The 288,358-nt window shown below is 45.9% G+C and overlaps 2 protein-coding genes and 1 long non-coding RNA gene across 6 annotated transcripts; 1 reads left to right on the top strand and 2 right to left on the bottom strand.

The window, feature by feature from the left end:
- Positions 1–37,159: 37,159 nt before the first annotated feature.
- RPRM (reprimo, TP53 dependent G2 arrest mediator homolog) lies at positions 37,160–37,658 on the bottom strand. The gene has a single exon (XM_072875009.1). The coding sequence runs from the start codon at positions 37,656–37,658 to the stop codon at positions 37,311–37,313; it is 348 nt and encodes a 115-aa protein (XP_072731110.1). The 3' UTR covers positions 37,160–37,310.
- A 25,655-nt stretch (positions 37,659–63,313) lies between these two features.
- LOC140657593 (uncharacterized) lies at positions 63,314–97,995 on the bottom strand. The gene is made up of 5 exons (XR_012044394.1): positions 97,966–97,995; positions 95,877–95,955; positions 92,808–92,886; positions 86,480–86,606; positions 63,314–64,138 (listed from the first exon to the last, which is right to left on the bottom strand). It is a non-coding gene; the product is annotated as an uncharacterized lncRNA (long non-coding RNA).
- Positions 97,938–257,161, top strand: GALNT13 (polypeptide N-acetylgalactosaminyltransferase 13). Of its 4 annotated transcripts, XM_072874868.1 has the most exons (14): positions 97,938–98,314; positions 111,739–111,837; positions 112,482–112,730; positions 163,120–163,288; positions 183,440–183,606; positions 185,027–185,234; positions 186,394–186,564; positions 194,559–194,676; positions 204,082–204,262; positions 223,612–223,751; positions 227,641–227,739; positions 241,801–241,935; positions 251,170–251,368; positions 255,545–255,618. In XM_072874868.1, exons 3-13 carry the CDS (start codon positions 112,589–112,591, stop codon positions 251,353–251,355), a joined length of 1,716 nt encoding a protein of 571 aa, XP_072730969.1. In that variant the 5' UTR covers positions 97,938–98,314; positions 111,739–111,837; positions 112,482–112,588; the 3' UTR covers positions 251,356–251,368; positions 255,545–255,618. The 4 variants fall into 4 exon arrangements, with proteins under 4 accessions (XP_072730969.1, XP_072730970.1, XP_072730973.1 ...); XM_072874869.1 differs by lacking the exon at positions 251,170–251,368 and having other exon boundaries at positions 255,545–257,161; XM_072874872.1 differs by lacking the exons at positions 97,938–98,314; positions 111,739–111,837 and adding an exon at positions 125,318–125,632 and having other exon boundaries at positions 112,593–112,730.
- Positions 257,162–288,358: the final 31,197 nt, after the last annotated feature.

The raw sequence follows: 288,358 nt of genomic DNA, 5'->3' as shown, positions 1-288,358 counted from the left end.
GGTATATAATGAGATTTTACGTGCAGATTTTTCCTCTTCTCCCACAGAATGACTGCACCCTTTTTTCCCTGTTTCCCTGATTACCGCATGCACACCGCTGAGCGTTTGGCACCTCCCAGGTATTTTTCCACTGACTCCTTATGGGAGTTATGGGGTGGATCCGGCTGGAATAGGTTAAGACAGCAGAAACCATCAGGTAGATATGATCCTTCCCAAAGGTGTGACCACAGCACTTATGCAAAGAAGTGGTTCCCCCCCCCATTTTCCTAGGATACAAAAAGCCAGGTAAATCCACTGCCTTGTCACGACTGACCCAAGCGTATGCAAGCACGTTGCCCCAACAGGAGGGCTACTCGAGCTCTCCCCGTGCCCAAGGACGGCTCACAGTGGCTTCCCCCGGGCGAGGCTGCTGCTCGGGTGCGGATGCTGCACGGCCGCTGCCTGCTCCCTGTTTCTGGCGGTTCATTCCGCAGTGTGTAGCAGAATTGTATGAAAACATTAAAAAAAACCCCAACAAAACTAAAATGCAAATAGATAGTCTTGACAAAAGGTAAATATTGCCTGAGCAGTTAGTGCCTGTGTAACAGAAATGCGATATTTTTAAACTAGAGGAAAAATGATTTTTAAATAAAAAATTATGTTAATAAAAGCTGATTGGTTCCTAACTTAATTAGAGATGGGAACAGGGGAGCCTGAGTGACATCTGTTACTTCTGCCTTCTGTAACGCTCTATTTTTTTCCATGGACGTCACTCAAGGAGAAGTCTATTTCTTACGCATTTGTTTCCAGAGAAATGGTGTTTCAATTGCTTAGCAATTAATAATAGAAATAGCTATTATGTGAAATGAAGCAAACATTGAAATATTTTATACTGTACCGTTTTTATGTTCAGTCCATCTACTAAGCAGTTTTATTTCCAACTGAGTGTTACAGTGTGTGAAATATAACTCCCTAAGTTTGATTTAATATTAATAGCTGCATGCCGATTCTCCTGCACGTGTGTAAAATTTCTAAAACAAGTTGGCTGAACAACAGACGCTCACGTTTCTTCAGGCATGCTTCCCCGTTGTCCGGAGACAACAGCCTAATCCACAGCAGTGACTCCTAGGAATACCCGGAGATGTTTTTTCCTCTTCGGGGCAAAGACGTGTCGCATGGCAAGATGGGTTTAAATCAGAGAGGGAGAACCTGGCCAGGGAGGAGACAAACGCTTGGCCATCTCAGCTTTCGCAAGCTTATGAGATGCTGATCCTAACGTTAAAGTTTATTTTGCCTATGTGTACTGGTAGAGCACGGCTTGAAGAGGAGGCTGTTGCCCCCCATCCCGGAGGGGCTGCTGGAGGGGGCATTTCCCGGGAGCCACCAGGCAGAAATCCCCGGGGACCCCCACCGTGCCGGGACAGCTGGTGAGGAGGAGGCTCCGGGAGGCATCCAAATCAGCCAAGGGGAATGAGAAGGCAAATCTCCAAGGGAGAGCTGGCTGAAGCAAGCGGGAGGGTCCGGTTACCTCCGCTCGCTCTCTGGAGCTCTGTGCATCATCAGGCAGCGAACGCTGGCCCCTAACCTGCCCTGCAAAGGAAAACAAGGCAAAACCTGAAAATCTTGCTTATATAGAAACATGATAACGTGCAGGAGATGTAGATGAGGTCAGTAAATACTGTTCTGCAGCTAAATTAACTGCTTAAAGAATATTCATGTAAAACAAACACTGCGTATTCCAGAAACTACTTTGATGCTATCTTTGCACTCCACCTTGTTGCCCACTTTATTCCAGAAAGCCTCCATCTGTCACTCCTTCATCCTGTGCTTTATTTCATTTTCAATACGAGCTCTCGCAGATGACACTTATTTACCATAAATCAGCCGCAGCCGACAGCCGGGACCCAGGACGTACTCCAGAAACCGGAGCGTCATTGATCCGCGTTATCACCCGGAGGCACCAAGCCTCCGTCTCCTCCTGTCTGGGCGCGGTCTGCAGGCTCAGCATGCCCATCCTCTGATCACTTCTGCAGCCTTACAACATCCCGTTTGTCACGTTGAGTCAGACAGAAGGGCTGTTTATAACTCCCCACTACCATGTCTGGGATACTGGGTGGGACTGGGTGCTCGCAAGGATCACGACAAGCTTCTTTTTGCTGTTTTGCACTCTCTGCTTCTGGTTCCCTGCGATGGGGAGCTCCTGGTCCAGGAAATCTCTGCGTCCCGTGCTTGGAGCTGGCTCATGCTGCCCCATCATGTTTTTCTCTGCGTAATCCCAGCGCAGCTTTTGTAGCTGGCAGGGGAAACCTGAAAGTTGCCATTGGAGGTGGAAGATGTTTTTAATTTCGTTGCATGGTTTTGAATGGATGGGCACGGACAGGCAGCTGAGGGGCAGCAGTTATCTTGCTGTGGCCAGGTTGATACGGCCGCCGTGGCACACAGGGCTCGCCGGCGGGGAAGCCTGACACAGGGTCAATAGCAAAGTGCCAGAAATCCAGTGCTGACTCTGTAATTCACCATTAACAAGGGGCACGAGCAGGAGGGCGGTGTATCCTGGCAGGAGGCACAGGCAGCAGCAGCCCCTCGGCCACCTCTTCCCCGCTAGCTCCAAGTAGCACACAGAAAATGTGTCTGAAAGGCAATATCTGCCTAAAACCAAGCCTTACCCTTAGGCTAGGCTCAGCGCCCGGCCCATGCAGTGCCTCTGCGGAGGGCAGGGTCTCCCCTGCCTGGCTGGGCTGAAGGAAGGGAAGGTGCAGGCAGCCGTGGGCAGGCACTGCCTGCCACGATGACTTTGGGGTTAGCCTTCCCCTACGGGACTGGATTTTTAAAAAGCTGGATGGTACTGCAATATCCCAGGGTTGTTTTTCTGAAACACTGGTAAATTATGATATCATCTGCAAATTTATAAATCACATTTAACTGCAGAGCCCAGAGAGCGCAGCACACATTCAACTTGAATATGCAGTGGAAAGCACAAAAAAACATTAGCGGTTGTAATATATAGCGAGTGGCCATTCCCAGTGACAGATATTTAGACTTCTGCCTTTAAACATACTGGGGGGATATAAAACAATAAAACATCACAGGAAAGCTGTTACGTTTCAGATCAAAGTATAAATATTTAAACTCGAGGTGACTTGAGATTCACTGCTCACTGTCAAAAAAAGGTTGAGGAAACCCAGCCAGGTTGGCAGAGGTTCACCCCAGCGTAGCTGCCTTAGCTTTCAAACACAAACACGTCCTCTCTGAGCGGCAGGAGCCGTGGTGAAATGGGCTCTGGTTTTGGTTTAGCAGGACCAACGTTCCCCCTGCCACGACCTGTCCTGAGTTTCAGCCGGCTGGATCCATTTCCAGGCTGTTCGCTAGCGAAAGGGGGAAATACGCTGCTGAGGTTTCATTGGAAATCTAAATTTTGGCATCTGTAAGATTTTTTTTTTTTTTGCAAGCTACTTCTAGTGAAATAATTCATCTGAGATTAGCATGGAAGTAAATACTGCAAAGCTGTTATTCTATAAAAGCCAGACCAATCTGCGTGCTCAGCCGTGCCCTCGGTTCCATTTGCCCAAGGATCCAGCACCCGCCTTGCCGTGAGCCACTTCGTTTTACATTACACCAAATTTTTGCAGTCGAGTCGAACATTAAACTCCTTGTTTATGTCGAATACAATTTTGCTGTGCAATTAGTTTGGCTTATCTTCTTGAGCTTCTGAGAACAAAAAAATTGTACTGTATACAAGCATACGAAGACTACTGTTTCAGTCTCTTAACCCACTTTCTGCTGGACTTAATCAGTTCTCTGCAGAGTGGGGCGTGTGCATGACAGAGTTTAGGACCTAAGAAATAAGTAATAAATATCCTTGTTGAGGTGACTTGTGTATTTGGGAGTGATGAAATCCCTGGGCTCCCCAGCGGGGCTGGCGTGCATTAAAACTGCATTTGAGAAGAGAGCAGCTGGCATCGGTTAGAGGTAAATGGTTTGAAACAATATTTTTCCATTTCTCACTTCGCACTATTTGTTTTGATCATGATATAAACAGATAGCTTAATAAAGCACTGAAGTAGAGCTTCTCAAATTAATGCCCAGCTGGCAAAATATGTGATCGGAAGCAAAATTTGTCACATTTAGAATGCATATATTAAAATCAAGGCTTGCTGGTATGTTTGCACGATGATTAATATTTACAATGCTGTATTTACAACTCATTGCAAAATGAATATCCATTTACTATTTTAACATACTTAGTTTTATTAAATACTTCCAATTAAAAACCAGAATTTATAGCAGTGTGTAGCTTCTGTACAGCTGGAACTCTTCTGCGTACCCATAAATTCAAACAGTGTTTCCCCAAATCCCTGTTTCCTTCTAGCACCTTTCAGCAAAGCCCAGCCTCCACCATATGTGTTGGAGATAAATGATTGCGTTTTAGTAAATCATCGCTCAGGGACATCGTTTACTTTAATAAACCCATTATTTAAAATTAAGCCTTTGTCATCTGCCTGGCAGGTGACCCGTGCCAGCCTCAGCCTCCTCTCCTCCCAGCGCGCAGGGGACCGGCTCTGTGGATGCTGACCAGCCCCGCGGCGGGGAGAGCTTTTTAGGGATTTATTTCGATGGCAAGAGGAGCTCCATGCTTAAAGTCAACCTCCACCTATTCAGTGGGATGGCTGAAAAATACGTGTGTTTGGGTAAAAGCTAGTTTTACTAAAGGTTTTGAGATCCCATATTAATTTTTGGGCTTCTCCCCTTTACAGCGTGCAAGGTCGCCCGGTGTTTTGGCTAGTGGGAGCACAAAGCCAGTGCTAGCAGGACTGTGGTCACTGCGTTTGTGCTGCCCACACCAAGAGATGGGGGTTTTTTAACAATTTGTGTCAAAAGGAGCAGGTCACAGCAAGGGGTTGTTTGAAACATAATTTTCATTGTAGTAGGCAAGTTCAAGACGGGTAATTCACGCGATCCTAGCTAACCGTGGCACGAAAGAGAAAGGCTTGGGTTTAAACGTGGGGATGAACCATTCCTGAATAGCTGCTCCAGTCCTCTCATCAGCGTCTGTTCTTCTTCCACCACCGTCGCTTTGTATTTCTGATTTCTGCAGTAAAATTACTAGAAAAGCTGAGCTTGGCCTGAGCCCAGACTTCCATTAGGTGAAAACCCCCGGGCAGCCGGGAGCAGAGCGGCTCTCGCCTCCCGGAGAGCCACCGGAGCAGCTGCATTAGCCTGCCAACACCCAGTGCAGAATAACATCTTCTGAAGAGGGTAAATGCCAGCTTTTAAATGGATCTGTTGCAGTCGCCGGAGCGGGGCTCTTAAGTGCCTCTGAGGAGCTGAGCCAAGAGGCTTAGGGATGTACAGCCTTTGCAGAAGTCAGCCCCGGCCGACCACGCTTGCACTCTGACCTGGGCTAGCAAAGCTGCAGACACGCTATTTTTCTCACTCAGCATCATGGAGAAATGCCCTTTAAATGCCTGCAGCTCTAATTTGCAGCAGGACAGTCCTCAGGTACCCAAATGCCTTCTTAAAGAAAGGGTTATGCTTGAAAGTAACAGGGGTGCTTCTGGAAACACCTCCTTATGTGTCTGATTCCTGGTGCTTCAGCTCTGCTGGGTAGGTGGCTCAAAGTAACCCCCCAAAAGGGTGGACATTAGGTCCTTAGCACCCACTTTTTCACCCACAGACATGCTGTCAGAGGGTGGCAGCGGCAGGCACCGGGCAGTATTTCTCATGTGCCACGGGTTACCTGGTGCAGAGCTCAGGCTGGGGTCGCTCCCCCAGCGTTAACCCCGTCTCGTGGGAAGAAAGGATTCACCTTCCTCGTCTTGTGATGCTCAATAGCTTCGCCGTCTGCCCTGGAAATCACTCCTGGGCTCCCAGGTCTGACAAATTATAATGTTCAAGCCAGGAGAACAAAGGAGATCTTTAAAAATTTAAAAGAGAAGAAAAAGAGCCTTGTTATAATGGTAACGTTGGGCGCTAACCATGAGCGTTGGTGTCAGAGCTGCCTCTTCCACCACACTGTGCCATCAAAAGACTTATACACCAGGGATCAATTAAGCAGCCTTATCTGGATCTCACCAGAAGTAAGGTCAGACCTTCTGTATGTGAACAGCGGGACGGATCCAGCGGGCTCTGCTGGTATCCTGGCTCCGTCTGCTAACCCGCCAAGGCTCTACCTTGTGAACCGTTCCACAACGGCACGTCTCTTTTGCCAAATCTCACCATGTCACCATCTCCGGTAATACATTATTTTCCTGGGAAGCTCAGCTTAACCCAGGTGGGGGAAAATGCGTGAGGAGCGGTTTGTCCTACCACCCCGCTGTCCCAGAGGTGCTGGCCATTGCAGGCATCCCGGGTTTTCCGTCAACGTCTTCAGGGCAACACAAACCACTCGTGAAGGGGAAGGTGCTGACTCCTCAGGTGGTAATTTCCAGTAATTAATGCCTCAGGAGAACTCAACCCCTAATAGTGTAATAGCCCAGAAAGTCTCCCCGGGCAGTGCTTTTTTCTCTGTATAACGCATTTCATTTTGGTTGGTCATTTTCCTGATAGAAAACAGAAATATTGCTTTGGAACAGAGCAGGACTCAGAACAACGCTCCTCGCGCCCTCTTCTCTTTCTGTTTACACCTAGAAAACCAATGAATGCTAAAATAAAAAGCTGTAGCTCATTTTTTAGGTAACTGATAATTGTAGTGCTCTTTGGTTTAATATATAGTTTTTATAGATCAAATCCTGAAACTTGTAGTCATTTATAACTAAGGCTTGCAAGTAAATGGGAGGTTTTTTTCTTAATTTGTTTATCTCTAAAGAGAAGCTTTGCTCCTGGGCCCTATCTGTGACCGTGAGCTGCCCTAAAGCCTGTCCTAAGTTTTCAAATGAGAGGAAAGTGAATAAGGGTAGCAGGCAGGTCAGTACCTGGTAATATCCACTGCGTTTAGAGCCATTAACAACATGTGTTCAAAAAGCAGCAAGAGCCCAATATCCCCACAAACCAAAATGACAGCTAATAGGAAAAAAATATTATTTTTTTTTTTTAAGAAATTCAATAAAACAGGAGTTTCAAAAAGTGAAGCGCTGTAATATCAGGAATCCACTCCAAAATGTTTTCTGGAGAAACGCATAAATTTAAACTATCTTGACAACCATAGCGATCTTTTCATACTTCAATAAGAGGAAGAGTCAGTCTTCTCCATTCACTGTGAAGATTAAATAAAACCTGCTTTCTTTTATGCTTACTGTAGCTAAGCATTTCCTTTCTTTTTTCTGCTTGTTCACTGTCTTTTCCAGCTCAGGTTAAGTTTATTTTTCACTGGGAAATCGCATTTCTGAAAAATCTCACCACTATTTCAGAAGTGCAGACCACGGGGTGGGCGTACGCTGGCCGTCTCGGCCCGAGAGGCAGCAGAACCAGCTCCGAGGGGTGCCAACAGCAGAGCCCTGCATGGCCCGCGCAGCCGGGCAGCTGCTCGCTGCTCAGTGCAGGGTGGTTTTTGCTCATTCTCTAAGAGAGCATTTCACCGGGCAACAGCCATGCAAGTTAAAAGAGCATTTCCTCCCTCTTTATATAGTCTTTTTGCCTTTTTTTTTGCCAACATGTGAGTCTCCGATCCTCACTCTTTTCGCTAATGTTGATTTTCGGGAATATAAGACAACGAAAATATGGTGTGCATTTAACCTCGGGCGCAGAGTTAGGCACCCAGAGCGCTGGCTTCGCAGGGTGCCCCGGCTTTGTGGGAAACCGCCCCAGTGAACTCAGTTCCCAGACCTGGAGGCATTGGGGTGTTACAGCAAATATTGCACCGGAGGAAGAAGACGGAGCTATGGCTGCTGGTTGCCTTCCTTCCCTCTGCCAGAAGGGCTTCTTCAGGCGGGGAACCTATGAAGTTGTCGTGGTTTAACCCCAGGCAGCAACCCAGCCCCACCCAGCCGCTCGCTCACTCCCCCTCGGTGGGATGGGGGAGAGAATCGGAAGAGCAAAAGTAAGAAAACTCGTGGGCTGAGATAAAGGCAGTTTAATAGGGAAAGCAAAAGCCGCGCACACAAGCAAAGCAAAGCAAGGAATTCCTTCACTGCTTCCCATGGGCAGGCAGGTGCTCAGCCATCTCCAGGACAGCAGGGCTCCAGCACGCGTAACGGTGACTTGGGAAGACAAACGCCATCGCTCCCAACGTCCCCCTTCCTTCTTCTTCCCCAGCTTTATACACTGAGCATGACGCCGTATGGCGTGGAATGGCCCTTTGGGCAGTTTGGATCAACTGTCCTGGCTGTGCCCCCTCCAGCTTCTTCTGCCCCTGGCAGAGCACGGGGAGCTGAGAAGCCCTTGGCCAGTGCAGCAACAACTAAAACATCTCTGTGTTATCAACGCTGTTTTCAGCACAAATCCAAAACAGCCCCATACCAGCCACTATAAAGAAAATTAACTCTATCCCAGCTGAAACCAGGACAGAAGTGAAGTCAGAGACCACAGCTGGAGGTACGTGAGTTACGACTGACCACGCACGATGGTGGTTTTCTTCTTCCCACTGCTCCTTGGCAGGGTTAAGCTGCTCAGTGCTGCGTTCGCCACCGCTGCCGGGAGCGTCACCACCTACAGCGAACAGACGAGTGAGTGACGGCAGCGCCGCGAGGAGAAGGACGTCTTCTCGAAGGACGTGTATGCTCCCTTGTGACTTGGGTGGTGCCTGCATTTGCGGGAGCTTGTGGCTGGGGGTCCGGCCTCGGCAGGGCTGGGGGGCTTTGTGCTCAGCCTCGTCTCTGGCGGGGGGTGTCCCTGTGGAGGTCCCTCCCGGCAGCCAGCTGACCCCATCCCGCAGCATCGCAGCCGCGGCGCATCCGTGCCTCCCTGCGTGGCTCAGCCCACCACCGTAGCCCAACGGTGAGCAAACAGAGAAATTCCGGGAAGAAAATGCGGGCTTTGCTGTATCGTACTGCTGAGCCTTGATCTCGGCATAATTTCTGTCAAAACGCTTGCTCGTAATTACGCATTGAAGTACCTTGATTCTGAGAAGCTAATTAATGCAGAGCAGTGTCATACAGTCTCAGAAAAGTACAAAAAGCAGCGTCTTGCTTGGCCCCAGGGGAATTTTCCATTACGGCAGCAGAGACCTCACTGAGGCAGAGCCAGCTCACGGCTGGCAGGACCGTCTGCGGCAGCAGGACCGGCAGGCTCTGGCCAAGGGTGCTGCCGGTCCCCCCCGCACCCCCCGGTTTCTGAAACTGAAAAGGAGGAAAAAACACTCCTGGTTTACTGGATCTGTGAATTCTCTTGTACGCAGTGAGGAACCCATTTAATCTATAGAGACAGCATGGAAATCATAGCTGACCCAAACTCCTCTGTGTTAATACTTTCTTGTGTAAAATGTCAAAATGAAACACGCAGTAATTCATGTCTATGGGAACATAAAATGCATTTTATTTAATCTTATAAGCATGAGAAAGAAAATTAAATTAATTCCTGAATTCCAGAGATTAAAAAGTTTTGCTTTATATATAGTAACTTGCCAGCTATTACTGTAGAAGATTTCTTAAATTTCACCCCCACTTTATAGAAGGTTCAGTACAATTTTCAACAGAGCCGAGGAACTTGATCTCTTACGACCATACCATATATTCCTCCCAGCAGGTTACAGGGGACTCCATCTCCAACACCAAATGCTAGAAGAATTTCGCTTTGAAAAGCAGACCAGACTAGCTTCTGCTTCTCACCACAGGCATTATTTTCATCAGCTGGAAAGTGAGAAGTAATGTGGATTTGTTAAAATTGAGACAGTTTTAACGGCTTTGAAATGATAAACTCTAAGGGGGTGTGGCATCTGCCCACCCCTCTCATTTATAATGAATTTCAGGCCTTTCGCGTGCGTATGGCAATGCCCCAGCTGGGGGTGAACCACCTCACGGGCACGACCTGTGTGCGCGGGTATTTTCTCTATATATTGAAGAGCCAAACAGAGACTTCTGCTGCACTTTGGTTTGCATCCCTTTCTGCTAGGAGATTTAAATTTCCAGTGTGAATTGAGTAAGTGGTGCCCCTTCTCTGAACGGGAGGCCGCTGGAGGATAAATACTCTGAATATGGATTTTCTTCCTTAAGACTCAGGATCTCCATGCACGTTAAAATAAAAAAGGGAATAAAGGTAAATGCTAAAGCCTGTGGAAATGCCAGTTGCTGCGGACTGTGAGTCCCCGAGCTGCTGACGGGGCGGAAGGAGGGATGTGCCCCAGCAAGACGTTAATCCAGAGCAAATTGCAGCCCCGGCTGTGCTTGCCGGTGCCGGTGCCAGTGCCGGTGCCGGTGCCGGTGGGGCAGCGGGCTGGGGCTCGGCGGGGCAGCACAGCAGCGCTCGCCTTTCGCAGACACCCACCCAGGTGCCCAGGGGCTGCTGGTGGGCGGCTGGGAGCGACGCGCTGAGCGGCGTCCCTGCCGCAGGATGCTCCAGGGAAAAGTGGAAAGTTGACGCTGGAGGCCGCTCGCCCACTGGCAGGAGAGAGACCTCCTTCATCCTCTCAGGAGTTTTGGTGGTAAAACAGCCACCAAAGGTAGCTGTGGGGTAGAAAGAAGGTAGAAAGCTGCGGGGGTTTGTTTGCAAGCAAGCAGGCTCCCCTTGTTTGGGCACAGTGGTACGGGTGACATAACCCAACCATCCCGGGGTGGGATGCAGGAGGTGAAACGATCCCTTTTTAGGCATGGCATTTACCAGCTTCAAGAAAATGGCACAGGTTTGGGTCAAGAAGATTTCGTCTCCCATGGGGGCCTTCAGGTTGAAGCCCAGCACCGCAGCTCGTTGCGGGCGAGGGCTGCAGCAGCACCAGAACTGCGGTATGGAAGGTGGCACCAGCTCAATGCCCTGGACCGTCCCCACCGCTCCCCAGGTGAGGAGCCTGGTGACTGCCCAGGAGAAGGGCTGTGTCTTGCTCCCACTCCTCCCTTGCTCCTCGTTGCTATTGGATATTAATCTCTTTCCATTATCTAATCGTGCTCTTTAGCATAGCTCCTCTATTTAACCTGACAATTATTTCATCTGAAGAGAATATACCAATGTGTGAACTTTTTTAAAGCTTGAGTTTTTGTTTATGAACTAGGTAGCTGCTTAATCTAAATTAAAGAAAAATCTTGGATATGTAACAAAGAAGAATTCAACTTTTTTTTTTACATTAGATGTTGCTCAGATGCTGAATGGTCTAGTTCTATATACATAAACTCAGTGACAATAAGTTCACTTCTTTTGATTTCCTGGACTAATGCTGAAGAAGGCTTTTCGTGCACGGCATCGCAAGCACAGTGACCCCGCGGCGTGCAGACCCCCTCGGCATCTCAGGGTCTTCCCCCCTTCTGCCCACGTCTGAAACGAATGCAAGTCACAGCAACACTGAACAAGTGAATTAAAACCCCTAGCTTATCTAGTTGTCTCTACATATAACTTTTAAACAAAATTGTGCTAAATATCCTCTAAAAAATACAATTAAAAATAGAGAAAATGGTATCCCAAGAGACTGGCCGATCTTGGGCGTTAGAGTGCTACTTGCCTCCTCCTCAGTTTTTGCACTGCTGAGAGCGGTACCCAGTGCGCTAGCAGGAGGAATAAACTCTGCTGTAACAAGGGAGCAAGACGCGAGATCTTTACCTGCCCTTCATCCCTCATCTTCTCCCCTTCAGGCAAAGCCTTTAAAGGCCTGCAGCTGCCTGGGCCCGGGATGCTCGTGGTGAGGGCTCCGCGGATGTTCTCGGCAGCTCCCTCATGCACGGCTGCTTACTGGCTTCATTTCATTTTCATGTTAATTTGCAAATGACAAATGACTCTTCCTGCTGTGCATGCCTTTCAGAATTGATATTAATCAATTCAAGGCACAAACAAAACAATTAAAAATCAATAGCTATGCAGCTATTAGAGAGCAAAATTTCATTAAGGTTAATAATTGCAGGAATTAGGGAACTAATCAGCCATAGTGATCTCCAGGAGAAGCCACCCCGGGCTCTGTGCTTCATCCAGCCTGCCCGCAGACCACAGTGACTGTGCCATTTAGAATAAGCTACTTGCTATTATTTTGTAACTAATAGTCATGATAAGGACTGAAAATCAGACTGGTAGCTAATATCTTACTCGTGTACTTGGCAATAATCTCTTTGTAGGATAAATAGGAGCAGCGTGTGGTATATGGCTGTGCTGGAAAGGCAGAGCTGCTTGTCCTGGGTCTGTTTCTCTGTGCCTAAGGAGATAATTTTTTTCCATAAAACCAGCTTTCAGGCACTTACATCTTTGTAAATTCACTTTAGTAGCTTTTGTCTTTGGGTTGAAAACCACAAGCTGATATTGCCCTAAGGCACCACTTCAGGATACCTACAAGACCAGCACTGCCATCCTCCCATAAACCCAGCCTGCTCGGGCCGTTCAGTCATTTCCTTTTCCCTGCAGGTTAAATAGGACCTTGGAGGCTGCTAAAAGGCTTAGCAAAGCATCCTAATCGCCCAGAAATTAAGAGGAGTTTTCTGGGTGTGCTGCCACTAATCAGTCTGTCTGCTGCAGGCACGAATTATTTTATTCCTTAATTCAATCTGGCAGCCGTAAACCCGTTTGCTGCCCTATTCTGCCTTGCCGTTGTGCCTTTCGTGGCGCAACCGGGATGCAACAGCGGAGTAGTGCCACACGATGCGCTCCTTGCTGCGCTGAGCTCCTTCTGTCAACCTTTCATCGAAGCCCAGTGGTTCAAGTGGTTCAAGCCCAGTGGTTTCATCGACGTTCCCAGGTGCCCCAAAGCAGCAGGCAATGCTGAGGTGTCGCGGGGGGCCCGGGCAGCACTGCCAGGCCAGGAGCCGACTGCGGCAGCCATGGACTCATAAAACAAAAAAAATACAAGTAATGAGATCAAGTGAGGAAAAAGAAATTAAGGTCTGAATATGAAGGACAGATTTTTGGTCAAAACCCCGGTCAGGTCAATGGGATGACTTAATAATATAAAGTCTGTTATGGTTCTGTGCTAATTGATATACAAATATGCTATTTATTTCTTTTTATGGATCCTGACAAGCTTTCAGGGAGCCCCTGGGGTTCAGGCATGCTCCCCGCTGTTGTAGTAAGTTCCAGGGAGTGTGCTGGGGTATTGCTGCTGGCAGAGAAAACACCATTTATTTACAACATCCAATGTGAATGATATAAGCAGAAATATTGATGAAAGGCACAGATCAAGGGAAAAAAAAAGGAAAAATAACATGTTAATATAGGCTACCTCCTACAGTACTTGGTGAACTTGGCTACTGGCACCCTACCTGCCCCTGACGGGGATCATTGGGTGACCATATAAGTGGACTTGTGTGATTTTTTCAGTCTTCATATGCTAAGATGGTACCTGCCTAATAAGTATATATGCTTCTGTACCAGGAGAGCAGACGTTAGCCCTAGCAAAAGGCCTCCTGTCGCACAAAATCTCTAAGGAGCCGATGGCCACCACGCAGACATGGCCCCGATCCCTGGCACGTGCGCAGGCTTCACTCGGGAGTGCCAGACATGGCGAAAGCATCCGCTCCCTTGGACGTATTTGCAGTCGGGATGTGGGAGAGCACACGGCGACGGCAGGTACGTCTCCTGACGGCAGCGTTCCCCGCGCAGGCTGGGGAACGGCGTGTGGAGGGCACGGCGCGTGGAGGGCACACGGGCTTGGACAAATCCTGCATCCGTCATTTTCAGAGTGCACAGTGAAAGGTTATTAATTATATCCAATGACATAGTTGTCAATCAGAGCTAGACCGTGGGGGTTTTTTTCCTTTTAATTAAAGTTAGCTAGAGACCTCATTTTAAATCATCATGTAGGATGGCTGAAATTTAATACATCCTTCAGAAAAATAGTAATAATAATAATAGACTTTGTTTTTACTTTTAAACTGATAGAGGCTCGAAGCAAACCAAACCTTATCCATCTTCCCTCTATTAGCAAAACAACACATTTTTCATGCTGATGAGCTGCTCTCCCCTGAGCTCCCTCCTCCCCTGGGCTGAGGAATCGAAGCAAGGGCTCTCTGCTCTCAGCAGCATTTGGGGGGCTCTCCCTTCCATGGGGTCACACGTGGAGCAAGGGGAGGGCCAGCTTTGACACGGCTGTGTGGGACCTACTCTAACCCCAAAGGAGGAGGACACCAGGGCCCCGGCAGCGGGACCCCCAACCCTACCTGTGCCTCCTGCCAGGGCCCTATGCACAATGTTCATCCACACTGCCTCCTCCATCGTGAATTCTTCCCTCTCCTTTGATGTTAGAATAAAATGTGAGGTCCTTGTTTAATTTTATGAATTAATCTTTATACATCATCGACTTTTTCCCATTGATTCATAACAAAGGAATGTAAAAGCAATGCACAAGGGTAATCATTTCCAGGCAGCTGTTGTTCTTTAAAAGACAAAACATGGGCCATACAACTGATTTATAAGAAATAATTATCTTTAATAAACCCCAATCAAGTGTTTGTACATGCCAATGTGCATTTGTGCTTGGGCAATGATCTGCTCTGAATCTTCCCTCCAGGAACATGGAATCCCCTGGCGCTGGGGCTAGAACAGGTTTCATTGCCTTCAGATAAAATGATCAATCTGTTCTTCTTTGGCATGAGTAACTCTGATTACGACCAACTGAAGCAATACATCAGAGCCTGTGACACCAGGCTGTGATTTTAGTATTGAAACAAAAAAAAAATGCAAGCAAACAACCCCCCCTCCCCTTACAGCACCAGCCTAGCAAAATGGTTCACGTGTCCCAGACGAGCTTTGTACGTTCTTCTTGCTCTGGAAATGTTCATCTAATTCGTGGGTGGCCAGTGTCAGGGAAGCTCAGCTTTCAAACAGAAACCTCACCAGTTTCTCCCAGGTTGGGTCTATGCAATTCTTCCCGGTTCTGCCCTTGCCTGTTTTGGCTTTCCATCGTCTGAATCAGTGAAAGCATGAAAATACACGCAGGGCTGTAAGCAAGGGAATACTCCATCACGGCCTTCGGGTTGCTGAAATGCTCGCAGGTCTGTATATGCTTGCGTTGTTTCTCTGGATATGGCCCTGTGATTTCAAATTAGGTGATCTGACTTCAATTGTACTAATCTTTATAGATCAGTTGATAGGCTTAAATATTTGCTTATATTAGGCGGACGGAAGGAAATGAACGTCTTTTGCATAGTTACAATTGCCAAGGAAACCACTCTGCTGGTATCTACGGTTGGCATTTCAGTTTTTCCTTTGTGGGGCTGTTGGAGAACTGTCTGATTATAGAATAGAAATGCTTCCAGTCTTAATGTATGGCTAGTCAATGTCTCCATAATTTTCTATCAGTTTATCCAAGAACTTCTGCCATCCTTCTGAAGTTCGTTGGAATTGCTGGTTTCCATTTCTAAAAATGCATGCAGCTAAATTTAAAAATATGACACTTGATGGAAAACCATGAATTAAAGAATTGTCTGTATGCAGAATGTTTTCCAGTCATCTCATATGTTTTCTAAAAAACCTTTTAACTAAATGATTTATTTTAAACTTTATTTTAAAGTAGGTCACTCTGAAGACTTTCCAGTGCTTGAAACATTTTACCAAATTAAAGTATTCTAGCAAATACTAATTGGACTCTATTGAAAAATAAATGTTATTTCTGGAAAAGCAGTTTTCTGAAACTGAGCAGCATGCTTAAACGAGTTGTAGTACAAAGCTATAAACAACAGCTTTCCAATTGTCCAGCTAAACTTCAGGGTGCTTGACACTTCTATTGGATAACTGTTATTTCTATCCGTCCTTAAGTTTCCAACATTTTTCACTGGAATTTTCCAGACCTAAAGTCTTAGGAAAGCCATCAGTTTAAAATTCCATCAGAATAATAATACAACCACTCTTTAAAGCAAAGAAACTGGGACCAAGAGTTTGGCTGATGGTCTTTACCACCAAAGTGAGTTTTCTGGCCATGACGGGCACCCTTTGGGGTGAAAACCAGCCCGAACATGACCGTTATGATCATTTCAAAATGTTTTATACGCGTGGTTTAGCAGCAGGTAGGGTGGAGGTACGCTGTTGACCTGGCAGAGCAACCTGCCGCTAGAAATACCTGGCCTATGGTTTTTTGCTTTCCACATGAGCATGGCCTTTCTCATCGATACTACGTGTCTGGGTATAAAAACTTCCCCGTTTGTCATATGCCCCTGTTTTTAATTACCTCACTTTCTCCTAGTTCACGGAGAAGTCCTCCCTAGGTTTTAGGACATCAGTGGGGTTACACTTTTCTCCTCCATCAGATGAGGAATAGGACCTAGGTTTCAGTCCAAAGCTACTTGAACCTCGGGGTGCATTTGTGCTGACCCCAGCGGCTTCTCGTCTGTGTCGCTGGTTTGGCAAAGCTTTCACGCGTGGGGCTTGCGCTGGAGCTGGAGCGCACGAGGAGGACCCTGTCCTGCGTGAGAGTGCAACTGGGAGACGATGGTGGGGGACACCAAAGGATCGGATCAGGAAAAGGCTTGCTCCTCTGCCGTGCCATGTCTGCTGCAATGCAGGAAAGAGAAAAGAGACTGGAAAAGAGGAGTCAGGAATTAGAATACCTGATATACTGTTTATAGCAGCATCTTTTCCAAAGTTGCTTGGGCTGCACTTTCCCTTCCTCAGACCTCTTGCCCTGTCCTCCTCGCTTCAGCCTCCTGCTTGGCTGTCACCCTCTCACCAAGGATGAGCAGTGCTGCAGCTCAAGTCGGGACCTGACATCCCTCCTCCGGAAAAGAGAAAGCTGCATGCAAGGGGTTTTGCTTTTGCGCTAGGAGGAAATCCTGGTCTGGTCCGGCATAAGCCAATTTTAAGAGTAAGTCTTAATTAGGTTACGTCATTTCTTTGGTGCTCTTCTACGATTTGCAGGATGCTCGTGACATTTTATGTGAAGACTGAATTGGTGTCCAGCATTTCCAAAAGAGACCTTGGAGACAGCAATGTGGCTGGGAGAGAGGAGGAGGAGGAGGAGGACATGGCTGGCCACTGCACCTTGGGGAGGGGAACCACGGCTGGGCCTGGGGCTTCAGGAGAAACAGGGGAACTTCACCTTTTATGGGAAATTATAACCGGTGAGCAGATATGGTGAGGAGACTGGGTAACCTAAAGTTAAACTAAAGCTAACTTGAGGTTAAAGTTAACCCTTGGTGCAGGCAATCCCTCTCTGCTCCCAGTAACCGGGTTTGGTTTTTCTAACTCGGAAGTCTCCTGGGGGTTTCAGGGGTTTCACTTAAGAGATTGCAAAATTAAGCCCTAATCCAAGAGGCAGCTTCATTCCTTGTGCTCATTTAGGGACCAGCTAGTCCCTTCTCAGATGAAGCTGAGCCTGAGCTCAGGGAGCATACTGGCAGATACAACTTTGATTTCAACGCTTTTCAAAAATAACTCCTTTTTCATTCTTGTGTCTGTACATGTGCTAATGAGTTGTGGTTTGAATCAACTTCTGATTTGTGATTTTTAATTCAGCTTACAATAGGCTATCTGTGGGGCTTTGTATTTGAGAATATAATTCAGTATAATTATTACAGGGAAGTTTTCAGAAAGCTGTGCTAGCGGCCAAGATAGCATCTCCATTCTTCTTTCACTGCTAATCAGTTTATATGAGCCTTTCTTATGCACGGCTTTTGGACCATACTAAATCTTTCTGAAACAAACACTTCATCTGTGGTTATCAGGCAGCAACATGCCTGAGAAATTACATTATATTCAGCAAAAAGCCTCAGAAAGCACAGATTGGCCACCTCTCTCCCTCAGAGAACTGGACAATAGCGGATTTTTGTTATCGTTCATTTTTCTTCTGTCATAAGATCTTCCATCTTTTATTTTTCCCTTCTGTAGCCTGGACATTTTCTAATCCTTTTCTGAACACCGTACAATAGTAGGTTATTTTTCAGCTTAAGATGAGATATGACTAAAGCCTCCAGCCTGCCCCAAACCTCCTTGTTTTCCTTTATTTTCTATTTTAACTCAATTCACATAGTAGCCACAGAAAACTCATTTGCATGTTCAGAAACTGGAGAAAAATACTTGGCAGGTCCTTGCCTGGCACTGGCTCCTATCGACATTCAGGCTCCATTTCCCGAGAACGGTACCTCTCTTATTCCAAAACTAAAAAAAAATGAATGTGAAAATTATTTTAAAAGAGACAGAAAGAAGCCCCCCACCAAGGAGAAGTGCACTTTTCCCTGGTGTGAGGATAAAATGTGTGGGTGACAGCAAGCGGAAGCTATATTCCCAGTGATCGTTCTGGGCACTGGATGGAGAAGTATGATTTCTGAGTTGCATTTGTCGTTACCCCAGTTCTTACAGGGTGTTCTTGTGAGCAAGTGAGCAAGAACTTGCGATCTAGCGAGCAAGTTATTTCCAAAATTGAAATATTGGCATTTGTGCTCAAAGGTGGCAGGGAGCTTACTGAAATAGGAGAATATTTTCTATTATGAGTTATTATTATTGTCCTGCACCAAGCTTTGAAAGCACCACACCTTCACTGTCCCGTTAGGAAGCAGAGGTGGGATCCAGAGGCGATTATAGCACCTTACAAAGATGTGCTGATGCAAACGTTTGGTGTCATGGATGCAATGTGCTTGCTTCTAGATCCTGACTTTCTCATAAGCAATTAAAACTCAACCTGAGAAAACCTGCTTGGACAAACAGTTCAGCTCTTCAGCTTTGCTATGGATGTGGTCCATGGCGATTCCAACCTCTCCAAGCATGAAGGGGCAGAAACCCAACTGCAACAGCACCGCAGGAGCCCCGTTCCTTCAGTAAGACAAGGGCCATCCTACTGATACAACTGTAGGAAACTGTGAGAGCCTTTGCAGCTGAAGGAGAAGGTCGTGTAGCTGTCAAAAATAGCCAATTTATTTGCTCCTACCAAAACTGCTAGAGACCAACTAAATAATGATGTATCATGGATGGGGACGGAATACATCTTCTTGCTCTCTAGGGTTCGCTCGTAGTAGTAGCAGCTGCATTAGTAACTGCCACATTCATGAAGAATGAAAGCATTGCCTGAGATGGTATAATGGTATTTTCAAAAGCATCGAGGAGGTTAATGACAAATTTCCCTAGCACTCCAGCATCTAAGTGCCTTAAGCTTCTTCTCTAGTGTTTGCCCAAATGCAAATGATCTTTAAATACATGCAGCAGAGTCCGCAGTAGGAAGGAGCTGAAAACTCTGTATACTACCCAGATGCAATGTACCCTTTACAGACCAAACTAAAGATCTGTCTCACAAACAAACAGTTTCCATCTGTTCCCTCGAATTAATGATCTCTAATTAGGCAAAATACATTTCTTCCCTTTCATGCAAATTCAGCGTTGATTCTAAAAATGCAAAATGAACTGTAGGAAGCTATAGTTTCATGAGTCTTATGAAAATCTCAGGCAGTTGCAAAAGAAGATGCCTCCCTGTTGCCCAATAGTCGGGGTATAATACACTGGAGACGCAACACAGAGGCCAGTGAACTTGCTTGTTTTGTGATAGACCTCTGAGTTGGCTCACCTTTGCAAAATGAGGTCATGAGTCGAGGAATGACGCGCATCGTGAAGAATAAAGCACGGGAGTAATTTAAGAAAGGAAAAGATATTGATGGTCAATTGACTCCTGATATTCTCCATCTAGTAGTTCTGTGAGCAGAAAGAGTCAAGGTGTGAATGGAGAAAAATGACCGGTGAGAAGGCATCCACTTCCACTCTGCTGTAGCTTTTAAGCTACGCCGCTCGGCCCAGGCTGGGGGCTTCACGGTCGTAAGAAGCTACTGCAACTACATTTGTCTGTTCTGCTGACAACAGCTGTTTTCATAGTATTTAGTCTGTTTAAAACAACTGAAGAAAGTGCCCAGGGATAATGCCTTGTGCACACTTGCCTCCAGCAGAAAGCCTGCGAGTCCATTTGCTATTATTAATAACAGTAATCGTCACGATTTACATATGCGGTTGGCAGCCTTGGAAGGGCTCCTATAAACATCCCCCTTCTATAAATATGGGAGTTTCAAACCCGCCACAGCTTCTTGGTCTTGCTTCACCAGGACCTTTTGGTTGCAGATGCCGCTGGATCTTCGGGGGCCGCTGGAGATGACGCCCGCAGCTCCGGGTACAGCCAGGCGCTGGGGGTGCGGTGGGGAAAAGTGATGTTATTTATTGCGTGGGACTCCGGGAAGGGATGTGAGACTGCTTCCCACGAGCTAACCGACACGGCTGCTGCCCGGGGAGGGGACGGGGTGATGCATGGACGGTGCTTGCTGCAGCGGCACTTGGTGCAACTGGTGCTTTACGCTTTCTTCTTCTCTTTCTAGCTTTTTCCTTCTTTCTTTTAACTCACTCAGTCATCCCATCTCCTGACGTAAAATCTAAAAGACGTTGCAAAGTGATGCATCTAACTGCACCTTTTTTTTTTTTAATTAGCCACCAGTAGTTAGGAGATACTTTCTGCTTCCATTTTCTGTTTTTTTAAGCAACTGAAGATGTACAGTCCAGGGACTGCTGATCACGGGTCATGCAGTAAAACTTAATCCCTTCCAAATTGCTCGTTATTAGGGGTGACAAATAGTTTATAGGAGCATTAGCTGTTCCTCTGGACCATAACTGAGCGAGCCTGTTTTGCTGCTGGCTGCAACCAGCTCCCCTGGAATTCTTACTTACGGCCGATGTGTGATACCAAAACTGCTCATCATCACCGTCATCCGAGTACCACCAGGCTCTATTTTTCTTTCTTAGCAGGCACAGGGAATTTTTTTACTTATCTAGGATAAATATTCATGCCAAGTTGCTGTTGAAATATAGAGAATATTGTTTATCACTTATTAGACATTTGAAGCACAGAAAATAGAATAGGTAATGCAGCCATTTTCAATGCACGATCCCCATACATTGTCTTGTTAGCCCCAAAATTGCTCTTTGGGTCAAGTGAAAGGAAGAAACACTGCAGCAATACTAGTGAAGCACAGTTTCTGAGCCCAAATAATTGAAATACCATTTACTGGCAACTAGTGTTTAACTTAAAACAGGCCCCTTTTCATTACGTCATTACATAGAATTCAGTAGAACTTCTCAGAATTCTTAAACATTTCTGGTTAGAAAAGGAGAATGTTATAGGCAGCGGGACGTATGCAGAACCACCGCGTGGCCGCCTCCGTGGTGCAGGCGTCTGCCAAATCAGCACGTTTTTCTGCACAAGTTGAAATGGAGCTTTGTTGATTTACAGCAGGCGAGGGCCAAAGCATTAGAGGAACACAAGAATATTTAAGCAAAATTCAAACCCCATATCCCTCTCTTTGCCCACCCAGGTTACGAACAGGCATTTTTATGTGCGTGGCTGCATGCGCGCACACACGCACCCTCAGTCTGCAGCAGTGGAAATGTCTTTTTTAACAAGTTCTGCAGGTCAAGAACACTATTTGAGGAAAAAAAGCAACCATTTTTTTACCATAATCCCCTCCCCAAATATATTTTCTTACAGAGTGCTTTCCCCATTTGGAGAGTTTACATCTTTAGTGTCAAAGATTTGGACACATTGTAGGCTTTTATTGTTATATTACTTAATTTCACCTTATTTCATGCAGTCGCTGGTAGCGATGTGGAAGGACCGCTTGCCAGCCACGTCCCGCTCCATCAAGACCGGCCAGCTGTGCCTTTGCTGAGTGCAGGGCCACTTGCCACCCGGATCACGGGCCACCGTGGGCTGGGTGTGATGACCACCGTGCTGGCTGAACTGGAGGAGAGGATTTGTAGGTGGGAAGCTGTTACCCACGCGCTGAGCCATTTATCTCGGCCCTACTTGCAACAGCCTATTTTAAATACAGATTTAATACAGCTAATATTGGTACGGCTGCGGAGGGAATACAGAATTTAATTTGCAGTGTCAGCTCTGGTGACAGGTTCATCTGTAACGTTATGAATTAGTTGCAGCAGCTTTACCTGTGAAAATGTTGCATACGCTGATTGTCTGCCTCTTCTAAATACTTAAGCCAACTCTTGTTCTCTAAATGAATGTGGGTTTTTTTCTTATTTTCTCACAAAGCTACAAAACTCAATGTCATTTAATTATACCTTTAACTGTCTGAATGGCACCTTGTCCTCCTGTCCCAGTAACAACCCTTCAGAAAGGACGGGTGCCTGGCTCCGAGCGGGAGCTTTGTTCGCTCCCCAGTTCTCTCACCACCTATTGTGGATTACTGAATTAGAAGGAAACACCAGATGAAAAAGAAACGCAGAGACTTGTCATTTGGCAGTGGAAGCAGAAAGACCCAAACAAAATTAATTCTCCCTATTAATCTGCCTTGGGATTTGGAGGGAGAATGGCAAAACTCACGCTGGAAACATAAACACTGTTTGAACCGTTTTCATAGCGCAGTATCCCTCTTTAAACAGCAATACATTACAACCTTGCTGTGCTATCATCCAGCACATTCCTTTTGTCATGTCCAGGAGATGGCCAGGAGCTGATTTAAGGTGTTTTGCTTTCCTTGCGATCCAGCCCCAGGGGAAGGGGCTTTGGAGATTGACTGAGGGAGATAACGCCCCATCATTTCATTTCTTCCTTCCATAGAACCCCTCAACCTTCCCAAGCTCCAGCGGGAGCCGAGGTTGCTCGCCGCTTCTCAGGAAGTCCTTGGAGCTGCTCAGAACTTCAACCAAGAGCTAAAAGGGCATTTCACGTATTTCTTTTCCCTCGCCCCCATTCCCTGGTTATACCCTACTATTTGCACCTTCCCTGATCTTCACCCTGAAATAAAATGGTCCCTCATCACCCCGAACGGACCCTGGTTGGTCGTCAGAGGACTTTCTGCTCATGCTGCGCGATGGATGAAGCAGTCCCGTGCCCCGCAGGCTTCCAGAGGAGGAATTTCCCAGGGGACTCGATGATCTTAAGGGTCTTTTCCAACCTAAATGATTCTATGACTCCCACCAGTCCTCGCCCTGGGGGACAGAAGAAGTGGCTGACTGGGAGGCAGTGGGCAGCACTGGAGGGATGCTGGACCAACGGTGATGCTTAAACTGCTTTTATCTTTGTTTCTGTTTAATTCTTGTTCGCTGCTGTTGGCAGAGGACGATTTCTGAATGACAGAACACAGGACAGGTTTCCCGTTATTCCTTTCTGTACCAACCTGGGTTGCATCAGGGCACCTCCCCAGTGGCTCCAGCCTCTGCCCTGCAGCACTGTAGCTTTTTGGTTTTTAAATGTGTGCAGACCTGCTTTATTTTTTATTATTTATACCTGTCAAATAGCAAAAGTACCAATGAACATATTTTTCAACTGAGCAGATCAGGTCATTTCAGCTGATTTACATTTCAGTGTATTGGTCAGTGTGGATCTATCCTGCATAGGTAGAGGAAAGTGAAAAGGGCTTCTCTGGTAATCCCAGAAGCTTAGTTAAGATAAGCAATATAAAGCTAATAAAGGAGAGCCAAAATAAAGATTTTTATGCACTGCTAGCTATGGGTGCTCCATGTCATGTTACCAGCAAAGACACTGCAAAAATTTGCAGATACTTCAATTCATGAGATCTTAATTAGTACTAAAAATGCCAAAGGGAGAGCAGAAATGGCAATTATTTTCAGTAGCCTTGCAGGGCCTCCGCACTTGGCAGCATCGCTCAGGCCTTCCACGAGCATCAGTGAGATTGCTCCCTGGGTGACTGAACCACAAAACATTTTTTTTTTAAGTTGCTCCTGCTAAAAATTGTTGTCCTTTTAATAACTGTACAAAATCATGGAGGAAATCAAGTAGGAATGCTTGAGAAGGGAGCTGCGTTTCTGCCAGGCAGCCGGCGTGACCCCGTGCAAACGTGGGGAGCAATGGGGTGCACACACAGCCACCCCCGGCCCTGCCGCCTGCTCCTCCAGGAATGGGGTGCAGGAAATAAACCATTATTTTAGACAGGCTATCTCTAGACTTTACCATATCGACCATAATTTGTGTGTTTACACTTGCTATTAAGACAAGTGGTGTCATCCAGGGCTTTTAACATATTGAATCCACAGGGTACAACAGCCCATACTGCTTTGGGGGGATCAGCGTTGGGGAGTTACTGCACCCCAAAGCTCTAGGGGTGGCTTTCCAGGGCGGGGGGTCGGAGAGTATGACTGGGGGGAAATGGGCGTCTTTGGAGCGTTTGTAGGAAAAAGCAGAAGAAGCTGCTGTGGCCCAGAGCCCCCGCTTCAGAGGTGAGAGGTGGCATCTTGTCTCTGATGCCCGCCGTCCTGATTTCCAGCTTCCATTTAGCAGGACCTCTCCCGGGTGATATCTTTTTGTGGATGCAAAGGAAATCCAGGGCTAAAAGCAGGAGCCTTTTAGAGAGGCCAGCGGCACCACCAGCTATAAAAGGCAAAGTTCCCCATCCCTCCGGAGCTTGCACATCCACCACCATTTTTTTCTCCATTTAAGGACTGCCACTTTCAGCTCTCGGAGCACTAACGGAGACTCGTTCAGACCCTTTCACATCTCCTCTTGCCCTGCGAGATGACTCACTGCAAGGACCCAGGGCTATGCCATAGACATCCTTCTCTCCGGGAGGAATTTTTCCAGGATTGTCACTCCTTGGAAGAGTGCCCAGTACGTAAGTGTGACTATCCATTGCCTTTAGATCAGTCTATAATTTCTCTTTCAATGGTGAATATCCCGCTTCTGTGAGCTGTTTTACTACTTGGCTTTAATATTTTTCCATTTTCCCATGTTGGATTTCTATTCCAAACAAAATCATCGTGCCACAGAGCTGGGGCTTTCGCCATGTAAATGAGGGCAGCTGTACTCAGGTGGCTGAATAAGTGATGACTCTTAAATTAACTCTGCTTCCAGCATATTGTTATAGGTACTTTGTGCTGTCCTCCTATCAAGTGGTTATAGCAATGCAGTACATCTGTTTTACAGTCTCATTAAGTCATTGCTGTGCTGGATTAAAGTCTCCATCTTTATCAACCATTCCTGTAAAAATGTATCAGAAGAGAACAAAGTATGACTTACAAGGTAAGCGTAACGCAACTCTATAATTATGGTCCAAATTTTGTGTTGCATTTTAGGTTTTTCATAAGCAATAGATTATATTCTTACTTTCTACTCGGTAATTTGTTTTTTCTTTTAGATTTGGAAGGAGCAAAATACATTTTTTCTGAAATAAAACAATCACACCACAGAGATCTTGTTAAACACTGCACATTTCTAAGATAAGAAATACAGTAATATATCTTCCCTGTTTTGCAGCTTCAATACTAAATTGCAGCTGGAGAATCAGGGACATATCAGGTGTGGATTAATCTCGGTGCTCAAATATTATCACGGGAAGCATTTTGCTTACAGAAATCAAAATGCCGTGATTGGGAATAGCCCCAGCGATACCTTTGCACCTAATGGCTGCATTCAAAGCTTATGCAGCAGGGATGTCACCGGACACATTGAAGGCAGCAAGGGGATGCCTAGAGGCGCACAACGGGCCAGATGTTTTGTCTTCACCTTCCCCAGAAGGAAGATGGAGACCGGCAGCAGCTGGGGGTGAGAGGACAGGGTGGACACTGCTCTACAGCTTATATACGTTTCCCTTATATACGGATGTTATGTATAAGGGAAAACCCTCGCAGGCACCGGGGCTGTATGGCTTATTTCCTCGGGGGCACGTCTGTCCCAAGCCAGCCAGAGGAGCACGGTGGGCAGGTTTCACTTTCCTTTTCAGCATGGACTGCAGGACTGCTGTCGGGACCCTTTCCAAATACCCCATCATAAAAAAATGATCTGGACATATAGGGTGAGTGAGAATGGCTACATACAAGCCTATCTTAAATTAAAAACCGGCATATTTACTGTAAAAATTGGAAAAGAGGCACTCTGGTAAAGTAAAGGAGTAAAGGGGAGAGAGATGGCAAGCAGAAATAAGTGCAGCAAGGCTTTTTTAAAAAAGTGTTTTAGTAAAAGAAAGAGTACTATCTATGGTATTGTTACTAGATTACTAGGTAGGAACAACACAACTGTTAGTCCTGGGGAGCGAAGGCAGAAATGTTAAACAAATTTGTCCCGAAAATATGTGAAGAGCAACTTAAGGGCTCTTGATGTTGCTTGAACGAGCTCTAGCCTGCTTGGAGAGCCCCGGAGGTATAAAATGAAATTTCACATCTATCACTGCGCCAATGCCTTGAGCGTCTGCGAGGAGCACCCCTGCTAATCACGTGCATGTCAGTCAACCATCCATCCATCCATCCATCCGTCCGTCCATCCATCCCAGCATGACAGGGGAGCAGCAAAACTTTGAAATCACGGATTACGAAAGGCCAGCACAACTGTTGCTGATCTACGTGGCTTTACATGAGACAGATGTTATCAGTCAAACCTTACCCTTGATGCAATATGCATTTTGATACTGTTTAACATGGAAAATGTGTATAAGGATGACGAAAGTAGGCTCCATTTATAGCCTCTTGGACTCTGGCCTCGGAACCAGGATTTTGAAGGGGTTTCTATGTCACTGCAATGGAATCAGCTGAAGGTAGGCGTGAAGTGTGACACTGGGACCCAAAGAACAACTGGCATCTATACGCTTTTTTAAACAGAATATAGATTTATGGGGCAGACAGGTTGTATTGCCTTTATGTCTGCTTTGGTGAGGCTGCGACTGGAACATTGTGTCCAGTTCTAACATCCTAAATGTAAAAAACCGATACTGATTAGTTGGCAAAGATTCAGATAAGTGCTATGAGCACAGTTACACTACCAAAAACATGTCTTTGCGTTAATTGAAAGAAAGTCCAGGGCTTAGAGTTTTTATGTCTCATACATGAAATGGAAATTGGTAATGTAGAGCCTTCCATTGTACGAAAAAAAAAAAGAAAGAGGAAAGAAATCCATGAGTGACAGGAGGTATATTCAGACAAAAATTGTGTGGAATTTCTGAACCTTGAGGATAAATAGCCATTGGAACAGTTGTGCTGAATCTCCATAGATTGAAAACAAATTAAACTCCATATTTGATATTTTTCTAGACACAATCTAATTAAAAAATGGGTAAATTAAGGGAAGACAGAATGGTGACACTGGTCTCTCCATGGTACCTGAATACACAGATTATTATGTTTAATATTTCTATTCCAGTACACACTAGAGACGTTATCACCTCCAATGAGGAGTTTACTGCTCCTTGGCAAGCTCTTTCCAAGGCCCATAGGCTTGTTAAAGCATGAATCAGAGCTACTTACCTCCACGTGCACCGATTTTGGATTGGTACCTTCCAGAGAAGACAAAGAACCATATTGGTTTTGAAATAGGTAAAATTTGTCACTGCTTCCTTCTGCTCCCCAGGCAATCCTTGCCTGGCTGACCGACTTCTCCGAAGTATTGGTAACAGAGGCAGCTCTTCAGGAGAGTGATGGCTCTGGGGGATCTTCCGACACAAACAAACTCTGCTGATGAAGTGAGTCAACCGCCGAAAGCTTTGCTTCGGGGCTTCGCTCTTCAGCGAGGTAGTGGGAAACAAATGGGAACATCCCGTCATCTCCATACGCACTAGTGCTCGTGATTTTCAAATATGAAAAGGGCTCGTGCAGCTGGAGGATGGCGTGGGGCTGAGGGCTTTGGGCACCTGCAATGAGTAGTGAGCGAGGAGGAGGAGGCACCATCGCAGGGGTGGAGGAAGGACAGGAATGCTCCTCCATGCTGGGAGTCATCGTCAGTGCTGTGTCCTGCCATTAGTCTCCTCCCCTGTGCCCATCCTTGCTTCTAAGTAAATTACTGCAAGGTAAACGTTCCCTTTGAACCTTTCTACCAAATAGGAAATAACCCGTGAAAAATCTCTTGTCCAAAGAAACGTTGGAATTAGATGAGAAGGAATTCTGCTCTTCCGTCCAATGGCCAGCATGGAACGCAAGGAAGGGCACGACCCGTTATTTTTCCAGGCTGCTGTGGATGGATCATGGAAAACCGGCAGTTTGCAGCCAAGATGTCTGAGGTTAGATCTCAGGAAAAGTGCTTTGCGATGGGAAAATCTGGGACGGGTTACCCAGGGAAATGGTGGAAACTTCCTTTCTGCAAGCTTTCAAGCATTAAGGCAGTACCTGCCCTGGCCCTGCAATGAGAAATACTGCTTGCTGGAACTTATAACTGCCCTTTGCCACGCTTTGCTATTAAAAAAAAAGGATGTTTTGAATCTTCTGGAAACAACAAAACTCCCGCTTTATTATTAAATTGATCGTTGTTTCTCTGATTGAGCACTGTATCCCATGCATGCCATGGTGAAACCTCCTTCCCGGTGGTCCATGGAGTGGTCCAAGCAGCGAAGACGAGGACGAGCATGCTCTGGCTCCGAGGGACGGCACGGCAATGGCAGATAGTGGCTTGAACTGTTTCACGGTGTTGCACATTCTGGGTGTGTGGGGGTTGTCAGAATTCATTTGGCATTTAGACATAAAAATTTCAAGAATAAATGAAGAAGCATGCTCCTGGCCGGGAATTGAGCGCGGTCCACCACCAGCCGATTGCGTCTCACGCCCCAACTCCCTTGCTAAAGCAGAGGCTATTGATCCTGCTTAGATTAGTTAAGAGCAGGACAAATTATTTTAGGACTTTCATCTCAAAGCACTAGGTTGAATCAATGGCAGTTCACATTTTCCAGGAGGCCGGCGTCTTGCTAAAGCCCCTCTTTTCAATCAGCTGGAGGAATTAATGTTTGCAACGCTGCTGAGAAGGAAAACAAGCTAATGTCTCCTTGCCCCACTGGACAGCAAAGCTAGAACCAAGTTACAAGCCCTGGATGTGCGGTACGTGGTACTGAGCCACGGTAGTAATGGGATGTCAACATCGCTACACAGTATGGGCCTTTAATGAAAATTAAAAATAGTACAGTGCTTTAAATGCTCCTGGATCTCAGTTCACCAATGACAGAATGTCAACACCTGGCAGAAATCTTCTATTAAAAGTATTTTTACAGTCTAACTTCACGCTTTCCACGGGTACGGTTGAACTCCCACAGGTACAGTCCGTGCCACGGGCAGCGCCCGCCAGCATTGACAGGGCATAGGTAGAATATAGGAAATTGTGGTTTTCTTCCTCCATCCACCCTTCTACCAACTGGGAAAGTCACTGGACTGAGCGTGGGGTTGCAATTTATTCATTGAGGGTGGATAAATAGGGTCTATGGTGGCATTTAGTCAGGAGCTGGTCTTGCCCGTGTCTCGCAGAGCCCCAGCTACACTGACTCTTCCAAGTCCCCTGCGAGGTCTCATACTTCTTATCCCTCTTCCAGGCAATGAGCTGCTGTTCCATGTCTCACCGAGCGCTCAGCCCCGTGCATTTAAGCAAATTAACTGAACCTCCCCGCTGTACAGCCCCGCCACAGTACAACGGATCTCCCTGGAAGCCTTTAGGTTTCATTATAGCACAAATTAATAATATTTTCCCTAAAGCCTGCTTTTAATTAATGTATGTATTTTCATTTTCTGTCCAGGACATGACAAATGTTAGGTATCATTAGCTAATACCTGCTGTGCTTCATTTTCCAATAACACCGTATTTTTTTTCTAAGGTAATTCATTTGTCACTTAAAGAATATCCTGTGGATATGTTTTGTTCAAGTCCAATATGTTATTTATGTATAAAAATGGTCATGGTGTACCATTCAAAAAGGAGGAAAAGTGATAGCAAGTACATGGAGTGTGCAAAGGACAAAATTACTTCCGATAATGCGTGGTTTCCTCTCTTCTAATATGGCATAGGAATGTCAAGGAGATTTGCCCCCAGTGAAAATCGGAGGGCTGGAATTAGGGAGTATTTGCTGACAGGATTAATATCGGTACGCGTGGATGGGGAGCGAGGTTCGTTAGATGATGGGGCATCTCTCTGCAAACGAACGAGCGTCAGCCCAATCCTTCTGCTCCTTATAACGATGTGAGACAACGGGGTGGTTTGTGTACGATGGCAACGTGGGCTCATCTGGGAGGAAGAGCTCCAAATAATCTCAGCGATCTCCTCCATCACAAACGTGTGCTCTTCAGCAGCTCTAAGTTTATATTTGGCAAAGGGAAGGGGAGACGTAGCTTTCATTAACCGTGTAGGGATTTTAATGAAAGTTTGAATGGATTTGTGAAACACGGAATATATATTTTGAAAGCTTTGAGTGGCAGTTCCATTACACACACACAAATGCCCTAATTGTAACAGGATTTGCAACATCTCCCTCGCTGTCAAACAGCCAGCGGTGTTCTGCAGGGGAGTGCATTAAAGAAAACGGCTTTTTTTCTCCACTACCTGAAATTGCTGAGTGTAATTCAGCTTGTTTTCTTTGTTTGATAACCTGTGAGTAGTTCTTATGTGTAATTAATATTTACAGCATGATTGGCACTTTTCGTGCCCGTAGCTTCAGCCATACGCAGCGATTAGCTTAACCAGGGAATTTAATCAGCCAGCGATGGAGAGGTTGCATTAGAGGACTACGTGCAGCTTCTTGTGAATGCAGCAATATCCCATAGGGAATATATTCGCAAGTTTAGAGTAAAAGTCATAAGGAAAAGTATTTTTATATCTTCCCTATAGAGATTATTCCACAGCCTAATATCTCTCATTTTCAAGATTTTCCTACAAACCAGCAAAATGGCTCTGTTCCGTTCTGGCCTGTCTCAGCCCAGCCCATCTTTTCTGGATAGAGCTCATCTCCAAACCATTTTCTGCCCTGTCAGGTTATCCTGTAGATGTGTATCGCACATTCTGCATTCTTGTTTCCGTTTCTTTGTCCAAGACTGCATATTTTTCTTTTAATGTGTATTTCTTTCTTCATAAGTTTCTCCAGGCACCCGATGATTTTTGCTGCTCTTCCTCTCATTTCCCAATTTGTCGGTGGTATCTGAGTGGGATTTACATGCCAGCTTTCGTTATCCAGGAACAAACCAGAGCAGGGATTACCAATTCATTATTTATTTCATGGTATGTTCACGAATAAAGCACAAAACAAAACTGAGGTGTTATGTGCATGTACATTTACATTTTTTTACACTGTAAAATCATCCCTAACTTTCTTTTAGGCCCAATGTCTGTGGGTGAACCCTTGTGCTCATCACTTCAGCTCCTGGAGCTCCTCGGACCACGCTTTCCCAGCAAGGTAGTGAGGGCAAAGACATCCCTTCTGCTCTTACGTCCCCATGGTATTATCGCTTAATGTAAGCAGGCTGCTCCTTTCTTTCAAGCCCACAGGAGACGTCAGCTCAAACAGGTGTCTTTGTTTCCTTCTGTCTGCATTTGCTGTGACAGACAGGAAATTAAAGTAGCTAAAATGAAAGAAATAAGAAAGAATTTGCACTGAGGAGATGGCTGTAATGAAAGGAGAGCGGGTGCCGCACACCATACCCAAGGCTGGACCCAGAGCAGCAACTCCTCTGCCCTCGTGAGGTCCTGCCAGCACCTTCATCCCGGTGCCATGCTGCTCTGGCTCCTTCATCCCGGTGCCGTGCCGCTCCGGCTCCTTCATCCCGGTGCCATGCTGCTCCGGCTCCTTCATCCCGGTGCTGTGCCGCTCCGGCTCCTTCATCCCAGTGCCGTGCTGCCCCGGCTCCTTCGACGTGGTGGACGGCTTTGCTGCGGCTGCCGCACACAGCCGCCGTGGGTTTGATGGGCCATTACCTTCCTACAGCCTGCCTCCCTGGAGACACTTCCAAAATAGAAGCAAGTGGGGGGAAAAAAAATCCTAACCTGATTATGATAGAATAAAGGACATAAAAGTGATGTATTGCTTTGTGTATTTTTCGTATCATGTGCACATGACACTGTTTTTCCATGTGCTAAAAATACGTTCTATAACTGCAGAATAGGTCCCAAGCTGCCGTTGGACAAACTGATGGATACACATCGTCCTGAGGAGCTCAGGCTTCCTTTGGTTTCTTTCTTCAGTGATTGTGTCCGGTCCTCAGCCATACAAAAAATCTAATTTTTGTCATTAAAAAATAAATATGTCCCATAAAAGAAAGCAGCCACCTACAACCATATGACAGAGAGGATAAATTGTATGGTCACCAATATGACTTGGCCTGGATTTAAATTCAGTGAAGGAGGGAAGGGAGAAGATGGTTCTGTTAAATTTTTGCATTTGAGCATGCATGCCATTTTGGGACAAGAGAAAAACAAAGCCTTAATACAAACAGGTGCTCTTAACAACGTCAAGGCTTAAAAATAATTTCTGCCACGCGGTCATCTGACTCCTGTGTTTGTAAAGTAAAATGGAGAAGAGAGAAAGGGACCATCCCCGTCCCCCACTGCTGGCTCGGGGTGTCTGCACGGGGCGGTGGTGCGGCTCTGGCCCTTCTGCGGAGGGACGGTGCCCCGGGGGTGGTGCCCTGGGGACCCCCCAGGAGAGGCTGGGGGTGCGGACCCGTGGGGCTGGACCGTCGGCATCCCGGCTGCATCCCGCCCGGCTGCGCGGCAGCGAGGGGCTGAGGCCCCGGGGCGGTTCACCTTCTTCAGAAGCACGGGCGCCGCGGCCCCTGCGGTGTGCTTTCCCTGCCCGAGCGAGAGCCGATGCCCTCGTCTTCCCTGCAAACACCTACCCCTTTTCTGCAACCTGCTAATTTCACAGGCTTCGGCAGACTGTCACAGGTTAACCACACACTTTTTAAATAAAAAGAAAGTTTTCCTTTGTATTAAGTCTCAGCGTGTTGCTCCTGCGTGCCATTCATGGTGCTTTCCCCCTGTATTTTGTACACTTCCCACTGCTTTCTGGCCTCTCTCTCTCCTTTTTTCTCTCTTTCAATAGAGAAGCCCGTATCGCCGTGCCAGTAATGGTGCAGCGGAGACGGGGAGCGGCACAACTGGTTGAATTGCCTGGGAGAAGAGCTGGCTGCCAGCCACCAGGCACGCAGGCAAGTGCGATGGGCAACAGCTATCACTTGCTAATGGTGAGCTAACAGAAAATTAGATTTTTGGACATCAAGTTTAAACCTTAATTATGGAGAAGACACTGCTGTTTTATAATATAAAAGAATCGAAAGACTTGATGTCCCTCAGGGCTCCTTCAGCTTTACGGGTTAGACAGCCCCAGTCACGGTTTGCTGAAATCAATGGCAACAGCATAATCCATTCATGCGCACAAACAGAGCTGTCGAGAAAGGAGGAGCCCTTTTAATGACTCATTCTTTAATGATAATTAATATGGGCTCAAAGGCAGCTAGGGCTGCATGTTAAAGTGGGGTGCCTAGCTGAATACGAACATGAAGATTTTTTAGGACACAGGCTCCCATTAAGGGCTCCCAGCCCCAGTCCCAGGTGAGCTCCCTGTGCCGGCTGTGCTGCGGGAGCCAGGATCGTTCGATGGCTACTTTAAGTGATAAATATTAAGGCAAATCATAAAGCTGTAATGTGTGCTGTGCTGTCGCTTATGGTGAAGTTTTGTTTTTTTAACTGCAAATGAACAGCGGGATCTCATTTGCCTTATTAAAGCTAAGCTGCTTTAAAAATCGACGTGAATTTTGCCTGAATATGAAATTGGGATAAAGCCCCACACCTGCATGTATCTGAGCTGCTAAAGTGCACCTTTTCCTCGTACTTCAGACAGTGTTTGGTTATTATTACCAAAAAAGATGTGGCAAGCATACAATTAAAATTGTACAGCCACCTAGACAAATTTAGCCTGAGTATATTCACAGGGTTATCTAAAAGCAATTGCAGTTGCTGGAGTGTTTTTAGTAAGTGTATCCCATTTAAAATATTGAACAAACCACTTCAGTGGGTGTTTGGGAAGTGACTAAGACGCCTCTTGATTTTTGTCCTGGAGGATTAGCACGCGTTTTGAGCCGAAAGGGTGAAATCTATGACCTCGTGTTCCCAAGCCCGCCTTCCTGGCTAACTGGGAGAAAAGACAAGACCGGCCGAAAGGCAGCAGCGAACTCAGGTGCCATTCGGCAGGCTGCGGTGGCATGCCGGGGACGAGCTTTGGTGGGTATTTATGCCAGAAGAGCTCTGGCTCTGCTGTTCTGCACGCTGGAAGCTGAGGCTGAGCACGAGGGCCGAGGTCTGCCTGCGGTGCGGTGGCCTGAAGCTCTGCTGCATGGGCACGGCTATTTTAATTCAAGGCAAGAACTACTATGTTATTACTCTGTAGACAGTAATTAGGTATGCAGACAGCCTAAGGTGAGGCTACTTCAACCTTGACTTAAGAAAAGTGAGATTTGAGCTTTTTTATTTTAGTACTCAAGAAGAATTGCAAATAGTACCACGTTAGGGCCTTGCTCTGGTTGGGGCTGTACGGACTTTTTGGGCATCGTCCTCTCCAAAACAGCCATTGAGAGGCTGTAGTGAGAGGTCCCAGCGTGAATCCTCCTGGGAGAGCTCGGGCTGCGGAGTCCTACCCCCACCAGCAGTCAGTGAGCATCGCAAGGGGCAGGGTTTCCTCAGAAACTGGAAATTTCCCCTGTAAGAGATCACATCTGACAGCAACAACCAAGAGCCGTCCAGCTCTACCAGGTCACTCCTATAGTCTTCTGCTCCTCTGGGAATTTCATGGATGGAAACATTATGGAGAAACAGGAATGTACATTAACCAAAGGCCCCTCAAGTTTTGGTGGTAAAATTGAACACGCTCCACCATTTAAGCTGAATAAACAAGGGACAAGTACAAAGCAGCAGGTCAGCTCTTTGTACTATCTTCAAGCCAACTACAAGGCGGTGGAGCCCTCCTTTGGGTACCTGCACCAGTTTTAACCCAAATACAGCCGTTTCCCCACACCTCAGCACTGCAGCAAGGTAGATTTTTGTCTTCATGCGTTGTAGGAGCTGACGGGGCTTTGCTTGTTGACACCACAGACAGGGGCTCTCCTAGCAGCTTTCCAGGTGCTTTTCAAAAAAAAGTCCCTGGAATGATGTGTGCAGTGATCTGAAAAAGCTACGCTCACCGCGAGGTTCCCGCCCCTCGAACACGCAGGTCGTGGCTTTACACGCATGTCTAGAAGGGACAGAGGTATGTGCTGGGCAGCAAGACCCGGCTTTACAAAGCATGGAGGTATCTGCAGCGCCCAGGGGCCAGGTAGGAGATACCTGCTCGAACGCTGCGCCCAGCGCGAGCAATCTCCTCCATCCGTGCCATACAACGTGGGGGTGAGGTGGATGCCGGAGCCCTTGTTGGTGTCAGCGAGGTGCTTCTTCCCCATGCTGTCATCCTCCTGCCCACCGATGGATTATAAATACCCCGAGTCTCCTATTCCCTGTGCCAAGTACCGAAGTCCCCACGGTACAGAGAGGGAGAGAGGCCCAAGTAAAGCTGATGGACTGGACGTGTGCGAGCATCTCTGCATCACCGAGTAGGAAAAACCCTTGTCCCAACCGTTCCCTGCCTAAAATGAGGTATCTTTGTAGGGATTAAAAAGTCACAAGCACTTTATTAGGGTAGGGGCTCTCACCTTGTAAGGGGTCCTTAGGCAAGAGGCACCAGGCCACTCGTGCTCTTGGGCTGATGTTGAAAATTCTGCAATTTTATTACAGAACCAGGAGTTTGCCATGCCTCAGATTTACCGTGTTGGAAAAAGCTGTGGCTTCTGGCAAAGGTTAATCAAGATGTATTATGCTTCAAGTGTTTGCTATAATTAATAAAGAATGCCTAATGAGTCTAGCTCTCAAAAAATGTTCAAACGTGCAGCACACTCCTTGCAAGTCAGATTATGGGCGTGATTGTGTTATCTGCAATACCATGAAGTGATGCAAATTAAGAAGTTGGAAGTGCTTTGTAATGACTGAAACGTCTATATTAGGAGTTTTCCCTCTTATTGCCTTATCTCAAAATTCTGCTTTATTTAATGTTTCTACAGCACTAAGGGGTAAAGAAAGGAGGAGAGTTTGGTTAAATTTCTCACCAATGTTTCAGCTGGTAGATGGCTTAGTAACATTTCTTTTGATGTAATGGCAAAGTCCACAGCATATTTGTTTCCCAGAGAACAGGCAGATCTGTTCTTTGTCTTTCCCTTCAATGTAGCTGTAAATAAGCGAGTACATGGCTGCGATTGCTGCTCGTCCGAGGGAATTGCACTGCATTGAGAGACGGGTTTGTCTCATTTTCTACCAAAAGTTTAGCTGCAGTCAAGCGGTTGTCTCAGTCTCCAGCTTTATTTCACCCCCTCCTAGCTCAGGGGCGTTCTGTAAATGCTGAGTTTCACCTTGTCTAATCAAAATGGAAACTTCTGATAACATCTCCTGAAGATGTCTGTAATGATTCAGTAGCTTGGCCATCTTCACACCAGCCTAGGATAAACTGAGGGAAAACCAAGCAGCCTGAAGTCTGCGTGGCTGCTCCGGAAAACTTCCCGGTTCTTAGCAGCATTAAAAATATTGACACTTAACAGTCTTACTGCAGGACTTCGGGCGTCATGAGAGCTATTTTCTCACAAGCAGGTTGCTTGAGCCTTTTTGCCCCTATTCCCGCTGCTGTGGTCCCCAGCAAGCATTTACGCCGGTTCCCCTCCTCCTCCAGCAAATGCAGATACATTGATTTATCACCAGCAACCAGTGCAAGCCCCCGGGGATACGATAAACAGCAACGCAAACCTCTCATAGAAAGATGCTCTGTTATCCCTATAGAGGAGAGGGATGAAGAAAAAATAAAATCAAATCAAATCCTGGGCGAGCATGAATTTCTCCCTGCCTTAGATGTGACCGTAAGAAGTCACCTGTTGGTGAGGCGTTCGGCGGGGTTAACTACAAGCAGGTAGAGTGGTTTTCTGGAGTCAGACCCGGACAGAGGGGGATACAAAGGGGGTGTACGGCGTTATTTCCCCGGGACAGCAGCGGGGTCCCCGCACCTCCCCCGGGCGCATCCCGCCCCGCTCCGGCGCGCACCGGGAGCAGGGTACCGCCTTCCCCGTCCTTGTGCCGCCGGGGGGCTCGGAAAGCAGGCTGAAGCGGAGGTTTTAGCCCAGCTGCAAGGCAAAAACCCGCAAGGACAGGCCACGGGGCCGTTCGCTTCACGCCCGGCCGCCCCCCGCGACGCCTCCCCGCTCCCCCCCGCCGCGGCGCGGAACCCCCGGCGGGACGACGGGACCCGAAGACGGCGGCGTTTATTACCGCGACCGAAATAAGAAACCCCAGACCTCTTGCCATCAGAGCACGTTTTACTTCGGCACCCCGCGGGTCGGGACGGGCGGCTCCGGGGCCGCACACACCGGCCGCCCCCGCCCGCCTCACCGGCCTCCGGGACCCGGGGGTTCGTTCGCCGTTGCTTTTAAGGAGGAAAAGAAAAAAAAAAAAGAATCCAAACCCGAACCAGTCTGTCTAACGGAGGAGCGGCCGTTGCGCGGGCAGCGCCGGGAGCGGACGGCCCGGGTCGGCGTCCCCCGGCGCGGAGCGGGGCCGAGCGGGGCGGGCGGCGGAGCGGAGCGGAGCGGGGCGGGCGGCGGAGCGGGGCCGCCGGCGCTCAGTAGGGCCCCACCACCACCGCCTCCACCTCCTTGGACGGCCGCCGGTCCTTGACCAGAAAGTTGATCATGCCCTCGGACTTGATGAGCAGGTTGCAGCCCAGGAAGAAGATGCCGAACACGACGGTGAGGGCCAGGACGCACATGACGGCGATCTGCACCACCCGCACGATGTACAGGCTCCGCTCGTCCGCCGCCGCCCCCGCCGCCGCCGCCCCGCCGCCGTCGGTCACCACGGAGGCGGCGGTGCAGCAGCGCAGCGCCCGCTCCAGCTCCAGCGCCGCGCTCCCGGCCCCCGCCAGCAGCCCCGCCGCCGCCGTGCCGCCGCCCGCCGCCGAGCCGTTCATCCCGCCCGGCCGCCCCGCCGCCGCCGCCGCCGCATGCAGGCGGGCCGGGCCGGGCCGAGCCGAGCCGAGCCGAGCCGAGCCGAGCCGGGCCGGGCCGGGCCGTGCGGAGCCGAGCCGAGCCGTGCCCAGCCGCTCCGCGCTGCCCCGCGCCGGCGGAGGCTCCGCGCTGCCCGCCGCCCCCCGCCCCGCCCGCCGCTCCCCGCCGCTCCGCGCCGCTCCGCTCCGCCCCGCCCGGGCGGGGGGCGGGCCCGGCGGGAGGGAGGGCGGGAGCGGGGGGAGCGGGGGGTGGGAGTGGGAGCGAGCGGGGGGGAGTTTCTGGGGAGCAGGGAGAGAACGGGGTTTGGGGGAGCGGGGGGCGGGAGTGGGAGCAAGCGGGGGGCGGGTGTCTAGGGAGCAGGGAGAGAACGGGGTTTGGGGAGCGGGGGCGGGAGTGGGAGCAAGCGGGGGGGAGCTTCTGGGGAGCAGGGAGAGAACGGGGTTTGGGGAGCGGGGGCGGGGGAGGGAGTGGGAGCAAGGGGGGAATTTCAGGGAAGCAGGGAGAACGGGGTTTGGGGAGCGGGGTGGGGAGAGCTAGGCTGGGTGAGGGGGTTTGGGGAGCGGGTTTTTAAGGGAGGGTCCTGGGGAGTGAGTTTGGGGTGGGTTTGGGGGGGCAGGATTTTTGCCAGCGCGTTCTGGGCAGTGGGTGTTCGCAAGTGCTTTTCAGGGGTGGGCTTTTGGAAGGGAGCGAGCTTCAAGGGGTGGATCTCTGGGGAGTCGCTTTGGGGAGTGTTGCGGGGGGAAGCAGACTTTCGGAGATCAGATTTGGGGGGAGCAGGATTTTCCAAGCGGGTTTTTAAGGGAGCAAGTTCTGGGGCGTGGGTTTCCAGGGAGCGAGTTTCTGGGAGTGGGGTTTTGGGAAACGTCTTTTGGAGGAGGAGGTTTGTGCACGGGGGGGCGGGGGTGCAGTGCCGGTCCCTGGGGCTGTAGAAAGAGCCAGAGCAGCTCTTTGGGGATCTGTGGGCCCGGCTGGCTGAACCTCACCCTCCCCAAACTCCCCCCAGGGCTGTTTTATCTGAGGGCTCAGCCACTGCACGGCCCTGCGAGCGTTCCACCTGCTGCTGGAGGCCACGGTGCCAGGAGAGGTGCCAACAGGAGTGATGGCAACCCGGTGTGACGCTGGGGCTGCACCCCGCTGCTTGGACCCGTGGGCTGTGCGCCTCTGCACCCCGCTGCCCACCCGGCGGCTGGGGGCATGGGCCCATAAATGGGGTCTTGGCATCTTTGACAACGTCCCCAGCGCTGGGGATGCACCTCGGGGACCAAAGGTGCTTCCCCAGCGGCAGCCCAGTGCCTGGGGATGGCCGGGCGTTCGTGTCCCCCTCAGCAGTCGTTCGGGGAGGGCCCAGCCCCGATGCTGCTAGTGGGACCATGTTCCCCACCTGCGGTTTGGGGGTTTGGGGGATAAGCGGAGGGTGGCAGCAGCTCCCGACGGCTGGTGCCATGGTTTGTGATGGGCTGGAACTGTCGCTCCCGTGCCTCCGGCCGAGCGATGACTTGGGATATTTCCGAGCGGAGGATGTGGATGCAGGCAGAGCTCAGAGCTGCGAGCGGCAGGCGGCTGCTGCCGTCGTTAACCCTGCCCTCTCCTTGCTTGAATGGAGATTTAATTATGGCAAACAGCCGGAGGAAGCTGTGTGCTGGGGGCTGCGAGCAAATGCTGCCCACGGCAGGGTGGGTGCGATGGCCACGGCACCTTACGCTATCCAGGGCTGGTCCTCACAGGAATAAACTAGCGGGGAGGTCGAGGCCAGGCATGGAGAGATGATGTTTTCTGAACCCCTTGCAGCTAATTCGTCTTCGTGTGGCAGCTATTTCGTTAACTGCTCACAAACAATCATCTGGAGCCCAGATGTAACCCATTACTCACGTCCTGGTCTCGATGCACCCCGTTCCTTTAGCTTTGGGGGTGGAAGTCCCCATGCGGGGTCCCCTCCCTGCAGAGCCCAGCGTGGCTGGCGCGGTCTGCCGAGAGCAGCCCACCTACGAGGCCGTGCTGGATGAGCTTTGCTGCCTTATCAGATGGGACACGACGAGAACATTTTGTTTTTACTGTTGGAGGAAGAAGATAGTATTAATTCTAATTAGCAATGGGAGTGCTGGCAGTTATTTTAGCCAGAGGAAAATGCTGGAAGAGCTCTTCAAACTCCACGTGACTCCTTTTTGCAGCGTGTGATTCCTCTGCCTTCTCCAGTGGCTGAGCAAAGCAGCCGGTGGGAGGGCGGGCGTGTGGGTCGGGGTCTGCCCCTCGCGCCCCTCTCCATTTACCAGCTCTTGGCACCTCTCAGCAGCAGCGAGGAAAACGGTTCCCATCCCGAAGTTATGTTGGGAAAGTCCTGCACACGCTTTCAGCTCTGAAAAGCTAGTGGCTAAGAGCAAGGAAAGCTGGATCCATGTCCCCACTTGTGCTCCGCAGACCGCTAGCAAGTTTTCTGTGGATTAATCATTTGCAAATCCTAAACTTAAAGTGCTTTGGAAATGTTTTCTAACAAGTGAGTTTCCCAGTGCCCTGAGGCAGCAGCAGCCTTGGACCCATGTTAGAAACTGGGGCACCGCAGCATAATGAAGTAGTAGTTGTGTCAAAACGTGCAAAAGGGAGAAATTGTGGAGAGCACGATCTCTGTTCACGTACGTCGTGCCTTTTAACACTGAGATTTCATCTTTAGTAGTTTTCTGTGATAAGGAAAGGAGATAGAGAGCGAGCCTTGGTCTGAGCAGGCAAAACTGTGTGTTTTTCATACCTTCCCACTGTAATTTAACAGCAGGATGAAGGCAAGAAGTGCAATTTCACCTCTTAAAGTTCCTGTCGTCGTTTTTGTTCTTTTTATCCTTATGATTTGCAAACTGGAATTGGATTAGCCTTGAAGAGTAAAGCGTATTTCATTTTGCCCAGTGAAAAAAGTTGCTAAAAGCTTTGGGGCTGCGGATTTCAGGCAGTGCAGTGTCAGGTGGGTGCGGAGTACTCGCATGTAGAGGCTGGGGAAAGGGATGGCTCTTCTCCCCTCCTCCAGGTTTGTGGGTAATTGGAGGCAGGAAGGCACCAAGAAACGGGAGGTGCTTTAAAGACTATTTTGTGGAGCTACGAGATGGAAAAGAATGTTCTCATTTACAATGTTTTGATGTGGAAAAAACATCTAGAAGAGAAGGGGGGAGAAAACCACAACTCGTTTTGGCAGTGCTGTACAAATGGACAGATTTGGGCAAAGATCACCTGTAAGAAGCGACACAGTTCTGACTCGTGGTGCTTGGGGCTGGAGGAGGCCGCGGAGCCCAGTGCCCTGGGTGGGATTTGTGTGCTGTATGTGGCAGCCCAGGAGAAACCAGCCCCGGGCAGCGTTTCTGCCCTCCTCCTCCTGCTCTGGCAGGGGGGCATTGCCCGGGGAGCGCAGCACCGCCCCGCGCCCCTCGCACCGAGCCCGGGAGCCAGAGCACCTCCGACCATGCAGAGCCTCCTTGCTCACCCGCAGAGCCCTTATACCTTCTCAGTGCACGGTGGATTTGGGGGGCGAGCAGGGCTGGGGGGGCCTAGGGGCACCCCAAGCTCAGCTGTGGGGCAGCCCCCGGCCTTGTGGGCAATTTGGGTTGAGGGTGGGGATGGGATGGGATGGGGAAGGGGATGGGACGGGATGGGTTGGGGATGGGGATGGGATGGGATGGGGATGGGGATGGGTTGGGGATGGGGTGGGGTGGGATGGGATGGGATAGGATGGGGATGGAGATGGGGATGGAAATGGGATGGGGATGGGATGGGAATGGGAATGGAAATGGGATGGGGATGGGATGGGATGGGACAGGGATGGGGATGGGGATGGAGTGGGGATGGGATGAGGATGAGGATGAGGATGGGGTTGGGATGGAAATGGGATGGGAATGGAATGGAGATGAGGGCGATGGGGATGGGGATGGAAATGGGATGGGGATGGGGTAGGATGGGGACGGGATGGGGTGGGATGGGGGGTGGGATGGGGATGGCAATGGGATGGGGATGGCAATGGGATGGGGATGGCAATGGGGATGGGATGGGGACAGGGATGTGTGGTTTGGACCCCCTGAGCAGGGCGCAGCTGGCTTCCCGGCACAGGCGTTCAGACACGGGTGGGAGTGCGGGCTGCTCTGGCCAAGCACCGCCGGTCCCGCGGGGCTCGGGCTGAAGCCCCGCTCCCGAGCAGCCGCCGCCCGGCGCCAGGGCCACCGGAGCGAGGCCAGCGCTTGCCCCGCCCGCCCCGCTCGGGCAGAGCGCGGGGCCGGGGCCGGGGCCGGGGCCGTGCCCGCAAAGGAGCCCTCGGATGGAGCTCGGGAGCCCAAGGCCGGGCCGGGCCGGGCTGGCAGCCGGCGGCAGGTCGGCGGAGGGCTGCGGGCTCATCCCCCGCCCCGCCCCGGCACGGACCGGCCCCGGGCGGCGGCTCCGCGGCAGCGAGAAGCGGAGCCCCATCGCCGGGCGCGCAGTGACACCTAGTGTGTGCGGCGGGGACACGGACACGGACACGGACACGGACACGGGGACACGGGGACACGGGGACACGGGCACGGGGACACGGGCAGGACGGCTCCGTGCAGCCCCGCTCCGTGCCGCCCCGTCTGCCGCCGTTTCTCCGTGGCAAGGGCAGAAAGCCGATGGCTCTAATCATGGGAGCGCCTGCCCAAGACTGGCTTAGTTACTGCAAAGCTCCGCTCACCTTCAGTCGGTTTCAGCTTCCCGGCACTAACCGAACAGGGTGCAATATTAGACTCAAAGCTAATACAGGGGGGGAAAAAAAAACCCAACAAACAAAACCCGAAGAGGCCAAATTCAGGTGTCCTCTTCAACACCGTGGGGCTTGAGAAGGGCGCAAGGTGAAGCAGGGAGTCGCTGTTAAACCCCATTTTGAGCTCTACCCCCAGGTGAAGGGTTTCAGAAAGTCCCTGTTGGACTGGGAGGAGAGGTGTCCCCCGGTACAGGAGGGGTTTTACTTCTCGCCCTCTCCCTTGGCACCAACAACTGCCCCGAGGTGCTGCGCGGGCTTCTGGGCAGCCGAGGGTGAGGGCTTGCCGATGCCCCGTGGGGCAACGTATGGTGAAGTTAGCCGACATTTATTCTCTGAGCCTAACAACTGCTTTTCAGGAGAGATGGTGGCTGGCCTGTTTTCTTCTGTTCTTGTTTCATGCACTTCATCTTCAGGTGCGTCCTCGCTCAGGATCTTGGTTGTGATGAATATTGCACCACCGTGATGTTTTGTTCTCTGGCTGCCGAGACGTTCGTACTGAGCACAGCCCGTGTCATGGCTCGGTGTGCTGTGCGAGCACCGGGCGCCGGTGCAGCTCGGCTGGGGGTGAGTCTCCGCTGACTGCCACCGAGCAGGGCGCAGCCGACACCAACGCTGCATTTTATCATCACTCGACACTCATGAAAGTTTCCCCGAGGTTCTGACAGACCCAGCACCAGCCTCTCCCGGGACAAGTGCCTGTGAGTAGCCCCTACGTACTAGTGCTCGAGATGCCAACGCAGCGCAGGGCGCCTTCTCGTCCCCGGGTGATGTAGGTGTGCATCCCGCATGCCACGGATAATACCGAGGAACCACCGAGTGCAATTCCAAAGGGCTGCCCAGGCGCCTCTGCAGCCGTGGGCATTCACGTCATTCCGTAGCTCCCAGGCCCAGGAAGAGCAAGCTTTTCCATGCCTGGTGATGGGTACCACTGCTGCCCTCCCGGGGTGAGCGGCGTGGAGACCCTCTTGAGGAGGCTCACAGCACGGCTCTTCCTCAGCTTTGGAGATGGGGAGTTTCCGGGGGGGGGAGAAAAGACTTAATTTCTGCTGGTGCTTCTTTGGAGAGCCGCTGCAGGGCAGTGATGGGGAGGCAGGGGCACTCTGCGTGGGGCTGTCGTCGGTGGAGGCACTGGCTCTGCCCCGCTCTGCGGGGAGGGACGGCGGAGGGGAGGTGGCTGCTCCTCGGCAGAAGGGAGCTCCAGCTCGCCCGGGGACAGGAGTGCTTCTGCATCCCCAGCTTGGGGACCACTGAGGATCACCAAGGAGCACAGCCTGCTTTGCCAGGTCGTAGTAGGCTGAGGGTACACTGGCTTGGCTGAGATTCTCGGTGAGATGGGTTAAACGTCATCCGACATGCAAGGAACCACTTCCTTCCCTTGCATCCGACGACGCTTTGGAGATCAGTCACTATCCGGGCTGGCAGGGTCTCGTTGATCTTTGTGTAACTCTGTAAAGCTGGGACTTGACTTAACTAAACCACGTGTCTATGGATGCTGGAGGTGGTATATGCCTCGTTTATTAGCGTAAAGCTTTAAGATAGGGGAAGGAAGGAAACTCAGCCTAGTTAACGTGACTTCTGAAGAGACCCGCAGTGCTGAGAGGTGAGGGAGGGCTACCCTGCCCTGCCCCGCCAAAGCAATCTCTCCAGCAGCGAGCCCTCGCTCCCTTTCTGCTGGTCCTGTGATATGAAACCTCACTGGGTTTCATATCCTCACTGGGTTTCCTATCTCCAATTACGACGATTTTGAAAAATCTATTTTAAAAATAGTCTAAAAACCCGGAATGTAATGCTTTTATGTTTGTGATAAGCAGGGTGTAATTTGGTACTTAGGAGCAACTTGCCTTTGCTCCTGCAGAGAGCATCAGCGGCAGGGAGGGAAGGTGGGAAGGTGCCTGCCTGCCGCCCGGTCGCAACCGGCACGCTTCGCCCCGGGAGGGATGGTGCCTAGTAAATGCTTGGGAATCTCCCCCGGGAAATTTTAGAAAACTGCAGGTTTGATTTTTTCCAGTTGTTTTTTTTCCCTACATTTTCACTTTGCTTATTATCTTAATTTGTTCTATTTTGATCAAGGCAATGAAAACAAGAGTCAGTCTTTTAAACTACTTTATTCAAGGAAGTGAGAAATTGTGTATTTATAAAACATGCCAGTCAACGGATGTATGAAACACACTCTGTTCCATTCCGGGTCTATTCCACTGGTAATTAGCTATAAATACACTCTCATTTGGTGACTGATTTTAAGTATATTTATTCTACTTAGATGTGGAAAATATTCATGTTGATCAGCTCCCCCGAGGCCTTCATCAGGCGAGCTTAATGAAGAGAACAGACAGGTGCTTTTTATAAGCTTTTTAAAAAAAAATTTTAAGAAAGGCTTGTAACAGTACCTCTTTCATCCCGGTCTCCAGCTGAGAACCCATGCCGTCAGCAGAGCTAATATCTCACAACAGGATCCTCCGGGCTTTAGAGCATAAATATTCACAACTTTGTTCTCCTCCATTTTGTTATAAAAAGTGCAATAACCGATAATGAAAGCTTGGAAAACAATCCCATAAATTTGCAGGGTTTGGTTCGGTTCACAGTGAGGGTGATACAAACAGGGATACAACTACTGATAGAAAACGGAGGTACACTGATGCCAGACCGATGTAGAATAGAATAAAGAGGTTTTTTTCAGTGGGAAGGGTGTCGTGGTTTAACCCCAGCCAGCAACCCAGCCCCACCCAGCCGCTCGCTCCCTCCCGGTGGGATGGGGGAGAGAATCGGAAGGGTAAAAGTGAGAACACTCGTGGGCTGAGATAAAGGCAGTTTAATGGGGAAAGCAAAAGCTGCGCACAAGCAAAGCAAAGCAAGGAATTCCTTCACTGCTTCCCATGGGCAGGCAGGTGCTCAGCCATCTCCAGGAAAGCAGGGCTCCAGCACGCGTAACAGTGACTTGGGAAGACAAACGCCATCGCTCCCAACGTCCCCCTTCCTTCTTCTTCCCCAGCTTTATACACTGAGCATGACGCCGTATGGCGTGGAATGTCCCTTTGGGCAGCTGGGGTCAACTGTCCTGGCTGTGCCCCCTCCAGCTTCTTCTGCCCCTGGCAGAGCACGGGGAACTGAGAAGCCCTTGGCCAGTGCAGCAACAACTAAAACATCTCTGGGTTATCAACGCTGTTTTCAGCACAAATCCAAAACAGCCCCATACTAGTGACTATGAAGAAAATTAACTCTATCCCAGCTGAAACCAGGACAAAGGGACCTACAGCGATCACCTAGTCCAACTGCCTGCCCACTTCAGGGCTGAACCAAGTCCAAGCATGTTGTTAAGGGCATTGTCCAAATGCCTCTTAAACACCAACAGGCACGCGGCATCAACCACCTCTCTAGGAAGCCTCTTCCAGGGCTTGCCCACCCTCTCGGTAAAGAAATCCTTCCTAATGTCCAGGCTAACCCCCCGGCACAGCTTCGAACCATTCCCAGCCGTACCCGGTGGCCACCGCGATAGAGGACGGCAGATCTATTTCACACAGTCTAAAATCCGGAGCGCGCAGGCACGCGAGCGCAGCTGCTCCTGGCTCCCGGGGTGGTTTGCTGGGGTGCACCCCCGAGGGATGCACGCTCCTTAGGAGCGCTCCCCGAAACAGCCAGAGCCCGGGACGGGGGTGCAGGGATGCTGGCAGCACCGCTGCCGGGTCCGGCTTTGGGCTGGCCTCCAGCAATGGCAGCGAAGAAGTGGCTTGTGTCTTCCCGCGGGTCCCCCAGCCCTGAGGCTCGTGTTGGCAGCCCCACTTTCCCTGCCGCTGGGCCGGACAGCTGACGGGGACATCGCAGCCGTGGAGAAGCAGCGGTTTGTCTCCCCGAGGGGCTCGCTGCCGCTTTCCTTTAAGGATTATGAGCTGCTTTGCCTCTGCCGGCGCTGCTTGACGGGGCCGTCACAGCACCTGGCCAGATGCGCTGCAAAGGATAGTTTGTTCCCAAAAGATTGCAATTATGTAAATTAGTACATTGACTTGTTTTTCACTGAATGAAGCCAACAGGCTCCGCACTCACTCTAAACTATCTTGGCATGTAATTTGGCTGCCCACTGGGACGGAGGTAATTAGTGAGAAAGAGGGAGACAGCTGTAAAACTTGGATATGGAGATGACACCAAGAAATACATCTTCATGTTACAAACGTACTCTCCTGCATGAACCCTGTGGGAAGCGCGTATTAATGCCTTCCCCAGTATGCCACCGGCTTTCTGTGCCCTCTCTGGACTTAAAATTCAATTTCAGGGGGACGGCAGGTGCGGCGGGAGCCTGCCGCGTTGTTGGGTGCGTATAAAACATCTGGCAAGACGTGGTGTAACGTGCCGATGCGGCGTGAACCTTGCGTAGTGCCAAGGGAGCCGTGACAGCAGCTCTGCATGGAGACCGAGCTGCTGAAAGCCCTCGGGCATCTCCTGCTCCCCTTGCAAACGCACCCACCTGGCCCGGGGAAGGCTAATTTTGGCATTCCCAGTGAAGACAGGCTGAGCAAATTGCAAGGGCCCCAGTCTCGTGCTGTGCCCGAGGAGGAGGTGGCGGCGTGGGCAGGGTATGTCACCGAGATACCCTCACCTTGCACAGGCACAGCTCTTCCAAGTCCCGTATAGACTTACTGTCGTAACAGGCTGCATTGGAAAAAAATGCATTAGGCACCTGAATAAATATTGAAACAAACCCAGGCCACAAAAAACAATGCAGGTTGGAGCTGGCCTGGTGGAGACCGCTCCTCTACAAGGCAGCGTGCTCCAGTGCTGGGGCTTGGCTAAAGGTGACCTTGAACCGAGGCAGCTCAGCCTTGTGGCAGAAGCCCACGAGACACCTCTTCTTCTTCCAAAGGCTCAGGACGAGCACGAGGAAGGCGAAAACTCGAGGGGCTGAGTGCACTCACGTATTTCCAAGGCCTCAGTAGACTGCACGGGGCTGCGGAGCTGACATTGTCCCGGGTGGCTGAGCACGAGGGGTTGGAGGTCCACCATCCGACTGATGGATCCAAGGGGCTTCAACAGGTCCTAGAGCAGATCCTACCCAGCGCTTACCTGTTCGTTACAAGTCGCTTTGAGATGAAGTGCCCTTCAGCAGCAGTTTTCTCATCTGGGATACTGGCTCTTGGTCAGCAAAGGCATTTAAAACATTTCTTCCTTAAAATATGGCTTTTGAAGACTCCTCAACGTGCACAGCGGTGCTGCTCCTTCAGGTGCAAGGCCTGTAAGGAGGAGTTTACGGACGATATTTTAATTAAACTGTTATTAGCATTTACATGGAAAGACTGCAACCACATTTTTAATAAAATTATTTCTGAAAGGGAGCTTAAAATAAACACTACAAAATTATTTTAAATTATACCAATTTCCTCAAACTCAAACAGGAAAACCTTTGGCTAATTAGGGAGTTGAATAAGCTGAAATCCAGGAATGCTAATATAAGAGTTAAGGAGGAGAAAAATGTATTTCTTTAGGTCAAAAGAGTTAATTATTTTTAACTATATGATTGCTGGGTGTGGGCATCACTATGGCCCGCTCAGGCTCGGCAGGTACCGGTCAGCTCTTGTGCTGGGGACGGGTCCAGATTGCACGCGCTGGGGCAAATGGGCAGAGAAAATGGCCAGTGCCGCTCAGAGGGGAAACAGAGTTTATTCAGCAAAATGTTTGCTGAAAATACAGAGCTGAGCAACTTAGGGCAGGACAACCACCTCCTGCTTGCTGTTGTGTTCCGGGAGACAGGACTTTGTGCTTGTAATGCCACAAGGATGCACCAAGAGCCGTGCATGTTAATTAATTTTTTTTTTTTTCATCCAGATGGAAACAGCAGAGCAAGACTCCGGTTTCTGGCCAACAGCCTCGATTGAAAATGCAGAAACATTTTCCAAGAAGCCTCGGCTGGCAGCAGCGGCAGCATTAACTGCCTTTGCAAACGCGGTGCGGCCCAAGCAAGGCACCCCGGCGGCAGGGATGGCTGGTACCCGCGCGGGCACCCCTCCGCAGCGTCCCCCTGCCCGCCCTGCCGTAGGGCTGCCCGCCGGCACCAGGCTCCGGCCCCGCGGAGGTGCTGCCAGCCGCCTACGGCAGGTCGGCTGGGACAGCCCGTTCGCAACAGCTGGGGCCTCTCAGACGCAGCCGCTGCAGTTATCCAGAGATAATATCCCGCCTTGCAGCAGCGTATCCCGCCTGTGGCATTAGCAATTACAAGCAGATCTATTCCACAGCTGTTAACAGACGGCACTTTGCAATGCCCCTGCGTCAGATCGCCTCAGAGGCTGCTTTCCTTAAAACGATACTTCGCTCAGCGTTGCCTTTTACCAAGAATTTATAGTAACGTGATTTAAGTTCATTTCAATCCCAGGTTTTGATTATACCTCTGTTTCATAAGGATTCATTATTGCTTTCCTTAAAACGATACTTCGCTCAGTGTTGCTTTTTACCAAGAATTTATAGTAATGTGATTTAAGTTCGTTTCAATCCCGGGTTTTGATTATACCTCTGTTTCATAAGGATTCATTATTTTCCTGTGCTAGTTTGCACTCCTACGTGTTTCATTCCCATGCAAACCTCAAGCGTGCAGTGCACAAATGCAAGAAGGATTCCTGGGAATGAAAACTGGTCCCTGAACGTGATATTCCCAGCCTGCAGGCACAACGTCCTCCGAGAGCGTAATGAATACAACGCGGATCAGGCTTTCAGTTTTAAGGGTATGATGCTACCTTTTCTTAGGGGTCTGCAGTAGACCGAGGGTGAAAGAAATTTTGGAGAAGGAGCTAATTCTATTTAAGGGAAGGTATCTGCCAATGTCGATCAACAATTTTTTTAAAGTTAGTATTATCGAGTCTAATAAATATGCAGTATAACATACCAGACTGTACAATCTGACAGGATCTGATAACACGCAATCAATATTTTACTTAATATTTTAAGCCCCCCTCCCGCGATGCCTTAGGTCACAGGATAATGTAGCAAAGCTCTGGGCTGATTTCATAGGGTGTGGTAGTGGTTTTTATAAAGGGCAAATAAAAAAGCCCGTTATTCTGCCTACTGCCACCACGCTGCTTTTCCTATAGTCAGGGCAGTTATATAGAGACTATAGTACAGAACGGTAGTAATTCACTTTTTAGACGTATAAGCAATGAGATAAACTTTCTATTTTAATAGGATGAAGTGAGCTCTTGCTTCGGGAGGTGTGAATGAAGTAAACGGAGCCAGCTGCCAGGGATCAGCCCTTCCCAGCTCCTGCTCATCAGGACAGGGTGCCCGGCATTGCATCGCCTGCCCGGGCTGGAGGGGAGCCCCGGGAAAGGGGGAGCCGGGGAGTGGGGGGGTTTTGCAGCCTGGTTTATATATAACAGAGCTCTGAGCCAGACCCAAGTCTGCTGCTTGTCCCAGGAGATACTGGAGAAGAGGTCTTGCTCCTGAAAGTACAATGTAAAATGAAAGGTAGGATTTCTTTTTTTTTAATTAATTAATTGTTTGAGTGAGGGCAGTGGGGTGGGAGAGGGTCTTTGTGCTTTTAGGTGTCTTTGCTTGCTTCAGACCGGTTTTGCAGTGCCTGGTCCTGGGTAGCTCTGCGGGAGGGAACCGGGTGGGAGCTGGCTGGGTGAGGAGCCCTGTGCCGTGCCCGAGGAGCTGCTGGTACTGCCCAGCTACGCCAAAGTCTCCCGATTAATGATATAACAGTTTTATCCGCAGCTCTGTGAGCACAGAGGGGTTTGCTTGAGCAGGCAGGGCTGCTAGGAAGCCTTAGAGCTGGCAGCAGTAAGCGCTGGATGGTAGAAAAGATGTAGCAGGAGAGCAACTGCTGAGAGATGGGCACCGCAAAAGGCGAATCGGCAGCGAAAAGCGTAAATCCTGCTGGAGCCCCCATGGTTGCTACTGCTCAGGTTTGTGCTGGTGGCCCATGGGCAACCAGGGTGGTGGGGGCTGCTGCCACCGGGACCCGAAACTGCCTTCCCCGGGGAGCTGTGCTGTCGGCTCGGGCGGCGGCGAGGGCTGATCCGCTGCGGGTGGGAGCTGGCCTTCTGCTTGCATCCGAGTTGGGGATAACGTAACAGTCTGGAGAGTAAAAGAGCAAAAGAAAAGAAAAAAAAAAATCGAGTGCTGAGCTTTTGCTCTGGGCTGTGTTTTCAAACGGCAAGTGCAGCTCAGCATTTGCAGGAGGGGGAGGGAGTTGTTTCCAACACCCGCGGTCCTGTCTTGCACCCCCTGTGTTTAAAGGCCATTTCTAGGTAACATGGAAAAAGCGTTTTATGGTGACTGAAGTATGGAAATTAGGGCTTGCGGAAACTTCTTAACATCATTGTATCACTGATGCAGACCTGGATCCATTGCTTTGCCTTTCTTTCCCACTCTGTTCTCCGCACACACGTAAGTCTTGTGGCTTTAAAGAAGTGCTATAATGTGCAAATAATATTTTATATGTGCTTGAGGTCCTGAGATGAAAACTACTTGGCTTTAACTTCATTTGAATTGCTGTCCTATAAACACCAAGTCAGTACTCTCAAAAAAAAGGAAGCTTTCTGTGTATCTCAGCAAAAAAAAAAGTATTTGTACAGTTTTTGAGCTGTGAACATTATATCCATATGAAATGACTAAAATATTAAAGCATGAAATTAAAAATCAAACTAACTTAAAACATTGTGTGTGGGATTTACATGAGATACAGGTTTATTTGCTCTAAAACTTTGAGTTTTTTGAAGAACCGTACCTTGAGTCTGCTTAGTGCTTCTCTTTTGCTGGAGCTCAGGTTTTTTCCACGCGGTATGGGCGAAGGAGCAGGGGGTAACAGAGCATCCCCCGCTTCCTTTGGCTAGTAGCAGCAGTGCTATGAAGACCTCCATCAGCTTCCCGAGACAGCAACTCCACCGGCTGTGTCCGCTGCTGATACCTTCACTAGGGCTGGTACTGGATTCTGTGGAATCAGTTCTTTTTTTTTTTTAAAGTGTCTGAGAACTTTAAGATTGTTTCATACCGTATCTTTTTGGTTCACAAGGCGATGACTTTGTCTGTTGGTGACTGGGTAGCTCTATAGCTCAGCTGTGCTCACAGAATCGCGTAGGTTGGAAAAGACCTTTAAGATCATCGAGTCCAACCGTACTCCACAGCTACCCACGGCGAGGCTGAAACTCTACTCGGTGGCGTGTCAGCAGTGGCTTTGTGATACGATGGGACAATCTGTGAAGATTATTTTTCATAACCCCAAGTTCAGTTTTGACTTCCTTAGGAACTTGTGCTCAGAAGGGAAGACACTCTGCAAAGCTTTCACAGTTCCGAGGTTTCATTTGTCTGATCCAGGTATTTCTGCATGAATTCATTGCTCACTGATTGAGACAGCTCTAGGGAATCCGCGACTGCAATACGCTTTTGATTGCCTTCATTTTTGAAACGCACGATTCACTCCTACAGTTTGCAGCGACAGCTTATATTTGCATAAGGTTTTTAAAACCTTTTAAGCAACCTGCTGAAGCTAGACCACGGGGGTACCTGCCGTGGTGAGCACCACACCGGGCAGGTGACGCGTGGGGGGGCAGGCTGGCCGCCGTGCAGCTTGCCCTGGGCGGCATCCAGGAGAGGCTTGTTGGCTGTGGAGTTTTCTATGCGTGCGCTTACATGGTGTGGCTGGATCCCAGCCCTATAGATCAGAGCTATGCTGAAAGCTAATTTGGAAAACTTAGTGAAAGCTACACCTGCCCATGGGGAAATTGCTGTTTCTAACTTGGGCAGATGTTGATGCAGCAAACGCTACGATGCCCTGTGGAGGGTTGTGGCTGGTTTGGACGTAGCTCAGCTTAACACAAACAGGTCTAGGGAGCTGGGAGTCGTGGCTTCCCTCCCTGCCACTGCTCTGACTCTTGATTGCACCGTAATTGGCTTTTCTGAGAACGGTCTCCTTTGGACTGTTACCCTTCCCCATGGGGACGGCACTGGTGTTAGGCTCTGGACACTGCAGTGCCTTACCGGTGATACTGGCACTAGCGGCTGCGTTCGTGCTGGCTTTGAATGGGCTACCTCTTTTCTTCTGCAGACTGCTTAAAATCGAGGCCAGTCCCTGTGCTTCTGTACTACTGCACTCGGAGCCTCGTAAAAGAGCCCGGCTTAGTGCCGGGGCCTGGGTCTGTGGGCACCTCACCTCCCTGTGGCATCAAACTCCTCTGCCCTTGTTTTAACTCGGACCGAAGGCAAACTCATTTACCAAACGCTCATTGCTGCAGAGTGCAAAGGCACAGAGCATTAATTTGCTAGCAATGTACTTTCAAAGTTCAGGCAAACCGTTTCAGAACAAGCATCTTAATGTACTTTCACAGTCCGGCAGGTATCTGTGCTTTGGGGAGAAGACAGACGCTAGCTGGGAAGAAGACACTTGTGCACGCACTCCTGTACTCGTGTATTTGTTTGGCTGCAGAGATATTTACAGGCTCCTTATATTTTGATTTTTGACTTGAAACTAATTTTTACTCTTGGGTGGTATTCCTTATTCCCAAAATGGTTAATCAGTAAGAAAAATGTCTGTTACTTCTCCCCCATAGAGGGGAACAAAGGCCCAAATCCTACTTCCATCAGCAGCCACTGCCACTCTGCCTCTCACCATCACGCCCAAAGACCTTCCCTCTCACTGGGTACCGGCCGCGATGTCTCCAGCTGCATGCGGAGATAAACCAGCTTCACTTCCACAGCGTCACTGCCATTCAGTTTGGCTTTGGAGAGGTGACATGAACTGTAATGAGAGGGTATCGTACCTGCGGTGAAGCGTGTGGTTTCGGGGCCCTTCAGGAAGGGGCTCAGCCGTGCGGATGAGACCCCTCTCCGTGGGGCACGCCTGGTGGGGCAGCCCGGGAGCGTCTCCCACGTCCCTTCCACCTGCCGCACGGGCAGAGATCTGTCCTTTTTTTGCAGATAACGGCTTTGCCAGCTCAGGTGGCTTGCTGCTTGTTTTCCCAGCCTGTACTTGCCGCACCAGCTGCCGGTCAGGCTGGAGCACCGATGCTCCGAGCGTGGCTCATCCGTATCATGCCCCGTGCTGCTGCGACAAGTATTTGCCAATTCAGCAGCCAGAGGTTTTGCTCCCAGGCTTTTCTCTGTGTGTTCTGCTCCGACACCTGGCTGTGCATACATCAGGCACACTGATCGATCCCTCCCCTCCGAGATGGACTTACTGGAGCCTGAAAATAGACCCTGGACTCCATTTTCTTCACATGCTCGTGCATGCGCTGGGAAAGGTGCAGGCTCTGCTCTCCCCCTGAGCAGCCTGTCCCTTTCTGCTGGCTACAGATGAGCCTGGCACACGTGCTGCACTTCGTCTCATCCCTCCGTCAATATGCTAACTGCTTGCTTTAATGAGCAAGAGGGCTTAACTGTGAGCTAGCTCATATTTAAAAGAAAAAAATGTATGATTTAAATTGATACTCAGAAATATTATGGACTATACCTCGGCCAGCCCTAACGCTCCCTTCTTGCAGGCGATGCAGGCAGCAGCGGGGATCCGTGGGGAGCCCCAGTGGCACAGCACACTTTTTGGGCCAGTTGCAGTGTGGTGCTTCCCCTGCTCTGCTCTTTGCTGTGGCCAAATGATCTGTCGCCTGCTTAATGTTGTTACGGACTGACCATGAATATACATTTCACTACAGGCAAAGGCTGGGTGCATTTTTTTTTTTTAAATGGAAGATACTGCTGGACCTGCCCATGCTTTCATGCCATAAACTGGTGTAAAGCTGGTGGGAAGGGACCTCCGGAGGTCAGAGTCCTGCTCACAGCCACTGCTCTGAGCCAGCACCGGACCCGATTTGTGTCAGACAGCATAGAAGATTACTCTGTGTAACAACAGATAAGGCATTGAAGTAAAATGGTTGTGGGGAGGCTCAGCATCCTTCGAGAGTACTTTAATTGTTTACAATTACTGTGAAATAGTGGTTCCTCCTCACTGCCTTTTCAAGCTGTTTGATTTTTTTGAGCTTTTAACAGAAAACTTCCTAATAAACCCTCACGGCATGACCTGATAGCCTGAGAGTACGGAGGATGTGTTATTTTGGAAATACAGCGAAATTCCGTGGTATTGGTTCCCGTACGATACACTTCTCCTAATCCTCCTCTGATCTCCCTCAAACGCTGTCAGTCTGCTTCTGCTACATGAGATCAGTTTAAAATCCACCCTTAAAGATCCCCACTGAAAACCTTCCTCCAGCTCCTTGGTACTTGCTCCGTTGACACAAACCGTTTAATTACTTTGGCCAATGCCATGTCATTCGTGCCAACCCCCATCTTCATCTTTTGCAATAATTCCTATCTAGCATTGATAGAACGCTTTACTGAAGCTCAGATAAAAGCCCACATTTCTTCTGCCTGGAAAATCACTGCCTAAAGCCATGGGGTGGGCTCACCAGTTCCGCATCCTCCTCCTCTGTTTAGTTAATCTCGTGAGGAAACTGCTTGTCGAGAAAAATGATGCTGGACGCTTCTGAACGACCAAACGCACCGTCCTGGCTGACAAATCTGGGGGCATGTTCTAATTAAATATTTTGAAATATTAAGGGTGTCTCTTGCAGTGGCCCTTGCAGATGTGAATTTCCGGGGAGTGACTGCATCTGCTTATGACCTGTATGGAGATGGATACACCCGTCAAGTGACGGGTGTCACCCAGAGTCCTAAGGCTACTGGCTTTCAGGGGTAATGGGTTTAAATCCTGCATTCACTCGGAAGGATCTCGGTGTCAGGTACGGAGCTGTTTCCAAGGAAACGCCTGAAATCAAGGGCAGTAAGCAATTAAGTGTGTTAATTATATCGGGTGGTGCCATGAGACCCAAACCAATCTTGCTGAGGTCTGGGATGCACCCTGGGACGTGATGTGGGGAGAGATACGGAGAAATAAACTGTGTAACTTGTAGACAGGGGTGAAAAATAATGAACAAAATCCCACGTGGGTTTCTTAAATGGACTGCTGGCACTGTTTTAGTGCCACAGCTTTTGACAAGAAAAGGTATTTGGGTAAATACACGCCACTGGATTACGAATGTTCAAATATCCACGATGTATACTACGTACCCTCTCTCTAGGTGTGCTGTGAATGAGTTTTATTAAGAGATGCACAGAATGAGATATGGAAAGGGATGGCTGCTTTTCAAACGAGAGAAATGGAGATCATGGCCGGAGGGACTGACGGATGGTAGCTCTCTTACTGGAGTCGCGCACATTTTTGGATGAAAAATTACATGGTCAAAATACGTACTGCTGCCTGGATGTGCCAAATGTTGCTTTTCTCAAAGCCAGTGACCTGGCAGAGGCGGGCAGTATAAATAATGCTTTGAAATAAATAACGCTTCAGAGAGATGCTCCCGAGCACCCCGGGGGGCCCCAGGCAGAGCCTGTCAGGAGGGATCTCGGTGGGGTGCGGTGGTGCCGATGCATTTGGGCATTTTGTCTCCCCGCTGCCTGTCTGTGCACGAGCCTTTGGCCCGTGGAGCAACGGCCTGGTGAGAGGCTCGGTGTCGGCTGCTTCCGTCCCCGCGCCGGGGTAGGCACCAGTCGGCTTTGCATTTCTTTCTTTCGGTCTGTAAATAGCTGTAACACAGTTACGTAGCCACCCAGCACCTTTTTTACTGCCCCGTGAAGAGAGACTGATCCTTTTAAAGCGTGCTCGTTTCTACTGCCGCTGCCCCAAAGGAGGCAGTGAGATGAGAGGAAGTGAATTTCACCTTTTTAACAACAATATTTAACATCTGTTTGTCATATAGTTAACGGTAGTTCAGCATGTAGAGTCTACAGTCGTGTTTAATAAAAAAAGACTGTTGTTACTGGACTACGTTGCAGTCTTCTGAAAGGGTGTATCAATATTTTGATGTTTAGATAAACTATTCATTTAAAAGAGCAATGTCTTAGCAGTTTTGGAATGGGAAAATCATAAGAAAGGTCCATATTTATTTCACAGCGTAGCTACTTCCTCCAGTTGGTAATGTGTGGAAGACATTAGGGTTCAGGAAGAAAAGAGTATTTCCATACACTCCCCTGGGAGCTGCTGCCCGGGAATGGGTGCGTCCCTGCATAATTCAGAACTGGCCTTTACAGATGGGGCTGGGGGTGCAGCTACCAAAAGTAAAACCAATTGCAAGAAAACATGAAAGGAGACTGCAAGTTGTTAAAATAAGCCTAAACTTGTTAAAAGGAGTGTCAAGACCCTCCCACGCTGCTGGTGGTGGGAGGGAGGGGCAGCACCCTGCGTCCTCCTCCGCCATGCCAGCTTCTCCCTTGCTCGGCTGCAGAGTTGACCTCGGCTCCGTGATGGGAGTAGGGATTTTCCACAAGATGTAGAAGGAAAAAGTCAGAGACGATTGTTTTTCGACTCTATCGATTGCTTAACATGAAGTATCTTTTGAAGGACTAGAAATGTACTTTTTTATTTAAGAGACAGCATCTTTCTGGCAGTGCTGGGTCCCCAGAGCTGCAGGAGCTGCGTGGATCAGCTGGTAGCGGGGGTTATGTCAAGCCAGCCGTCATCCCTCCGGTAGATCAAGGCAAAAATTAAACTGTCACCGAGGAAAGCAGCACAATGGACAGAAACTGTTCAATTATCCAAGGAGCAAAATCATAGCTTCTGAGTGCTTTGATACAGCTTAATGAGTTGTTGTTAATCCTAGATTTAAAAAATAGAATTTTTAAGCAGTCTTGGAAAGCACTTTATACCATCCCATTAGGCTTACAGGGCAATAAAAACATTTCTTTGTGTGTCCAAATGTTAAAAAAAAATAAAATCAATTTCTCTGGAGCCAGTTTCCACTTAGCGTTCTCACTTTAACACGGCGCAGTCCTGCTCATGGACAAAGTTAGGTTTTGTGGTGTTTGCTCCAGGACTAAAAATGCATTTATCTCCTGGCTTGCCCTCTCCTCCAGCTGTCACGTTTAACCATAGGGAATGAAAGATTTATGTTAAGGTGTCGTGTGACTGGGGTGGAGGTGGAAAGCAGGACTGCTCCCTTCATCCGCCCCTCCCGAAAGTGCTTTTCACAGGGAGGCGGTGGTGAGAAACATCGTGGGAGCTGCTCTGTGCTGCAGAGCGGGGTCTGGCTCCTGGTGTCAGCCAGCAGCTGGGCTGAAACAAAGGCGTCCCCTCCTCTCAGAGCCCGTCTCTTTATAAGGTTTCCTGCATTAGAGCAAAGGAAAATGATTGCCCAAGTGCCATGCAAACAGGATTAGTAGCGTCTGAGGCTTAAAAGCTTGCACGCAAATGGCGTATTTCCTTGGGTGCGACTGGGACCAGCGCAGCCAGGCCCTGTGGGCTCTGCCCCTCGTGGGTGGGTGGGTGGCTTTGCCATGGAGCATCTGAAACACAGAGGCTGATGCTTAGCTGCATCCCAGAGCTATTACCAGTCCCGTGGTGCCTCTCCTCTCTCCTTTGCAAAGATAAGAGACAGAGCTCAGGCCAGATCGCATCATGTGTACTGCAGATGTTCCTGCAGATGTGGGTCTGCCCTGAAATGCATTGGTCATTGCTCCAAACGTGGGGAGAAACTGCGCAGAGCCGGTGGGCTCGTGTCCAGGATGTTCCTGCCGGCGGCTGGAGCGAGGCGGCTCCGGGGCACAGCTCCTTCCCTGCCGCAGCCCTCGGGCACGGCCGGGAGCCCCGGGGTGCTCCGACAGCCCTGAGCCTTCTGCTCCTCTCTGCACCGCAGGGCACAGCTCGTGCCTCTTCAGGACTGCCATCTACGATGCTTTAACACTTTGAACAAATGAAGCTCGGTATTAATGTAATGCGTTACTCTTAGTGCTGCTGTGCCTAAGAGTCCCGGTGAGCAGATCCCACTGGGCTAGAGCCTGTACAGAGAGTAAAAGGAAGCCATCTTTCCCCAAAAGCTCAGATTTGAAGACAAGAAATAACAAGTAGCTGCAGAAGGGAAATTGAGGAAGAAGACAACTTTACACATTGGCTGGCTGCTCCTGGGCCCAGGTCTGGTACGGCATGTTTCTTCTGGTCCTTTCTGTTCCCAGAATATGATAAACTTGCGTGGCATCTGGTTGACGTGGGTACCTTGACTGGGACTCAACACGAGCCTGAAGAAATTGCAGAGAAGAATGACCTGGCAGAGCTCAGGCCCCACCTTTGGGTGCTGCGCAGGACAAACAGCCCAGCTTCGCGGCAGCGTGCCAGGGAGAGTAAGAAATAGAGAGAACTCACGGGCCAAACCTGGTAATGCATTACTGGCACTCGCCATTACAGTTCCCAGAAGAGCAATAACTCAATTGCACTGTATAGACTCTAATGCCTTGATTGCACGTAAAAGGGCAGGGTGGCTGTTGCTGCAGGCTCATGCATCTGCCTCCCTTCCCGAGCTGTTTCGCATCCTCTTCGAGTGCCCTGTCCTGCAGCTCTCGCTCCGCTCTAATCCCAGCGAGGCGGAAATCACCTGCTTGGAGCAGAAGCAGCCTTGCCCCGGTGCAGGCTGCCTGGCCAGGCTCTGGACTGGGGGCCGCGGGTAAGAGACCGAGTTATGCCAATGTGCAGCATTAACATCAGCGTGCCCAAAAGGTGTCTGCCTCGGCAACATGAACTGCACCGGGATTGCCTCTGCCAACTGGTCTTACGTGGCAAACGCATGTCAGGTAGCTCACAGGCACTGCGGTCCTGCTGTAGTTGATGAGACACAGCGGCTTCTTCCTCAGTGTGGCTGTGGTCAAGATGCCTGAGCTGACCTTCTCTTTCCTCTAAAACCTTCCAAACTGGTTTTCTTGCTGGGCTCTAGCTCCCTCTGGAACTGGGACCTCTGGGATGGAGCACTGCCTGTGCTCTCCGTCCAGCCCGTCGGGCCTGCAGGTCACGTCCATGCACTGACACGTGTCCTGTTGCTGACGCTGGTGCAGAGCGAGCCGGGCAGAGGTTTTGGAGTCGGCTTCTTGCAGCTGCTTTTTGTGCCGGCCAGCCCCCCAGTGCATGGGAGCCCCCCAGTGCTGATGAAGCACAGTCGGTCCCCGCTCGACTGCAAACTAGATCAAAATGTCACTGCTGAACTGCTCTGAACCTGGTGGGATTTGGGAATGAGCTGTGGAACTCTGGGCTTGCCTGTAAATAAGACTCCTGCCTTCGAGCGTCCTTGAACTGCTCTTCCCAATGAAGAACCACCAAAAAATATATCTATGCAACAGAAAAGTCTTTCTACGGGGATTTTTGATTTGTGTGTATGTGCAAGAAATACAAAACCATAACAATGTTTTTTCCATGCTCTCACAATAAATTTGTCAACATAAAATAAGAAATAGCTATAAAATGGAATTGCACTGAGATGGAGACCAGAGCTTCTTCTGAACATACCTATAGTGAGGTTCTTTGCATCTCTCTCACTTTGTCTGTGTATCTCTTGGGGATTATTTTACTATTGGATTTGTACCCAAATAATATTTATTATTCTTGTTGTAACCAGCCAAAGGGTGTAAGTAGAATATAGCTTGCTTCTGAAGCCCTCGCTTTTCAAAACGCTTGCTCCTCTGCGTGCCAGCCTGCAGCTCTGCTTTCTGTCCTGACATTTACAGCCTTTTAAACTGCATTGTTGAAGCTGCAGTCTGACAACCCCCCGGGAAGGGAATCAGGGTGCACACCGTGCCTGGAGTATCACTAAGGGGAGCTTCAAAGTAGGTCGATGTGTTCGGTGCAGCCCCTCGCTGGGCTCTCACCCAGCACAAGCCCTTCCCGCGCCCACTGTCGGCGTGCAGGCGGCAGACGGGAAAGGGGGCGATGCTTGTGCTCGGCCCTCTGTGCTCCCCGGCCCCTCTTGCTCTTTCGGGGTGTCAGCACCCTCTCCAGCCGGCACCGCTGTCCCTTCCCACCATGCGCTTCCAGCTGCAGCAGGGTCTGCGTGATGGCATTACCTCGCTACGGAGCTCACAGTAATCCTGTGCTGGTGCATTTGCAGTTATCTCTTGTTATTTATCTGAATTTATCTATTACAACTTTTTTAGTAGTCTGCAGTGGCAGCATGAACTGTTTTCTGAAGTATTTTAATAGCTGAACTACTTAGCAAACCTTCTGTGCCGTTCCTCTAAAGACACAGTGCTGGACTACAAAAATGCCATAAAACCACCCTGTAATCAACAGAGTAAGACAAAAAAGCAATCCATTTCTCTTATATTTACTTAATCACATAGCATTTCATGCCTGACTTTTAGGTCTTTTGGACTATATTAGATTTAGCATCTAATTATCAGTTGTGTGAATACTATTGATTTAAAATCATGACGTTTAAATGACCTGGTTGTCAGAAGAAAAAGCTTTCATAATTGTGTATGATCGGGACTGGAGAAATTTTCAGGAAAACAAGCGTTTGGACTGAGTGGTATAAAGCTAGTGGGGGGAAAAGACTTTGCTAGGAGAGGTTTCTTTCACTGCCACTGTAGTTTTCTGATGCGTTTTTTTCCCCTTAGTTTACAAAAGTGCTTGTGGAGCATAACGCAGATTGACGACAGCGCGTCCAAGGAGGCAGGCAACGCAGGTTTGCGTGCAGACCCGTAACATCACGGCCACTTCTTCCTAACCACGGCTGCGTTGATGGCAGCGCAGCTCGAGGACCCCACCGGAGCGGGGCTGCTGCATTGGGCTGGGCATAGCTCCAACTGTGGCCTAAGTGGTTCCTCTGCGCATATATATATATATATAAAAATATCAGCTATTCAATACCACCTACAGTGTTGTGGTTTGTTTTTTCCCCCCCCTCCATATTTCTGCAGGCAATTTGGCTGGTTTGGGGACCCGTGGGGAGCTTTTCTGTCACCCACTGCCGGATATTCGAGGCATTTAGGCTGTGAGGGCTGGTGCAGACAGAGCCATCTGCCTCTTGGTCCTCCCTGCAAAGTCAGCTTCAAACGGATATGAGAAAAAAATGAGAGAACGTGTGTAATGCCTCTGGCAGGACTGAACTCAGTAAGCGGGTTCGACAGCGTACATGCAACAGAGGGGTGTTCATACACGCCCCAAGCCCTGGAAAAGCACACTTCTGCCTTGCAGAGAGATGCTTTAAAGTTTGGAATTTAGAATACAGTTGCTTTTGCCGTGCTGTTGTGTAACACCTTTAGCGCCGAACACAGGTGGTGTGCTCAGTTCTCCACATTGCCTACGGCAGGGCATCACCGTGACTGTGCTGGTACGTTATTTTCCATGTTCTGGAAGTCTTTAACACCAATATTCTTGGCTAAGACACGAGAATTTATGTGCTTTTCTCAGGATGGCTTTTTGTGGGTGCTACCATTGCCAAACGAGGTCAGAAAAAACTGCCTTTTTTCCTCTCAAGGACAACTGGGAATATTACCGGTTTCTCAAAATGGTTCTGCCTCTCCAGGTCTTTGCCCATGATGCATCTTCTAATGACGGACTCTGTATTTACCGCCTTTTATCTTCCACCATTTTCCATTGCTTTTTACAGGATGCCTCGCTACTTTTATATTTCTCTGCCTGAATCCTAAGCAGATTTTAATGATGTTTTCACTCTAGACTCGATTGTTTTACTGCAAGCATTACACAGAACCCCAAGCAGGCTTCTGCGTTGAAGGAAAATTTCTGTAAAATATTAAATATATAAAATCTGCCAGATTAGAAAGTTCTTTGTATAGAGTCTGTTAATGCAGCTGGGCCATAGGGGAAAGCATTTTCTTGGACCCTCCCATGGAAGGAGCACATCCCAGGCTCCGGAGCTCAGTGTCGGGGGATGCAGCTCAGACTGGAAAAAGGAGCAGTGCTCGTTTTATTTTCCTTCTAAACAGAGGGGAAAAAATAATATCTGGTAACAGTTGTGTGCCACCTCTGACAATTACCCTTCGACATGCTGGGAAGGAAATCAGGCACAAAATGCCCATTAAAATAACAGTAGTTCTCATGCCCAATTCCCTGTGCGCTTTACTATGCGCATCCCGATTTATATTCAGTTGCACACGCTGAGAGCGTGAGCACGTTTGGAGCAGGAACAGAAGTTACACTGAGACCAGGAGTTAATAACCCATTTTTCACACCTTCCACGCTGTTTGGGATTTCTTCCCAAGCTGCGGCCAGGAGGATTTAATCTTGCTGACGTTGCTCTAGCCCTACAATGAAATCAGTTAAGGATTTTGATCTTCCTTACTTTCCATCATGCTGTTCTGAAAGCGTGAAAGAAGGAAATTAAGTGGTTTGTCAGGTGTTTCTAGCCGCTGTTCTCCTGTTATGTGTTTGTTAAAAGCAATCAGTGTTGCTGCTTGTAGTCAGGTAGAAAAAACTAACGGAGGTAACTGGTGTTTTACTACAAAATGGGTGGGAACGTAAGGGTAAACAAGCTCAGTATATATCTATATATCTATATATGTCTCCTTTCTCTTAGCGTTGTGCTCGTTTTTGGCAGTGGTTTGGACCATGGCAGCCTGCTGGTGCTGCAAAGCTGGGAAATGCTGGTAGGTTTGGGAGGATGAGGGGGAAACGGTGGGGTGGGGAGGGAGGGTCAGCCACCGCCTCTGCATCCGAGTCCATGCTGGCCCCTCTTCAGCAGCTCTGTCCCCACGGGCACCTCCTGGGCTGCAGTGGCAAAAACGTCCGAGCCCGTCTGTATGTGGCGAACGGGATGGCTTCTGGTGCCAGCAGCGAGCCCTCTGCCGCCACGCCGTGCCTGTGCCTGCCTGGGGTCCACTCCTCGTTGCTGAGGGCAGATCCTGGCTGTCTCTGCCACCCAGAAGGTGTCCTGCGCAGGTCTGCTCAAGTCGCACAATGATCCCGCAGCTCCATAAATACTGAGCAGGAAGATATGAAGTCCAAATTGCTTTTGGTTTTTTTATGTTTTTATTTTTTTGTAAGTGAATAAGAAAATAAGTTCTATAAGCAAAATCATGAGATAGTCTGTAATGGTTACTACTGACTAAGCAAAGCACCGTTCTCTCCTAAAAATCTTGCTGAAGGGGAGGAAATGATGTCCCAAGTGCCCGATACATTAGACTTCCCAAGTCGCAAGGGAACCTCATTTTCCAGCAGCAGCGCATACGAGCACATAGGCAGAAAGTTTCTTTTGCAGTGCCTTCGGTGGAAGTTCTGTCCTCCGCGGACACGTTCCTCAGTATCTATAAGGCCGTTGTAGTCAGTCCGAGATGTAGTGCCTTACACAAGTAGTTCTTGAATTCCGACCTGCCGTGCCTGCACACAGCGGGTGTGTTTGCATGCCTAGGTCTAACACCGGGCTATGACACCTCAAAGTGGATACTTTCTTTTCGGGCAGTTTGTGACTCTGTCTGGATGCATACCTTCGTATTATCAGCTAGTCTGGAAATCATTTTCGAATATGCAAATAGTGTAAGAGCAAAGGAAACCTGTTTTTCAAATAAAACATGACCAAGGGAGAAGGGAATGCTCGCTCTACTTTGGTAAAAGATACTAAGATCTTCTAAAGACAATAGGTAAAACCTTATGTTATGACTTAAGAGATTAGCTGGACTCTGTGTGTGCAGAGGAAGGTGTTTGTATATAAAACTAAAGCTGAGAAAATTCCAGTTTGATACGCCTTATCGTCTTCTTGGACTGACCTGTTCAGCCCTGAAGACCTCTTACAGTCTCAGGAGGTGAGGCTATTTCCCCTTCTGCAGAGGGAAGGTTTCCTGGGGGTGGCATCAGCAAAGCCTGCCCTGAGGAACACAGACGCCGAGCACCATCTTCTCCTCAGGCGGGAAAACTGGGCTTTTTGAACGTCTGTCAGCTCCTGGTGGCTCGCGTCGTGAGAGCTGAGAGGAAGGGAACGCGAGTGAGAGGACTGAAACAAATGCAAAATGAGTATATTCTAGCAAGAATTATTCCAAACTCATCCTAATACCGTAATTGACTTCCACTGAGGTTCAAAATGCATCCAGAATATCATGGGATTTCTGCGATGTGTTAGAAAGGAAGATTATGGGAAACAGACTTTTGCTACAGCTCTGCTCTTCTCTCCTAGCAGGTTACTAATTTTAGAGCTACTGTTTTGTTGGCTATAAATTAGCTGTATTGGAAAGCACTGGAATGATGGCACAATAATGTGGCAAATGAAAATGAAGGATCACTGTAATTAAAGCATTAGAAGACAAAGACCCTTTCAAGTTATTCCAGATACCCAGCCCACAGTGAATCAGAGAATTTGGTTGCATTTATCAGCTTTTGTCGAGCTTACTGGCCGTGCAGATCCCCTTTTGGCAGGTCAACGTGAAAATCTTTCAGCGGTTTGACCACACACCAGGTCGAACAGGGATCGATCTCGCCACCACCCACTGATTGATGGTCTGAGCATCGGGCGGGAGTTAGAGGTGAATCTCCTTTAATTAAAATGTATGGAAAACTGATTTTCTGTGCCTGTCCTGCCCTGTATGTGGGAACATTTGCATTTCTGATGATGAAGGGGTGAGGATGTCTGCTGGTAGTTGACTTCTGCTTCATCATCCATGCTTGGCCCTGCTAACAAGCTGCTCTGCCCCAGGGAAGCCGGCTTTGCTAGGTGAGAAAAGTTATTTATTCTCCTATCCCGCCTTGTTCACAGTCTTTCCTGAAAAGAAATTGTCAATCATGCTTAATTACCCTAAATTACGTGTGGCAGATTGGTACAGAAGCGCCGCTTGCTCCAGGCTGAAATGAGTCCTGCAAAAGTGAGCTCTGGGATTGCAGAGGAGGATACAAACCACATTCCAGCATGACCTATCAAAGCAATGCAGCATCTTGGGGTAACCGGAAAATGGGGAAATTATTCCCACATTTTTTTGGCGTTTTTTCACTGAAACATTTTCATTTTTTTGGCTATGCTACACAGCTTTTCTTTGATTTGTAGAAATAACACAAAGCCTTTGCTTAGCTAGAAATAAGACTTTAAATCCCTAGCTGATCTATGCAACTAGTTAACAAGTGAGGCAGGCTGAATCCCAGGAGCGGGCGGTTGTTTGCTTTAAGCCTCCTCCTGTCAATGACATTAGGAGGCACGTCACCTCTCTCCCTGGGTTGTCCATCCCGCTGCTGCAGTCAAGGCCATGGCTCTGTCCCAGGTCTTTACACATCTCAGGAATTCACAATTCACCTTATGAATTAGTCAAAGTTGTTTTTTTTTTTTTGCCAGTCCACAGAACACTGCAAACATGAAATGATCAAGAAAAATGTGCAACGTAAGTAGGAAATGTCATTGATGCAAATGATGCCCCAAGGGCTCAGGCTGTGTATGATGGGACTGAAGAAATGTGCAAGAAAAGGAGATACACTACACGTGTGTCCAGTAGGCTTGCTCTTTTGAACACCTATAAAACATTGCACAACTTGAACCTCTTGTGGGTGGAGGCACGTTTCACACAAGCAGGGCTTCCCCCCAACATCTACCCTCCTTCTGGGCTTGCAGAAGCAACCTGGAATCTTAATGCAACTCTAACCTGAGACCTTTCCCCAACTTATTGAACAGAAATCATCAAAATACCCCTCTGCACCAGGAGTCTTGGTGCACTGGAAAGTTGCAGTACAGGCTTGGCAGTGTTTGCATCTCTGCATCTCTGGAGCATGGATGTGAACACTGCCGGGAGCAAAGGGCCAGCGACCGGCTCATGCCATTTTTAGGAAGACTGATGCTTGGTGAGATGGGGATGCAGAAGTCTGGGTGCTTAGAATCACAGGATGGTTTGGGTTGGAAGGGACCTTTACAGGTCACCTAGTTCAACCCCCCTACAATAAGCAGGGACATCTTCAACCAGATCCGGTTGCTCAGAGCCCTGTCCAACCTGACCTGGAATGTTTCCAGGGATGGGGCATCGACCACCTCTCCGGGCAACTTGGGCCAGTGTTTCACCACCCTCAGGGTAAAAAATGTCTTCCTTAGATCTAGTCTGAACCTCCCCTCTTGTAGTTTAAAACCATCACCCCTTGTCCTATCGCTACAGGCCCTGCTAAAAAGTCTGTCCCCGTCTTTCCTATAAGCCCCCTTTCAGTACCGGCAGGCTGCTATAAGGTCTCCCCGCAGCCTTCTCTTCTCCAGGCTGAACAACCTCAACTCTCTCCGCCTATCCACGTAGCAGAGGTGCTCCAGCCCTCGGACCACTGTTGTGGCCACCTCTGGACCCGCTCCAACAGGTCCGTGTCATTCCTGCGCCGAGGACTCCCGAGCTGGACGCAGCACTGCAGGTACAGGCTTCCGCAGTCGACGCGCACCCTGAAAGAGGCTGACGGCACCGGCACTGCCAGACTTCAGCCCGCAGCGGGTGTGGAGCTGTATGGCTGATGCACAGATGAGTTGAGGTTTGTGGGCACCTCGGTGGTCACTGGTCCCACCTCCGCCCAATGCCAGGACAGCTGGATCAGGTTGCTCCGCTCTTGTCCAGGCAATTCTGGAGGTCTCCGAGGGCGGAGATTGCATGTCCTCTCCGTCCCCTGTTCCAGAGTTTGGCTGCCCTCCTGCTGAATGTGTCTTTCCAGATCTCCAGCCAGGGTTTCTCACATTACAGCCTGTCCCTACTCTCTGTCCTGTGCCCCTCGGAGCAGAATCTGGCCCCATTGCTCTGTGCCTGGCAGGTACGGGGTGTACAGGATTGCTACTGGGACAGCCCTTCCGTCAGGAGCACAGTGGTGACTTGCTCTGGGTTTGCATGCACCCACTTTAAATAATAATTACCGATTCTCCTTGATGAGGGTGTCTTTTTTTTGTATGTGCCTGTAGAGAACACCAAAGTACCTTCTCTTGGGCCTTTCTCTTTGGTATCTTACTCCGTTTCAACCAAAGCTCACAGCTGAATCAAGCTGCAGTCACTGATCTCCGCAATGCTCGTAACAATCGCTATCATGTCCTCACTACTTATCCTGATTCCTTCAAGCTGCAGCTATCAGTTAATTCAATCAGGATGATTAGACAGTCAATGAATAATTAGTTAAACGATTTGTGCTGCACACCAGAAAGCCCAATCTCTGCCGAAGGAGTCCCAGTACTCACCACTGTTTAAAAAAACAAAACAAAAAAAAAGGATATCATGGCTCGGTTGAGCTCAGTTTCTGCTCTGAGTCCCTCTCTGGAGCATCTCTCGCCATTTCTGTTGGCTCTGCTGGGAAATCAGGATCTGAAACCAGGAACCTGTGGCCCTGTGGCTATCACAGCGCTTTTTGGAGTGTTTTGTCAGCCGTGCTATTGAAAGTAGTAAAAAAATTATTTTAAATTTACGATTTTATACTTGCAATATTCCATGCAGGATATCCAGTAGCAGAAAACATCATATTCTGCAAAAGACTTTTACTTGGTTGAAACAGATCCAAGCAGAGAAAAGAAACCCCTCTAAAATACTGCCTAGTTCAAAAAGTCTGATTGTTCTACACTGAGATGAGCCAGACATTTGTGGGGTATTTTACACTAAAAATACTCATTTTCCAAAAAGATAGGGAATACTAATCCCATAAAAAGATTACATTTCTGAGTATAATATTTTACAGAATCCATAAGCTGGGATATGTGGTGGGTTATTGCTTGTCTCTACTAAAAAAAAAAAGGCACAAAGTCAATCAATTGCTGATCTACCATTTCCAAAATGCAAATACTCCTTTGTTTGCCGAGGATATGACAGCAATTTTATGTTATCATAAAACCAAGTTTCCTTCCTGAGCTGCAGGCCATAGTACAACCAGATGAAACGGCTTTTTTTAAATCTTTGTTTTTGACCTGCCAGCCTTTGGAGCCGGGCGGCATGGGAGACCTTGGATCCACGGTGCATGCTTATAAATAATTCTCATAAAATCCTCAAATCCGGTTTTGCTGGAGACCTTGCTCCCGCAGAGCCCCATTGGTGTGGGGATGCTGAGAGCTGGTGCATGGTTTGACCTGTTTATCCATTGTAAACTGAGCAAATACTGCAGCTAGCTCACCTTCTGACAGTAATTCATGGGATTTTCATTAGCTTATTCACTGTTATTTTGAAATAATTTTTATTTACACTGAGCAGGGATCATGAATATTTGACACACAACCTGTGCTGTTTGACTGACTGATCAGATCAATCTCATGTTGCCGCTGCTTTTCCCTCGCTAGACGTGTGCAGGAGCACCTGCAGCGTAAATCTTTTTGGTTTGATTACACCACATTTTCTTTATGTGGACTAGATGTTATGACAGACGTTAGAGCATCTCTCTGGTTGGCACTTGCTGTCAGTTGGATATATGCCCAGTGCGAATCCGAAATGTACTTTGTGTGGCTGTTATTCCGATAAAACTGAGTTGCTTGGGCTTTTGTGGGAATCACGCGGAGGTAGATAACGGGAGTGTGGAGCTCAAGCAGAGGAATCTGTCCTCTGTGCTCTTGCTCGGGGTTTGTCTTGACTTTGGTGCTGATCTAAGGCCACTTCTTGGTTTGCACTTGAAGCTCTTGAAGCTTTCTAGAAATCTTGGGTTTGAGTCTTGCAATAATTGCTATTTGGCAAGGAAAAAAAAAATTCCAAATGGCAGAGTGAGGTGGCTGTATGAGAATCGCGGGCTGGGCACAGATGAACAAGGAGCACTGAGTGCAAGGAATGACTTACCCTCATATAAAGATATCAATTCAGGTCCCTGACAGAGTCGGGCTGTACCAGCGTGATGCTGTGCCTGCACTAATCAGCCAGGTTAATCCTCAGCATTTAATTCAGTAGGGCTCGTTATTGCAGGTTCCGTGCCGTAGCTGTTCTGCTCCCCGTTGCTGACCCCGCTCGCTCCACGCTGGGTGCCCGCAGCTCTAGCAGTGACGCTTTGGGCACGGTCGCAAGAGCTCAGCGGCCGACATCAGTGAACGCACGGGCGGGCTGGGGGACTGCACAAAGGGTGCTTAGATGGGCTGATACGCACCGAGCTGTATTTGCAGGCTCGGCAACTGACGGCGTGCATCAGCCGTGATGGAAAGTTACCTTTGGGGGAGAAAAGAAAAAAAGCAAAGGAAAGAGAAGGGAGAGGGGAGAAGCCTTTCCCAGGGGCCGGCCATCTTCTTTCCCCTCACAATCTCACTCTGGTTTGCTTAGTTGCAGATTGGCAGTGGTTCCACCCAAAGCAGAGGCTGTAATTTGAAAAACAAATGCATCTTATATTCTGGAGGTGGGTTACTTTGGGGACTGGCATGTCAGAACGCAGAGTCAGATGAACAGCAGGTCTCAGGGCTGACAGACTTAAAAATAACCCCGAAACCCCCACTACCTGTGGTGTTTCCCTCCAGAATAAATGTGAAAAAAGGATTTTTAATATGAACCAGCGCTCACCAGGGCAGAAGCTGATGTTACGATGGTTAGGCAATATTAATTTGTAGTCTCTTATTTTCAGGTTCAGTAGGGTGGGCTTCCCAGAGTGTTAGGGAAAAGGAGCCTTTGGAGGAGGACGTGAGACAGCGTTAGAGATGCTGGAGTGGACTGTCCCGCACGATGGAGAGCACGGAGGAGCAAGGGACTGCTCGGGGACCTGCGGAGGTGACACAGGAACAGCCACAGAGAGCAGCAGGCTTTAATCCAGGATAAGAACATCTTTCCAACCCCGCAGTTTTAATTGTGCAGCACGGTGCTGCGCGCTCTGCAGACCCGGCTGTACAACCGCAGCTGTGCGCCGTGCTGCTGCGGACGCGTTCCTGCGGCCCGCAGTGGTGGGCTTCCAGGGCAGTCCGTACGCATCCCGCGAGCTTTCCCCGCCGCTCCGTGTTCCCCAGGAAAATACACCTCAGTGCCTGGGGTTAAAAATGTAATTCACTGCCTTACGGCAAGGGATCTTGCTGCCTTCTGGTGTAGCAACCTGGAGCTCTGCTTCGGGAGCTGGCGCTGCTGCTTTGCAGCCAGATCCCAAAGCGTGCCAGCGCGCAGGGAAAGACCTTTTGCACTAGGGCTGTGGAGATGGCTCCTCTTCTCTTTGAACACTGAAATACCTAGTAGGTATTCCCTCCTTACCAGGGATCACACTGTGCAAGGTGTGTATAAAGACTAAAGCATCTTTCTAAGAAATAGTCTCTAAAGGAGACAGTTTCCACGACATTAATTTTTCTTCATTGTCTTTGTAAATTTAGAAAATATGTAGAAATGTTTTAAGCTCAAGAGTATCCAGCTCCCACAAAGAAATAAACTCACGGCCCAGAAAGAGAGACAAAAATTAGGAAGATGCTCAAACAAGCAAAACATCAGACATGGTGACATAAATATTAAATATGAACATAAAAACTCTAGGACCTCGGAATGGGATTTGCAAACACTTATGTGCTGGTGGAACTTTAAAAACTATATCAAGGAAACCTTAATGTTTAAACAGTATGTTTAAAATTTAACCTGTGCATTTTTCAGTCACCCATGCTGCACGGCAGCTGGCTTGCTTAATGCCTAGACAAGAGCATTCCTCTGCTGGTATTTCCCCAGACGCTGGTATTTCCCCCAAACGCAACCAAAACCCAAACCAGTATAACCAGTGGCAGACTGCACCGGGGGGGCTCGGGGGTAGGCAGTCCCGTCCTGGGCTCTCTGGTAAAGCAAAGATGGGCAGCCCAGGCCCACGGGGATGCTGCTGCCAAGGGCTGGGCTGGTGGCAGGTGCTGAAAAGCAGGGCGAGACGTCACCCGGCAAGGTTTATCCGGTAAGGCGGGTCATGAGAGGCATTAAGGGTAAGCCAGGAGGGCTTACGCTCGGCTGGGATCAAGCTTGGAGCCGTCCTCGAGAAAAGCCGCTCCTGGACATCACGTGTCCCTGCAGCAGCGGTGGAAAGGGCTCAGCTGCCGCAGGGAAAGCGCCTGCAGGCGGCTTTTAGGGGGACTTAAAAAATAGAAATCTGCCGTGACGAAGAGTGGGAAAGGAGCTGCATACCCCCACAGCAGTACGCTTTCAAGAACAGAGAGAAAAGGTCAAATTGTTCGTGGGGCCCAAATTCTGCAACCTCCGTGTGCTGCCATTGGCAGCCTTTCACCAAAAATGGCATTATTGCCCACCAAAACGCTGCTCGGCCTGACATAAACCAACACAATGAAAAAATATTTAATTTCACAAATTTCAGTCACTCCGCTTTCCCTTCCTGCCCCTCCTCCCCACACCCCTTCTGCTGTCCCTTCTCCCCACTCTTCTGGCATAAAACCCTGTTTCTTCCCTTAGAAGAGACAGAACTGAAGGACTCTTTGGTCCCTCAAGTCTTAGGTGCTAATTATACTGGATCTCTTTGCCTTTCACTTTTTTTTTTGTTTTGCATGCGATATCTGGCTGCAGGAGACTTGTGCACAGCTCTACAGATGTGTTTATGCTTGGCAACGGTAATGATAACTTGGTTATGGCTCAGAGAACAAGCTCATTGCAGAGTAATAGCTAATTTTAAATACTAGAAGCCACGAAGCAGCAGCAGTGAAGATGCCAGGTGAGGAGGCTGAGCAGCGGTGCCAGCCCAGCATCTTCTAGCAGAAGTTGCAGTACCACAGCCATGACTGAGGAGTTTCCCATCACCTTAACAGCCTTCGTTCTTCTGGAGAACCAGTGTGCCATGGTTTAATACAAGGCTCTGCGTTAGGCTTTCATGGGCAGCAGAGGGGAGCCCCTTCCCAGCACCACCAGTGCAACCCGTGCCCCAAACTGGTGTGGCTGGAGGCTGATGCCTGGGGGCGCGGTGGGCAAAAATGAGAAGGAAAAGTGGCCTCATGGATCTGTGACTCCTGCACTGTCTCAGCAACTAATGGAAAACAGCACCATGCCCAAGACTCTTTTTTTTAAGGCCCTCAGAGGATAATCACATTAAAGTAGGTCTCATAAATAATTCACCACTGCTGACTTAATGCCTTTTTTGTGCAAAGGCCAATTATCAAAATAAACATTGAGCTTCATGTAGATCAGTAAATGAAAAAAGTCATTTCTATGACATGTAATATATGCTTTCGTTTATAAATTGTGCTACCAAATACAACTTTAAGTGCTTCTCTCTCCACCATTTTTAAAATGTTCCATTAAAAAAGAAAATTTAAAAACTAAGCTGCCAAGATAGACAAAGGAACCTTAAAAATTATTATAGCTAGTTTTGTTTCTAGATTAATGAAACTTAGCACTAATGCAACCGTTAGCTTACTGGTTCACATAAATCCACCTTTTTGCTCTTGTTGATAAAGCACCACAATTAGTTGTTATAAATGGCAGCCTGGGAGGTTCCCAATGCTCAGCCAGGCATGCCTGACCCAGCACTGGGGGCACCTCGGGACGCTGGCGCATGTGGCTTCAGGGGCTCGACAACAAGCATTTCCATCGCTGTATTAGAGCCGTGGCAGTGAATGGGGTCAAGGGAGCTTTAGGACGACGAACCGAAGTGGTCCTGAGTGACCTGGGAAGAATGGGCAGGGCAGATGGATTAAACCCCCTTGGCCCGGGACTCAAGCAGTCTCCAAGTAGATGGTTTCCAAGGATCTCCGACAAGGCAAGTTCAGTGTAAGTGGTCTTTTATCAGGGGAGTGAGTGAGGTGCTTGACTCCAAAACCAGCAGAGTCAGAGAAGCTTTCATGTACCAACGAGGCCAAGAGAGACAACACACCACCTTGAGCCACAGCGATGGACAGTAGCACCTTGCTCAGGCTCCTGGGGAGGAGGATGCCTCCAGCAGAAGAACATCTCATGGAGTGACCTACTTCATGAAGGCAGTCTCTTTATTTTTTAACATCCAGTGAATTGACCTCTGCATTTAGAAACTTTTTACTGCTGTGGAAGCGGCGGTGGAGCAGGTCCCATGTACCGCTGAACCGAGTCAAACAAGGCATGGCAAAAAAACACGTCTGGAAAATGTAGATCTCCTCCTAGGGCATGGGTGGAATTATTTGTTCAAAATTACTTGCTGGGTAGTGAACCTATTCAAGCAATCCATAGTACAGCATTGCCTGAAAAGGTTTTTCCTACGTATCTTTCTCCAAGAAAAACTAATAGCGAAACTGTCATATAGTTTTGAAGTTAAATCTTGACCAGGTTTGCGCTGGTTTAATGAAAAAATCTGCATAATCTGTTTCTTCTTACTTAATCAATTCCTGCAGGAATTTGCGTTTCTCTCGAAAATACTTTGTTTTATAATAAAGCTTTGCGAACAAGCAAGTCAAAGTTACCGATCCTAAACGTGCTTTGTGCTAGCATTCATAAAAATAAGGTACTTCAAGTGCATTCTAAATACATTTTTTAAAAAGCTCTCCTTGCTGATGCACGTGGGCACGGTCCAGAATCTGCAAACTATTCCCTGGAGCCTCCCCACAAGAGTTCAGGTAAATGATGTTAACTGAATCTCTGCTTTATTAGATTATCTCATTGGTAGCTGACTTTGTAACACACGTTGCCAAATCCCTCTTCTATATGAAAGGGAGATCTGAACTGTTTCAAATTTTAACCGAGATGTGGGTTCATGGAAAGGTATATCAAGTTTTATGGCTTTAGTGTTCAATGTTCAGAGAACTCCTTTGACTTCAGTAAAAAGTGATGGGATTTGAGGGAACTTCTGCCTTCCTAGCTGAGAGAGTCAGTGTGATTTAAGTGGCTCTGTTGATCTTGCAGAAGAGTCTCTCAAACATTATTCACTCCTCTGAGAAATACACGATTGTCGAAAGCCGTTAGATTCTTACCATTATTGTTTGGGTTGTCTTGTAGAAGGATGAATTGCCCTGTTTTACTGATCACAAATCAGTATCACAAACACTATGTTCTGTAATTGCATTTCATGTAACAATTTACAGTTCCTTTAGTGAGAATATGGCTTATGGGTTATAAAACAGAAGCGGTAGAAATATTTAGCTAATGGATTTTTCTAAGCCACTGCAAAAAATTTATTTGCATTATAACTTCTCCAAGCCATCCATTTTTATAGTTGTATCCATTTCCCAAGCCAAGCAACGTTATTTTAATCAAGTCCATCTGCTAGAGCTTAGAAAGGGCAAGGAATGTGAAAGAAAGGTGGCTTATTTCACAAATGCAGATTTGGATATGCAGTAGGAGTATACCTTACATACTACCTATTGGTTTTGGACCAGGTGTGCTCTGTTATTTCCTGGCAGACATTCCTGTGTTGTTCAGCTGAGGAAAAAGGCAACCAGGCAGCACGGCCAAGTCCTGCTTGTCTTGTCCCGACACGCAGTTAGGTTGAGGGTGGGCTGCTCGCTAATGCCCAGGGCTGGGAAGCACCCTCAGCCCCCACGAGTACTTAACCACAGATTTACACGCTCCAAAATCCCCCAGCTGAAACCCGCGCTGCCAACTTGCTACAATCCCACAGCAAATTTATTTTAACGCACATATTTTTATTAAAGCTGATGGTGGCTAATAAGCACCGTCTTCCTTCTCCACAGCTGGTGCCAAAGCCCTGTGTGCTGGCTCGAGTCGCCCACCCCGGGGAGACGCTGTGAGGTGGCTGCGGTTCCCAAGCCTCTGCTTCAAACACTGCACACCAACTGGACTGTAGTTTGAAATCCAGGCAAAGACAAGTATTTTGAACTTTGCAGTTGCTGGAAAGTCTCCCTGCTGCATGCTGCACTCTAACCCTGGGACAGCTGTCCCAAAGGGCATGGTTTCCAAGAAAACTGCAGCACTCCTTTTAACCAGCCCCCGAGTTTAGAAATCCTTACGGCTTTCGCTTGCTGTGTGGCCCTGGCATTTTGGTAATTGCTTCACCCTTTGTGCAGCCTGGCTCTGCGTCTCCTCTGATTAAACGGTTCCTGGTTCAGAAGTTTCACTCCTGCTTATTAACTCGTCCTTTCTGGTCACACTCAGTGCTACTTCCCTGTCTTGTATGTGGGAAAGAAGGTGAGAAGTATTTATGCTGGTCTTTGCTTTGGTCATCCTCTTTGGGATTGTGTTTATAACACTTTGTATTGCTCAGATGTGTAAGTGGTGGCACCGAACTCTCCTGTCCAAAATTCAAGTGCTTGTTCCCATGCGACACGTCAAGGCTGGTATGTCCTGTTATGTGGCAAGGCTGTTTGCCCATCTCACGCTTCTGTCCGTCCCATGCTGACCACGTGCTTTAGTCATGTCACAAAATTTAAGGTGTGCCTGGTACGTGGCTGGCACTATTGATAACATGATGAACATCTGCCTTGGGATCATGAGACTGATGCACTTCACTTGATGAAACTACCTGTTTCATTAAGAAGATGCTTATAAAATTGTTTGTTTATTAAGGTTGGACTCGATGATCTTAAGGGTCTTTTCCATCCTAAATGATTCTATGAATCTATGATCTTTGGAATCTATCTATACATATGCATCTGGCTAGCTCTGTTTTTCTTTGACATGGCCAAGATTATACAGACTGATAAAACTTTAGCTATAGCACGGACTTTTTGGACAAGTTGTTAAAAGGTGCTGCGAATTAATTAATATTTACCAGCGACAAGGATGCTGAGCATCTGAGGTTGTTTGGAGAGCTTAACTTTATTTAACAATCTGGACTAAGAAGGGGTCTGCAAGATGTGCTGTCATCTGTCACCTCCCACCCAGGCGTTCTGCCATAGCTTCCATAGGATTTAGAAAATATCCCAGAAACCATATGCTAGCCCAAGTATAAGACTCATTAACCAAAAATGTCAAAAGAAATGGTCAGTGGAATTCTTTCTCATCTTTATTTTTGTTGTCTTCTGTTCTGACTCCTTCATGTTCAGTTGCAGTTTTCCTATCTAGGTTAGGTGCTTGGGGATTTCTGTCTCCTACTGTGATTTCTTCATGTCTGAGTTTCTTTTCTAAAGAGAGCCCTTCTGTCTCTGGCTGATAAGGCATGTTTTTCAAAGATCACGTGGGGTTTTTTTCCCTTCACTTGTCTTTACCTTCTTCCCCAGTGTCGTTTCTCTCCACTGGCCAGTTATCTCTTCCTCTCTGGAGAGCACGTCTGTCTTTTCTTTCCCTTCTATTTTCTTTTCCTTGCTACCGCTGTTATCTACAGTTCAGTTTGTCTCATATCTTTATGAAAAGGTTTACTCCCACTTTTCTTCTTTTTCCCTTCAGCCTGCATTCATCCAACCTTTTATTTCTCTTTTGTTTATATCTCATTGATATTTCAAGTTAAGTAAAAATTTACTGCTTTTGCTTAAAAGAAGTAGATCCGACTGGGTTTGCAAGGCCTTTTGGTGCAGGACTATGTCACAAATGGCCCCGGAATAACCTACGGTGTCAAACATAAGATCATTCACAATTTTGGTGACTATATGTGATTTTGACATGAAACCAAACAGGGTATTTTTGTGTGTATGAATTTAACTTCATATTCCATGCTTTCTTGGCCAACAGTCCTAAAAGCCCTCTTTGTTCCAGAACGGCCATTAGTATCCCCATCCGCTCTGAGGACATTCCAGGTACTGACTGAACCTGGTTTCTCTGCGATTGCTCAGTAGCTGGAGATACTACGATCCGCTTACTTTCCACCCTTGGGCTAACACGACCATTTCGCAGCAACACCACCTCGTATCATGAAGATAGAAGGTACCTATGGTTACTCTGGGGAAAAATGAGACTATGCATGGAGCAGCATGCATGGAGTGTGGCAGAAGGTCCATGACCTCTTGCTGTCTGTCCCTGTGAAACCCTGCAGAAAAACTGCAAAGGGAAATTTTGAGAGTAATTTCCAGCATTCTGATCAATGCCATTTGTACCACTTGTAATATTAGGGGTGGTAATAAGATCCATCAAGACGTCTCAAGAAAAGCTGGTAAAAATTTCTCCCATTTTAAAGCTTTATTGTTATGTTCAGTAGTTGATATTTTGACAAAAATGTTGAAGAATTCCAGGAATGCAGTGAAAATTTCTGGGATATATTTTTTCCTGCTCTTAACTTGATTTTTGCATTAACATTTTATACCAAATTAATTTATCAGTTTATATGCATATACACGTGTATGCACATAACTTAACATGTGCATATATGTATGTATTAGATATGGATAACCTTAAACAGGTTTTTTCTGGTTTTGTTTCTGTGCATATGATGTGAGCCTATTCAAGTGATTAAAAATATGACTTCACGGGCTGCTGCATAGGCATAGGCACTTACGGTTATGTAGTTGTGCTGAGTGTTTCAATTGTCATTGTGGTACCTTCAGGAGCAATTACCGCTGCAGTGGTGTTGGAGAGATTGCATGAATCGCCATGACAGGGAGCAGACCTTGTCCGATACGAGTGTTTGTACTACGTGCCTAGATGACCCCAAACTGCAAGACTCCTCCAACTAGTTCTAGAAAACAATCGTTAGTGAGCAGTATCCCCAAATTCTTGTGGTGGTCTGGAAATTTCTGATTTGTCAAAATTAAATCATGATAGATACTGATTTGAAAATGTTTATGAATATTACGATGCCGTTTATCACCATAGCTATAAAAACACATATACTGTTAGAGAATTGTAGAAAACAAGAATAAGTACAAAGCGATGCAGAACAGCTTACTGGCTACAGTATGTGGAATAAACTAAGTTAGGGACGAATTTTTTTAACAACATGTCCTATACTTAAAGGAAATCAACATCTACATGGTTTCACACCTGCAGTATTGCTTTTCCTGTATTTTCTCGTAAGTTTTGATTTAATAGGTATATTTTTCAACACCTCTGTTAACATCTAACAAAAAATTAATGACTAAATATAGTAATGTCTATTGATTCCGAGCTACCCTCCATGCAATTTCTACAGCTGTGACTCTGTAACATATCTGTGGCCTGTGCCACATGCAAACAGGTTTCAAATGATTAAATTTGCCTCGTTATTATTCCATTCCGCTCCCCTTAAGGATTTCAGACATACACTTTGGGGACTCAGTCTAGTTTTTATTTTATATCCAGTAAAATATCTTTCAAGTGTCCCTGAGTACCTTTGCTCAGAAGAAAACAAAGAACCAACATACAGTTATCAGTATTTGGCTTTCTCATAAATATCTAGCTTAAAATGGCTAACACCTGGCTGTCTGTCTCCAGGATAGTAGTGAAATATGAGTCTCCAAACATGTTATTGCAGCATATTAAAAGATTTTCAGCCTTTTTTTTTAGTCAGACCCAGTAGCCACTGAATAGATCAAGAAGTGTTTACACTGTGTTCACTGTTCAGCTTCAGTTCCATGTTCCATCTAGTTAAACATGAGGGGGATGTAATATATTCATTTTGCAAGAAAATTCTATATTCTTTTGAAGTGATGAATGATTCAGCAAGGCACTATCAGAGTTGATAACAGTTTTGCTAAGCTGTCCTACTCTCCATTGTCAGGTTATCAAAATACACTGCAATAAAGGACACTTTGCATTCTCCCATTTTATACTACTAGCCCACAAATATTCTCTGTAACACATAGTCCATACATTATATAGTATGCCTGTTGCTCAGATTCTCTGCTTGCATTGCTTTATAGTTTAACTTCATCATCAGCCACCGAATAAATTTCCATATAGGGAACTATTTTAATTAAACAGACCCTTTGTATGCCTATGGCTCTCTCTCTTTTATAATGCAGCAGATTTTTTTTAATCCTACCCTATGTGAAATCAAATCTCAGCTGCAGGCAGAGTCGGAAATGAATCCAATGTCTGAATGGGCATGGCGTGAAGACTAAATTACATTCTTGCCCCTTTGACATATTATCTGACTGCAAACTCGTAGACAAGTTGGTGGGCAGCAGGTCCCAGCAACGTCTGAAAAGCATGTATTTATGTAAGACTGTATAATGACCACTTCAAATCTTTTTTTTGTATTTACTTTTGTATCCATGGGGTAAGAAAGTGCTATTGTCTCCGTTTTACAGATAAGGAAAAAGTACTTAAGGAGAGTATTCCCAAAGGCCAGCCGTGGCCTGCAGGGACTAATGTTCTTAGACTTTTTCTGTAGACAACGGAAAGTGCTCTGAAACGTGTTTTGCTCGAGCTCTTCTCCCTCCGCTTCCCAAAGCTAGCTTTGTGGGCCACCCTTCCACCTGCTGCCAAATGGCTTGCCAGAGTGGCATGTGAAATCTATGGAAATGTGAGGAATTGCAGTGAAGCCTCTGCACAGCCCCCTAACTTTTGCTCTGTCTTTCCTCACTGCACTTGTTTTGCTAAGGGAAGGAAGAAGAGTTGAGTTGAAGCAGTTGAGTTGAATCATGTGATAACGCTAAGTTATGGGCACGTAGACCCGTGCATGCTCACTGCAGTGTCCAGGACTGCCGAGCGGCACGTGTGTCACCCGGCACACACGCCACTCTCTTTTTTGCCTTCTGCAAAATCCCCTATGCTTTGCAGTCAGATATGTTTTCATGTACACAGGTAGCAACGGAAAATTAAAGAAGTGTCACGCTTTAAGTTCAAATGATTAAAAAGGATGCATTCCAACAGGCCAAAATATTTCCATAAATACTTTCAAAATGTGGAGAATAAAAATTTCTTAGCCGCCCCAGTTGTAGCAGAGTTTGGACACAACAGGTAGCTCATTCTGGTTTCAGACCTGGCACAGAAATTTATGTCCAAAATGTAATTTGTTTAGACGATGTTAAGCTCCTGAAAACACAGAATTAGAATTAAATGCCTTCTCAACCATAGCCATGGCACTGCAGTCATGACGCTAGGACACGCTGGAGCACAAGTGCTTTAGACAAACATAACAGGCTGAACAAACAGGCAAGAAACACTCCACCTGCATAAAGGAAGCAATTTGTAAGCATTCGTGTTCTCCGGCAAGGCACAGAAAGCAGGCACCAGTCAAAACAATCACCAATAACCATTTCACTGAATTTAAATACAGTAGTGTGTCCCTGACTATTATTATTTTAGTTGTCACTTTGTCATTGCTGGTATATTTTTTTTAAGCTCTTCTTTTCCATATTTCATTTTCTAAATACAGGCGTTGAAAATAAAAACCTTACTTTTGGCTTTACGTTTCATTTCATTGCAAATATACATTGGTGATTCTCTGTGTACATGTTCAGCATGGAGGTACGTCATTCAGAAAGGTCTTCAGCCCTGACACTAGGTGTAGCAGATGATAAACTAAGAGTGCTGCCACGTGAGGTGTGACTCTGAACGCTGCTTTTCTCAGCCGCCTTGTCCGCATGCTGCAATGTCCACCTTTTATTTTTTCCAAATATAAAGTTGCTCTTTTTTGGTCTGTATTACAGAAAATAGCGCTCAGCTAGGTGTAGTAGTAATGATATAATGATGCAGGAGCAGAAAAATGAGCAGAAATGTATTTTATTCCATAGGATTCAAATTTAAAGTTTAAAGTTGTACCATGCAGCTCAGGATTAGTATTTATGGTGATTTGGAGGCATATTACAATCAGGGATTGTAGTATCATTTGTATGATACTACATACATACATACATGATGACTGTAGCATCATAGATGTCCAAAGACACATTTTAACCTAAAACATTTATGCCACATCATTGTTGAAGAGATTGATTTGCTTTATTTTATTCTCTTCAGTTGATTTTGCTGGCCATCAGTGAATTATTTTTGTTTTGTCTTGAGTGTCATGTTTATTAAATTTCTTCTACCTAGTCATTTTGACGTGCTTTAGAATATCAGTGTCTGTAATCATGGGTCTATTCACTCTACTTCATCCCGTGCTTGTCTCAGAAAAGGTTACTGGAAGGATCTTCAGGTTTAAAACTGTACAGCTAAAAAAACCTCTGCTTCTCTTACAAGCCAATCTCAACCCCTTTTGTTTCTGGCACACATCCATATAGCTGAGATAAGTAAATAGTGAGTCCCTAAACAGATGGCCATTAAGTCCATCACTTGAATGCCAACCAGTTTGGGAGCTATCAACCTTTCTGTGAGATGAAGGGTAAACCAAGTAGGTAAATTCATCTAGTATCCCTTCTGTAAATTTTCTTCCTTGGATTTGTTCACATTCTCTACAACCTAAGACAATCTCTGATGAATTATGGTTACCACGCTTGATAATCGCATTCTTCTAAACTTTATTTTAATTGTTAAATGGAAAGTTTTACAAGATGAATATTACCCTCAGTATGCAGATGAAGGAAACACACTCTCTTGTTCAGATAGTAGGTGATGATCTTAACTGAATTTTGGGTATGCTAGAGTTTCTACTGAGCTGGTATTTATCTCAAGGAAAGCCCCAAATCTGAAGAGTTTCTTTATAGCTGGAGACAAGCCTAGCTAATTACTAATCAGTCCTTAGTAACACCAGGTTCTGAAACATGATCCAAGATTTGGACAACACTTACTTTTGATTTGTATTATCTGAACACTTCAAAATGTGGTATTTTAAATGAGTATTGGTGAAAAGGGTTAAACACATGTTCATTCATTCACATTCATTTTGGGCAGTTTTGTGGAACAGCTTTCACAGGCTGTTCCTTCTTTCAAAAGGTTGTTGGTCTTCGTTTAAGAGATGAAAACAGCACAGGTACCAAGGGAAGATACCTGCCTGTCTCTACTTTGTTATAGAGACATTTTGAACATGCCTCCTTAGACCTGACACGAGCTCTAGGATAAATAGTTCACTGTGTCTGCACATGCCATTTTTCTTTCTAGTTGTGCTGTCTACCCCTGACCGTTCCGCTACTTCTGTTGTGTTTCTAAAGGTTTAATATTGTGTGTCACGGTCATACTTAATATTGTGTGTCACGGTCATACTGAGTATTAGTATGGAGTACTTCAGAGATCTGTGCACAATGGCATCCAGGTCTTTTTTCTGAGAGCAATACTTAAGGTTCCATCAGTGTTCGGGCTATACTTCTCAGAACACAGTGTATTTATCAACTGAATTTGGTCTGCCACTCTCCTAAATTGCTGTGCTTACTTAAATACCTAGAGACTTCTTACTCTTTCTCTCTGAGGCAGCCTTTACCTCTATGATTAGCCTCTCGCATAGTTCTGAAGAATTTTGTCATCTGTTGAAAAACCCAAGCTAATCTGTATATTCTTTCCTGTCATCTGTTTTGCTGATGTTCTAGAAAAGCTTTCATTTAAAGAGAAGTGTTTGATGTAAACAAGATGATTTGGCCAGTGGCTTTCAAGTATAAAGCCTAGTTGTTTCACAACTTTATTTTTAATTTATATTTCAGGCTATATTACCAGCTTTTTACCTGTAATTCCCTAAGTTCTTGCAGATCTCTTGGAAAAGTATTATTTGGCCATGACGTTACGCAGCATTTTGATATGACCTGCTTTTTCACTTTTGACGTTTCTCTGACTGTGATAGTCTACCTTTGTTACACTTAAAGAAAAGATATTTCTCCAGTTTCTTCTATAATAAAAAACTGTACAGATAAATACTTCAGCTTTTCAAGAGAGTCTTTATCCTACAAAATTACTTTCTTTATATCCTTGTGGCTAAGCCTATCCCCTTGCTCTCTTGCAACTTGCCTGCTTCTGAGATAATTAAAGTTTTTATATCTTTGACTGTCTGATCTTTGCATTCTCTCTTAGCTCATGTTACATCCTACGTTTTAACTACCAGAGTTTATTACTTACACAACTTTGAAAGAAAAAAATATCTGTGCCACATCTCTTGCGCTGTTGGCAGGATAAGCTCTAACCTCTGCGGTTCCATCCTCTATTGTAAAGCATAAAGAAAAAACGGAATTTTTTCAGACTCCTGCTACTTTGCTTATTTCTTAATGATCTTATTTTTTTAATAAAATGTTTTTGGGTTTTTTTCAGACGCTACAGTTTTTACTGAGGTCTGTTGTGTAAACATTAAACACTTGGAAAAGTTTCAGGAACAAAACTGCCAAGTTAACTGCTGTACTACTAAAACATTACATTAGACTCAATAAAGACATCATAGCATCTTTCCACAAATAAATCAGTTGCTTTTTTGTCTCCTGCCAAATAGACATTCTTAAGACGTGAAAATCCATTACAAAATTAGTATAGTATTGGAAAAATGGTTATATAATAAATAGCTAAAACTGGTATAGTAAGTCTTTAATTAGTCTTTTACTAAAATACTGTCCATGACTGGCACATCTCTGTAACTCCTTCCATCTTCAGTTAAGAAAAATACCTTATTCCTGGGTGGAAATTTAAAACTGGAAGTAGACCTTTTTAAAAACTGATGAAGATACGATTTTTGTAATCTTTATCTTTAACATTAATTTTCACAAATGGCTAAGCAAAATCTTTTGTGAGGATGATGATCTGAAGTGAAGATTGCTCCAGACATTTGGGTGAACAACTAATTTTTCGTAAATGAAATTCAATCAGTGAAATTTCAGTTTGTATCTTCCCATATACATATGGTATGCTGCCTACCAGCTGCTTCCTATGGACACTTATATCTAAATGCTGTTCTCAGTCCTGTGAGCAGTCTCTTTTTTTGCACAAGAAAGTACAAGGGTAAGCAGTTCAGGAGTAAAAAGCACTTCACCAGTCTGAGTCAAGAAAAGGTACAGGAAATTTTACTTTACAATAGGTGAGCATAGGAGAAAATGGAATGAAAACAAAATTTCAATTAAAACTCAGAAGCATATTGTGGGAAAGAAAGTTAGAGAAAGGAAAGAATTTACTGTGGATAATTCAGGGTACTATTAAATGTTTAACTGCCAGATCAAAAGGAAATAGCAGAGCTGTTTCAGCAAGAGGTCCTTACATTTATGCATTTATTCTCACTTTGCATCTCCAATAACATGGCATTAGACCTTTCTTGCCTATCCTGTTTTAGCCCTGTGATGTTTTTCTCCTTCGTGGAGCCCCCCCAAAAAAACCCAAGGCCCCACACATGGACCTGTATAGAACATATACCAAATAATATCCTTTGATATTATAGCAACTGCCAATGCAAAATTTGTTTCTCAAAAAGAAAACCTCTGCAAATAGCAGTAACCTTGGCTTTCTAGCATTAATTATTTTTCAAGTTAACCCATGTAAATTATGTGAAAAGTTAACACTTACTGCATAATATAAACCCACCATCAACATTTCTCACATTATTATGATAGTCATGTTCATGGCACAGTAATACATTTCCCATTACAGCTCCTTCTTCTTAATTCATAAAATATAATTACCACTAAAAATGTATGGGTTTTTTGTTGTTGTTTTGGTTGATATACTAAACATGAATACAGCATTTTTTTTTCTTAAAACCATAAAATTTAGTTCATCAGACATCTACATCATTTGACTTCATTTGACCTCTGTGCTTGGAAAATGCATATATATAGTGCACTTTAAGTTTAGTCAATATACAGTACATTGGCAATAGCAGTTAGGTATCTAATTAATTCTATCCTCACAGTGCCACTGTTTGTCTGCATGTATATTACTTCAGCCACTTTCACTGATTCCTCCTTCCACACTGCAACGCAGAGTTTAGCAGTCTGAGGATTTAATTGCAACAATCTTCAGAGCTCTCTCAATGCCTACAGGAGGATATTCTAAAGGCTAAAGTTAGCCTCAACCTCACAAAACATCTGCCAAAGCTCCCTGTAAAGCCGACTGAGAGAGGCTCCTCCAGAGAGGGCTCTGGAGCAGGAACCTCAGCTGCCCTGATTTACTTGCTGAGGAGTACCCCTCTCTGTTGGCCACGGGGCAAGCCAAAGGATATTAACTTCATTCTGCTTCCATTAGCTTCTGTGAACCTCTACGTACATGCTACATAAGAGTTCTCTACACAGTGTGCTACAACAGGCTTTTGGAAACGCTTGGCTTTTTAATCACTTACCTATTCTGCACCTGTGAAATGTTTGGTGACATAGTTGTCCAGCCTTTGCTGACAGTGAGCGTGCATTATCTGTAGCACAGCAAATAGCAGCTGTATGTCCAAGAATTTGTTCATGCTTTGTCCATCTTATTGTGTTCCATCTTGGCAAGAAAATGCCTTATTTTCTTCTCTGCGATTTTCCCAGAACACTTATGAACAGGTAGGACCAGGGTCACTTAAGAACAAAAACATTAAGTGACTTTGAAGCCTAAACCATCGATTTCAGGACAACGTAGGCTCCTGCAAGGCTGTGTACTTTTCAATAGTGTGACGCAGAAATTCCTGAGTTGGCATCAGTAGCTCCAAACGGCTCTGTACCACAAGCTAAAATGGTCACATTTCTGTTGTGACTTGTGCATGGAGATGCACCATGGAGAGGCACTCTACTGTGCGCTATGGACATGCCACAAAACAAGTGCTTTTAGTAATTTTACAACAACAGACTTCACAGGGGCTGTCTATTAATACGGTTACTTGGGCTGGAAGTGATGTGCTGATTTCTTCTTTTCTTTCTTTGCATACTGAAATCAGGATACAGCTAGCGCAGACTGAATTATTCTTGTATAATAGAGGTCTTATGAATTTATTACTCAAGCGGGATAAGCTATAACATTATGAATCCACAGTAGGGTATCGTGTTAATGACTGGTTTCCTCAGCTTTGTCCAGAACACTACCATTTAACTGTACTGCTGTGGTTAAAGCAGTAAATGAAGGAGAAATTGAGTCATTTGATAGTCATACACTGTAGTTATGTTTGCATAATTTTATTTAATAGTTACTTTTTTTTAAGGAAAACATCTATAAAATGTGAAAGAAGAATGCACCAGTCACTATTACTGCTTTAGCATTTTAAGACACATTTTTAACTCTCCTTTATCTCCTTAATCTGGTCCAGTAAAGGACCAGATACATCAGATTAAAATGGTTTGGTTTCCGTGGACAACACAATATGTTGAAGCATCTTTTTTTTTTCTCTTCAAAGTCATACTCAGGTGATACTCACTCAGTGGAATGTATCTACTTATGTCTTCACCTTAGAGTAATTTATACATATTTCTACCAGACATCTACTGGTTTGTCCTTTGTTGTTAGGCTTTTATTTAATTAATAACTTGCACCAGCCTATCATTTTAGACATCCACAAGCTTCAACTGTTTTTGCTCGGGGATACCATGCTGAAGAGATTTTCAGGAGCTCTCCAGGAAAGTAGATTCTGCTAGACTTAGTGGCTAGAACCACCAACTACAGTGAATTCCTGATGACAGTTTCATTGTTATAGGATCAATAGCCTACATATACCATTCAGAACAACATGAAGCATCAAGCAGCTCTTACAGAATGTGTGAATTTAACAATATAAATAATCTAGAGCAATGGTACCACACTAAGTGTGACTCCTGTGCGAGAACAGGAGTATAATGCTAGGACCTTATTCTGCACTTCTAACTCAAGAGAAAGTTGGTAACGTTAACTCCATACCTGCTGACCGCTAAAATTTCAGCAAAGTCTTCTTTAAAGTCTTGAGGGAAGTGGAGGATTATTGCCACAGCCTCACGAATTCAGTCTTGTTCATTTCTTGACCGGGTTCCTGTGATGTGCCTAAACCCTGCAACAAGAAAGAAGGAATACGTAGAGGTTAAGAATCCCAACGCAGTCAGTGCGTTAAAAGCTTACTCAGGTAACTATGCTACCTCAAGACCATCTGTCAATTAGGAGATAAGTTTAACCAGAGGTCGAATTAGGATTTATTTATGTTGAAATCATGCAGTCATAGAATAAAAAAAGGATAGCAGAAATAAAATCTAGATGCTGTTGTCAAACTGTGCAGACATAAGGGAGAATACACCTGGAAGACAAAAGAAGATGAAGAGAGAAACTTGGATGTTTGGTACGACTAAGGTGGTGTATTTTAACAAATTATCTACTTCAGTGTGCAAGCTAAAACAAAATCTTTAAAAGTCGGTCAGTGAAAGAAAACACCACAATGAAATTCAAAGAGAACTGGAATAATTTTCTTTCAAATCAATACATTTTCCAAGTGATAATTATTTTTCAGAGATATGAAATAGGGAAATCAGAGGTACCACAAATCATATTAATATTTTCCCTTTACAAAATGAAAAAAAGAGGAGTATTGAGAAAAAAGAGAAAATGTCAATAGCCTTCAAAGACTGAAAAAAGAGAAAGCAAGTTTATAAGGACATGGTGTGAAATGCTAATCCCAAAAATCAAATAAGGAATGGCATTTGTGGAAGAAGTCTTCATAAATTTCTGTCATAATGTGCAGTGTTCTTGTAGTCAATAGAACAGCTGGGGAGAGAAGAAGGAATTTGACAATAGGATGCACATGATGCAAAAGGCTTGCAAAAATTATGGAAAATGAAATATTAAATTATCTTTTACATATTCAGAAACATTTGAGAGCATTTCCGCTACTAGAATTTTCATTTTGGTAAGTGCAGAGTAATGAGATCAGATTGCATTATTTTGCTTCTACACATATAAATGTCTATGCTGTCTCCCCCAAACAAGACAAATTGACAAAAAGCATTAAAAATGAATGAACACCGTTACACCTTTGCGGTAGGAAATCATATTTTGAGTTCAGATGCAAACAACATTCTTTCAAATCAGAACTGATCAACAAATAGAACATAGCCAGGATTAATTGGCTGTAGTGGGAGTCTAATGACTGCAGGAAGGAAGATATTGATGGGGCTGATACCAGAGGAAGGAAAAAACCACCTTGAGATTCTGCAATGTCAGTGAAAAATAGCAAGATTCATCTTAAAAGGAAGGAACAACTGGCATAAAAACCCCAGAAGGGCCTCAATTTTTTGGCGTCAGATACCAGCAGCAGAAATACCTAACTGGAGGATGGGAGTGAGCAGATGAGTGGCAGAGTTTTGCAAAGCCTCTTTTGCCACAAAACGCAATAAACCCACAAAGTTTGGCTTGACTCCATAGCGGTACATCCATCTTCCATCCAAACGCATTCCCTAGAATTCCAGTAGCTTTTGCTGGTGTTCAGAGGTGCCAGCTGAATACTGGCGCCTGCCCTACATGCTGTTTCTCTATCATTCTAACCACGTAAATTGGGAAACAGGAGTAGTTAGAGGAACTCGAGGTATACATCTATGGATATTGCAAAGATTAAATCTGTGGTTTCAAATTCTCTGAAGTATTCCTAATCAGGAGAAGTTTGTAAACAATTTATATGCTGCTTTATGTTCACATAAAATAGAACAATTTCAGATGATGTCAATATGTTGAAACTGTTCTCTGACTTTAATGAATTGATGAATAGGAAGAAAAAGTCTGAAACGAACCAATTCTTAGTTGTAAATAATGCACCCTGTTTTGTAAGAACTTAATTAGAAAGGTTTTTCCCTTTCAGCAGTAGAGCACTCATAATTCTATTAGAAAGTCTGAAATAAATAAGCTTAGAATTGGGCAGCTGTTCACAAATTAGCACTGGCAGAGAACTCAACTTTTTTTAATCCTTTTATTATGCAGCCTCAAGATTTATTTTAACCCACAGTACACCACTATACTTGAAATTGAACTCATTCTTAGCTATGTGCTGCTGCAGTATGAGAGACCCTACACGTAAACACATTGTTCTTTTCAGCGTATGCAGAGAAGCAGGAGAAAGCTATACTATTTCTTTTTGCGGAGCTACAAACCTTCACTGAGGTAGGAAAAAGTTAACGGCTGATAGCAACCTAGTATGTTCTGTCATGCAGGAAATTTTGACAGCAGCATTGAAGGAGGCAATAAAGCCACTTCCAGGCTTGAACGTTACTTGGAGGCTGACTACAACACAGCAGATGCTCCCCCAAGGTGTGGGTGGCATCTTCCCACCACAAGAAAGATTTCAATGAACTGCATGGTTTGAGATGGATTCATAGAACGCCTTGCAAAATTAAACCAAATAATTAATGCATTTTTTAACACGGGAAATTCTGCAAGCAATACGAATGACATTTGGGTAATGCCTCAGGAAAACATTTGGAAAGAGTACTTACAAAGGGAAATCTAGTTTCGCCTTTTAGAGTACACTTCATTTCTTTACAAGTAATATTTCTGTTATTGTTGTAGGTACCAAGGCCAAACCCCTCTGCATTTAAATGGAGTAAATGCAAATGTGATGTGAGACACCGAGTTTACACCACAATGGGTAATGATTGTTCATTTATTTGTAAGTAAGAACATTTGTGGTTTATTTTTGAGCCAAAAAGATTGTTGGCCGCTATTATACACATGAAAATGTGATATCTCATTTAAAATGTGGCAGCAGTTACTGACAGAAGCAAAACTAACCCCCAGAAAACACTGTATATAGAATATCTGTTTTCCAAATACAAATGAGGTCACCCTTGGATGTGATCTATGTGTTATTAAAATGAAAGATTTCCCTAGGCAGAAAGCCATTAAGCCTGAATTAATGCCATAAATATCTAACAGCTACTTCAGGTGAATAATTCTGATTAAAATATTGCTGCAGTTTCCTCAATTCACACTCCATGAATATTAGTCTGGAAATTAAGAATACAATGTTTAGCACATACTAACATGCTTATACACGATACAGTGGAGAATTTGCTGCGAGCTGCATTATTTGGTGGTGTGCCTTGGGCAGGGAGAGGAGGTGCCACTGGTGCCTCTGGCATAGTCCCAGTTCAGTGGTTGCAGTGCCTACACAGGATGCGAGGGCTTGGATTTAATTTCCTCCTCTGCCTAAGAGAACTTCAACCTGCAGCTCCCATTTCCCGTGAGAGCTTGGGAGACTGCTGGCTAATGAGGCAGGAAGGAAATTTCTCTCAGTCCATCCTATTAAAGCCGTATCACTTTGTGCAGAATCATTAAGTATTAATTGGGCCAGAAAGAAGGCAGGGTGATGCTGTGGATAGTTGGGTCCTAAGCCTGCCTCTAATCAATGTTTAATTTTCTCCTGTTAAATAGCCTTTAGAGCAGGGACTTGGACCCAGGCCTGCTCACTTGAAGTGGTATGAAATTACCGTCCATTGCTGCCACATCCAGGGGCATGGGGGGGATGCAGCACAGACACTGCCACTCTCACGCTGACCAAATTCGTAACGCAGCACAACCCTCTCTGCATGCAGCAGCAGCATGTAAAAGCAGGGTTTCTAGACCTTTGTGGTCCCTCTGCCTGAAGCACATAGCTAACTTGCCACCTCCTGTGGCCGGGAATATGCCACTTCCTACAACACGGAGCTGTACAAGCAGGGATATTTGAAAAAGCTCAGCTCTAAAGTGCCCTGTAGACCTTGCTCGCCGGCAGACTGTCTGCATGCAGCTCACACCTGGGAGACCAAACGGATAAATTCAGGCCTCCTCGAGCAGAGTTGATAATTATTTACAGGCCTTCCACGCCCTTGATGAATGATTGATGCACTGCCTTGCTGGGTTGAAAGAAGGCAGCAGGCAACCATGCCCTCTGAGTTTTGTGTGAAGTCCAACTGAAAAGAGATGCTCAGAAAAAGTCTACTAGACCAGACAAAAGGATACCTCCCAGGCCGCGTCGGCCTGAAATGCCACCCCATTGCAACGTGGTACTTATCTGCCTATTGATACCATTTTTTGGTAAGCAGCAAGTGCATTTAGAGTATCATTTGGTTCACAGTTAGAGGAAGGGTGATCTTGATTTTAAGAAGAATGCTCATTTTACTTCCGAGTTACAGATATGCAATGCCACACGTGAAACAAGAATGAGAAAAAGAATATTGATAACTACATTTAGCCACTGCCATCTCAAAGGAAGATAAACTTCCTCATTCACTGTCAAGGGAGTAACTTAGATGTGCCTGGGTTTGCCAGCCTCCCTTATCCCTGCGTGAATTATTTCTCTTCTCGCTTATGAGTTGTTTCAAGCAGGACCTGCACATAGCGAGATCAAGCTCCTGCTATCATTTCATGTTTTCTATTCCAGACTGCCATTTCTAATGGTTTTACTTTATTTTCAAGAACTCTAATTGAGTTTGTAAAACATTATATTTCCTCTGAGTTGAGACCAAAAAGACAGTAATCTCTCTGATCAACGCCTCTGAGGTTTCCAAGAGAACATGTGCTGAAATTCCCAAGGCAGTTTTATGGAGTGAATTCAAGACACTTTTTATTTCTAATAAGAAAGCTATATGGCTTCCAATATTCATAAAGCATTGTTTCCATATAAGATTTTGAAGTACAACTTGCCCTTCGTGCAGATGAAGATTGGAAGCACAGATTAAAGGAAAAAAAACCCAAAACAATTGATAGGATAATGCTCGTAACAGAAGTTTTAATTTTAAAAAAGGAGATCATTTGAAGGGGAAAGATAAATTGTATTGACAAAGAAAACTGAGTTTTACTAAAATGATGTCTTCATTTATCATGTAAGTTTTACTATGAAAAAGCTAGAGAAATGATTAGAGTAGATGTGATCAAAATTGTTATTGAAGTTTGGCAAGGTGGCAGGTCTTTATCTGACACCTAAAACATTATCAAGAATCAAAAGCAAATATTACAAATACAGAAATTTGATGCACTTCTAGCCAGAGGACCAGATCCTGTCCTGCATAAGGGAAAAACACTAGCTCAGCTCCGTGCTAGGATTGCAGCTGTGGTCCCCCAACTGAAGCAGTTACATATACTGATTTGTGAGGATCTTTACCATGAGTTTAGGAGTTGGAGGAAGGCTCCTTAAGGCTTCATCTGTATTAGTACATTAAACTTGCCTGGGACCATTCTCTGGCACTGAGACCAACTGGCATGGGATGGCCTCTTCCTCCCCTGGTGAATATGCAATCCGATTTGAGTGTCTCTGTGCAGATACAGAAATGTCCTTTCGACTTTGATTTACTATCTGCCTAGGACAAAGGCTGCTGCTCATTTAAGCACTCAGTTAAGGACTCCGTTGTCTTAATATAATGACCACGATGGTGATACAAAAGGAAAACATTCTGTATCACATAACCAGTTCAATCTTCTAGGCAGTGATTTTTATTCTAAAGTAAATCAGAAGAGTGACTACCCCACCCTCTCTCTACTCTGAGAAGGTAGACATATCACCTGGGAAAAAACCCCATATCTTAACCTTCCCCTTCCATCCCAAATGAGTTTTCTTAGCTTAATTGACTTCATGTGTTTTTATGCCCTTCCTGTTTTTAACAACCAGTCAAAATGAAACCACTCCTGGCCTAAAATTAATGGTAAGTCACAGGTAATGAAAAATCTGTACTTCAGACACTCCCACAATGAATGAAACAGCTTCACCGAGAAGGATATAGAAGTAATAAACTTGTAATAAATGTCAGAAAGATGTGAGCCCTTTATTGGAAAAAACCTCATGTACTGCTTTTAACAACTGAAGCTGTCAGTTATGTAAATGATAATGTGCATTGAGGGAAAGTAAGCTATAAATCCTTTATTTCTGAAATGAAATTTTATCAAACATGGAGAAATAGGTTGATGACAAAATTAATTCTCTGGTAATGCCAAATATAGATGCATCTGGATAAAAGTGGTTTGAATTCAGAGCAAAAAGGATTTTTCCCAAATATTTTCTTGCATCACGAGTGCTTTGCATCCAAAAGTGCCTGTGTCCTTTTGATCATCCTCACCCTCAAACTGCAAAACAATTCTGGGATATTATTTTTACCATCACTAGCTGGTACTGAGCAGAGATTTGAGTGCCAGTTCCAGTATGCACATAGTCAAACAGCAGGCTATCGCATTCAGGGGAACCATGAGAAGAAACGCGCCTCACCACCTCCAACACAGCTTGGTTCACTAAGTAAATACGGACCTCAGGGTGGTCAGCACCAACTTCTCACTGGACCTGAAACGGAGTTCACTGACATTTGAGATCCTTTCTGGGTCCACACCTGTAGAAAGAGACTCAAATTCAGCATAAAGGTTTAGACTCAGTTCTATGTGTTTTCCAGCTTTACTGATCTTACTCATTGTTTTAAATTTGAAGCAGACCGATGCATCTAAATAAGATGCAAAACATGGAGCAGTATTAATGCTAGTGCCCTTACTTCACTTCCATTACCAGAGAAATATATTCTATTCTTTAATTAAGAAAACAGAAGCAGAGGTAAATGATTCTAGAAAGACAGGACTAGCAAGAAGCAGCCCGAGGTTTACCCTTTATAAATAAGGCACAGGCAGTTACTAAGAGGTGCAAGAAAAAAGGAAATTAAATCACAAAGCCCAGATGACATTTGCCTAAGAGTCTTGAAGAAACTAAAGTCTGAAGTAACTGAACTACTGCCAAATGTATGTAATTTATCATTACGCACACCTACTATATCAGATGAGGGGACTAAGTGTCATACCCTGCTTTAAAAAAGCTCTAAGATTTGTGTTCAAGACATAAAGGGAGTACAGGGCATAAAGTATTTAAATGCAAGGGTATTTCAACCTTCTCATACAGGGCAGGAAAATTTATCTCCAAGGTTATCCAATTTCGTTGCAAATGGTAAAACCAGGCTGTGTAGTCATACAGGAAGTCTCCATCAGAGGAGGTATGGGATTAACTGATGCATTAGCTGTGATGGCTTTAATGTTCTAAATGATACTTCATGGGGTTGATGAATAGTTACATTTGGTTTACCTGTGGTTCTGCATTTGAAAAGGTAATATAGCAAAAGCAATAAAATTGAGTAAGTAGAACAGTATAGGCTGCTATTACCTAAAAAATAATAAATGAATTACACTGAGAGGCAGTATACATGCAATAACTGTCAGCCTGTTATCTATCAGCCCATTTTATTTCTATTAGGTGGTAGGAGAGAGTTCTATATTTTGTGTAATTATTGATGTAAAATTCAGATGAAAATGAATTGGCTTCTTCCTTCAGCTTTGTTTTCCTTTCTGCATAAGACCATACACAAGTCAAAGGATCCATTCTAGGAAATAAATATACATAAATTTTTTCTGCAACCTTACCTGCCAGAAAAAAAAAAAAGGTTACCTTCTGGCATGACAGATTGGTTAGAAGGTCACGGTAGATATTCCAGTAGAGCTAGGAATACATTTTTTGGCACAACGATATATACATTTTAAATAATGCAACACAATATTTAAAAGTACTTGCCAAGAAAAAGCACTGGCTTTATTTAAGTGCTATTCAACTCCAGCCTGTAAAAGCTCAGCAGACATGAACTTATGCAGGTCACACAATCAACCTACTGATAACCAGTCTGACTGTGATACCACTTACATATCTGGAAAGCAAAGGCATGTTCTACTTTCCTATTTTCTCTGGGAGGGAAAAAGAAAAGTTCTAGTAGGAAAAAAAAAAACACAAAAAAGCATAGGGCAAGAAGAGGATGAGTGGAGATCAGGAGTGGCTTTCGTATAGGGGAAACTGAAGTGACCTGGACTTTTCTTCTGCCTGTAAAGGCTAAGGGGGGAGAAAGACTGAAGCCTGTGAAATCACAGATGTCATAAAAAAGTATATTAAAAGCAATTGTCCACTGTTTCTCAGAATACACGATGGAAGAGCACCCAGTAAGAGTATCAAGCAGCAAGTATACAGCTAATGTGGTGAAGCTGAGGTACTTTCATACAAAATGTATAATTAATCTTGGAACTCTATGGCTCAAGCTGTCATTGAAACCAAAAGTGAAAGCAGATTAAAATAGATGTTAAGAGAAGATCTGCAAATAGATGTTAAATGCGATGGTCAGAATACAGCCCCCACACTGGAAACTCCACACTGCTAATTGCTGGAAACACAGATTGCTGAGAGAAGAATTATTTTATATTTTCACTATTTCTTACACTGTTTTCCAAGCATCCTCTCCAGATCACTGCCTCTGACTCAATCAAGTATGTCCATTCTTCTCTTAAGTGCCCTTTACCATTATACGTTAAGTATTATGGAATTTTTTCCTGAAAAATGGGATTCTGTTCATCATGGTTACCGGCATGTGGCCCACCCACGCTAAGTTATAAAACAGATGCTTTGGTGCAAACGCCACACTGTTACACAAGCCATACATTTAAAGTTTGTATACCTACCCTTGCATGTTTTATTCATTCTTGTACCTCTGTGGCTTTATTTTGCATCCTTAAATTGTCACGAATACGTTATTCTAAAAAGGACACTAATGCTATGCAATGCCATATAACGTAAGTTTGGAGAAAGAAGTCTTTCCTCAGCCTTACGTATTATTTGGCCACGATATATTGGTTGGACTCAATGATCTTAAAGGTCTTTTCCAACCTATACGATTCTGTGATTCTGTGATTAAAGGATAAGAAAACCAGAAAATAATAGCAGACAAACTAGATAGGTTACTGCAGAACTACTGACATGACTGAAGCAGCGCTGCTTAGTACGCACCACTTGTACGGAAATAATCCGGAATGATCAACTTCTTTAACGCTGGGACAAAGACAATGCCCAAGACAGAAGTCTTGGTACGCACAGAGGAAATAACTGCTATTACAGAGGAATCTAGTTCTGAACAACTAGGGAAAAATGAAGTATAAAAAATATTGACAGGGAAAATATCTTTTATACACTAGTTTAAAGATCTGTGCAGTTGCACTGTCAGGAGCTTGTTGAAAGTTAAGTACCTTAGTAACATTTGGAGGTTTATTTTCATGAATAAAGGTAGCAGTTGTCTATTATATGAACTAAAAGGAAAACTACACTGAGCAGTGAATGTTTCTGCTCTATGACAGTGCATGGTTACTAGTCAGGTGGCAAAAAATGTCCTTCCATGAGACAAAACTGCTCTGAAGTATTTTTAAACTGCTCTTTCAAACAGGTGTCATTGCCCAGAATCTAACAACACGGCATTAGGACTGAATGAATAATGCAGTCACTGAATCTTGATGTTTCTTTTGTATTTATTACCTTTGAGGGAGAGTATTGTTTTAAGGGTGCCAGGCTCTGTGGATTGTTATTTTCTTCTACTGTGGCAGTTAACTTTTTCCTGCATGGAACAAACATGCTACTGTTAGTATTAAAAATGAAGAGAGAAAGAATACTTTGCACTTATACAGGCAACATCCATTTCTGCATCTTAACATACTTTACAGGAAGCAATTAATGCTTACAACGCCCGTGCGAGGTTAGAGATAAAAAAGCTGCAATGCAGAGGAATTGACTCGCTCATCCCCAGCGAAGCACATCACTGTGGATTTCCAGTCCTGACTAACTTCTCTGTTTCGCTCATGTTGAGTCTACCTTAGGAATCAGTTAATACTTTAAAGGCTATATATATCATATATATTAAACAGACTTCATACCCCTATAGAGAGGTTAAAAAATTCTGAGCAATCTTTCGGTATGTTTTGAGAAGAGAAACAGAGACCATCAAATCATTTATTTAAATATTATTTTGGAACATACTGAGAAATGCTTTTATTAAGTATTTTGTAAGGGGAACAAGAAATACGAAGTGCCAAGAGGTTTCTCATCCTTATATCAAAGCAGCTAGTTTATGCAGTTAGTTTTCAGTGTCAAAAAAGATATTATTCAACTGACAAGAAAATGTTCTAACTCAGGACTTTTTCACTTTGCTTCAGCGCTGCCAAGTCTGGTCACAGGCAGGCAGGAAGAGGGGAAAGGAGCGCACTGACATCGACCCGCTCTATCAACATACCTGGATAAAAAGTCCAGGATAAAAACTTCCTGGACTTTTTATCCACTACCCACTGAGAAAAAAAGTTAAGGTCTCTGCAATCCTTGCCTGGCTGTTCATGTAAACAGGATGGGTAGCTTTGTTGTTTTGCTTTCCTTTCCTAAGGAGTGAGGTTCCCCTCAGAAAAGTAATACAGTTTCAGCCAACGCTGAAAACGTACTGCCACTTTTGATCCAAGAGCCAGGGCCTCTAAGATCTGTGGGTGGTGATTTGAAAAAACGTCCTCACTGAACGTGCACATGAGCGCTCCTCTGCTAGGATGTAAACGCTCTTTGGGTGAGGTGGCAGGAGCTTCCTCTGAATTTTACCTGAAGAACGGCGAAATACATCTGCTTCGGGGCATGTGTTTCAACGATTAATCGATTATTTTTTTTTTAATGGAGAAATACAACATTTTGACATCTGACATGTAACCATAACTAACTGTAGGTTCTCCTGCAACCAGGGCTGGGACTAGAGAGTAAGAGCGGCTCGAGGCCTGGGCGCTCCTGCAGTAACGGGAGTACGTGTGCTTCCCCCTGGCACCGGGAAACCGGAGAACGCATTCAGGAGAGTTGCTTTTAATAACCTGCCAAAAGGGTGACTTGCCCACCTTAGCGCAAGGCAGTACGGCGCAGGCAGCCACCCCTCACGGCTGCCGACGACTCGTAACCGCCCGAGAGCCACTGGAGTTCAGGGGCAGGGCCGGGCCTTGGTGCACATCGCCCTGGCTTCATCCAGCGACTTCCCCCCCGCGTTATCCAGTGACTGACCTGGAGTATAAACGCTTTTCACGACGCTAATATAACCGAGGGATTGTTTCTCTTCTCGTGGTTTTTCCCCCGTTTTCTCTACCCTTCCATCCGTTGGTGACTAACAGGTTACCGACGCGCACAAGCTAACGGGGAACGCACCGACGAGGCGACGGCCTCGGCGGGAGGACGGGCTGCCATGGGCCCGGCGCCCGCCTCCCGCCCCCACAGCGGCGACCTGCGGGGGGGAGCCGCCGCCCGGGGACGGCACTGGTCAGAGACCGCGCACGCTGCCCCGCCGGGCGGGAGGACGTTCATTTTCCCCAGCATCCCGCCCGAAACGGGGGGTGTCCTGTGGCGGCAAGATCGCCTTACGGCGGCGACCTGCCGGCACCGCCCGCCCCCCTCAGCGCCCCTTCCCGCCCTCCTCCCGGCAGCCGCTATTTGTAAGGCGAGGAGCCGCCTCCCCACACCTGCCTGCCTGCCCGCCCGCCCCTCCCTGCCTCCCTCCCTGCCCGCCCGCCCGCCCGGCCGAGGCAGGCTCCGCGCCCGCTGCGGGGACACCCACCTCGCCGCGTCCCCGCTCCGCCGGGCCGAGCCCCAAGTATCGCGGGAGCCGGGCACTGCCCGCGCCGCCGCAGCCATTGGGCGGCGCGGCGGAGGAGAGGCGGCGGCTGACGCGCGGCCACCGACCCGGCGAGGCAGCGGCGCGGAGCCCAGCTCAGCCCAGCCCCAGCCCCAGCCCCGGCCCCGGCCGCGCCCCGGGGGCGCTGTCCCGCCGCGCCTCGCCTCGGCGGCCATGAGGAGGAGGAGGGCGGCGGCGCCGCGCTCTGCCCCGGGCGGGCGGCGGCGCTGCTGCGGCTGCTGCTGAGCGCGGGGCCGGCGGCGCCGCTGTGGGGCTCGGCGTCCCGCCGCAGGTAAGCGAGGGGCGGCCGGCGGGTCCCCGGGCAGGGGCGGGACGGGTCCCGGCGCCGCCGACCCGAGCGCGGTGCCCGCCAGCAGCAGGGCTCGTCCCCCTCGTCTCACCCCCGGCTCGTTTGTTAACTTTCAGTGCGTGGCGTTGGCGGCGGGTCCGCGGGCGAGCCGCCCTCCCCAGCGCTGCCGGGGGGGTGCCGGGGCCGGCGGGCTGCCGCTGGTAGCGGGGGAGCGGTGCGCTGGGCGAGGCGCTTCGCGGGTAAAGCCGTCCTTATCCCAATCCCGCTGCCTTTCCGACGGATTCCAGATCGGTTTTTACGTGGTGGAGAGGTTTTTGAGCAGGGATCAGCCTGACTTGAAGCACCGGCTCTAGGCAGCGATGTATGACAAACAGTGATTCAATCCCAGTGCTGGCATGCAGTTTTCCCCCTAATCAACTACTGTTGCCTCCGCTTTTTGAGGTGACGAGAAAAGAGCTAAATGTCACTGGAAAACTGCAGATGGAGTGTATTTATGGTAGAGGTGGAATAACCTCTTGGGCTGTACGCTTCAGCCGTAGGCTTCCACGCTCTCTGGAGCCCGTCAGCCTGGCTCGTTCCCGATTTTCCCAACGCTGTCTCCTCACAGCGGAGCAGGGCGCACCGAGCTGGCGGAGCGAGACGCCGTTAGGGTTTTGCTGGCTGCTGCTTATTCGTTTGGCGTGAACGTAAGCAGTCAAAACCCAGTGTAAATGAGACTGGGCACAGCTGTTCTGAAGCTGGGGTTTTTCTTCAGAACGTTGTAAAGTTAGGATGCCAACTGGTTTCCCAAGAATCGGGTAAAAACTTCCTCCGAGCTAACAGAAAATAAAGTTTATTTTACAGTTTTTGATTAGAAATGTTAGCGATCTGAAACAGTAAAGAAAAAAATAACTGCTAGAGCTGCTGTTATCTCTTCTTTCTTGCAAAATGAGAATGGGCTGAATATTTGTTTGGGTGCTCCTGGGTGCCTGGAAATAGCAAGAGAAAGATTAATGAGAGATTAAGACATGCTCAGAATTACACAGAGGCAAAGATTATTTTAACTGGTTGATGGCTTCCGGACTTTGAGGAAAGAAATGAGGCCTTACAGCTTGTATCATTTTTCAAGTAGTCTTTTTTTAATTTTCCTCTATTGTGCCCTTGGTTGGCAGCACGTCTGATTACCGCGATCCTGATGTCCTGCGTTCATCAGTAAAACCATGCAAAGGTGCTAAGGCTAATGAGGACAGTTAAAAAAATTTGGTATAACTTGAAAAGTGGTACTTTGTCTTTTGATAGTTTTTTAGATAGGCCTGTTACTACAAATGCTTCGGGATTTTTTTTTGTTGTTGTTTATAAAAAGTGATTTTGGATGGCACTGAACTTGGGGTGTGTAATATGGCATACATTTGGATTCCCCTGGGATTAGTTTTTTGAGGTTTAGAAGTGATTTCTCCACTAAAGCAGTATTCTAAGAAACAAAATGTGCCGTATCTTCCTATCTTTGTGTTCATACATGAGTGATTAGTGTTTGCCAGTTCCCGAAGATGAGCGTGCGCTATCAGGAGATGCTGATGCTGGTAAAATAGGCTGGAAAGCCAGACTCGCAGTCTCGTTTGACTGCGGATGAGATTTAAGAAAACAGGACTGTAAACAACTGTGCCTTTTGGGCACAAATGAAGACTGAAGGGGAGGAGGTGAGCCTACGTGATTCTGGGATTTATGTCTGTTAACACCTGACTCCCACCTACCCCAGAGAAAGCTGTGATTCTTCCTGAACATTCACGAAGAAGAGAGGTGACAGATCTGTTCCCACCGTCCGTACCCCCAAGAACCCTATTCCTAGGGGAGAATAAGTTGTAAAAACACTCTTGTCAGCCATAGCAAGAGCTTATGACCAATTTATATTTGGGGATGTGCAGAATCGGGTTGTGTTACTTTCCTTGTAATGTTAAGTGCAGTTGTTTTGGGTTGAGGCAAAATATAGTCGAGAACTACCTAACCCCACTGTTCGATGACAGAAAAATTAAGGCCAAAGAAGAAAAGCCAAATCGCTTGGAAATAAGAAACGAGGAAGCCTTGTAATGTTTTTCTATGTAAGACACAATTCTAGTGGGTTTTGTACATTAGCAGATGAATTCAAGAGAATGCTTTTCCTGAAAATATGGGAGAATTGAGTTCCATTTGGCTGTACATCACTTATGAACATGGGAAAATACATTTGTGTGGTGTCGTTTTTTTTTTTTTTAAATCCAGTATAGTGAGATCTGTGTACTTTAAACAAACCTGGTTTCTTCAAAACCTTTGAGATGAGTTTAAAAAAAAAAAAGATTGGACAGTGCATATTCTACTACTTTTGCGATGATCAGTTGTACGTTAGAGTAAGAATGATGTGACAACTTGTTGGTTGTCAAAAATGGCCTTTTCAGTATTCATAAACATTTCTTTTTTTCAAGACTGTTGGATTGGAAGAAGTGAGGGAGTTCTGATTTCTCAGTGTTATAAATGAGTTCCTTTGCCTTGTGTAGAAAAAAGAATCAACAGGTCCTCCTCTGCACAAAGTAGATGAAATACATGTTTTCATTGATGCGGCCGCAGGCATTCCTTGGCAGGTGTGTCCTCCCAGCTCATGGCAGCAGGAATGCCTTCCCGTCGCTATTTGCTCGACTGATCTTCAGGTTCGAGTCGGCGACTACTGAGGAGGGCTGTGCTCCGAGACTCCTGCACTAGGACTGCACGGTGCTGGGCGCAGGCTTGTGCCATGGCCTTGGCCTGCATGCAGACCGGCGTATGTCCAGAAGGTCACTGCCCTTTTTGGCAATGCAGAGTAGTAAAGAACCGCTCTTGCAAACGGGACTCGTGTAGGAGACTGTCTTATGGAAGGCAGTGGTTATTTCTTTGGTGATGCTCTGGTTCCAGCTGTTTAAAGTCTTGGGTTTGTAGTATTATCTTCACGCACAAATATCTTTGTCCATTTGATCAGCGGGATTGGTGCAATGTGAATGTTTAGTTATTTTTCTGTGTTAGTGAAATGTTGATAATGAGTGTGTCGGCATGGCCGGGGTGGCTGGGCAGCTGGTCCTGTGTCTCCGTGGAATGCGTGGCGTCTGTGCTGGCAAGCTGCACGTTTATCAAAGGTTCTTGGGGAAATCCTCTGGTACGTCGCTGCAGCTGCTTGGGCTGTGTTCTTCCTTGGATACTTGTCCTGTAGCTTTTCCCCTGGTCGTGGTGTCGCTGCCTGACTTGCTCCGGCATTTTGCTCTTGTTTGAAGAGCTAGGAAACTGGTCCTGGGTGGTGTCTGTCAAGTCATCAATACCACTCAAGTATTTTTTAATTTTGCTGGTATGTGGGAGAGCACCCACCATCTGAAAACAGAATAAATATAGTCAGGTTAATCTGCTAATTAGCTGTGATGAGGTTGTGCAGGAGCTTGCAAGGGGATACCTGGCTATCACCTGGTGGGGTGATCAGTGGAGGTTAGAGAGAGGGGAGGCACCAGGTCTGCCAGTCAAGGCAAGGAGAAACCCATGAGGTTGGTGACCAAAGTCCTCCGATTTGTTTATATCTATTATTAGATGGGCTGCGCTTTGGGGAAGAATGTGGAAAGAGGAACGAGAGGAGGACTTTGGATTTCTTCTGTGAGCTTCCAATACATTATAGCACCTAAGTTTGTCTTCTGATATCTGGGTATTGAGTTTATGCCCATATTCTTTTAGGGTCTCTTTTTTTGTTGGCTTCATGCTTTTAGTGCTTTGCACCAATGCATTGGTTTAGTACAAGGTTAGTATCTGAAGGCATGGACTTTAAAGAAGGGAGTAAACCCAGATAAATTCTTCACAAATTTGACATCACTTGCAAGCTAAGTGGCTTACAGTGAGGTGGCTCTGAACACAGAAAGCTTTTCTTGTCTGGATATTGGGGATGTGGTGCTCTGAGGTATCGGTTCTGGGAGAAACTGGTGCTAGCCATTGCCTGACTCTAGCCTGAACAAAGCAATGCGAAATAAAGGGTAGACTTTTATTACAAAGAAGTTTGGTTAGGTGAACTAATAAGTCTTTTCCACTTTAATTTCTGAGTCACGGAAATGCATTTTAAAATGAAGAATAGATCTATTTTTAAATGTCAAGCAGCCTATTTCAGGAAAGGAGAGAGAGGGAGAAACTAATTCTTAAAACACAAAACACTGGATGGCTTGAACTAGAGATACCTGATTTTTTTTTCCCTTTTTTTTTTTTTCCCTTCTTACTAAATGTGAAAGAGCTTCCTGTATTGATGTCAGAGATTGACAGTCCTAGCATTATAAGTTCTTTGGATAGCTGTACATGAATTAATAAATTGCTCATGGTATTAAATGATGATTCATGGTTTTTGGAGAGTATAGTATATATTAAGGTTTGGTTAGATCAATCTAGTCATAAGTTTTTTATAGACAAAATATATTTTTAATGTGTTTATTTTAAAATTAAGGTATGCCTTAGAAGGATAGGGTTGCAAACCTTAATCGTTCTTAAAGCAAGCTTGCCTCTTCAGTTTTTTAATTATAATTGCTGTCATAGCAACTCTGATAAATTTAATTTATAATGCAATGTAGCTCGTTTTACCCAAAGCTTAAGCAGTGGACTTTAGCTTGTTAGATCATATTCCATGATACCCTGGTGCTAGTATGCATGGATGCAGTTATGTTTTAATAAGAGTTTTGTCGGTTCACGCTGGCTAATTGCCATTTGGTGCAGTGCTGCCTGCGTTGGACTCATTCTGCAGCAGAGATTGACAAAAACAATAACGCCAAATCTTTCTGTGACTGGCGCTTAAATATTGTTGTTGTCTGTTTTTTACTCCTGCAGCTTCAGTGAATCACAGGAAAGCTTTGAGAAACAGTTGCGTTCATTCTTTGATTTATTAGAAGTGAAGGCTGGAGATTTTAGATTTCGGATGAGCTGAACTCTGGTCTGCCTTCCTTAGGTGTGAAACCGACATTTGTGATCGCTCTTATTTCTGCTCGGGAATTTCGTCCAGCAAACTTCTTTCTGATTACTCTTCAGCTGACCTACCTGTCTTTTGCAGAAGCCTGATCCAAATGGCTCTGACAGAGCAGATGTGTACTGTAGATCAGTTCTGAAAGGTTGAAATGCTACTTTACTGGAGGGCTTTATGGATGCTTTTACTGCAGAGTTGCATTCATTTCTTAAAAATTAAGTATTCTGCTACTGTCACCAGCTCAGTGTTCATTAATATGTGCATCACTTGAGTGTCAAATGTTGCATTATAACAAGGATTTGTCAACAGCATTAATTTAATATGTCTGAATGAACCGTTTCATAAAAAGGTCTGGTATTCTCATACACAGTACTCTTGTGGTCAGTATCGTAGCAGTATCTACAGCCCTCCTACAGTTTCTATTTCTTTGCCTTTAGCCTAAATTCTTCCAAGTATATATGAGAGGAACACTTGAAAGGCTGTGAATTGAGATGCTTGCTAACATATAGAGATGTCAAACAAGATAAATTTCAGCGCTGACTGAAGTGTTAAGTTGCATACGTTAAAAGAATGGTCTACATGACAAATAACAGATTCACTAGAAAATGCAGCATGCCTCAGTTAAATAATGAAAAGGCAGGAAATTACCACTGGAGTCATAACAGTAATGTAACTCCGTCCACTTACTCATCTTTCTAATCCGCCTGCCATCTGAGGGCTGTATACAGTAATGGATATCTACCCCAAAAGGTCAACCAAGGCAGATTTCTGCCCCCCCCCCCCCCCCCTTTTTCCCCTCAATACTGTTAGTTTAGAGGGATGTAAGGGAAGAGAGGAGGAGGAGGAGTTCTGTTTGTAGTTTCGTGCTCTGCAGAGGTATTGGGGAAATACTCTCTGTGGAAACGTGGAGCTGTATACAGTGATATTTAAGCCAATCTATACTGTAAAACACCTGTACAAATAACAGATTATCAGGAATAGGCGTTTTTGATTCTGCTTTTCAACTGTGAGGCATTGCATGCATGACATGTGCTACTTAACTGCAGCAAGAACCGTGATGTGGTTTGGAAACACAGCTCTCTCCCTCGTCCTCCCAGAAAGCAAGCCACTGTAGTGGCAGTGCCGGCACTGCTGGGGCGTATTTTGCTGTGTTTTCTGTTCCTCTACTGCTGTCATCATCCTGTTGGTTACAGCTCTTCTAGCATACCGCAAAACTTGTCTTGAGTGTGTACTGACCAGGAGGCAGAAGCAGGCCTCCTCTGCTGCCAGCCGGTCCCACGTCGCTGTCGGGCGCCTGTGGGCTCAGCTCCGGGGGAGGCTGGAGGAGCCGGGAACCACCCGGCAGCAGAGGAAACAAATCCCTTCACCTCCCCAAGAGCAAGCCCAAAACAACCTCCTTGGGCTCTGGAAAGCCAGGCTGGTGTCATGGGTTATGCATGCTGCGCCTGGTGACTGATGGGGACGCGGCTGGGCAGCTCTGGGGGCTTTTGGCAGAGCCCGGTACCCAGGGAGCAGCCCCCCCACTTGCTCGGCAACCGCTGCCTGATGCTACACCGCCACATGCTGTAGATGCATGCAGATGTGGGCACATCTGGCAAAGGACGGAGGCGTAGCATTCCTCCTCGCATCCTGTGCACGTTCCCATAGTACATGGTAGATTAAGCTGTGTTTTTATCAGCCCCTAGTTCCTGTAGGCACTTCATTAAGCTTTTACGGCTAACATTAAGATCAATGTTGACTTGAAAAGTTATGTTCAGCTCTGTTTTAGATTTCATTCCATAAGAAATTGACTGTTTTGTTTTGAAACAATACTTTCATAATAATAATTTGCAGTCTGTATCCTTTCTTATCGAAGTGTCTAGGCGTCATGAGTCAGTTCTGGTGTTCCTGGGAGCATAGGTGGCTACCAAGTTGCTTTGCACAGGTTGCAGTCTCACAGGTTTGGGAGATCAGATTGAGGTCAGAGCTGTTTTGATATTAATTTGGAAGATGTAATCACAATTCTAGGATGTAGATGGACTCTAGGACTCTAACTGTGCTTCTGTGTTAAATCAGTAAAAGTGCAGAGTGATAAATCAGGCAATTGTGATTGTCTTTGGAGGAGCTTTTGTAAACAGTTTATTTCTGTCTTGTGCGAGGATTAGGACACTTAATTCATATTGAGTTTTAAGAGTGGCAACAGATTAAGGGGCCGTTCAAGGATGTGCTCATACTGATTTACAGGAACTGGCCATTTGAAAATGTGTGGAGATAAAGTTCTGTTAAGTTTCTTCTGAACATAATTTTTGTGTAGTGTTTGAAGTGCTGCTGTGTTGGGCTTCCTCTTACCCCCACCCCTGTGTTGCTGCAATTTATGTCTTTGAGTCCACAACAGAGCCTGAAATTGCCACAAGTTTCACTAAGAAAGTGTGAGGACAAAAAGCAGCTGGAGGAAACTATTGGTCTGTGAAACAGGTGGATGCTCCTTAGAGGAGCCCAGATCAAGGTGCTCCACAGGCACGCTACAAAAAGCCACGTTCAGTGCTTCAAAAAGATGTCACTCTGGCTAGAAGCTTTCAGTTAACACTTTAGATGAAATTTTTATGTGCAGCATATTTGCAGTTTTAATAATTTTAGCCCATTAAGTCAAGACATGAAGATTACGGTTATCACTTAACAAACCACTCTGTCACTTCAGCAGCTTTCATCTTTCTCTCTCTAGTGTAAGTGTTGATGAGCACACCCAGGGACGGGCTGGATGCTGATCCTGCCAGAGCAGTGTTGGAGGGGAGGGATGGCTTTGAGGGATCCAGGCAAGTGAGACCTAGGGGCCTGTCCCTTTTCAGCACTGGTAGGAAAATACTGGCTCAAGAACCGGGGCTTTGGTTCAGTCGATGCACTAATGTGGGCTACGTGTCAAACTTCGAAGGGTGTGACTCCAGGAACATCGCCAGGGAGCAAAACTGGTGAATGCCTTTGGAAGTCTTGGTCTCAGTCTGTGCTCCCGTTGTTTCTACAGAGGGGATAATATTTTTTTTTTTATCTTGCAGAGATATTGTGAAAGTGAATTAAAAGCTTTTGAGGCAACTGGATAGAGTAGTGATGAATGCCGTGGCTTTGAGCCCCTGAGAAAATTAAATATTGTTCATTCTGTGCATGGCTTGGCTGGTGTGAAATAAATAGGGCATGGGGCCATGTGGTGAGTTACAAGAACAAATACTGAACATTTGCTTTGTTTTACCAAATCCGATCTACTGTGTGCACTCAGTGAAAGTGGGCTCTGCAGAGGGGTGGTGGTTTTTTTTTTAGTAATGAGAAAGGCAAGTCAAGGTTTTGCAGCTATCTTTAATTCTGCCAGTTTTTCAGAGCTTGGATTTGCAACCTCCATAATGCTCTCTTACCACAGCATTTTATTGTGGCAGTTTTAGAAAAAGCTGGCAATGCAGATGATTTCTAAATTTGCATACTGTTTTCTATTATAAACCCCTGTTTTTATTGCTTATAACACTGCCAAACTGCATTTTTTTGGGGCAGGAATTTCCCTCGCTTTGTTGCTGCTAGATACTGTTTTTAAATTAGCTTTATTCTTAGAAGTGGTAGCTCAAAACCCCAGCATATTTACCTTTCTCCTCTTTCTGAAAACCTTGTTACCCTATATTTTAGTAAAAAACCCCCTATTCTTTGAGCAGCTTCATCTCCCCTGAGGTCTGGAGGAGGGACATGAGGTTATAAGAATAGGTGGAAAGGCTGGAGACGGTGTTTGTGCTGAGAGGTTCCTTCCACTCGTGGGTGTTGGTGCCCAGACCCACTCGTGGGTCTTGGCTGTCTGCATCCCAGCTGCCAGCGGTGCCTGCTGATGTCCTTTGCTGTGGTCAGCCTGGACAGAACTGGGGAAGGAGCCCGTTTATTTGAACGCAGGCAGGAGGAGAGCCAGGCTAGGAGGGAAGAGACTGAGCTGAGCAGAAGAGCCTGGCCCTTGGAGAGAAACAGGGATGTGGAGGCAAGGAGAAAATCAACTTCCCAGAAAAGGAGGCTGGGGGTGGAGGGAAACAGGGTGGAGGAGATGAGGACGCTGCCTGGGCGTCTGAAATAGCTGAACAAGGAAACATTAAAAACTGGTGATGGGCTTGGGAAATGAGAGGAGAAGGGGACACCTGACAAGAAAAGACTGCCTTTCTTTCCATTGCGGCAGCGGTGGGGCGGGAGAGCTGAGGTCAGAGAAGACTGGGAGGTGGACTTGGGGAAAGGTGGGAAAGAAGTAGGAGAGTGGCAGAGGAGCCCCAGCTGGGAGACCGAAACCAGCACGTGTTGGTGGGAAGGCTGGGTGGTGAGGGTGGCTGAATGCCGAAGTCATGTGAGAGAACGTGGGTGACAAGGTCATAATGCACACATGCTTTGGGAATTACCTTACGTGCCCCAGTTCTGGCTCTTTGTGGGTTGTGGGTTTTGTTTGTTTGTTTGGGGTTTTTTTGAGTGCTCGCACTTCCAGTGGTCCTCTTACGTAGCGCTGATATTTTCCTTGTGTGATAGGAATTGAGTAGGACACGTTCAAACCATGCTTTCATACGCGAGTGGCTTGTGCTCCAAGCGCAGAGTAAGCAGGTCAGTGGTGTCTGTGCTTGGGAGGAAGGTGGAGAGCATGTTTAGCATCATTCTTATTATAGCTACAAGTCTTTGCTTAAGTTTCTTATTTACTGCTGAGAAATCTTGGAAAGGCAGCCAAAGGCATGCTGCTGTTTTATTTTTGTTTGTTTTTTGGGTTAGCATCTGCTTTATCTAGTTCTTGGTGTAAAACTTTGCATCTGATATTTTTTTAAGACGTATTAATTAAACTATCTCTTAAGCAATTGTAATATAAAGCATTTATGGGGACTGAAAAGCATTCAAAATCCACAAGTGTGCTTGGAGGAACATGGAGGTTTTAGCAGAAGTGTCCTGAGATCAGTGTGAGGTGGTCTGGACCTTGATGAAATTTTTTTCTTCTGTGTTTTATGTTATCTCAAATTGGAGGAGAACCGTGCTCCTATTTGCCTAGCTCTAGCTTTGCATAATTTTTTTATTTCAAATGCTTTCTGACAAATGCTATCTTGGCTAGTCAAAATGATTGTGAATTTTTTGTGTAAATGTGAGGTTCACGGAAGGGGAAGAAAGGGAGAAGGGAACAGAGCTAGGTGGAAAAAAAATACAAATTATAAACCTTATTTTAACTAAAAAAAATAATTCTGTCTGAAACTATATTTTTTCAAATTCAACTCAAGCACTTGATTGAATAAAAAAGATCAATTAGCCCATCTTGGTGATGTATATGTATCCATTTGGAATTCAATATGCCTGGATTTTTTTGCTTACTTTATTTCACAGAATCGTATAGGTTGGAAAAGACCTTTAAGATCATCGAGTCCAACCGTAAACCTAACACTACCAAGCCCACCACTACACCACGTCCCTAAGCACCTCATCCAAATGTTTTTTAGATACCTCCAGGGATGGGGACTTAAGCACTTCCCTGGGCAGCCTGTTCCAATGCCGGACAACCCTTTCCGTGAAGTAAAATTTCCTAACATCCAGTCTAAGCCTCCCCTGGCACAACTTGAGGCCATTTCCTCTCGTCCTGTCGCTTCTTACCTGGGAGCAGAGACCGACCCCACCTCTCTCCAGCCTCCTGTCAGGCAGTTGTAGAGAGCGATGAGGTCTCCCCTCAGCCTCCTTTTCTCCAGGCTGAACAACCCCAGGTCCCTCAGCCGCTCCCCATCAGCCTTGTGCTCCAGACCCTTCCCCAGCTCCGTTGCCCTTCTCTGGACACGCTCCAGCCCCTCCATGTCTCTCTTGGAGTGAGGGGCCCAACACTGAACACAGCATTCGAGGTGCGGCCTCACCAGTGCCCAGTACAGGGGACGATCACTGCCCTACTCCTGCTGGCCACACTATTCCTGACACAAGCCAGGATGCCATTGGCCTTCTTGGCCACCTGGGCACACTGCTGGCTCATGTTCAGCCGGCTGTCGACCAACACCCCCAGGTCCTTCTCTGCCAGGCAGCTTTCCAGCCACTCTTCCCCAGCCTGTAGCGTTGCATGGGGCTGCTGTGGCCCAAGTGCAGGACCCGGCCCTGAGCCTTGTTGAACCCCATACAGTTGACCTCGGCCCATGGATCCAGCCTGTCCTGGTCCCTCTGCAGAGCCTTCCTGCCCTCCAGCAGATCAACGCTCCCGCACAACTTGGTGTCATCTACAAACTGACTGAGGGTGCGCTCGATCCCTTCATCCAGATATTTGATAAAGATATTAAACAGAACTTGATATTAAACATAAAGATATTAAACAGAACTTATTTGTCCAAATAAACCTTAATTGAGATATAAGCTAATTTGAGGATTGTTTGTGGTGAGGTTAGGTGGAGCCCGGGAGCTCTTGGGCGCGTGTGGGAGCAGTTTAAACTGGGCAGCGCCTGAATCGTCACGGAGAGTACTGGGTTCTGGTCTCCACCTGGCTTCGTGTGTGCCCAGAGAAGGGGCTGAGCTGGTCAGCCCTGCCTGCAGCAGGGAGGGTGGCTTTCACCACGAGACCATGCAGGAAAGAAGCGGTCCCTCTTCAACCGTTTGATCTTAATGCCTCATCCCACATGAGCGAAACGTGGTGTCCCCAGCAGGTACCTCCAAGGAGCGAGCCACCTCATCGGCGAGGCGCCTGCCGGGTTCAGCCGTGGGACTGAGCCTCCGCCGCGTGTCTTTGAAAGCTCCCTCCCGCCCAAAGAGATGGCTCTTGTAGCATGAATTTGAAACTTGCATTCCACGAACAAATGGAGACCTCCCAGCTGCCTCCTCCTTATCGACCGGGCAGCTTTCCTACAGGCGTTGGTGTGTATGTTTGCAGAGTAACTGGCTGGGGCTGTACAGGCTGCTCCGTTACAATAGCTGCTGGTGTTTTTTCTCTGGGCAATGAAATACTTTTTTTAAGGAAGAAATTAAATAGAAATGGTATTTATAGGACATGAAGAGTAGGAGGCTTGGTTCTTTGCCATTAGTAATCCTGACATTTGTAGCAAAGCAACCCAGGACTAGATGAATGGTTAGAGCTTGGGGCCAAAGGCCTTTCGCAGCAGACTGTGTCCTGTAGTGAGATGCTGTGCATAATGGGAGTGGAAGTACCCTGAATTACCTGGACTTCAAAAGATTAAAGCGGGTTTTATCTTTTTTAAGAAAGGGGAGGAATATTGACTCTGTTAACCATTGTAAAAAAGAAGTTTGCCATCATTGCTGCTAACTTTCTAATAGCCTGTTGCACCGCCTCTGTTCCAACACCCGAAGGCTGTGCGGCTGGCTAATGCGTGGTAGCAGACCGCCGTGGCTCCTGCACGGACCATTTGTTTAAAAACTGCTCAGCGTTGGGAGTAGAAGATTTTTTCCAGTTGCCCATGGAGGACTGCTACACTTCTGAGGTTTACTCTCCTACACTAAAACAAGAACTGAGGAAGAAAAAAATTCTTCTGTATGATTAAGAGCTTGGGGAGGAAGTGCCTTTGTATCTCAGCTGGTGCCGAACAAATAACTATTGTACTCAACACGACAAAAGCCAGTTACAGCCACCATGGTGACAGAGACTGCGTGGGGAGAATTAACACTTCAGCTGTGTTCTCCTCTCCTTTTTTCTAATAAAGATCTCTGTTAATTTGTTTTTTCTGTGTAATTTGCTTCCTATAATGAAACTGTTCCTGTTGACTAACATGAAAATGAATTGTGTTCACCTGAAACAAGGATTCCTGAGCCCTTGAAATTTTAAATCAACTGGCTGTGAACCACTTCACCAAGAAAAAGAGCCATTGGTTGTCTTTATATTTAAGACAGATGGAAAACTCTATTAATGATTACATAGTAAAATAGCGCTTCAAGAATAATGTGAAAAACTGTATTGAAATCATTCCATCTCTTCCGTCTCATCGGTTCGAATGAACCGTAATGAAATTATAATGTAACTTCCTTATATTTGGGAACTACTGAAAATGAAAACGACCTGTTGTGGGAGCTCCCTCAGCACTGTTTTTCACCTGGTACGCTGTTGTTTAAGCGAGGAGAATAGCTGGACTCGTCTGATTCTCGTCCGCCTGCGTGCTGTGGGAGGTGATGCGACGGTGTGCTCCTTGGGGAGATCGCCTTGGGAGGGACAGAAGCCACGGTACCAGCAGGCATTGTGGCAGGGTGAAGTAGTGTGGCAAGAGTGCAACGATGTGGGAGGAGAGCCGGGCCAGGAGTAGTTAAACCAGGGAAGTTACCAGTTGTGATACTGCTGGATTGAAAAGCTGAAGGTTTTTCAGAACTAAGATAGAAAAATGTTACGTATACAATTACATTTAATTAAGATAGGTAGGTTAAAACATGGACAAAACCTATGAGAACTTTTTTTAATTATTTAATTATTAAACTAGAGAAGACAGTCAAGTGATAAGGACTTCCTTCTGTTTGTTTTCTTTTACAGGCACTTGAAAGTTACCCAGCGGTTTAGTCCTGAGATAGTGCTTTGGGAGCATGGCTGAAGCAGAACTCCCGATCTTGACGTGGAATGCAGCTTATAATGGTAAGCGTAAGGTTTTAAATACAGTCATCTAATTTACAAATCTGCGTTGAGAGTAGGTACAGAGGCCCTCACACTTAGCGTTTGTTGACCAAACTTACTGTTGCAGGCAAGAGCCTAAATGTGTAGGTGGGTGGCTGAAGCATTCTTTTGCAAGGCATTTTTGGTGGTAGTAAGATGGTGTTCAAAACTTTTCTGCAAGATAAAAATGAATTTGCTTTTATTGTTCAGAGGCCATACTTAAAATAGCATTATAAACACATTATTTAAGGAAAAGGAAAATTTCAGTTTTGTTCTTTGTGTTACTATATCTGTCTAATGTTCAATGAAATGATGACTATCAGAACTGTCTGTTAACACTGCTTTGTTGTCTTTTTGTGTAATCTTTATGAAAATTTGTTACGTTGCATGAAAGGGATAGATGTATTACTGTGTTTCTAAACGAAGGCAAGTTATGTAGACTGTCCATGTGATGAGTCAAAATGGTTGGTATGCATAGAAGGATGGTAGAAAACAGAAAGTACCTGCATGCATGGAAGGAAACAGGTGCTTTAAAGATCTCCACACTGCCCTTTGCTATACATTTTTCAGTTCAAACTGTGTGTACTTATTAGCTAATTCAGGCATTTTTTTTTCTTTGCTTGCAGTGGGATGCTTGTCTTTGCTTCCATGGTGGATTTTAACTGTGGGAGTTTGATCTATCTCAGCAACTGCTGTCTTTCCTCAGCATTCGAGCTAGAAACCAAGTAAAGCAATGAGGAGATTCGTTTACTGCAAGGTGGTTCTAGCCACTTCTCTCATGTGGGTGCTTGTGGACGTCTTTTTACTTCTGTATTTTAGTGAATGTAATAAATGTGATGACAAGAAAGAGAGGTCTCTGCTGCCTGCTCTGAGGGGTAAGTGCCAAGTCTAAGCTATCTTTGAAGGTCATAGATTTTTTTTTGGACATATTTGGCCTCAAATGTTTCTCTGTACTTTGTAAATTATTTTTCCAATTCAAACAGAAGAAATGCCAGGATCTGAAGTACTTTGTTTCTGTAGTGCTTCAGTGGTTTCTGAATTAGTTTCAGTTATCTTAGTGTTTGACCTTTACCATAACGAAGCCTGAGTCTTGTATGTTTTCTTCAGCAAAATTAATATAAAATGTCTCAGGTGGAAGAGAAAACTGAAGTAAACCTATTAAGAAACTCTCTTATCAGAAGTCATTTGACCCACAAGAGAATTGATGCTCTGTGTTTCTTTTCATTTGTGAAAGATACTTACGTGTAAGCTTGCTTTTAAACTCTTAACTCTGGCTGAAACAATCGTTTTAAAAGATAGGTTCTCTCTACCATATGAAAACAGTAGGATCAAGTCTCAAATGCAGATGGAGCAGAGATTCTCGTCTCACTCAATATTTTTAGCAATGTAATTTACTAAAGGGGAGTTCGTGAAAACTGAACCTTGGCAGAAGCTACAAGTTTTCGAGTTCATAATTGCTAATTTCCAGAGCAGTCGCTCACAGAACAGATCGTGTGCTTCTGTGCATCCAAAAGACACAAGTAGTGATTTAGTACTTGCAGTGAACTGGAAAGTAACCTGTAGAAACTGTAACGTTGACTCCCGAATGCAGTTAAGACTGTAAATCTACGGAAATTCACAAGAAGAAGAGGGAGTAGAAATTTATGAAAAATAGGTGTTTGTTTTTCCTTGTAAATTAACATCCTATTCTGAAGAAGTTTAGGTTCAGCATATGGGAGAAGGAAGATACTTTAATCTTGTTTCAATCCTATTAGAGATTCAATTATAACTAGTGCAGCTGCTTTTGTAACGTGTTTACTGTTGGCAATAGACAAAAATTGTGTCTGAGGCTGTTCCTCTTATCATAAATACATATGTATGTTAAACCACCAATCCTCAGTTTTGTCCACAGGATAAATCATTGTCATCCTGTTAAAAGCACTTCGGATTTACGGTTCAGTTGAGCTGATAACTTTGCAATAATTCAAAATGAAAATACCATTCAGTGATGGGTTTGTCACATGGCAGTCCTTACCCAAAATGTGTTTGGAAGGCTTCACTTTGACCTTCCAATCATATAAATAGCTACATGATATTAAAAATAAAAATTCAGTTATTTTTCCAAACAAAAAGGGTATTGCTTGTTGTCATAGTTCTGGTTTTTTTCCTGTGTAATTGAATGACTGTATTTTTAAACAAATATTAGGCAAGAATCTGGCATATTGTGACTAAAACAACCCATTTTACCTATACTGTCAGCTGCAGAAAAGTGATCATAGATTATTTTTGAAGTATGCGTTGCAATTTTCTCAACATTGATTACATCTTGTGAAATGTCTTTAATCTGTTGCATTTTTGCTATGTAATTGGATAATTTGTAAAGAAAAATACTAAATATTAGAATGTTAGATTTTATTTGAACATTTAACAACTTTTAAGTCAGTCTAGGCTAAAAAAAATACATAAGCAAGTGTCCCTGCTGCCACCACTCTAATTTAAATGAAGATCTCTGGAACTTGCAAGTATGAATTCACTTCTTTGACACTTTTTTGTCAGCCCAATACTATGCAATACTGGACTTTTATTTTGAAGTACTCTGTTTTACTTGACTACTTGAAATTACTTTTTTTTTTATATTCAACTTATTGAATTCTACATGCTGTGCGTGTTACAAAGAGATGAGGTTTCTGCACAGAAATTCTAAAAGCAACACTGCTTCTTCTTGCTCTCAGTTTTGAGAAACAAGTTATATTGAATATATAACATTATTTCTATTTTAAAGCCTGGTAGAAGAAATATTGAGTCTGTCGCTATTCTATGCATATTCTAGGTGATCCCGGAAGAATATTTGATTATAATACTTTTTACAAAATTATGGAAGTGTATGTAACGTTTGGGGACACTAGCACAGTTTTATTGGAAATAGATTGCATGTCTCTCTTGTGAGATTACTGAAATTCTGCAAGGCTTCTGCCACAAAGGAACAAAACGAGAAAAAGCAGAGTTAATCTACTTTATGCTTATGTTTTTGATCGGTTATTTAAAAGGGAGGAGGAAAAATAAAAGCCAACACTGTAGAATTTAACAACATGTCCTTCACTGATACGTTGTCTCTGCTTGGTGACGTACGGACTTAAATTACAACAATTCCGGTAAACAAGAATCACGGAATGTTCTCATTTAAAAGATTTTGGGTTTAGGAACACATTGTTTAGTAGATGAGGACTGTTAATTCACTAAACAAAGACTTGCATAAATAGTTGCAACAAACCCACTTTTTCTCACTGGCAGTTATAATTGAAGGTTTGGTAACTGAGTGTGTAGTTTGTGGGGTTTTGTGTTAGTATATCCACAGACTTGAAATACTATACAGACTGTTCCAAATAAGTGTATGTGCTTTGGAATGAAACTTATATTCCAGTCCACTAAATTCAAAGTTAATTTGTCTGACTTCTGTTTTTTTTTCCCATGTCCTAAATATTTCTTGTTGTATTAGATAGTCATATCTATTGCCATGTCAGTATGCATATTTGAAAAAAAAATCCGGAGTAATTTTTTGCTTTGTTATGGAGATTTAGCAAAATGTCTTGATTTACTTCTGCTGAAACTATGTGTGTTCTGGTGGAGTAATTAGAAATGTGGTTTTTTAAACTTCTGTAGCTTCCAATCCGGCAGACTACTAAAACCTCTTTACAGTAAGTGCCGTGAGCTATTACGATGGAAATTAAGTGTAGTGCTGCTTTTTTGCTGTAAAGTACCTGCATGGGTACCATCACCTTTGTCTTATTAACAGTGTATTTGTCAGTCTCTGAATACCTCTAATTGAGAATGCAGATTATCTGTAAACATAAAAAGCAACGTAATTACAGTATTTCCACAAGGATATTAAAAAAGACACAACAAGAATCAATATACTAATAGAAATTTAAATGGGACATGGTAATCCAGTATTTGAAGTCACTTAATCCATCACCCTCGTCACTAATTAGAGAGGAAAGATTCTGCTGATGTAGAATGGTGTGTTTAGAGGTGAAAGAGATAAACTTTCTGTGCCTTTTCAGTTGTCTTTATGAATTATTTAGAATGCAATAATTACAACTTTACAGTAGATGTTGAATTGTAAGCAGTGACAGTCCATGGATGGGAACACAGCTGTCAGAAATCCCCCTCTGATGTCTCGCTGTACATCTTTAAGTGTACAAGTGACAAGTATGAAAGCCGAGTGTTGTAAAAATGAGCTGTCACTGAGCTGGGTTAGTGGTTTGGCTTAACAACTTGCAAGTGTTATCCTCATCAACGCCGAGCTGGCTTTCAGTCAAGTCATCTTTACTTACATCTATTTTTGTGCCACTGTTGAAAGAAACACCACTTATTTCTTAAACTTACTTTGGAAGAACGTTAATATTGGACAGCCTTTCAGCAGTCTCTGTTCATCAGTGGCATATACAGAAACGGTGAAACTTTCCTATCAGTAGGGCAGCAGCTCTGCTTCCCCGTCATGTAGGGTCCACATCCAGAGGGCTGGGTTGTCACTCCTGTTTTCTCCTGACGTTTTAGTGTAGGTGTTTGAACATACCTCGGGGTGCCTAACACACGTTGTTTGATAAATCTTGAGGAGGTGACAGAGGAGTAAGTTCCCAGGGCATGCATCAAACGGACTATTGGGAAGCTCTTTCAAGAGCAGTCAATAACATAGAAATAGGATTGCAGTCCCTTCCCATTCCCAGAGGCTCCTTGCGTCTTACAGCAAGCTGCACAAAAGCATAGAGATTTCCCTGGAAACTCAGGTTTTACTTTGAATTTCAGGAGGTTTAGAGTAGGTCTGACCATGCCTAAATCATTTCAGAAGAGCTGTTAGAGGTATAGGTTTTATGGCAAGCATCACATTAAGTAGAAGGTGGGTCTTGCTGCTTCCCAAATGGAAATAAAATGCATATTGTGTAGTGGAAAAGGGGACAGGGCAGCACTTAGCGGTGCTCCTGACCGGAAAGAGCAGTCTGGGGAGAAGTGCTCCTCTCTCTTCCTTCCTTTCTGCGTAGCCCTTCCTGCAAAAGCAGGAGCCAAAGCTGACTTACAGCTTTAAACCATCCCGAGCCAAGGTGTGCCAGTCAGCAGTTTGCTTAAACAGGGCTTTGAAGGGAAGAAACAAGTTGGCAAGTCCAAAAAAAGCCGGACATCCATAATGTTTACCCTGTAGGGCTGTGCATGAGGACTTCAGGAACGTGGCACTGAGTAGACTGACGGGAGGCACAGCGTAGCCATCACTTAGTTTCTGAAGTTTGTGAGTGTTCATGATGTATTGTATTGCCTTTTGACAGACCTTTTCTGCAGCCTGAGGTGGTTGTGGATTCAGCATCATACTGGAGAAAACAGTGCTTGGTTTGTCAGATGTTCCGACTCGTCTCGGGCTCTTCTGCTCCGTGTTGGTGCAGTATGGATTTCTTGTCTGGCTTCCAGCTAAGAATTGTACAACTCGAGTCATGTTCAGTGCTAGTATTAATGACAGCTCTGTTTCAAATCTTCCTCAAGGACAGGTCTGTTTCTTTCAGAAAGCTGGTTCTCAAGGTCTGTGTGTCTAGGAATGTATCTGGTCTTGTTTAGAGCGTGTGGGATTGAACGGGCGAAATGACAGATAAGCGGAAAGGTAGCTGCCCAAGGAAGGGATTGCAAAGGCAGTCTTTCTCATGTTGTGAACTAATCACATTCAATCTAATATTCCTCGCAGATGGTTCTTCTGAAGCGTATGATACTCGCAAGTGGCAGGACAGGATGCTTTCAGGTCTGCTTGAAGGAACAGTCTTATTTTTATTAAAAGCAGAAGTCTTTTTTTTTTTTTTTTTAATACACAAACTAGAAGTCAGTTTACTCAGCACAACGAGCTTACAATGAAGGAGATGTTTAAACCATACTGGAACGCTATTAAATTCCAAGCTGTGAGATTAAAAGGGATCTTGTGAAAGAAGGTAGGGTATGTAAAAGCTGAAGCCATGGTCCTTCTATTTAAAAAAAGGCTTGAGCTTTCTCTTTACTGCTTCCATTGTCTTCCAGCAATTTTGTGATTGTAAATACATTCTTATTAACTCTGGAAGTCTTGTTCTCCGAACACACAGATGAAGTGCTTTTGAGCAAACGTTCAGTGCCTAATCCTAAAAAGCTGAGAGAAGGGTTTTACATCTCGAAGCAAATGCACAAATGGTGTATATTACTGAAGCTGTAGGTATTTGCCTGCATACATCATAATAAAGCCAGCTGCCACCAAGGGCATCATAACGTGTCTGATCAGATGGCCTAAACATTGCAAGGCCAGCACTTTTTGGAAAAACAAGCGGCTGTCTGCAGGCGACCGATGAGAATCTCTCCGCAGAGCTGTCTGTCCCAGAAGACCCTACTTCTCCTCTGTGTTCCGCTGTCATGCGGGTGTGGGTTACTGTCCGATAAACTGCACCTCCTGGGTCTCGCTGCTGTAGTAAAAAAAGCTACAGACCATTTCTAAGCCAAGGCACTTTGACAGCATGGCGTCTTATCAATTGAGCTTTATTTTAGTTTCCACTAATTCGGGTAACTCTGAATGCTCACAAGACCTCTGTTTCACGGTTACTATAGCCTCCTCCTTACTGCGAACAGCATTAAGACCATCGTCGTCCCTGTGGGTTAGGCGCTGCGAGATGACTAAAAGTTCACCAGCCTGGTTGCGACCAGGGGGCAGAGGCCAGGCGGTGCGTGCCAGCAGGGCGGTCGTAGTCAGAGGTGCGGCTTCTCTCGGTAAGCTGCTGTTGATAGGAGGAGGAACATAACTGAAAAATGGAAAGACCTCATCTCTTTTCATCTGTCTGGCTTGACGCATGGCCTTGCACCCATAACCTCAAGTACTCGTAGAGAATCGTGTCATCCCCCAAGTTTCTGTCACGCCAGGAGGGTGGTTTATTGTGCCTGGTGCAGCAGTTGAGAGAGGGAGGATCTTAATTCGTCTCTAGGCATCTTGTCGGGAAGAACACGTCCTGGAGTCAGAGCGGGTTTTGTGCATTTGTTTGTGTTTTTCCTTCATTCATGGTTAAGGAATTTGAAATGGAAAGGACTTTACTGCAGAAAAACCTCCAGTCTTTCATTTCAAATTCAAATATGTTAGTTAAATTTAGTGCTTTCTGTTTGGAAAGCTGTCTTTGAAGACAGTTGTTGTTGGCAGTTTTCTGTCCAGATTAAGAGTAAAATATGTAGCAAGCTTGGGGGAAGTAAAATATTGCTCTCTAAATAATAAAATGGGGAGCATGTGCCATGATTGAAACAGTAATTATAAGGAAAGTGTGGTTAATTAAAATGAGTGTATATGAGTAATGAGATGAAATTGTAATTTTGAGTGCTTGTCTTTGCAATGTGAATAATGCTTTTAACACAGCTTTGTAATGTCAATGTATGTCTTAGATTTTCTTGAAGTGGTGACAAATCTTTAATATTATTTTGGTGTCTAATGCTTTTATGCAGATTTTTGTTTCTGTGGTGTTAACTATGTTCTCAAGTGCTGCAAAAAGGATTTGTCATGAAATTGGTAGAAATTATTAAAATGCTATTTTGAAGAAAACTCAGTGTAAGAGGAAGGTTCATTTATTCAAATCCTGTAATGTATTTATGTGGTTTTTTTAACCAGAAAAGGTCTGTGTTATGATCATACAAAGCAAGTGAATGAAACATTTGGATGCTGTAATAAAAGTTTGGGGTTATGGCCAAGTTTAGAAAATAAGGCAGTCATTTTGGTAGTTTCCATAGTAACACGTTTATCTGTCAGATTACTGTATGCATTGGGCTGTCTGCAATAACAATGGTAGCAAATATTTTTAATAGCATACCATGAAGATTTAATAGATGGATGGACAAGTATGTACATTGCACTGAAATCTTGTTACAAATTTGTTGACAAATAAAATTTAAAGTGCTGATTTGGATATTTGTGACAACACATTGTTTATTTATAGATCTTCATCACACAGTTCAAGAAAATGCATTTCTGAAGCTTGAGGGAAAACTAGCATAGCAGATGTCTTTTTCTGATGGCAAACTTAAAAAAAAATAATAAATGGAGGCTGTCTTACCAGTGCTCACTGGTTTGAGCCAGGAAATGTCATATTTTCTAGCACGCTGGAGTCCCCTCCGAGGATGAATTGAGAGATATTTCTTACTGTAGCGATACTGTTCTATAACTTCCCGTTAACTTCTATTGTTAGCTATTTTAAATACTAGGCATTAGAAGAATGACTGCCAAGCTGTTTTGGCAGAATGAAGGACTCGTTTGTTGTGGAATGGGTCTCGGTAAATAAGTATCTTTGAAACTGTGATTTGTTTCTCCTGGAAATGGTGTTTGTTATATTTACTGCTCTTTGTATATGTACTGCTCTTTGTATATACTATGTGTGTGCCGAATGGTACATCCATAGTCTGTCTCCATGGCTGTGGGGAGTGCGTGAAGCAAGCGAAAATGTTGACCGATGCTAAATAGCCTTCTCTCTCCTTTGAATAAGGGGGAAAAAAACCCCCCAAACCCAGCAAGTATCTCTCAGTAACTTCTGATCTCCTGAAAAACAAATAACCAGCCATGTGGTCTGGAATTCCTCGTTTTTCCACAGTTCCACCACCAGAAGTTTCTGAGTGCTCCCCAGGTCGGCAGGTCCCCTTGGCTATGGCGTGAGCTAGGTGAGTCCCAAGCTTGCTCCCTGCCACGTAGATGGTTATGGTTGCAATTTTGGAGGCTGGTTATGCTGGAAAGGCCAGGAGTATTAGAAGAAGGAGGAACACGTATTTCTCAGTGCCAGCTCCTGCTTCTGGCACTGACAAATATATGGACTCCTGCTCAAGGGATCCAGTTTAAAAAACAAACCCACAAAAATCAGAAAACAACCACCACCCTCCCGCCAACCAAAACATGGGGAGGGTTGATTAAATTGTTGTACATGATCGTCCTGACATACAGAAAATGTTGTTGGCTATTATGCATGGTACTTTGCCATAAAAGTCGAGTAGGAAGGGAATGATGTTCTCCCCCGTCTGTGAGCTCTCATGGAAGTCCGATTGCACAAAGTCTAATTTTCACATTTTTTGTTTTGCTTTCCTGGTTATTTTTGTACAGATGGGGTTTATCTCAAGGTTTATTGTTGAAAGTATTTAACCTAAGAAATTTTTAATGAAAAAATCTGAATAATGATGTAAGAGTGAACTTGTACAGTGTAGATATACTGTGTATATGTGTGTATCGTACGCTATACACAGTATCCCATGTATATACTTGCAGCATACACATGCTTAAGTTACAGAAGTTGCTCAAACCAAAAGTCTGGTCTGCCCTCTCACTCATCCGTCCTTCTCTCCCGCCCAATGAGAGGTTCTGTATGACCAGAAAGGTTTATGATTTTTTTTTTTCCATTGCTTTTGTACTGCTTAAGAATTGAGTGCAACGACTTTACTAACAATTTGGCAAGGGAAAAAAATGTCATTGCTTATGTACGTGGTGTTTTGAATTATTGTTAGTAGTTGTGTGGTTAAAATGAAGTAAGATCTAGGATACCTTTCCAAATAATAGGAAAATCTGCCAATCAAAGGTTGGTAGGAATGAACAATATTACCTTTATTATACTTCGCTGACATTCATAATACCGTCCTCATCTTCAGCATTTATCTATCTGAACAAGTGTTGTGTTAGAAACCAATGTGAAAATCTTAGAGATGCTATTGAGGAAAACTTTTTGACTTATTTACAAGTGTGAAGCATACCGTGCTTGTTCTAATAAGCAGATACAATTAAAGAATTCAGGTTTGCAGTATGAAGATGTATGCCAGCATTTTTGTATGTCACACGCTCCTGCTGTAGTATCTTAACTGTGTCCAGTCTTCAGAGCTGAATTGTGATTTGGGTTTCAGTGCACAAATACCTAGGGGAATTGTTCAGTGGATATCGAAAACTGCACTCTTCGCTTGTTGGCAGTCAACATAGCAATATTGGAAGATGTCAGAAGTTCTTTCCAACTGTAGTAGCTGACAGAAAAATGACATGGTAGTGACATAATTGAGATTATGTTCTCCCTTGCTGCCAAAAGTTGAGTAACTCTGGTGTGGTATGTGGTAGGACTGCATTTTAAAGCTATCTAGAAACTTGCAGTTGTCAGTCCCTGGATTATTTGTTGAAATGTGGTGAAATGTATCAGGAATTTCTTTTTTTTTCCTGATACATTAAGGGTTTTGTAACGATTCTTTTTAGCTTTTTGGTTGATGTTTTGGAAGTAAATTGTTGGTGTGAAAAGCTTGCATGGGTTGATCCTGTATCCTAAAGGTATGAATAAAATATTGTTAATTTTACATAACATTTCAGATTTTAAGTGGGAAGGGTATAAACTGTTGGGGTTTTTGGCTTGTTTATTTTTGTTTTTTTCTCTTGAATATTCCACACTGTTTTGAAGTGTAAAAACTGTGTCACATTGACAATATTATCCCTGGGATCCAAGTACTTTCCAGCTGTCCTCATAAAGCCTGTTCAGAGTTTTCCCAGTGCCCTGGGTATAAGAGGACTGCCCTAGCTCATCTCAACTTCGTTAGCAGGTATAGCTTATCAGGTTGTACTGTTTGTTATTCCTTTAATTTATTTCACTGTTCTTCTGTGTTTTCAGTTAAGCTTTTCATGGTTTTTGTTTCATTGCTTCGTCTTGGCACCAGGCCTGTTGGTCAAGGCAGAGCTCCTGAGTGAAGTGTAGGCATAGACATGGCTTGCTGGTTGGGGCTGCATATATTGAATAAATGTGTGTATTTTTCCAGTAACAGCTTAAATTTTTATGTCTAGTAGTACAAGAGAAAAATAGTTTTCATGTAAATGGTGTGACAATTTGCTTTCCCTGATAGACAGATAAATAGTAGTGGTTTTAATGATGTAGGTATAATATAAAATTTTAAATACAAAACCAGGAACCTGTAAAAAGTTGAAAATACTTAAAGGGAACTGATCTTACTGTTAGTTGAATATGCAAGATAGGCAGGAAAACAGATCATCATTTTAGAAATAGATACTTTGCACTTAAAAATTTTTATTTGAGAGACAGCCAGCTTAAAATGACGAGTGGCTGACGAGTGGCAGATTACATGGTGTATATGTGTGCAGTATAGGAATGGTTTGATTTTTGCTTCATAACTAATACTTTTCTCACAGTTATTCTGATAGCAAGATATGTAAACTGTTTGTATTGCGAGGCAGAAGAAAGAAGCCAGTCTTCTAGCTGTGTTGAGAGACTTCAAGTCATTCTTACGAGGATTAACAGAAACTCAGAATTTTAGAAGGTCTGCTTTCCTTTGGCAGTGGCAGAATACGCTTTCCAGCTGTCTTGAAGGTTTTTAGGTTTTCTGTTTTACTTTTTATGTTCAACAGATGAATCATAAGATTACTCGAAATTCTTCTCAGGCACTATCTTTTCTTTTTGCAAAGTACCTGTCACTATTTAGACCTGCTTGCTTGCAAAATTTGTTGCCAATCAATACCTCAGGAGAAAACAGGTTTATGAAAACTAAGAAGGATTCATGGAAACCGCAGGTACTTCTATCGTCAGAAGCTTTTATAGTGGATATTGTCTAAAAATTACGACTCCTTTCTTGTTATTGACGCCACAATTCCAGACCGTGAATGGAGCTTCACTGATTTCAGGAAAGCTCTACAAATAGTGTCAGTGTACACAAGTCTGTCTGCAAGAATTGAGCCTTAAAAATGTGAAGCTCAGACTGCCATCAGCCCTTCCTAATCCAATTTTAAATAATCTTTAAATGGTTCTACAAATTACACAGTATATTTGAATCTCTTCTGTACTGTTTGAAACTTCGGCGCAGCAGAGTAGTTTTTCATCTTGAATGAGTTCCGTGTAGGTTTTAAGAAATACAGTAAAACATTGGAGAAATCAGAATTACTGAGAAGACGTACAGAATAAGTGATACATCAAGTTAGGGTGCTGTATGCTGCAACTTTCCTATTTTGCAAAGGAAGAGAAGTGGTTTTTATGCTAGCTTTAAGCCACCACTTTTATGACTGCTATTTTTTTTTGGAAGCGGGATGATAGGGAATTTTGGGGAAACTTTTGAAATAAATAATAATAAATTAGTCTTATCACTAAGAAATACTTTGAAGTTGTGTTTGTCAGTATTAGTGCAGTATGGAATTTGAATAATAATTAGAAATCATAATATCTGTTGTAAAGCCCTGATTGTTTATATATCTGAATGCCATTCTTCAAGACTTTTTTTAGTAGATGTCATGCGGAGTGTTCGTGTATGCTGTAATGGAAGTTTTTTAGCTCCAGACGTTCTCCAGGGCCTTGATTGCCAAATTGGACAAGCTAAAGTGAGCATTCATTTGCATAATAAAGACTGAAGAATCAGAGTGAAATTCATTCCAATGTCATCCTTCTTGTCCTTGGGATCCTACTCTGTATTAAAACAAATAAACAAAACCCCAAACAGGTTTTTACCATTGAGTTGCCGTGCAGAAAAATGTGTTGATATGAGTGAGATTAATAATACCATCTGTTATTTTGTGCCCTTTGATATGACAACTACTGGTGGCAGAGAGGTGTCGTCTGCCTTTAGTATTTGGCTAAAAAGGGCATACCGTGTAATGAGGAGGGAACCAGGAGGCGTTGCAAGGCCGTGTCGTATGGCACCGGCGTAACAGCGCATTAGGGAGAGTTTACGCATCAAAGTGGTAGGACTTTTGACACCTCCATATTGAGTTTTATTCTAAATAGCCAAAAGCTTTTCTGAGGCTAAAGGGCAAAATAAAATGTAGAGAAGATCGGTTAATTAGTTTATTCACTCTGTTTAAAAATTATCTACAAATGTACAGAGAAGTATTTTGTTTTTCATTGATTCATGTACATACACATAGAATGTTAATGCAAATACTCAAAAACCCCCAGTTCATACCTTAGTCTTCTTGCACATTTTCTATTAAATTTGTGGATTTTTTTCCATTTAAAAAAGTAGAGTGCATTAGCAGTATGCTGCACTCTGCTTTCAGTATTATCCTACAGCTGAAGATGTATAGTCTTCCCTGCTGTAACCCCCCGCACCGAGGGGCTCGGGGAGTGCAGGCGGCACAGGGGTTCATCTTCCGCGCGCTCAGAGGAGCTGCTCTCATTAAGCAAATCTTGCATATTGGTCTCTTTTTTTTCTAACTGTCTTTCTTGACTTATCTGAAACTTTGTTCACTGGAAATACTGGCTGGGTTTAATTAAAGCATGATATAATCCTATAATTTTTTAATGTGGAAATTAATCTTTTTGCATTGTATTTTATGACTTTATTGTTAGGGCTCAATTAAAGTTGGAAATAAATTGGAAGCATTTAACTCCTCAGCTGCTCAATTTTCTGCCCTTATAATGCCAGGTGTATCTGCCCAACATTTTCTTTCTTTCTCTTCTCTTTTAAAAAAAACTTTTTACATGAAATTGGATTTTGTTTGTTGCCGCAGGCTCTGTTCTGATCTGACCCAGCGCAGTTCCACCTCCCGCTGTGCTTGAGGCGCTCCGAGTTCACGTCTGCCTTGGGGCTGTTGCGGTCTTGGTGGCAGGCTCGAATCCCGTTGTCAGGACGCCCGGCATTAGCTGTGACAGAAATAGCCCTTTCCTCCCTCGAGTCGCCGTTAATTACACACGCCGTAGCTGATCCACATGCAAAAAAAAAATCTGAAGTAACGCTTTGGAAATGGAAGCATTTTGGCAGAATAAGTGAAAACGGAAGGCGTGCTTTAGAGCCTTGCAGAAGTCGTTCTCCGAAGAGGAGCATGGTACGCTCTTTTTGTGCACACGTTAATGTGTCTTCTGTTCCTTGTTCCTCCCTTACTTCTTTCACTAATCCTCACCACACAGACAGAGATAAAATAGCTGCAGTGAGGCCATCCTTTCGTCGAGAGAAGGTAGTGTTCACATGAAAGTTTACAAAAATTTGACCTGTGAAGAAACCTTTTAAGAGGAATTACAATATAAATTTGGTAGGTAAGTCTAGTAGTCTTAAGTGTACAAATTAAGAAGTAGTATTCGGTTATAGGTAAAGCTTTGTTTATAGGCTTGTAGGAATAAGTACAAAGCTGATCTCTAATTCACAACTTTTTCCCCTTTTTAGTAAGGTTTTGTCGATCAATACTGGTGTTTTCAATTTCTTTACACGTAAAGCTAGCACTGTGTTAATGGCATCAGTGTGTTGTGTGCCTTTTCTTATCTAAGAGGGAGAATGCTGCAGTGTTTTACACCTCTGTTCCACGAGAGGCAGGAATTTGTAGAAAGCTGTCCATGTGCTGCCTGAAACTGGTGGAATTATTCCTGGAAAAATTTGGCTTGGCATTTCAGTAATTTCCTTTTTTGTGGCTTGCACAGCTTGCTCTTACATGTGGGATAATTTTAAATCTAATCATGTGGAGAATATTTTTATATGCAGAATGCCTACTTGTACACTCTGACTACTGCACTATAAGACACCAAAAAAAAATATCTGAAAAATGTTACTTTACATTAATTTAAAGAGCAGCTTGTCAAATTATGTTGTGAAACTGCAATGGTCAGCAGCAAATTTTGAATATACTATGATGAAGGAATACATTCACTGTAGTATGTTATAGAATGTTTTAAAGCATGAAAGACTAGTGAGTAGTTAAAGGGTGTATATTTTATTTTGTAAAGGAGCATTCTGCTTTCAGAAATGTAAAGTTACATTTATGCTTAGCATCTGTTTTCTTCTATTCAAACTGTATTTCTAACATGTTTTGGCAGCGGGCAGTGTATTGGGTTTGCGTGGCAAGGTTTTACTAGCGGGGGGCTACAGGGGTGGCTTCTGTGAGACGCTGCTAGAAGCTTCCCCCATGTCTGATAGAGCCAGCGCCAGCCGGCTCCAAGATGGACCCGCTGCTGGCCAAGGCCGAGCCCATCAGTGACGGTGGTAGCACCTCTGGGATAACGTATTTAAGAAGGGGAAAAAAAAATGTGCAACTGCAGCTGGAGAGGGGAGTGAGAATGTGTGAGAGGAACAGCCCTGCAGACCCCAGGGTCAGTGGAGAAGGAGGGCAGGAGGTGCTCCCGGCGCCGGAGCAGAGATTCCCCTGCAGCCGCGGTGCAGAGCATGGTGAGGCAGGCTGTCCCTGCAGCCCGTGGAGGTCCGCGGTGGAGCAGATCTCCACTGCAGCCCCTGGAGGTCCATGGTGGAGCAGGTGGATGCCCAAAGGAGGCTGTGACCCCGTGGGAAGCCCACACTGGAGCAGGCTCCTGGCAGGACCTGTGGCTCCGTGGAGAGAGGAGCCCAGGCTGGAGCAGGTTTGCTGGCAGGGCTTGTGACCCCACGGGGGACCCACGCTGGAGCAGTCTGCTCCTGAAGGACTGCACCCCGTGGAAGGGACCCACGCTGGAGCAGTCTGCTCCTGAAGGACTGCACCCCGTGGGAAGGACCCACGCTGGAACAGTTCGTGGAGGACTGTCTCCTGTGGGAGGGACCCACACTGGAGCAGGGAAGAGTGTGAGGAGTCCTCCCCTGAGGAGGAAGGAGCGGCAGAGAGCAGCAGTGATGAACTGACCGCAGCCCCCATTCCCCGAACCCCTGCGTCCCTCAAGGGGAGGAGGTGGAGAAATGGGAGTGACGTTGAGCCCGGGAAGAAGGGAGGGGTGGGGGGGAGGTGTTTCAAGATTTAGTTTTTATTTTCTCATTACTCTATTCTGATTTTGATTGGTAATAAATTAAACTAATTTCCCCAAGTCAAGTCTGTTTTGCCTGTGATTTTGACAGTAATTGCTGAGTGATCTCCCTGTCCTTATCTCAACCCACAGCTTTTTGTTGTATCTTCTCTCCCCTGTCCGGCTGAGGAGGGGAGTGGCAGAGCGGCTTTGGTGGGCACCGGGCGTCCAGCCAGGGTCAGCCCACCACAGGCAGTGATTAAATGGCTGAAAACCTGCATCGAGTTCTTTTTTTTTTTTTTCATAACTGATTAAAGTTGTTGTTTATAAGCATTTGCCAAGTACAATTAGGCAGGTGCGTGCAGAGAACTTCTTTGTCCTTTGGACCCTCAGTGTTAAAACTAGGTTGGATTTTTTTTTTTTCAAACAGTGTGTATAAAACGTTATGGAGCCTCCTGAGACTTGCTTTCATATTGTGGGATAATTGCTGGAGGTCACTTAGAAGTTAAACTTATATTCACACCTTTAGGTAAGGTACAGCATTGGAGAAGCTTCCCGGGCGGAATGCGGCTGACATGCAAGGCCATTCCATGGCAGTTCCCTAGGCCTGTAAGCTTTGACGTTGGTGACGGCAGGGGAACTTGGTGTGCGGACTCTAGAAGGTCCTGCTCGGAGGGTGGAGCGGTGTGGAGATGCCGCGGCCAGGCTCTGCGATTAAATGGGAACTCAGGTATTGTGTGTGACCAGTAAGCTGCACATTTGCTACCCTGGGCCAACAGTCTGTCATGCTTCTGACAAAATGCTGTCCTTTTGGTGAACTTTGCTCATTGTAACTTCGTTATAATACCAAAACACACCTCCACCCCAAAAGCTAACCGCCTCCAAGGTGCGACCACCCCTCACTCAGCTTGCGCTCTGAGTTTTCCTAGCCTATAGCTTTAAAAGCAAAGCGAGAAAACTTTACACCTATCCTAAACAAAGGCATGTATGACTAGAGTCACTCAAGCTCCACCCGAAAGGTGAAAGATAGTATAAAATCGCTTAAGAGAAAGCGAATGTTAGGGAAGACACCATCGCGTACCACTCTGACCTCTGGGATCAGTCGACGGGCTGAGCCTCTCTTCCCCCGCGTCGGGACGCCTTTGGGTAAGATTCGATCACTTGGTTATACCAAGTGCCTCCCTGGGAAACTTAGAAATCTCTATAGAGTTGCTTTATTATCTTTAACGCGTTTATAGCCGGCAGTGTCACTCATACTCTTGGTATTTGCATGTGCTTTGCAGACAGTGAATTTATCAGTGGTAATCCAAAGGATCTGTGTGTCTGTTGCTCTAATAAACTGCACTCTTCATTAATCTAGCCGTGGTAGTTACTGAACACAACCAGACTCTTTAAGTGTGGCCATGATAGTTCATGCAACACGACTAGACTGCGGGTGCAGCGCGTTTAAATTAACGCTGTTGCCTTAACTCTGATGAATGGCTGCGTATACAGTCCTTAGAAAATAACCGTTGACCAAGTCTGAGACTAAGACTGGACTTAGCCGCACCTAGACTCCTCTCTGAGAAGGAGTTGAGAAAGCAAGGGGGTCCTGTCTGAACCTCGTGACTCAACGGGAGGGTTCCCCCCCCAGCCACTCCTCAGACTCCTACACGACGGTAACTCTTAACGCAACACGTATGTGAGACACCGACACATAACGTAACTGCTCTAATAGAGTTCCTTTTCTGTAGTTTATCGAGCAAGCAAGTCTAGTGGAGACAGAGAGGGCAGCCCTTCAGGTCAGGGTGGTTTTCTGGGGCAGCGCGGTTTCTCCGAGGGATGCTGGAGCTCTTGCCCTCTTGTGAACCCCACGGCCAGCGCCCGTGCTTAGCATTGGCACATGTGAAGAAGTGGATCAAGTTTAATAATGAATTGTTACTCTAATCTACGCTATTGTACCTCTTACTACCTTAAAAATTATAACATTGGAAATGTATTTTGGAGAGGCCCTTTGTTGTGGCTGTTATCTTGTCCTCCTGTAACCCATGTACGATATTTTTAAATAATTGGAGTGAAACGTATTGCAAACTCTTTGAAAGGTCGATTCGTTAGTATTCCTTGGATTCAAAGACCTGTTGCTAGGTCAGTGTCTTGAGCTTAATAGGGTTTGGGGTATTTTCATTTTAGTGAATACATTGGAACAGAAGTGGAATGTGTTGGGGTTTTTTGTTGGTTTTTGGTTTTTTTTCCTATTGCAAAACGAAGTAGATTAGATGTCTCATCTCTAATGCATTTTTGTTGGAATTTCATGTCCTTTTATAAGTGGATCATCTTACAGTGTGGTGTTTAATTATTTTAACTGGGCACTTAAAACATTTAGACATGAGCATGTGTACAGTTTGTATAAAAACTGTAATAGTACAAAGGCCACATCAGATTAATATTGCATTGCATTATTTTTTAATACACCAAAAATAATGATAAAACTTGACTTTTGGGTTTTTTCCTCTTTCCCAGTTTTAGGCAAAATAAATCACTTTTGTACGGTGATTCCAGCTTGTTTAGATTTTTCCTATAGGAAATAGCAAATGTAGGCCTATTCCATGAATGCTTCTTATGAAATGTATTAGGTGCGCCCTTTAGGAGTGGTATGCCATTATCACACAGTGAGTTCTTTGTGGCTCAGTCCTTTAAAATCCAGAGTCCACTGGGGAGAGCGTGGAATTAGCTGGGATACAAAGATCCTCTTGGGTGCAGGGTGCCACGTTAATTTGCACAAGCTTGTAATGGGGAAATATATCTCTCTATATAGATTGCTTTGCTCGTGTTTTTTACTGGTTTATTATATCATGCTTTTATTCAGTTGATTGAACTCATTTAATGAGTGCACCAAGTCATGCCTTGCGTAAAGTAAGAGAAATACCTGACTGCTAGTGTGTCAGCCAGCGTTGAGAAGTGCTGTGGCCCTATTACACTGCAAGGATAATTTAGAGTTAGCGTTATTACACTCGGTTTGCCTGTAGTCATCGTGCGAGGACTCTAGCAAGAGAATCTGGCTTCCGTGGCAATTTATCAGTAAGTGCTTTGAGGCAGGAGAACTAAGCTTGCAGCGGCTTACGAGCTGTCGGTCACTGCCCCCAGATATTCCCTGAGGAGCCAGGTACTCAGCAAGAAGCATCTTTTAAAGTGGTTTATAAGTCGATCAGGTTTTACTCTGGGTATATGTACATGTGAGCTGTCTGGTAGATGAGGGAAATGAAGGAATTTATGAGGACAAAATATTGAGAATATTTATGAAGAGCAGGGAGTGCTTAAAGATAGTAATGAATTAAATTAACCCAGTTTATTTACAGTGGATGGCTGCTCTTTGTGTGGTGATTTAAAGGTTGCAGTAGTCATGCTTGTCTCTATAGAATTGCAATTTTTCAGTGCACTTAACTTTAGAAATCTATGGGATGCTTCTTCTTAGAGTTGCCAATTTGGTGTTTTATTTTATAGTAGAATTTTACTTAGTAAATAGCACTTTCCATCCGTGTAGCCTTTGATCTAAAGCCCTCAAACTCTTTACACTTAACGTTACGGGACCTCCACGGAGGTGGTGCTGGCCCGGCAAAAATGATGAAACTCTGTGTTGTCCGAGTTTGTACTGCGGAGCCAGGCAGCAGGTCAGATTCTGCACTTGGGGATAGGTCCTGGCTCCACTCAAGCTGATAAAAGTGGATAGGGACTGTGACAAGCAACATTTAAATAAAACCCCCAAACCACAAACCCCCCCCACCAACCACCCCCCAAAAACCCAACCAAACCCAAACCACGTAGACCTCCATAATACGACATCCTGCATGATTATTCTAGTGAATTCAGCTGTAAGCATCATAGGCTCTTGCACTGAGATAATTCTGCTCTCCAGCACGCGTTGAATTACAAGAACAATATTCCTTGTGTAATGTTGATATCTGAAAACCAAATAAAACTTTAATCATAAAAGACTTTCTCCATTAAGTGATAAAAGCCCTTTGTAATAAAAACTTGTCAGTCTTTCATGGTTTAGGAATAATTTAACCGTGTTAAATTCTCTTGGTTTAGACTTTATATAGCGGCAATCTTCCTTACTTGCTACTCCAGTGGAAATCATGAGTTTAAATACAGTGTATTGGGACTTAGTGCTAGCGGGTTCAATGGTTGGTTCCACTTTTGATAGTCTTAAAATTTAACTGTATTAAATTATCCTATTTTAAACTTCATAAAATGTCAATTTGCCTTATTTTGCTACTCGGTGGAAGTCATAATTCTGAGTCGAATGTGCCATTACTCTGCTGCGGGTGGATCTGGTGGTTGGGACGGGTGTGCTGGCAGCCTTGCATTGCTTTTTGATCTGCTTGCGGCACAGAGCCAGCGAGTGGTTTCGTGGAGCTCGTGGCTTGTTTTGTCACCAGCATCGTGGTGGAGCTGGGGGGTTCTTCCCGCTGGGACACGCGTGTTCCGGGCGGGAGGCGTCAGTGGGACGTGTCGCGCTCTCTGGACTGATGTTAGCCTGGGGCTGTGCCAGGGTAGAGCGTTGGGGTTGTCTCCTTGAAGGAGAAATGTAAAAGTAGCTGTGTTGAGCAAAAATGGGGCAGGAAGAGGCTTTTGTTGGCTTTTTTTTGTTGTTGTCGTTTTGACGACTCAGAGGTCTGTTTCTGTTGTGAAGGTTAAAGATCTGTATCACTGATAAACGTTTCATTCATGCATTTAATTTCCTCAAGGATACTGCATCTGATGGTATTCGTTATTTAGGTACCTGTATAGGCCTGAGTGTTAGGTACTTTAATCCTTATTATATGACATGACAAGACAATGAAATTGAAATATATGTTGTGTAAAAAGCATTTATATTTATATATTGTATTTACTGTACTTTAAGAATCCCATAGTTCTTTTCTTTTAAGAATGAGTGGTTAGGTTGCTCTGTTACGGATGCTGAGCTGCAACAGTTCATTTTCCTTGTGCACCCCGCTGAGGCGGGGGAGAAGAGTCCTGGAGGCATTTGTATACATCCAAAAAGAAAGCAGAGGGATAGGCTTTGTTTGGTTGGGGTTTTGGATGTGTTGGTTTGTTCTGCTTTCATTTGAGTGGTTGGAGTATTTTATTTTTTTTACTGTATGTTGACAATTGCTAGGAAGCTTGAGTCTACCTGGAGATAAAATTTTTCATATAGAAAATGCACAGTTGTTCTTATGTGTTACTTGCTGCTCTGTTGCAGTTTTGAAGATGCTAGTGTTAAAGGAAAGCATTATGCTATCTCTACAATGGGGATTTCTTAAACTGTCTTTTAACTGCTGGTTATGTCATCTTTAATGAAATGGTTATGCTTGAAATAATTTTCTTTTGGGAATGTTTGTGACTTTCTGTAGATACAGAAGTTGCTCTGACTTGCTGAGGGTGCTTAAAAAAAAGGAAAAAGAAAAGAAGAAGAGGAAAAAAAAAAAAAAAAGCCAGAGTTGTGAACCACAAATTAGGCAAGGCAGATGCTACAATAGTAAATGCTGTTTATCTTGTTAAGTTTTATGGTGTGATGACACAGTAAGTCTCAGAGAAATGAACTGCTTCCTCACAAGTACATCATGCATCTCAAATTTAACTTCTAAACTGGCCTTGGTCTATTGTTTGTTAATGCTAGTGCATGGTACAAGGAGTAAAAATAAAAATAAAAATAATTTTAAAAAATCATTAAAATCTACCAAAATTACTCCTTCAGGAAGTGTGGTGAATGTATATTCTTTCAGTTAGTAGCATAGAAAACTAATCTTATAAAACCTTAAATATCGGGTATTTTGCGAAATGAACTTTGGCTGTAGATTCACGTAAAACTTTCTCTAAGGTTCATTTATCTAAGGCTGTAGTTTGAAGGTTTGTTCTCTGTGTTTCTGGGCAGACATCTGGAACCATCTGGAACCAGGAGGGTAACCTGCTTTTGAATTTTCAGAGGAATTGATTAGTTTGATTCACTCGTATAATCCATCAAAAATAAGCCTTTTGGGCTCGCGGGTAGCGAGGGGTGGCCGGGAGGGTTTTTGGGCGAGCTGGTGAGGGTGGCGAGAGGGAGCTCGGCTGCTGCTTTCTGTTGCTGGCACGGCCGGAGCTTGTCCTGCAGCCACGGGTCGGGACTAGGTCTCCTGTCGGTACTTCTTCAGCAGCTCAGGGTGAGCAACGCCAGCTGTCTCCTCAGGCAACCAGTTCTAGCAACTTGTTACCCTCCTTTTAAAAAGCTTTTTCTTTTTTTGGTATTGTTTAGACTGAGTCTTTGCTGCTGCAAAAAGAAGATGCACAACTGTTCTTTTGTAGAGCCTGGATAACCCATATGCCTCTGCCACCTGGGACACTCTGGTAGCGGTTTGAAGACTGTAAGTCTCGTCTTTAGGCTAAAGAACCACTTCCTCTGGTCTTGCAGGATTGTTTTATACCTCTAGCAGTTCTCCTTGCTCTCCTTCCGCATCTTCCCGCGCGCTAGGTGTTTGCAGCGTGGTGCCTAACGCTGAGCACAGCCCTGCGTCAGGAGGGAGGATTGCTTCCCGTGCTGCGCGGGCTCTGCCCCGTTCACGCACTCGCTTTTCCCGCAGCCGCATCGCGACTTATCTTCCGTTTGTAATTCTCTGCAGCTCTCGGGTTCTTTTGACATCAGAGGAAAAATGGTAAAGGAAGAGGAAAATGATGATAACAGAACAGTTTAAAGGTCAACTAAATGCAAACATGGTATGATGAGAACATAATAAGCATCAACGACTTTAGGACTTCTCTTCCTGAAGGCTTTGAGGTGCTTTTTGTAAACAATGGAGAGCTGGCCATTTCTAAAATAAGATACAAAAAGAAGAGCCAGAAATTTTAGGAGTAGAAGTTAATAGCCTATTTCTTTTGTAATGTTGTAAGGTGTAATTAAAACCTGCTGCCAGAATGAAAGTATAATTGCCAATGTGAATTGTTATACCAAGGAGACCTACAGTAAGGGAAAGTATCAGGCATTTGGTGACAGTTTGGAGCTCCCAACTCTGTATTTCCAGATTCCTACTGCTTTTACAGTCAGAGTTGTTACACCATAAACGTGGAAAAAGAAGGAAAAAAACCTTCCTAAATTATCACACAAGGTACAGTTAAAACAACCTCTTGAAACGGTATAAGTAGAGAAATGCTACCATCAGTTTCATTTGTAAGTCTTAATTTTAGCTTGCAAATACTTGTACACATGCTTTTTAATAAAACTGCCTTTTGCTTTGAGCTTTCCATAATTAAGGATGGCATTGATATGCAGGCTGGATTACGTTAAGTTGTAGTGATACAAATATATGAAGAAACCCAGCTGTTGTGCAGTTGTGCTTCTATTCCAGGCAGAAGTGCAGAGCTGAAATGGGGGAGAATGAGCCCTCTCAGTGGGTTACTTCAGGGTGCTTTTAAGGATGTCTTTTGTGAAAGTTGGTGCAGGCTGGTAGGGCAGGCGAGACTTTATTTGCGTGTCTTTAAGCCAAGCCGACAGGAGGGGTACAGATGTGTTCTCTTAGCTTACTTGCTCTGTCTGCACCTTCTAGGAGGCCCGCTGATGAGAGAGGCTGGGAGAAGTGCTGCCCATTTCACCTCCTAACACAGGAAGGAGGGAGCGGCACAGAAAGCGTCGTGGCAGGCACGGCGTTTGCCCTCTTGCAAATGCCGTGTTGGAAACATAAAACTTGTGTTTTATCCTGCAAACTAAGAGGCTGGTAATGAGATTTTACCTAAGTACTTCTGGGAGTTCCCCAATGGTAATCTCCTAATTAATTCCACGTTGTAGAGGGCTGCTGTCAGCCACTCACCCCATTTAATTGTTGCTGGGGCCATCTGCGATAGGCGCAGGTGGAGGAGAGCAGGAGCACCCTGCGGCGCGGGCTCTGGTCCGCTACGTGCCGAGGTGGCTCCGTGAGCAGGAGGGGACAGATGGGTGGGGATGTGCTGGCCTTGGGAGACGCTCTTGTGATCTGCTCATATTCCGGTTCTTCAGCACGTGGACCTTCTGTTGATCAATTAGGGGCTCCTTGTATTTGCTAAATTGTTACAGGATTAATTATTATAACCTACTGTAGTCACCAGGTTATGTGAGGAGAAAGCTGGAAAAAAAAAGCCAATCAGGAAAAATTTTATTTCTGGCACACAAATCTGACATGTGTATTACTTGATATTTGTGTCCCAGTATCAAAACAAGCCGGTGGATGCATAGAGTTGTAATGCATTTAGAGAGGAGGAAAGGACTGCAAATTAATGAGTCTCTTTAAGCCTTGGCTGTTCTGCAGTCACTCCTTGCATCCTTCTGCCCATCCTGTCCTCTAGCAAAGAGTGTAGGAAGATTGAGAGGCCAGAGCAAAGCATGGGTACCGAATCGGGGTGTTCTGTGCCTCAGGACCCCAGGAGAAACCTTTGCTGGGAGGAGAGGGTGAAACGCCCCCAGTAACTGTGCAGCCCCCCTTGCTCGGGGTTCCTGAGCCCGCGCCAACACACGCCGTATTTCACGTGATCTCGTGCAACACCTCCTCAGCAGCCAGACAGAGCTCTGGGCTCCTAGGTTTATGGACGTGACGAGATTTTTCTCAGAGCAAAATGATATGAAAAGTGTATCACACGATTATCCTTGGGAAGGGATGCTCTCTAGGTGGGAGCGGTGCAGCGAGTTACTGACCGCTCTCCGCTGTCGCGGGGCAGGACCGGGGCTGCTTGCACGGGGGCAGCTGCGCTTGCCGGTATGAGGAGAGGAGCCCTGCGCTTGGGTCCAGAGCCCTCCTCTCTTCACGAGGATGCCCAGCAGGACAGAGGGTCCTTCTCTCATTCTTCATGCTGTGTTTAGATCTAGCTATACATTAGCAGTGAGTTATTTATGGTACGTTGGCTGCTACAGGACTGACGCAGAAAGGTTCGTTCTGAAGTTATAACCCAAAGTGGCATCAGATTCTTCATTTCATGGAAAGGTGCTTTCTTGAGTACACAGTCATCCTTCAGATACTGAAACGTATGTCTTCAGTGTTAACTTCTTATAAGGCAGAGACATTCACAACTATGAGAGCAGCTATGACTGTTGACAGGTATTGGCTTTACTAGTTCTAGATTCATAGAATCATAGAATCATTAAGGTTGGAAAAGACCTCTAGGATCATCTGGTCCAACCGTCAACCCAACACCTCCATGCTTACTAAACCATGTCCTGAAGCGCCACGTCTACACGTTTTTTGAACTCCTCCAGGATGGTGACTCCACCACCTCTCTGGGCAGCCCCTTCCAATGCTTAACCATCCTTTCAGTAAAGAAATTTTTCCTAATATCCAATCTAAACCTCTCCTGACGCAATTTGAGACCGTTTGCTCTTGTCCTATCGCTAGTTACTTGGGAGAAGAGACCAACACCCACCTCACTACATGTGAAAAAATAATGAAACTTAGTAAGGGGAAACTAAGTAAAGAAAGGAAAGAAGTAAAAATCTGTCTGCCTAGTCAGCTCGGGAGCATTGAATAAACACAAGAGGCCATCAGGTATATACACATGGGATTATTATTTTTTTTTTTCCTGAAGGAAAGGCAGTGTATGTCTGTTGTGTGTGTGGTTGCAGTTGTGAAGGACTGTGATCCAGGGAACACCATTCAGTTCTGCATTTTGATGTTCCTGTGGCTTGGATCGAGCGCTGCAAGAGGAGTCGTGAGGATTTGGTTTAATTTGCTTGTGCCCTAGACCACCTCTGAAGGCACAAGGCAAGGCAGCGGGGCAGCAGGGAAGGAAGATCCATCCACTGTCTCGGCGCGGCATCGTGCACCGGCAGTCACGGCCTCCGGCGGGCGATGGGGTAGGTGTAGTCGTGTCTGCATGGCGTGTCGGAAGTCCCGTTCTCGGGTTCTGGAAGCGCCACGCGCAGCATCGCCTTGGCTGTGCTTGGGTGCTGCTGCTGCGCGCAGTGCAGATGGAGCCCAAATTCACGTGTGCCTTGCTGGTGCCAGCTCTTAAATGCCAAGAATAATATTTTACAGATACAGAGGAGCAGTATGAGGCTTATTAATGCTTGGAAATGTTATCGGCTCTTGTGAGGAGAAAAATATTAACCTTCTGATTAAACTAATAGTATCTAAATTAATTTTAATTTAGTTCTCAACCTTTGTATTTTCCTTCTTGCTATTCTGAAACCTTTTGAAACAAGTCTGTGTAGCTCCTTTGTGCTGCAGGAAGAATTCAAGCCTCTTCGTGCTTGATTTCGCTATGCCTCTGCGAAAGTCCCCTGGATATCACAGCTTTAGTCAGTGTTTCTTCCCTTGTGTTGAAAATGTTTGTTCTTAAATGGTTTCTTTTCAGGGAACACAAGTAATTACCGTCATTGTGTGTTAGTTACTTGTTACTGTAGTTTGTGGAGCTGATGGGTTTAAATTTGTTTGAGGCCTTTTAATCTTTAGACCTTATAACTGCGCGCTACCATAATGATGGTGCTAACACATCCATTAATTTAGCTAATGCTTTACAAAATCGACAATTTTCTCATCTGTTACAGCCATAAATAACTGCTGAAACACACACAAGATGTCACACCCCCACAAAACCTCTTCAGAAGAATAAACATATTTATGTATCCTCTAAGTGCAGTCTGTCTGTTTTCCTGCAGACTTGATGCTGTGCTGAAAATAGATTTTAGAAGCACATGTTTAAATAGTTTCAGAAGCACATGTTTAAAACATAATTAAACTGAGTTTGCATAGAAATTTCTTATCCTTTGCTTGCCTGCACACATGCACACTCACGCTAATTCCTTGACTGTGAAACCGTCTTTGCTTTCGAGTTGATTTAATCCAAGGTCTGATCATTTTTGACTGCTGGGCTTCTATTTTTGCATTTTACAAATTTGTTTTTGTTGACCGCACATTTCCTGTCCCTCTTCTGTCTTACTAGATTAATTTCTGCCACTGTAATCTTTCAGATCTTCTTTGGTTATTCTTTATATCTCTATATTCACTTTTTTCTAAACTAGGTTTATATTCTGTGGAATTGGTAATATTTTAACTTTGCCATCTTAATGCTTCTCATTAGAGGTCTATTATTTTTTTATTTTACCTCTGATTTCTTGGTATGTTTTGAAATTTGCACATGCCCCTTCATTGCAAGTTTTGATGCAGCAAGTGCTGGCGCTTGTGCCCATCCCAGGGACTGCGAAGTGAAAAATCCGGCGAAAGCGGCAAACCTGCGATGGCTGTTCTGCGCTGCTGGCAATCTCCTCTCCGTTACGCGGTTGTCCCGGGGCTGGGCGCCGTGCTGGTGGTGCGCGCCCGGGGCGCTCCCCTGCGCATGCACCCGTGCCGTGTCCTGCTCTGCGGCTGAGGCTCCCGCAGCCCTTCCCCATCGGTGGCACGGCAGCCTGCTTGCAGGAGAGGCGAGATAAGCCCCTTCGTGCAATCCCCGTGTGATCGTAACCCTAATGGTCCAAGGCTTTTAAGTGAGAGATAAGCCTGTAAGGAAGGGCAGCATATCTTTTATTAGTCGGTTGATATAGTCGGAAGGAAAAAGGCAAGCTTTCCCAGCACGCAGGCCTGACCTGAGAAAGGTCCATCTGTCAGCTGATCTAATGGAAACTCTTCCCAAGCCTCATTACGATAAGCTTTTTGGGAGCAAAACCAATTGACAAGAATCTCTTTTTGGGTATCTCTGGGCAGCTGCTTCATTCTCACTAAATAAGGTTATATATGTGATGAGGAACTGCTTTTAAGGTTTTAAAATCGATTGGCAGACCTAAGTCGGTAATCAAACACTAGTGCTTGCTAGTCCTGTGTCTCGTAATCCTCCCTGGGGGCGGTGGGTCAGGGTGCCTGGGTGGTGGCCGCTGGCTGGGACCATCGGTGACACCGTTCACAGGGCAGTAAGTACCCTGTCTTTTCTTCCTGTCCTATCTAACAAGCAAACGTATGCTGGAAGGTGACACAAATTAAATTGCAGCTCAGCACTGAATCCTTTTAAGGACTCCAGTACATCAAAGCAGCATGGTTGCACGCGGTGGAGGCACTCATTTGAACTGGCTGCCCTTACGCTGGAGAGAAGGAGGTGCCTCGGGACGTGCCTTTCCCTCTCCGGCAACTGGAGGAAGGCTTTCTCAACCTTTGATGGGTAAATTTAAATTACAGTAATCCCAGCCAACTTTATTTTCCTGTCTAATATTAGTAAGATCTAAATATCACTGTCTGATCCCCCAATAAGTCTTGGATTTTTTTTTTTTTTTTTGCCAGTAGAAAGCTTGTATCTTTGTGCATGCTGGAACTGATAGTCAATTGTATTCTGAAAACCCAGACTCCGCAGGTGGTGCGGGAAGGCCCTTTCCCTGCTCAGATATGCAATGGGAAAGGGAGAGAGGGTGTAAATCTCCAAGTTTTTAATTTAGGAGGCAGTTCAGTACTTTCTTCCAGCCTCAGGAGAGGGTGGTCCATGTTACTCTATTCTGAAATGTTAATCCTGGTTACATTTGGGTACAGAAAATTTGTGCAAATCGGAGGCATAATTTCACGCTTAACTTGTTTCAGTGGAGTACTGGAAGATGTTTTGTCATAAATGCAGACTTTTTTTTTTTTAAAAAAAAGATGTTGCTCTTCTAATATCAAAACGAGGAAGGTTCTAGAGCTTGAGAAAGGAATCTTTGTCTTCCCAAAATTCATCATCTGTTAAACGTAGGCAAGAGTCCAGAGCAGACATATTTTCCATGGCTGCTATTCAGCCATTTTTGTGGCTAATGTTAAACTTCAAATTCTCATCTTTATTTTAGAAATAAATTAGAGTTAAGGGATGGTTTTGTACAGTGGGTAGTTGTGCTAAAGTAGCAAAGTGGGCATTTACTAAGTTCACGGCAAGTGCTTGTACATGCTGTATCTCAATAAGTGATTACAGTGGTAACGGTGCTAATATTTTGGTACAGGTCAAGTGCTACGGGGAGTTCAAAGACCTCGCTCCCCAGTGTCTGGATCTCTCAGGTCTAAGCGTTTCTCTCTGAGGTGTAGGATGAGAACTGTTTCTCCCTATGTCCCATTACATTGTCCCTCTCGAGCAGTTTGTCCATGGGGCATCGCTCCTCTGAGGGGAGGGATGAGTTTGGTGCAAACTCGGGTGGAATTTAGCAGCTGATTTTTTTTGTTTTTTTTTCCCTCTACCTGAAACTCATGCGAATAGTATCCCCTGCCCCATTTTTAGAGGAGGAGACATTTCCAGCCTGGCCACGGTAGATGAAGCTCAGTGTGGTGGTATGTCCGTGCCTGCGCGACCTCCAGGCAGATTACCGCAGCGTGCTTCGTCTGGCACGTCACCTGCCTTTGCTCTTTTCAATGACTGCGTTGGTCAGAATGAGTGGACACGTTCTAAGTGGGACAGTTGGCGTATTGCAATAAAAAGGAGAATAAATAAAGGCGAAAGCAATTAGGTAAGCCTGCTCTCTCACTGAGAGCTTCCTTCTTTTTTGCTGCCTTTGCTGTTGGCTGCGGGGCTGTGCTGCCAGCCTTGCTGGCAGTAGATAAACTGCTTGTGGATTCATTTAAATGAAAAACTACAACGTTCCTGACTCTCAGTAACGTCCTGATGCTACTTTGCTCTTCCGGCAAAGGAAGAGGGGGTAAAATGCAAGCTAATTTTAGAATTACCGTGTTTTTAATGTGAGTGCATTCACCCTAGCCATTACTTAGTGTAATGAATTTCCTGACTTTGTTGTGCAGGTTTAGTGCAGATGCCAGAAGAACAATTAATATGCGGCAGGAATTGGGAGAAAGTGACTCTTCTCAGGTTAAAAAACATGGTTCTCAACAAAATTTCATATAGGTTCAGCTGGGAAATAGTGACAAGACAAACACTGCCTAATTTAATTATATGAAATTTTTTTTTTCATTTTACGGTTCTGGTTTTCCATTGAAATATGTTGCAAGCTGGAAGACAGATTAGCTATGATATTGTCCTAATTTCATTGGAGCTGTTTCTCTTACGGTTCTTCTGAGTTCCATTGCTCAAGCAAGCTTCTTTCTCAGTGTTTGTAGTTAAACAAGGAACCTTGGTACGGTTACAGCTATGTATTTGTAGTTGTGCTATTTTCTCCTCCAGGAACACCTTTTGGGAAAGATTATATTCCATAGAAAACAAAGCTTTCAATATAAACCATAGAAAAATGTAATATATATCTGTAATAGAAGTGTGTTATTAATGACAAATTAGTTTTTAAATGGTTTTATGCAATTTTTTTCTTTTAACAGCTCTTGAGTTAAATAAAAAGAATGTGCCCATAAAGTACAGTTTATGATATAGTGAGCTCTCCTTAAAAATACAGTATTGATCATCCCTGGTATCCTGTATACGTGGGATCAGCCTGACTGAATTTGTCTTAGATAAAGTCTCTTTTTGTTTTTTTCCCCGTAATCTATTTCAGCAATTAGAAATGCATGAAGAGCTTTAATTAAACCACCCGGTGTTTGCATGTAGGAGGCAGTTTCTTGGAAGAACGATTGGTTTTGTGTATGAAGGAATGATTGGCTCTGTCCGCAGAGTGGTACCATAGTGGTCTCAGCAGCCGCAGCAGTGAAGCAGGGCAGCTGGCTTGCCATAGTCTGGGCGGAAGGTACCGTGCGTCCAGGGCGTTTTCTCATTGACTGGGAGAGCAAAAAACTTCTGTTTTAAATTCTAAAACAGATGCCATCTTGAAAAAATATTAAATTAGAAAAAAAAAATTGTGACAGTAAATCTAAATATATTTTATAAAAGCTAAGTTACACATTCATATATATATATATATATATATATGTATGATGCCTTTTAACATCTTACAGCTTAACCTGATAAAAGCAGTGTGTGCACTCTCCTGAAATAGTAAAAGAATTATTTCTGGAATTACCCAGTACACTTCTGGTCTTCTAGCGACTTTAAAGGGAATACTGTCTGCTTTACAGAAGGCGATTCTGTCCCCTCCAGGTACCTCTGTTAGAGTGATTTGTCCTAAATTGCCATTATGATGGGATTTGTTCTTGGCGTCCCTGTCCCTTAAAGATGCATGTTTTATGTTTTAACTTTCTCTTGATACCCTTAGCGCGCCCGTATACGTATGTAGCGTGTGTGTGTGCAATGTATGTACGGGTGTCACCGTAGATTTGCAGTTCTGATATTTTTCAGGTGGCGCTTCAGTATCTCCTTTTTCTCTCATTCTGTGGTCAGCATCTTTTGCATGGGATGACTGAAAACTAGTTACGGTAATGCTTCAGAATCAGTTAGCGTCATCCAGCTTTGATTGCTGTCGTCTCGCAGTCAGGTGCATCAGTTCCTTTCATTCCTGATGCCGGGTGTTGCTCGGTGATCACGGCGAAGGACTGCGGAAAAACCTGCCGCTCCCGCTCTTTCATTCACGGCAAGTGGATGGCACTTCCCTGTTTCTTCATCGAGCAGTCCAGCTAATTCATTCTAGGCAGCAATCGTGTAAATGTGTGAAATTGGTATTTTAGGAAATGTCAAACTAAGTAGGAGTTATGTAAACAGCATAGTGTCGTTCATTGATTTGGTGCGGCTAATAGAGATTTTATACTGAATGCGGTATGTATGGGGACTGTGATTTGCATACAGTAAATGGGACTAATGGAGAGATTGAGAGACTTTTTTTTTTTTTTAATCTGGTTCTTTTCCTGTCTATAAATTAAAACTTTCTCTACCACAGGCATTTCGTGTGTGCTTCCCATCTAAGTGTAGGTTGCTTTGGGTTTGGAAAGCCAACTTGTAATGGTGTTCAGGTACCAGTTTGAATTTTCCAGTTATTTTGCTGTTAGGAGACTTTCCAGTTTAAGCTCAGATTGCCTATTTTTTCCAGTTATATTTCTTTTTTTTTTTTTTTCTTCCCTCTGCCCCGTGCATCTTCAGGATGTAACCTGTATTGGCTTAACTGTACTTATCACTTTTTGTATAGGCTGGTTGCTTGGCTGGTGTATGTAGCTGGGAAATTATGGATTATGTCTGTCGATGATGGGATGTTACTGTTACGAAAAGGATAACCTGGTCCTTTCTTCATCCGTAGCCAGCTTTTTCTAATAGGATTAAGATGGATGTGTGTGGCCTGAAAGCTGATGTAATAATAAAAAGCAAATAATAAAACCTGCAGAATTTAATGCTTGCATGTTAAAAACGCTCCTGATACGCTACAGATCACCCTGTTGTCCTTTGAGACCAAATCAGATGTCATTTCCTATCAGCTTGGCCCTTAACCTCATTGCTAATTCATGAATGGGAATTGATGGTGATGTTTTTGACTACGGGAATTCTTCAGGAGGTATCCTGATGGTACCACCGTAAATGACGTGTTTTCTCCTCTCCTGCTCAGCACCCCTTTGCTGCGGTGCCGGGGGCTGCGGTGCGGGGCTGCGGTGCCCTGCTCCCCCCTTGTGCTCCTCCCCGTGGGTCTGACAGTCCCCTGTGCCATTTCTGGAGTCGATTACAAATTCTGTAGCTGTTCATATTACAGTCTTTAAATTTTTTTTTTCCCTATTTCTGAATAATAAGCCATGCTAAAATTGTAACACACGGCTATGAATCTATTCTCCTTTTTCCTTGCCTTTAATTAGAAATGAGAGCATTTCTTTCAAGGTTGTTTTCAGTATCTGGCTCTTTTGTATTTTCCTTGCTACTTACAAATCCTGGTGCACGAGCACATTACCTCTCGCTAGGAAGCGGCTAATTAGACTGATGTATAATTTTCACAAAGCATAACCTGGCTGTCGGGGAGAACCGCATGTCCTTGGAGGCTACAGACCCTGTGGAAATTCATGCTTTCCTCTTAGCGTACTGCTTTTGGTGGTGTTCAGCCTCACTTCGGTAGGGAAAAGCAGCAGAGCTCCGGAGGGTGAAAGCAGCGGATCCCCGGCCGATGGAGCAGCATTTATGGTGAGAGGCAGCCTTGGAGAAGGTGGGGACCCGGCGGCTGGCTGCTCAGCGTGTCTCCACAGGGCTCCTGGTGCAGTGGGTGCCCGTTGCCGCTCTCCTCTCGCCAGGAGAAAGGTAGCCAGCTCCTGGCCAACGGACTGGAATGACATGCGAGACTTGGCTTTAACCAGAGAGACTGGAGCGTTCAAAAAAAAAAAAAGCGAGGTTTTTGTCATTTGGGGGCTCTGAAGAATTGCTTCATTTTAGGGGATCGCTGCAAGGAAGATACCTCAGCGTGCAAAAGACGTGTGAATTGACTCTTGATGGTGCTGGGCAATGGGGTTTCCTCCGAGGGACGGGAGCTGGCCCTCGCGCTTGGGGTGCGGTGCATGGATTTTCAGTGTGAAGGTGTCGGGAAGTGACAACGGTTGCCAGCCCTTTCCAGCAGAGAGATCAGAGGGGTGGGAAGGTCCCGCTTCTGCAGGCGTAACCCCTCGTCGGTGGCCGAAACAACGTGTACCTGCCCACCGCCTGTCACCCCCTCGCTACGTGCACATACAGTTGTTTCCCCCAGGGCTTTTTCCTGGATACTTTTCTCTCGCGTACTTAATTTACTCTCTTATTAACAGTGTGGTTTGCTTGAGGAGGTATCCTTTACTGAATGACTTTGCAAACGAACAAAAATAGCTGTCAGTTGCTCTGTGTATATGGACACAGTCACTGACCACAACTTCACAGGTATGTATGTGTTTTATTATTTATTATTTGATAGCTATTTTCTCAGTTATGGGGTGGAAGTCTAGAAATGACCAGCTTGAGTCTAAAATTCAAAAGATATCACTTGCTAGACCAGTGTGATTTACTGTCTGTGGGAACTGGCAGTCTTCCCTTTTTCTTTTATGTAAATCATGAGTTGCAGTAATTTCTGACACGACAGTACAGGACTTATTACAGCCTCCACAAGTTAGAGAGTTTAAACTAGTCATAGAAAGAAGATTTATTACCAAGCAGATGCCATGATTTAGGTCAACAGGCCTAGACAGGGAAGGGTTTTTCTTGATAATGTAAAACTTTTCAGCAGCTTTTCTTATAAGGGAAATTGAACTATGATTCTTTCGGGTGAAGAAAAATGTCTTTTTTGCATTTAATTTTCATTACACTTAATAAAGCACAACATTTGTTAAAAGGGTGTATCAGTTTTTACAATCATATCAAATTTAGCTGTCCTCTTTGCAACAGTTAAATACTTCATTAGAACTGTTTTTCCTGTAGAAAACCATTCCATAAGTGGAACATAGCAATAATTAGTACGAAAATGCACATTTTAAGATGCCGCATGCTTGCAGAGATGCAGATCTTAGACAGGCTTCACTGCCTGGGTGCTGCTGTTACCAAAAAGGACCTGGCCGTGCACGGTCTTTTCTTTATAAAAGATGGTGATTTTAAATGGGAACGTCACAAGCTGCCGTTTGTTCGGTTTTGAATCTCTTTGCCGAGGTAGGATTCGCCTGTCCTAACCTTCCTCCAGCATGGCAGGTTGCATGTCCGGGCGTGCAGCTTCCCCGTGGGGGTCCCTGGGGGGGTCCCCCAGGGACGGGTCCCTCTGTGCCGCCCCGCAGCGCCTGGCGACCCTCAGTAGTAGAAAAATCCTGCATATGCCCATTCCCATCTGCAAATGGATTGCCCCTGGCTAGCGAGGAGTATGAATTTTTCAAGGAGAAAAGAGATTTCTGAAGCAAGCAACTTAAGGCTTGTTCACAAGGCAGTGGCTCTTCAGAAGGAAGCTCCTTCCTTTTTTCTTTCACTGAAATAATGTTTTCTGCGCTAGACCAAAGTACGTACTTCAATCACTTGTGCACAGAGACTACGTACAGTACGAAGTACTGCTGAAATGTGACAGAATTAGCCATCAGGCCTTGTATCAAATACCAATTAGGGTAATGTACGATGCTCTGCGGGCTCACAGTGTGTCGATTCAAGCGGCGGTTGTCCTGAAAGCAATTAATCCCGGTGTTCATAACCACATGGACGTCGAATCACTCTTCCTCCGATGTGCCTTAGGGCTGCTGTTGATGGCCGCAGGCAGACGCGCAGGAGGGCTCTGAAGGAAGGGGGATTTGGGGACGTGGAGGAGGAAACCTGCTGCCCTGTGGTCCCCGTGGCCCTGGGGATGTCCCGCAGGCATCAGAGGCTCTCCTGCCTGTTTCCCTTTTCCCCAACCCTCCGATATCTGGGGTACTCTGCCTCTGGGAATCCTCAGCACCTTCCTGCTTATGACTGAATGTGGGGTGGCAGATTTTGCCGTTGGTTGGAGGTAGGGAGGGAGAAGGATGCTGTTTTCAGCCCTCCTGCTTCCCCTGTGGAGCCGAGCGGGCGGACGGTGGCAGCCCCCCAGCCTGGGCAGGGGACTGGGGGACTTATTTGCAAAACTTATCACAAAACAAGTAAGAAAATTCAATAAATGTTTTTCTCTCCAAACTTTTGACTTGTTTAAGTATAGCATGGTAGGCTAAAAACATGGAGTTGTTCAGCCCTGCAGGAAGAAAGCACAGAGCAACCACAAAGAATCTTTTAGTAAAGATTTACTGAAGGTATGTGTAAATAAATTCAGGCAGCTATTAGACATTGCCTTCTTCATAAACGTGGAAAAAGCAAACCTGTTAATGAAAGCAGATAAAATGCTGAGATAGAAAAACTATATGTCAGTAGTGGCTTGACTTTATAAGACACTTTAAAATACCAGAATGCCAGCCAAGGGGGTCAGGGAAGGTTTAAAAAATAAAAATAAATGAAATACCTCTTACCTTCACTCCACTCAATTCCTGTCTGCTTAATTTTGTTTTGCAGAAGTCTGGTTTGACTGTCACTGTTAATCTTCCATTTGTTACTCTACCTCTTACTTCAATACTTTTGGCTTTGTTTGTAACGGTGATTTTTTCAGAATAAAGACCTACTACTGCTGCAGCAAAAAATGGCACAGGCTTATCTACACAAACTTGGTCGACCAAGATCTGTACAGGCCGGTAGAACTGCAGGTGGTAGTTACACGGTATGTAGGTAAGGCCGTTAGGGCAGTATAAAATATGTTTATACAGAGTCCCCATGGTGGGCAGGAGGGCAGCGGGAGCACGTGAAGGACCCTCCGAGCAAGGGAGTCTCTTGCTGAGCAGCAGGAACTTCTGCAATGTGGCCCAAAATGCGTGGCAGGCCCATCCGCAGTCTCTTCACTTGCCATCGGCTTTTGCTTGCTTAGCACTTAGCATCAGTTAGATATTTCCATTACATTTAAATTGATATACTAATACATCTTTCCTGGGTTATTGCTCATTTAGAATTATTTTCAGAGAGGTAACTCGTATCTCATTGTATGTGCAAGCCCGGGAGTCATTTAGAAACCGCAGCCATAAAGGTGATGGATGAGCAGGTGATTCACGCGCATCCCATCCTTGCCTCCTCGTCCCTCCCTGCTCCGGCCGGCTGGGGAGAAGACAGCATCGCTCCTCCTGGGAGCTGCTGCCCCGTGCCCAGGAGCCTGCTGACCACCGGGACAAGGGACGTGGGTGGCAGAGGGCAGCGTCGCTGCTGTCGGTGCACGGCTGCTGTGTCCGGGCGCTGCTGGCTTAGGGAGCGATGGGCTGCTCCGGAGTGCCCATCCGAACAGATGCTTCCCCTGTGAATCCTCTCCTCTTCTTGGATTTTTGTCTGGGATATTTTTTCCTACAACGGAGGAGGCAAATGAGTAGGCTGAACCTTGCTGCTGTGCTTTGCTGATCTTGAAGGCTCGTTCTAAGTTTCTGTAAGACGTATTTCAATTCGAAATTGCCAGTTTTTCTGTCTTGGCTTTATGCATCTTTGGTTTTATCTTTGTGTATGAACCCACAAAGTAGAAAAAATTATCTAGAAGTTTTGGATTAATAGAAACATAACCACCGCCTGTTTCTAACACCAGAAAAGCAGGTGCATCGGTGCCGTTGATGCCCTCTGTACTGCACGCGCGTTCCCCAAGCGCCCTGGGCAGGACGCGAGGCGAAGGCTCCCTTGCAGGCTGCCGCTTCCCGGCGCTGCCTGCGAAGCCTGGCGCTGCGGGGAGCCCGCTTGCCGGCGGGCAGCGCGTGTGGGCAGGAGAAGGAGGCCTTGAAGACCTCCGTCGCTCCTCGTTAATCTGTCCCCGTCCTGACGCACGTGCACGCTGTGCGTAACGCCCGCTCAGGGCTTTCCCTCGGCCTTCGCTTCGGACGTTACTCGCGAGTACGTGAGACGGTCGTACCCGGGACTTTGAGCAGAGAGCTGCTGGCGTGAGCTTGCGAAAGAGTCCCCAGGTCACAAGCGGACACAGCTGCTTCACTCTCACCCTTCACTTCTTTTTAATTTCCCTCTTTACTAGATTTTTTGGCTCTCTGCATGGTGAGTACCTTCCACTTTTGTCTTCCCGGAGCTGTTCCTAAGAAAAGCTGATCCCTGCTCTTTCCTCTGATGGCCGCACTGCCCGTTTGCACTTATAACCAGGAGTCGGGGAAGGCAGGGTAGAGCCTGGGAGGAGTTTTGCCTTTGCTGTTGCAATCGTGACGGGACGGTGCTGCGGGCGCCCTGCGGGCGGCTGGCCGCTGCAGCCCGGGAGGGGACGAGCCCCGATGCAGCCCGGGGCTGAGCTCCTGCGGGGCGGCAGCCGCCGAGGCAGCATCTCGGGTGGCCTGCGGGTAGGAGGGAAGGACGATTGCTGGTGAAACAGAATTACGATGAAACCATTTGACAACATAATTGCGAGTAACGTATTTACAGTTTCTTCTTTCAGGGCTGATAATATAACCATTGCGATTTTTCAGAGGCTAAGGTTTCGCAACGCCTTTCCTCAGCCTGCTGAAAGACTTTTTCAGAGATTGAGAGATTACCTAATGTCAGGGCTTTCACATTGCGTCATTCTCTAGTTTGTCTTGAATTAATTTATAGTGGAAAGTTAAAGCAATACCTGGAGATGCTGTATTTCTTGTGAAAAAGATGTAAGCCTTTCATTGTCACATTTGTAAAGATATTGTTTATTAACTGATTAGATATTTGGAAGGGGATGGACTAGAATGGATAATGGTTTTTATCCTCTCAAAAACCGTTTGACTCTTCAGCCCAGTATCTGTGGCTTCTTAACTTTGTATTACAGCTGATTTGCTAGAAAGAACACTTACGGTTCTGAACTGCATTGAACTAGTATGATATTTAATTAGACCTTGAATTTTTATCAAAATCTAGTAATAGCTATGACTGCAGCGTAAACAAGGTTTAGTAACTCTGGAGACCTTTTAACTTTAGAAGATTGCATCGTGTGGTCATTTACTGTCCGTAGGTTTCTTATGAATTTATGAAGAATGTTCATGAGACTTGATAGATTTTTTGAGAAGATGCCTCCTTTCTTAGAAATGGCAGCCAGCATCTATAAGTAGACTTCACATTCCTCCTAAATGATTTCCCCCCCCCAATCTGATGTTGACTTTATTCTCTCACTCCAGACCTCCTCGTCCCTCTTTAGGCTTTCTGCCTTGAGGCTATCGGTAGCAGAGTCAACGTAGGCTGGTATGTCTCTACACAACATGTGTAGCAGAAATGTTAACAAAAAGTATATTTATGACAGAAGTTACAATGAGTTCTGATGCTTTTAGTATTGGAAAGCAACGTTCATTTTTTTCAGAATCATGGAACTCTTATGCTGAGAAATACAGTGAAGTAAATGATCTGTTTAATGATGTTTATGACAACTTTACAGGATTTATCGCTACCGTATAATTAAAACTAGAATCCTTTATGTTCTGGATTAAGATAAGTCTGTGTATAGTTCTGAGCAGCAGAGATGCATCACGTAAATGGCAAAGGACCGTGAATTGATCCTTTAGTTTATTGGATTCTGTATGGAGTTTATGGCAACAAATTATTTGGCATAAAATATCAGGATTATATTGAGATTCATGTATCAACTGTGGAGATGCAACCGAGAGAGAATTATTTTTCAGGATTCAGGTTTAAAAAACCAAACCAGACAAACAAAAACCCCCAAAACCCCAGCCTCCTGTGTAGCGGGCTGGTAAAAGGTTACTGCGATTCAGATAGCGATGCACACAGAAATATAAAATAGCGGTGATGGAGGTTATGATGTATCGCACCGGGTCAGGACTACTCCTGGTGCCTGTGAAATTGGACGCGTGTTTTGCGTGATGGAGCAGGAACGTTCCTTAGCTTCAGTGTGCTTTTCTTTCTGAAGTCAGGGTGAAGGTTGCGATGGCTTTTCCTGAATTTTGGATAAATGCTGCTGCGTATCGCCGTTGCTGGCAGCACCAGCTATTAATTGGTTGCTCAAGTAAAACCATTGGAAAGATAGAGTTGTTACCTTCAGCTTCCTTCTTTAAAGGAAAAATGAAATAAGATAAAATAAGCAATAAAAATAATGCTTTGAATTGTAACATTGTTCACGGCATTTAATGGCAAACTAGAATGAAATCCCAGAACTGGATTTCGTACGGGAGACTGGAGGTTTTCCACGTGTGCAGTGGTTGCTGCACGGACCATCTCCAGCGCAGCTCCTGCTAGCAGGGATTCGCTGTGTTCCGCTTTGTAACCATCGAGCAGTGTGGCGTGGCCTAGGACAGCTGCTTATGTCACCTTTTTCCCCTGAATATTGTTTAGCAGTAGGAAAAAACCCAAGGTAGTTACTCAATACCGTATGACAACTTTTTGTTATAAAAAACCAAACCCAAAATCTAGTGCTCTGTCACATTCATGATGAGTTACCGATTGCAGTTGAAAACCTGCAGTTCTCCTGTGTGAAACTATACCCAAAGTGTTTTTTCAGTAATACCAAATCATTGTTATTTAGAAAATAAGACTGTATACCCTGTATAGATAAACTTGATAGGGAGGTACAAACCGCTGTTGTGTGTTAAACAATGGGGTTTCGGTCTTCTTCTGACTTAGTCCTTTGGACGTCACTTCTGCCTGCGTCCCGAGGCTGCTCTGGCCAGCACAGTGGTACAGTGGAGGTGGAGGATTTCTCGCTGTCTTTCCTTATTACAGACTCCATCTCTCCAGTTCCAGCTGGGCCGTCGTTTCTTTTCCAGTTAAACCGCAGTTTGTTGACAGTTGTCCCTGAGCCCTTGGGCGAGCGGCCCCGTTAAGACTGCAGACCCCTTCCGTGTGAAAATGCAGCATGTCTGAGGTCCGCGGCCAGGCTCCTGGTTTTCCCGAGAAGCGCGGGGCCGGTGGCCGGGGCCGGCAGGCTGCGGGAGGAGAAAGCCCCTGGAATTTGCACGGAGGTGTTAAACTGCGCGTAACACAGCTACGGCACCTCCTCGCTGGACCGAGGGGACGCTTGCAGTCACGTTTCATCCCGGTGGGTGAAATCCCCTGGGGCAGCGCAGCGAGGCTGAGCTCAGGGTACAGTACGAAGTTCGGAGCATCTCCCTGCGTGTACGGCTCTGTACTCCGCCGGCTTGCATAGCTAAAGATAGCGTGCAGCGTCAGAGAGGCCCGACCACAGGTTTTTATAAGATTCCTTTGAGAATGAGCAATCAAGAATGATTGATTTTGTGCCTCATATTAATATTGTAGCAAAATACAAATCGGTGATCGTTGGGAACCACGTAATGCGTAACCTGTGTCAGAAGGACCAGGCGCCCGAGCTGATGGAGGCGGCAGCCGGGCAGCAGCCAGCTCTGCCTGCTGTCCAGGTCCCAGCTCTGTACTACCTCTTTCATTTAGGTATTCCTGTTTCAATCAAAAGTTCTTTTGTGAAATACATTTTTCAAATTTTTCATCATGAGTAGAGACAAATTACCATTTACAGAGATACATTTACCAGTAAGCCATGCACAGTTTATCTTCTACGTGTTCTGTGTATGGGGATGTCCGAGAAGACTCTGTGTGTCATGCAGATGGTAATTGCATGTGGCTTACACCCCTTTAGCTACTGTCTTCCCTGTCTCTATACTGAGATTAATTTTATCCTCATCTAGTTGTTTTTATCTTTCCAAACGGCAATCACGTAATTATTTCCTCAGTTTCTTTCTTGGGAATTCTTCCTTTTGATTTGCTTATGATCCTGGCAGCTGCAGAAGGAGCGAGATTTGGGCTGACATCAGACCCTTAATAAAAAGAGAGTTGTCTGCTCTGTTCAAGAAGGTGCAATCGGCTCTCTCGGGCTGCGCGTACATGGGATGGTTCCTCCCTGCAGAGGAGAACCACGTAACCCCGTGGTCGGGGGGGTACCACATCCCTACGGAGCAAGATTTCAGATTTCAGAGGGCGGCTCGCAGCCCGTGCAGCAAACTGGTAGTTTTGAAGCTCTCCAGTCTGATCATTGCTGTTTGGGGGAAAACGAGGTTTTTATCTGTAGTGCAAAAGTATAAAGTGGTATTTCTGAGTTCTTCTTTTAGAAATTTCAACCGATTAATAATATATGAATAAGGTTGGAATAACTTACTGACTAGACAGTTTCCGAAACAGGAAAATGCTTTTTGATGCCGCGGGTATTTCTCATTTTTTGCAGTGCCTATTGATCACGTTTGTACACGGTACCCACAGAACGCCCTCACCTTTCAAAGCATTTGCAGCGTGCTTGGTGGTGAAACCAAAAAGCTGTGGGTTTCTGCTCATCAGCATCGCTGCTGCTCACGCGTCGCCGAGGGGGCTGGAGGTACCGCTGGGACGTTGCTGCGGACAGCAGTCCTTCTCCTCGCCGTGTCTGGTGGGACGAGCCGACGGCTGGGCCGTGCTCTGCATCCAGGGGCACCAAAGAGACCAGCAGGTTTTTGGGACGTTCCCATCCGAGCTCAGCCCGGTAGGTGGGACGCGGATGGGTGCGCAGGGGGTGGCCCAGCTCTGGGGGGACGGACCCCGCTGTCCCTGCTCTCTGCGCCTCTCTCTGCAGAACAGCATCGCTATGTTTGCAGCGTTATTTCTGACTCAAACCCGAGTGCAGGTGTTGCTGTCAAAGTATAAGCAAGGAAGATGAAGGTTTGGGCTGAAAAAACAACCAAAAAAAAAAAGGCATGGATGATGAGTCCTTACATCTTCTGAGTGTTGCCGTGCTTATTTGTGCAACAGTCCCTGTGCAGTGCCTGTACTGAATTGTTAAATAAATTGAATGCTTTGAAATCTATTGGGCTTTGCTTTTTTTCCCCTTTCTTTATCTTGAATGTTGTGCTTTCTATTCTCCACTCCACCAAAGACCTCAGCACTTCTAATAAGCCCTTGTGAGGGGGTTGTTTTCATTTCCAAAGGAGGCCTATCTCCGCTGACAGATGATGAAAAATGTCTGCAGGCAGAATGCTGGAAAAATAGCATTTTTATTCTTTGTGGGCATGCTTCATGTCAGTTCCATTATCCCCGCGTGCACCAAGATGGCCATTGAAGAGATGAGCTGTTAATTCTTGTGCTTGGAGGTAAAGCTATTTTTGATAGATGTATTTTTTAAAAAAAAAAACACACTTCAAAAATATTTGAAATCCACTTCAGTAAGTTAACAAGCAAAACTGCTGAATCACTACTCCTTCTTAGTTGCAACTATTAAGGAGAGCTAACTGAAGCACCGTGAGGCGCATGCAGATGCCTCCTTCGAAAAGTATTAAGTGTCTACAGCTCCTTCTGAAATTACACAAGGGCGACAAGGTGTAGAAGTCTGCAGAGAATTGTAGGTTGCTTTGGTTTCAAGATCTTGAAAGATAATCACAGAAGAAGAGTTCTGCTGCACATTCAAGCAGCCTCGTTCGCTTTGCTAGAAGCGTATGAATTTACGCCCTTGAAGGACAAAAGCTTTTCTTTTTTTTTTCTGGTGCTTGATTCAAACCAAGCTTGATTTCACTGAGTGAAACCACTGGTTCAGAAAAGGCAGGCAAGGATGATTTCAGGTACTGTTTGGCCTCTCTGTGGGGAGAGACTAAATTAAATAATTCTACGGCTTGGAAAAACGGTGGGCAGAGAAGGATAAACTGAGGATTTGTAAAGGCATAAATAGGCAGGGAAGGTTGATTAGGGATTCACTGTGTCTCCCAAGGTAAAAACCAATGAAAATGTGAGATGGCAAATCCAAAGCAAATAAAAAGGGACACTTTTTTGCCAACAGTGCTCAGTTAAGTCAGGCAGTTCATTGTCAAAAAGATAAATAGATTTAAAAAGGGACAATGCAAGCTGATGGCGATCTGTTGAACACAGCGATCTGGGTACAGCCCCCACCTCCGCAAAGGGAAGGCTCTGGAAGAATTATTGTAAAACCTGTGTCTTATCTTTTCTGCCGTGATCTATCAGTTGCTCCGAGACAGCGTTCTAAGCCAGATAGACCTTCATCCTGATCTGGGAAAGGATTTGTTGTCTTGCGATTTAATGGAAGCCTTTCCCAGATGGACACAAAACAAAGACAGGGTTTTGGGTTTGCTTTACTGAATTATAATAGTAAAAACTGGAAGAGGCCTGAAGACACTTCATCTAAACAGTTCTGCTGTTGATACTGTTTGTTCCTATGTTTTTCATAGTTCTGTTGTAAATTACTTAACAAACAAGGTTTCCTTAATTTGCAGGCTGAATCGTCGGCACAGACTTTGGGTTTGGTCAGTAGACACCTCCTCTGTCTCGTTTATTCTCTGGTTGTAGCTGAGATTTCTCCTTGCTCCGTTCCCCACACATACTTCTAACTTTGTCCACCCGCGCTCAACCCTTAAATATTCTTAAAGAGCATCAGTTCTCCAGTTTTTATGTGTTTAGCTCATGAAAATTCTTCTGTTTCCTCAGGTGTATCAAGGTACGAGTATAAGTCACTAACTTATTTTGTTGCTTGGATTTCATCTAGGTTTCCTTGAAAGGCTGTAAAAACTCTCTCTTCAGAGGTTTCAAAGCAAATATTTAAAAAAACCCCAAACAACAACCCACATATGCTGTGGATGTTTTAAGTCCAGTTAATTGGGCCCTGTGGTGCGGGGAAAGCTTAGGTGACCTTCCGAGATCCGCTTCCATCCCTATTCTTCTCTCATTTTCTTTCTTTCATCTTACATTTAAACAATGACAAGTAGATGGCAATTTCGAGTTCATTAATGTGATTTACAGAGGAGAAGAGGAATCTAGGTCTCTATTTGGTTAAGGTTTTTCACAGTGTAAATTCTTAATATTAGAAGATTGAGCTAATACAATCCTTGTGGAAAGAAGAAATGAGGTGTGTATTTGTCCTATGCACCTGGCAGCAGTAATGGGACTAAAGTGATAGCAGCTACACGCAGCCATCCTTCTCTTTATTTTGTTTACTGTTTAAGATGTGTATATCTATCTATGCGTATAAATACGTGTATATGTGTAATTACATATGTACGTGAAAGTATTTCTCTCCTGCCTTTTTACTGGACCTCTGTGGATCTTGAGCTTGCCCTCATGTGTCAGGATGAACAGTCGTCTTTCAGATCCGCAGAACATATTGCCCAAAACTCATCCATACTGAAAGCAAAAAGGCTTTCTGATGTTAGTACCCAAATTATTTGAGCTACGACTATAAGGAGCTTATTTAAAAAAATTACAAAATTACTGAAATAGTTTCTGTCTTCAAGGCACACGTGACAGAGGATCTGCGATTACTCAAGCACAAGCCATCTTGTACTTTTGCAAGGGTACACCAAGGAGATGCCGTGTAGATAGCGTCAAATCTCAGTGGCTCCTCCAGGTATTGGTTCTGCTCATTCCTCCTCAGCTGAGGTATCTCTGGGTAACGACAGAGCCGTGGAAAACATAACCTTTGCAGTTCTGAAATCTTTCAGTTTCTTCAGCTTTCCCTGGTAGTGGAGTATTCCCTTAAGTATTTCAGATATCTAAAAAATAATTGTTTTGACTTAGCATCATCTCATGTAGCTACTATACGGGAAAGCTACTTAACGAGCTTTGATGGTTGCTGAGGATTAAGACATTATTTGTAAATTCACTAAAATATATTTAGGGCTGTGTCAGAGATACCTTATGAAACATTCATGTTTACAGAGCTGGCAAAAGAACTGTTAATGACGGACTGAGACTCATTTCACTCTGTGAAGGGGAATATGGTCAAGGTAAGTTAGAAATCTTGAAGATGAATTAAAATATGGTATGCTAACTAAGTTCTCATAAAAGTGAATTAATCTGGTATACAAAAAAACATTTTCCCAGTTACTTCAGCCTGTAAATCCTCACTGGTTTTTCATACGTGTTCTCTCTCTCACTGGGGGCTAGTTTTGAACCCTGGGTTGGACGTTTGTTTCCAGGTGCCTGTGCTGCGCGTGGGGATGTCCTGGTTTCAGCTGGGATAGAGTTTAATTTTCTTTATAGTGGCTGGTATGGGGCTGTTTTGGATTTGTGCTGAAAACAGCGTTGATAACCCAGAGATGTTTTAGTTGTTGCTGCACTGGCCAAGGGCTTCTCAGCTCCCCGTGCTCTGCCAGGGGCAGAAGAAGCTGGAGGGGGCACAGCCAGGACAGTTGATCCAAACTGCCCAAAGGGACATTCCACACCATACGGCGTCATGCTCAGTGTATAAAGCTGGGGAAGAAGAAGGAAGGGGGACGTTGGGAGCGATGGCGTTTGTCTTCCCAAGTCACGGTTACGCGTGCTGGAGCCCTGCGTTCCTGGAGATGGCTGAGCACCTGCCTGCCCATGGGAAGCAGTGAAGGAATTCCTTGCTTTGCTTTGCTTGTGCGTGCGGCTTTTGCTTTCCCCATTAAACTGCCTTTATCTCAGCCCACGAGTGTTCTCACTTTTACTCTTCTGATTCTCTCCCCCATCCCACCTTGGGGGAGTGAGCGAGCGGCTGGGTGGGGCTGGGTTGCTGCCTGGGGTTAAACCACGACAGGGGATGCTTCCCAGCTCCCCGAATCCTCGTGCCATCCATGCTGCTGTCTGTCTGATACCCTCTCGCCTCCATCGTCCCCCCATCACAGACACACAGAGGGCCCCCTCTTCCTTTTGGAATTGGGCGAATTTCCTGATTTTGAGGTTTCTAACCTTGAGTGAATCTTATTTACGTTATATAGGCTGTTAGTGCCAAAATATATTAGCGAACTTAACTGGCAGGAGAGGCTCCCTGATGCCCTTGGCCAGCAGGATAACTGGGCTTTCAGTTTGCCGGTCCTCCCGTGCTGCCAGCGGGATCACTTACGCACTGAGATGTGCCGGTGAATGAAAGCCTTGAATAGTGCTTTTTGGGTAAGGTTTCATGCAAAAGAAGTCAAACGCCAACGAGTTCAGGAGGCTATCGCTGTACGTATGGTCAAAACCGCAACCTGTCCCGGTGCTTAGAAGCAACGTGAAGTACAGTGTGAGATGAAATTGCCGGCACCTATGTCCCTGAAGCTCAGGAGGGTATTGTACAGTAAATAGAAACTCGATCAAATCACCGAGGAGTGGTGTGAAAGACCAACACAAGCCCCTAGAGACCCATCAGCAAGGCCAGATCGCAGAATGAGGCAGAAATAGCCAAGGACAGTGAGGCGTGACATTGAAGCATTGTACAAGTGTACCCGCAAGAGGAAAGCCTGATAAGGAGCGAGGTCAGTTTTCCACACAAAGGAAAAGCAAATAGCAGATGAGTCAAAGTTTTTTGTTTCCTGTTTGTTTTTAGTATTCACTAAAACTTTCGACTTACCAGCAGCAGAAGTGCTCCCAAAGTATTTATGGGTCAGCCATGCTAATAAGCTTATTGATAGAGAGCCAGGTAATGTTTATATAGAAAAATTAAATACATCTCTCAGCTTCTTCCACGCTGGCTTGCAGGGTCGTGGCTATCCCCGAGTCCCCCCTCGGGTCCCCGTTACAATTGCAGTTATTTAAAATATGAGCCTGGAGGCGAGTTCAAGTACTTTGAAACGGGACAGTGCTGTCTTTTACCTGTGGTTTGGGCTGGGAAGGGCTGCTCCTGACGGGAACACGCAGCTTTCGGTGGGGTGAATCGGCTCTTTCCATCAGGGAAAAAACCTGGAGGCAGCAGGGGTTGGAAAATCTTAGACCTCTCCTAGTTGGAGGATTTGCGTAATATTTTGGAACACGTGCGCAGCCCTTGCTTGTGCAGACCGGTCTGGCCGGTGCTGCTGCGGAGGGATGGAGTTACTACTCGCTGCTGAGTCATTTAAAGTCAACGATCTTCACAATGCTATCGAAAAGAAGTTTAAAAGTGAGGTAGAAAAGGTTTTGGACAGTAGATTCTAAGTGATATTTTTGAAGATGTAGTCTGTGAGGAAATTGCTTGCTATGCTCGTTTTAGCTTATGAACACCAGTACAGGTGGAGTAATTCATAATCGGCAGCGTGCATTCACTGCTTGTGGCCTCTTTGGCCAGCCAGCCATCCATTCTGAATACTTAAGAAACAGATTATTTTTTTTTTTTAAATCCTCTAGATGAAGGGATTCTGTGTTATGTTTATGTTCTCCGATTGAAGAGTGTGTCTGTATAGATATGTTTTACAGAATGATTTTGGTATAGAAACTTGAATCCAAATTTGGTATTTCATAAAATACTCTGAACAGTTTGATTTGAAGTATGCTGTACTAATGAAGTATGCTGTACTTCCTAAAAAAGGGTAAAGCAGAGCATAAAAATTTTGTAAAATGACAATATCAGTATTGGGGAAAACAATAAAATTGTTTTGTTCGCTTTGGGTAAATAACGGGCTGTTCAGTAGAAATATTTATAGTGGTTTGTGCATTTAGAAAGCCAGCTTTGGTGACATACCTGGTGTTAGAAAACTTTTGACACCATCTTTAGATTCTCAAATCTATTCAGTGCTAGCAAAAATTCAGTTTTCTGTGAAAAGTTTGGTCAAACCAAGTATTTGCAAAAGATCTTAATTTGCCACCTCTGGTATTGTGGTGTTTACTTGGTTCTTATTGTAATATTTTACATATTGTTTGGAAAATGGACAGTGTTATTTCTCCGAACTTGAAGGTGGTTGGATTGTTGTGGGCCTTGCATCTGCTGAGTTTGAGAAGGTTGAGGCCTGTTCCGTACGGAGTCTCTGGGCTCAAAACTTGTTTATTCAAATGTGGGAGAGAAAACGCAAGAAGAGATGGTCCTGGGTAGGGACAGAAGTTACACCTCCGAAAACATTAGTGTGTCTGTGGTTGTTAATTCATAAACCGTGTGCGTCTTCTCTAAAGATGTAATAAGTTGAGGTTGCTGCATTTTAGCCATCGCAGAATTAAATATGTTTCTCCATCACAGCTACGTGTGAGCTATGACTGAAATGTAATCTGATAATACCTTGTTTTGAATAAAACCGTGAGAGTGGAAAGGCTGTTCAGGAAATTTCTGATTAGTTTTATAATAAACTTCAGGACAGGCAAATCTCGTTGAAGTTCTATCTTGATGGACCTTAGCAGACAATAGAAGAACACAGAATCTTGTAACGAAAATTAGTTTTGCAGGTGGAGGAATATAGACCTCATGCTTTCAAGCAGAATAAACAAAAGTTTTCAGGCTGAGTTGAATCTGAGTCCCTGTGATGGTACACTGCAAAAGAGCTGGGGTTTCTAATGGGTTTACAGTGAGTTTACGCTGCAGCAGAACCTCCTCTACAGCTGTCTTCCGATAATTTGGGCTTAGAATATGAAACCCTTCACTGTGGGTATTCCACACGTTTAGGGAGATACAGTTGTGCTATTTGGCTTATTACAAGGAGAGGCAGCAAATTTGCTGTCGTAATAATGACTGTGCTAATAACGGGTTGCTAAATTATTTTGGTTCTTTTTTCCCCCTCAATTGTTTCAATGAAAAGTTTCTGATTTCTAGAGGAGAAAATTGTCACAAAGATATTTTTAGCCAATCCCGAAGTATTTCAGCAGAAAATAAAAACATTTTGGTATGCTGCCTTACTATTTCAGAGTTGTTTAGTTTGGGTGCCTTGTTGTGCTCTGCCTCTTGGTGCTCCTCCAGCTTCCACGCCACGTGGCAGGTTCTGGCACGAGATGCCCGGCGTCCCCCCTCCCGGCGTCCCCTCTCCCTGCCCGTGCCGGGGCTGCAGTCGGTCAATCTGAACGTGACCGGTGTAGCTCCCTGCCCGGGCAGGGAGATGATGTATGTGCTGATGCTGTATTATGGAGAGGTGGTCCTGGTCTTCTGGATAGGGTCTGTAAAGTCCTTGGAGGTAGTACAGACCCTTCAAGACAGCTTTGGAGGCAGAAAAACCCCGAAGAATTCCTCTCTGCTTCCGAAAGATGATCAGACTGAAGGATGGAGCAAGGACAAACTTCCTTCACCTTCTCATCGCTCCTTTTCCTCCTCAGAGACATTCATCTCTCTTTTGAGGAATTCCTTCCTTTCCATTTACGTTGTGCTTCTCGGGGAGAAGGACGTTGGCCAAGCTCCTTTCTGTGCTTCTTACCTCTTTTCCCATGGTCACAGCAGTCACGCCGACTCTTTGCCCGCTCCCTGCTGCTATTTAGATAAATTCGTGCCCTCTGCCTCTTCCAGCAAAAAGGCGGCAGAATTTATTTCCATAAACGACATTTGCAGCTTGAGGGACTAGCTCTTCAAATTGCAGTCTCTGAGGAGTCTCCTCATTCCTCCAGAAAGCGATGATTTAGCAGAGTTTAATTACCAGCCATTAATCCCAAATATTTTATGTTCGTATTACGCATTACATAAATATACCTTAGGAAATGTTCCAAGAGGAATTAAACAGCATATGTAACGTATAATTGTGTGTGTATGTGTGCAGTGCAGGTTCCCAAGCAATTCTGTGGGTGAAGCGTAGCTGCGGGGAGGTGCAGCGTCGCGCTAAGAGGCAGCTAAAAGCACAGCACGGCTATGTTCTTCTCGTACTTTATTTCTTTCCTTTCCGGCAGTACTTCGGAATGGTTTTGACTGTGAGATGTATTCTCTAAGATAAAATTCTGCCTATTAGGGAACGTAGATAGCAGTGTAGTCATTAATTCCTTTCCCAAAGCCAGGTGAGAGGGATCAGCAGCTCTGCTCAGACGTGAAAAAAGGCGTCTGATAGCATCTCGGGGATGCCTTTGGAGCTGCGCCGGTGCCACAGCCTGGTTAGCGCCCGGGGGGATGCTGCCGACCCCGGTACACGTTAACGCGGAGCCTGTCATCCGTGGGAAATCACGTCGGACGCGGAGGGCTTCAGACTCGCCACGTTTAAGATTTAAGCATCTATCCGATTGCAATTTCATCTTTGCGTGTAATCACAGCGGAAGCTGATCATTTCTTCCTGTTGCAGCATATAAAGGTGCTACTTCTGATCAAAGGGAAGGATAAAAAAATGTATCAGATAATACTGTAAAATGTTCTTCGCTCAACCGAAGCATACACTAGAACAGCAGAAGCAAAATTTCTGTGCCCAGAGTCTGTAATATTTATTTTTAAAAAGCCTTTTATGTCGATTTCTGCTAGGTTGTTCTAGCAAGCCCTGATGTCTGATTTCCTTGGAAAAATCATATATTTTTCCTTTAAAAGTCACTTAGTCTGCTTCCTGTGCATTGTGTAGAACAGGGTTTATTCTTCTAGCGTTTTATTTTTTGGGTTGCAGAAATCAATGATTTAATTACTCTTCAGCTAGTAGAGAAGCCTTCGTAAGTGACAGTCTTTCAAGATATTAAGCATCAAATGTTTCAAAGTAATTTTGATACTGAAGATGAAAAATGAATGTGATGGCAGAAAGATAAAGCCACGATCCCTTCGTTAAGATAAAATGGTCGTGTTGGAGCACGGCGTGGAAGTACGCAGCTTGAGAGGCACCGCGCGCATCAGTTGGTCCCCGGCCGGGCTGCGCGAGCCTTCTGCTGCGGGACTGGAGACGCGGGAGGAGCAAGGAACCCTTATTGCTAAAGACAAATGAATCGGTGTTAATTAACCAGCCTCAGTCAAGAGGCTGATTTAAAGCGTGAATGTAAAATTAGGTAAAAACGCAGGTGTGTGTTGATGCAAGGTCTAAGTCAGAAGTAGCTGGGAGGGGACCTGGCCTCTTCTGCTTCGCTGCAGACTGAGGTTGGAGGAGGAAACTCTTGATGATTCTGTCATCTTTTGGTGGGCTTTTGCTTTAGAATAACGATTATAATTATGTGTATACGTGGGATGTTTCCTTTCTTTTCATATGCTGTTTCCTAAAAAGGCAGTCTATCTTGTTTATTTTTGTGTGTTTATATGAGATAATACTATAATTTTCCTTAAAATTCAAAATTGACTGTACAAATGTTTCTCAAAACTAGTCACTAATAATATGTGAAAGATACTCTGTCAGGGTTGGGATACTATATTTTTCAGGATGGATTTCTTTTTTTGTCACTGAAGACTGATGGATTTATTTACTTACAGGGATGGGATTATGCTCTCACATGCCTGGTAGTTAAAACTAAATAAAAAATAAAAGAAGTTGGTTGGAATTAGTTTATTATACATGTTCTTCAAATGTTTTCAATAGCTATAAAAGTGTCTTCCAACCCTTTTCTGTCTGCGGAATCTCACGGAGAATCTGGTGTTACGCTTTGTAATCCTGGTGTAAATCTCTTGAGAATAGTCATTTACTGTCGTCGTGATTACAACCAAAGGCTGCAAGTGAACACATCTGGGTTCTTTAATCATCGTAGAAAGGCTGTAGATATAAATTCAGACCTAGACAGAGATAAAACCTCATGGTGGAGCACAGGGAAAATTGTGATGTGCAGTTACTTTTTTAACATTCCTTGCTGAGTGCCAAGAATCGCGGAGCCGTGTTGGTGGGGGATAAAACTGCCGCCCGCATACTAAAAGCTGGCCTTTTGCTCTCTTGTGTTACAGCTGTTATTTCTCGAAACCAAGAAGGACCTGGAGAGATGGGAAAGGCTGTGCTCATTCCGAAGGATGACCAGGAGAAGATGAAAGAGCTGTTTAAAATCAACCAGTTTAACCTGATGGCCAGTGACTTGATTGCCCTGAACCGAAGTTTGCCCGATGTGAGGTTGGACGGGTGAGTCCCCGCGGTGCCGCGTCTCTCGGTGCCGCCTGCAGAGCCGCGGCACGGGCTGCGCCCGCCTCCGGCCCCTCTCAGGCACAGCGCTGTCTCGGGGCTAATTAATGGGCGTTATTAGCAGTGGTGGCCTAAGGAAGCTATTTGAAAACGCCGGGGTTTACCTGTTCGAGAGTTGGCTTCTAATGCAAACTTTTGTAGAAGAGGTACTGCATCACAAACCTTGTTATCCTGTGCAGTTTATTTTGTGAACAGCTGAAAATTGGCAACTGGGAGCAATCGGTTTACATTGCAGCACATAACGAAGTGCCCTCTGGTGCGTCTTATCACCTGGAATAATTTAAATATTTTTTTTTCTTCAGGGAGAACTTTATTTCTAAGGTTTTGCAATGGTAAAAATATCAATGTCTGCTTTATAAAATTTTCATAATTATGCTGTCGGCATTTAAAAATTGACATTTTAATGCTGATAAAGAGAAAATACTACCAATACCAAAAACTACCTGCAGGATGTAGTTTGCTTTTGGTTTTATCCATAGGCATTTCTGGAATAATCAGAATTTTATAGAACATCTTTCAAAACATTTTGCAACAATATAAAAACTAAAAGGGGTTTTGTGGTTGGGGTTTTTGCAGGGTTTTGTTTTGTTTTTAAGTCTAGTGACATATAGTAGTTTTTGAGTGAAGCCTGAAGTTTGTGTGGTGACTTCGAGCCTGTGGAATAGCTTAGGGAGTGTTTCACCAAGTCCGTTGAATTATTTTTAATGGAATTTACAGATTAATTTTTCCAGTCACAACAGTGGGCTTCTGTTCACATGTGTATTTGATGTCAAAGTACAAATGCGCATGTTTATCTCCACTTAAGCAGGGATTCCGATAGCTATCTAAAGATCCTGTAAGAAGTTATGGCAATTACAAAAAAAAAAAAAAAAAGGTCTAGGTCTGTTGTATTCGTTGTTTTCAGCAGTCGGAGAATTCCCTCCTGTCTCCCAGCAGCAGTGCAGTAGGCTAGCAAGCCCGTTTTATTTAGCTTGAAACTTGTGCATAAAGGGACATTCTCCTAAGAATCTTTAACTGAAATTGCATGCCTGGAGGATTATCCAAGCTTACATGCTTTTGGAAGCAAATTTTCAGAGGCGGGATGTTTTTTTTCCCCACTTAATTTTTACAGAATCCCAGTGTTGATTGGATTTTATCTTCTTCCAATTCAGTTTTTTTCCCTGTTCTCCTTCAGCTACATAAAAGGTCTGATTCTTACAACAAATAAAAATTTAGAGAAATATAAGCACAGCTAAATATATACAAGCGGTCAGGTCTTCTAAAAGCTCCCCTTACTTTTGCTTTTTAAACTGAATTGTCGCTTAGCTGAAATCCTGCTTATTATGCTTTGTTTGAAATGAAATTCTTCAGGATCCCATGACATTTAAAAGAAAATAAATACTTTGCTCCCTGGACTTCGTTTGTAAATGCCTGCAAATAAGAGAAGCAGAAGGGCCACTGTAACAATAGAGCTTGTTCGCAAACACCACAGGCGATGCTTCTCCACAGCGTGGTCAGTTGCAACGTGGTGATGCCAAGTTTCCGTAAAACTACGCCTCAGATCATTGCCAGCAAAGGCGTATTTCACGGAACGGAAGCGTCGGAAAAGCTTTATTGCTTATCGCTCGGTTGTTCTTTATCGCTTGCCCTTTTCAAGAGTGCCGAGGGTGGTCACGACGAGCGGCTGGAGTGATTCCAGCAGGCACGGGGCATCTTGCAGAGCTGCTGGGAAGCGGGGAGGATGCGCTGCGCTGCTGGGCTGGGTTTTCCCTTGCTGCTCCCGAATCGTTTCCTTGCACCGTGATGCTCTTGGCCGGTGGCCCAGCTTACAGTTAAACTAGCCAAGTAGCGGTCAGTTCGGTGTTCGCGTGCTCCTCTCTCGCTCACGTAGCCTTTGCAGCCCACAGAGAAACACGACCCGAGTGTCGCGCACACCAGAACTGGCACTTGCAAAGCCTCCGGTCTGTTTTGGACAGCTTTGTCCTTTCCCTGGAGCAAGCGTCGGAAGGAAAGAGCACGTGGGAAAAACAGGTGAAACGTTCAACTTAATGAACAGTGCTGCTCAGTCGAAGGGAGAGGAGCTATTTAGTGCTGAGAGAAATCTGTCTAAATGCGTTTTCCTGATGAAAAGAAGTTTCGTACTCTTTGTTGAAAGGACAGAAAGTATTATGGGATTTAGAAAAAAAATAATTTTCTCATTTTGCTCTTCAGACAGATGCTGTCTGTACATATTTCTGTCTTTAGGGAGTATTAAATTGTTCTGAAAGCCAATTTATAATGCTTTGCTATTAAGGAAGAATATGATTTTATGGTTAATATATTTAGTGGATGACAGAAAGACGTATTTTTATTGACGTGGGGGACAGAGGCATCCCATTTGCACTGGGTGTCTAACTCGCTCTGCCTTTCACATTATAAATGCAAGCTTTTCTTTCAGAGGCTGGGAAGTTTTCCGTGGCAAAATTCGATGAATAGAAGAAAATAAAATAAAAAATGTTCTTGCTGGACTTGCTGTCTAGTTGGAAGTTTGTAATCACCTGTATACTTTGTATACTGCTGTGTTATGAGTAATCACGAGCTGACGGAAAGACCAGTGTTATCACGGTATAAATGTATTAAAGCAGTGTATTGGCTGTGGAGCAGCCGCACTAAATGCGGCAGAAAACTGGAGGCCAGAGAGACGAAACGCTGCTGGAAGATGTCGGGGTGAGGCTGAGTAGTTGTCGGGCAGCAGCGGAAGGGGAGCAGGGCGAGGGCAGACCGCGTCTGCAGCGGGGAAGCCCTGGCGCGGGGACGGGATCAGCCCGCGGAGCTGCGCGTCGCCGCCGAGTTGCGTGCGGGTTGAGCGCTGGGAAACGGCCAAGCTGCTCTCCATTTCCGTGACGATGCCGGGGGATTAAAGGAGTGAAGGGCATTTATACAGGGCTAATTAACTCTTGGCATGACTTGACCTTTTTATTGTATCTATCACATGTCAACGTTTCGCTGCGTGTAAGTGGCGTTTTCGCGTTTCGTTGAACGTACGCCATGCCATTAAGTCGCAGTCTCCGTTCCGGCTGCCTGCGCAGGCAATTAAAGGGATTCATGTGCCGTCGGGGTTGTGCGGGGGTCTCTGGGGCCGGAGGGGAATCACGGCTACTGGCAGCGGTCCTGAGCACTGCTCCTCTTCTGTCGTGCACGAGACGTCCCTGACACATGCAGCGACTTTCAGTCTTGGGCTGAAAGATTGAGATGTTGGAAAAGCAGATGAACGCCTTTTTCTCGGTGATGTCCTCTTCCTGCTGCCGGTGGTGTCAAGTCTAGGCTTAAAGCAGAAAATGGTGTGTCCGACTTCCCACACCCTGTCTTCAATGAAAATATAAGCTCAGCTTACCCGCTGGTCCTGCGTTTAGAAGGTTTTATGATTTTGAGCTGTGGCTTAGCCCTAAATGCAGAGTGTCATCTCCTGGTGAGGTTTCCACTGCCTTTATATCTCTATGAGAGTTATTTAGATTTGTGCATTATAATAGTATGTCCACGTAGCAAATGCCTGTCTGTAAATAGACGTAAGGATTCTGGTAAGAAACAAACAGCCCAAGATAAAGAAGAGTGTTTTTGTAATTTCTCATTCTAGAAATTCATTCTTCAGTTATGCTGCAGGATGTTTATTGGCAAAGTCATTGGGAAGAGGGCAGCGAAAGGGAAGTAGTGCACTGACATGGTAGCTTTTTCATTGTTGTGGGGTGTATGTATATATATATTTTTATATATATATATAAAATTAATCCATGCCCATTCTGTTCCTGCTCTGGCCTTCCTCATTCCTTTTCCCTCTTCAATCCTCGCTGCACTTTTTATGCACGCGGACAATTTTATCCCATCCTCTTGATGTGGGTGTCCAGATTTCTCTTGCTTTGCCAAGGCTGCTGCTGCCTACAGAGCGGTTTGCCTGTACTTCTGGGAGTCAGTCTACAGCGTACAGACTTGGAGTAAGGATCAAAGATGCTCGTCAGTCCTTTCCACTCTCCTCCGCAGCTCGGGACTCGTATCCCACAGCGGCAGGTAGTACCAGGGCTCTCGCTGTTTGGGGTCGTTGCTGCTGTTGTGCCCCCAAATGATCAAAGTAGTGCTGTGGCAAATGGGGGGGGGGGGGGGGGTGTAAGTGTCATAAGAGTCTAAATAAGAAGCACACATTTAAGAGGGGAAAAAAAAACCTGAGGGAATCTTAATTTTTTTCACATGAGCAGACGAAAGAGCTCTGAAACCTTTTATGACTCTCTGATTAAATGTTTGATGACTGTGAGCTAATTCTGGATTTACACTGCAACCGCAGTACTGTAAGATGAGGGAGATTTTTTTCCCTAAAGAAAAAGGTTAGATTTCTGAAAAACAAAAATTTCGTTTCATGAGTTGCAGGAAGACAGGGAAGGCTGGGTTGGTTGCTGGTTAATGAGAAATTCCCTTTACAGTTTTGTGAAATAAGGCGTCTGTCTCTTGTCTCGTCCTTCTCCCAAACAGGGATGTTTGTGAATAGACCTGATGTGATGTCCTGACCTCCACGAGGCCAATGGGAGTTTGCTCTGACTTCCGTAGGAATGAGTTCTCTCATCAGGAGACCACGAAATCCTCCTGCCGTGTGCTGTAACGAAGCAGTGTGGCTGAATCCCACAGCACCTCTGCTCCTGGGGTGGTACTGTAATTCCAGCTAAGGAATGCGGCCGGCACACTAACAGCTGAACTTGCTTCCCGTTACGTCTCGTGTTGTCTACCGCAGAATGTCCCTCGATTGCCTGAGTTCTGTTGCTAACGGCCAACTTGAAGATTTTAATCAGTGTCAGGTCTAATTTGAAGTAGTATTGATTAAACCTTAAACCCAATTTAATTCAACATAGAAATGTTTAATTTTATTTCTAAGTATTTTCTCCAGCAAGGGAAGAAATCCATCTTCAATCTTTTCTGGATGAGTAAGGTTGCAAGTGCTATTCTACAAATTGCTCAACCATTATAATTGGATTTTCTTATTGAAATTTAGGTTGAAGTTAGCTGTTGCGCTGTGTTTGTGTGTGTGTGTGCTTATGAGCATACATTTCTGAGCAGAAGCAAACTCAGGATTTTCTAAATAGTAACCGTCGCTTAAACTCAGTGCCACGGTTTTGTGTTGGCTTCTTCAAAGCAAAAGCCTTGACGGGTGGTCCCGGGGTGGGGGAAAGAGGCTCTGGAAGAAGTGGTGTAGAAGTGGCAATCTCTGCCTGTGAACATTTCCTTTGTGAAGCATCTGTGAAAATCCGTTAGTGCCTCCAACTCCGTGTTACAGGGCAGGAAGCTTTGATTAGATTTTTTTTTTTTTTTTTGGCGAGACCACTATTTGTTCTTCGCGCAATTAGCTCTGATAAGGGAGGGTAAATTGTTTTATTCTGTGATGTTCACATCTAATGCAGAAAGTGTTGTATTAGTTCTTTTTCCAACTCTAAGTCATGGTGGATAAAGTACGTAAGAGTTCCTTTGTTGCCAGGTTTATCTACTTACAGCTTCATATAATTAAAAGCTAATTTATTTTTTAAGATTTTACTGTGTATATACAGTTACGCATAGAGAAACTATAAACGAGCCAGGAACAAGAAAGCTCAGGGAGAAATCAGTAATTAGTTTTGGCTAGAAATTACTTTGAAATGACAGTTTAGAAATTATTCCACCTTGTTTGAGGGGAAAAAAATCACCCAGGGTGACTGCCAGTAGGGAGAGAAAGTACGTACAGGTAATCTGTATAAGATCGAAGCCAGTTCCCAATGTATAAATTAGCTAAGACTGTTAAGATTAAAAAAAGAAAAGCAATTCTCCAGCAATGAGAAAAATATGTTCATGAGTCAACAGATGGCTTCTAAACTGGTTTCGTGAGTCTTTCATCTGTACTTTCCTATAACAAAAGGAACAATTAAAATTTGTTGCTATTTCCCCTTTGCTGCTCTTTCTCCCGTAAAAGTTGGGGTTTGATTCCATCCTCGCTTTCCGCGCTGTTGTAGCTGTGTAGTGCCAGTCGCTGTTCACGGCGCTAGCTGGAGCAGAGGCAGGACCTGCCTCGATACGCCCCAACTCAAATCACCCTAGCTCAGCCCAGGCAGGGAGAGGAGACCTTTTTGGTCACATTTCCAGATAAACTTAAGCTGGCATTTGCAAAACGTGTCCTTTTTGTGGAGCATCTTGGGATATTTGGGGAAATTCCACTTAGAATATCTTTTCTAACCATTTGGTAGCTGGTGTTTCTAAAGGCGGCTATAACGAACCACAATAACTTCCCCGTTTTTTTATTCATTGCTGCGTTGTGGCCACGCGCCTTGGAAGCCTAATGAGGTTCATACGTAGCTCGAGCAGTGCTTACAGCCCTTTCTTTACTAGCTTGCCGTTTTACTAACTTCTAATTGTTGACCTCTCTGTTTCCCCGTAGTGCCAAAGCAATAGCAGCCGCCACGAGATTCTTAAACACGGGGTTGCTCCTAAAATTAAAAATTTACTGCTTTGATAGAGGGTAATCAATGCAAGGAAACCTCTGGTCTCTGCGTGGCTTCACAGGTGGACGCTGGATTGCTCCCAGGAGGCATGGTCAGGACAGACCAGCAGTTTGCTCTGCTTTACACGGTTGCTGTCCAGCAAAAAATGCTGTTCTTCAAATTCCTTTATCAGGTTGGCAGTTAGTTATTTGTGTCTGAACTAAGAATGAGCAACGCATAGGTAAGAATGTTGTGTATATATACGTGTGTGCCAAGTGAAGCCTGCTGTGCGTGACAGAACAGCCACGGGTACAAAGGGAAGATTTTTGGTTCAAACACCATCAGCAAAGCTCCTGTGTGTAAGAAGAGAAGAAAATGTGAATGCTCGGTGGAGGTATATTTGTACAACTCTTTTAAATGGAAGTGGCTTACTCTTGTTAATCTGAAAATGGATTAAACTTCCCTACACCTGGAGGTGTACCAAAGGAGCAGAAACGCTGCTAGGGAGAAGGGATGGCATCTGGGGGTTGTGTAAGTGGTTTTGGCTGTTGACCTAGTTAGTTCTTTATACTTAGTACTGGCATTTATTTGTAGACGTGAATGTAGGCTTGCATACACATGCGTCTTTGAAGATGTCCTTTATTCAGAGAACTTTCAAAGATTTTGATTTCCAGAAAGATAAACCTACTTCTTGTTGACGTGCTGTTTCATGTGGACTGTAGTCTGCTTTGGAGTAGGGCAGTTAATATGAGGAGATAGGATTGTAAAATAGAAGAAGTCAGCTCCTTACTTAGTGTTAAAGTAGTTGAAAACAAATTTCAGTTCCTGGCAGCACTGCTGTGAGCTTGGGATAGTGGCCTTACTAGAGAGGCCCCCAAAATATCACTCTACTAAGTATAAAGAATGATTTTATTTGTAGAAGAAGTGATCTGAGGAAGAGATTTTTATTTCCTTTACTTATGGCTTCAAGTGACTTTGAATACTAGTAAATGCTTAAACAGTTCGTGTAAAAGAAAGGAGAACCTCAGTCCTGTTTGGCAGGCATTGTTCTCATTGCTTTTTTTCTAGTAATGAATTTGCAGGCTGCCTTGGAAGCCAGCCCTGGTGGGACCTTGCCTCCTTCCCACCGTATCTTCTCCCAGAGAGTCTGCAGGACAGCCAGCATGTAGCTTTGCCCCAGACCTTTGAAAATGGGCATGGTGAGGGTGCTTAATTGAAGACTTTGATTTGCATGGCTTGTCTTTTAAAAACGTGCGGCTATTTCACATTTTTAAAGTATGTCAAAGTTATCCGCATTGGAAGGATAAGCACGTTCCTAGTTTTCCTGTAAGTACCCTAAATAATGTAGCAATGACAGGTTAAACTGGTAGGCATTGTCCTCGTGTGGTACACGCTTTGGAAAATACGTAGTATTTGAACACAAAGGATGCATATTTCTGTTAGATTGATCTGGTATCAGTTCTGCCTCTCCTTCAGCAGCTCGTCCCAGGACGGTTCCCCCGCGTACCCGCAAGCTGATCTGACCCTCGCTGGCAGCAGAGTCCACCCCGTGAAGTGGCCGTAACGCAATTTTCTGATTTAATAGTGCAAGGCTGTTCAAGCATGAAATTGCTTCCTTCATGTAGAGCCGTCCCCTTTGCCTGGCAAGTCAAGGCTCAGAAACGGGTGGTTACTGTGATTGCTGCTGTCTGCCCAACCAGTTGTTCCAAGGAACAAAGTTCAGCTTTTATACGTGCCTGTAAGGGAAATGTGGGAATGAGTCTCTAGATTCAATTGAGAAGCGAGTAGAGCCTGCAAAATTATATTCAGCAGCAAGAAACAAAGTAATCACAATTTCTTTACTAAAACAAGAGTCCTTAATGATTAAAGCATGTTGTTACCCTTTTTGTTTTTTTTTTAAGAGGATGGGCAGTGAGACAAGCAAATGCCATCTCGGCCATGCAGCCTGTTAGATGATGTTTCTGCAACCAGGTCATCAATATAGGCTCATTTCTGCTGCAGGCAGCTGAGCAGTAAGCATGGGCAGTCAAAGCATGAAAGATCCTTGGTTCGGTTTTTATCAGCAGGTATGTAGAGGATAAAGACCGGTTAAAAGCATCTGTCCGAGGCAGTCCTGGCCCCACAGTAGAAGCTGTGGCCACCACCTGGGTGGGCGTCTGTTCTGCTGTAGCTGGTCATGGTGGATGTAGCGCTGGGCAACTTCTGTTTTGGGGTATCTGTCCCGCTCCGCTGGCAGCGTGGTCTTGTTTTTTGAAAATGCTTGTGGCACGTAGAGAAAATTCACTTTGTTGCAAAGGAGTAATCCGAAATAGTTGTGAGAATGTCAGGAAATATGCCTGTATGCCTCTTTTACGTCCTCCCTGATGGAAGCTGTCCTCCAACTGGGTTATGTGCATTCAGTCAGAGAAATCGGCCACTCTCTACCTTATCCCATAAACTCCATTAAAAATTTATGCATTATTGCTGCAAGTAAGAACACAATAAAAAAAAGTCATTTCTCAGTAATTTATGTGGTAGTGTGCGCAGGCTGGAAAAAGCACTTTGAATTTTGAAATCTTTGGAGACTTGAAATCTTTTGAAATTTTTGGAGACTTCCCGAAGTCTACTGACTTCCTGCTCTTGACTTGCTTTATGTACGGTACTAATCCTCGTGCATTTACGAGATGAGCTGACGGGCCGTTAGCTCAGACAGTCGGTGGATGTGTGCGGATGACGGCGCAGGAGCAGCGGTTTGCCGGGCTGCCCGCGGAGGACCGGAGGGTCGCCAAGCCTTTGGCTGACTTGTTGCAGTCTGTTTCTTGCCGGGAATTCAGTTTTGGGGGGAAGCTTTGAATCCAGCACATCGGTTACCTGCTTTGCCAAGCACAGCGTGGAGAAGTGTCTTATACCTATCAGCAAACGCTGAACGAAGAACCAAGCGACTGCGGCGTGACAGCGTGCCGTTGCTCTTATCTTTACTTCACGCGGTGCAGAATTTCTCCCCTTAGCTGGGGGGTCCAGAGCTGTGTGAAAGCAGAAGCATGTGAAAATGATTTCTTTGTTTCTTATAGCCTTTATTGCAGCTACAAATAAGAGATTCTGGGAATTCAAAGTTGGGGAAGGTTGAGGTTAGCTTGGCGAATTTCAAAGAAGATTCAGCAATGATATAATGAAAAATGGCACTGGAAATGGAACGAAATTAATGATCAAAAACCATCCAAGAAAGCCTGATCTCATCTGGACTGTAATTTCCATTACAGATCTTTGGTTTTTATTGGGAAAAGTGGAGAAAGTACCAAAGGGCCTCTAGTATCATCCTCTGAAAAAGAAAGAGTTCCCTCTACGCTATGTTGTTTGCTTTCAATAATACAGTACTGTATTATTGTGTTCCTCATCAAACATAAAAAGAACTTTGAGCATTTAGTAAAAGACTGCTGAAGTAACTTCTAAAATATTAAAACGGAGTTTGGCGTTAAAAATCCCCAAGGAAGTGTTGATATTCAGGGCTGTACCCGAAGCTTCATGAACAGTGATAGCTGAAGGTGTGCGTGAAGGGTCTTTGCTCCTGCAAGCTACAAACCTATTTATGCTCCGTAATGACACACCAAAGAACAGTTTTCATAAGATACTTCCACATCCGTCATCTGCTGGATATAAAAATTGGTTAGCTTTGGAGTATTTTGATACAATAAAATTCAGTAAGACAATGTCAATGCAGTTCCGGAACAGTTCTGCTGTCCTCTAAGTGAAATAAATTTGTGTTCAGTTATTTTCTATTTGCCTTTGATTTGCATACATTTCTGTTTAAGATATGAACCGGTGCAATTTAAGTAAATGTATTAAAGCAGAGTTTAAAGCGGTGTGCCTTGAAACGCTGCAGCAGAATCTGTTGCAGGATAACGCGGTATTTCTCTGGGTTGCGAGCGATATCTCTGCGTGGAGCCGGCAGACACGGGCTCCTCTGCAGCTCCTGCAGAGCCCAGAGCTGCGTGGGGTTGTGGCAAGGGGGACGCGAGAGGTCAAGCTCACATTCCTGCTGTTCTGGCAGGGAGTTGGAACGCTCAGTCTTGTCTTCTGTTCGGAATACTGTACCATATATTTAATTTTCGTGCTTTCGATCTCCCTAAGTAACTTACAGGTTTTATTTAAACTAGATAGGAGGAGACTTTCAGGCAATAGGATTCTCACAGTACAGGAGTTTTCGCTTACTCTAGAAATAAATTATTGCTGACTGGGGGTAGTTAACTTATACTCCAATGCGTGATTTTTAGAAAGCGAAACCAAAACCCGAGCCCGAGCAGTGGTGATGTGCACATGGCACAATTAACAGTCTTGAAGGGAAAGTCTGTGATATGGAAGTCTTCTCCAAATGTAGTTTTCCGTAAAAGCGCTGGCCGAAGGCCTGGCTTTGGAGAGGTCTGTAGGATGTTTTAGCAGCTCTGATGGCTGGAGTTACGCCAGTGCTGCGTTTGGCTTCCCGTGAGGTACTTGGTGTTTCAAAACCGCTTTAGCAAAGAGCGGTGGGGGTGTTGGTGGCCATTCTTTGTAGAGGGAATCCAGAATCCAGAGGGAATCTATTACTGCTGACCATTGAATAAGCTGTTGTTTTGCCGGAATATTTTTTAAGTGCACCTTTCCTTGTGTTTTTAAATCCTGTTCAAGAGTAGAGGAAGGTGGAAACACTTCGAGTATTTCTGTGGATACCGACACTATCCCACTGGAATAACGCGATATACAAGTGCGCTCTTGAAAGCCAGGTACAGCAGAGCACAAATAACATTCGTTATGTGCTATTAGCATAGAATAAAGCATCCTAACGTGCCTTGGCATATAATCGATACGCACTGATATGATTTGGCATCTTGTGAGGTATCTGAACGCGATGATGGCGTGTTTCAGGTCTAGAGGGAGATAAACATGACCGGCTGCCAGCTTCCCTAAGCAGCGATGCATCCATCTCCGCAACGGTAATACCTGAGCATCGAGACCGTGCATGCTGACTTGCTCTCAGGGGGTACTGGTGTGGGGGATGATGAGAAATGGCAGATGTCAGGCTTTCTGCATTTCATAATGACAAGGGGTATGCCTAAATTTCAGCCCTTGCGCCGCAAAGCTGTGGAGCGGTGATGGAGAAATGCTGAGTGAACGCAGGGGTAGGTGCCCGAGATGCCAGCGTTGGTGATCGGTGCTGACGGGAACGTCTCAGGCTGTCACCGAGTGTTTCTTGAGGGCGTCCGGCGGCTCAGGAGGTATCACCGACTGCTGAAGAAGTGCTTCCCGAGGCAGGAAGGCACGGGGGACTGCAAGGTCCCAGGGACGGCTTCTTCTCGAGCCTTGGGCTGTGGTTCTTCGTACGGCAAAACCGGCGTTGCTGTGGGGTACTGCGGAGCCTTCTGGGAGGGAAGGGTGCTTTTCTTTAATTGGCGGTCTGGAGTTTTTTCAATGCCTCATTGCGGTGGGAGCAATACGCTACAGAAACGCACCATTACAGAGCAGTTAGTCCACACCAGCCGTCAGCTGCAAGATTTAAACACCAGAATAACCTAGAAGTGGTCTATCATGATAAGCAGTTTCCTCATCTTTTTCAGGGTATATCTTGCCATCTGTTTTCATGAGGAGGGTGCCGGGAGGGGGGAGAAGGATGAAGGATGGTGACAGGCAATTACCGATGGTACGGCAGGGTCTACCCTTGTCCAGATGCTGTCTGTGGAGACCGTCCATCCTTTCAGGTCACCCCTCCGCTTGCTGTTCAGAGAAAACTTCTGCGGCACTAATCAATATGCGATCATGAACTTTTGGAAGGCTTTTGACAGTATCGTATAAGCTGAGCTGGAGTGCTTTGTCACAGGGACAGCTTTCAAAATGAAATCCTTGAATTCAGAGGCATCAAGGCATAGTTAAGGTTGTCCAGCTTCCTCTTCCTCGCTCCGGTTGAGGTTGCCTTCGGTTCCTGCCGTTGGCACAGGTGCTCCCGCACTGCCCTGCCTGCGGCTGCTGCCCGCCCAGCCTCAGCCTCCGGTGATGAGAGCCCGACAGTAAAAATATTAGCGTTTAAGGTAAACATATTAGCGTTTAAGTTGTCCTATAAATACTTGAGTTTCCCTGAGCTCATCTGAGAACTGGTAAAGGTTTTCCTAAGAATTGGCGTGTAAGATGATATTCCAAGTAAGACCATGTTTGCATACACGGAGTTGTTTTGGTACGTGTGGTAAGCTCTCTAAGGTGAACTCTTCCCCTTTGTGTAAAATCATTCTTGATCATTCTTCAAAAATAACATGTGTGGATGTGACTCTAAATTAAGACAGCCAAACAACTGCAAGGTATGAAGTTCACTGGAAGGTAACCGCACCTATAAAAGGTGAATTTATTGATTTAATTCGCTTTATAACTTCTGATGTTTTGGCGGTTTGCTTAACTGCAGCGTTGTCATTTTTAACAGGCCGTTTTGCAGAGGGTCTTGCTGCATAATGATAAACTCATCACTTCTGCTTACGCCGGTTTTTGGTATGGGTCTGTATGTGCACTACTGTGAAATTAGGAGCGAGTTTTTCTCACGTCTCGATCCTGCTTTCATTTGTTGAGCTATGACCTTGCACCGTGTGTAACCGATAACGGTGGAGGCAAGGTGCAGACAGGAGGGACCGTGGCGCGCTCGGGCCGACGGGTGCTTTGTGGTTGCGTTAGCTGCCGTCAGTCGGCAGTGCTCAGGAATCGTGATGCTCCACGATCCTCGCTGGGGTGAACTGCAAATAGGAAGAAGTAGGTGCGTGCCCCGCTCCCTGGCAGCGCTGCCTTTGGGGCTGGTGGAGAGCTTCGGTGTCCAGCAGCGTTCCGAATGCCCTCCCGGCATAGCATTCGGCCCAGAGCTGCGAATTAATGGGGTTGTAGTAATATTTGAGATGACCATATTATCTGGAAAGAAATACAGCAGCAGGTTGTGATACGACGTAGCAGGTTTTTAAACCGGACTAATTTTAATATGCAAGAATTCAGCGGGGAAAGAGACAGGAACTAAGAAGCAAAATGGAAACAAGTGCAAAGAGGGAAATTACATGTCACTGCGGCAAAGAAGAAGTGAGGAGCTTACATTTCTTTCAGATGTTATCTACTTACTGCACATATTAATGCTTTTGCACAGTCATAGATACTTTATAATGCTGGAAATCATGATTCCGGTGGAATGTAGTATTGCATCAGTATATTCAATAACGTCGTTCATGATAAATAGTAAATACCTTTCTGTGAGGAGAGAGACCTTCCTATCCCACAGAGATAAGTTAAGGTTTCATATGTGCATATATATAGGTTTTTATGTATGTATAGATAAATAAAACTATCTACGTACATGCTTATATAAATATATATAAACCTGTATGTGTTAGATACTTGAATAAATGTACTGCCGCTGTTGCACATGTAATATTAATCATCACATAAATATGAATTAAAAGCAGAGACAGAGATGCAGTGAGTGGCAAGTCAAGAGTTATTAATTTAGCACCGGGAAATGGTGCATTCGCCCCTCTTCTCTTCCCCCACCGCCGATAACCGAAGCCTGCAGCGTGCATCGGTTTCTCAGTGTGTCTACACCTGGAATCTGGGATCCCCTCAGGGTATGCTGACCAACAGCTCCTCCATGTCACTTGATTTCCAGGCTGTTCCGTGTTTCTCTTACCCGCACCTGGCTGCGAGCCCCCTCTGCAGCACGCCTGCCTCGCCTCGCCGCGCGTGGGAGCGGAGCCTCGACGGCACGCCGTCCTGCCTCGCCGCCGCAGAGGCTGCTGGCCTTTGCCTGCGCCTCGGCGACTGCTCCCCGCAAAGCACCCGTCCCGCGGCAGAGCGGGTTCCGGTGCCTGCTGGTACGGGAGCGTGCAGTAAATCTGGTCTCACAGAGGAACCGCACCGCTGGTCTGCATTGCCAGCCTTTTCTTGATGGGTGTTCATCTTTTGTATTTTCACTAAAGCAAAGCAATAAAAGGTAATGACTAAATAATCATGAAAATCCCTCGAGTCGTATAAACTACAAATATTTAACACAGTTCTGTATGTTCCCAAATGCATCATATTAAAAATACTACCTAATAAATTGGATACAATAGTTATATTCTCGTTTCTTCCCTCCAAACGCTTTGCTTTCACGCATGATCTTTTGCCTTGAGTTGCTTCCCTGAGAGCTTCCACACAATTCTGGAAGGGATAAAATCACGGTGCAACCCTTCACGCTCATGTACTTTGCACGCAGCCGATGGGAAGGATGGTAAATAGGTAGAGTCTCACTCTGTTTCCATGTTATTCTCTTGGAAAATGTGTTTTTCTCACATTTAAACAGCTGTATTTACTTCATGTGTATTCATAAAGTAACATCTGATGACTGCGTGAGAAAAACCAACGTTTCTGGGAAAGTATTTCCAGTGTCAGTGTGTGTTGAACAATCAGTATGCATTGTAAATAGTGCAGGGGTGGTGGAGAGGGAGTCCTTGTCTTTGATAGCGTGTGAGTAGCAGATGACTTATTTATCACTTCTTCAGCGCGTGGTGTATTTTTGAATTGGAAAAAATGCAGCGTGAGTCACTGCCATCATTTCGGTAAAGGGACGTGAAAGGTTTTTATCTTTCGTGGGCTTACAAACACTTTCAAGCGAGCAGGGTGTGAGGCGGGTGTCTGTTTGGGGCTGAAACACCGTGAGAGGTGTGCCGCAAGGGCGGAATGGAAGTTGGTGGCGGCTGAGCCTTCCCTGGGAAGGGCACGGGGCACGACAGAGCCCAAATCCCTGAGACATTACCCTCTCGCAGGATGCGCTCCACCAGGATACGCAGCCCAGGAGACGGTCCCTGGGTGGGTGCTCTTGGACGCAGCGAGGACGCAAGAGCTGGTCTGCGGCGGAAAGCTGTGGATTTGTTGCTGCAGTCGTCGAGGGAAGGCAGAGGAGCGTGCGCGGCCGTTGGCTCACCGTGGCTGGGAAGGGGAGGTTTCGGTACGCCGGCTCTCTCCCGACCGTGCCCTTCTCCTGCTGCTCTTGCACCATCTCTCGCACCTCCCTGGCCATCTGTGTGCTGCATTCGTTCACCGACCGTGCAGAAAAATGGGCCGAGCGGTGGGCTTGGGGGTATCTTAGTGAGGGGAGTCAGCGCGTGAAGAGGCACGATGAGCCTCGGGCTGAGAGCGTGGCCGTACGCAGCCAGGAGCGAGGTGAGGGGCAGGGTACAAATTAGTCACATTTGTACGGATTGTCATTTGTTTTCCATTGCGCATCTTGTAAACGGCAATGGGAATGACTTTAAGAGCAAGAACAGTGATTATACACCCACTGTGTGGTTGTATTATTACTTATCTTAGTTGTTTAACTTTTAAAGTGAATCGAATGCTCATGAAAATTGCTTTGAGTGAGTTTAGTGAAAATAAATCAATGTCTCGCTTTTGCCAGAGAACAAAGGCATGTTGGTAAAAGCATAACCTTCTCATCCAGAGCAGTCTCAGCCTCAGCCAGTCGTATTTCAGTCTCTATCTCCTGCTTGCCTCCTTGCTTCATCTCCGTCATCTTTAGCTACCGAGCTGGACGTGGCAGGTTCCCCGTGGAGCGGTGCTGTTGCGGTTTGCTAGGCAATGCTGCGATAGGACTCAGGACAACAGTGCGTGGGTAAGTGTGCGAATGGAGCACTGTGCCTCATCGGTGGGAAATGAGGTGGCAGCTCTCTGGCGTTAGGTGTGTGACAGTTGTGTCGGCAAGCTAAGGACGTTGTTTTGTTTAATGCAAGCAATAAATGTTTTCACCGTGGGACTGATGGTTCTGGACTCGAGTCATCCCAGTGACCAGAGCAGGAGTCAGCTGTGCGACGCACACACTCATCAATTAACAAGCTCTAATGACTTCTTGTCCGCGCACAGTTTGCCAACTCCAGAGCAGTTGCTTTTTCAAAATTTGGTCCTTAGGTCAGTGCCTTCCTGTGGTGAAAACTTTCCAAGGGAGGGAGGAAGGAATACTCTGTAAGAAATAAAACATAACGCAACGTGAAATATGCCTTGACCTTCTGCCCTGAAATGGTACTGATCTCTACGGTGAGGTTAACGTATTGCTGTCCCGTGACGCTTTGTGCTTCTCTTGCAGCCAAAGTGGCCAGAATCAGCGTATTGCCCAAATAACTTGGGTTGTCCTAATCGATGTCGTGCTCATGGCTTTAGAGGGAGCCCAAAAACTTATGCTACCTATATGATAGCTAAAACACAAACGTGTTTCATATGATATCTGATATCTGATGATAGCTAAACCACAAACGTAAACAACCCCAAAATCGATCTAAACATCTCAGCAGGTCTCCGACCTGGGATTGCGAGTGCCCATTGCTCACAGTGCTGACGCCCAGTTAACATCTTGCTCTTGGCCTCTGCTTTGCAAAACCAACTCTCCACGAGTGCAAGTGGGTTCCCAGAAACTCCCAGAAAGCAGAAGAAAGTTAAATTTGTTGTGGAGCTGCTCCTCTTGGAGTGCCTGTCTGTTTTCCTGCCTCTCTGGTTTTCGGCGTGTCGTGGGGTCAGCACGGGGCACAGCTTGCCGTCCAGACTGGACTAAACATTCCCCGTGGTGGGTTAAGTGCTGCAATAACGTCTAATAAACCATGGGTACGCAATGATTTAATGCTATAATATAGACAAACTACCAGCATTTACATTTTCTGCTGAAATCAAATGGCCCAAATTAAACAAAGTGAATAGATTTAATTTAGTCTCTGATGAGCAGCTGCGGTATCAACAAATCCCCGTCCATCGCTTGGTGTACCTGGGGAACTATATGTAGCAGACCCACAGAATGAACTGATTTGGAATCGAATAATCCTCCTCCGCAGAGGATAATCCCACCATGTAATTGTCCGTGAGACTAAGGAGGGACGTGCAGCAGAGTCTTTTGGTGCGGGTAGAGGCAAATGTAATAAAAAGAAAGATTCCTCACTTTATGGTACAGTAACTGATGTAGGGTCACTGTGAAAATTTTGAAGGAGGACATATAGTAAAGATGCTGTTCCTGGATTTTTATGACCAGATTTATCATCATTTAGATTGGTCTGCCTGCTGCAAAACAGAGGACATGCGACCTCTTCGTGAGTGTCCTCAGCTCCTTTAGCCCTTAGCTTCTCTGGGTACTGTAAGATACCTTGGCGAATAATAAGAGTGATAGTGAAAATACTGAAAATCCTGGCAAATACCACATGATGATGGAAGTGGTGGAGTCCCCATCCCTGGGGGTGTTTAAAAGCCGTGTAGATGTGGTGCTTGGGGACATGGTGTAGTGGTGGGCTTGGCAGTGCTGGGTTAACGGCTGGACGTGATGATCTTAAGGGTCTTTTCCAACCTAAATGATTCTATGAGTCTATAAATATTCTGCTCCTTAATATTCCATTTGCGCTACAAAATTAGTGTTAAAGTGCAAACAAGGAGATACCCTTTTCTTCTCGTCTCATTTCACTACCGACATGCATTTCTGAATATTTTAAAATGTAATCTTGTGTAGTACTTCTTTTCCAATTTCCAAAGTTTTATCTGTTTTAAATGTATTTGAAATGACTGTTGTGAAATACAGGACAAGCAGAATTTATTCCCGCTTTGTATATGCTTTGAAGTATGATGTTAAGCTCGGGAAGACAACTCTGAACGTAAACAGCACTGAGCTTTGTACTGCAGCCTTTCTGTTTTTCAGTCTTTGATATCTGGCTTTCAGATGCCAGGGTTGACATGAGACGCCTTCCAAGGACAATTATGTGTGCGAGGAAAACTTTTACTGTGCCTTGGAAACAAATAAATGCAAAATGTCCTTTTTTGGACGTGCTGTCCTGCTGGGCTCACCCTCCCTTAGACACCTCTGGGTAAACAGAGGGTGTCGTTGTGGATGATAACTAGTAAAGGACTCTTATTTGTTTGTCTGAACTCGTGAATCGAACTTGTAATTGATGGATAGTTGTGTAATTAATTAGATCGCTGGAGTTGTGAAGGTGGGATGGCTACCAGCAAGCTTCAGTGGTCCTCATCAAATTGATGTCAAGACTGGGGGGAGGGGGGGGAGCGTATACATTTTTATATATATATATATAGTCACTATTAGCATCGGACTTTCTGCTGTCAGATCTAGTTACCAATGACTTATACGTGTGTGTATATATATACATGTATATACACACATATTACATAGAGGTGTGTGTACATATGTATAGGTTATTGTGTATATAGATGTACACCATGAGCCTTTTACCTGTGCCATAGAAATCAGCTTTATTCTGTATTCTTCTGTATTCTCTGCTCACCTTGTACTGTGAAAGCCGTGGGCACGACGTTGTTTTATCTATTTTTCTTTAAATGTCAGTGAGGCAGAAGAAAAGGTTAAAGCAAGTTTTGTTATGGTAGGTGATGTTTAAGAAAGAAACCGTGTGGACAAGCTGGCTTTTCTTCAGGGACCTTATTCATTTGTTCTCTTGGCCCTTGGTAGAGAAGTTGTCTGCAAGGAGGAGGCTGCTCCTGAACAAGGACTGGTTGATTTTTCAAATAACGCAGGCAGAAGTGATATGCTGTGCCTGTGTCGCAGTCGGAGAATACCGGCTATGCAAATGCTAGTAACGAACTCACTAATTTAGAATTTCTTAGTGAAGCTTCAGGTTCGTGGTATTACAAAGAAGATGCACGAAAAAGCTATACGTAATTTCTTCTCGCTTTCCATGCGGTTTAATTCACTAGTGCGCGTGTGTCGCGGCTGAAGACGGGACGTACCCGCTCACCCGTCCCTTCTGCAAGGGCTTTCCTGGACACGGTGGTGACGGCAGAGCCAGAACATCACCCGGTAGCGAAACAGCAAACAAAAAGAGTGGACATTACTTCAAGTCACAATGGTTAAAAATCCCTATTAGGTCTGTTTAAGTGACGTGACTTGACCGGTGTTGACAGGCTGATGTAGGCATGTTTGTGTGTTTGAAATGTGTCCAAGATCTGGAACAAATATGCAGAATTTGGGGTTGTCTTTTGTAGTAAGCAAAGAGCTTTAATTTGCTTCCACAAAATCAGCAGTGTTTGGTATCTGTTGCTCACTTCGCCTTAATTTCTGCATTTTCCAAAAATAGGTGAAATTCTTGTCCTCTCGTTCTTCCATTGCACGGGCGTATAGAGTGTTCTAGAAAATAGTGATTTTTTTGTTCTTTTTGAGAAACCACCAAAGATGGGAAGGTCTTTGTACTTCAAACCATAGAATTTGGGATTTTTCACAATAAAAGACATACCTGACCTAACTGTAACTGCTCGAGACACTTAATATTAATTGCCCCGTGTCCTGTGTGCAGCTAAGAGCTTTCTGTCTGCGATGTCAGGACGTGCTGACGCCGAGGCTGCGGATGCTGCTTTCTCGGCGTAGCAAGCGGGAGCGAGACCGGGAGTCCGAGGGAGCTGTGAACGCAGCGCTGCACGCTCCTCTGGGTACTCTGCTGTGTTTTCTTAGCCAGAAAACAGGATTTGAAATTCCCTCCGCCTTCGGGCTTCTGGCTTGGGAGCTTGAAGAGATCAGTAACCGGTTTGAAATGTATCCTGCTCAACAGGCTTGAAGCCCCATTGCCAGGCTGTCCCGTTGGTAGAGCTCTTTAGGATTTTCTTAAAGATTAACTCTCCCTTTCCTTGTGGTTTTTTCTGTATTTTTTGGCAGGTGCAAGACAAAAGTCTACCCCGACGAACTGCCCAACACAAGCGTGGTTATTGTGTTTCACAACGAAGCCTGGAGTACTCTGCTTCGGACCGTGTACAGCGTTATAAATCGCTCGCCGCACCGCCTGCTTTCTGAAATCATCCTGGTGGACGACGCCAGCGAGAGAGGTGGGTGTGGGAGAGAGGAGTCCCGTTCCGCCTGTTGTTTGAGCATCGCGTTGGCGGATCCTGCGGAAAGGGCCGAGAAGCGCGGCTGCCTTCCGCCAGCGCTGAACCGCCCTGCGCCCCTCGCCAAGCGTCTCCCATCGCTGCTGGGGCCGGCAGCACACGGGCCGTAGCCGGCACGGGCAGAGTTAAAGCACGCTGTCGGGCAGTAACGGAGCCAAAGGCTGGTCATACGGTCGTAAGTCGTACGTACGTACGGCGCTCCCGTCCGGAATTTCATTAGGGCTTTTTCGCACTGTAGTTTATAATTTCATATTAAAATCATTTCATATTTAAAAGCTGTTTGGGTGAGGTGCTTAGGGACGTGGTGTAGTGGTGGGCTTGGCAGTGTTGGGTTTACGGTTGGACTCGATGATCTTAAAGGTCTTTTCCAACCTATACGATTCTGTGATTCTGTGATATTTCTGTCAAAGACAATCCTTTTTCACATCTCCCTCTGTCTCTCAGAAAACCCCTGTTCTGTGTTTCAGGTTTTCCTGAATGTCCAGACTGAGCCAATTTCCTTGTATTTCTCGTATTTATGGTTCATTTCTTTTGGTCTTGGCTTTTTTCTTCTTCTTCTCCTCCTTTTTTTTTTTATTTTTTTTTTAAACCCAGGGTTTAGAAAGAAAACTGTCTGCCTGTGAAACTGATATTACCTGGAAAAGGAATCACATTACATTCTATAAATGGAATCAGTGGAATGATAAATTTTCCGGGGGTAGCCAAATGTATATAATGGCAAATACAATGTATAGCTGCAGCTGTTCAAGAGACAGAGGATGCAAGCTAAGCCGTCCTTTATTTCTGCCCCATGTAGCATTAACTTAACTCAGGTTACTCTCCTGGATTTCCCTGCTTCAGAAAACAAGTAGGCTTAATGTTTCTCTGTGCCAGAAAGCAGAGGAAGACTTTAGCCCAAGTAACTACAATTCTTCCTAAAAGCAAAGCTGGGGATTCCTGAAATTCATCAAAAATAGCCGTAATTGTATTTAACCATAGACACATGAGCAAAACTAATCCTTTTGCACTCACCACTGATTGCAGGTTTATTTCAAGGAAACTGATCGCGACTTATTTAAAATTCCTGTGCTGTGTTCCTGAGACGCTCCGGCAGATGTGTGCGTATGGCTGGGCTGTTTGCCGTGGGGCTGTGCCGAGCAGAGTGCCGGTGTGGACCTCCGTAGCTCAGCTCTCAGTCTTCAGAAAAACTCTAAATACGTCAAAATGAGTTTCCCGTGTTGGGGCAGTGTTCGTGCCCGGCAGTCCTTGGAGGGCCGAGCATGACGCATAAACTCTGCGGTTATATTTGGAGTCCTCGGTAGTTGCTGAACCTAGCTAAAAATAATGGTTTTCTTCTGTTTTTTTCGGTTCTCTTTGGCAGAGTTTTTGAAGGCCTCATTAGAGAATTACGTGAAAAATCTGGAAGTCTCCATAAAAATCATTCGGATGGAGCAGAGGTCAGGACTGATCCGCGCGCGGCTGCGAGGGGCCGCAGCCTCTCAAGGGCAGGTGATAACGTTCCTGGACGCGCACTGCGAGTGCACCCTGGGCTGGCTCGAGCCGCTGCTGGCCCGGATAAAGGAGGACAGGTAAGGGCGGCTCTCCTGCCTCTGGGTGCAGGGCTCCTCCAGGCCGCTCCTCGGTTTCACTGCCCTGCTAAAAAATAGACATGAAAGCAACTCATTGATCTGAAAATGAAGATTTATTTTTTTTTTTAATTTATCAGGAAGACAGAGTATTCTCTAATATTTGTTTCAAAATCTAATTTCTAAATAAATATGCGATAAGCTTTTGATTCTTACAGCAGGATTTTTTGCTGCTGACAGTAAGAATAATAACGCCAGTAATGACAGCAGCTGGTGCCATTTGCTTTCACAAGGTCTCGGTGTCTCCCACCCTGATGGCGATATTTCTGCCTTCTTTTTACCAGGCATGACGTTTTGTCTGTGTGACCTCCAATATTCTGTGAAATTTGCACTCTTTTTTTTCTTTTCTTTTTTCCCCTTTTTTCTTTTTTTCCCCCCTTCCTTTTTTTTTGGGGGGGGGGGTGGTGGTAGACGATGCAGTTTTCCCCTTTTTTGTGCGTAAGTGCATAAAGGCCCTGCAAGCGAGACCCGAAAACCATGCTGTCCTCCCTGGTTGCAGCAGCTGAGGTGCTCGCTCTGCTCGATGGAGGAGCAGCCGCGCGTGGGTGGGCAGCACCGGCCTGCCTAAGCGCGCACGTGGGAGATGGGATTTGTTCTCCTTTCTGAAACGCGTTGCAGGTGCTCCATGAGACATGCATGCACACGTGATGAAACCCCCCCACTGCTCGAGTCCTGCAGCCACAAGCAAAAAGAGCCTCTGCTGTGTCTGTCCGGACGCTGCCAGTCTGAGGAAGGGGTACGGGAAGACCATACGGCACGTCAGGGGCTTACCGACGCGATGTAGTTCGTGCTGCTGGGGCGAAGCGTGGGGCAGTCGCTCCTGCCGTTCTCAGGGGGTTCGGCAGAGGAGCGGGAGCCCCAGGCAGGGTTGGGTGTTGGCAGCTTTCAGCTCTTGGGAGCGCAGCGAGGAGTCAGTGTGTCCAAAAAGCCGCGGACGGCAGAAAAGGTGAATTTTGCACGGCCTTGTTTCTGGAAGAGGAGACCTGCACGGAGCGGTGGTAAATGGGGTTTTATGCAGAGAAGCCTCAAAGTAAGTGCAATATTCAGCATACTGGCATGCAAAAATACTTTGTTTAAAAAGAGCCAATTTTTTTTCTTGCAGGAAAACTGTTGTCTGCCCAATCATTGATGTGATCAGCGATGACACATTTGAATACATGGCTGGATCAGATATGACTTATGGAGGGTTTAACTGGAAACTTAACTTTCGCTGGTATCCGGTTCCCCAGAGAGAGATGGACAGGAGGAAAGGAGACAGGACCTTGCCTGTAAGGTAAGGAGAGTGAATCGAGAGTACTATGCTATTTGACTCGACTGTGTACTTGTTTACGTAGGTAATAACGCTTCATGCCTAAGATTTTGCTGCAGTATCAGAGAACACGTGTCAGATAGTTGTGGCACACTAGTCAGGCTAGAGAAGACCAAAATCTGACCTACCCTTAATGCTGCAATGTAGTTATCAGAGCTGAGAAAACTCATTTATATCTTCTTTTCAACATTCAGTAACTCAAAATATTACCTGCTTTTTAAGTTCCCTCTATGTTTGTTTTCTGCAAATAGCCTTTGACCTTGTGTTTACAGATGTTACTGGTTTTTCATAATTTGAGGCAAGTACTAGAACATATTTCTGAAACACACATTTTTGAACATTGAACCCAAGTATTCGGTTATGATGATTTGCACTTAAAATGCATGCTTTTATTGCCTAGAAAATAAAATTGATGACTGTGCATACTGAGTCAAAAATGATCTAAGAGTATGTCCTCATTTCCTGTGATCATTCCTGACCTCTTTCATTTAATTGCTCAAACCACGGACTGTAACAAAACCTCTAGAAAAATTTTAAATGAAGCTGAAACAGAACAAATTGAATAAATTACTTGCAATGGGTTATTTGCTCAGCTCTAATAGCTTCTGTGGTCTTCATGAAAAGTTTTTTTTTAAAAAAAAAAAAGCTTTCACAAGTGGATGTAATGGTTTCAAACCTGTCTGAGAGACATGATGAAGTGGCCAGAATTCCAGTGCTGCATACCCCCGATTGTGCGCAACAGGCAGATAAAGGGAGAGCCAACTCAGGGGACAGCAGTCACAGCTCAGCTTTGCGAAACACTTCCAGGTAAGGCAGTGGATGGGCGAGGAAAAGCCTTTCGAAATTACTTATGCCGGAAAATGACCAAAATCTGCCACTTTACATCATTCGAAGCCTGGAGTCAGGGAAGGGCTGGATTTTTTTAGATTCTGTTCTCAGGAGATGATCTCAGGAAGAGCAAGCAGGGTCCCCGGAGCAGGAGCGGACCCTGCCGTTAGCAGAGGGGGGATGAAGCTGTTCTCGAGTCAGGGGAGCTGTTTTTCTCATGATCTAAAATATTATCACTCAGCTGTGAAGTCTGCCAGCAGCTATTTCATTAAAGCTGAGGTGTGCATTAAAATTGGTAGAGTTAATTATCCTAACGAGCTGCAGAGCCTCCTGCCGCGCGGGCTGTGCTCTGTTTATCCTCTCTCCCGTGCCGAATCAATTCACAGACACGGGGAGTTTTCAAAGAAATGCAAATCCCAGTTCTTATTTCCTTATCTTGGAATGGAGTAGTACTTAAAGTTAATCCAGAATCAGACATGTAATTGACTCTTAAAATTATTAAAACAAAAAAATAGATTTTTTTTTTTGCCCCCCCAGCTTTTAGCTGGTGATTGCCTGGGCTTTTTGGGATTCTCCCGGTAAGATGGGTGTTAGTGAGCAGAGCGTGGGCGAAGGAGGCAGAGGTTAATGCCAAGTGCCACGTGTCCCGTAATTATCACTTACACAAGTGCTTTAGAGTGAAGAGGTGGCTCTGAGGGTGTGTGCTTGCGCTGGCTTGAGACCAAGGTGTCGGCTTTTAGAGATACAGAGGCCCTGTCTGACCGCGTAGTGGAGGCATTTCAGCCTCTTCGGTGGCAGAAGAAGGTGCTCCCCGTTTCCTTCTCCCTTTCACCCGAGGGGAGGGGAACCAGCAAAGCGAGCGAGCCGGGGAGCTGCCCCGTGTAAGAGCCTTCCTGTAGGAAACAACAGGTAATAAGTCAGCAGCTGCTTTCAGTGCTAGCTGGTGTTTCCAAATGCTTATGGAAGGCGGTCCAAGAGACTGCAGCAGCACATCAGTCCTGAGGTGTCAGAGACAACCACACATTCTGCATCCAGAGAGAAAAAGTATAATATTTCAGCTCAGTTAAGAATGGTTTTGGCAGCTGCTGCCACCTGAGTATTCAAAAAACGGGGGGATAAAAATAAACAAAAGCCTAACCCATACCAAAAATTTAGAAACAAATTGGTGAGTTCATTTTTGTATTCCATGTTGCTTTCCCCATTCTGTAACATTATTTCAGTCTCATGTAGGTCGAATATGTCTTTATTCATATTTTGCTTTGTAATCAATGGAATAGGTATAGAATACAAACTCATTGGATTACATGTTTGTGTGCAAGTATGCGTAAGGTAACCGCTGCACTCAAATTCCGCTTTTTGTTACATTAAAAATCCATGTAATTGACAAAAGTTCTACGCAAAATATTTCTCTTCCATAGTAACATTGATAAATTCCTACCTTTGGTTTTTAGATTTAAAATCATAACGCATACATTTTCAAACTGTGAATTCTTTTATATACAATTTATTATTCACGTATAATTTGTATTATTGTCTAAGCATTTTTATGGAAAAGATCAGGATAGCTTAGTGGTAAGAGCTTGCTAGTCGGTACGAGCAGAGTTCAGCCACCACGTAGGCTGCGAGCATCCGCCCCGATGAAGTTAAAGGTAGAAGGTGCTGCGCTCTCAGAAGAGGGTGCCCGATTCTTTCTAGTCCGTAGATGTGAAACGCTGCTTGCTTGTTTGCCTAGGGAGTTAAGGGACTGTTAAATTCCCAAGTTAGGCGTTTGAGTCAAATACCCGCCTTTGTTGGAATCTCTAGATTGAGTGGGAAAAGGTTAATTAATTCAGTGGCTCTGATGTTAAAACCCCACAGGTAATTGTCGTGCAGTACAGCTGTGAAAGAGCGTTCTTACTGACGTCCGTCAGCAAAGTTAGATTGTTTGTCGTTGTTTTAGCAACAGAACGGTGGGGATTCCTAGGTGCCTCTCATACTAATTAGTGGTGCCTTGCCTTGGACAGGTTGGGGTCTGCTCCGAGGTCCGCACGTGGATGCTGTTCCTGCCTTTCACACGCTAGTCCCTACCACTTTTGCCCCTTATTTTCTTCTTCTGCTTCTTAAACCCCAGTCTGACATCCCTTCTCTTGTTCTCATTTTCTTCTTCTCTTATCTAGTTTCCTCTCAGGTCAGCTAACACCACGATAGCGTAACCTTTCCCAGAATAGTCTAAAATGGTAACTCTTCCCCAAAGAATCACAGCTTTTGCAAAGGTAGCAAAAGCCTTTCCGCTTTGCAGACGCTCCCAGTTTAAAGGTGGTAGATGGAGGTGGGCAGCGCTAGCGACGGGGCGCTGTCCTGGGCAGGGGCAGCAGGTCCTGCCCCCTCCGCCCTCACCCCCTCTCAGTACTCCCCATCCTGGGGGGAGAGAGGACAGGAGTCAGCGGTTGTCAGAAACGGGGGTTTCTTGGGGGTTTTTTTAAAGGTACTTACAATTTTTTTATACGCACAATGATCAGAAGCAAAAGTAACATCAGGGAGCTTTCAGTTCATGAGGTGTCTCGTTAGGACTGAAGCTATAAAGTGAGAATAGGAAGGGGACTTTTAGAAGAAATCCCTGAAGAAAAGATTGTTCCTGGAGACAGCTGGTCAAGTCAAATATTTCATTCTGTGAGGTTCGTGAGGGTCAGTTGAAACTTTTTTTTTCAGGTGTATTTGCAGAAATCAAATACAAACTATGGCTTTGAGTGCAGAAGTTACCTGAGCCGTGGAGCTTGCAGGGGCTTCCAGGTGTTGCTTCAGGGGTACGTTCCTTGCTCTGAAGGTGCAGCAACCCCCCAGGACTCACGTCAGTGGGTATATATCTGTTTTCTTTTGTTTGAATAGCGAAGGCTATTCATCGCTGTTCTGATGCATCTCGGGATTTTACCTTGCTTCCACATAGAGTAAATGCTGTGACCGCCACTGATGGTCACGGGAGTAACCTCCGGCTTTGTAAACTTTGCCAATGATTAGACCTTTCAAAAGGTGTTATTTCAAGTGCAAAGCCCGTTCCTGTTCCCAGAGGGCTCTCTGGGAGCAAAACCTGGATGGTTGCCCTGTGCAGAGGTGGAGCTTACAGCCAACGCTTCCCGCAGATGATCCGGGGGTGTGGGTGGGTCTGGGAATCATGGAAACAGAGAGCTCTGGGCAGTGCCCTTCCTGCTCAGGTGTGGCCTGGTTCCGTGGTAGATGCTCAGGGGCAGTGCCAGCTAAAGCCAGGGGTCTTGCTGAACCTCTCGTTGTTCTTTTTCCACTGAAAAATCCTTGCACGATAGTTGTACTTTGCAGAACATCCTTTGTCTTTAAGCAAACTCATTTCTCCTTCTGTGATTTTGCCTGTGGCGACAGAAAACTTGTCTGCGCTAAGATCAGTTTACAAACATCTTGTCTTCTTACATCTACGGTATTAAAAGCATAAAGTGTTTCTGTGCTGGGCATTTACAGTCTCTGCACAGCACATTTCTATGGATATTTCCATACTGGCCCTTAAATTTTTTGAGCTGAAGACACTCCAGGCTAGTGTTATAAATACTAAAAAAATATATGTTTTGTTCCAGAAAGTCTTTTCTCAAGTATAAATTAATTATTGAGAGGAAAAATACAAGATCAAATATGAGGAGCATCTCTTCTTATTATTATGGCTGGTTAAACTTAGAGTTGACTGCAATTAGTACTGCCTAGGTGATGGACAGCAGTATTTGAAACTGGGGTAAAAGCCTTATTGCAAGCTGTATAAATAGCGGTGGTGGTCGCTAGGGACGCTGCCCTCGCGGCTGTTGGACCCCTTTGAGCGGGTGCGCAGGACGGGGAGGTTGGAGGACGCGGGGCGAGGTGACGTTGCGTGGCTTCGGGGAGCTCCCAGCCTGGGGGACCTGACCTGAGCTCCCCCGGCCACGGCAGGGGCTGGGGTCCCCTCGGGGCCCGCTCCCTGCCAGCCCCTCCTCGCTTTCCCTCCCCGGCACGGGTGCTGGGCTGGGCTTGAGGGATCGGTGGGGTGCAGCAAACCCGGGGTCACTGAGATGCCTCTGTTGTGCAGCTCCTCTTACGGGAAGCCAAGGGTGCAGGTACAGGAACGGGAATTCCTCCTTGCCGCTAAGAATTGCAGAAATGAGAAGCAGACGTTATCTCCAAAATAAAATTAAAAGTGGGTTTGAATGATGATTAGAGTTAATCATAACGCATTACTGTAGTTGTTAGTATGACTCCAAGTAGGCAAAATATAGCTAATCGGTGCAAAACTGAGAAAAAACCTGTAGGAACCCTTCGTCTTTCTAATATTACTGTTTCAGCTGTTTTTACAGTGAGAGCTCTGCAGATCTGTTTGTATAACATTAAATTTACATAACAGAGAATAGTCCTGCCTGCTGCGTTTCAGTTATTTGAGAATCCGTGGCATATATTGGTGCATAGTTACTTACATTTTACAGCATGGAACTCAGCACTTCCGATTTCAGTTAGTGAGTTATTAGGGGAATGCTGTTTTTCATAAACATTTGCTGATGACGTTTCAGAAGAATCCAGATCTGTGTGTACAATTCAGTTGCAGCATTCAAAAATTGCTTGAGACTGAATCTTTGCAAAAATGGGAAATTTAGTGCCGTTCAAGCAAAGACTGTCTCTCTCCAGGGGTAGAAATGAAAGGAGGAGAGGAGGCAGAGGGTGAGGGTTTCTGTTGCAGGCAGCGGAGTGGGGATGATTGTATTTGTCTGAAACCAGTGGGTACCTGACTTCAGCGAGGTTGGTGAGGGTGTGAGATCAGCGCAGGGGGAGCTGAGGTTTGTTTGTGCAGCGCCGGGTGCAGGCTCATCAAAATGTTTGTGGATCGCTGTGAGTCCTCTGGGAACTTGGCCAGTTGTCAGGAGGTGAGGAAACCAAGTATTGATGCAGCGTTTGGTATCGGTGTGAGTAGTTTTGCATAGTTTTATAGGGTTTCTAGATAGTCAGTAATAAAAATTACTTCTAAATATAATATTTTTGCATTGGTAGTCAGCTGGCACAAACCCCAGTTCAGTTAAGGAAGATTGCAGGGTCAGCTTTATTCCGTGCTCCCCGTAACGGTATTTATCGTTCGTGGTACCAGTCAGGCGGAGGGTCGCACCACCCGGCCGTTCCGTCTGCTCCGCTTGCTTGCAGCGTGGCTCAGGGGGCCAGCAGTATTGTTTGTGGCAGAAACCCAGCAAGGCTGAGGGCACTAAAGCGGCTTTGAAACCTGGGAAGGTTTAGCCCTGTCCAAATGACAGGCAGTTAATTAACTGAGCTTTCGCTGCTGAGAGCACAGGGAGAAAAATAGAAATGAAGTGTTGGTAAACTCCGGGTCCAGGGTTATTTCATTGCTAAACTGTGCTTTTTTCTGGGAGTAATCATAGTCAGCTCTTGCAGAAGAGGAAATAATTGCGCAGCAGGCAAATTGCCTGGATTTGTTGGGTTTGAGAGCAAGTGAGGGCTTCTTACTGCCAGGGCTGTGTCCAGTGCCACCGCGGGGAAGCTCCGTGCGGCACAGCACCGTCCCTGCAGGTCTGAGCGTCTGCGCTCCGTGCGCGTGCGTAACACCCGCGCTGACCCGTGACGTGACACGGGAATTGCGTGTGCAAACAGGGCGTGCGTTAGCTAATTAACGTTGCGCGTAGTACATACAAAAGCTTCTCAAGGAAGATCTGAGAAATGCCCAGGCGATTCGGGTTCTGCCACGGTGAAGCTCCTCTTCCAGCTTTTTCCTGCGTTGCACGTGAACCGTGTTGCTGCTGTTGACTTGCTTTTCAGAAAAATCGTAGGAGCTTGTTTTATATCAGTGTTTGCACCAGGCTGTCTCCAAACACAGGAGCTCTTGCGGAAACGGAGCTTTAAATGGGCAGAAGCGCTGAGGCTGGCGACGTTGCCCTTGCATAGATTCAGGTGCCTCATGTGGCCACTGAGCACAGATATTCCTAGCAGTCTTCACAAGTGGTTTACTAAATAACTGAATGAGTGAGTTCATTTCTCTGACCGAATCCTTTGCATACGGGCTGTAGTTCCTGGCATGATTGTGTGCGGCTGTACTCGTATGCATCGAGCTAGCGTTCCGTTGTGTGTTTTCAAAATCCAGTCTCGCCCACTTTGCAGTTGTTCTTCAAGCCGAGGACAGAGACATGACTGACACTTGACTCCGCAGCTACCTTAACGTGCCCGGAGGTCCTCACCGGCAAAGCCCGTAGGCGTAGGGATGCCGAGACCTCAGCAGCATCCTTACGCCAAAGCCGGTCGGTCGCGGTGGTGGTGTCACCCCGCGTGGTGCCCGAGCTCTGCTGACCGGGGCTGCCGGGGCCGCCTGCGGCACGGGGCTGGGCGCAGCTCCCGCGGCAGCGTCTGCAGGGGCCGGTTTGGGCTTAAACCCCGTGCGCGGGGCAACCCCGTTAGCGGTGCGCTGGTCGGTGCGTACGCACCGTACGCCTTGAGAGGGCTGTGGGTTGGTGGGTACGCATCGGTGCAGCAGCTCGGAGCCGTGCTCCTGCTAACTGGGGTGAGCGTTTTCCATTTCACGTGGACCTGAGATGCTGAAAAAACATAGAGCAGCTCTTTACGGGGAAGTAGGACATCTTTACACAAAGAGAAGTTGCACTCTGACTGGATTTGCCTGTTGTAAGGATTTATAATCCTGTTAAGAGAGATTATGCCTGGTAATTTTATGCACGTTTAGTCTCCCTCTAAGGCAAAGCTGAGGCATTAAACTCTCTTCACTAAGCATTTCGGATTGGATTTGAACTGCTGTTCTGGATGCAGAAGGCCAAAATTCCATCCACTTTACCATTACAATGCTCCTGAAATAATCTATGGAAATGTGATTTTGCGGGTAGGAAGCAATCCTGCAGTTCTCACTCGGGCAGCGCTCTCGTCGGCTTCGGGGGGAGCTCTGCCCGAAAGGCAAGCGCACAGCGTATGCAGTCGAAACCGTATTGTTATTGTTAGTAGTTTATATTTAAGTTGCTGTACATAGAATATATTTATAGTCAAAATGTCTGAGGTAGTGAAATGTACTGTAGTGTCACTTAATAAATTCCACAGTGTCTTTCAAAAGGTATTTTTTCTTTTCTTTTCTTTTTCCTCTTTTTTTTTTTCTGTTTGTTTTCAACTAGGACCCCTACTATGGCTGGTGGCCTATTTTCTATTGACAGAAACTACTTTGAAGAGATAGGAACTTACGATGCAGGAATGGATATCTGGGGTGGCGAGAATCTTGAAATGTCTTTTAGGGTAATTGCCATTTTCCTTCATTTTCTGTCAACAAACACAGTTGTGCTGTAACGGTTCCTACGCTGCGGACAGGGCACTGCTGCTTTAGCTGTCATGCAAGTCACGGGTTAATTTAAATTCTCAAGATATTTGGGGATGCCTCATTATAGTATTTTGGTCCTTTCTACTGCATGAAACATTTTATTACTGTTTGGAAATTTTTACACTTTCAAAATAATATATATTTTAGTAATACCTTTCTTTACAAAAGAAACGGGGCTTTCTGTGAACTAGTGCAAATGCTAACTGACATAAATGAGATATAATTCTTATAGTGTAAAAAACAAAATTAAAATATATGTTTTAACAGAAGTTTTTGAAAGTGTATGTCGTCATGAACTTGCAAGTTCTGGCTGGGATTTTTATTCTGTGTGAGAGCCAAGCTCGCAGAGAAATTTCACGTCCTGCAGAAAAGTGACTGTATTTCTGCCGGGGATAGGTATGTTGCCCGTGACAAGAATAAAATCTCTTTGAGTGAAATGCATTTAGTAATTGCCTTCAGATATAAAGGAAAATTGGAAAATTGAGTCTTTGATAAGTAACTGTTAGAAAGGATGTTGAAAATTACTTTGAACATCTCTGATGTATCACAATTTATGCATTTTAAGTAAGTATGCAAGATAAACCTGGTGTTGTACCTATCTAGTACCCACAGCACATCGTGGGCATATCCTTCTTTCCTTTTTTTTTTTGTCTTTTGTCTTCAGCCAGGGCTGGTAGACTACTTTCTATTGACAGAAACTACTCTGAAGATTTTTGTGAAGCAGGTATTTCTAGAGAAGATCAACTGAGAATTTGAAAGCATTTTCAGACCATTTTCTATAAACTATAATTGTTCACTTTCTAGTAAAATAGAAGGGTGGAGTTACTTTTTCAGAGCATTAATGTTTTAAATCAGTGGATTTCAACATTTTTTTGTGTATAGACCCCTAAGAATATTCCTTGGATGTATGTAGGCCCCTATATAGGAGCTTATTTTTAACTTACGCCTGTTAGTAGGCCTGTTCTTCAGTCTTTAGAAGTGATCCATGGAGCAGAGAGCGACTAGCACTGCTTTAAAGCGTTAAATATGTGCCTCTTGTAGACTAAATCTGTATATTACTACTGTTCATTTCTCACCGCATATCAGCGTGTGTGATTTCTGTAAAGCGAAGCTCACCTAGTTCATGGAAGTTTTAAGATCAGACTTGCCGATGCACAGTAACCCCTGACAGCGGGAACCTCGAAGCCCTTTGCTGTTGCTGGCATTTGTTACCGCTTCCAGAAAACCTTTTGCAGGACCAGTTTTGGGTCATTACTGTGGGCATTACCGTTCTCGTTAGTGAAGAGGCTACAGTATTTAACTCTCCTTTTGGAAGAACACTGGGTTTTCATCATAAAAATGGTAATCCCTGAAAAACCAACTCTAATACAAAGGGACGAGCAAGGCGCTTTTTGTTAAGAGTCCGTACTGGAGAATACATGGGAGTTGGTTCTCCGTGGGCTCCTTTTGGCAGTGGCTATTTTTGTGAACAAAGATACAAATATTGATCATTTTTCTGTCAGGCTTTGTAAGCGCAACAGAACAAAATAATTTACAATTCCACGGCCTTTTCCCGCTCCCTGGCGTAAGAGATTCATTTTGGCAGAAAGCATTTGATCTTCTGCTGAGAGCAGCATGCGAGCGTGTAGTCGGCTTCCAGCATCTGCTAAAGAAATGCCCTAACTAGGATATTCTCCATGCATACTCTTGCTCGAATAACGCTAATATAGTTTGAAAACCTTTTCTGAGAAGTTTAGCAATTTAATGGTGGTGTTCTGTCTTCATCTAGTGCTGTTCTGCTCTGGCTCTTGGCAGCTGCGTGGGAAACCTGTCGGGATTCGCGGCGTGGGTCAGCCAGCTCCCGGTCGGGATGATTTGGGGTTTGCGGTCGTGTGTAGTGCAGGTTGAGCTGATACCTCAGCCTTTGGGATGGTTTCGCTGGTTCTGCTTCCTGGGCACTTCTATAATTCATATTTTATATATTTATATAAATATTTATATATATATAAATATATATATATCATAATACTTTGAGGGTTTGTTTTCCCCCTTTTTTTTTCCCCTTCCCTAAATAATCATTTCTTGAGTCCTGTTTCAATTTGGACTTGAATTCTATTCAATGCTTATGTGAGTAAGCCAGCAATGGGCTTAACTTATATTAATTTTGTGAGAATGCTGTTACGAGATCTTAATTTCAGCTTTACATTAAAAATATCAGTCCAAAATATGCGGAAGGACGAAGACCAACGATAGCCGTGCTCTGCGCACAAAGCCCTAGTGAGAACAGCGGGGAAGCAGCTCTGCCATTACTCTTATTTTACTCGTTAAGGCTGAGGTGTGGGGAGCAAGGCAAGGAAGAGCATGGATTTTCTGAAAAACTCTGTGGGCATCATATTAGAAGAACATTATTTTATGTCTTTGGAAGATTCTCCCACTTAAACTTCAAGAAACATTACTGGGCTGGAACGCGTGCATCAGCCTAACAAGAGGGCATGGTGTCAAGAATAGAAATAAACCGACGAGCTTCCAGCGCCGGGAGATTCCCGTGGAAATGCCAGGCAGCCACGCGATGCTGTTTCTTGGTCTTTAGAGCCTTCGTCTGTAAAGAAAACCAACCAAATAGTCAAGTACATCAAGTACGACTGGATCAATAAAATACCGAAGCCTCTGCATTTAAAAACCTATCTGATGTAAAACATCTGCAGAAAATTGGTAGCAAAGAGTGCCAAGGGGCTGGGGAGGTTCCTCCAGCAGCCGCGTTACAAACCCGCAGTTATCCAGCAGGTTTCCGGAATATCTCACTGCAGTCAGGAAACCTTGAGACTAAATCTTGGTTTGGAAAATTACTGTAATAGGAGTCAGCCATAAGGACGTTTCTGGAGCTCTTACTACCTTGGATGTTTTTATCGTCAAATGGGAGGGGGTCTGCTATTCGGAAAAAAAACCAAACAACCAAACCCAAATCCCTGTCTTGATAATCCCTGCAGCCTCAAAAAATGTTATAACGTGCCTTTGCCTTCCCTGGGTAACGACTACGACCGTCTCATCTGCGACCGGCAACGGCAGTGCCGTTATCCCCGGTGCAGTGATTAAGAGGATTCGCAGTATTTGTGTCACTGCGTAATCAAAGTCTGTCGGTCCTGCTCAGTTCCCGGAAAGCGCTGCACGTGAGCGCGGCAACGCGCGCGGCTGCGTACAGTTGCCTCGTTGCTGGGTAGGTCGGTATTTCACCTTTGAGCGGTGCTGCTGCTCGTTGCTGAACGGTCTCGAATGATGCCTTTTGGAGGATGTCTTTTAATAATGGCAATTGGGGAAAAAAAAAAAAAAAGTAATCCCGGCAGGCGTCTCTGACAGCTGTAAGAGTCTGCTTTAGTAAATGAAAACCTCATTTATTCTTAAACATTCACCTTATTTTTATTTGATAGAATTCCTTAAGCATTTTTACTTTTCTGTTAAATTCTGTGAGTGTTTTTTCCCAATCGGAGAATGCCCTGAAAACTTGATAGCCAGAAAGGAGCTCATATAGCTTTGGAAAGGGTATTAAAAATAATCCCTCCATCAGACAAAAAAGATTATTCTTTAGAATAATCCAGATAGGCCAAAGCAAGGCTAGAGAAAGCAACCGCGTGCTCTAACAGGAATCAGATGCCGTTGACTTTCGGTTTTCTGGCAGCTGTGAGAAGCGCAGAAGAGGGTAGCAGATGTTTCCCTGTGTATTTCCTAAGCAGTGCGATATATTAATACGTTGCTCTCGGTCTGAAATGTCTGCTTTTACTGCGGTAGGAAGTCTTCCAGTAAATGAATGAGGAGCAAGGATGTTTAATTCACATGTAGCTTAGCGTGGTAGCCGATCTCTAGAAATACTCACGCTGTAGCTCGTGTAAAGGGCGACCGGCTTGCGCGGGCTCCCCATCCTGCAGCACCAGGGACTGTCTGGGTGCGAGGAAGCCGGCACGGCCAAACCTCAGCCCCTCGCCGCGGGCCGGGGCGACGTCCTGCAGGCGCTGCTTGCTTGACGTGAGTACCGGTGAGGCCGGATGCTATTGAAGCTTTTCCAGCTACGCACCAAGGATCTTTAATAGCAATTTTTCAGCCTGACTGTATGCGAAGTCTCAACTTTCAGCTGCAAAATTATAGGTGTCGGAGAGCCCTTAAACATGTTTAAGTAAACAGCTGTAGCAGGGCCGTTGATGTGGATGACTGGAAGGCCAGCGCTGTGTAATTATGGGCAAAACAGTGTGTAACTCCTAGGGAGGCTGGCAAGATTATTTTCAGAAGTACACTGTGACATTGAAATTCATTGTGTGTGTTGGTGAGTGGAATTTGGGATATATAAATCCCTAATCACCTGGCAAACAGACTGAAAATCTATCTCTCTGCTTTTCAATATTCCTTAGCTGTTTGGCTATATTAACTAATTTTAGGAGCACAGTTTGCTCACAAATTGTATTCAAAATATGTTTGTATGCTTATATTTAAAGCGTACAACACTTTTTCCTTTCTTTGGACTGCATTAATTTTCCTGTATGTCAGGATTCTTACATTTCTATAGGGAAAATATTCAAGATACACCGGTTCAGATGATTTTGTTACAGAGATCTTTGGTATTAGAGTTTTCAGGATTGGGGTTTTTTTTCCTAATTATTACTTACACGTCACTGCATAGCAGCCAAGTTTAACTCATTTAACATAACCATGCTTACGTGTTAACTTACTTCCCGACTGCAGTAATCTTTGGGGATTTTTTTACCATAGCTTTGATCTGTGCATATATGTGAGAGATGTTTAATCTAACACCACCATCACTAAACACGCACATGCACCAAAAGAACCCCTCTGTGTAAAGAAATATTTCCTAAAATGAAGTAAATAGAATTACTAATGTGTAAAACATTTGCTTTCGGTGTTTATGTCTCCGAGATTCTAGTTTCATTTTACTCTAAACTTTAAAGAGTCTTATATCTCGTTTGGAGTTAGTTTTACATATTTTGTCATAAAAGGGATGGGCGAGGAAATTTTGCTCCTGAGAATGAGGGAATAACCAGTAACGCGGAAGCGTTGTTTGTAGAACTCCCCTTTACAGGGTTAACGGCAGAAGCAGCCGTGCCAACATCTGGGCGTTGGGCCGCGTGCCCCCCGGTGCCCGGCTCCCCCAGACCCCCACCCCGGGCCATCGCCCGCACCGCGTCGGGGTGCAGGTGTCCCTGGAAACCGCCGGAGCTGCGATGACAGCCGCCTGCCCGGCGATGCCGGCTTCAGCAGCGCCGTCACCCCAGCGCGATGGCAGCCGTGCCGTGCCAAGAGCGGGGAGCACCCGCAAGGCGGGGAGGCGGCCGCTGGGCTTTGCTCGGAGCTGCCTGGAGAGATCCCCTGCAAAGGCCAAGGTGATGCTCCCCTTTTGGATGTAGGCAGATAATACGTAAAAATTATCGTATTATCTGCCTACATCTGTAGCCCCGCTGACGTTTCTTTTTGGATGTAGGCAGATAATACGTAAAAATTATTGTATTATCTGCCTACATCCAAAAAGAAACATCAGCGGGCCTACAGGAGTATTTTTTCTACTTGTTCTAAGATTAGGAGTAAAGCCTCGAAGTTGTTTTATTTGCCTACAAATTATTATTAGCCTTAAATATTTCTGGCTGGTGTGTGCTGAGGTTTGCGGGAACTGACATTGACTCGGTGTTCAAAAGTGATGGAAGAGAAAAAATCCTGACCGTGGGCTGCACAGAGATCAGGTGGAGTTTAGTGCAGTCATTTTACGCAATAATAGGAATGGTTTTTAAATGTCTGTGAAATCAAAGGTGGGTCTAAATAATTAATGCCTGTATTTAAAAAGGGTTAAGTTATGTGGGCAAATACAAGCCTTAGTTTTAATTCTATGGCGTGCAATGTTTTACCACAAACTTTGAGGGAATTACTATTTGTAAGCAAAAAGACAAATAGAAAATGGGTTAGTCTCGCGTGGGTTTATTAGAAGCTAAATTATGACATGGTGGGTTTGACAGCTCATTTTCCAGACCAAGGAAATGCAGCGGCTCTGCTGGGTCTGTTCTTCACCAAAACATTCCCATAAGGGGCACGCTGGAAGTTATCTCCTGAGTTGGGAGGAGATGGAGATTGGTGTGAACTGCTGGGTGGGAGAACGGGTGGTGCTGAAGGATGAGATGTCAGGCTCAGGTCACTATTCGAGTTTCTAAACTGTAAAGTTGCAGCTGGATGTCGGGTTTTTTTCACTAAATAATTTTTCACAAAAGGTGGGGAATAAACTCATGGGTTGGAAGATGCAGAGACGGACTTGAAGTATGATTGAAGTGCCATGGTTGGAAGAATATCTGATTTTCGGGAATTCATTCAGGTGGAAGGAGAAGGGTTAAACTTCAGAGGAGAAGAAAAGGAAGACACCTTCAACCTTAAAAATTACGATGCGGCAGTAACCGGTTTATGAATAATTCAGTGATAAAATTAGAGTTAAATTTTTTTTAAAAATGAGATACATCAGTCTTGTACCGGAATATTTGCAATCTGGCTGTCTTTGGTCCCTCGGTGCTTTTCGTCGCCGTCAGGGCCCCTGTTCCCTGGCCGGAGGTGTGGGAGGTGGGTCGAGCGGAGTGTTGCCGAGCCGGGGCTGCGGCTCCCGCCGGCTCTCCCCTGCCGCCCGTGGGTGCTGAGCACGGGCTTTGCTGGGCAGAAAGCCTCGATGTAGGCTGGGGTGAGACGAGGGCTCCGTTTGTTGCTCTTTTTCTGGGAGGAGAGAACTACGACGACTAGAAGGACTGCAGTAAAGCGAGAATGCACAAAATTGTTGCCATGTTTAAAAAAACCCGAGGCATGTGGGAGGAAAGATACAATTCATTGGAAATATCTGATTCCCAAGCTGTAGGATCAAGTCAATTCTATCCCTGGAAATTTTGTTGGAGTAAAAAATATAATGAATATTAAAATGAAAAAGACTGCAGTAAAATGTAATGACAGTTTCTCTCAAAAATTTTTGGAGCATTCCATGGAGCAGTCACCGGCGTCGGTAAAAAGCTGCTGGCGGGTGTTGAATGCCCGGCTGGGTGTTGTCTACAAAGAGCCCTTCAACAGCAAAGTGCCGGGGACAGTTCTGGTATTCACCGTAGCTGCGATGAAGAGTGATCAAATATATCACCGTAGTGTTTCTTGTCTGTATTGTGATCAAATCTCTGGAATCCCACAATCCTCAACCATTATATGAACTTTTGGAAAGTAGTCATTCGACCAGGGAATATTCAGGAATGCTGGTTTGCTTTTTAAAATAATTTTAATTTTTTAAATATTATTTTTATTTCATTATTATTTATTTAGTTATAATATTATTTTATATTATTTTATTTTTTAATATTATTATTTAATGATTTATTATTAAAATTTTTCAAAATTATTTTTAATACTGAACAGATAAAAGTCCTTTTCTTCTGAACAGAGTGCAGGTTCATCCACATCCCTATGACAACAGTCATAGATAACAGATTGTACCAAGGACAGCCAAAAATGCGCTTTAAGAAATGTACAGGAACGCACGTTTTAAGAAGCGGTAGCGTGGGAGGAATTGCCTGCCAGGGAGAGCAGTCGGAGGGGGAGAGCAGGAGCGGCGGGGGGGATGCTGGTCCTTAGGCAGAGACCGTGGGTTACAGCACACCTAAAATTGCTCGTGCTCGTTACTGTCCTGCCCGGGGGGTTACTCCCGGGCTGCCTTGTAAACCTATCAGTCACCTGTATTTCCGTTCTAACGCACGCTGCCTTTTTGGTACAGCGCGTGTTCCTCGGCATCCCTCAGCTGGAAGTTTCACCTGAACCGACTAGTTGTCGCTGAGCTGCAAAACACAAGATGTTAAAGGCGAGAATATTTTGATGTTGTCGTTGCTTATCCCAACGGAGTACATCACTTAGCATACTAATGAAATTATATAAACGGGTTTAGCCCTAATTAAATAAAATCTGCATTAAGTTACTATGGTAACTGTTATGTCTCGGTCGAGGAGCTCTACTTACAAGACTGTACCAGCATTCCTGTTTAAAGCACCCAGTCGTTCTTCAACTCTGTGTTTTATTACCAGGAGGTATTGTAAATTTTAGTCCTGCTGTCTGCTTAGGACGAGACTAAAGCAAAGGGTAGGATGAGCCTAAGTAAGGAACTGGGCGATACCTTTGTCGATGCCAAAAATGTCAGTGAACCTTAGCGAAGAGTGAATCCCAAGGGATCGATACTGTCTGGCAGAACAGCACAGCTTTGTAACCCTGTAAGCATCCGATGGAAATCTTCGTTTGCCCCTGCTGTTCAGCCAGCTGCCTACGTTGTGCCTCCAGTTCTGCAAACTTGGACCTTCGGCCTTCTTTAGTTTCTTCTTTAGTTCTTTTCAGAGCCTAGAAAGACGGAAGATTGAAGAACAGTGGTTAACACACGAACCGATGTGTCTCCTACCAAGACTCTAGTGATCTGACAGAAAAATGTGTTACTTTTTAACATTTTTACTATTTTTACTTTTAACATTTTTTACATTTATAACATTTTTACTTTTTACTATTTAACGACAGGGTGTTGAAGTCCAGGATTATATGGTTGTTTATACGTGTGCGGTCCTGTCAAAGGCACTGAGCTTACTCAGAGTATAGATTTGGGCTCCAGTATGGAAAGGGACAGTTTGCATCTAGAAGTTCATCACGTTCTCTTCTTTATCTATAAAGTTTGGGGTTTTTTTGAGTCGATCATGGTACTCACCAGCATACGAACCAGAGAACATACGTTTTGCATCTGTGTTTCACTTCTGTGGTTCCGCGATGTTCAGAGTACCTGTGCTTGCTGCTTTCTGTTGCTGTCGGTGATATTAACCAAGATCTGCTGTGCCTTTGCTCAGGATGGTCACGAACACGATTCTGCTTTGAAAAATATATACATATATATATATATATATATATACAGAGAGAAAAATAACAGTTCTTCTCTGTTTCTTTAAATATGAGGAAATCCTGGAAAATTCAAATGCACAGATAACATCCATACCCTACGCTTAACCCATTCCAGGATGGCACCTTCCCAGGGTGGTGGCTGGTGTATGTTTATGTCGTAGGGACACAGGACCAGGACTGCCGTTCCCACAAGCTGTCACGCTGCGCTTGAAGTCTGTGCGCTTTCGTTGCTATCGAGAGTTGTGCCCCTGCTCTTCCCCTTAAACTTTTGCTTGAAATCCCCTGCTGAATCGTGACCTGGGGAAATAAATCAGGAGGTCGCTGCTAAGCTGTCTGTCAGAGTCCCTCCTGCTATAAACTCGGCATGTTTTGTATATGGTGTAGTCAACTTTTTCTGCGTATTTTAATTCCAGATTTGGCAGTGCGGCGGCTCCCTTGAGATTGTCACCTGCTCGCATGTTGGCCACGTTTTCCGAAAGGCAACGCCTTACACCTTCCCTGGTGGCACGGGACACGTCATCAACAAGAACAACAGGAGACTGGCAGAGGTCTGGATGGATGAGTTTAAGGACTTCTTCTATATAATATCCCCAGGTAGGAAATTATTTTCTGATCATATTATGATGTGTAAAGCTGTCTGAAAAAAGGAAAGTGTAAGTGTAAGGCACATACAGGTAAGCGTAGAGGTGTCTGCATGTATATGTACTAAAAGCTGAGACATAGCAGCAGAAGTGCTTTCAGAATTCAAGGGAATGTCCTTTCCGTGTGTCAAAACCTTCTATATTCTGTTCCCAAGGTAAAAATATTAGTTAAGGCCCTCCTCTCTAGAAGATCATAAGGGTATTTTTCAGAACGTTAGTCTCATAATGTTAGTTTGCAACCGAGTAGGAAAGCTCTTTGACGCATTTCGTCTAAGAAATGCTGAGTTTGGCCAGATTCTCCTTATGATCCCTGAAGGTCCCGTCAGAAGGCGTCAACGGGAGGGACAGCAGAGGTGCTCTGGGTCACTGGATGGACGGGCAGGAGCCCTTCGGAGCGCAGGACTCAGTGCCATGAGGTCCTTCTGTCTCACCACTGCCAAGTACCAGTCCTTAGGAGAAACACTCTCTTTTAAACATACACATCTCTCCCTTTTTGTTGGTGATTTTCATTTATGTTCCCATATAGCACACATAGCACATACAAATTATGTACAATGTAATCACATATATCGCACACAATTATATGAGATAAAAGCCATATTCCTATTTGGTCTTACAACAGTTGTTAAGGGTTATATTGTGAGTGAATATTTTGATGAAATAACCTATCGTCGTTATATTAAAGCTGAAGTTGTTTTTATCTAAAGAGAATTACGGCCTCCATATGGGTGAGCTTAGTGGAGTATGTACATTGAAAATGGAGGGGGACGTGGGGGTTTCGTTAGTCCCCGTGCCGCTCCCCGAGGTCTCCCTCTGAACAGGTCATGTAAAATATTTTTTATGTTTACAGAGGACGTGTCCTGTTCAGCCTGGTCAGAGCTGCCCACCCGCGGGGCTCCCGGGCTGGGCAGAGCCATCGCTCTGGTTTGTGTAGACAGTCAGCCTGTGCCCGTGAAGTGCCGTCGCGTTTTAGTTTGACTGGTTTCGCTCTTTATTTAAGCATCAGTTTACTTCATGCAACTAACTCTTAAATAAATCTTGGTCTTTAGAATAACATAATAACTACCCTCAAGTCTCTTACACGGCAGTTTTCATGTTCTTACTTTCATCCTTTAAAATTTACCTGTTCACTTGAAAAATTAGACTTGGAGGCAATTCAATTTTTATCAGACTTAGAGTTTCAAACAAAACTTCCCCCCCCCCCCCCCCAAACAAACACAAAAATCAAAACCTTTAACGAGTGGCCATGATCAGGAAAAAAGAGAGTCTGTACCTTCAGTGCTGGCTCTCTAGTAAAGACTGGTTTGCACCTGTATTTCAAGTAGTCCTTTGGTCACCACCAACCTCTTAAAGCAGGCATTTTGAGCTAAGCCTTTTTTTTCTATAAATCAGGACTAGTAGTTTTATTTAATTTGATTTGGCTGAAATAAATGAAAAAATAAGGTTAATATACTTTATAATCTTATTTTTCTTTTAAAGATTTGTATATAAAATGGAAAACTATTCTGGGTGGGGTTGTTTACTCCAAACAGTTTTACTGATACCTCAGAATTATACAGTTAATAAAACCTAAATTGCTTCAGTTCAAAAGCCAGAATATACGATGTCTCACGTATGAAAGCCAGTTATTTTTCATAGTATTTATAAATGATTACTTAAAAATGTCTGTGATAGCGAGTAGCCATAGACTGTGTAAGCTATTGTTACTGTTTTATTATGTGCTCTGGGATAATCTTCCCATTCTTCCATCTTTAAACCTTCTTCCAATTTAAATTCTGTGGCAACAGAATCAGTTTAAATTTTCGCTATCACCAAGAAGTAAACCCCGGACCATATTATTATCCGTATGAGTTTTGCGTTTCATCTCCAGCACAATTTACTGTCGTTAGACCTCAGCTCATTCCGGCTGCAAACCTGCTTGTTTCCACAAGCTGTCTTGGTGCTTTGATTTTTCCAGGGGTTCAGGGCATCGCAGTCAATCATCAGGTGCCAACGTGCAATCACAAGCTGTGAAGTCGGAAAGCTCTTGGTTTCTGCATGGGTTATCGCACGTGTCCTGTGGCTGTCACAGTAGGTGCTCATAAAATATTCTGAGCCTGTCCTGGAAAACCCTTATCAAGCCAAAAAATGTAAAGCACCATAAAAAAAAGTCTATGCACATCATAAGTGCCCTGTTAATGGTGTAAAAAAGGTATTTATATATCTATACATTATATGTACACTAAATATAAATGTATATAAACGTGTATGTAACCAAAAGATGCAAGCACGAAACGAATCTTAAAAGAAAGGTCAACAGACTGATGATCCCCGTCAGTCAGAGGTTTGGGTTGGCACCGGGTGTTTCTGGGAAGCGTTCGCAGGGCTCAGCGCTCGGAGAGAGGTGCAGGCAGATTTCCTCTGTCCTTTTGCAGCACCTCCTGGGTGCCGCTTCTGGTGGTGCTCCGGCAGCAGGGCTCGGGCTGGAACACCGACGGAGGCACCTCTGGGCTCCTCAAGAAAAAGTGAGCCTGTTCCCTCCAGGGAACAGCCCGTGAGGAAAGGTTACTTGGTCTGGTAGGAGAGATGAAACCGTGGAAGACGACTACACGTTAGTGCCTTCAGGACCCCGGTACAAGAGCCAAACTAGCCAGCGAGGTGAACCACCACCCCTCCCCGGCCCGTGTGTCGTACGGGTGGCAGCGGGATTCCTGGAGGGCAGAGCAGGGTCTCCAGAAGCCATCGGTATCTTCAGATCCCGTTTGTCCTCTGTCCTGTGTTTCTTCTGAGTCGCGGCGAGGATGAGTCGCTGCCTTAGTCTGGAGGAACGGGTCCGCGATTAAAGCTACGGGTGTCTGTCACCACTCGTGGTGCTGACTGAAGGGACATCCCGCGCCACGCCTGATGGGAGCGCGCTGTGGGTTTCACTTGGACTGGATTTAACAAAATGCAGACGATGCACGTACCGTGAGTGAAAAACAGGCACGTTGACAGGATCCTCTTAAATATGGAAATTAAACTTTGTGTGAGATAGGCAGGATTGTGTCCCTTCGTAATTGGTAATTATATCTACCCAATTAAAGCTGAAGGAATGGGACGCGTGACAGAAGATTTGGCTGACTGTTTCTAACATAATTGGTTTCTGTTCTCCTGCAAGGGGAAGGGAAGGGAAGGGAAGGGAAGGGAAGGGAAGGGAAGGGAAGGGAAGGGAAGGGAAGGGAAGGGAAGGGAAGGGAAGGGAAGGGAAGGAAGGGAAGGGAAGGAAGGGAAGGGAAGGGAAGGGAAGGGAAGGGAAGGGAAGGGAAGGGAAGGGAAGGGAAGGGAAGGGAAGGGAAGGGAAGGGAAGGGAAGGGAAGGGAAGGGAAAAAAAGTCGGAAAAAATAAATATAACGCTGACAAATGAATGTCTAATATGATGTAAAAGTGAATTCAAACCTATGTTAGATGCAGTGAAGTTCAAGCCATAAATATATCACATGGGATTAGCCATTCTTTAATTCAGTCCTCCCTTATTAAGTTCTTTTTTGGTGCAGTCTCATAATACCGAGTTCCCATTGCATTTTTGTTGAACTAAATGCATTTCTAACAATTTACCCTGAAAGCGTACGTTTTGTCACGAGCGTGAGGCACGCAAATACTGACGGCGTATGTTCACCAGTAGCGTGTGTGGTGAAGACATTGCGCTCTGTGCGCTTTCATGTTCTGCCTCGACAGCCAGGTTTTCTAGGCTGATTAGGAGTTAGTTGCTTTAAAGCATTTAGGTGAGCTCAAGCTCTAAAAATATCATACGAAGGGCTATTTAAAATACAATACGTTTTAAATGAGATATTAGCAAAAAAATGCATTTAAAGGTGACTAGAATAGTCACCTTTATACATGGTAGATACATGGTAGAATGATTTAAAAATTCCAGTTTCAAAAAGAGTGCCAGATGAAATTGTTGCTGTGTAGTTTTCTAAGATGTGTTAATAGTTCAGTTAAAAACCACTTCCAAATTGGTCATGTTTTAATTTTCAAATTCCTAAATGCACCACTCCCAATCCTGGATCAGAACTCTTTTTTTTTCCTCTCTTCCTTGGCTTTTCTTTTTGTTTTGGGATCTTCTAAGCAAGGGTCCGTCTGGTTCAGCAGGACTCCTCCAATAGGCCTCGATTTTTATTATTCTTTGTTTCCGCGGAATTTCTACTGAGATATTCTGAGTTGTGGGAGTGAGGAATTTAGTGCTGAGCAAAAGGTGAAGTTTGGATGTAGAAATTAAAATAAAAAGGCCATGGAAAAATATATCCAATTTAAGCCTGCCTTTGACCAGCTTGACTATTTCTCCAGCACATCTGCAAAACCTGGAGCAACCCCCTCACTACTGACTTTCCCTGCTCTGCTCCTTCGCCGATTTGACGTGTCAGACCTCCAATGCAATAGATTAATTTGGAACCACCCAATGAAAAGAAAATAAAACTCAGGAAAGCGGCAGTAAGAAATACCTATTTCCATCTATCGGAGTGCACGCGCTGCAGAATGGCGTGCAAGTTGAGCGATGCAGTCATACCTCTGCAGGTCTAAGTATTTGAAATATGAGATTTGGTTTTGAAAGTGGATAACGAGGAGTGTGTTGGATGATGTAAACCAGGACCTTCATCCTTTCTGCTGCTGGTTCCAGCCTGGAGCTGCTGTCGCAGGGTGTTATTTGCTGTGGCCGTCTTCGGTCAACGTGCTGGATGGATGGATGGATGGATGGATGGATGGATGCTCTCCGGGTTTGGAGGACTGGGGAATACTGACGTGTCGTCTTCTGGACTGGCCAGTATCCCGCGGTTCAGCTGGGTAGAAAATGCCCAATTTGAACGTTTGGGAACATGCAGGTGCTTTTGATGGCAGAAGCCTTTGTGAAGCTCTGCCTAGAAGAGCTCCTGCTACGGAAGAGGTCAAATGAGTGAGCGTTTTGAAGTTGCCTCATTAGCACTTGTGTCTTGGACAGGAGTAACAGATTATTGCCTGTTGTACTAGAGAGGAGCTTCTGAAATCACTTTGGATAGTCAGTTTTGTGGGTACCTTTACAATTTCCTAGGGTTCAGCAAGCAGCAGGGGCAGATTTTATCAGCAACATTTTTTAACTTGGATGTCCAATATTGGGCTTTCTAGCCTGCATTTCAGCAGCTGGTTTCCAAGGTGAGAAGACATCCCTTCTCCCTGTGAAAAGACCAGTTCTTGCCGTAGGCCATTTTAATTTAGGCTGCTAAGCACAGATATAAATGCAAGGCTATCTTTAACGAACCGTTTTTCAGCAGTCTGACATCCAGTGGGATACCATGCATTGCAAAGACCACTTTCCACAGCGATTCCTTCGGGAAGGAAAAGCCGCTATCGGAGGCATCGTTTTCCTCCTTCCACGTGGGGAGGACATTTCTCTATCGATTTCCCTATCAGAATTCCCCCAGGGTTGGCACAGGGCTGGGGTCCTTTTGCCCTTTCTTTTATACCAGTATGATGCCAAGGTGGCTCTAAAAATGCAGTCTCCATCCGAAAAGATGGGGAGATAATAAGACGGAACTCAACACCCTGCAGTTATTTCAGCTCTAGGTGCAGGACTGTACAAGGGGGACGTTCCCTCTGCACCCCCATGTCGGGGTTTGAGCATGCCTTTGGCTGCTGGTGATAAAAATAAGACCTCAGTTAGACGAAGCAGAAGGGGCTCATCTTGCCAGCATTTAAATACAGGTGAATTCTGCTGCCTGGGGAAGAAGGCAACCACGTTTTCAACCCCTGTAAATTGCTCTGTACCTTTGCGGTGGATATTACGCCGTGTTCGGATTATGCCGGGGCCTCCCTTGAAGAGCCCTTGCGCAAGTGCTGAGGAGACCCTCGTAAAGCCATGAATTACCACGTCTCCCCTTCTCATCAGCCCTCCGAGCGAGGCAGGGAGATCATCCCGCCTGCTGAATCGCCCTGTGCGTTGGCAAGCTGTCCCGGCGATGGCTTCCCTCCCCGCTACCGGTGCCGTCCCACCTGATGGACTTCACCCTCTCATCTCCACTGCGCTTCGGCTTGCTCCTTGCTGATGGGCATCCCCGTGGGACTGGCATCCCACCTTCAAACACGTTAGCCCAGCCATGGCAAACCACCCCGGCGAGCTTTCAGCGCAGTAAGGGGTGTGGTTGGTCTTGATGGCTCGGCTTCAGCTCGTCTTAACCTCAGCTCTGTGGGCAGGGGTGCAAGTTATTAATTTCTAGCTCATTTGCTTGCAGTTGTTAGTGATAGGTGCTGCTGTGGAGCCAAGGCAGGGTAAAATTATTTTTGTCGCGACAATTTTTAATGAAACTGTTTGTTAGAAAAGTTAGGGTGAAACGCCAATGCACTTTTTATATTTATTGTTATTACTTATCTTTCTATGAACAAAATTGCTATTCGCTTCTGAAATGAGCACAAATCAGCAGAAATTTAATGCTGCTAAATGTACGCTCTCTTCTTTACGCAGTTATGCATTTGCATATTTGCCCAAGATTTTGATACAAAATTCAAATAGAGAACCCACGGACAAAATTTGATTGAAACAGAAGGGTGAAATTAGGTCAGTAACAGTGACGTTTGTAGGACAAGATTTGTTTAATTCAAAACTCAATTGCTGTCGCTGTTTCAGTCACTGGAAAGAATTTCACTATAGGTGTCCTTTGTATTTTCTGATCTTTTTTGAAGTTATGAATATGCTATATTGATTGACAATTAAAACGTGATGATGATGTTCCTCGGGATTAAGAAGCAAATGGAGGAGAAAGGTACTTCAGGGTTTTATTTTATTTACAACAACATTTTAACCAAAAAATAAAAACACATAGGAAATAGTAGATTTTTTTAAATAGGTCATTTCTAAATGTCAGAAATTGTTCCCAATATTCAATAGCATTAAACTGCTTTTTTATCCTTTTGTCTGGCACACATTGCTCAGTTTATTAATCTGAAAAATACAGATCTCTAGATAATTCTGTTAGAGAACAAAGAAAGTTGCATTTTAGTAATTAGGTCTCTGAAGCTGTTCTCTGTCTGCGTGCACTCGTCTGCCCAGTTCTCCTCTGGGACCTGACTAATTTGATTTCTTAGGTGATGTCCTGAGAGAAAGAGGAACCATCGGTTGTTCACCGTGGCGTTGTGTTAAGTATTTCTCTCAGCATAATTAGGGTGCACACCTAGTAATTGTATTTCAAGGTAAAAGTCTTGATCAGTCGAGCTATGAATTGCTTTCTTGAGGCTGTCTGCTTGTAAAAGTATAACTCCACTGAAGGAGGGCCCATCTGAAATTTTTTGTGGTCTTAGACATATTTAAAATTGCTGCCTTCCTTTATCTTTGTAGAAGCTGTGTGTGGACAGGAATAAAATCTTTTATTTCTGCTGCCCTTGAATTTGGCCATGCTGTGCGTTGCCTGTTTGTTCATGCCACGTGCTCAGATATCTGAGTTCAGAACCAGAACTTTTAATATATCCAACCTAGATTAAAAAAGAAAAAAAAAAAAAAAAAGGAAAACCGTACAGACTAAATTCTGTACAAAATATTTTGAGTTGAAAAAAAGACTCAATTTGTCACATGGTGAGGAGCTGGAGGAACAATTCTTGTAGAAAAAATACTCTGTTTGTGTCATTTGGCATTGGGGTGGGGGGAAGCAACGCGGTTTTATTTTCACTGTGTGTTTTGGGGTGCAGAGTGGCTTTTCGCTCTGTCTGGAGCGGGGCCCCCGGGCTGCGAAAGCCCTGCTTGCTGAGGCTGGGAGGGGTTCGAAAACCGAGAGGAAGATCACAAAATAGAATTGTAGTGAGGAACACGTACCTTTTTGTTTTAGTATAAATACTGCATTTGACAGGGAGTTTTGAATTGTGCTTGGCAGGAGCCTAAGAGTCTGCAGCGTGGTTACAGCCTGAAACTGTAAGAGCCAAATAATTCAGGAAACTCTAAAAAAAATCTCAGAAATGCTGGATACACTTCAAATGGGATTAAAGGAAGTCCTTTTCTTAGAAAAGAAAAGAAATATATGAATTTGTTCTGAAAAACGGAGGAGCTGCTGCGAGCCGCCCATGTTACGGTGGAGGTCAGTGGTGCTCGGCAGCCCGTCTCATTTATGACAAGGTTAAAATGGTGCCGGGGAACTGAGCTGACAGAGGAGACTTTCCTCCTAAATCAGTACAAATCCTCGCAATTTTCTCTCTGCAAAAAGCGTTCTTTCCTGACTCCTTGGGAATGCAAAGTACCCAAAAAGCAGGCTGGCCGACCTCGTCCTGGTGAGGCAAAATGTGCCCCCTGCAACACCAAGCTGCGAAGCCAAGCGCTGCGCGTTCATTCGTTTTCAGCAGTTCTCTCGCCTTCCCTTCATATCGGTCTTTTATTGGCATCTCTAATAAAAAAACCTAATAGCTTAATAATAACTAATCCCTGTTAGTATATTTAGCAGCCAGCTTTCTGTGATTTTCACTATGATCCATTAAATTCTCAGTGTAATTGATGTAAATCAACGGTGCAGGATTACGCTCCGGGTAGTCTTTTGCTGTTACACCAACACCTTTCTCTCTCGTATGCAAAAACACGCATCTCATTTTATTGTTTCCAACACCTGTAAGCACATATGTGTATACCCAAATGGATTTGCACGTATGTACCTCCTCCGCCTCTTCCAGTCCCCCAGCACACTATTCCTAGCAGCCTTATTAACTTCTTTTTCAAGTTGTTCTAGCGTATCTCATTCCACTCAGCCTATATATTCCTAAATGTAGGCAGTTATGTCAATTTATGCATTAAAATACTGTATCTAATCATTGAATGGAAATAATTACATGCTCAGAATAGGCCTGCATTTGCACAGTCAGCTGAAAAAGATAATGCACATAATAGTTCACTTTCTCTGTACACTTAGTGCATTGCTAAACCACTTTATCTTCTTTATAATCAGTTAGTATTCGATTCCCATGTCCTACCTAGTCTTAGTAAAGTAAGGCTAAAATGCAAAGTTACGCTATTTTTCGAGCACTTTATTTAAAGCATTATTGAGAATTTAAATGTAGTGCTTTATAGTTTTAATTTGGGATTACAAGATAAGTGCTTGTGTTTTACTTAATTTACTCAGCAGATGATGTGCAATCCTCCTTTCAAGTGTAATTATATGATTAGGTCGATAATGACTGTATCAATTTAGGAAGTAAGAGCTCTCGATAAACATTTTCACTCTTCCCTTACCTATTTAGCGTTTTAGTGCTAGAGGACAGCCAGAGCTGCAAGTGCACCAATTCCAAAGGAAGTTCATTTAACCTGTGGCGTTACGATCCCGCGGTGAAAGGCGCGTGGCCACCCTCGTGCACCTGCGTGATGGCTGAGCTCCGTGGCGGTCCGGCTGTGAAAGCACTTGCCCAGGGCGAGGGGGATTCTCCACGGGAGCAGAGCACTGCACTGCTGACGTGGGCTGCTCCTCCCATAGCCTGCACGGGTGGGAAACGCGTGTGCTAGGAATCAAAAGGGGGGGGGGGGGGAAGAGGGGGAAAAAGGGAAAAATAGAAAAAATAAAAATAGCAAAAAAAGAAAAAGCAAGTACAACATTCAGGACAGGTTTTTCAGCATCGTAGTTACCAAAGAGCCTGTCTAGGTTCCTTGCTCAGCCCAATTTAGCTGTGGGGCTGAACGCGCCCTGAATGGGGGATGAAATTCCTCATGGCGAGTCAGTCCTGGTTCTGTGGGCTAGGCGTTAATTCCGCCCCAGACAAATGTGAATGCGTTCGTGTTAGGCGCTCCTAAGTGCCAAAAATGTTCTTTGACTCCGTATCCATAAGAGACTGCTCGTACGGGCCTTACTGTGATAGCTCTGGGAAGAGAAGCAGTGCAGGGGCAGCTGAGCTATTCCTGAATCAAAAAACCCCCTTTCTTCTGCTGCTTCTCTGCTTCTATTGAAGAGACTAATATTGAAAACCTGAATCATATTGATAGTCCTTGCTTATTGCACTTCTCTGATTGGAAAAACAAAAACCAAAAACCACCAAAAAATATTGAATAAAAGCAATTGTGCTGCAAGTTATTTATCTTTATAGTGTTATTCACTTTCTGAAGTTTTCAGGTAAACATGACGTGTTTCTATAGATACACAGATACATTTTTCGCACAGGTAGGTGAGGAGGTGTCTGCAATGAGAGCTGTGCCAAAACGGGGGTTATTCTGGAGGCTGCGTGCCTGTGCTGTGCAGAGGGGGATGCTGCGGTGGCGGCAGGAGAGGGGACGGGGGGGGTCGTGCTGTCCCAGCCCCGCTCCTCCGCGTGATCCAAGCAACCTCTGGTGGGTCCGCATCCTGCAGCTCTTCCGTAAATGAGTTTACTGACAGCGTTGCTTGTAGAAGCGAGAGCTCTGAAGTGTCTCCTGAATGGGTTTTTGGAAAATAAGTGCATTTACAATGCTGGTATTCAGCCCTGAGTCTTTGGTTGGTGTCGTGGTTTAACCCCAGGCAGCAACCCAGCACCACGCAGCCGCTCGCTCCCCCCCCGGTGGGATGGGGGAGAGAATCAGAAGAGTAAAAGTGAGAACACTCGTGGGCTGAGATAAAGGCAGTTTAATGGGGAAAGCAAAAGCCGCGCACGCGAGCAAAGCAAAGCAAGGAATTCCTTCACTGCTTCCCACGGGCAGGCAGGTGCTCAGCCATCTCCAGGACAGCAGGGCTCCAGCACACGTAACCGTGACTTGGGAAGACAAACGCCATCGCTCCCAACGTCCCCCTTCCTTCTTCTTCCCCAGCTTTATACACTGAGCATGATGCCGTATGGCGTGGAATGTCCCTTTGGGCAGTTTGGATCAACTGTCCTGGCTGTGCCCCCTCCAGCTTCTTCTGCCCCTGGCAGAGCACGGGGAGCTGAGAAGCCCTTGGCCAGTGCAGCAACAACTAAAACATCTCTGTGTTATCAACGCTGTTTTCAGCACAAATCCAAAACAGCCCCATACCAGCCACTATGAAGAAAATTAACTCTATCTCAGCTGAAACCAGGACAGTTGGCTGGTCAGGTTCATCCGGCCAATGTAATTAATCAAAGGTAACAATGTAAAAATGAATAATGCTCTTCAAAGACCACTTAAGGGTCGAGAGTCACCAAAAATACTAATGCTGAAAAGGAAAAAAAGTGAATAGTCAAACAAATTATTTATTTTAAAGTATTTGCCCTGATCCTGTTTCTGGTTGGTATTACTCTACTGGAATTTGTTGTTATTATTCTGAGTAATAAAAATTATAGTTACAGCCAGCAGTTTGGAGCGCTGCTCTCGGAAGGCTGTGCGGGAGGGTTGCGTTGACGCCCACCAGCAGCCAGCTCTTTCCTTTCAAAGAGCTGTTGGTCTGCCAGCCGCCATCCTTCCCTTCACAGACGTGTCCAGAGCAGTGTCAGTGTTTCGTTGCGGTGCTAACAGTTAGGTAAGGTAAGTTACGCAAAATAAAATGTAAGGCAGTGATTTGGATTTGAATATGAACCGGTTGAGCTACAGAAATCGGTTTCATGTGTCTTAACAGTGGAAATTAAGGGGTCCAGAGAGCACCTCGATGGTGATCCGGAGTCCCAAAGATGTGCTTGGACCAGTCTGAAGTGCCAGGAGGTCCTGATGGTGCCCATCAGCGATGTGGCAGTTTGTCTTTCCTTACAGAATACTTGGCTGGCATTCTTAAACTCTGATTTAAAGAAGAGATTACCCCTGCTTTCCATTGCGGGCGTCCATCTCCTGCGTACCAGCCCCTTTCCCGCAGTGGTTTCGTGGCAGGCGCCGGTGAAGCACTGCGGGTGCTCTCCCATGCGGAGTGTTTGTAGGAAGAACGGGCAGGACTTGCAACGCCTCGGTTTGTAGCTGGATACTGCGTTATTAAAACCAGCAACTGCCTTGAGCATTAAAGTCGTTTGACTTAGGTTTTGGGGTCATCTAGCTTGATTTAATTCAAAGGTACTTATGAGAGGAGGTGTGAGAGCTTGGGTTTTCCTTTCTTGTAGTTGTTCCAAAGGTCTCGACTTGTTAATACTGTCCTAACCTCAAGCTGCAGTTAAAACGAAGCTTAAAACCTTTATTCCTAGATATGATCCCTCTTTTGTGTATACCCTTGGTTTTTTAAAGGAGAAAGATTATATTTGTAGATCACCAAATACAGAAGTGCTCCCGTGTAATTAACATACACGAATCAAGACAGATCAAATCCCTGTTTTATCTTTTGTGTCATTTATAGCACTGATATTTGCAAAGAGCATTTTATTAAAGTTGTAATAAAATAGAACGTAGAGAGTGGATTGGCAGATTGTTGCCAGATCATTGCCAGACAGGCAGGGCCGCCTTAGATTATTTTTTGCTGGAGGTATCCCTTGTGGGGCATATTGCAAGTCTCTAATGACTTAATGTAGCTTTTCAGTTGATAGGGAAGAGTACAAAGAAAACCTTTATTACTTTACGTGCAATACAAACGGAATAGGAAAAATAATACACTCAGGGATGCTGCGTACCATGCCCGATATTGAAATACCAGGTAATATAAAACATATATTTGAATACATTGGGGAGAGAGGCTGGTGTGGTATTTTATCTCTAAAGTTATCACCCTGAGTTGGAAACAATCCTGTTCTTAGGGTCGCGTGGACGTTCAAAACGAGACTCATCTGAGAGACCTACGAAATAGAGGTTGATGGCTGACCCACTTGTCTAGTCTTAATACAGTGAATGTCAGTAGAAAACAAATGTTTAAATTTGAGAACAGCATGAATGTAATGATCTTTTCTGAAGGTGTTTAGTAATTTTTCCAGCTACAAAAATGCATTTTTTTACATACACGCTCTTATAACTTAAATCAGCTCTAGCTTTGCTATAGTCCCAGTAGCGCAGCTTTCACTCCTGCTGCACTTAGATATTAGTAAAAAAGACAAAATTTCCCAGGAACGCTTAATTTCCGCATGTTTTATGCTAAGGAAGAGCTCTAATGTACCAGGGGTTTATGGTTTTCACAGGGAAAATGTTTTCACTGTCAAAATTCTTCTAGTAGTCAATAATTTTACTACTTAATTTTTACTCTTTGGTGCTGGGTGGTTAAAGGTAAAGTCAGGGGTTTCTTTTCAACTCTGCCGTCTCTTAAAAGCTTTCCTGAGATATGGACTGGAGAAACATCTTAATGCAGGATTAATTTTATCCATAATAACGTTCCTATTGATACCTATTTCAGTAAAATCGATTTTTTTTCTTTAGTGTCTGGACAAAATTGGCAACGTAAGAGTTAATTAGGCTCTGTCTTTCTCTCTAAAATATGTGTGTAATAAGTATCACACATTATAGGTACGTTTATAGGGTAAAAAACCATTTAAAGTTGTAATCTTTTGCCGTAGAATAAGCTTTAAAAGTGCAACACACTATCATGCAATGCTTTATTTGCAGAAACCTTGACAATATTGACTCATTTTCTGGAGTGGTAAGATTTTTTTGTGTTAGAAATTGTAAGCATATTTTCTCTGGGCATATATAGCTGACGTTTTCCCATGAAAAGCTCAGAATCTTCATTCCGTACCATATTTTATATTATGAAACCACTACCTGTATGTATCTTCAGTCACCCATGAATTGATATAAGAACTTCTCTGGAAGAGGGGGGAGGGTGGGTGGTGGGGGTTTTTTTTGACTTAGCCCATTTTTTGTTTGTTTTACTTTTTAATGAGTTATGCGTGGTTTTTGGCAATATAAATAAAGACATGTCAAGGAATTAGCGTTTCGGCTAATTAGAAAATGGATGTGTTAACAAGTTGTATGTCTGCTTTTGATACAGATGTAACACGGAAGTCCCTGGATTTTGGAAGCGCACAGCACTATGTGTGTTCTTTTCTGGGTTGTATTGTAAGGAGCTCATAAAGCGCTGCAAAACCTGCCTGGGCTCAGCCGTCGTCCTGGCAGGGAGGGATCGCTCCTCTCCTGTCGGCAGGGCCGGTGTGGACTGCGAGCCCCTGGCTACCATTGCACGCGTTTCCCAAGCAGTCACCCTCCGTCCCCTTGAAGGAAAAGGCAGCAGAGCGTGCTGGTCGAATCATATTAGTACAGCAACTGGTATTTTTCCAAAATTATTAGCAAGTGTTCTTGTTTCCTCTCTGTAACGTGTGCCATACCAACCATCCTGGTGTTGCAAACTCGTTTTTGATTTAGGACTTTGCCATCTTTAATCCTATGAAACATAATACAATTTTGAATCCTCCTTTGGTAGTAAAAAAAACCCCCAAAATCAAACTAAGCCGTCTCCATCTCTGGAGGTTCCCGGTGGCCTCTGGCTTGGTTCTTCGCGTTCTCATTTAAAGGGGGCACCTCGGATAATGAGCTGGCCACCGGGCAACGACCGTGCAACGCGGTGCAGGTCTTCAGGGCTGAACTAGAGACGGATGTGCGTACACCGGCCTCTCTGGTCGCATTGCTCTCCCTTTCAATACGCTAGAATATCGGTTCAGTGAAACTGTGGTTTTCTCTTAGGCTTTTCAAGGCAGCAAAAGATAGCAAAAGCCTAATTTGGATTGATTTTCAAAGTTTTAAATTTTAAGTAAAATTATTCTCAGTTCTGCAAATTTTGTTGCTTTCCGGATGAAATTTTTTTCATCCTTATCATCATGAATTAACGTCTTGTTCTGCAGAAATGGTACATTTACCCAGTTTTGAAACCGTGTCCTTGTATGCCAATTTGCAGGACATGCCCGTTAGAAAAAATGCAGGTGTAATGCAATGCTGCAACCGTTTAATTTGTTCTACTCGAGACGCATCTGCTGCTCTGTTAAAACAATCTGCTTCTTTCCCGAGATATTTTTAATCCATTCTTTTGCACGCTACACTTTCTGTAGCTTCTTGTGGTGTTTCATTTCTTGTTTGCACCCAAGGACGTTGTACTTGCGTTTTCTTATTTGAGTGTCAGCAGACTTATTAGTCATTAATTATTTTTATATTTCCTCTGAGTCCCATCAATTCTTTAGCAAGTAGTGACAATAAATAGGTATGGATTCATAATAGCTTGGTTTTAAATTGCGCAGAAGGGAATATAAAGGTTTACTGGAGATCCATACAAATGCGGTCCTTGCTTGCAGACAAAGCAGGGTGTATGTGCTAGCATCGCGACGTGCCATGTGAATGAATGCTGCTGAAATGAGCCAGCCCGGTTCGTGCAGGATGAGGAATATATATAATAGAGGAGCCTGGGGAAGGGAGAACCTGTCAGGGTTGCAGCGGGGAGCATTATCAGCGTGTGCTGGGACCCTATGGAGAGAAAGGGAAGAGGCAGCTTGAATGGAAGGGGGATTGACTGGAAGGGGGAGACCGGGGTCACCGCCGTGCTGGGGGCACAGTGGCCACCGTCTCTGCATCTCTTGTGGGGTCCCAAGACCTGAAGAGCCTTAAGAGAAGCCTGCCCCACCAAAGACTCCCCATCTCTACGGCTAGGTTTTATTAAAATGTCAAACTAGAATTTATTTTGCTGCGGTTTGTTTAGTTACAGAAAACTCAAGTATGAAGTTGAGTCAGTTTGAGTGGAAAAAGGTTTATTGCTTTTTCTATTCCAGCAGTTGCAGGGCTGAACCAAACGTGGAAATAGAAATCCCTGTAAGAATTGTAAAGCAAACCAGAAACAAGGTGTTTGGTGAATCCACAGGGTGTTTTGATCGAGAGACAGTGTTTCTGATTTGGTTTGTAACTTGAATATCAAAGTGTGTGCGTGCGGCGGGGGAAGGCTCTGTTGTTTGCGATCTCAGAGTATAATGGTGTTAATATCCTTTTTCCTCATGTTCAGCTTCATCAGATCCCCACAGTACCAAGCACTAAAAAACACAGATATTGCTTTTCTCCTAACACCTCCAGTGCCTTCCCATGAGGAAGATTAGCTTAATTATAGATAAGGGTCGAGTAGCACAAATAATAGCAGTAGTGCACATCTCTTCCTCTGGAAGAGGCAGCAATCACAGACCCCCACTCCCCCTTGCCCATAAAAGCTTGCCCAGAAAACGTAATTTATTTTTTTTTTAATAAAGTCTCTTTTCTGAAAGCGAAGATGCTTTCAGCTCAGTCCTGCGTAGCACACGTTGCACAGATGGCTTTCCAAGTCAGGCAGGTGTGCTTGTTCTTCCACCATTGGGGCATACAAATGACAAGGACCCTGCAGCCACGCTCATGTCACGATCCTGTTCGTGCCCCACCAAGCCCAGAGGCCGTACCCTTCGGTGTTCGTTGCGTTTGGCCCTTTTGTGGTGAATATAGTTAGACACGCGGCAACCAAGCAGCCGTAAGGCGCTACTTAATGGAAGCACAGGCGTTGGGCGCCAAGGTGTCTTAGGCAGTATAAGTCAAATTAAACAGTGACTGCATGAGTACTTAGAGAAAAATCGCCATTTGAAAAAGGAAAATAGTAAATAACAACTGTAATACTGACCTTTCGATGCTTTTCTTCCCCTAAACAGAGTCAAATGAAACTCTGTGATCGGTCTCCTTGATTGCAGAACAGCTGATAAATTACCGCTGTTTCCTGGGGAGAAAAATAAAAATCTCTGAGTCCTTTAAGAATTTTATAAAACCTCCCCAAATACCTTAGTGACCATACTTCTGCAGCCCAGAAGCTGTTCTGAGAGTTGCAGAGCAGGCGAAGCCTCCTGTCCGCCACGTCTGTCCTCTGCAGCCCCTGCTCCCTGTGCCGTGAGCTCAGCTTTGTCCTGGGTTTAACCTGGATTTCATTTGCCTTCACTTTTCTGCCATCCCCGAAGTGATTACGGTTTAATTCTCTGTATGGGTTACAGTTGAAGGTTTTATTTGAATTTTAAAATTTCGTACTTTCCTAATGCCTGAGTAAGTGCCACTTAATTTCCTGGCACCAGTCAGGCACACGCGGTTTCTGAGGAGTTTTTGCTGATCCGGAGCTGGTGAAGCATCGGTCGCCCCCAGGCATTGTGATCAGGCTGCAGTGCTTCCCCGCAGCACCGGCCTTGAGTTCAGCCTGTAGCAATGATTTGTAGAGTATCCTGTATTTTCGTTAATTATCTAGGATTACATCATATCCTACAATTACATAACGATACGTAAACATAATTTGTCAAAGACGTAACCGGTAAAGATTTGGAAATGTGGATAAGGGTGGTTATCCAAAATAAGTTAAATTTTTGTAATAATAATGAATAGTTTTACTGTTGTTGGGTACTGAATTTCTTTAAAAATTGGTATCATCTTGTGCTGTAGGGCATGATTTCGTAGCAGAATATGCTGATATCCTTGGCGCTTCACCTCTATGATAATTTCAAAATAAGATCCCATAAATAATGGAAAGCAGAAGATGATGGAAATGCAGCATGGATTTGAGATACAAATCTGGGAGTGTCTTTCAAACTCTTTCAGCAGAGTGCTGGCAGTTACTAATGCTTTGCCTACCGCTGTTTCTTTGGACGATAGCTCTCGTCTAAAATTAGATTAAATTAGGCTACAGAGAATATTTGATGTGCTTTTTGCTTTTTGGTTATCTTTCCTAATAACTCAAGTTGGCCGAGCGCCTTAAGACTGGCCTTTATGTTTCTTTCCGCAATGCACGCTTGCCTCCCGAGCCGTCCCCTTCCTGGAGTATGTCGGTATTGAAAAGCGTGCTGCAGGTTACTGGTTCAATATTATTTTAAACTCTGAAAGTCAGATGCAGGCCTGCAAAAGTCAGCTTGATGAGAGGGTGGACAATGGAAATGGTATTTCCCTCTTATGCTTTCTTCATATAGAAGGTTAAGAAGTTGAATATATGAAGTCTTCCTTTCTTTGGCACTGAAATCGTGTGTCTGCCGTTTCTTCTCCACGTGATGGATTTCTTTCCAATAAACTACGGGAAGGCACAGCGCTGAGCTGGCTCGCTGCAGCCCCGGAGCTGTGCATGCCCTGGGAGGATTTCCAGCAGCGCTGCCTCTGCTGCCCTTTGCCGGGGGTGAAATCGCCACCGCCCTCGGCCCTCGGCGAGCGTGTTACCCTGCACTACATGGGCTGGTAGGACAGCGAATGCTGCGTCTCAAAGGCTTCAGGGATACTTCTGAAACTTGCGAGTTCCTTATTCGTGCACTCACGATGTTGATTTTTAAATCACCTCTGTCTTGGACTTCATCTGTCCGCGGTGCCAATGTGCTCGGGTGGTGAGATGTCCGATGCATGTCGGTGCCCAATGCGTGTCGGTGCCCGATGCGTGTCGGTGCCCAATGCGTGTTGATGTCCGATGCGTGTTGATGTCCGATGCGTGTCGGTGCCCGATGCGTGTCAGTGCCCAATGCGTGTTGATGTCCGATGCGTGTTGATGTCCAATGCGTGTCGGTGCCCGATGCGTGTCGGTACCCGATGCGTGTCAGTGCCCGATGCGTGTCGATGTCCGATGCGTGTTGATGTCCGATGCGTGTCGGTGCCCGATGCGTGTCAGTGCCCAATGCACGGTCAGGGCTTGTCTCTCATTCGGTCTCCTGTGCCCGGGGGTCGAGCCGTGTCTGTCTCCTCCCAGTTACATTTCTTCTTTCCTGGGTGCATACTTCTATCATCAACAGATAAATAAATTGCTTGACTAGCTCTCGTAAGTCCTGAAAGTACCATATATTCTTTTCATTGAAGTAAGAATAGAGTGTACAGAGGGGATTTCTAACTGATGTCCCCTCTCCTTGTTTATTATTCTGTTTTATTTCTCTTCACAACCTGCATTTCCGATTGGTGGCCCACACACCGCTCCTGATGGCCAGCGGGACGCTGCTGGCTCAGGGCTCTGATGCGTGGGCTTGCGGTAGGAACGGCGCTGCCGGACGCGGTGACAGTTTAACCGTGACGTGATGTGACATCCTCTCCCTTAGGAGCAATGGGGTTTCTCAGGATGGAGAACGTGTCCTTTCTGGTGAAATCACCCGAGGGGTGATCTAGATCACGTCAGTAAAATAGCCATGCCTCGTCCGAGTTGCTTCTCTCAGGACAGAGTGCTGGAAAACACCAGCAAGATGCTTTGGCAAAAACGGTTTGTAAAAATGTGAAAGAATGTGGTCTTCCTTTCTTTAATATTTTGGAATATGAAGAAATCAAGGAGTTTGGTGGTCTTGCCTTTCCAGATTGATAAATTATCTGAAAAGAAAAAATGTCATTTTGCAAGCATTTCAATTTGCTAGATTAATTATTTAATGCTTGTAAAGATCCACGGTGTAGCAGCTGCCCATGTATTCACATACCGCTGTACCGTAATTCCAGCAAATGGGTATTGATAAAAAGGAAATCATGACAACTGGAGAAAGATCTGAGATGTATGCTTTGCAGCCTTACAGAAACTGTGCTTTGATCATCTATTCTCTTAACAATTCCAGGTGTTGTTAAGGTGGATTATGGCGATGTATCCGTCAGAAAAGCACTGAGAGAAAATCTGAAGTGTAAACCCTTCTCATGGTACTTGGAAAACATCTATCCCGACTCCCAGATTCCACGGCGCTATTACTCACTTGGTGAGGTACGAAGCGTTTCCTTTGGCTAAATTAAAACAATACGTACACTGCGCGAACGGAGGCAGCGCTAAGAACATGACGTGGGCTTGGAGAAAGGAGTAACGTGCTTGTGTGCCTTCTCTGTGTCTTACCTAGCCTTTATTTTGAGCAGGTTATGTTTTCTCTAAATTTTTCGTAAGGGGGGATTGCTATATATGTTCCGCATTAAAAATGTATCTTTTAAATTGAGTAGCATATTGGAAAAGTGAGGTTTGTGACTAATATTTTGAAGTCATTACATAACATGCAGTAGTCGAAGGAAACTTTCCGTCATCACTTATCCCTTACATGTTGAGCAGAAAAAGGTTTTTTTGCTTTTTTCTTTTCAAGAACTGTGTTTGTTCGTCGATGCTGGGTTTTCCAGCAAGGCTGCCTGGAGCTGAGTACCCCAGACAGTCCTAATCATCTGATGATTCCAGTACCACCAAGAACTGAAGTCTCTTTAAAATTCAGATAATTCACTGTTAAAAATATTCTATTGAGTTATACCTACGCTGAATTTTAAAAGCTCTTTAATAGTTTGATTTAAAGATAGCTACGGATAGAATAGCAATCAAATGAGCAAATGGCTTTTTAAATCCGAGAAAGTAATTTACTATTGAACCTTGCAATTGTAGTGAAAAATGAAAGCCACAGTAGGGTTTCCAGTTTAACTATGACAAAATAAAGTGAAACACGGTTTTACAGCAAGGAAAGAACTCATCTAACAAGTGTCAGATGATAAGGTTTTGTATGATATTGTCAGACTGGAAAATAAAAGTATGAGAAAGTAATAAAATAGTTATTAAAACACCTTATTTTTACCAACACGGCCTCAGTTGCTATGGAAACAGCAATTCAGGCAGGATCTATGAATTAAAACTCGTACCTGGCTATTACAGCCGCTGGCTGCCAGCTGAGCAGTAAAGTGGGTTTTTAGCCCCAAAGCTCAGGTACCGGCGGCAGCAGTAACGGCGCATTTTTACAACATCACAGTGTATTTCTCAGCCATTTTCCTCTCTTTCAGCAGGCGTTCAGTCTCAGGTAAGACAAGCCGTCCGCCTCGTCGGCGCAGCCAGCATCACCGGCCCACAAATGGTCCGCGACGCGCCCGGCTGCTCTGCGAGACGCGCTCGGCGTCGAGGTGCCCGGTCAGGAGGTGACCGTGCTCCTCCGCTGCTCGAGGCAGGGGACGGCGATGCTGGGAGCCCTCGGGTGGGAGCCCTGGCTTTGCTGGCTGTGAAGAACGGCCGTAAATCTGAGAAAATGATTCCCTAGTGTAGCGCAGTCTACACGTAATGGGCGTTCAACACTGGGCCTCGCGTGCTGTTGTGCGAGTGCATGTTTTGTTCTTTTGTAGTATAAACGGTGATGAAAAGAGTGAATAATTCTGATGGATTTGGGATAATCATCCTTAAGTTACTTACGACCTCCTGCGAGATAGCGCAGGCGTGACTTGAAATCGGGCAATGTTCACGCATGGTTCACTTGCACCGCCCAGCATGTTAGAAATAATAATCAGTATGGTATCACATTTTAATTGGGATTTTACTTGGCTATGGAACAACTAATTTATATACGGCTGTTGCTTTTATAAATGAAGTGCGCAATTTTAAAATGAAATTTTGAAAATGTGGAGTTGTGTGGAACTGAAGTTTGTAAGTAGTTCGTGAAGGTTATTCATTGTACACTTAATAGGCAGATCCTGAAGACTGCCAAGCCTTTATCTGCAACTAAATTTTCCATTCAGTTAGAACATAACTTATATACAGTGGCTGTATTAGATTTGCATTTCCTAGATGGATGAAAATATGCCTCAGAATGGGCACTAAATGTGCAAAACGCGGTGAATATTGAATAATCTTTTTTACATTTTAATTATGTAACATTGAAAGTGAATGCAAAATAAGTGCAAGACAAGAGCCATTTTATAAACCCAAGACATAATAGTCACAGGTGAGTTTTCACATCACTTTTCATTTTAGTCCTCTGTTTTAATGAATCAAGGGATTGCAAAAAAAATTTCTTTCTTTCTTTCTCGTGGAGACACTTGAAATTCTATTTCTACAGAAAGGTGATGGAAGAAAAAAGGCTGGGATTAGCATTTGAGCTCGGATTACCACTTGAGATAATCATTAGGGTACCGTTTGGGGGCTGCAGTGGCTTTGGTGGTCTGCGGGGCGGCCCGTGCTGGAGGAGAGGAGAGCTGGGAGAGGAGGAGGGCTCAGCCGTGAGCTGCCTCGTCCCCCTGCAGCTGCAGCGTTTCCGCTGCCGGCGATGCTCCGCCGGTGGTGGGCACGTGCGGCGGGCTGCGCCAGAAAGCCACGTGCGGCCGTCGCCACGTAAAGCCGTTTACTTTCACTGGGCTCTACGGGAGGGCCGTTTGGTTTAAGAGCGGCTGGGAGGTGGTGGAAGCAGCGGTCTGGCTATCGGCTGGCACCTGAGGTCTGAACCCCCAGGTCAGTGGGTGCCGGCAGCTTTTCTCCTGACTTCGGCCGCTCTTGGGGGATTAAGCAATGACGGGCATGAGCCTCTGAGAGATTCCTCGCCGGCACAAGGTGGTGCGATTTCTTTCTGTGTGATTAACGTTAGAGCAGGTTAAGAAGCGGCCACGTGAGCTTTGCTGAGCCGCTCTTCCCCAGTGCCGTTAATCAATCGGCGCTATCCCATTTGACATGCATTGCTTCGTTAAGCCCAGCCTGGTGCCGTTGGTTTGCTATGGGCTGCCGTGCCCGTTGAGCCTCTGAAGGCGGCACGGGGAATTGCAGATGGCTGAGAGTTGTACTAAGTGCCACGGAGGTGTTTCAAAATACAGGGTTTCTCAACAGTTTTACCAAAGGAATGAGGGACCGGGAGACGCGTTTTTGCTTTGCACATGTTAGTAAGAAAATCACCCCACGCTGCTGAGAGCGAGGAGGAGCAGGGGGAGCTGTGCCTGTACAACTGTGCTAGCAGATACATGAGCAACGTTGAGAAAAGGGTATTAAATGCCCATGCTGGGGTTCGTACAGGCTGGACGCACACACGGTCGTGCAGACTGCAGCGTGGGAGAGCTTCAGGGGGGACTCTGGCCTCTCCCGCTTCTCCTCTCGTACGAAGCTGAGGTTGGTTGATTGCTTTTATACTCGGCCGTTTGCCTGGATAAATGTGTATTCTAAAAGTATGTTTTGGGGAGCGATGCCCTGGTGCTTACCCTGCTGCTCCTTCTCGCTTCTTGCTCTGACGGTCCCTTGTTGCAGTTGCACGAGCTGAGCACCAGCGCGTCGTGTGTGGTGTGGCAGACGACGTGCTCCTCAGGCTGCCTGCTTCCCAGCTGCGTGACGCACAAATGATGTAGAAATGGTTTCTTTAAGCAGAGATGTGCACTAAGTGCGTTTGTTCTTCTCTGAGGACGGATGGATTCTGAGGGGAAAGCTGTATTAAAAACCTTAAAAAAGCATGTATTTAGTGACAAAGCCGTCCAGCAGCCTCTGCTCTGAAAGAGTCGGCCGTCAGACGCTGTTCATACTCAGCTTTTCTCTCTTGGAGTAGAGTCAGCCCTGCTGGCAGAAAACAAAAGTGCGTATCTTGGGCAAGCCATTAGTTTTGCATTGTTTAGAAGTAAAAGCATCTTATCTTTGTTAAACAAAACAATGCAGGGCATTGAATGAGATTTCCCTTGAATGCTGTTCGTTCTTACTCTTCATATGTAATTTAAAATCTCGTTATACTCTTTGTTATTATTTTCATTTTCTTTTGGGACTGTGACATATTTACAACTTGCAAGTTAAAATACGTTCATATAGTTGAATGCACGGATAATGTACTTTCTCCTACAGTGACGTAATTTTTTCTGCACAAATATGACATTTACGGACATTTTTTTTCTTTCTTCAGATCAGGAACGTTGAAACCAACCAGTGTTTAGACAACATGGGCCGCAAGGAAAATGAAAAAGTGGGCATTTTCAACTGCCACGGCATGGGAGGAAATCAGGTAAAATAAAATAATAATAAAAAAGTATTATTTGTACAGTAATTGCTTCAGTTTGCTGCTGTGTCAGCACAGGCACAACAGCTATCAGGAAAAACTGATTGGAGTTCACCCAGAGCAGCGCGGGAGCTGCAGCTTCGCTGTCGGTGTTTCTTTCCTGCTGCAGAAGAGGGGGGGCTGGTTTGCGGATCCGGTGTTTGAGCCAGCGGGACGGGCTGGGGGCTCGGCGGGGGAGTGCTTTCTCCCGGGTACCCTCGGATTTTGTCGTGATAGAAGCGAGATTCCCTCAGCAGCCCTCAGTTAATGCGGCTCAAATGTAGACGTGTTGGTTGACTATTCATTTTCGGGAATAGCAGCAATTAGCGAACATATTAATGGAAGTTCCACAATGTTGGAGATTTTGAGTTTTAGGAGGACTGAGAGCGCCGTTTTCTCAAGTAACAGCTGCACATTTTGAAAACATATCGATACGTATCCGTAGGTCCAGCTAAGTATCCGAGTGAATATATTGAATACATTCCTGCTGTTTAGAGTGTGGAGAAATGCGTTTAAAGCTTCAGATACTAACATTAGCAAATTTGATCATGAATTTTAATTTATTTTTCGGCGTTGGGGGAAAAATCTTTTTAAAAATGCAACGGGTAAGAATCTACGTGACTTGTGGCTGAATTCATCTGTTTCTAAAACGCGTATATGAAAAACATGCAGAGTGCTCACGCAAGTTGCGTTTTTTTCATTAGTGGAAACTCAGATAGCGGGGCGTGGGGTGTTTCACTTGTGCCTTGGCTATGTTTGCAAGGGAGTGAAAAGGGAATCACAGAATCACAGAATTGTTTAGGTTGGAAAAGACCTTTAAGATCATCGAGTCCAGCCGTAAACCCAACACTGCCAAGCCCACCACTACACCATGTCCCCAAGCACCTCATCCAAATGTCTTTTAGATACCCCCAGGGATGGGGACTCCACCACTTCCCTGGGCAGCCCCTTCCAATGCTTGACAACCCTTTCCGTGAAGACATTTTTGCTAATATCCAGTCTAAACCTCCCCTGGCACAACTTGAGGCCATTTCCTCTCGTCCTATCCCTTGTTACCTGGGAGAAGAGACCGACCCCACCTCTCTACACCCTCCTGTCAGGCAGTTGTAGAGAGCGATGAGGTCTCCCCTCAGCCTCCGCTTCTCCAGGCTGAACAACCCCAGGTCCCTCAGCCGCTCCCCATCAGCCTTGTGCTCCAGACCCTTCCCCAGCTCCGTTGCCCTTCTCTGGACACGCTCCAGCCCCTCCATGTCTCTCTTGGAGTGAGGGGCCCAACGCTGAACACAGCATTCGAGGTGCGGCCTCACCAGTGCCCAGTACAGGGGACGATCACTGCCCTGCTCCTGCTGGCCACGCTATTCCTGACACAAGCCAGGATGCCATTGGCTTTCTTGGCCACCTGGGCACACTGCTGGCTCACGTTCAGCCGACTGTCGACCAACACCCCCAGGTCCTTCTCTGCCGGGCAGCTTTCCAGCCCCTCTTCCCCAGCCTGTAGCGTTGCATGGGGTTGTTGTGGCCCAAGTGCAGGACCCGGCCCTGAGCCTTGTTGAACCCCATACAGTTGACCTCGGCCCATGGATCCAGCCTGTCCCGGTCCCTCTGCAGAGCCTTCCTGCCCTCCAGCAGATCAACGCTCCCGCACAACTTGGTGTCATCTACAAACTGACTGAGGGTGCGCTCGATCCCCTCATCCAGATCATTGATAAAGATATTAAACAGGACTGGCCCCAGCACAGAGCCCTGGGGACACCGCCGGTGACCGGCCGCCAACTGGAGTAAACTCCATTCCCCACCACTCTTTGGGCCCGGCCATCCAGCCAGTTCTTTACCCAGCGAAGTGGCAATCATTTAGCTCATTGTAAAACTCATGACTGTACCTGCTGTCTGTACAAATAACAGTAAACTTTGCATATTCTAGTGCCTCGGATTCAAATTAGCAGAGCTGATTCATTTGGGTTTAGGGGGGTTTTGCAATGTAAACCACTAATTAGGGGACGTTTACCCAGGGAGGCCGTAGCCTGCGGGACGGGGAGCGTGGTGTGGCTGCCTGCGGGAAGGTGCCAGCCGGGGAACACAGAAGGTGCCGCGAGGTGCCGGCAGCACCGGCACTGCTGCCGCCTACGCCTGCCCACCACACACGGACACCACCGTTTTCCCCATCGCTGATCTGACCTGGAAATTTGTCAGAACTTGCTGAAATCTCCTCCTTTTATTTGCAGCTTTCTGAAGGTAGTTTAGCCTTCTTCCTCTACTTTTTGGGTTGCTTTACCTTTGGAAAAGCTTTCTGCTCTTCTTCCCCTTCCTTCTGATGGCTTTCTCAAGTTAAAGACTCTGGGTCCCTCCGTTCAGCTTCTGCCTCACCCACTGCAATTAAAATCCCTCGAGACCCCTGAGCAGGACCTTGAGTTAGTGCTGGCATCTCTGCCCAGGCGGGTCTTTGGACCATATACCTACTGGGCAATGCTTGACGAGGGTGGCTTTTCCTAGTGCCACATCTGCTAAAAAGGATGGGAAGATGCAGGATCTTAGAGCAAATTCCCGTGTTCCTTTCAGAGGTAAGGTTGTCCACCATATTTATCCCAAACTCCTCTATCTTCCTAAATTTCACTTAGGAGATGGAAGTGTTAGCATTTTAATAAGACTGCATATGATCAAGGCTGAGGATTCTCTTTATACCGTGGGTGTTCGGCGTGTTTCCCCTTCTTTCTGTACGTGGCGGAAAGACCCCTCTCTTTTTGTTGAAAGAGGAGAAAAATCCTAGATGACTGTCGTGTCTCCAAGCCCCCGGTGCCTCTGAAGTACCAGGTGTGGGGTGAAGAGTACTGTAAGGCTCTGAGACACAGACAGATGGGTTGTGAACGTATACATGGACCGTAGAGCCTAAAGAAACCCTAATAACTAATACATGTAACCATTCTTTCTGAGCCTTCCTAAGGCGATATATCTCGAATCTAAAGAAGTTTCAGCTCCAGTCTCCTTTATACCTCTCACATCAACCAGAAACCGCAGATGAATCCGGTGTGTGCACCTGCAGGACGAAGAGGCTCTGCTCCCCTGCGTTTGCCCGAAGGGAGAGCAGGAGCTGTCATCGGGTGGAGGTTTTGGTAGGAATACCTGACCTACCGCAGAACGTCCGTCATCCCTTAGTGCTCATGCACAACTCCCATTAAAAGTTATCTTTATTAAATCCTGTTGTAATGAGAAATCAGAACTGAGCTAAGACATGTAAATGCTGGGGGCGGGGGGGTTGTATGGTTACAGAAATAGCTGAGGAACAAAACTACTTTAGAATGAAAATGAAGCAAGAATAATACCTAGCTCATTAGAGCTGAGCAAGATGCATGGGCACGATCCAGCTTGAGGCAGAGGCAAATATCTCACAGCTATTGAAGTGTTTTAAAGGACTTAAGAATAATGAGATTCTAAAAGTAGGAATTTCTTTAAAAAATAAAGAAAAATTAAATATGTTAACTGAGGCCCTTCATGTGAGAATTGTTTTCAGAGTATAAAACTGTGGAGGATTTGTTCTTATGTTGGCATGGGTATTTCAGATTATCCTAACTCAGCTAGGACCTGGTGACTATTAATGATCTTTAAAATAAATACTATGACTCTCCCAATGCAGTTAAAAGCAATCTTAGAACTGTTTTCTTTGCTCTATATGGAGGGAGAAAAATGCCAAGCCTGTCCTCAGATCAGCTGCGGCGGGGGTATGGCTTTTGTGGCTGGAATATCAGGTTTGTGCATACGTCCCCTGGAGCGGGGAGGGTGTGTTAACTCACTTCAGCAGCGATGTTTTTCAGGAGGAAGGTACCCGAGGTTGACTCCTGGTTAAAGAAAGCACCGACCACGTGTGAATCGTGGAAAAAAACTATTATCCTGCTTCCCAGCCTCAGACAGAGGGGGTGACCCATCAACCTCACGCCTTTTTTCCCCCACAGCTGACTTCTGGTTTTGTGGTACTCTGGAGGAAATGCGTTCCTTTCGATGGCCTGGTGGAGGGTGGAGGGTGAAGCACCCGTCTGTTTTTCCTGCCTACAGTCGTCCTCATGGCCGTACCGGTTAGGCTCTTATGGCGTTACCATGGGAATGTCATCTGTTGCTGCAGTTATTGGGAGTGCCGGGCCTCTGTTCATAACAATAATCGAATCGTACGATCCCACGCAGGCAGGAGGGGGATATTATTAAGAAGAAGGGCTGGGGAATTAGGCAGGTTCCCCATTGCACTGCGGGGCTATCGCAGCAGCGCTGCCGGGCAGGCTGTGCTGGGAGGGCAGGGCTGCCGGCGCGGCTGCCTTCGCTGGAGGAGGGAGCGTGGCTCCGCAGCCGCTCTCCCCTCAGCTGCCGAAGAGCAAACGAAACAACGCACACGTTGCCATTTCTTATTTTTTTCTGTTTTAACACCCTATGCCTTTTCTCTTGTCTGGAGCTTCAGTCGTGCTAGCTATAGCGATGAACCTGCTTTTCGTCAGCAAAAAAATCACCAGGAAAGTAGCAAGCACGCCTTCATTGTGGCCGTGCGGTCGCAAAGCCCTGAGAAGGGTCCTGTGGTGCTCCCTGCTTAGCCGGCATGGCCCCGCGGTCCCTCCTGCGCGGGTGATCTGTGCCATCGCACGCTGCCATCTGCTTCTCAGCTTGGTCTCGTGGCGTCCGAGAGAGCAGCCGTGGAAAGCCTGGAGTGGTACGGGGGTTCTGTTAGCAGCCTGGATGTCAACTCCGTTGTCAAAGCACGCTCCCTGCATTTCCTTAGCAAGGTGGCTGGTTGATGCGAAGCTGAGTGTAAGCCTGAGATTAAGGAAAGCAAGAGCTGAAAGGGGCTGCTTTTTCCTTCTGAGATGTTTCCTTTACATAAGTATCGCAGTGGTTTTTCCGTACCGGTAAGGGTAGCAGAGCAAAGTGTAAGCAGTAGCGTGGCTGTGACCCACGCAGCTATTTCTCAGCATTCCGTGCAGCAGCGGCAGCCCTGCAGCTCCTGCGCAGGGTCCCAGCAGGTGCCCAGAGCCCTGGCAGAGGCAATGGTCCGGGGAATTTTTCACTGTTTTACAGCCTGCACCAATTCCCCGAGCACAGAGGGATGTGCTGGGACGCGGAAGAAACTTGCTTCGTGGAAAACCTCTCCCCGGGCGGCTCAGAGCTGCTGGCCTCGAGTGCTGGCTGCCGAGGCTTTCGGCATCTTGTGTGCGTGGCAGCTCTGCGTGGGAGAAGGATTTTTTGGAAAGGACATTGTGGTTCCCGCAGGATGGGGAGTGCTTTATCAGCATTCGTTTTGAAGGAATGTGGAATTGCATCAGCCAGGGGTTTGCTCGGTATGAACTTACCTGGGGCGGCTGTTGCAGGGTGGGATCAGACCGAACATGGCTTATGTGTTTTAGGAGATGTGAAAGGGAACAGGATTCCCTTCTGGCAAGGTTTTGTCCAGGAAGTTCAGGCTCAGCACTCACTGATAGTTCAAAAAAAAAAAAAAGCCAACCCCAACGCACACAATAAGGATTGTTAGAGGGTTGGTTTTTCCCCAGTTAGCTCTAAATAATGGGCCTCTCAGAAACTGTTCTGTTTCACAGAGTTTCCATTTTCTTCCCATTCGTGGTAAATGTGTATATTTTCAAATGCCTTTCAAACACGAGCACTTTCTGCCTAGCGGTATGTAGAAAAATAATTTATAAACTCTCACTCTGTTAAGAATTGAGTGGTATGCTATGATAATTTGCTTACTGCTGGGAATGGATAGACGTGTGAGCTGTCTGACTCGTGAGATGTTTCTGTAATGGAAGGCTGCCGTTTCCAGTAGTTATAAGGAGTAATTTTTCCTGTGCTCGTACCACTGCCAGGTCAGGAGAGAGAGGCGTGCGATAGGTACCCTGACGGCAAGCAGGACAAACCCGCTGCTGACGCCTGCAGAGCCATCTGATCGCAGCTCGCGCTTCGGCCACGGAAGGCTAATGCAGGAGTCACATTTTACAGTTTTAACTAGCTAATTTGTCAGCTACAGCTGTTCAGTAAGTCACCTAAAAGCATTTTATGCACAAGATCGAACGGAACAGAACCTTTAGTTTAGTGTCAGACATTCCTGCGACCGATAGAGGTTATGCGCAGAAGGGGGAGTTGAGCAGTACTTGTGCAGCTCGTCTCAGACCAAATAATCTCCTTAGAGAGCTCACGGGAAAGGAAACACAGCACCCATTACAGTCTTTGAGTTTAGTGCTTTGATTTTATTCATTGTAATATCTTAAGTAAATACTAGATTTTGTAAGGGGTTACCAGAAAGCAACTTGGCCCTTCTTTGCTCTTTCTGCCTTTTCACCGTTTATAGCCTCCTGTTTTCCCTAATTTGGCTTTCTGTGTAGCTTTGCCTCTTCTAACCAGACCCACTATGAATAAAACTACTTATTGCTTATATTTTGTTAGTCCATTCTGCTGATATACGATTCCCCTTGCAGACTTTACATCATTCTTATGGATTGAGGGGATAAACCTTTGGGGCAGGAGCTGTCTAATGCTCTGGATTTGCTCCGGATGCAGCACAACGGAGCCCTCGGTGATCTTCAGCACCGTTATAATAACTGTGATTAATAGGGAACAAAGGAGCCATGCCCGCCTGTTAAAGAACAGTTTCTTTCATTTAGCACAATCAGAATGAGAATAATGCCTTCTTTTTCGAGCCTATGGAAGAACTGGACTGCTGCTTCTTTAAATTGGCAGAAATAGTCACCAGGGAATGCGGGAAGACTAGCATTAGATGTGTAACACTGCAGTAATGGAGCCTGGGTAGATAAAACGCAGAATCCGAGTGGTTGCTGTACCTGCTAGGAAGCGTGCGTTTGGCGGGGCGTAAGGAACACTGTGGGACAGCTTTCTGTTGCAGATGTGTAGGTTGCCATCCTTTATGAAGTGACAGCTATCTGAGCAAAGAAACCCCCCAAAGCACCAACCCGAACCAAAACAAACACACAGAAAACCCCCCACAATCCCCCCACCCCTGTGGAGCCAAAAATCGGATTTTTTTTCAGTTTCTGTGCAAAATGCTGAGTGCACCTGAAGCCCCTATAGAATAAGAGTGGTTTAGAAACGGACAAAGGATTCCGTGGTGGAGGACCAGGGCTGGACGTCGGGAAGGCGTGATTGCCGGCAGCACAAAGGGGTGACGCCAGTGTGTTTCCCAGTGCCGTTTTCTGAGTACGATAAAACCGAGTTCCTTAGCAACCCTTGGAAACCCAGCTAAACCCGAGTGTTTCCTGCAGATCCCCCCTGTTGTTACTGTACGTCTCCCCAGCCGGTTTTCTTTTCTTCTATTTTATTTCATTTTTATTACGTTGACCATTTAGGACGGTTCCAACTGTTGACTTCAATCTGTGATAGCTGGTGGTAATTACAGTGTTTCTCTGGATTACGGTGAATCACTCTGAATTACAGTGTTTCTCTCCTTGGGGCTGAGCACCAGGATAACTGAATTCTTGGCACCGGTGGTTAGAGGTTGAGGCAAGAGCAGAACAGGTTTTATATGAACTTTCCAAAATGTGAAAGTCAGCTCTGGCTTGGCAGTGTCTGTGCTGTTCACTGATGGCTGTGGGATGGGATGAGTTGCTTGCATGGCATTAAAGATCTTGGCATAACCTCTTTTTTAGGAATAAATCTCATCCCTACTTCTAGAGTGGCCGCAGGGAAAGCCCTGAGCTGTTCGGGGGCTCCGAGCTGGGCACGTCTTCAGTCATCCAATGAACTGAAGATTGACCCTGGATTAGATTTAAGATCCTCGGGGTGGGACGCACTGTCGTGGTGGGTTTGTTTGGTTTTAGTTTAAACGTCTTCCTTCAGGGTGAAAAAAAAACGGTTAAGAGTAGCAAAAACTAAAACCTGTTCTGTAAATCATCTGGAATGACAACAAGGCTGGGTATGTCCAGTCCCAGAGGCTCCGCGTGAAGGGCTGGATCTCTGAAGGACTGTTGCCACAGAAATTGCTGTTCGCCGCCGCAGTCAGCCTAATGCGTGTCCAGTCCCCAGCAGCGGCTGGATGCTACGGGAGCTGCTGGGGAGGTGAAGGAGGCATACATGCATTTCTTTTCATATGATTAGATTGCATACTACACAAGTAGGAATGAAAATCAGGTTATTATTTTATTTCTTTCCCTAAAGAGCTGTTCTTTGTATAGCAGAGTGTGGGAACTGGGTCTTTTTTCCTCCAGAGAGTTAGTGCAGTTCTCCTCTGACCCGGGACGGACCTGCCTGTTGAACACCAGTCTTCCCAGAAGTCGTCTTCGATGGAAATTCTGCGGCTGCCCGCCTGCCTGGAGCTGCCTTTGCTACGTGGCGGTTCTGGGCTCGTGCAGGTGCTAAAATGCTTCAGCCATCGGCCGGCCTCGATAAAGACGAGATTTCAGTGAAGAGGCAAAATATCCAAGTCCTTGCCCCAAAAGTGGCTTAAGTGGCGATTTAACTGTGAGAGTCCTGGGTCTTTTTTGGGTGGCAGGGGATCAGCTTCCATTCACCTCTTTTGCCTAAGGTGACTTCCAACATGTAACGTGTAAACACTTTCAGGAGGAGAGGAAAACTGCTTTCCTTGCAGCTTTTATTAGAATATTTTAAATCAATTATGAAAATTGATTCCCAAATTTACCTTTGGGAGTTCCGTAGATAATTAAAGTGGTTGTCAGAATAAATTAGATTTTTCTGTACGTAGTTGTTTCCAGTTTATAACTGTCTTTATTGTGCAGCGGACTTTTTCCTTGATTGTACAGATGCCTCCTCAAGATTTAGTTCCACATCATGAAGTATAAAATAAGGGTTTATGAACAACATTCTCAATATTTGACTTCTTATGACTTGACAAAATACCCTCGCTAACCGTTTTCCAAAGAAAAGGACAGCCAAATAATGGGAAATGAAAATTCTGGCCATGGGTTATTGCAGCCCATATATATATATTTTTTTATATATTTTTAAATATATGTATACATTTTAATATATGTAACTACTTTTATTTATACATATAAATATATAAATATATATATATATATAAATAGCTACAGACTTGTATTGACCACTTGACTGCTTTCCAGTTAATGATGTTGCTTGGCATTTTATTGGTGGTGAACAAACTGATTAGTTTCTGAGACTTTTATCAGGAGGAATAGTTCGTTAGTTCCTTTTAACACGACAGAAGTAATGAAATGATCAGTGATACGTGAGGCGTGTCTCTCGGTTCAGTCTGGCTGATGTCTCAGTCCCAAGCATCGGCTTTAATGGACCTTTGGCTTTATAGGGTTTACTTCTGCCTCTAAACTTGCTGTATGGAAATGCATTAATAAAGGATATTATCAAAAAATAAATAGGAGCTAACAGAATACGTTAGCTCCTATAAAAACCTGCTACTGCGCATAGGCAATAAATCTGTCTACATCAGGATTGCAAGCAGTGTGAAAGACAAGGTGTTGGTGGAAAACACGCAGTCCCTTTGTGTTCCGATCAGCTCCACAAAAAGCAGAAGAGAGTGAAAGTATTTCCACGTCTGCAGGGAAAAGTGCTGCATCACTTCTGAGAATATTTTGTATTTTGTCGTTCTGGAGACTTTAGTAGTGTCTACTTTACTAGTATCTACTTCAAATGCATGAGGGACTTGCTTAGCCTCTTTTGGAAAAGTGATTGGGATTAAGCAACCAGGCCGGCACCCGTGGGTCTCGGGAGCGGCTCTTGCCCAGGCACTTTGCTCCTGGCGATGGAGCATCCCCTTCCCCTGCCTGGCCAGACCCGGCTGCAGGGGAGGGCTGGCCACGGCGAGTGCCACCAGCCCGTGGGGACCGCTGCGGAAGAAAAGCAAGGGAAAACTGGAAAGAACTTTATTTTCACGCCTCAGCAGCCCGTGTGTTCGTAAATAAATTGCAGCCAGTAAAGAAAGGCAACAGATCGGTGCTCGCGGCTCCGCGAGCAAGAGGGAATAGCTGGGGTCTGTGAGCCCTGCTGAGCCCCCCGAGCAGCTCCCGGCGTCTCGCTCCGTGCTGGTCCCGGGGCTTTGCAGCCAGCCCGGCGTTTGGAGCAGGCGCGTAGCCCCCGGCCCTGGGAAGCCAGCCCGTGCTCCCCGCCGCGGCGGAGCGGGGAGGCGGGTCGCGTCCCCACAGCGTGGGTGCTGGCGGTAGCGCAAGACTGGACGGCTGCTCGGGAAGTCCTTGCCTGTCTTGCGCCGCAGCGTGTGGTGTGAAATATACTCTTTAATTAGCTGCAAAATGCAACGCGTTCCTCACCCTCTATTTTTATGTGGCATTAATATAATTATAATTAATATGGATGGTAGCAAAACGCTAGCCTGATAATTTTACGTCGTCTTAATTAGCATTCATTTTTCTTTCTTAAGACGGCATCTTTTTCAAACCCGTCTTCTGTAATTGTTAATTCAGACATCCCTTGTTCTTTCAAAAAATATAATGGGACAGTGTACTGCAATTATGAAAGATGAGAAGAAAAAGAAACATGCAAATGGAAATACATTTCAAAATGTAAGTATTTGCGTTCTGTCAAAGACGGAAGACATCCCTCTGAGGCTAAAAACATGTCTCTGAGGCTAGAAGAAAATGCCTGATGCAAATATGTTTACTGTAAAAAAACAACACAAATAAGTTGAAAATGAAAGTTAGCAGTTGCTTCAGGATAAATGGTACTGGATCAATCTCTTCATAATGAGCATAGTAAAAGGTGAAATATCGGTACAATATATTCCTATAAGTGATTCTTGAACACAAACTGCTACTTGGAGTGAGAGAGACTTTGTGCTACACGTATCCCACTTGATTTTCAGATTATCAGATTATTTGGCCATGTTTCTTGTTCCAGTTATAGCATGACAGCGGGCAAGGAAGTCCAGTGTTCTACCAGTAAGACTTTTGGCTGAAGGTGTTTAAAGGAGAAACCAAAGCCCCTCCCAAGAGGTTTTCTTGTTGAATATTAACCATGGTAGCTTGGTAGCTGAACTCGATTGTAGTATCTGGTTTTGAATAACGGTTGCTTCAGCCCAGGTCTTCAATACCTCGGCTACATGACATCTTTCTCTCCCCGATCCAGTCTTAGCTAGTTTTGACCAAGGATGATTTTAAGGATGCGGCACTTGGGCGTCTGAATACGGAGCAGTGCACTTAGTGTGAGTAGCACCACGGGACAAGTAGGGCGTGTTTGACTTATAAATGAAATAAACACGCCTATGGGAGAGAGATAGATCCCTCCCAACAAATAGGTATGTATTTATAGAGATATTTATAGATATCACAGCGTAATCTTATAGCACCAACAGTTTTTTTGGCCTATTTTAGGTTGTTTATGAATTTCTCCCAAATTTTCTTCCTTCTTGACTTCTGTGCTTATTATTCCAAAAATAATTTCAAAACAGGGTACTGGAAGGGGATTTTCAGAGGTCTTGATGAATGATTGAAGAAGGTTGATTTTGTTGGTACGTTGTTTTATTTTGAGAATAATTTTCAGATGTTAATATAAATGAGAAGGTCATAAACAGCTGAATAGTTTTTTATGAAACCTTCAGACTTCAGTTTAGTGCAGCACGTGGACTGCTCTTGTACAATTTTTGATGAAACCTCACAAATGATCCTGATTTTTTTTGGTAACCTTATGAATTTCCATGAACTTAGCCTGATGTGCTAATATCAGCGCATCTGATCACGAGGATGTACGTCTGTCGGACCTCTACAGAACAGACCAGTGAGCGGTCTGATCAAATGTAGACCTTTTTCATCAGTGTCTGGTTTTTACTTACGGGGACAAGGTGTAGGCAGACATCTTACTATAAAAAAAAAACCAAAACAGTTGGAAAAAACACACAGATTCAGGACACAAACTGAAACTTGGGAAGTGCACGTGTGACAGCTTGTATGAATTTGAAAATTCGAAAAAACTGCCTTTACTGCCATGCATTTAACGTACTCAAGTACCTGCGAATGCTTCAGTTCTCGGCTGAGATTTGCCAGCGATGGACACAGTTAGAGCTGCTTTTCCCGATGACACCCGCGCCCCCTCCTTGGTCAGCCCTCAGCTATACATTCTCTTCTCTAAATACTTCCAGAATGTAACCAAACAAGCTAGTACATATTCGGAGTTTTCAGCACTTTGGCAAGACTCATGTTTGCAAAATAGAGAAAAGGTTATACGTTTGGATTTTTTTTTAAAGGCTCTGGGACTTGCTTCTGCACACAGAAAAGTGGGGAAGGGAAACGTAGAAAATATCCATACGAACACGAAGTGGCATTTTTGATGAGCCGTGGACACATTTCACCCCCTTCCACAAGGACAGCGCGCTTCGGAGCGTGATCTCAGCAGAGTGCCGGCAGGTTAATATTTGAAAGTCTCTCTTGCCCCTGGAGAGAAGCCCGAGCGTTGGCCTGTGGCTGACGTGTTTTTAAGCGAAAGCAACACTTCGAGACCCTCAGATTTGTTCTCGGTGATTTATCACTGGATGAATATATGCAAAAGGCAGCTGGTGCTTTGCCATACCTTTGGATCCCAGATTTTCACCCAGACACGTGGCTGGCGAACGGTGAATAAGAAATTTGGAGAACGGAGAGACCGCTGATCCTAGCAGCTCTTGCTCTCCCTTGCTCTCCCACAGCTTTGATTTGGACCTGGCTGCTCCCCTGCCACCTTGGCATGCTGGTTTCCTACTCCGTGATTGCTCTGACAGATTTATCTGAACCTCCAACTTCAAAATCCTTGCCTTTGTTCCCTTGGCTGCTTTGTGCAGGGTATAGGTTTTAGGAGTTCCATGGCGAGAGTTACCTCTACTAGCGCACCAGTGCCAAGCGCCGTGTTCCCAGGCGCCGTGGTATCTCCCGCCCTCTGCTCAATTCTCTGCAAAGGTTTTCGTTAGCTGCTTGATTGATTCTTCTTCCTTGAGTACAGTTTAATGTTTCACTGGAAGTCTCAGTGGATGGACATCCCCTGGGGCACTGCATTATTTGTGGTTCAGGTCCGTCTCGGCTCTTTTAATTATACTGTAGTCCTTTTACAAGAGGAGTGGGTTGTATAGGAACTCAGAAATCACCAAGTAATTGAGGTGTATGTCCACATGCTGTATTTGTCCCTGCTTTTATTGTATTTCTCTGTTCATTTAAGCATTGCCCCATAAGTATTTTGCATATTTTTGACAGCACTGTTTCTGCGTTGCAGGCGTAGATACAGGTTTATACTCATCAAAACCTGAACGGGACATCATTATTCAATCATTCGTCATGGTCTTGACGTTATTTTAACAACTGCAGACTTTCTGCTGTTTCTCTCCCCGCCGCGGTGTGAGCTGCAGCAGCAGAGCAGATGCTGTTTGTGGTGGGATGGTGGATGCTGGCGCACAGGCTGAGGCTCTGCTCTCTGCTCTCCTTCTGCTGAGGAGAGGGGACGGAATGGGAATAATTCACTTTTTGCTAAGAAAAGGACTTTCTGCAAGGAAAGCACAAAGCAATCCAGATCCTCTGAAACTTGGAACTGGTTTGTTAGAAGTTTGTTGAGGGAGTGTTCTCTCGTGTCTTAATTTATTTCCTAATTTATGAAGAGACACCATATTTCTGAAATATTCATGCATATGAATCTTTAACATAGGCAATCCTTGGTGCCCACAGGTAAGGTAGGTAGTAGGAGGAAGGCTTAGTTTAGGAAAGTTTGGATTTTTCCAATGATGGGCTCAGTTCATCCGTTGTATTAAAAGATGTGTGAAATTTCTCCTGAAGGCACTGATCACAGTTGCATGCCGCTGTAGAATTCCCAGGAGGTAAAACTTGAGAGTATGCCTGGGTCATTCCTGGGCTTGGTCCCATAAAATTTCTTTTCCTAAACATGATATTCCTCCTCTTACGTACAACAGACATTCACTAGCAGAGAAACTTCCATGAAACTCTCGTGAAATCCAAGGCACCACTGCCTCAGTGTTTGGAGAAGAAGAAAGTAGTTCTGCTCCACTGGAGTGAAAGTGATGTATAGTCCCAGTCCGCAGTCGGTTAGGACTTTTGCTGTCTCTTTGTCACTGCAATCGTTTTCTCTTTCCAGGTATTTTCCTACACTGCTGACAAAGAGATCCGCACGGACGACTTGTGCCTGGACGTCTCGAGGCTGAACGGCCCCGTCATCATGCTGAAGTGCCACCACATGAGGGGGAACCAGCTCTGGGAGTACGATGCCGAGGTACCGGCGGCGGCGGGGATAGCGCCCGCGCTCGCCGGGCGGCCGCGGCCCGAGAGCCAGGGCTTGCTTCTTCACAGGGCACGGCCGTATCGCGGGGGAGCCTGAGTGCCGGAGCGTGGCGCGCGGTGTGCCGCTCGCGTCTCCTGCCGTAGCACAGGCTCGGGGCTGCAAACCGCTTCAGCTAGCCGCCACCAGGTTTTAAGTTGGTGTTCCAGGAAATTTTATTTTTAGAGAGGTGAAAAAGTCGATTATTGTTTAAAAAAGCTCATTTCTGGTAGCTGGCGTTGTTTTGCATTCGTACAAAGTTAAAGAAGTATTCTGTGTTTTTTATATAAATGAAGTAGAAAACAAGATTTGTTTATTTTTCAGTTACAGTTTGTCCAGTTTATTTCTGCTGGCTCTTAAAGACTCTTGACTCTGGATTTAGACTGTGCTTAATCATTTTCCGTATAGCAGTCAGCTGTTTAGTTTGGCGCTGCCCTGGGAGGGGAGGTGGCTTTTTCTGGCTTTTGAGAGGGAGTGCAGTTTGAAGAAATTTGGTGGCTTATGGGCAGGTTGGAAAACTAACACAAAATACGTGTAAATATCTCAGTGTTTTATGGCCAAATAATTCTTCTTTTTCAATGAGACAGGAAACAGCGGATGAAAATTGAAACATTTCTTTTAAGCTTTTGCTTTGAAATGTGGATGTGCGGTTTTGCGTGGTGAAATTCACACCAAGGGATTAGCATTTTCTTCAAGATAGGACCTTTCTAATGTGTTATGGTAAGAAGAAAGCATACCAGCCTGCCATTGCACAGCGTTGAACTGCCAGGTAGAAAACCAACAGTGATACTTACCGCTGAGGTGCAATTTGTTTGGTAACTTTTGATACATTCTTGCGTTTAACATTTGAAATTAAACCCATTTTCTCTTTAATAAAGAAGATTATTTTTCTTCTTGCACAAAATGCCCACATATTTTGATAATTTTTAGGTGGTTTTGAGGATGTTCATGTCTGCAATTAACACCCGAGATTTCAGATCTTACATCCTCCTTCATTTCATTCCTGCAAGCAGATGATAATTGATTTTTAACCAGTTTTAGATTATTTTAAATAGACGGTAAGGGGCATAGTGCTGCCCGGCGGCCGAGGACGAGGAGTCGGTGTCGCAGGTTCCGTCTCCGCGGGAAATTAAACGTCACCAAACGCAGCGGGCACGCTGTGCTCAGCCTGGGCGGGCGGCGAACGTCTCCTTGTTCTCGGGCACCCCGAGCAAATCGGGGCAGGGCTCTGCTTTGGGCCAGGGTGGCTGTTTGGTCTCGTTTGGAGAGGCCCTGGGCGGTCCCACGGGGTCCGACAGCCGTCGATGCAGCGCGCTCTTTCGCTCCCGTTCGTAGCACAGCGGCAGCATCCTCTGTCCACCGGTGTGCGGGCTTCTCTGTTTTAAAGTGTAACACCTTAAAATAGCAGGTTTTCAGACTCTGAAACTGGAATATTTCAAGTTCATTTCAGCAAGACCTTAAAGGGTAAATTTTGACTATTGGATACATATTAATTTTAAAAATATTTTTAATGTTATGTTTACGTGCTTCAGCAGCCCAGTCCTAGCTAAGCACAGCCAGCGCCCGCACGCTGGGGGATGCTCTCGCTCCCGCCCCAGCTCTCGCCTTCCCCAAGCGTCGGTCACTGTTCGACAGCCGTGCACGTGGCCCCAGGCAAGGTTCCTCGCAAAAGGCTCGCTCTCTACCCGAAGCGTAGAGAGCAATCCTTCCCGCTGAGAAGGGTTACACTGCCGGTCGCTGTCCTGTCAGTACAGTGGGCACAAGCTCCTGGAAAGGGAGTTCCGCAGCGAGCGCAGTTTGAACCCTGGCCGCCCGACGGTCTGCGCTTGCACGGCTCTGCTGCGCTCAGTTTAAAGATGCTGAATTAGCGTTGGCATATTTCCGTGACTGCAAAGCTAGAAAAATACTGACGAATTTAAAAGAAGTGTAGTAGTTTAAAAAGTATTTCCAGCATTTGATAGAAATGGCTGCTTTTACCTTTCTGCATGAAAAGCTAAATTTCTTTCAACCAAATATGCTCTCCTTTACTTTTAACGTTGGAAGCATGCTGCCTTTTTCTCCTGAGTTTAGCATAAGAGATCCACGATGGAAAATTTCTAAGTAGCTGTGTAAAAACAAAATCAGCCATTAGATGGAGCTCATAAAAAAGAAATACACCAATTTTTTTTATATAAGGGATCTCGAGACAACGGTTTTGCTGTCTGTTCTACGTAGAAACCATGGCCCATTGCATTATGCCCCTTTTTATTTACTGACAAGAATATTTTTGTTAACAATTCTACTCTGTGAACATTCAGACTTCCACTTGCAAGCTTCCCTTTGATGACGGTGGCGGTATTTAAGATCTGTTCGTTAGTGCGCTAATCGCCCCTCGGTGTTTGTTAGTACCCGAGCGTTGCAGGGGGCTGGCTGGGCGGGGGGCACCGTGCAGCGGGGCTGAGCCCTGCTCCCCTTCTGCGCTGCGTGGGAAGGGCGCTTCCCTCATGCAGCCTTCGGCCTCCAAATCCATGCCTATATGCGGTATGCAAATCCATACCTGTATGCAAATCCATATCTGCATGCAGGATGCAAATCCATACCTAATATGCAGTGTGCAAATACACACCTATATGCAGTTTGCAAATCCATGCCTATACGCAGTATGCAAATCCATACCTATACGCAGTATGCAAATCCATACCTATATGCAGTATGCAAATCCATACCTAACATGGCAGTATGCATATCCATACCTATACACAGTATGCAAATCCATACCTATACACAGTATGTGTATCCATACCTAACATGCAGTATGCAAGTCCATACCTATACGCAGTATGGAAATCCATACCTATACGCAGTATGCAAGTCCATACCTAACATGCAGTATGCAAGTCCATACCTATACGCAGTATGCAAGTCCATACCTAACATGCAGTATGCAAGTCCATACCTATACGCAGTATGCAAGTCCATACCTATACGCAGTATTTTTTCCCGAGCAAACCACTGGCTTGTGATTTCCGCCCCCTCCGAGAAACGCTTGCAGCACGTTGCCTGGACGGCTTGCATCCGTTCCTTTGACGGCCAGGGAACGGCGCTCGGAGCTGCATTTCTTCACCTGCGCAGAAGCTGAAGGGAGGCGATCTCTGGCTGTTGGGTGGCGGATTCAGCCCACAGCCTCCTCCCCTTAAGGGTATGTAGGAGTTCGGACTTGGTAATGGACAGCAGGGCCTTGGCCACATCGGGAGGCGCAATGAGAGATGTAAAGAATCACAAGAAGGGATTTCTCAGCAGCGGTTTTCAGACCATTGTCTTTGATTTACATACTGTTACTAAATTTTCTATAATGTTCTAGTTTAGTTTAAACTATGGTATTTAAATATATAATATATTTTTAAATCATAGCAAGTCTTTTCCAAGAATTTATACGTACCTTAATAATATTACAGCTCTCTTAGATATTCCTAGCATTTCTATTTTTTCAAAAATAAACGAGGAGCTGAGAAGATGTTGTGGTGATAAGAAAGGTAAATCTCAAATGTTTTCATACCCATTTGTGAAAGTATCAGATTTAATTGGTTTGAAGCAGGCTATTCAAAAAGCCCCTTCTCTCATTTTCTCTTACCGAAAGTGTCTGAATTGGTGCGAAATGCTTTTTAACGCTTAGAATTATTGATTACATTATACGCTTATTACACACTTCTTGATACATTTTTATTTGCCCTTGAGATGCAAGTTAACTTGAAACGCTGGCAGCAGACGGCGATCCGAAGGTATCAGTGGGTTTGCCAGAACAGCAGATCACGTGCTGAAGGAGAGGCCAAGGATCGGCGTTCGTATTTCGGGTCCAAAATTGAGCTGCGCCGGCAGAGCCGAGAGAAGCGGGGCGTCGACCCCAGGCTCAGCACTGGGCCTTCGCCTTCCTGGGTGCTGGATTCACCCCAGGCTTTTTTAGTGCAACAGGTGACGTGGACTGAAAGAGGGTGAGGACGAGGTCCCAAGGGGAATAAAGTAGAATTAAATACTCAGAAATACAAAGGGTTTGCAGAAGTGGTCGCTGTAGCCCATACGCGTGCTGTCCGAAGTGCACCGTGGCGACTGTTGTCTTGGGAAAAGTCGCGTAAAGTAGGAAGAGACCTTGCTTTCCTGTGCAGGAAGTAGTTCTCAAGTAATTCTTTTGATTAATGCCAAAGACAATTATAAACCTCCTCCACCCCCCTCACAAACAAGCCACGGGAGAGGTACGGGCGCAGCAGAGGTGCTGTGCTGTCGCACCGCGGCGCTGAACCTCGCCTGGTTCGGCACTGCAGGGAGAAGCAGCCTCTCCAGCAACGGCCAGGATCCACGGGCGGCCGGGAACCGGATTTGTGTTATTCCGTTAGAAACCCGGATTTGTGGTGTTATTCGCGTCCAGAGGATCTGCTCCTCGGGATGAGTAGGTCGGGCGTACGGGTGGGTGTGTGGTAAGGTTTTCCAAAGGGTCTGAGGTCTTAAAAAAGGCTGCCCGTGTGAATTGTGTCACTTCAAATTGCATTGAACCTGTTGGATTGTCAGCTGATAACTGAGATAAATCAGCTGATAACTGAGATAAATCAGTTGATAGCTGAGATAAATCAGCTGATAGGTGAGATAAATCAGCTGATAGCTGAGCTAAATCAGTTGATAGCTGAGCTAAATCAGTTGATAGCTGAGATAAATCAGCTGATAACTGAGATAAATCAGCTGATAACTGAGATAAATCAGTTGATAACCGAGATAAATCAGCTGATAACCGAGATAAATCAGTTGATAACTGAGCTAAATCAGCTGATAACCGAGATAAATCAGCTGATAGCTGAGATAAATCAGTTGATAGGTGAGATAAATCAGCTGATAACTGAGATAAATCAGTTGATAGGTGAGATAAATCAGTTGATAACTGAGATAAATCAGCTGATAACTGAGATAAATCAGTTGATAGTTGAGATAAATCAGCTGATAACCGAGATAAATCAGCTGATAACTGAGATAAATCAGTTGATAACCGAGATAAATCAGTTGATAACTGAGATAAATCAGCTGATAACTGAGATAAATCAGTTGATAGTTGAGATAAATCAGCGGATAACTGAGATAAATCAGTTGATAGTTGAGATAAATCAGTTGATAACCGAGATAAATCAGTTGATAGCTGAGATAAATCAGTTGATAGTTGAGATAAATCAGTTGATAACCGAGATAAATCAGCTGATAACTGAGATAAATCAGCGGATAACTGAGATAAATCAGCTGATAGCTGAGATAAATCTCAGATAAATCACTTGGTCACTGTGTGTCAGCAGAGTTATCGAATGGAAACCGAATATTTTGCATTATGTCTTACAGGGTTAAAATCGTGGCGGTGTCTTTACAGGTCATATAAATAACGCAGTATTTGTCAGGGTTCGCACACCTTTTGAAGAAAAAAACAAAACACCACAGAACTGCTGAAAAAGAAAAAGAAAAGCTGTTCAAGTAACTGGGTGTGAATAACCTGTCGCTTGCTTGTTTATTTAATTTGCAATATGGAGAATGTTTTACATCAGGCTTAAAAAGCAAGTTGCATTTTTTTGTTGTTGTTGCAAAACCCCAAATTAAAAGAACCACTTAAAGCATTCATACCTACATAAAACGGAAGTCCGCGCTGAAACAAAATCATCTGCAATCAAGAAGTGATTTTTTTGTTGCTCGAGCGGCTTTTCCATGACGCGGCGTTGCCTTTTGGCCAGGGCACGGCAGGCGCTGGCCGCGGCTCGGGGGCTGCGGCGCTGGCCCCACGGGTCGTGCGGGGTTGCCCACACCTTTTATTCCATGGCTGTTTCCTGCAAGGCAGTTTTCGCTGAGCTGTGTCTTTTCCTTAACCCAGTGGGATAAATTACTTTAGATATTACCTGTAGAAGAAAAAAAGAAGCCCGGTATTGATATTAATATTTATATTGTCTCAAAAGAAGCCCTCGTATGCACCAAATGTTAATGGGATAGTCTGGATTTCAGGGAACGCTAGATAAAGAAGCCTGCTGTCACCAGGAGCAGCGGCAGCAATGAGCTTCAGGCTGCAGCCACCCGAACGCGCTGTTCCCAGGAGGGGACCCTGCGTCTGGGCAGCTGCTCCGCTTCTGATGCGAAACGCCTTTTAACGCTTCAGGCAATACTCATTTACAGCATTCTTAAACATTTTTTTTCTGAATGTTTTTGCATCTTGGCAGGACTTTTTTTTTTTCCTTCTCTTTTTTTTTTTTTTTTTAATCCATTGCCTTCCATTATTGAATTTTAATGCTTTTCTTTCCTACTTCTTGAACAGCACATTAAGATTCCTGGCCCTTTCTCAAGCTGCCCATTACACAGCAAGGGCAGGTCTATAAATCCAGCTGTAGCAACGGGACGTGCCAAGTTAGAATTTCCCGGCTTTCAAAGGCTTCCTATCAGCATGTGGTTTATAAGATATTTATAATGCATAAATGCTATTTGCTTTGGAATGGGGGTGGGAAACGAGGCGGTGGATCAGCAGAAAAAGATCTGGGAGTCAGGATGGGCTGGAGCCGGAGTGGCTCTGTCGGCATGTGACCTTGCTTGTCTAATGGAACCCGTTTTTCCGATTTGGCTGAGTAGTTAGTTGTTTGTTTTGGCCCTGTATTGGAGCGCTGGTCTTGGTGGAGGCATCTGTGCAGGAGTTACATACAGCTGGTGTTGGGCTGCCAAGTAGATCCATCAGGTTGAGGCTGGAAGCCGTGCGGAGCGTGTCCAGGTTTGTGCTCACGTGCCCGGGGACTCCCGTTCTGTCACCCAGTGACGTCCAGGCAAATTCAGTACGTAAAGCGTGATCAAATCTTATGACGTGTAACCCACACGAATGAACTCGGGGAGAAAATAATGTTGTAGATATGTCACATCTGATAGAAAATAGTTTCATTTCCTCAGGCGTGAACAATGCCGTCAGGATTTGATGTTGCGTAATGACTGTTACTTGTCACTAAACACGGTGCCTGTGCAAAGCTGTTGAATTTGCATTCACAAAGAGATGAGGGTCTTCACAAAAAATGTTTCTCCAGTCACTGTTTGACTCCAGTTTCCTTTTTTTCCCCCTTCTGTCGTCAGTATGCTGGTAAATGGGAATATAGCTTTGAGGTAAGTTTGGTATCAACTGCAACCCCCGTGCCAAGCCCTAGAATAGCGCACCTTGCTCGCTCCTTTAGCAGTGCTGTGTAAAAGCGACGTGACGTAGTGCCTTCCCGTAGATACTACTCAACATCCCAAACCTGATGTGCGCAGGCAGTCACTCTGTGGTCTCAGGCTGCCAGGGCCGTACGCAGAACAGATGTGTCAGGCTGACGATAACTCAGGAACATCGTGTCAGAAAAGTGGTTTGATGGAAGGTGGATGCTGACGCCGGTGCGGGCGGGAGGGTGCCGCTGGGGTCCCTGCCCGCTCCCCCGGCTTCATCGGCGCTCGCGAGGGAACGGCGAAGTCCTGCTGCTAGCAGGGGAGCGGGCGTGGGGAACATCCGCAGGGAAACGACGCGTTCCCCAGCAGACGGCGTGGGGATGGATGGCGGAGAAGCACGGGAGCACATGGACGCAGTCTCTGTGAACGACCGGCTTGCTTCTCGTGCTGGCCGCGTACTTTACCAAGCCTTTTTGTTTCTGGTCACGGATGATGTAAATACACGTGGCTTCATCCATGTCGCATCTGCTGGTCTGCATCCTTCAAACAATTGCAGGCTTGGTGACTGTTTCCCTTCTTAAAGTTATGGGACCAGCTGGACTTGGTGTAGTCAAACTAACTTCTACCATAAGAGATTACAGCTAATAGTTTGAATATTCCTATAAGTTGCAGTCTTATTGCTAACTTCTGCCATAAGAGATTACGGCCAATAGTTATCTGACTATTCCTATAAATTGCAGTCTTATTACTATGTATTTGAAAGGACTTAGTTCTTCAAAACTGAGTCGGGAGAACATTGCAGGTTTTTTTATTACCTTCTTAGAAAGTAATGTTTAATAAAACGAGTGAAGGGGACAAATGATCTCTTACTGCCATTACTAGAGATTTTCCAAAGTCAGTGCAGCCTCGCTGATTTGCATAAATTAAACTTGCTGTCTCATGTTCAGAGAAGAGTCTGGTGAGATTACCCAAATAATGCTTAGTGCTATTTATACCCGCGTGAAGAATCTACTAAGTTTAGGCATTTAATACAATATAAACATGCAATATAGAGAGATCATTAAATTTCAAAGTAATTTATTTATGTATTTCTGTTTTGCCTTAAAAGAATAGTAGACAGAAGCGAACGCAAAGCAATAACGCATAATGAAACAAAACCAAGCATTGATGTTCGCGCTGGTTACTGAGCGTGACATTATAAGGACATTTGTTCTCGATATTTTTAGTGGCCTCTTTATCTGTACATTACTTTTTCCCTTACCAAACCAAGGACAAGAGCAGGAGAGGGCGAGGGGGCAGCAGCCGGGGCCGGGGTGCGGGAGGAGCATCCCCAGGCTGCACAGGCAGCACCAGCCCCGGGCACCCGCCGTGATCGGACACCGACTGCTGGCTGCCGCGGCTTCGGGCGGGATTTAGGGAAATAAAAGCTCCCCTCCACCTCAGCCTGCCTGGTATCGGCACGGTAAAGGAAGAGCTGAAATCACAGTTGGCAAAAAAATTCTTCTCTCCTTATATGTAAATGTTTACTTGGTTATATTTTTAATTTAGTAATGCTCGAGTAGGCTTCAGGATGTTTAGTACAGGATATTACTGCAGCAGAAACATCATCTCTGCCCAGATCTTGCTGCGCAATGGGAAATCATGATTGCCGCAAGGCAACGTGTACGTGGGGGGAGGATTCAGAGGCACGCTCGGGTCTAAAATGCAAAATGTGAAGTGAATGGGTCTCAAGTGGACCGGTCCCTCAAAGCAGAGCAGTGAGAACGTCTTTGTGAATCTGAAGCTTAGTTCATGAATACGCCTATTTACGTCTGCGTTACCTGTGTGTAAGCTAGCGCAGTTTGCCTACGTTTGGCACCGGAGTATTCCCAGGCACAGTTATCCACGAGTAATTCCCGTACGAGTGCTCGTAGCTTCGTCTGGTTCACTGCTGTGGGTGTCTGATCAAACCCTCTGTTGCCTTTCCCTTTGTTTGTCTTGGTCTTTGCTGGTTTTGTTTACTTTTACCATTTTTCTGTTGTGCAGACCCATACATTTCTTCATATAATCACCCAGTCGTGCCTGACGCTAAGCAGGATAGAGGATGGCACCCATGGTCCCACTGTGGAGGCTTGCAGTGGCAGCCCCTTGCAGACGTGGATGCTAAGGAACTACACGAGGCTGGAAGTCTTTAGAAACATTTTTTACAGCCCCACTGACTATTTCCTTTAACAAACGGTTGGAGGTTGGTATTAAAAAGCAAATATAGCGTGTAGTGATTTAAGCTATTCCCAGAAAAATGCTTCTCCATTCTCTGCCTGTTAAACTCAACTGAATTTCTTTCTTGTTTTCTCAGATGATTATACAGATATATGATGGTATAGATGTTTAATGTTAGTTACTGTTAATTATAACTAATTTTATATGAATTCAACTGCCTTGAGCTACCGCCATGATCTACTGATGTCAACGTGATCGTTACTGTTTGTGATAGCTGAAGATGTGACCCCTGTTCCAAGACATATAAATAATGCCGATTGCGTAATGTTTTTCAGAAACAGTTCGTTTTGAAAATTCCCAATTTTGAGTCATTCAATCCTAGAGATATTAGTCACAGATAATTGCAAAACTTCAACAGATACTTTCAAAACATTAACCCCTGAAGGAATCAAAAGATGGTGCCAGCCACTGTTCTCCTTCCCTAGACAGTTTTGCTGGGTAGTACAGCGGGTAGTACAGCAGGTAGTACAGCGGGTAGTACAACGGGTAGTACAGCAGGTAGTACAGCGGGTAGTACAACGGGTAGTACAGCGGGTAGTACAGCGGGTAGTACAGTGGGTAGTACAGCGGATAGTACAGCGGTTAGTACAACGGGTAGTACAGCGGGTAGTACAGTGGGTAGTACAGTGGGTAGTACAGCGGTTAGTACAACGGGTAGTACAGCAGTTAGTACAACGGGTAGTACAGCGGTTAGTACAACGGGTAGCACAGTGGGTAGTACAACGGGTAGTACAGCGGGTAGTACAGCGGGTAGTACAGCAGGTAGTACAGCGGGTAGTGGCGGGGCAGCACCCGTGCAGGGTCCGAGCGGGGGTTGCTCTCGCCTCTTACCTGCTCCCCAGTCAGACGGCGTTGCCTTGGTCTCCGGGAGCGTCCATCGAAGGCAGGGGAAGGCGGCTCTCCTTCCTGGCAGACCCCCCTAACTGGAGCCGGCAGGGTCTCGGCAGGGGCCGTGGACTTTCGGCGTCACCCCGCACAGCGGGGGGCCGATGGCGTCCCGCCCCGCTCAAGCACTCCTCGCAGAGGCTATTTCAAGAAATGGCTTTTTTCGTTGTCGAAGTACCTCTTCTGCCACGGACAACATCTTGCTGGCGTCTTTCATTCGCAAAAGGCTCTTTTTAAAACTGAGAACTTCCCCAGCTGCTGACGCTGCTGGTATCTGTCACGACCACGCGAGCAAAGCGTGAAGGAGTGAAGGATCCGTGCGCCATCGTTTTGCCATAATGCATGCTGAGCCGAGCCTCATCAGAGCTATTGTGTGCGTACATTTGGTAAGCGGGAAACTACAGCGCTTGCTCCTGCGCATCTGCATGTCTGTGCAGCCAGCCCTGCGCCCATGCGTGTGCTCCCACGTTTGGGGAAAACACAAATTTTAGGCTGGCTTGTATGAGTATCATATTGCCCAGTAATTAATTGTTTTCCAAGCAAACGAGACCCTTTTTGTAATAGCATAAATAATGATAGAACACAGAAAGAAAAAATCTATGAGGCGGTTGAAAATCCCAATGATATGGTAGTCTAGCATGAAATTATGCACTGAATAAAAGGGAACAGCTGATGAGGGCAGCAGCAGCATTTTTAGGCTTGTTTGCATTTCTGGTTATAGTAGAAAATGATAGCAGCTTAATTGCACTTAAAACAATATAAGTGAAGAATCAGTGATACTTTGAGCAGTGCTATTTAGTAAACAAGCTATTTCTGTTAGCACTACTAATTCTTTCCTCTTGTAATTAGAGGAAAAAATGCCTTATATTCATCACTGAATGCATATCAAATGGCCCCTCGGTGATTTGGTATAATATCTGCAGGCTTCTCTTTGAGAATTGCGTAATAGTTTGTTTTAAACTGAGGAGCGAATCTCTAGGGACAAGCTATTGAAAGAACATTCATAATACAAATTAGGAGCGTTAACGTGTGACATGGCAATGCGGGACGAACCGCAGCGTAAAGTTAAACAGTGCAACAGCGCAGGTATAGGTTTGGATAACGAAACTGCATCGCTTGTCGGCAATGTTAGCGTTCCCCAGCAGTTTAACTGAAGCACCAGACAATAGTCTTTTTTTTTTTTTTTTAATACGAAGATACACAAATGGTGTTTATTAGCAGTGACATCAGAGACACTAGTTGCTAAAATGACTCCTTATTTGCATAACTTCAGTTACGGTAGTATCGTTTATATTTTATTACAGCAGTATGCATGCTCGTAAGTGCGAGGGAGCAAGCAGCCTCCACCGCTCCGGTAGCCACCGTCTCGAAGGAGACCGCTGCAATGCTGCTGCTCCAAGGCTTCGGGCCGGGCTCTGCTGTCGTGGGGTTGATTCATCCTTTCTCCCTCCTCCACGAGGCTGCAGAATTTTGCCGCCCATCCTTGTTCCCGTGTTTGTTCCTTTGCATGGTGTCTGACGTAAAATTGGTCTCTGCTCCAGTGGAGGATCTGCAAACAAGATTTCAGTCCTCAAATCACCTATTCCCTTGGTTGTTCTTGCTGGGGCAGGGTTATAATCCCTGTGGAGCTGCTATACAAGAACTCAGACCTTGTTTGACCACTTTACCTGGAGCATTTTAAACCTACCTGTGTAGGTTGCATGACTATTTTTAGAAGCAATGGAAGGACAGAGTCCGTATAATCCCGCGGGGCAGCGGAGCTAGTGCAGGACCTGTCCCGCAGCGGGCAGCAGACGGCCCCGGGGCTACGTCTGCCCTAGTAAAGAGCGCAGAGAAGAGGAGCGGGTCCGTGCAGGGAGCTGAAGCCTGTGAGCACGGCTCTTGGTCTCGTGGCAAGAGATGGGCGCCCGTGCTGGCTTTGTTCTGCCAAACCCGTGGCATGGCCTTATGGCTGCGGAGGGAGAGGAACCGATCTTTAAAACACTGGGGGACAAACTAAACAAGGGCCAAAGTCTTGATTTTCTGAATCGGGTGCGGTAGCAAACAGAGCTGTTCACTTCAGAAGTGTTAAGCTGATACCGAGCTTGCAAGGCCATCGATGGGCGCGGTGCACGGCCGTCGATGGATGCCAGCACGGTGCATGGCCGTCGCGCTCTGCCAGAGTTGTGCAGGGCTTGTCGGGAGCAAACCCGCTGCCAGCCGGGCTCTGAGCTGCGGCCAGGGGAGCACGGGGTGCTGGGCTGGCGCGCGGGGATCCGGCGAGGCGGTCCCCAGCCCTGCCAGCCCAGATGCAGCTTCGCCCTCAGCCGTACGCAGACCACGCTGTCCTGCAGCATCGCGCTCCCCTGCTCCCGTGTGTTTCACCGTATGGGTTACGCAGACGTACGGCTGCTGACGTAACGTGTGCATGTGCAGATTTGCTCATAATACGGTTTTAATTGTTTTCTCAGGAACTGAAAGACCTTTTAGGAAATAGTAAATTGGTAAATGCAACACTTCCTAGCAAAGGCGCTTAAGGTGTGTGCTTAATTGCTGTGATTTTGTGTGTAAAACCCCCAGGTCAAGCCCGGAGGAGTGACGGAGGGAACATCTGCTGCTCAGCTGCGAATGCGCCTGTCTTGCTTTATCTAAGTACACGACTTCACATTTAACTTCCCTGGATCTCTTTATGATCATGTTCTCCCGGTGCTTTTGAACAGAAGATGATTTATTTCTTCAAAATAAGTTCTATTTCCCTTCTGACTCTCTCATTCCTCAGAAATACAGTGTCATGTGGTAGGAATAGAAAGGGGTGGGTGTCTCAAAGAAGAAAAAATGTATTGGAAACAGAAGAGTTTTCATCTGTATGTTACCGTTGTTCATACAGTACGTAGCAAATGTATTTCCACTGCTCTGAAATGCACGCGTGTTCAGGTTGCTGGAGTCTAAGCTCCTGAATCCAAAATACTGTTGCTTTGAAATAATATTTCCTTGCACTTACTTTGTACTTCTGTTGCATTTATTTGTTGCTGGGCTCAGCAGAGTTGCTCGCTCCCCGGGTTGCCTGGCCACGCGTGGGAAGGTGAGCTGGGCACCCCGTGGAGCAGCAAGTAGCGTGGTAGAGGTCTCGTAGAGCCGTACGAGAGACAGCCGGGAAGGAGTACCTGCCTCGTGGCTTGTGTAGTGACTAGAATAATACTGAAATAAGAGCGAAAATGCAATTACTGGTTTTCAGCAGTAATTATCTTGCTGCAGCTCTTACCCTCCTCTATTGCAGAAGCTCACCCTGAGGCACGTCAACAGCAACCAGTGTCTGGATGAGCCAACGGAGGAGGACAAGATGGTTCCCACCATGAGGGAGTGCGGTGACAGCCGTTCCCAGCAGTGGCTGCTGCGCAACATGACCCTGGGTGCCTGAAGCCGGCGCAGACCCGCTGCCTCGGCCGGGATGTCCTCCTCCTCCTCCCTTCCTCCTTGCTGAGGCCGAAGCCCTCTCCACATCCCAGCTGTCAGAGCAAAGTCACGGGCGTTTTCCTTGATGCGGCGGGTCTCCACGTGCCCCTTCGAAACCTGGGACTGTTCAAAAGAAGCTCATCTGATCCTATAAATGTCAAAACACGTGCTGTTATCAACACAAATGTGCTCAAAAATGGTCCCAGAGAAACCTCTGTGAACCCTACATCAAAGAGGTTGGGATGGAGGGTGTTTTCTGTCTGTCACACAGCACGACGGAGAAGGACCCAATATAGAACACCTTATGGCACTAACTGGCACTGGGAACCATCCTGGCAGGCGTCTCCTGAGCTGGATGTGTTGGTGCTGGTCTTTCTTGGCAATGTGGTGGGGATATTTGCTGTTCTCTGGTGTCGAGTGGGACTCGGTGAAGAACCACACTGAGCAGCAAAGTCGCCAGAGTGAAAGCTTCGTGGCTTGTGCCGGGAAAAAAATGGGATCTGGTGTTTGGAAAAGCAGCAAAAACTGAGCAAAGACTGCACTCAGAAATTGAAATTAAATCAAATGAGGCAACAGCAAAAGACACGGGAACAACGTAAAGAAGGAGGAGTGACACCGGTGGGTAAGTCAGACCAGTGCAGATTGAACTGTCCTCTGCAGCGGGAAGAGCCACGGCTGGGGCTGACACCTGGGGAGCTGCACGGGGTTGGAGGTGCCGACACCTGGCCCTCTGAGGCCGCCGGAGACCGAGGCTTGGTCCGAACTCGATGCCTAGCTGCTACCTGTAAGCATTAGTATATACCTGCATCCTGTATAAACCGCAGAGAGCTTCATCCGTGGATCCCCTACGCACAGAGGATAGCACTGGATTGACTCTGAGTTCTGGCTCCAGATGTTCTTGCTTCGATAGTGATGACAGATGCTTATTTATATTTTTAATAATTTTGTGGCTTAATCATGTTGTTAGCGTGGTTCTTAAAAACGGGCTGACGGCACGCAGTCATGTTGGAGGCGTCGCAGGAACACATGCCGTGCCGGCCCACGGTGGGGTGTGGGGAAGGATCCTATACGTACAGGTGACATTTCCTATACATACAGGTGACATTTCCTATATGTACTGGTGACGTTTCCTTCAGTGACCCCAGCAGCACGCACTCCCCAAAATGCATCTGTTGCGGCCGGGCCGGGCTGGGCTGGGTTTTTGGCAGTGGTCTGTAACGTCCCATTGCCTGGGGGGTTCAAGAGACCTAAATCACAGGGCAGCAGCCGCAGTGTAATTTCTGCGGGGGTAAGTGGTGAGATGGTTTCCCATTATTTCACTCACAATTCCTCAAAAGGTCTGTTTATGCACTGGGTCATTAAAAATTACAGTATTTTCTGTATAATGCTCTGGTTGTTATGGATTAATATTGTCATATATGTAAGTATTATGAATTCATAGATCATCCATATTTTCTTGATACACGTCATTAAATGAAAAATAGAAGAACATTAAATTGGAAAAGTGATTGCTGTGCATGCATGGGAGCTAGAGGATCACGGATTAACTCAGACTGGAAGCTCATCTAGTCCAGCCTCCCTGCTCAAAGTAGGGTCAAACACTTCCAGTTCTCATCTTCAAATCGCCACAAAAGTACACAATATGGCTCAAAAGCTAGCAAAACAGGAGAAGGCTGTAATTCTTCTTCATAGAGCATGCAAACATCATGAACAAATTTAAACACCAATCTCCATGCAGAAAAAAATTAATAAATTGTTTCTTCATCTCCTTTCCACGGGCCTTTGCCACACGAACAGCCACTCATGCTGGTCGGTCATGTATCCAGCCACTTGGCTTTTCATAGAATCATTCAGGTTGGAAAAGACCTCTAAGATCATCTGGTCCAACCGTCAACCCAACACCTCCATGCCTACTAAACCATGTCCCGAGGTGCCACGTCTACACGTTTTTTGAACTCCTCCAGGGATGGTGACTCCACCACCTCTCTGGGCAGCCCCTTCCAATGCTTAACCATCCTTTCAGTAAAGAAATTTTTCCTGATGTCCAGTCTAAACCTCTCCTGACGCAACTTGAAACCGTTTCCTCTCATCCTATCGCTAGTTACTTTTGCACGTCATTGCAGAAATAAATGTTGGGGAAGGTCCTACAGCATCCGGGAGCATTGGGAGAGGGCAGTTGGTGAGGCCATCTCCTCTGGGTGCCTCCGGTCGTCCTTAGGAAATAGCCCTGGCTGCGAAGGGTGAAGGCTGCCAAGCCTCCTACGCTGCCCTGTTCAGACCATGAGGTTTTCTTGATGTCGTAGCTGGAGGGTGATGACGAGGCGCAATCGGTGTGCAGCTGTCTAGGCTTGAGGTGCAACCTCAAAAACAGATGAAGAAAGGACTATTTTTCTCCTTAGAATTACTATAAAGGTTAATATTCTTGTAACGTCTATAAGCCCTGGACTAAGCTAGCGAGCTTGCAGTGCTGGGCTGTGGTCAGTGCCTGCACTGCTGTGTCCCTGCTTGGGGGAAACAAGGGCAATGCCTCCGTGTTTGATTGATTGAACTTCTTTAGGAGCAAGTACGTGCATCCCTCACAGCCGGAGCAGAAGTATTGCTGTAGGTCTTCTGCACGCTAGCAGGATGGCCTGACAGCTAGAAATTATGCTCAGACCTAGAAAAAAGCACTGAAATACCTGTTTGACTTCAGTCACGGTGAGTATTTCCATGGGCTTCAAGGGGCCGGATCCTGGATTTAGCTCCTCGGTGAGGGTACGGAAACCCCCTGAGTCTCATTGCAGAGGGATGTCCACAAAGCCTCATGTACGGAGAGTGAGGCGGTGATGGCGAGGGTGCCTGAAATGCTGATAGGGCATCAGGGTGGTAAATGACGGGGTTTAGTGAATGAATGTAGCTACTGCACCCGTGGACCCCTGCCCTTCCTCCTGCCACTGAACTCGGGTGTCGCCTTGACACATCATTTGGGCTAAAAATCACTTAAGATCGCTTATTTGGTTGCCTCTGTTGGCGAGTGTCTGAAGTTCAGTGCCCACAACGGGATCACAGCCGATAAACATGGGTTGGTCTTTGTTTCCCCATTTATAAAGTACCTCAGAAAGGTGTCGGGAGGGTTGACTTCTGTTTGCACAATGCGTTTAATATAAAGAACTCTACAAATGATGAATATTTATTGTTTTCACTGGAAGAGCATTGCTGGTTCTGATATTTTTTAAGACTTGCTTTGGTGAGAGGGAGCTGTAACGCTGGGTGGCATCAGCAAAGACAACATTTTGAAGAGTAAGTTGAACCATAAATGCTGTAAAAAGCCTTTTTATCTCCCAGTGCCTTCTGGCCATCCATGGAGGACGGGGAAGCCAGGTACAACCCCAGAACCGAAACAGGCGCTTGGATCCATCGACCTAGACGGGTTTCTCTACCCATGCGTATTTCCCAGTCACTAGGAGGATTTATGTGGTGTTGCACTCTCGTATGAATAGTGCTTTGAAGAAAAGCTGCAAAACTCCACGTTGTGATTTTTGTTATTTGAAAGCAGAGATCTTCTCTGATCCCTTGGGCTGCACCTCGTGTGGGTGCTGGGCAGAGCCTGACACGAGGCGATTCTCAGAAGGTCAGAGCTATTAAACAGATGGGAACAATTTGGGGAGATAAAAAGGAGTTGGGCAGGGACAGTGGATGCCACAGCCCGCCCGGGACAGTTTGCATTTTGTTGGGTAACTGGAAGCCTGCCCGCATCCCCGCAGCTGCGATGGCTGGTGAGACCATGGCTGGTGAGACCACGGCTGGTGAGACCATGGCTGGTGAGGCCACAGCTGGTGAGACCATGGCTGGTGAGGCCACAGCTGGTGAGATCATGGCTGGTGAGACCACGGCTGGTGAGGCCACAGCTGGTGAGACCACAGCTGGTGAGACCATGGCTGGTGAGGCCACAGCTGGTGAGATCATGGCTGGTGAGACCACGGCTGATGAGACCATGGCTGGTGAGACCATGGCTGGTGAGGCCACAGCTGGTGAGACCACGGCTGGTGAGACCACAGCTGGTGAGACCACGGCTGGTGAGACCATGGCTGGTGAGGCCACAGCTGGTGAGACCACGGCTCATGAGACCATGGCTGGTGAGACCACAGCTGGTGAGACCACGGCTCGTGAGACCATGGCTGGTGAGACCATGGCTCGTGAGGCCACAGCTGGTGAGACCACAGCTGGTGAGACCACAGCTGGTGAGACCACGGCTGGTGAGACCATGGCTGGTGAGGCCACAGCTGGTGAGACCACGGCTCATGAGACCATGGCTGGTGAGGCCACAGCTGGTGAGACCACGGCTGGTGAGACCATGGCTGGTGAGACCACGGCTGGTGAGACCACAGCTGGTGAGACCACGGCTCGTGAGACCATGGCTGGTGAGACCATGGCTGGTGAGACCACGGCTGGTGAGGCCACGGCTGGTGAGACCACGGCTGGTGAGACCCCGGCTGGTGAGACCATGGCTGGTGAGACCACGGCTGGTGAGACCACGGCTGGTGAGACCATGGCTGGTGAGGCCACGGCTGGTGAGACCACGGCTGGTGAGACCATGGCTGGTGAGACCACAGCTGGTGAGGCCACAGCTGGTGAGACCACGGCTGGTGAGACCATGGCTGGTGAGGCCACAGCTGGTGAGACCACGGCTGGTGAGACCATGGCTGGTGAGACCACGGCTGGTGAGACCATGGCTGGTGAGACCATGGCTGGTGAGACCACAGCTGGTGAGACCACGGCTCGTGAGACCATGGCTGGTGAGACCATGGCTGGTGAGGCCATGGCTGGTGAGACCACGGCTGGTGAGACCATGGCTGGTGAGACCACAGCTGGTGAGGCCACAGCTGGTGAGACCATGGCTGGTGAGACCACGGCTGGTGAGACCACGGCTCGTGAGACCATGGCTGGTGAGACCACGGCTCGTGAGGCCACAGCTGGTGAGACCACAGCTGGTGAGACCACAGCTGGTGAGGCCACAGCTGGTGAGACCACAGCTGGTGAGACCATGGCTGGTGAGACCACAGCTGGTGAGACCACGGCTCGTGAGACCATGGCTGGTGAGACCACGGCTGGTGAGACCACGGCTGGTGAGACCACGGCTGGTGAGGCCACAGCTGGTGAGGCCACGCCACACGTAACCCGCTGCGAGCTGCTGTATGGCTGACGGTGTTGACTGAACACCAGCAATGTGTTTTAACGCTTCTGCGGCTTGCCGTGTCCGTGCTCATTCGCCAACGTGTAACAAGGTCCAGCCAGAACCAGTGCTCCGATATGCGGCCGTCCCCATCTTATTGTATTTTTTTCTCTGCGAGCACGTATTCAGGACGGCTCGGTAAGCGGTGCCTTGCGAAAAGGCCACGGTTCTCTGAGATAACACAAAGTCTCTTTGAAAAATGTTGGAATTCCGCTCGGTGTTTTCCGAAGCAGGAAGAAAAAGACTGAGGTGTGGTGGTTCGGAGGACAGGCTTACAAAGGCTCCTGAATAAGTGCTGGGAACACAAATTTAAATTAAATTTATAAAAGTAGATTGTGGATAAAGAATTGCACATTGTAACTGTTGTAACAGTTATTAAATGGTATACTGGTACTCTTCGCTGTACATTTAAATATTTATACATTTTTGTAGAATTAAAGTATACCGGTTTAGTTTTCTTCTGGTGCGTTTGTCTTTTCCTGTATGTACTTCTTTTTTGTATGGTAAAAACCCCAGACTTTCCACTACAAGCCCTGTATTTTTAGATCCTTTATTTACACGGACGACTTCAGAAATAGGCAGAAGAGCTCGTCGCGCTGTGGTGTGGGTGACGAGAGCGTCCGGGCGCGAGTGCCGCTGGGCAAGTCGACGCGGGCGTGCTCGGCTGGCCCTCGGTTGCCCTTTGAGGCTCCGTCTTCCAGAGATCCCCTGGAAAATGTCGTCAGGCAGGAAAACCGAGCTCGGCAGAGTCCGAGGAAGCAGGGCAGGGTCCGCAGCTCACGCTCGAACCCCTGGTTTTTGCCCTGCTATGCGAGATACTGCCCAAATGCTGCATTAACCGCCCGTGTTTTGGAAAAAAATAATTAAAAGAAATTCCAAAATAAAGTCTTGGGGGGGAAAAAAAAATTCCCAATAATTTTGGAAAAAAGTAAATATTTGGAAAATAAAATATTTCCCAAATAATTGGGACAGAAGTAGTTTCCCTATCAATCCTGCTTCGGTTCTCCCTGCCGCGGGGCACAGGAGGGCGGGCTGGGCAGCCGTGTGTCAGGTACTCCCTGATCGTGGAGCTGTAAGGAAAATAAAGCATCTGGTTATATATTAGAGATTGTGCATGATGGCAGTAACGGAGCTTTCGTCTTAGTTCGGCGGTCGGAGGATTTTCTTTTTTTAAGTCGCATCTTGAGTCCGGAAGCAGCTGGGTAAGTTCTGGTGGGAAGGGAGGAGGGCGAATATTTTAAAACCAAAGGATTTGTAAACATAAATGAAAATTAATCCTCGGGAGGCTGAGAGGGAGACATCAGTTCACCTCATCACTGTAGTGGAAGTCATTCCAGAGAAATTTTAGCACAAGTCATAGTATGGCAATATTGAGTTATTTCAGATTTTACTGTTAATTTCCATCGCTGGACAAAATCAAGCCTTTCTGTTACTAGCCCTACAAAAAGTTAAACGAAGTGGTAAGGCTGTTACAAATGACAGGAGATTATGTAGCCTTCCTCTGCATTACTTTAGAGTTACTGACAGAGAAACAATAACATTGAAGATTTTTTTTTAAAAAAAGTTTATAATAGCAATTTTAGTTTCCTAATTCATCCTTCTACAGTGTCCTTTGATCAACTAATTTACAAAAGTGCTACCCGCTAATGGCTCATTTAACAAGATTACGTCCTTCCAGAGTAGCACCCTTCCTCATGCAACTACAGAGAACAAAAATTAAATCCTTTTGATCAAGGTTTACCTGCTTCAGGTTGTCTGCAGAGAAATAGGTATTTGTGTATTTGTTTCTGATGAGCTGCAGTTTATATAAAACATTCCTCGCATATGTGCGATTAAAAAAATGACTGTCAAGTTTCTACTCTGGTTATTAAACTATTTTGCAAAGATGCAATTAACTGTAGAGCTCATGTTAATTATAGTATGTGAATCGTTTAAATGAATCATAAAATAACCTATTTGTGAGTAATGGATGCAGACATAGAGGTATTTTTCTTTTTTTGCATTTCTCAGAAACATTAATAATTATGACGGATTATAGAGCTAAAATTACAGTGAGGGAAGCAACCGACATCTCCTTTTCCTTAAGAACTGTACGTGTTTTTATCTCTTCTTTTGCGGTCTGTGTAGGGGTTTTATGGAGCCAGCCCCGCAGGGATGAAGCCCTGCAGGTTGCCACCGAGGGGCAGGACAGCGCGGGTGCCGGGGCATTCCCAACCTGAACGCTTCCAAAAAATGGAAGTGTTTTTGCAGAGTAAAGACGGTAGCGTCTGCCCTAAAATCCCTATTCAGGCAGCTTGCAAGCCAGCGGGACTGGATGACGCAAGTTTGGGGGCTCTTTCTGTAAAGTCAGGTCATAAATAAAGAGCTTGATCATTTTATCGGTCATGGGCTCACCCTGCTTCTCAAGCGCACGGTTCCCCTCTGCACCCGCAGGACACAAGCCACGGGCTGTGCCCTGCATCAGCTAACCCTTCAAAATGTTTCCATGCGCTGGAGTTAGGTAACTGCAGATGATAAATGGAAATAGGCAAAATAGCTCCAGAGGTAAGCATTGCCCGGGCGAGTTTAGATCGAACCGAACAGGAACCTGTGCCCGCCACCGGCCCCCGGAGCCCCTGAGCCGCAGAGCGGCCGGTGGCAGCTGGGGCTGGTCGCTCTTCCAGGAACCGCGGGACTGAAACACATCCAGCCGTTCCTGGAATGCACACACCGACACACCATCAGCTTCTTTCCGGGCTATTCCTGGCGATGTCTTAGATCATCGGGTGGGCAGGCAGGGAAATGTCGCGTGTAACGTTTTCTTTGCGGGGAATCTGAAGTCAAGCAGATGCAAGAAGTTTAGATTTGTGAGTTAATTACATTTCTGTTGGCTGTTTAACCTTGACAGTTACCAAGCTTCAGTTTTTGTTATTTTGATACAAACGCTTCAGATCTCAACCATATAAATTCAATTTGAAGAACGCGTTTTATTTCATTTTTTCAAAAAGATTATTTTCTTCACTTATTTGTTTCCAGGTCATTCCATTTGCAGTGCATCCAGAAAAATAATGTTCATTATTTTCATGTTAACCTGTGAATGAAACGTTCAAGGACCACATCTTAACGTCCTTCTGCGCGTGACTTGCACCACGGTGCATTTACTCAACGCCCGTCTCCGTACCCTGCGCCGCCGCACCTCATCCCCCCGCCTCTCCCTGGCCGCTTGCATCTTTACATCTGCCTTGCACCCGGGACCTTTTAGGACAGCTAATAAACTGCAGGAGCACTGACAAGCATTGGCAGCGCGACAGCTTGTCGAGTTGGGGCCACTCGTGAGATTCCCTGGCTCGACGCTGGACCGCAGCGGGGCCGGGGAGGCGGGGAAGGAGAGCATGCCTTCGTGTCTATTCACATCTCCCCAAGGTCTGGGAGGGTACTGCCGATAACGGGAACAGAGCTGATATAAAAGTGAGAAAACGCTGTAAATTTTAACCATTTTTTGAATTTCAAAGAAGCCAGCAGAGAAAAGGAGATCCTTTTCTTGAAGAACAAACGGCACTTGGACGTACCACCCCACCGCTGCAAGGTGCTCGTCGGCAGCCAGGCTTTCTTCTGCTGCCGAAAAGCACCAACCTTTCTTCTGCCGGGAAATGAGGCGAGCCGCCGAGGAAGAGCAAGGGTGTTCCGCGGCGGGGAATGCGGAGGGCTCCCTGCGGTCAGCTCGGCTAGCAGGGGTCCATTAGATCCAAGCTTAGTTACGCAGCTCGTTGGCATTAAGTCGATGGCACAAAGGTGCAGTGTGACAAGAGTACGCTGGTACAGAACTTACTCCTGTTGAATGCTCGTGCGATGACCAAGGCTCTCACAAGGACGGAAGCCTGTTGAGAAAGGGCACGTGTGGACAGAGCAGGGGAAGGGAGCTCAGGGTCTGCGGAGGAAGCTGTCCCGTGTGGGTATGCCCCTTTTGCCCACCAGTGCTGGTGATGTTGGGCGTTTCATTGCCTAGGAATGCACGAGTAACAGGTTTGGTCCTGCGCAGCTAACATATTCACCTGCTTGATCCATCCTAGGCATTGAACAGGAACAATTCAGTTCACTTCTGCTGTTGGACTACGGTTGGACTCGATGATCTTAAAGGTCTTTTCCAACCTATACGATTCTGTGATTCTGTGATTCAGGCCCTCGTAGTCTGCAGGGTTGTATCTGCCACAAGGCTTGAGTCATACTTGGAAGCGATTAAACTGGTGCTCTATAATTCAACTTTCATTAATGCAGAGAAGTTTTTTCCTTTAACCATTATCCTTTCATTGTATAAATAGATCTGGATAATATATTGTGTTCTTCCTGCTGCAGAGTAAGCGTGGGTGTTTCAATGTCGTGCTTCCAACGGGGAGTTACAATGGCGTGGGAAGCCGAGCCACGGTGACGGAGCAGCCGGACGGGCAGCAAACCGCTGGTTCTGCCGCTCTTTCCAGCGTGCTTCCCGTGGTCTCTGCCCTGCGTGGGGTTTTCCTGCTGGTACGAGGTGCTTTTATCCACGGCAGCGCTCGCTGCAAACTCCTGTACGTGGGTCATCACGGGTGACAACTCTGCGGCGGGGCAGTGACAAGTGCCAAGAGAGTCACTCCTGGGTGAACTGAGATTTCTTATCGTGTCTAAGCCCTTTCTCTCTTGCCACAACAATTACTTTTGTTTTATGTGTTTAAGCCCCAGGAAGTCCTGGGCGGAAAAGAAAAAAAAAAAAAAGGTGGAATTTAGCATCCAGCCCAGGAAACGTTGCATTGCAAATAAGATTGCTATTTGTCAGCTTCGGTTATAAACCAAACTGGAGTAATTTGTTCTGCCCTGTGCATATTAAGGTCTTAATTTTGGTGAGAGCCCTCACGTTTAAGGGACAGATACTGCCTGTATGATCTTTGTAGCGATTTGGGGCTGGCACGTGTGAGGAGCTGCAAAAGCGTTCATGGCACAGCGGCACCCTCCGTTTCACCTCCTTCTGCCGATGATTTGGAGATGAGAGAAGAATCCACAGTGCCTTTAGGAGATGTCTCGGGGGACAGGCAGGGGCTCTGTGGCCCTGGGTGGGGATTTCAGCTCATCCGAACCCACGTGCCCCCTCGCAGGCCCTTCCTGCTCCCCATGCCCACGTCTGTGCTCTCCTGCTCCTGGCAGACCCCTGGCTCCATCCAGTCGCCCCAAGATGCAAGCAAGAGAGGACTTAACAGCCCAGCGATAACATCAGTTAGTTTCTGACAAGCACGTGCATCTAGGTTTGCTAGCAAGTTTCTTCTGTCTTGTACTGATATTTAGCCGGATTTGTTCAAAATCCCATTGCTTACCCCCGCACGCACCCTGCCAGCCCCGCGGGCTTCAGGCAGAGCTCAAGCTTACCTGCGGTCGGGATAGCTAGAAATCAGGTCAAGTCTCTTTGATAGGATGGTGTTACTGAAAAGTGTTTTAATTTCCCTATTTGGCAAGGATTATACCAAAGTTTGTATTATTAAAGACACAAACCTTCTCACCTAGCGTATAACAATTTAGAGGGAAATAAATGCAGGCTGAGCAGGAGGTTGGACTCGGCGACCTCCCGAGGTCCCGTCCAATGCATTGTTGTACGAGCCTGCAAGAAAAGCTACAAAAAGTGGTGTCAAGGAGGGCTAATTTTATTTGACGACGACTGTCCATGCCCTGGACAAGGGCATTCTCCTGTCACATGAGGAGCTTGCTTTACAAAAAGCTGTTCTTGCTAGCAACGTACTGCAACTGCTCAACGCTGTCAGCATCGTTTCTTTAAATGATCGACTTAAAATAATGACGTGAGCCCGGAGAGGCTGGGTGGGAGCTAGCAGAGCATTACAGCCCCCAGGCGTTTTTTTCTGTCTGTGTCTGTAAATAAGCGCCTTTACCAAATCCCGCAGCTTTTCCAATCCCGGCGAGGCGCCTGCCCCCGCGCCCGGAGCCGTGCGGGGACCCCCCCGCCCCGGCGTGTCGTGGGTATGTCCCCCTGTCCCCAGCAGCTGGATGGAGGGGGCACCCCAAGGGACCTCATTCAAATCCACGCACCCCATTTCCCAAGCGAGAGGCTGTTTTGGGGAGTCTGGGGGGGTTCATTCTCCAACAAGCACGAGCAGGTTGATTTGCTGGCAGGTTTTCCCTATTCTATATTAATATTTCATCCTACTTGTTGAACGCACTGCTTTACCCCGTTCCTGTTGCAGAACCACCACTGAGAAAAGGCGTTCAGCATCGTGTGTTTTCCATCAGCGACGGAAACCGTGATCCCATCGCCGAGGGCTGCAGGAGAGGGGCAGAGCTGCCCGGCCCCTGTGCCCCATAGAGCCCGTCGGGGGGCTGGGGCCCGCACCCCTCCCGGCAGGGAGCGGACGTCTCCGGGCGTGCGGGTCGGTCTCCTTCCTGCTCCCCACGGGGACGGCTGCAAGCTGGCACCCTCCACCCGCCCCAGCAGCTGCTCGAAACTCCTCGGAGAATTCCCCGAGGATTCCCCGAAATTCCCGGTGGGTATCTGGTATTTTTTGGCAATGATAGAAGGCAGGGTAGCTTCCAGGGACTTTTCTTCGGCTTCAGGTACAAGGGCTTTTGTACAAACACACGAAGGCACCTATCACTTGGACGTAACGCAGGCTTCACGTACGCATCCCAACGAAAGTGCTTTTTCTGTTGGGTGCTTGTGTTGTTGCTTTGGGTGTGGGGTTGGGGTTTTTTTGGTACAGAAAACCAGGTTTTAACGTTGTTAGCGGGGAGCCGCGTAGGTGCAAGACACGCAGGACGTCCGTGGGGAGAGCTCCCGCCTGCGCTCGTTTTCTGCCTTTTCCTCCCTTTTATCTGCGCGGGAGGCTCAAGGTGAAACAGCGGAGAGGAGCGATCGGCCGTCGAACACGCGGCAGCGCGTGAGAGCTCTGTCGCGTTCAGAAATACACGGTGTTGAGTAGCGACAGTTTATGCTCCAAAACAGAGCGGCTGCACGCTCATTTCTGCAGGGAAAGAGCTGAATTTGGAGGGGCCGGGCACAGATCAGCCACCCCTGCGCTGCACGTCAGCGGGCAACCGCCGGCGCCCGGGCTTGCCAGTGCTGCGATGCCCCGTTCCCGGCACCAACGAGAAAATGAGGTGTTTTCCAGCCTTATTGCAATTCCTCGTCCTTGCTGTGGTCTCCTCCGTAGCAGGGGCAGAGGCAGCGTTGGGGCAACACGGAGTTCTCCTAAAATTACATTTGGAGCAATTTTTTGGCTGTCCCCGTGTGCTGATGGGCAGCGGAGGAGCGCTTCTCACCGTTCGCTCACGCAGTGGCTTGCTTTGTTGCTCTTCAAAGAGAAGACGAAGTATTTTTGTCCGTGGGGCAAAGGATAAATGTGTTAAGCATCTCCTGAGAACTGTTTCGCATCTCCCTTGTCCCGAGTTTCTGGGCAGTGCCGAAGGTCCGATATCCAGATTTCAGACACTAAATGGGAACCAAGGTCTTTTGCAACGGCCTTCGGTCTTAACCCTGAGCGCTGACTTTTCAAAATCCCAGTATTCGGAGTTTCTTTTCCTAAAATCTGGCAGTATAGATGCAATTCCCCACACTGCGGGGATATTTTTAGGGCTGCGAGGGTGAGCGGACCTCGAGCAGGAGCGGGAGTGCCAGCCAGTTTCCCTCGCCGCCCGGCGCAGGCCGCTGCCGCCGCGTTTGGGTGCCGCAGCGTGTCTGAGGGCGGCCGGCAGCCGGAGCGGCCCAGGCCCGCGTGCCCTCACCCGCCCGTAGCCGGGTCTGCCTGGGAGAAGCGGTTACGGAGGCTTCTGCTTTCCAAGTTTGCTGAGCTTTGCACTTCTAACAGAAAGATCTTACAGCACCGTCCCTTCAGACCCAACGTGCTCCACAGCGTCCTGGGTTCGGCTGGGAGAGAGTTAATTTTCTTCCTGGTAGCTGGTATAGTGCTGTGCTTTGGATTTAGTATGAGAGTAATGTGGTAACACACTGATGTTTAGCTGTTGCTGAGCCGTGCTGACACTGGTCAAGGACTTTTCAGCTTCCCATGCTCTGCTGGGCGCACAAGGAGCTGGGAGGGGGCACAGCCAGGACAGCTGCCCCCCACTGCCCAAAGGGCTATTCCATACCATACGGCGTCACGCTCAGTATAGAAACTGGGGGAGCTGGCCGGGGGCAGCGATCGCTGCTCGGGGACGGGCTGGGCATCGGTCGGTGGGTGGTGAGCGGTTGTGTCATTTTTTAAAAATTATTATTATTTTCCTTTTTCCCTCCCTTGGGTTTTGTTCCTCTCTCTCTCTCGTTTCCCTTCTCATTACAATTCATTATTATTATTACTATTCTCTTGTTCCAATTATTAACCTGTTCTCATCTCAACCCACGAGTTTCCTTACTTTTGCTCTTCCGATTCTCTCCCCCGTCCCACCGGGGGGCTGCCTGGTGCTTAGCTGCCGGCTGGGGCTAAACCACGACACACAGTGAACGTTAAACCGGCACATCACTAAAGGTAATATGAAGTTCTCTTACGAGATCAACCCACGTATTTGCATTATCTTTAATCTCTAGTGGTGCCTCGTGATGAGACCCAGCCCGCAGCCGGGGGAGATGCCAGAGCATCGCTCTTCATCCTGCGTAAGCCAAAATCTATAAACAGAGGACCTGGGTAAGATGCTTCTCTGTGGAAGAGGGGCATGGCTTATTAGTACCAAATTGTTGCTCTTCCCCAAGGAGCTGTCGTTATAATTTATTTCTTTCGGAAATGAAGATCATTTCGCTCTTTGCCTTTCTTGTGCCTCGCAAACCTGCAGCTGGTAAGAGGCAGCCGCGTGCCTGCACGGGATATTCCTGCTGTCAAACAACTGAAGCTGCAGGAATCAGAAATGTATAAAACTGACGTCGCACAACCGCATTCCACTACGTCTGTAAGTCCTGCCTCCACTCCCACGCACGTTACGTGTTTTTCCAGGAAAAATTCAGTATCTGCCTCTCCCCATTACACTGTAACTGAGTACCAGTCTTCACATGTCAAAGCAGGATGTCTAAAAATAAGCTAGTTACATGCGCGTATTTTATCTCTACTTAAATGATTTCTAGCCAAAACTGCGAAGGTAACTTCTTGTGTAGTCTATGAATAAGAGCATGCTTTGTTTTATTTACCACTTCTCTCATTCTGAAATATCTTTCTACAACACAGAAAAAACCTCAGAACCTAAACCAGTGCTGCTGGCCTGGATCTTGAGGGGACGTGTGTTAATTTGGGTACGTGAAAGTGTCCCACCGCACCATGGGCTGCAGCAAGGGGGTGAGAAAGCCCCCGGGGAAACTGAAGACAAAGTAAGTAGCTTCACTTTCCTTACTAAGTGATAAGTACTTTTACTTAGTTATCTAGAAAAACGGACATTTACTAAGTCCATTTGGCTAGATAAGTGCTTCACTCAGTTCTTTGCACCTGCTGGGCATATGTAAAAAGACAGAAATATAGAAAATGTTGAGAGAAGAGGAAAAAAAAACCACTAAGGAGATGCGAAGGTTGGAAAATGCCTGGTGAGTTTTGTAGAATGGCATCATCTTCTGGCAAAAAATATGGAAAGGCTTTGAAAACTGGGTTGGAAATATCCTGTCGGGAGCTTTTAAATTCGTAAAGTAGATTAACTGAATAACCTCATAGAGCTCTCTGTCTCTAATGAATGTGTGTATATATATAATGCATGTATGTGCATATATATGTGTATACGTAGATATATGTCTGTATATTTAAATGATGCTATTTTTGAGCAGATTCTAATGGACCTGTTGCAGGTCGCTCCAGGCTAAAGCTTGACTTGAGATATTTTCAGACGAGGAAAGACCAGACCAGAGTTACAACTAGTAAAGTTTTGTATTTTTGTTAGCAAAAGGGAGAAAGCGCGAGGTATCGCCACGAGGTTAAATTAGCGAGTTTGTTTTGAGATTTTTGCAATCTCTTTTCTTTATACCTGTCAGGTATAAAGAAGAGATTATGATGGCTAGCTACTTAGAAGGATTAGTAACGTATTCATTAGCCTCTTTTAATCCTTACAATATTGCTTAATGAAGACTATTATCAGATTTATATCCCAGTGAATTGCAGTTCCTTAGGATGTGAAATGTATTGGAAAGTAATATTCAATGGGAAGTCCTGTTCTCAGAGGGATCGTATACTTAATCTTACAAAATCTGGGGTTTTTTTTGCAATACCCTGGCATTTCTTCACCACTAAGAGGAGGCAGAATTCAGACATGCAAACAGCAGTGTTTGTCCTAAGCATATTTCCAACCCGTCTGCTCAGGGCTGGGATGCGGGAGGCAGGTACCTCCTGCTGAACCCTTGCCAGTCTCCTGCGAGTAAACGCACGTCGTGCTTCGTGAGATGCTTTGCTGCTCTAACTCTCCATCTCCCCATGCAAGAACGGATGCAGGACTTTGATGTACGAAGCGGGACGCTGGCAGGATTTGGCTGCAAAATAGTGGTCTTGCAAAGCAGCGTGTGGGGTGTAACCTCACCCCTCAGGGCTGGATGGAGCTCCTCCCCACTGAAGGAGCTTTTCTGTATTGAAAAGAAATCTCACAGGACAAGAAATCCATACGAATATGAAACATCTCTCTCTAACACATCAAGCGCAGCTTGCCCTGCATAGGTAAGTTTATATATTGGTAAAGCAATATATTTTTGTCAGCTTTTATGATGATGCCAGTTGTTTCGCAACAGCTCAGTGGTGTTCCCAGAACATCAGTGGTGTTCCCAGAACATCAGCGGTTAGAGCATGCGGCTGCATAATAAAGTGCCTTTAACATCAGCAGTACGTCCTCAGCCGCATTAGAGCCAGCTCTCGGGGAAAGAAGCACAAAAACCTGGACCAGCGAGCGTGAAAGCCTCCCAAGTGAGAAAGTAAATGAATTATCGGATGTTCGAGACTAGTCGTCCACAAACGTCCTTTTTTCATTCACCTGGCTTCAAGCACACGGTTTTGTTCATCCGTTAAACAAGCCTTTCCCCAGCACAGCCTTGTGCCCGGGGGCACGGGCGGGTTTGGACGAAGAGGGTGGGTGGTGTGTCTGCGGGGTCCCTGGGGAGCGGGGACAGCGGGACCCCGGCGCTGGCACTGCCCCTGCACCCTCTGTGCGATGGCACAGTTCCCCACGGGGAAAACAACCGAGACCCGACACTACCTATTTTTCTTTTTACCTCCAAATTCTGCTGTAATTTCTTCTGACAATTTAGCACAACCACGTCAAAGGAGCTGGAGTCCAGCACGGGAATCGCAGCAGAAGAGCAAGTGATTTCACAGGCTTCTCGGGTTCGGTGGTGAGCTCCCCAAACGTGAGCAGGTGCCCAAGGAAAGACCCCGGTGCCCACCTCGTTGAACCCCACGTTTCCAGAGGCAAGACCCAGGCTGCGGTACCAGCGCTGCTGGCTGAGCACATCCCGGGTGGGAAGGCTCTGGTGAGGATCTGGTCTCTTGGTGGTGGGGATCGGTACCCGCTCGGCGTGGGAGCAGCCACCGCGTTGGGTACGCCGCTCCGTTTGTGCCAAGAGAGCTCTGGGAGGGAGGAACGGGAGAAACGAGGTGGAACGCTCTTCAGGGTTTCACCTACGGGGTCCTGGGGAGCGGGACGCAGAGGCTGAGTCTGCTGGCAAGGATGGCAAAGGCGTTCCCGCTTTGGATGAACTCGGGTTCAAAATGGAGGTGCAAAAATTACGCCTGCATCTCCCTTCAGCCCTGTCTCTGGAGGCCGCTTTAAAAAACAACCATAACAAAAAAAGCTTCGTGAACTGTTACAGTTCTTCAGCGTGCCAGCCCTTCACAGAGACCGTTACGAGGAGCAGCTAGAAAGAGCACTGTTTATGACCTTGGGTTTTTTCTTTTCCGTTCTTTAAGATGCAAAGAGCTGGACTTGAAAGTTGTTTGCTGCTTCTCCTGGAACCTTTTCCGTTCTTACCATCAGCCGGCTCCCCGGCCGCCCCAGCCAGTGCCCTAGCAGGTCCTGACTTCCTTGCTTTTAATCAAACCTGCATGTGCAGGAACGAAAAAGTATTGCCGTAATGAAATCCCAGGAGCTGTAATGTGAACTGTGCATTTCCAGAACACATTTGAGACGTGAGAAAAAAAGCAGTTTAAATCATTTTCATTTGAAGTATAGCAAAGATTTTTGGCATTTCATAGATGCAGCAGCAGACAGAAAGGAAGGATTTATATCCCACGCATTTAAAACAACCGAACAAATGTTTTTGAAAGCTCTGAAGTTACGAGTACCGAAAGGAGCTAACAAAGCGTGCATTGCCTTCCTTGTGCTTTTGCACTTCAGTGCTCACTCTTAATTTTAAACTAAAAGGGAAAAGAGGAAACCCTGCTCCTTGAGCTCTTCCTTCTTACCATGGGTGTAAGAAATTGCTCCATCGATGTCTCAGAAGTCCGGCATTAGGTATAGGTGAGGAAAGCGACGTGCCGTATAGCGCACATCCTAGCGCACAAGATGTGTTTCTTCTAAAAGGTACCATTGTTACAGCGTATTTAATGCTATATATCCTTGATATCCATATAACTATTGATCATCCTTGTGAATCAAGATTTTTTTTTTCTCCTTAATGAATTCTGTTTCACTGATTGTGCTCTTCATACTGTCCTGAGTCAGGGAATATGGAATATAATTTATTATTAAATAAAATGGACATGATAAAGAGATATATAGATAATATATACAATATATACATACGGAGGAAAGTGATACTAGCCTTTACTAGTACCCTGATGCATCTGCATTTAATATTGTAGCTGGTGGTAATTACCCTTTCTGTCTCATCTGTCACCTCCTCAGAGGCTGAGGATCTGGGTCAGGTTTTCCATCCTCTTGCATTTTGTGGTCTGTCGTTCCTGGGGTTTCGTGGTAGTCTCCCACGCAAGACTTGGACAAGCCGGGTGCTTCACGGCAGTCTCAACATGCTCTCAGTGATAAGAATCTTTACTGCCGAAGTAGGCAAGGAATATATGGAAACAGTTAAAGAGCATATAATTATTCCAATAAACATCTCATGACTAAGATCAGAACCAGGTTGTTTTCCAGCCCGATGGTCACTTTTATCTCTCTTCTTTGAACCCCTGCCAGCTTGTAAATGCTTTTGAGAGAGTGAAAAACCAGTGCTGCTTCAGGAGTCAGAGAGAGGGCACGCTGCTCTGGCAGTTACTGCTGGGGTCCTGCAGGCACAGCTAAATTCAGTTTTGCTCTCCAGGTTTGCACGCTGCAGCCCGTGTCCCGTGGCAAAGCGCGCTGGTCCTAAAGCAAACGCCCAGCGTGCACACACACGTGCACACGCACGCCTACTCTTCTGCAAGCCACGTGCCCGTTTCGGAGCCATTCCGGTCTCTTTGCAATGACAGAAGCCTTGAACAGAAATTTGGACCAGAGTGGGATAAGGCACAAGGCAAGGGTGATGGCGGGAGAGCTACCACAGAGATCTGGGGAGCAGAAACTCAGCTGGATGTTGGCCAATGTATGAAATAGTGAAAAGCCCAACCAGCCAGTGACCATGAGCCCACGATCCCAGGTCCTCTTAGGACCATTGAGAAACAATTAATTAATTGAAACCGCTCATCTAGCTGATTTTTATCCATTTTGGAAGGATAACCTTGGCTCGTAAGCACCTCCCTGGCGGCGGGTGCCCCCGCTTTCCCGCTGCGCATGGGTTACCGTGGCCCTTCAGACCCGTCCTCAGCTACAGCAGCCTGGGGCTGCATTTTACACGGCATCCCCACCGCATCGCCGGGGTTTCTGTTGCGACCCTGCATGGAGGATTTCAGGGAGATGAGGGCTCGTTACCTGCTGGCTGCGCGCCGGCGTGCGGTGGGTGCCGGGCAGCACCGGGGCGCTTGGTCTCTGCTCCAGGCAGCGCTGCAAGAAACCATCCTGGCGTGGCACAGCGAGGACCATCGATGCTCTCACGGCGATGCTGGCCCGCGGCAGCGGTGCCCAGGGGAACCCCCTCTCCTCCCGCAGCCGGGCTCTGGGGACCCCGCGCCTCCGCCACCCCCGTCCTGCGGCTGGGGGACATCTGCCCCCCGGAATGCTTGGTCAGACCTTGGGGTTCCTCTAATGAAGCAACGTGTGCTAAAGCTCTGTCCTGCTCGCCCCTAAAGCTCTGTCCTCCTCGCCTCTGCCTCCAGCGCAAATGAACCCAGTCCCTCCTAGAGGCATGGCAATCGCTTTTAGGAAATAAAATTGCTAAAGCCACTCAAATTATTTGCTTGTTTGCAATCTATCCTCGAGTAGCTAATGGTTGTCTCCGTTCATAATACAGTATTCATCACATCCGTTCATCAGTGACCACGAGCAGTCGCAGGGGGTAATTCAGAGGCCGGAGCTGCACTGGTTTTTAGCACCAGGTGGATTTGGGTTTTTCCCTTGACTGAGTGATTGTCACTCTTGGAGATTTTATTGGGGAAATAAATTTAGCACATTCCCAATTTTAAAGCCATTAGTAGACTGGCTGACGACAGATGAGGTGTGGAAGGGTAAGAACCAGCTCTTCAGGATGAATTATTTGCTCTCATTTTCCCTTGTTTTCTTATAACATCTGACATGCAAGCCTAAGTGTAAAGCCAGTTATTGGGATACTCACAGAAGGCAAAGCGCAAAAACCAGGGAAGAATATACTGTATTTGCGTACTGTTTATCTAGGCACTAATGGATTATGTTCATTAACTTGAAGAAGACACCAAAGTGACACCAATCGCTATTTCTAACGCTGCCAGCCCCTGCGCCGGCTTCCTGGTGGAGCTGTCGGCTGGGCAGGGACTGGGCACGGTCGGGAGCCCCGCTCTGCCCAGCCGTTACTCTCCTGCCAGCGTCTCACGAGGACGGACGGTCGTGTGGGAAGAGCTTACCTACCGAAAACGGTCCTGTAGTGCTTGGGAGCATCACGGTGTGGAGGCATGGGTTGGCAGCAAGGGTTGCGGAAGCCAAGCCCCCTCTCTTAGGAGAAACTGGTTTTATACAGCATTTTAGGTGTGAGATGACTGCCGGGGCGTGGGGGCTGTTCCCCTGTGCCCTCCCAAAGGCGGGGTAAGCGCCGGGTTTGCCGAGAGCTGCTCACACTGACGTGTCCTTCAGGTTCGGTTTCCGTGGTGCTGGTGCCTCTTCCCTGCTCCGCTCCCTCCTGCCGCTGTCGTCAACGTTAAAAGTCATGAGCTGTCAAAAATCCTCCAGGCCGCCATCGCTTCTCACCGATCGGCAAGACCAGCACCTTGCAGGCTTTCCTTGCAGTTAATCTGTTCCTCGGGTGACTCTTGTGCAATCAGCATTTTCATCCGAATGGCCATTACTTCTTGCTCGCACCGCTGTGGGCTGCCCGAGGCCAAGGTGAGGGGCTCCCCGTGCGCTGGCCAAGCACCCAGCAAACCGCAGGCTGCCCCTGCTTACACAGGCGGCAAGAAAATACAACGAAAGCTGGTAAATTAAGGAGGAAGAGATGCAGAAGCAACTGAAATATTTATAGGGAGGCATGTTACTGGAGGCTATCTTGGTACCTGGCAGGATTAATTTTAGGAAAAAAGTGCTTCAAGTATGAGTGAGAGTGACAGAGACCCGCGCTTGGTGACTGGAGAAAATCTGTAGCAGAAGCTGGGAAAGGATTTTTCTCTTCTGATCCTTCATATGTAAATGCCCCAAAGCCAGCTTCCATTCACATGCAAGCTCCTAGCGTGCCAAGGCACTGTTCATTCCTTTGCCTTCTCCTGACACATTTTAGTTACGTTGGTGTGCGTATGTGCACACCCTGCCTTCGCCTTCCTGGGAGCTATCGCATGGCGCGTTTGCACTTCTGCTTCGTCTGCGTGGACTGACGGCTTGGGAGCAGCCTCGATGTCTGCTCGTGGTTTTGCAATGCCGACAGGGCTTGATTTGAGGAGGGGGGGTTCTTTTTTTATTTTTTCCCCAGGCTTCTAGCCCTAAAAGTAATTTTTAAAAATATTTTTGCATGATTACTTTTTTTTTTTAGATGATGTACTGGCTAGGCCCCTGGTAATGCTTCATGTGTCTAACATGATTGTGATAAGGCAAGGAAACAGGAGAGGCATGCCTTAGGAAAATTAAGGCCTTGTATGTCTATTAATGATGCCATTATTTTTGTCTCCTCTAAAAATAGAAGTGGATCCGAGTCCCTTCGTGCTGCCTCAGAGGGAACTTTTTGAATAAAAATGAGGATAATAAGCACGTCCAAGCGGAGAGGCATATGCGTGTTTTGCACAAATTTGGCTTTGCTGTGGAAGTAAAATGCTCGCTCTTTCTTTCTCGCTGATTTGCCTTTCCGTGAAGTGAGCCTTCTCTGCCTGCTGCCCTCCCGTCCCTGGGTAGCTGAGCTCCCTTCGAGGAGACTGGGGCATGTTTAATGCCGCTTGGTTTGGTTTGCTGTCTGGCCCATCTGCGTCAGTCCCTTATTTCTGTAATTATTCCTCGTCAATATTTCCTCGGTAAATAACCATGGATCTCTTTCAAATTGCTCAGGGGCATTAATAAAAAATAGCAGCCAGCTCTCTCCAGGAGCAAAATACCACGCATTTCCCCAGATGCAGCCACGCACGCTCCCACATTCGCTGGAAGCCCCTCCCGGCGTGCTGCTGCAGGAGATGCACGCTGGCTCAGCCTGCACCGGCGCGGCAGCGTCTCCGTCCCCTGCCCGCGGCGAGGCTGCCGGAGCCTCTGCCGTCACTTACTGCCGTCACTGCTGCTCGAGCTACGGCGTCCGCGTGTACGAAAGCAAAGCTGATGAATCCAGGCGTGCCAAAGGAAATGTGCCTCCCCGGGCTGAGCATTAGCGTGAGAGAAAAGTGCTTAATAACTTACTTCATTGCATAACTCTTAATTTGCAGAATGCAGAGCCGTATTCCCGTCACCGCTCGTGTGCCTGTCGAGCTGAAGTACTGTTTCCCTCTGCAGTTCCCAAGAAGAAGATCAAATTAGTGTTCGCTTTCAATTGACACATAATTCTGGATGTAAAGCTGTAGTTAAAAAAAATGTAGGTTTTAGTTTTTGTGTTCCATTTAATGGGGTCTGTTGACCCAGTGCTGGTCTCACTGAAGTCACTGGAAAATTTATCATTTTATCATTGGAGTTAATGAGATCAGCGTTTCAGCACTGGGAAGCGTCTGAGACAAAATTACCCTTTTAATCGGTTACTAAAGCTGGCTGTACAATCTGCACATGCTGAAAATGCAGGACTAAACTCAAACCCTGCGGTCACCCTGCAGCGATGGCCACATCCGCCCGGGATGGATTGCGCGGTGGCTTCGGCCAGCGCTGCCGGGCTGTGGCAGTCGTGCGGCACAGGGAGCACGAGAGGTGCTGGAAGTGTGGCGGGAGGGTGGGGCTTAAAGGGTGAAATTTGGAAATAAAGGTGCAGGAGTTGGAGCACCGGGCCAATGCTCTGCGTTTGTGATGCCGTGTGAGACCCTGCGCCTGCCCTGGACAGTGTTTTATAGGTCCAGGTGAGCGTAAGGTGGTTTTTGTGAAGACGTGACGATACACCAAAAGCTTCTTTCTGCTATGAAATGAAGATGGTTTGCTGTCTGGAAAGTAAGCTATCACCACGGGGAGGTATATATCCTTCGAAGTTTAACAAGAGTATTTATTGATTTCTTTACAGCCTGTTTTCCTGAGAAAGTGAGGCTTCCTTGGTGTGCCGTCCTTCCCAGCCGTGCTGCCTGGTCTTGCCAGCCCACCTCCTCCTGTTCCCCTTCCTGGGCCAGCCCCTGCCTCGGCGCAGCTCGACTCACGCTCCGTGGGAAAGCAGTTTCCACTAACTTGCCTGAAAAACTGTGGGGATCGGAATTTGCCTTTGCGCTTGTATGGCTTCACGTGAGCTAAGACCCTCTTTACCACCTTCTTGGCCATCTTGAACTTGCCCTCATCGTGGCCGTTGCCTACAAGTGCCAGCAGATCTGTTGTCCGCTGTGATGAGATGCTGCCTCGTGCAAAATTAGGCTCTCCCCCGGACCAGTATGAAACTGCTGGCCATATAACGGCGAGTGGACTTATAAATAGAGGCTACTTAAAAATACTGGCTGTCATTATAATTCTGTAGAAATTACAGGGTTGATTTGGCCCACTGCGTTCAGAACAACCCCGTGACACTAAATTTGATGTGAGGAAGCAGCGTTACCAGCACGCGGGGTACGGGGGAATCAGAGACTGCAGCAATGGCTTGGAAAAGATCAATACAAAAGGACAGGCACTCCCCTCAATAACCAGATATTGCAGCAGTGCTGGCACCAGCCAGACTTAGAGGATTTAATTAGCAAAGATAAGTGATGTGGGATTTTTCATGTTTGTAGTTTTAATATTTTGTTTATTTTATTTTGTGGGGGGTTTTTTGTTTGTTTGGTTTTTTTCCATCTCCTCTCCAGTCTCTTTCTGCCCTGCACATCCTTTGCTGTTGTGTGTCACGAGCAGCCAGGAGCTCTGCTTGCTTTGGGAGGGCCACAGCACCGCGGTGCAGTGGAGTATCCTTGGTATGCACGGGTCTCAAGTCACCTGGCTTTTAAAAAACGCAAAGTTGTCCTGGCCACCAGTGAGCTCTCGTCAGGCAGACCAAAAGCACTTGAACTGGTGAGTGTTTCGCTCCGGAGCCAGTAGTTCAACATGGTAACAGGGGTTTTGAATAAATGTGAATATGAATAAATCTGAGCAAGTCATGTTAAAAAAAAAACCAAACCAAACCAACCAACCAACCAAACAAAAAACCCCCACCCAAACCAAAACAAAAAACAAATCCAACTTCTCGATAACTTTGAAAGGAAAAGGGAGAAATTTTGTATGAGAAAAGTGGCAGAGCCAAAGCACTGGCTGCACGCATCGGTTGGAAGTTTCCGGACTAGCAGTGGCCGGGGAGCCGGGCAACTGCGGAAGCACCAACCACCCTCCTCCCTACGCACGCGCGTTGCGCTGTGGACCGAGACGCCAGGTAGCCTCGGAGGTAGAGTTTGGTTTTCACACAGTTATCCTCTCATCTAATCTGTTCGTGCATTCCTGATTCCTGCCTCACCGTAATAGCTGGTGGCCATTTATCTTATCTAAAAAGTGTTATTTCTTTGCAGAGACAGCCTGAATGTTAAATAGAGGAATGATATGTCTCTGGAGAGTAAAGGAATTAAATTCCAGGTTCATCCCCGTGGGATGGAGTCCCGCCACTCCTGCTCAAACCCTGGGCAATCTGGAACAAACCCAGGCATCCATTCACCGAGGGCTTGCCGGATTCATGGTGTATTTCCATGCAACAAAACACCTGGTTTTCATTGACTTTCCTCTCTCAGGGACTTTGGGGCGGGTATAGCTGAGGGCTGTGGGACAGTTTGCACGTTCAGCCCTCCCTGTTTGAAGGGGTTCCGACGTCAGTTAGAGCCTCTGAGTCGGGTGGTCAGAATCGACTGTGAACGCAATCGTACTCACTTCGTGGTATCTCCTCCTTTACTTACGTTGTGCTTTCTTATGTCCTGAAAAAAGAAAGGGGATGTGCACGATAATGAAAGTAAAATAGCCCAGTATAATATAAACAAAATAAAAAAGTTGGAAGGGTTAAGTGGGGTTGAACGGAATTTGTCTTTTGTATCACCTTACCCCTGGCTACCATAGAAAAGTCCTTTATGGGCCTGGGGTCCTTTAATCCTTCCTGATGGGAGTCAGAGCATTAATTATGCTTTGTAGTCGTATTCTGGGTTTTTATACACACTGGCTTTATTCACTGGAATCTATTTTGAAGGTCAAACTAAAGCTGAAGGAATCGGCTGATGTAACTGTTGCTGGTGACTTGCTTTGCTTTCAGCGAATTCAGAGATAAGTGGTCTTATGAATATTGCATGAAAACACCTCTAGTAATGGCTTTTAAATGATTTAGTTTTGAAAAACAGCAGAGTTTAGCAGAAGAACAGTGTTATCTACATAGAAAGCCAGCTCAGCAGTGCAGGACCCTCGCTCATGGTGCTCCAGCGCAGCAGCCCCCGGGCGCGGGGGGTCCAGCAGAGCGTCCCTCCCCGCGGGACGAGCTGCTCATCACCAGGGGCTTTGCCATCCAGATCCAGTAGATAAAGATTTAATGCTCTAGCAAGCCTTTCCCTTCCACGGGAAGAGCTGTTAATACGTGAAGAAGTTTGCATAACTCGGGTTGTGAAGACCAGCAGTGCCGAGCACAGCAGCGGCGCTGATCGCACGCTCTCATTTCGCAACGTCCCACTTCTAGCGGTTTACCTTTTCCGTTTAGGCCTGTAGTGCAGTATTAATGGAGAGAAATAAATTACATATTTGGGCTGGCACCAACTCTCAGATTCCCATTAAATATTGCTGTTGGCATTTGAGTGATTCGCATTAGTGCAGCGGGCACGAGGTGGGACCCAGGCTTTGGATACAGATCCTCCGGCGCTGGGTCTCCTTTGCTGCTGCTGGGCTGAGTCCGAGCAGCACCCTGGGTCTCTCCGGCCGTTCACCCAGCTGTTAAAAGCAAACAGTAGTGCTGCCTTCTCGTAGAGACTCGCAGATTTTTAGGCAAGAAGGGTTCATTATAGTAAAGGTCAGGCTAGCTAATATAGCGTAGGCTGGAGGGCATCAGCCCATTTTTCCTGCGTTTGAGTAAAATGCATTTTAAAAAGGAATCGGCTCTTGATTTGGAGCTGATTGGTGCTTCAGTTGGAAGACTCTTTCAGCAGCCAGTCGCTCTCAGTCCTGGAGGCGAGCTTATTCACTGCAGTAGTGTTCTTCTAAAGGCTTCTTAGGAAAAGTGCTGTCTCAGCATATAATACTCCAAAACCATTCCTGCAACAGACGATTGGTACATTTTAAATTAGATTCCCCTCATTTGTGTGGAGTCTGTGCAAAGAGGCTTCTTTTTTTCCCCTCCCATTGTGTTTGCAGGTGATTTTGAGACAGTCCAAAAGCCTCTCACTCCTGAGCCCCCACGTCCCGCTCAGTTTGGTTGCTGCTGAGAGCTCACAAATCTTCGCGTGGTTATGCCCTTGTAACAAGAGAGGCAGAAGTTCCTCCTTTTGTCAGAGAAATGCTGAGACTCAATTACAGGGATTTAAAGTCAGCTTAGGCAGTCCCGGTCCCCCAGGCAGGAGCGGAGGCAGCCCCGCAGGCTGGGTTATCTCCCGCCGAGCCCAGCCCTCCCCGGTCCCTCCGCGCAGGAGGTGGGGATGCCCTGCGAGCACCACTTGGCTTTACCGGGCTGCGCTTTTGCGTTGGTGGTGGCTATACAATATGCGTGCAGCGGCATGATTCACGGCGGCTGGTGCTCAAACGGGAACGGGGAGCGTCGAGGAGCAGCCTGCGGTACAGGGCATTCCCCGCTACTGTCCCGAGTGGCTTCCCCAGCCCTTCCTTGGCGGGGTAAGGCATGTTTCTTTTAAAAAAAGTCCAAGCAAATGAAAACGCTGGGTCTCTTCCTTCCGGCAGAGACAGCAGCAACAGCAATTAGTCACACAGTCTTGAAGGACCTGAGCGGACACCGAGTGCTCTCTTCAGGGAGGGCTGTAAGTCCCTCTATGTTTTTACATGGCAGTGCTAGGGTTCCCCAGGTGCTTTGGGGTCTGCCCTTGGTTTCCTATTCCCCGGCCGTGTTCCCCTCCAGCGGTTCCTCCTGCACCCCCGGCAGCACGGCAGCGCTCCCGGGGAGCCGGGCATCCCCCGGGCTGCCGCCGCACGCCACGGCCCAACTGGCTTCGGCGGGACTTCAGCCGCTCCTTTCCAGCGGCAGAGGGGCTCGGGGTGCAGCCTCACGGGAGCGGATCCTGCTGAGCTCGCACGAAGGCGTTGCCCCGATCTCACCCTTTTTTTCCCCTGAGCCGAACGGAGCTGCGCAAGGCAGCGCAGCAGGTAGCGCGGCACCGGCAAAGCGCCGTGCGATGGGTTGCTGAAGGGGAAACGGCGTTGTAATCACAGATCTCCACTGAGATCAGTGGAAATAGGATTGAAATAACATTTTGATTTCAAATCTGTGATAAAGGCTTCCAACAGACTTAATTATTTTAATGTTAGAAAGCCCTTTCTGTCTTGTACATGGGACGAATTTGACTCGGTGTAATATGTCAGCTGACGGCAGACCGGGGCTTTTCTTTGGTGCCAGAAGCAAACCCATTCATTTTGTTTTCCTTCTCCAGAGAGGTGTCACTGGGGTTTCTGAACGCCAAGCCCAGCCCGGTGCTGCTGTGCCTTTCGGGTGGGCCAGGGGAGGGCTCGGGGCTGCAGGCGCCCGGTGCTGCTCGGCCCCGCTGCCTCGGGCGGGTTTTTGGACACCCGGAGGTTTTTTCAGAAGTATCGCCACTTTGATGCTTTAGAGGTCTGGTTTCTTTCTTGCAGGCTTTTAAATATTCTGGTCAAACTGACTTTTTCTGCCTGTTTCTGTTGGCTCAGGTTGGTGCACTACAGTGTCATTCGCTGAAGGGCTGCGGCTGGAGTCGATAAAGCCCTCGTTTGAACACGTCAAACGCGCTACAGTGCAAAGACCTACAAAAGATCACATCTCCAGATACTTTACACAGGGCTCTCAAAATACTTTTGACCTCAATTTCTCTGTCTTAAGCTCCAGCCTGCAAAATTAGGGGAAGATAAAATCTGTTTGCCTCCCAGGGATTTGGTAAAAACTAATTAGCTTTTATGAAGTACTCCGATAACATAATGACAGGCGTGACAGAGGAACATGGGGGGAAATACATAGTTTTCTGTCTGGAATAAAGTTTGAGTTATGTGCAATAAATAAAGCCCGGGGCAAGACATTGAACAGGAAGGGACAAAAGCACTGAAGAAAATGCTGCACAAAAAGCTGCACAAAAAACCAGGAGTGGGGAAAAAACTGTCATGGGCCTTGTAATTAAAAATGACATTGTACTCCTGGGGAGAGCGGAGGGGGAGCAAACCCAGGCTGCGTAAGCAAGTCCAGTTCTGGTGTTTTCTAATTAAGTGCTTGATTTCATGATGGCATTAGGGTTACACGCCAGATCCCATCTCCCTGGGGACGTGGCTCCCGCCGCCCCCCGCGAGTGCACGTATGGGGACCCCCGCCCTCAGCACCCCCATATCCCCCCGGGACTCTGGGCAGGCCCCTTCCCGCGTGTTTGACTGGCTTTTATCGGCACAGCCCTTGTCCCATCATGGGACAAGGAGCTGGAAGGAGTTTTCCAGGAAATGTTTGGCAGCCAGTGTCCTCAGCAGAGGGGATGCTGGGGGGCTGCTCGCATCGGCAGCTGCAGGGCGCTAAGCTTTAATACACATGCACCTGCAAATTCTCCCTGCTTAACCCTCGGTAAGTACCTAAGGAACAGCCACAAATTGTTCTTTGTGGTCAGTTTTTATCTTTTCCCATGCTTGGCGAAGTTTGAACGCACTGTCACGGTGGAAGCAGTCACAGTCCTCACGTTCCCGTGCCAAACGTTGCATATAAGCAGCATGAAGGATTTAAGCAACTAACTAAATAAATAAGCTTCCCAGGAATGTATTGTACAAAATTGTATATTTTCCTAATTAATTTTTTCAGAAAATATTCCCCCTCGGTTTCTTTTTTCTTCTCTTCTTTTTAAACGGATCACCTCCAGTGGACACTCAGCATCACCAATCTTTAATCGCATCGGTTAAAATTGTCTGAATGATGAAGCAGCTGAAAACTGTTGACAGGACACGCTGGCAGGCTGAGTAACGGGGCTCTGGACTGAGCAGGGAGATGGTAAATGCAGCGCCTGGCACCGAGCCGTGCCGGGCAGCTGGAGGCCGGGAGCTCAGGCACCTGGATAACCTGCGGGATGCGTGCCCTGCCCCGGCAGCCCGCTGGGCACCGGTGCGGTAGAACAGAGAAACAGTCTTTTCTTGAAGATGCAGCAGGAGCTGTTTGCTGGGGTATTTTTTCTTAAATTAGAAGGCGATTGCAAGGACTCTTTCAGCTTTCTGTTAGTTACTCGTGGTTTCAATGACGGCCGGGGTGCTGCCGCGCGGTGCTGCAGCTCTCCCGATGCCCGGCGGCGGCAGGGCCAGCAGGGACCGGCTGCGGCTGCAGTGCCATTGCTGCTTCCACTTGGCTCCGTTTTCCTGTAACTTATGTTTACAAAATGTGATATTAGTTATTAGTGTGACATTATTTCCTTGGGAATGCTAACAGAAGGTATTGAGTGAGGAAGAAGGGAGCTGGGAGATGCTGTAAGAGAAACGTCTGCAGGAATATTTCGAGCAGCCTAAATCTATGCTGGAGGAGAGAGACTTTTGCGCAGTCATAAGGAAACGCTCGCTAAGATTAATAATGAATCCCCTCAGCAATGGCTTAAGGAGGTGGCGGTTTCAATACAATTTCTTCCACAGCCAGTGGACTTGACTGCCAGCAGATAAAGCCCACTACTTTTCAGCTGGTAAACTGAGGCATGATGTGCAAGATTCACTGCCTTCTATAGGCTTTAGAAATGGCATCCCCAAGGTGTTAGGCGGTGAGCCTGACAGGCTGAGGAATGCTGAAAAACGCCTATTAGATATAAATTAAACATGGGAAGCTTAAGTTGAAGCATTGCTATTTTGTTAAACTGAGCATAATCTGGAGGGAAGCCATGCCTTGAATCAGATCAACGTAAATGGGCAGCTTCTCCATCTCAAATGAAGTCGCTAAGATTAGTACAGATATCCTCCAACCAGCACCGGCCCCTGCTCTTTCTCAAGCTGCTCTAAGATCAGGTTTTCAGCCATGTTTAGCCTGACCAGTTTTTCTGGATATTTGGATTCTCTTCCTGATCCTGACTTAAGACCGGAACAGAGGAGATCGGGGACGGGGCGGTGGCAGAGCAGGCAGGTTACAGCCTGGGTGCACTAATGCTGGGAAAGATGCCGAGAAGCAGAATACTTTCCTGCAAAAAAGGATGACCCCCTCCTCTTCCCCCTGCACAGCAGTTTTGGTCCCAGGAGAGAGAAGAATAGATGAAGAATATGTATATACATATATAGTTAACGTTTCGGTGGGTGTAGCGTGTGTGTGCGATTTTTGCTCTGGCTGTGAGGAATAGGGTGTAAGAGCTCCTAGAGCTCCCGACCTCGCGAGGAGCCCCTGCCCCGGCCTGGGAAGGAGCCCATCCGCTTTCTGGCACCCATCCCTGCAAACCACGGGAATTCTGCAGCCCAAAGAGCTCCTTTGATCCATAAGTTCAAGAAATCCACCTCAGGACACAGCTTAACTTCCTCCACAAAGCTCAGGCTTTTTCTTTCCCCTCCTCCCTGCAAACTTTTCACAGAAGCCTGACCCGTGCCCACATTCACATCGACTTCTCTCCCGGATTTCAGGAGCAAATAAAACTTTCCTCCAGAAGGGAGACCTAGGCTAGTTTATTTAAGATGTGATGGGAAGGGAATTATTTCCAGACTTGTCTGTGCTGACATTTCAAGCAGAAATAATTGGGTATATTTTTAGCTGCCTACATTCCAGCAGAAACAGGACTGACTTTTCGCAAGGTGTGAGTTTATTTGGGGAAGAATTAATGATTTGAGACTTCAAATAGGAAGCTCATAAAAGCCTACGAATGACCTAGGGTCGACTCTCTGGCACTGTAACTTTGAAAAAACATTTATAAAGGAAGTCAAAGAGCTGGAAGCACACACACTTTTTTCTCTCTTTTAGCCTCTGTGAATCTTTTTCTTCTGTCAAATGTCACCACTGCGTCTTGCAGACTTTAGTCCGAGTGGTGGAAGGGTTGAAAGGGAGTGCAGGAGTCGAACAGCCGCAGCAGGAACAGGAGGCACGACAGATAGATGGAAAATAAGAGTCGTCACAGCCTGATGCTGTTATGTATTGGACAGGTTTTGTTGCTGTGGAGGACACAAATTTTAGCCTTTAATTTAAAGAGCTGCTGGATCAGGAATCGAGGTGGCTCACACTGGGAATAATAGCGGGTAGCACACAGGCACATCCTCCGAGCCCTCGGTATGGAGGGCGGGTGGTAAATGGAAACAAGAGCGTCTGTCTTCTTCACAAGGACTCCCTCGCTTGCTGATCCCAACCTCAAAACCACATTCCCATCCCTCTGCCTCAGCCCATCCCATCCCTAAACCTCGTAGGGCCCCGGCACGCTTGTGCACAGCCGCTGCAGCATCCGCTGTAAAGCCCTGCCCTGGGCGGCATCCGTTCCCTGCCCAAACCATACTGATGGATGCGGTTCAGGAATCAGAACTGGAGAGCTGGAAGAAACCCTGTTTAGGGGTATTTCTGGAAGAAATCTCTGTATTTCTGGGAGAAACCCTGTTTAGGTATGTATTTCTGGGAGAAACCCTGTTTAGGTATGTATTGCATACGCAGTTACGTATGTGTGTGTGTGTAGGTTGGGTATGTACCTTAAACACTGCTGGAGAATGAAACAAATCCAGCTTGCCACATTTATTTAGTTGTCACGAATGGGTGCATATGTGTAACCTCATGCCTGGAAAAACGGAGGGATGACCCGAAGCGGTGGGGCAGTAACTAACGGTAAGGACGAGGTTACTCGTGCCAGACAGCCCGACTCACTCGGGAAACCGGGGCCTGTGCGAAGCAAATGAGTTTTAATTTGGCCAAATACAAAAGTCTCATTTGAAATGAGGGGGGTGGGAAATGCCTGCAGCCTGAGAGCAGGGCTCAAGAGGGCAACACAAATTGGGCGAGGGGAGGCTCTTTGCTCAAAGGGCTCGAGACGCCTCGGCATCGGCGGCTGCTAGTCTGAAACCGCTGAAGGTATTACGCGCGTTGTAAGAGAAATCGGTGATATTTGTGGAGGTCATTTGCGGACCTCCTTTCTTTAATGGAATACAAGCTCTCGTAATACATTCTTCTTAGCATGGCTTTAAAATATTCCAATAATATTTAATCTCATGCAAATTGAGGCTACATACCCCTTCTTTTTCCTGCGAGCGGCTATTCATTGTATGATCTAATTTAGCGGACGGGGTATAATATTGAATTACTATTCAGGCGGCCGTCTCCCTCCCTCAGCAATCCCCGCGCCCACCTGCCACTCCTGACTTGGGTCAAGCCCCAGGGATAATTCGAGGCAGTTACTGACCTCGGCGCTCGGAGCTGTGCCATTACACGGGGGAAAAGCAGATACCGTTTTGGGGTTCTCTTGTTCATTAACCAGCGGTGCCGTATGCCGTGCCACTTGATGTAATGTTCTGGAGCAATGCACAGCCCTTTTTATTAGACTGCGATCGCTTCTCTAAGCTGGAGACAGCTCGACCTAGCATTAAAAACAAAAGCCTTGCGACAGGGCATATCCTTCCAGGTCTCCTGGATGTTTGGTGAATGGCAGAATACAAATCAACCTTACAGAGTCTGAAAAGAAGGAAGCAGGGCAAGGGAAGGCTGGTGCTGCTGTTGCTGATAGAAATTGTTCAGAAGCGGATCACACTTTTAAAAAAAATAAAAATAATCAATAGCTGCAGTTGCCAATCTGTATTAACGCTGACAGTTTGTCT

Source organism: Ciconia boyciana, chromosome 10 (assembly GCF_034638445.1).
Source record: "Ciconia boyciana chromosome 10, ASM3463844v1, whole genome shotgun sequence".
NCBI classification, from domain to species: Eukaryota; Metazoa; Chordata; class Aves; order Ciconiiformes; family Ciconiidae; genus Ciconia; species Ciconia boyciana.
This window is presented reverse-complemented; position numbering and strand designations above follow the sequence as displayed.

What these genes read in the sequence shown, in the direction of transcription:
- RPRM (XM_072875009.1), bottom strand. Translation starts at nt 37,658, where the DNA reads ATGAACGGCTCGGCGGCGGGCGGCGGCACGGCGGCGGCGGGGCTGCTG.
- GALNT13 (XM_072874868.1), top strand. Translation starts at nt 112,589, where the DNA reads ATGAGGAGATTCGTTTACTGCAAGGTGGTTCTAGCCACTTCTCTCATG. An exon ending in GGACGACGCCAGCGAGAGAG is followed by an intron (nt 183,607 to 185,026) that starts GTGGGTGTGGGA and finishes TCTCTTTGGCAG; the next exon opens with AGTTTTTGAAGGCCTCATTA. An exon ending in ATCTTGAAATGTCTTTTAGG is followed by an intron (nt 194,677 to 204,081) that starts GTAATTGCCATT and finishes TTTTAATTCCAG; the next exon opens with ATTTGGCAGTGCGGCGGCTC.